Source organism: Cygnus olor, chromosome 4 (genome assembly GCF_009769625.2).
Source record: "Cygnus olor isolate bCygOlo1 chromosome 4, bCygOlo1.pri.v2, whole genome shotgun sequence".
In the NCBI taxonomy this organism is placed as follows: Eukaryota; Metazoa; Chordata; class Aves; order Anseriformes; family Anatidae; genus Cygnus; species Cygnus olor.
In genome coordinates this window covers 31,711,325-31,913,674 of record NC_049172.1, presented here as the reverse complement: position 1 = coordinate 31,913,674, position 202,350 = coordinate 31,711,325, and the positions used below count along the sequence as shown (strand labels likewise).

The window sequence follows — 202,350 nt, the reverse complement described above, 5'->3', positions numbered from 1 at the left end:
TCCTGACAAACCAGTGCAGGCTTGAAGCAACCCCTTTAAGATGGAGAAGGGTTCACCCTTTTGGGCCAGGCGGGAAAACACAAGAGGTTTCGACTGTATGAGTTGCATTTCACATAGAGTTGTCTTTTGCATCTGCTTACCAACACTGAATCTGGAATTTAGTGGTCTCTCTAAAACTTGGAGGTGAACTCCAGGAAGCTTGAGAAGAAATAATCCCAGGTCAGATTTAACACTGTAACCTCCTTTGACCACTGTATTGACTTTTCACGAGTAAAACAAAAGCTTTACAACCATATCTGAAGGCGTAAGAAGCCTGCAGAGGCAGGATTGCTCTGACCTGGCTCTTCCCAGATTTCCCTTCAGGGAAGTCATTTAGCCAGCATTAACTGTGGTTAATGCTGCACACAGCACCACTGGTGCCAGCAAGTCAAAATATGGTAGTAGGAAGTCAGCAGCGTTCAGACTGCAAACAAGATGCAAACAGTAAGGATGACTGCAACAGGATACTGTGGGATACGATGCATTTTCTGACACTTGCAGTCTTTAAATCAAGATTAGACGTCTAACAGATACGTTCCCTTTCAGTCACAAATTATAGGGCTTTAGGCAGGAATTACCGAGTAAAATGAAGTCAAGCTAAATGATTTGAATGTTCCTTTCTGGCTTTCAAATCTAGGAAAATCCCATTTCCCAGGGCAGCTGCCCTCATCACAGAAGAACAGCCCACACAGCGCGCTGGAGCTCTGGAAACCTGCTGCTATCACTTCATCAGAGCAAGTCCCTGCTGGGGACTCGAGCTTGTGGCACTGAGTGGAGAGAGGGTCAGCACAAAGCTGGATCTTAATATGCTCCAGTCACTATGCCAGCTGATTCCCTCACTGTTCAGAACTTAGTAATTATTTAAAATAGCTATAAATCGGAAAGGGGCTTTGCTTTTAAAACTAAAATACACTGTAATCCATGTGTGAATTAAGGCCCCTGGCTAGTTTCACACACACACACGTAAATTAAAAGCAACTAGCTAACCAGCAGTTTCTGAGCCTCTGCACTCCTTTTCCAGATGATAATTTCATAAGGAGCTTGAACGCCTGAGTCTTGGCTGCTGCGCTCCGGCTGACACTAGCATAATTACGATTTTGAAAGGTTTGCCTGTTTTCTTAAACCGCCTATTAAAAAGAAGGTGGGTGGGTGTGTCTATAAATACACAAGAACAAAGCAATCCTAATTTTTCCACCGTGCAAGTGCCCTGACCTGCTGATTTTCAGGACCCACGGTGTTACGCCGTCCTACGCATCAGTGTGTGGAGGTGACAGCCTGCAGAAGCCGGAGAAGAGCAGATGTTTGCGTTACCTTCTGCAGCAGGTTTGTTTTTGCTGGCAGCTAGAGGTAAACTGCTGGTTAGCTAATTCTGTTGATTTCATTTTGGTAAGTGGTGGAGGAACACCTCACGGTTTTTGAGTAGGCACCCATTTTTACTATGTGTGAAAACACATTCGTGTAAATCCTAATTAATGGATCCTGTTTGCTTGAAAGTAAGCCAAGACCAAATGCTGGAGATGAAGTTGATTGCCTGTTTTAATTTAAGGCTTAGAAGCAGAATCTATAAGCAGTTTCCTGCCAGCTTCCTCCAGCCGCTTCATGTCTATAGGGGGAAATCTTATTTTTATGATGCTCTCACTGACTTATTCAAGGTCTTCATCCTTTTTTACAGAGTTTGTCTTTACAGAATCTTTATAGGTCTGAAAAGGTTCATTATCACCATTCCACACAGGGGAGCACACGCAGATGTTGAATTACTTGTCCGCAGGGCACATTTGCATCACGCAATGGACAAAGTGCCCTGAGGAAATGCTGACCCTGCTTTTCAGCAGGTGATGCCACAGGAGCACTCTCAGGGTGCCGAGCCTGAAATAACAGGCCAAAGGGGCAGGTTAAATGCCAGACAAGCCCAAATATCCCCTCATCGCGGCTTCTAGTGCCTGTGCACAGCACGTGCACTGGGACGAGAAGCTCTCTGCCACGTACTAGCCCAGATCCCAAGGTCGTGCCTCAGGCCTTGTTTTTCGCTGCTTGCTTTTCACAGCCTGTTCTAGCAGTATTTGACCACTGCTCCCCACTCCCCCCCCAACACTTTTTTTTTTTTTTCCTGGTGTGCTTAAGAATAAAATCACGTAGGCATTTACCAATTTCAGCTATGTGTCCTCTGCTCTGGTAGCTGGAATGTCAACTATCAGATGCTATAATAATCTGAATACATGAGACCACAGAGCCGCAGCAGTAACTTTAAAGTTTCAAAATGTGAAGATTGCAGACTCACTAAAAACAGATGTTCTTCCCTGACAAGAAATTGTCAATGTAATGTCTTCTTTAATGCCTTTTCTTTGCTTCCAGTTATATTTGAGAATATTCACCTCCTTGACTTTATATCCTGTAACTGTTTAAGGGTTGTAACACTTGCATATATCATTCAGCAGCAGGTACAGAAACCAGTGCTTGTATTTCAGACTGAATTCAACCAGAAAGAATAGAAAGGAGAAGCTTATCAAGCCTTCAAGCAAGGCTCTATGATAAACTTCATAATTTTAAGTGTATATTTATAGGAAAAAGGAAGACTGCTAGGCATGTCCAAAAGGAAAACATTTCTTCTAAACCCATATACATACATGCCCTAACATGTGGCTACAGTAAAAAGAAAATATAGGAAGACTAAACCGATATAGCTAATTTTAGGCAAGGACTGTCTGTATGCCTAGCTCACTGTTTCAGTCACCCTTGCCATTTGTTCATGCCTGACTTGGGTGCATCGCTTCCAAATTCCAGTGTCAAAGGCTCCACGGCTGCTTCTTTCAAAATAACACAAGACACATCACTTCGCCGAATGGTGCTGGACAATGCTACTGGGCAAATGAAACCAGATTCCTAAACCTGCTTGTCTAAGTAGGTGCCTGGGGTCGTGCTGCTGGGGAAGTCCCTTCCCAACGCCAGGGACCCCCTGACTCAGTCATTCTCTAAAACCGGGTGCCAGTGCTTTGGGGATTAGAAGAGTGCACCTATTTTTAAATACATTTTTTCCTAACAAGCTACTATGCTTTTTCAGTACATTAAGAAGAATTACTAGTATGATTTTCAGGCTTTGCCAGTAATACAGATAGGAAATTCTTAAGAGGAATTGTAAAATGTTTATGTGCAGCATGGTACTTACTGGACTGCAAAGTCGGGATGCTGAGAAATCCAGCACTTTGCTGACTTTGGGCCACGCTCAGGGCATCCTTTTCCCTTCAGAAGAAATGAAGAAAGACCGGGGGTCCATGCACCTCCACTGTCCCATCCTGCTCCTGCCCGCTGCATCCCCACCCCTGCCCACTACATCTCTGCACCCACCCACCACAGCCCTTCCCCATCTGGAATGGGAGTGCGAAGGCAAATAGTTACATGGGACAACATTACGTTGTCTCCTTGCTAAGATCTGGATGTTTCCATCCCTGGCTCCGTCATCAGTTTATTGCTGAGGGAGGTGGAGGTGACTGTTGGGCTGTGGGACCCGCCGGGGACTGTTGCAGTGCTTCTAGGTCTGGGAGCAGCTCATAGCTTCCTTGCTGATGCTGAAGAAAACAACGCAAGTGGAAGTGCTCCTGTGAGGCTCACTATAGGGTCTCTCCTAGGCTCAAATCTCAGTTTACACCCATAGAAAAAAACATATTGCCAGCATGAGCTCATGACACAGTGATCTCTCTCTGAACGCTCATTTTGGCTGATGTGCTTGGAACAGCCTGTATTTTCTCTGCAGCTCAGTCGTGCGATATTTCACCTCACTCTTCATCAAGAACCAGGAGGGGTCCATATTGCACAGGAGTGAAAAAAGTAACAGCGGTTTTAATTTAACGTGCATTTCTTTTATGAGAAGGTCTTTTAAATGACAGCCACAATTTTTATTTTCATACACAACGAGATCCTTCAACTAATACATTCCCTGTAAGGGGAAGAGTTCAGGTCTGTATTTTCTTTTCTTTTCTCTCCCTGTCATAAAATAGCTGCTTTCGGTTGTTGATACAGGCTGTCAGGATTTTGTTGCACTAAACAGACTGTTGGCAGCGAGTAGGAAGGTAAAATGAATTAATCTACACAGAAATAACAGCTTGAACTTAAAAAAGTGGCCTTGGTTTGCGGGTTCTACTGCTCTCTGCAGATGTGAATGAATTAGTCTTTACGGCAATCCTGTCCGACTGGTAAGCAGAACTTGCATGTTTCCTTTCCAAGCACAGAAGGCACCTGACTTGTCTGAGGTCAGAGGGAATGCACCTGATCCAAAACCTGCTGAGATCAATAAAAGGATTTCCTGTGACTTCAAAGCATTTTGAGCTGAGACCTCAACTAGTGACACGAATAGAAAATAATGCATGACCCTCAAATCTCTCTTCTAATTGCTATTTTAGGCTACTTCCCTTCCTTCTGTTTTAGAGCAGACTGTAACCAGAACATCAGCCAAACCATGATAATTTATTATAAGACAATATAATATAAGAGAGCTTGTGTTAACATTTTCCAGAAAAAAAGTCATATTGTAAGGACAAATAATAGTACTTTGTGGCCAAGATAATCTTTAAAGGAAATCAGAATGAGCTGAAGTATTCCCATGGGCTTCTTCCCCTGAGCACTAAAGTGCTTATCTGAAATGCTTTATTTACTGCAACAATTTTGTGTCCTTATTGCCTAGATTAACTGCGTGACAAAGCTATAGCAGAAGTATCAATTAGAAGCTAGGAATCAGCAGCGTGCTGGGGAAGTGTAAAATGTGGACCGCTCAGAATTGCACATTGTTAGTCTATGAAGCAGATGCAAGTCTCTTGCAGTGAACAATTTAATTTTCTTATTCATTTAGAATATGTCCCTTTTATTATGCAAATAACCATGTAGTCAAAATTGTTGGATAGCCTTGGGAATATAGACAGCTCTCAATTACCCAGAAATCAATTTCCCTGACTGTGAGTCAGTCATACCACAGGTATGGAAGACACCCAAGTTGCTCTGAAAAACTGAGCTTATTTACTTGCACACAAAACAACCCAAAGAGCTCTACTTCTTCCACCCCTGAGGTGGGCAATATTAATTCGTCAGCAAAGGCTTGGGATTTCGGCACTCTGCAGTCAACACTGTCAACAGTGCTTTTCTCCTCTCAGTTTCTCATACTCTAATTTACACAGGCTTTATATTAGTTATGATTTTATTTTCTCTGGGTGGCCACTTCTTACTCCACTGAATATTTAAACTGACTCTAGTTATGCTATTAGAGAGTTCCCCCAGTTACCTGCTAACTAACTGCAGTCTTGCAAGAGAAAGTAGTATGACATTAGCTTCATCCTCTTTCTCTGCTTGCCTAAGCTCCAAACCACTTCTTACTCACCCACCACAAGGCATTCTGCCCAAGAGGAGAAGGTGAGTTTCCAAATCAAAGATCTTGAACAGAAAATGGCTCTCCAGCTACCTCTTATTCCCTCTCACATTAGCAGCCCGGCAGGCCAAGGGCCAGCACTAACCGTGGCCTGGGCCAAGAAAGGACAAGCTCACTCAGCTTGCTGGAACTTCTCCGGCCAAAACTAACATGTTCAAATCAAGATGAGAGGTAGCCAAAGCCGACTGCGGAGCACAGGCACTACATGCTCACAGAGGGATAAGCCAGCCCCTAATCTCCATGGGTATCAGTTTCCCCTCAGATGGAAGATGCATCTTCATAAGGAACATGTTGAACAAACCTGCTGCTGGGCAGATGAAGGCTTGGATAAAAAAAAAAAAAAAAAAGACCCATCCCCAGAAGGATTCATCAGAATCTCCTGGCCAGGCAACATACAGAAATCCCCCTGCCCCCCGAAGCCCCCCCCCCCCCAAAGGTTGTCCTGGCTACTAATGCTGTCCTAAGTGTTTGGAAATCCAGCCAGAATGGGACTGGAAATCCAACCTTGCCTTTGGAACATAGACTTGGAACAATCTGAAATAGACACGCTCGAAGGGCAAGTTATTCTCTTCATTTTCTCCTCAGCCCCCATCCAGACAACATCGCCTCAGCCCCATTCAGATCCAGTTTCAAGCATTTTCTTCCCATCTGTGCTCCTTTCTCAACTAACCTCTGTGTAATGCTGCGGTTGATAGGTTATACAAAAGAGTAATACAAGACAAAGTATGTATCATTAATGTAGTAAAGGCTCTCCAATCCATATCTTTTCCAAGAACCCCAATATACGAAGCAACAAAGATTGCTCCCCCCTAGGTAGAGAAGAAAAATCTTTATATATTCTCTACAGGGATTGTTTTAGTTCATTCATGAATTATCATAACATATAAGAACATATGTAAAAGATATTGGGTGAAAAGCTGGCCTGCCTGGAGTCAATGGCAGGTCTCCCATTTACTCTAATGGGACAGAAATCCATCCCCTTAGTTCCAAAACAAACCTTTTCCACCTAAGTGTCTTTGGATATGCACAGTGCATATTAGGCAGATGCTCTGCATTTGCTCAACAGCTAAAGAGAGTCATTCCTTTCTCCCAAAACATTGTCTTCTCTCCCCACCAGAAAATAGATTTGGAATAGCTTCTTCAGAAAATGATATCAAATTGTTGGGGCTTGTGCTGCATAATCTGGGTTTGGCATAATCAAGTGAGCTCACTGGCTGCTATCCCTATGGTTAATAGTGTGTAACTACACGGTTTGGGACCTGTCCTTTGCTTTTCAACCCATATGCGTCTCCGTGTCCAATTTCAAACACAGTAAATTGTGGAACAAGGAATAAACTGTAAAACAGAGAGGTTAAGGAAAGGGAAACATATTGGAATTCCTCTCAACAAGTACAATGGCAAACCTAGATCTAAAGCAGTCATTTGAGGTGGGGAGGTTTTACATACCTCAGTTCAGATTGTCATTTCCTATCATTTGACATCTCTGTCATTAAGACCAAGTGCCTCTTGCCAACCTCACTCTGTGGGTTTATATTTATTAATTTATTTTGAGAGAAAGGTAAGGGCAGGAAATGCGAAAGTGGTTCAAGCAGTTGTTTAGGCGGAACAAATGTTGATCCCCCAGTTTGTCATTTTCTGAGCTGGGGAAGGATGTGAATGAAAACAGCAGTACATTACTGTTGGTAGAGCATTTTAAAAGGAATGAAAACATCCCACCCCAGTACTCCCAGCTTGCCCTTTTCTGTCCGCCTCACCTAAATTAATAATAACTGATTGTAACTGAATATACTTTGAAAAATGAAACCACTCAGTATGGTAGAGATCAACTCTCCCCTGTTATTTCTATTACTAGAGCAACTTCAAGGCACAACTATAGCTGCAGAATTTGCTGCGAAGAGCTTATGACCAAAACACTGGCAGAGGAAAGACGTTTTAGAAAATGAAGCCATGAGGACAATGTAACTTTTTAATTTCCCCACAGGTGTATGTCAGACTCGATTTATTGACCTTTGGGTCATGAGGCAAGACTTATCTTTTGGCTTAAATCTTTGCAAAGGGGAAGAAAGGAAAAATGTACGGTCTTGATAGAGGAAACTTTACAGTATGAAATTTGGAAGGCTTAATCCTATGGTCCTACTTCTGTAGTGGGTTTATAGGACTCAAAGAGCACATGAAAAATCTCACTTCAGAGTTATTTCTCAATACTCACTCTCTTGTGCACTCCGATATTTTTTTTTTTTAACTTCCTTCTGTTAAAGGAGCAAAACCCCAGAACCTATGTGCAAAATTTAAAGATACATGGAAAGTAAGTAAGGCACCCAGCTGAGGTGTATATTAAAAAATGATAACATTCACATAACTCACATATTACTCACATAACACTGTTTCTTAATGACTCATCGCTCTTCCCACTTCTCATCCTCCTGGCCTCCAGGTACCTCCAGATCCTGCTCCCAGCACACAGGACACTCCCTGAGAGGAAACAGAGCAAACTTGTGTTTACAATGACAGAAAACCACCTCTTCCTCACAGCTTCCGTGTGTAGCACAATGCATATGAAAACATTAAACACGGTGTGCGGGTGAGCAACATCGGCTCACAGAAAAGGAAGGAGGGAAAGAAAAATGAAACAAAATGAATGAAAAGAAAAACATGAGGCAGAAAGAGCAAATTATCTTCCAGTGATTTATCAGACCATTGAAGGAATGTCAATGTTAATGTTAAATCTTTCATTAAAATGCAATATTTAAGGATAATATGAAAGAAACCCATCGTATTAAAAGAGGAAACTAATGGAAAACAAATGCATGGCTCCAATGAGTCAGATATGGATAAAATGCCAGTGAAGAGATTTTATCAGGGCAAAGATGACTTCAGAGTAGAGCACATAGAAGCAGCACTTCTTCTCCTCCTCCCTCTGCGGGATGCAACAAGGATCGCCACACACTCACACCACAACTCACCCCCTTGCTGCCTTGATGCTTGATTTAAAATGAGAAGAAAAAAAAAAAAAGTGAAATAAGAGCTGCAAACTTAGCTCCCCAGAATTTATTTCCACAAGAATGTGCATTTGCTTTATTTTTCTAGCTTAATCTCTATCATGCAAAGCTGATAGTTAAGTTGTGGAGCATGCTAGGTTTGGGATAAAAGCCTGACATTTTTTAATGAAAAGGAAGATTGGGCTGGGCTACTGCAGACATCAGCCTCCCCGAGTTGTGTCTCAGGGTTTCACTGAAGCCAAAACTTCACCTCCTGGGAAGCCAAAGGCTCCAGGATTTCAGTCCTGGAGTCCAGAAAAGAACCAGTTCCAGAAGAAGTGGTGCCAGCCTGACCTGGTGCTCCTCAGCAGCACCCTAAGAATTTGTTGGCCACCACCTGCCACCCCCCGGGGCCTGATGGAGCTCTGCCACAAGCCAGCCTGCCCCAACACAGCTTGGTGGGGCAGGACCAAGCAGTGGCCTGGTTGGATCTGGCCCACACTACGTTTGTAGTAGGCAGTGAGAAAGCCGGCTACAGTTTATATTCAACTGTAGAGTTTCTTTTTCCCAAGCTGACTTGATCTCAGCAAGTGAATTCAGAAACCTAGAGGCGTGAACCAGCGATGCTGTCCAGTCCCACTTCAAAGGCAAAAAACCTGCATGAAATTCCCTGAACAAAAGCATGTGAAAATGCATCTTGGAACCCAGTGCTTATTGTGGCAAGTGATACATCACAAACATGCTTATCATTACGACGATCTCAGGTGGGAGAAACAACAAATTTGTCAGCAAAGCACTTTTTAAGTTCATGTTTCTACAAAGTCCACAGTGAATTTTAGAAGGTATGACCCTAGGAACACAGCTCCAGTGGCTCCAGCAGGTGATCGCTTTCTCACCTCTAACCACCAAAGAAGAAAAGGAAAATCAGAGTATATCTGCTTTATATCCACTCACCAACAAAAAATGAAACTAATACTTTTTAATCTTTTTCCAGGTAAAGTCTCAGGGACATTGCTTTTATCCTCTCTTGCTTAGTACTAATTTTGTTCTCCTTCCGTTGAGGGAGAAAAGTGGCTTTACATGAACTGCATGTGAGAATGTGCAGGAAAACCTTTCAACAAAAAACATGAAAAAAAAGATGAAAGAGGATGAGGTTTCCTGTTCTTGGCAAAATATATTGTCTGTACTGGAACATTTCTAAATTCCACTGCATATTACTTAGGCCCTGTCTACACCAGCGAAATGCACCACATTAAAAAATGTGCAAACTGACATGCCTTAAACTAGGACAGTGTGAAAACACAGCATTACCCTGAGGTATTAACGACAACAGCTGTGTTATTTTAAAAAAATGTGCTGGCTCCTCCTGGTTAATTGTAAAGTGTCCCCTACATACAATCATCGTCAGCTTTGTTTTTCAGACATAACTTGCCTGATATAACTTTTCTGATATAACTTGCCTTCAGGTATAACTATACTGATACCAGTTGTCATCATAGATGATTCAAATGAACTGCCTCAGCTTAAACAAGGTGTAAGTTATACATTTACAGGACATCACATGGCCATTTATGCCCTGAACAGTCATTTTCTGTTCCCCTGCCCACCCCCCTCGTCTTCCTGTTCTGTTTTCTCTTTGAACAGAATGAAGATGGAGATGAACATACAATGTTCAGAAGAGTAGAAAATCCTATTTCCTAATTGTGACTGTTAATTAGAGTAGCTTCCTCTCCATGTTTTTGTTTGTTTTTGTTTTAAAGGTAGGAGATATCACATTATTGCAAGCCTTACACATCCTGGGATATTCCCAAGGCTGCAATTTTGATACAGTTTACAAGTTCTGTCCAATTTTATGACCTGTATTACCTGAAATACTAGATCTTTTTACTACAGAATATGTAGCAAATGTTGTAGTAAACGTTTATGGGGTTTAAGAAATTAAGAATAAATAGTAAAGAGTGCTGTATGAAAAACCTTTCCATCACATGGAGGACAGCCTGTCACTAACAGATAGCATTTGACATTCTTCAACCACATCTTCCGTGCCTCGACCACACCAATTCAAAGCATTTGCCAGGACTTGTTCTGGGTCAGTCTCAACTTATCCTAGAGTAAGCTGAGGCCAATAAACTTGCTGAGCATGATGCTGAGCAGAGCAGGAGATAAAGAGAAAAAAAAAAAAAAGAAAGAAAAAAAAACCACAGACATCTTCCTAACTTTGCTGTAGGTTTCGTTGGTCTCTCATTAGTCTTAGCCTTTACCACTTGTCTTTATTCTCCCTGGAACATGAAAATAGTTGTCGCATTTTACTGGGACTGTGGGGTATTGCTAGAAACCACCAGAGCGTATTATACACACTGTGCTGTGCCACAAGAATGATCACTCAAGAAAAACCAAGTGGGGCAACAAGATGGAGGGAGAACCATCAGCTGTCAACATCAGACTGCATGTCTAGAGAGAAAGTAAGATTTCACCCAGTCAGCCTATTCCCTTCTCCAAGAACAATCTCTCACCTTGAAATGCTTCCACCACATAGTTCAGTCACCGTGTCTGATGAAGTGATGGGGACCTGGAAGAGCAATCCATAGCATGGCACACACTTCTGGACAACACGAAGCTCTCCAGCACAGCTGAGGACATTGACGGTTCCACAGGGCTGCTGCTGATGGAAGAAGAGCAGGACAAGTTTGGGGGAAAAAGGAAGAAAAGAAAGGAATTATTGGTCTGGAGACATGGGCTAGAGATAGCTTCCAATTTCTTAGCAATGTTTTCCCCATTAGAAGTTATTGTTGCCTAAAAAAATCAAGGAGAAATTAAAAACCTCTGAGAGAGAGAATACTACTATAAAAAATGCACTGCCATAGACCACAGGGCTATGTTACTGGAAAGCATATGGACATATTCTTCAGTGGGTGAAAGTTTGAAATACACCATGCTATTTTAAGCATGGCCATCCTATATTAATGTCTGGAGAAAAACTGCATCGTTGACCTGGCTACTGCGTGTACCAACAACACTATGAAACTGGAGAACAGCAGGAGCGCAGTTTTCTACCCTCTTGCATATTTAAAAGCCTTTTACAACTTCACCTACAAATTAACAAAGTGGGTTTACTTAGGAAGAGCCATACACTTGATTTTACTACATTTATTTTAATTAGCAGCAAGCCTTTTTAATATATAATTTAATTCATCTACTACAGTGAGTATGCTTCACTAGTTACTTTTGAATTTCCTGTTATACATTGATTCAGAGCAGCACGGAATAATAAAACTGGGATTTTCGGTTCCAAAATAGAACAAAGTCATTAGCAGAATTGATCAATTCTGGTAGATTTGCATTGCCAAACTGTCTTTGAAAGAAACGTGTTTGTTACCATGTTGCACAGGAAGAAAAGAAATGGAATGAACAGGAAAGAATTAATAATACTTACAGGACATGAAATTTGACTCTTCTGGCAGCTGAAGCCACACTCAAATTTTTGTATGGAATTTTTCTGTTCATACTCTATATTACTACTTTATCAAGAGCAGATCTCCAGTTGTCAATGCAGGAAGCTTGCTTGTCGAGGGGATTTGCTTGGAAACGGTTGTCATGTTAAGATTCGTGGTATCTTTTCCTAGTGAAAAAAATGCTGTTGGATATGGCACAAAAGTTTTCCTGATTGCACTAGCTACACCCTTATTTGTCACATGATAGTCTCCCAACAGCAATACATCCTGTCAGCATGATGCTCCACAGCTATGAACTCGTGCTGTTCTCCAGCTCCACCATCCACCTGTCAGAAAGAAGCTAACCCAGTGTCCTAAGGTAATCCACGCGTTCAATCAACTCTAAAATCAGCCTCACTTTATCTTTTTAAGCTATTCGCAGTGCAAACCTTGGCTTCACTCTTCAAGCTTTACTCTTAAGCCTTGTTTAGAATTGTATGTGCGAGTGCTTCCTCTGCGAAATCCCACTGCAGCAGCAGCAATCTCCAGCCTCCTAACTCTGTGTTGCTTTGAGACTCTTCACATGCAGCAGAACTTTCTCAAGTAGCCTGCTCTCAAATATTTCCTTTCAGATGTCATAATTCTGGTCTCTCCTCATTTTAACTTTTCCTTGTCCTTTCCATTTTCCTGAGAGATCTCAGTTAATTACAACTGTTTCTTGTTTGGTCCCCAGGAAGTCCTTCTCTATCCTAGGTATAGCCCTTGCTGTTCATACTTCATACTGATGCTGGATTGACTCTCTTTTGCACTCAAGTGTTTAACGCTTCAGCTCTACTCTTAGCTATTGGGGAGAGGAAAAAAGAAAAAAAAGAAAAAAAAAGCTTGCAGCAGCCCAAAGCCCAAGAGCTGTTACTGTAACAGAAAAAAATGAAGGCGAGGTCTTTGCAAGCATGCATGCAGACCCTGAAAATAAAGCAGAGAGGCTGCAACGAAATGGTGGAAGATACAATCTGTCTCACACAGAAAACAAGAGTAATTAGGGTGTGGTAGTAGTTCCTTTATTTGTTTGGAAAAAAAATAAAACATACAAGGTAGTTTTACCATCAATGCAAACATACAATTTCTTCCTTTTAACTATACTTACCCTTGATTTTGATCTTTGTTACCCAGATCCTTTGTTTGAATTATTTTGTACTGTTGAGGTCTGATCTGCAGGCAAGAGCCCCAATTAATCCATGCATTAGATACACATTTGGGGCTTGCATACTTATGATATTAAAAATGAAAATGCTAAAGAAGAATTAAAAGGTTACATGCAGGTGAAGGAAATTAACATGTTGCTGCTGCTTTCAAGTCACAAAGCTGATTGATATTAGTTTCACTACAAGCACTAGTGAGTGAACAGTAATACTGATTGGTTTATCCTGCAAATCCCTCAACTTTTTTTTTTTTTTTTTTAAAGATTCCCAAGTGTTCAACCTGGATGGGGGGGGGGAGGGAAGTCTGCATCTAGAAACTCCACAGTTACCATCTAAAACAAAGCTTAGTTTTTCATACATCCTTTTAAATATCTGAGTGCTGCTTTACAGCAATTGCTAGAATACATGCTAAAGAGAAAACCTTCTTGGATAGATTGTGTCATTTTTCCCAAAAACATACCACATTTCCAACATCAAAACTTCGAAGGCTTATGCTGATATTTTTCAAGTTTGACATAGGGCAGATGAAGTTACAACACTGAATGACTCCTGAGAAGCTTATTTTGATTTCCTTTCCTAAGATAAAAAGTATATGAAAAATGCATGTAGGAGCATTCATAGAGGCAAATATATTTGAATAGTCCTACAGTCAGAGTTTACTTACAAAAGCTTACTGAATATAGCAATGAGAAATGCAGAGTTCCCTTTGTGCATCAAAATTCTTGGAAGGCACATCTTCAGACAGATGGCAAAAAAATTGGATGGAAAATGGATTCCCATTTTCAGCCAGCTTCTGACCTTGTCAGCACAGAACTAAAATTCACGAGGCTACAAGACGCAAAAGCCAGAAAGCTGATTCATAATTGCTACTGTTAAGGAAGCATCAGATGGAGTCGCTCAAAGTGACAAGCTCCATCTCAAAGGCCACCAAAGAGTTCGGTAGTTTCCTGCCTGCCAAGTTTTGAAACGACAGGCAAGAACAAGTCAAAAAGCTTCTCTGCCTCTTCATGCAGCCTTCAAACTAATTTCTCCTAAAGACATGTTTGCTTTCAAAAGAATAAAGCCATTCACTAACTGTATGTTCTGTTTAAGGAACATTTTCCATAAAAAGTCATATTTACAGTAGTTTCAAGTCCTGCTAATCTAGTGTTAAATTTTACAGAACAAAACTGACTCTTTCATCAGCTGATCAGATTCACTAGCATTCATAAATCTCCAAAACCCTCACCACTTTCTTTGGTGTACTAATTTAGAAATCTAATCTAAAAAAATAAAATTAAATGCGTCTTGCACACGAATGTGTGCCGTATGTGAATACTTACATATACAACTTGCCAGATTGATAGCTTTTGCAACTCGGTGAAGAATAAAACACCCCACTGAGAGAAATAATTTTAAAAAAAAAACTCCCACTGATTTGAGAACAAATTTTCAGTTTTGTGCCATGGATATTCTTTTAATTTGCTTTCAGTAATACATACCAGAACTTACACTCTAAATTTTTTTTCCACACCCTCAGCTCCCATCCAGAACCTATTTTAAACCTCATTCTTGAGATTTTTTTATTTTTTTTTAAATACATTAGAGAAAATTATTAACAATTCTGTATTTGTTTTGCTAATCCCTTCACGCAGATATGAAGCTGTACATACAATATGAGCCCGGACTTTCTTCCTCCATTACAGCTGAACTGCAGAAATAAATGTTATTGTTACATGAGAAACAGTCATGATTTTTAATCCTAAATTACTTTAGTTTTCAATATGTGCTTAGTTGATTGGGTTTTGCATTAAGAACAACAAAGTGGAAAAAAATGACAAGAAATCATATAGTATAGAAGGTTTTATTGATGGCTAAATTGCTGTCATTTAAAATCAGGCAAAGTACTTTAATTCTTATTTAACAGGACCAAAAAGGAACTGGCTATTAAAAATTTACTTCTGTAAGCCTTTAGGTTGTCAAATACATGTTGTTCTGCACAACTTCTGTGCTGCCGGCAAATGACTGCATTCCAGCTGCATAGCATACATTATATGCTTCAGCACACAGCAAACAACAATCTTAGAATTTATCACTTTTACCTGTTACATTTTGAATTATGTTACAATCAAAAACCATTTTCTTCTCTGCATTTATATACAGTATAAAACAAAACCCAAGGTTTGTGGTACAAATGTGTATGATTTGATCATATACTTCAGAAAATCTGTCTTCTGTAAGTGACAATTATTTTCTGTGAATGAGACTCCAGGTCAAGATTACTTTAACTGACATTGCAGCATGACACTTTCCAGAAGCATGGAAACTATACTCAGTGATTCAAATCCTTCTATTTTGCTTCATTTTATGACTTATGTGGACAAATCTTATCTGTGTATCCTACACAACCAGATGTGTGTGCACCAGCTCACTATCTAGGCTTGCTTTGCACTAGAGAAGCACTTAAATGAATTTTCGTTGTTTAAATGAATCTTGATGTCTGAAATATTTACAGAAGTACATAGGACAATATTCACATTATTGTCAAGTGGAAGAAAAAACTACTGGGAAGGAAACGAACATGCAAATCAAATGTTAAAGAATACACACAAAAAAAAGTCACACTGAAAACTGGGACAGCATATTACAGAGCCAAAAAGGAAAAGTGTAATTCCAAACAACAGTGACAAAGCCTTTCATTCGCAAATCAAATCTTTACCCACAGCAACACACAGAATGCCCTGGCAACCACTGCCCCCGTGCTAGTGGATTCCTGCAGGACTCCAGGGAAGAAATGCAGATTCTGCAGGTGACTTTCTAATCTCTCCTCAAAATGCTAAACAATGGAATAAAAGCAGTTTTTAAAGGAAGATGCCAGTATACAAAAGATTTGCAAGACCTGGGAGCCAAAACTTCTGATTTCCCCTTTCTGATTCCAAATTATCAAAAGAGACTCTTCTATTAAAAACAAAATTACTACAACAAAAAAACACATCCTTTTCCAAGTTATTCTTCTCCATACTGGTTTCCTGTTAAAATTCAACTGTGAGCATGAGAATTCCGTACAACACCAGAACACTTCACAGATTTCTGGAACAAAGCATTAACAGCAGGTATAAATCATAGGCTATAACCTGTATTTTCCCCATTACATCAGTTAAAATAAAAACAGCTGTAATAAAGATTAGCAACCAAATAAAAGGTGTTTAATCCAACCTATAAATATCCTCTATAAGATTTTTTTTTTTTTTTTAAAGAATAACTGGTTTATTTTTCTCCAGGCTCTAGGACAGCAAGAAAACTAACACTATATGAGTGAGAAACTGCAGGCTAGGCAGATACACAAAGAGAAACAGATTAAAAAGGGACTGCATACGTTACTGTAGTCTACCTTTCCCTCCTCCCCCTGAAACACCACTTTTAAACTTCAAAAGAAAAGAACTTTAAAAAAAACTAAATATTTTTAAGTTAACTAAAAAAAACTAGAATAATTGGAAAGTGAATGCTTGTTTTTGATCCATATTTCATGTGGTTGGTTTTTTTTTTTTGCTTTTGTATTTTTCATAATTGTAAGAACATCACCATTCCCATCTTTTCCTATTTTGTCCTCAAACACAGCAGTCTGGAAAACAAAGTTCAGTATGTGTTGCAGGGCAACAGCAAAGCTAGCAAGGTGTATAAAACTTGCTATTTTGTGATGATGCTTCAGTCAATAGCTGTCAACCAAACTTCAGTTACTCATGCAGCATGGACTGCCTTAAAATGACATTGTCAAACATTTAAATTATAAATACAGTATTTGGAGGATGTACATAAGATTTCCCATGCATCACAAAAGAGGTAAGTCTTGTAATATAAATGACACTTAGTTTTACTAGTTTTTTGTAAGCTATATTGCCAGTATCTCAAACAGAGGGCTCCAGGCACTTTCAACAAACTGTCACTTCCCTAACATAAATCCCAGATTTGAAAGAAGTCAGACTGGCATAAATTAGAAGTGGTTACTGTGAACAGTTTACTACAAGGCTGCCGCCACAGAACAATTCTCAGTATCCACCCTGCATGAAACTCACCACTGCAGCTATTGAAAATGTTAGCAGAATTGCTGACAACTGAATGGCTCAATGACTTAACACTTTTCTCCTCTGCTAAGAGAAAGTGCTTTAGAACACCAGCACTGGCACCACGGATAAACTGTACCAAGGAGGCTTATGTATTTACTGCTTGTTACATGACTGTTTGTAAACACAATGACATACCTGACCTTTGTATTAATCATCTAAACACAATGACACATCTGACCTTTGTATTAATCATATTTCAGTATATATTTTTTAATCCTTTGTAAGATTTTGGGGAGACAGCAATAAATAAAATTAAGGCTGGAATGACTTAAGAGCTTTTCCTCAGACCTGTTTTAGAAGTTCCCTGTAATCTAATGTCATACATGTTTTGGATAACTGAAAAAAGCAACAGACAAGTGATTTGAAGAAAGTCAAATGGTCCTAATCCGCTGCTGACTAAACAACATAATTTGACAGTAGCCATTGCTATATAAAGGTCCACTCCAAAATGAAAGTAATGAAGATGTGGAGTTGCATGTCAAAGCTTTCCTAGAGAAAGGAACACTATGAAAATCCATTTCATTCAATAACACAGCCACTGAGCATTGCCAGCGTGGCTTACTAAGCAAACTACATTGGTATTTTATCATCCCAATTCTTTCTCGGTATTATTCTGTAATTTAGTATATATACTGTTCCATTACAGTATTTCAGCATATACTAAGCATATATACAGTAAACAACACTGATGTAAAATCTAAAAACGTCACTCAAGAAGTCTCCAGTAGATGGCCTCTACGGATAAATTTACAATTAACTTCTGTAGTGAAGCAAAGGGCTTTCAAAAAACCTGGCTCACCAAAACATTTAGACTTATGCTCAGTAGATACATATAAAAAAGTAACCACCTACACATTTATCCTTTTCATGAAGTATACATGCGCCACAAAGATAAAATTAACAGCTGTAACTGGTTTGTTGGTTTCACACCAAAAAAAGACAAAAAGAAAGAAGAACAAAATTTATTACAAAACATGTTGAAAAAGCAATGACTTGCCGACTTCCTGCTCTGCTGCTGTAGGCAGAACATAATGTGACCGAAACAAAATTATAGCACAAGTATGTTGCTGTATTAAAATCGTTTTCTCTTGATAATTTCTGGTTTCCAGCTGACAGGATGAGTTTCCTCAGTCTAAAAGGGAAAAAAAAGCAAAGTCTCATAAGGATTATTTTTAACTTGAAATCAATCTGCAAGTAGAGCTTAGTTTAAAATATTAGTTACATAGGATTTATATATATTTTATATATATTATAATTACCTAATGTATTATGTAATTCATTTACCCACATGAAATTTTAATATCATTCCACTGCCTGAAGTGCATGACAGAACTTTTTCTGACCCACCCCCCCCCCGCAAGATAAAAATCAGGTTGCCAATGGCAGCTCAAAAAACACTGTAGTGATCAAAGCATCAGGAACAGTCAATGAGTCAATGTCTTTCAGTGGTGTACACTAGTTTTGGCAAATGCCACAATGTCTGCAGTTTGCTCAATAGCAAAATGTATAAAAAACATTAGTTATTCCTCTACAAGTTGCTCCAAGTTCAATGGTTTAATAAGAAATAATTATTTACATAGAAGACATTCTGAAAAGCTATACAATAATTTATTGCCTTCCCTGTTAGTAAATGGATTCAGATTTGGAAATAACAGTTTGAAAATAAGCTATTTACTTTAAACTCTAGTCATTTGTCTTGACAACTTTTTAACCTAGATCATATACGGAAGTATTATAAAAGTTCAAAATTTAATCTTTTTGCTAATTCACGTTTTAATGATTAAAACCAAACAGTCCCCTACTGGCTTCAAAACACAATATACACAACTATTTTAATGGTATTTATCCAAACGTTCTCACAAAGGATTTGTGCAGAGGAGTTGATGGACATAAAACTTATTTGTTCTATAGGAGTTAGTAAGAAATTAGAAGTAGGCTGCTGTCTTCTTTACATTAATGCATACATATTCTTTTGAACATATACAGACTTGTTGAATCTGTTTTATTAACATGTGCCTTATGGACATATGTAACAACTTATTTGAAATATGCTGATTTCATGAAAATACATTAAAAAGACACTTTGACATACCGCAGTATCATCTTCTTTGTATACTTTTATGGTTTTATCAGCTTCAGCCGTTAGCAATCTGCTTTCTGACTGGTCAAATACACAAGCAAATATTCCTGATTCACTGTCCAAGGAGCCTGGCTGTACAGCTGCATGTACCCTCTGGAAATTGTATCCAGTTCTCCAGTCCCAAAGATGCATAGTACCATTATCAGCTTAAAAATCAACACAAGAATTAGTATTTTATTTTTCTAAAAACAGTATCAAGAACATCTAGTTAATTTATCAGAATTATATCTGCTGAAATATTCATGTATTCGATAGCTCAGGCCATTGTCTTGTGTTCTAATTACTTGTCACCTGAGAAAAGAGACTGACACCTTCCTTGCTGCTGCCTCCTTTCAGGTAGCTGTACAGAGTGATGTACCAGGTCTCCCCTAAGCCTCCTTTTCTCCAGACTAAACAGTCCCAATTCCCTCAGCCACTCCTCGAGAGTCTTGTTTTCTGGTCCCTTCATCAGCTTCATTGCTCTTCTCTGCACACACCAGAGCAACTCAATATCCTTCTTGCAGCATGGGGCCCAAAACTGACTACAATATTCAAGGTCCAACATCCTATACGGTTTCCCATATTCTGCTGGTTTCCTTCTTAGCTAAGAAGGAAGGCTGATCTTGTTTAAGCAGGTTGATGAAGCTTCCTCAGAAGCTCATCATACTTGAGGCAAAATTTGATATACTACATCCCAAGGCATACAAGCATGATATACTACATCCCACGGCAGCAAGTTGCTTTGAAAGCAAAGAAAGGACTGACATTCTGAATATTAAGTTCTCTGTTCAGTAGCTCCACTAAAATTGAACAAAGAGGTATCAATGCTTAACATTTACAGAGGTACCAGTTTAAATTACTGTCACTATAACTACTAGTAGCCTCAGAGGATTCATAGCAATCCGAAGTCTGTATTTAGAAGGATGCTCTCAAAGGAATTTTTCAGTTAAATACAAACCCTAGATCTACTTAAGATCTACTAAAAGCTTTCATTTCTCCATAGCAAGAATTCCTGATATTTCAAGAAGGGTGCTTCCAAGGTATGATACTCTAAGGTAACATCGACTTACTTTAATTATCATGAAAATGTCACGGGGATGGGAATAATCAATATTCCAATTTTAATTTTTAAGGAAAGTCTACATAATCTTACTAAAATAAGTTGTGGAAAAATAAGTTTTTCTAAGGCCTCAACCACTACTAACATGGAAGTCCTATGGTGGCCCTCTAGAAATGTCTTCAAAGCAAAGCAGAATGAAAGATGAGAAAAGTCCAGCGTTCTGTAGAGTTCTTGCTCTCACTGTGAGTGCACCAGTTGTCAAATAGAGCTTTGTCAGAATTTTAAAATCAAGGGTCCCCTTTACTAGTAATTGAAAACACAACCATGGTAGGCTGGCCATATAATTAGCTATCCTCCTATTTGTTTAAAGCATTTCCATGTTACTCCACATCATTAGCCTACAAGGAACACTGTATCAAATGGAACCAAACTCAGTTTGGAACAATGAAATGTATCTGAGATGTTCTAAAAATTATTACATTTTTATTATTACAAAACCAGAAATCTTTTTAAGTATCTGCTTCTGCAAACTCATGGAACTTGTCTTAAACTGAACTTTCTATCACGTGTCACATTGTGAATTGAGTCCAATCCTCATTTACAACTACCCAAAAGACTAGATAAGCAAAATCAAGAGGAGAAAACTCAGGTCCTGCTAGTAATTTGGTGCAATACAGTTTAGCCTTGACTTAATTTCCCACGATAGCTAGAGCTTTAACAGGACAAACTCATAAGTTATAGTTCTAGGACCTCAGATATTTGGGTTTAACTTCCTGCTTCAACTGTTTTCCTGCATTATTGTAGACTTTCTCTAGAGCTTCACTCTAAAGCCACAGAATTATAGCTTTTTTCACACTAATTAATTCTATGTTTATAATAGTATCTACAATAAACAAACAAAAAACCCCAACAGAAATGACCAGTTCCTACTGTTTAGACAGTGCTTTAATGAAAAGATCTGAATTCAGCTGGGATGTCTATAAGCTACTTTTATAAGCTTGTCCCTAAAAAAAGTCTACATGTGTACTTTGTCTTGCACAAACATAAAACTTCCAGAACCGTCAAAGATTATGGTTTTAATAACACATACTTCCAAAGTATTTTTGTTGCAATACTTGGGTAATTGACATAAAATAATGCTACATGCAATATGAGATAATGAATGTTCTTACATGAAACTATTCATGATCAGATATAGGAAGCATTCAGAATTCTCCTCCATTTGACTCAAAGAGCCAAATAAAATTTGGAGATAAGCTACTAATCTTGGCAACAGCCAGCTGAGAAGGGGAAATCTCTTCCCTACTAGAGTCTTAAAATTCCTTTCAAACATATTTTTGGGCTTGCAGCTCAGTAACAAAGAAAACGCGGGTGACCCTACTTGCAGCAAAACAAAGCTGTAGGCTATAGCAGGCTTCTTATCCCAGAAAAATGAGAGTTCAGTGAAAATCTTTGTCTAAGGACCTTCAGCTATATATTCATAGCATGGGGTAGAGGGGAAGGAATATGAACATGCATTTCTCATTTTACCTCCTGACACCAAAACTCCATCTGAATTTACAGCCAGTGTGTTGATAATGGCATTGTGACCAGAGAGGTTCTGAATGAAGTTTCCATCTGGGAATTTCCATTGCTTAATATTATCTGGAGAACCAGATGCAAAAGTGTAACTGAAAGAAAATATACACAGTATATTAAAGCTAAAATATCTGTGAGGATAAATAACACTCTTTGTTCAAACTACAGCTGAATGTTAGTTGCAAGATTATTTAACACTGCTTTTCTGACATTTGTACTTTGCATAAAATTAAGCAGTTTTATGAAGTTATGAATGAAAGCATGAATTATCTCTGTCTACGGTTTTCCTTTATTTTCATAGATTACCTAAGCTTTACAAATCACAAGGCTCTCCAATACCATACAGGATGTTAATATGCAAACAAACATTAAAAACGCACATTAAGTTTTGGACAGTGTAAAACAATATTCTCATCTGTTGCTATTCTGACAAATTTTCAGGTATAATGGCATCATCAGAAGTATATGGGGGGAAAAGTAGTGTTGGCTAGTCTTCCAAAGCTATATAAGCACAGATAATGCACTGCAAAAAAAGTGAATTTTATGTGAATTTCTTTTCTCCATTGTTTTAATGGGCATTAACAGACAACTTTTGATGCATCAACATATTGTATCTTAATTCAGAGCATTTCCAATAACACCTGCTTCAAAGATTAAAACATCCACAAGAAGTTTCTTTTTAAGGCCAGTTAGATTGAAATCTCTTATGCAGTGAAGCATATATTCCAAAAAAAATCCTTTTGCATTAATCACTGCTTCCTTTATTCACACATGCACAATTTTATTAAATGTATTACTTTCTGCTAATAATCATTCAGTTACGTATTTATTATTAGCCTTATAAAGCCCAGTGCTGCTGATTTTTCAAGTATCGTGTCAGAGAACATGCATAAGAAATACTGTGGGAGTATATGAAATATATTCTGGGGATTGTTGATGTACACCAGTATCAGTACCTGGGAAGCACAGTGTAATAAAAGCATCTGAGAACTAAGAGGCTACCAATATATACATTTTTAAAGCATTCTATGTTTATAAGTCTTTGTATTTTTCTAAACACGTTATTAAGCCCTACTATTCCAAATCATTATCCACATTAGCTTCCTCTCACGTTCCTATGTTACGAATTATGAAAGACTAAAAGAATGAGGAAAACTTACTGTCTTGGATGTAGTATTACTGCTCTTACAGATTTCTTGTGATTTGTTAAAGTAACACGAGTTTTTCCTGCCACTAAATCCCAGAGTCGTATGGTAGTATCATGACTGCCTGCAATGAAAAGAAAATAGTAAAACACATTTATTCTTATAACTGGTACGATTTTTTGATAAGTCAGCCAAAACTTCACATGTGAAAAAAAATACTGGTATCTTTGTTAGGAAAATAAAGACACTAATGCCATTTCAGAAGAGAAAGATGATGGGTTGTAATAGTCTTTTTATGCAGTCTGAAATTCAAGGAGAACTAAGTAGTTACATAAAGCTGTATTTTGGACATAATGGGAAAGATGCACTTTGTTTAATCATGGTACTAGACACTTAACTGCATTGTAGAGAACGGTGGACTATTACAGAATATTCGAAGTCTCAATACAAATTACAAAAAAATTTAAACAACATAAACACATGAAAGCAGAAAATCTTTTAAACAATCCACAGCCATATTTCCCTAAATATATCATCAATTGTATGAAATAACAGATTGCATAGCCCATTTTCAATAGAAAGCTAACAAAAAAGTGAATTAAGTTAAAGATAAGAGTATGAACCTCACATCATTAGGTTTACTGCATAAGCCTAATAATAATAAAGTATTATTAAAATAATAAATATTATTTACATAAACCTAAATAATAATAAAGGTTTATTACATAAACCTAATCATGAATGTATTTGTTAATCATGTTACATGTGAAACCATGCCCATTATACCTGTAATAATTTGTGGTTCTGCAGCTTGGCACTTCACTGTTGCTACCGCATTTGTGTGTCCTGATAACGTGTGCACGCTGGCTTTTGTCCTCACATCCCAAATCTATGAATCCACAGTAAATAAATTATAGAGGTCAAGACCAGAAGCATATTCAATGTATTTTAGGCATTGTCATGATTATATGAGTTCATTGTCATAGGTTTACAGATTAAACTACAATGTTTAAGTTGTTTACTTCACCCAACAGTTCATCACGACTGCTCCAGCTCTCAAATTTCAAGGGGAACAAGAAACCTGCCTTTAAATTTCTAGACATCTAGATAGCTTAAAGTAATTTACCATAAAAACAGAACATTTTCTAAATACAGTAAAATGAGTGATCCTGTATTTACTTAGGTAGTCTACTTACTAAATTAAAAAAATAAAACATTCCCCTGAAATGATACTTTTATGTTTGTTTTTGGGGTATAACCAAAGGCTTTATTTTTTTCCACACAGGAAGACAAAGTTAACAGAAACCTTCATTGCATTTTCATCTTAATACACGTTCTTAACATTTGCTAACTACTCACTTTTATACATTGAATATATTAAAAAATGTCGATGTTATACTTACTCGTGCTGTTGAATCTCTGCTACATGTTACCAGTACATCTATTGTTGGGTGCAAGTCTAAACCATAGACAGCACTTAGGTGACCATGGTAATGTCTGATAACCTAGATGAAAAAAAGACACAAACTTTAACATCTTCAAAAGAAGATTTCAAGTGCTTTGATTTTTATGTTTTCCAGTACCAACTAATTCCGATCAAAGAAACTCACCAACAAAGAAGCTTACCTTATTGTATTCAAGATCCCAGCATTTCACCTGTTTGTCTTCTCCACAAGAAAAGAGGTATGGACTTCTTGCACTTACTATCACTCCTCGTACAGTACTGATGTGTCCCGTCAAAGACAATTTCAATTTGCCACTAGCAAGGTCCCAAATCTGCAACAAAACAGGTATTTTGAGGTAGACAAAAAAACCCACACTGTGGTAATGTGAGAAAACAACCCAGGTAAAAAGAAGTAGGATTAAAGTTAAAAATTACAGCATAAACATTTACTCCTCAACTACTACCATAAAACAAATGAAATACCAAGTAGTAGTAATACTCCATAAATCTTGTTCCATTAGTGACTAGGTAATAAGAAAAAATAAGTTCTGTAGCTCTGTACACAGCATTATGTGCACAGTAACCAAGAAATTGTTTCCAGGAGCTAAATTCATTTTAAAATGTGAAGGGGGTGGAACAGAAAAGTTTTGTTAGAAATTTCTTCCAACCTCTTACCTTTATAGTTCTGTCAGCAGAGCCAGTAACAAACCACTGATTTCCTGGTTCTACTGCAATACATCTCACCCAGCCCAAGTGACCACTGATAACCTTAAAAAAAGAGAGACATTTTTTTCCTAACTCAGGAAAAATACACATATATTAGTCAATAAAACTTTCATTATCAAACACTACAATTTGTTAGTATTTGCTGAGAAACACATGCTCCTCAAAACAATCAAATCTGAAATTAGATCTGAAAAGAGTTTAATTTTTATTTCTACTTTAGTAGAAATTTACATGTCATACACCACACCTAGGAAACGTGCAACAGGGAAAGACCCTGCTCCTACAAGCAATTTTTTTCAAATCTTTTGAGTCCAGAACATTGTGGTTCAACACTTGAGGCTTCACAGAAAAATACTATATTTAAGTGCAACTTCCTTATATCACTGTATAGGGCTTGTGTAATAACTAGCTCAAGAACTATTACATAAAATCTTGGCTATTAAATTATATTGGCAAATAATAGTTACCACTTAAAACAAGCCGCCACCTCCTTTTCCCCAAATAAGGGGTGATACAAGTATATCAGAAACTTTCTGGTAACAAAATACTAGAGACAAAAGTCAAGAAATGCTCTACTGATACATGGCTTGCTTACAGCAGCCTTTCTGTTTCACTGACTTCTCTCAAGTCAAACAACTAAAATCAAATTCCACATTTGGCTTCACTGGATGCGGTACTTCATGAACTATCATACAGCTAATTTCAAAAGACTTACAATGCAACAGAAGTTCTTAAGCAGAAATTCTTTTGAAAGCTAACGTGTATTCTTCAGACCAGATGAGACCTCAGCCACATACATTTGAAATATCTGCCTAGATTTCTTCATAGTCTAGAAAAAACACTAGCATTTCCAAGACACAAATGTAAGAAATAATTTACTTGACCTACTTTAAGTCCCCATCTTCCTTCCACAAATGACTTCAAATTAAGCTTAGGAAGACCAGCTGAAACACAGTTCTTAAGTAGATGAGATGAAACCCACATTTGGTGTTCTATCTATGCTTCTACTTCCAAGTTACTTGAACAAGCTTTTGTCCCACTAAGCAAAGATTCTGATAGCAAACTTCTGCTAACAAAGAGGTGACGTAGAACGAGCACAGTGACTTGAACTGTACTTGCTGTACTTTTCTTCTTTACAACTGTACTTCCTCTTTGAAGAGAAGTGCTCGCAATATAGTAGGCATTTGTCATTTGTTTGCCTTGTATCTCTTCTAGGTTTATTTTGATGACACTTGCAATAAATGGTATTTGCCTTAATTTCTATACAGAGCGTGTTCTAATACTGCTGCATTCAGAATCAATATATATCTATCAGTTTTCCAAAAAGATACTTTTTAGAATTAGCCTTACACCTAATTAGTAAAACAGCATTTAGTACTCTTCTGAAGATTGAACTGTCTATATAGGGTGCTATATCAAGATGAACAGTACAAAAACAATGCAATCCTGATACCAGAGCAGGAGATTTTCTCATCTCAACCAGCCTGATATGCCTAAAATAATATTCACCCTTTCTCAGACAAAATATAAAATTGCTTAAGTTTTATAGGAAGAATTAGCCCCTTAGAAAGGTGTGCATGTTGAAACAAATGTACCTGAAAAGTTAAGATCTGAACCAATACATATGCTTAGAGATTTTCTCTGCATCTCAGCTACCCTGCCACGTTCATCACCAAAATGTTTAATGATTTGAGATTTTGGGGGAACAACTATTATTACTCCCCAGGAAAATTAATTAATTTAATTCATAATCAAGACTAAGTCTAACAACTGAAACTATAAAGATAACATGCAATTAAAGTGCTCAGCTTTTTCCTCCCTTTTTCATAGGGATTAAAAGGAGTCTGGTGCTTGGACATTGACATTAAGTCTTTTTGGAAATTACTCTCTCATTACGTTAACATTGCTAGACCAGCTACGGTCATTTCTTTAACATGTCATTAGTTTCATTTTTTGCATATTGCCTTTGAGTTCCTGTACCAAAGAATTTGATGAGAGAAAAAACAAACAAAACCCCACAATCTCTAAGAAATGTGTGATACTACAGGTAAACTTACATAAACAAAAAAGGTAAAAAGAATAATCACTAAGTAATTTACTAAATAGAACGAACAATGTTTGTAATCACATTTTTTGTTAAGAATAAGTGTGTATACAATTTAGGTGTGATCACTTTTCTTTTGATTCTATTTTATGAATGAGAACGGAATTAAGATCTGTGTGTTGGGATCTTAATATAACATAAACCATTGGTTTATCTGAGTTCATGTCATAAGTTTATAACTTACTCTGTACAGCTTCCAAGGTGGATGCCACTGAGGTTTGGGCATGGTTGGAGCCTTCTTTGCCACTAACGCAGAATTTTTGTTTCCACCAGCTTCCATCATAGCCTGTAAATTAAAAAGAAGGTTACTCTAATGCTTTAAAACTAATCACTTCCCATAAAACCTAAAGCTTCCCTGCTCTGACATCTCAATACCCATCAAATTTAGTCAGTAAGGACATCTCCACACAACACATGAACGCAGAACCAATCTGACAAACACTACCTAATTTTCACATTAGACATGCAACAAACTCACCACTGACATCCCAGGAGGCTGCGAACGTTCAGATATTCCAGCATGCCTGTAAATCTCACCCACACCAGCAGCTGTCCGATTCGCATCCAGCCTAGGGTGAATGAAAACAGTTGACTGATTGGAATCAGCTTAGTCTTTCATGAAGTAAGTGGTAAGGTATCTCTGGGCTGTGTTAAGCTGAGTCTCCAAGGATGGAGATTCCACTGCAGGTTGCCCAGAGAGGTTCCAGTCTCTGAACACCTCAAGGTAAACTTTTTTTAACCCATAAGCAAAGGCCCTCTTTTACTCTAATCAGAATTCCCCATGTTCCCACTCCTGTCCACATGCCTCTTATGACACCCAAGAAAAAACAGTGAAAACTGTGTGTAAACCAAGATCACACCTGGCATTGCTAAAAGGCTCTAAATATTTCATAAAGTTGAATGTTCATAACACTCAAAATAGCACTTATCCCAATTTCTTTGTTTTGTCCTCAAATTCCCCCAGATTACAGAAGCATTAACAAAGTAACACAGCAGTACCTGGTCTGAGAAGCGGGAAGTGCTACAGCTAAGGACTGAGCTGCAGATTCACTAGGCATCCTCTGGATCTTAGTGTCTGCTGTCAGAGCCACGCCTTAAAAAAAAACAACATAGCAAAAGCAAAGACAACTATTACACAGAAAATTTAGTTAAGTGCATTATATAAACACGTTTACACACAGACCTATCCACAAGGACTAATGTCTCTGTAATACTAAATAATGTCATAAACCAGAGAATTTTCTGTGGAGTCAAATCCACAGAAGTTTTTATTTTGGTCCAAATCCATTCCACTGTGATTCTACTGCTTACAGAGGTACACAAATTCTAGAGTTGCAAACAGTACGATTGTCATTGCAAACAAAAGAAGCCTAACTAGCAGCAGTGCCCATCTTTTTATCCAGCCTCAACCACTGTGGAACTCCAACCACCACAGAAAGAAACAATATTTTGAGAAGTATTTGCTGATTTGTTCCTTCGAAACAGTTTATTACGTGGTCCCTGTGTGTTGACAGGTATCATAGGGTGGTGCAGGAACTACAAAAGGTTTAGTCCTAATTAAGTGAAAATTTCAGACCAGAACTTTTAATTTATCATCCTAAGAACAGCAGATCACTTTAGAAAACAAGCAACAACAACAAAATAAATAACACAAACCAAAACAAACAAAAGCAAATTTCCCAACAAACAAACCCTCTTTTAAAGGTGTAACTTTGGTGCAGACTGGTGAATTTATTCCACTCCCATTTCTCTATTTTTTTCCCTAACCAAAGTTCTGGCAATTGACAACAAAGACAAAATTTGGGTGAGATGCCCATGTTAAAACAAGAAAAAAAAGCACCAACAAAAGGAAATCTAATGCTTAAGCCCAACGTATCTGATTTTGTTAACCCACAGCTACAGGCAAATAAGCACTTCTGAACTCTCTTATTTGTTAACTTACAAATCAAGCCACAACACATTTCCCACTACTATTGTACTAAACTTAAGCATTAACAGTAAAAGACGAACAGAAATCTAAACTGCCACAAAGAGGCTGGTCAATGACAGCAACAATTAGCGATTGTCGATGCAACAACACAGGAACGACCTTTCCAAGCATACATGAAACCAACTGACACTGCAGCTATTAGACACTACTGCGCCTTTCTCAAAGCAAGGCTGGTGATACCTACGCCCTTTTGGTCTGTGGAAGAAAAGCAGGAGGCATCTCCCCTTGTCATTCTGCTGCCTTCTAGCTGCAGTCCCCCTCCTCGTTCACAATAAATCTCTAAGAGCAGCTCTGCCACAACAGTGGAGGCACTAGCAATCCACAGGTCTTGGCTAGTTCTCCAAGAGAAAGTGAACCACAAAATCAGGGAGAGAATTCCTAGAACATTTTTTGACGATGCTACCACAGGAGAACTCTCATGGAAACGAATGACATCCTCAGAGCAAGATCACATCCAATGAGGCTTCGCAAAAAGACACCGCATCTTTATCAAATCTTACTACCTCCTAACCCAGAACGTTTATCAGCCACAAAACTCTGCATCAATACTACGAAAGACTCAAATGTTATTTCCCACTACTGTCAGCTACGGACTCACTGCAACAGGAAGCCTGCTAGGATGTGGGATGCCTGGTAGGCAAAAATAAAAGTTGTCAAAACTCAAAGAATTTTACTTACCAGGCCCAGATGGGTATGGATGTGTACCCGTTATCATATATTCAAGTTCTTGTCCTAAAAAGCAACAGGATTTCATATTAATAACTGTATTTTCTACTACTTCACAAAATAATGCTTTCAAGCAGGAAATTGAGGAAAACAGAGCAAAAGAAACCTGCAATCACTTAATCATTTCTAGTGAACTACACAGAAATTTAATTCTTATTTTCATTGATTTGTTTTGATTATCTGTTTTCTAAAATTCAATAGTAAAATAACCTCTTAAAAATAGTAATGACTTCCTTTTTTCAATCCAGAGGGACACTCTCCCAAAAGAAAAATCCTTCACATTGTCAAAGATGCCTTTCGAAGTAGATAAAATATCATGAAAAAGGATTCAAGTACACAAACAACATGAGTGTCTGACATGCAAGCCACTCACAAAAACTCATTGTATGATATCTGAAAAGAAATACACAAGCAAAATTTCTTTTTTCTTAAAATATTTTCAGTCCTCAACATTTCTCATTCTCAGAATACTTTCAAATAGATTATTTCAGAAAAAAATCAACTAAAATGAGAAGGCATTTGGCATTCTTCAGAAGAGAAATTTCTATATGGATCTCCCCAATGCACACACTTTCTATATGTAACCGAACCAACCATAAGCTGAAAAAACCTACAGAATCAAAATAAATATTTCTGTTTTAATAGCTGCCCAGCTAAAAGAAGTCTGAAAAAAAAAAATCTATGGAACAAACAAAACAACCAAATAGCATGTCCTTGACAATCATCAATTTGTAAAATGTGAAGCACTTCCCTGACTTTTTTCTTCCTAATACCCAAGTACAGCATACACTAACACTACCTTAAAAAACACTCATTTTACCAACAAGTTAAATTACACAGCATCATACCATTCCCTTGTTATAAGAAACCTTCTCCTTGTCCTGAATCACTTACCTCCGGTGGACCCTAGCAAGGAAAATACCAAAGAATGAAAAAACAGATATTTTAATTTCCTTCTGAGTCTTTGATGGGTTAACAACAGAGTCTTCAGAATGAAGATCACTGAGACTATTACAAAACAGAGAAAAACCACACCGTGATGAGCAAACTGACCTTGATTTCCAGAATACTGTTTATGTCCATAAGGATCCCCAGTGGCTGGGCCTCCTTTCTCCCTCATGTTTTCTTTAAGAGTAGGCATGTGCAACACCGAGCCATACTCTGTACGCAGTTTGACTGCCATCTTTACTTTGTGGCTGTTGGCAGAACAAAACACAATCCTGATTAAACCCTGACTTAACTGTTAGTAAGTTCTGAAATATTTCAGAAGATGTTTTATACAGCTTACTTTACAATCCTCATTTTTTTTCTTCCCTCAGCACTAGATTGTTAATTGTGTAGAAGGAAACATCTGAACTTGCCCCTAGGATGGAGCTGTCACCAACAATACAAAACTTTGAGGCACACTCATAATTTACTGACCGCAGCACTTACCTTTCATCGTCTAATGGTATAGGTTTGGCATTATCAGCTACAAACATGTCATGGGTCCTCTTCAAAGACCTGAACACAAGTGTGTGCACAGAATGCTTTTGGACTTCCTAAAATAAAGCAAAGCGTATTTAAATAAATTCAGCCAAGATTAAATGAAAAATTGAAAACCAAAACATAAATTGAATCGAGTAGCAATTTCAGACTTCGGTAGCATTAGACAGATAATATAACAACCCTGTTTAGTTCACAGAAAACACCGCTCCCCTTAGAAACTGTTATATACTGTCTTATACTTGTTACCTGTTTTAATTCAGTGTTTACTCGAAACAACATTCACTTTCTTGGAACTACAAGCCAAAAACTTAGATCAAACTTTCAGCACTAGCATCTATATGACGAATGCATAAATGTGCAAATGTTTTTCTTCATGTTTTCTGGTTGTTTTTATATGTAAACAGTACAGCAACTGTCTGAAAAGACTCCTTTAAATATTATTTCACGAGCTCCAGGAAAATGAACAAGTGCAATCATCAGTCTCTGAGCACGGTGTGACTTTGTTACATCTTTGCTACTAAAAGCACATCAAACTTAAAATCCCATTCAGGAACAAATACGCAGAATTCAAAAGCTATTACCTTACATAGAATATTAATTTATCATCAGCATAGCTCAGTTTTTAATTCATGTCTTCCTCCCAGGGTACAAAAAGAAGTAATTAGAAGTATGAGCCTGCTTGCTTTGGTATGCAAAAGTGAAGCACCCTGTACCTGTTCTGTATGCCACCAATAACAGCAACAAACTGGAAGCTACGTTAATAACTTTTGGATATCACTCTGCTGCCCTGCCTCCATGACCTGTTACACAGAGGTTTCCCCCCTTAGGCTCTTCTAGGTTCTGTCTTCTTGCCCTGAATACTGTCTGTCCACCTGCCATGGTATTACTCCCCTAACTCTGCAGCACCTACGGGGAGATTTTTGCAGAGGCTCAGTGAGCTCCTGCGAACTGCAGGTATTAATTGAAGAACAGAGCATTTGGAATCGGGCTGGAATCGATCTTCAATAAATCATGTCAGCAATATTCATGAGAATATTCACTTTATTCATTTTTTTGAATCAACTTTTTTTTTAAAAAAAATCTTTTTAAAAATTTTTTTTAATCAATTGATACATCTACTACTTGATGTGTTCTTGCATGTTAGCTATAGCTCTAATTCCAGGAATAACAAACTGTCATTTGTTTATTTATTTATTTTTACAAACGACCACTACGGAAGAGATGACTGGTAATCGGGCTGGGAATCCCATACAGCTAAAGGAACAGGAACTGCAGCAGCAAGCCACTACTCATCCCAACACGAATCACAGAATCACTGGGGTTGGAAAAGCCCTCCAGGACCACCCGGCCCAACCGTCCCCCTACCACCAACGTCACCCACTAAGCCACGTCCCCAGGCACCGCGTCCAGCCTTTCCTCGAACACCCCCAGGGACGGTGACCCCACCACCTCCCCGGGCAACCCGTCCCAACGCCTGACTGCTCCTTCTGACAGAACGCGTCCCCCCGTTCCCCGCCGAGCCCCCCGCACGCAGCGCACCTCCACCATGGCGCCTCTCCCTCTCGCCCCCCGCCGCCACCGCCACCGCCACCGCCGCCGCTCGCAATGGAGGCACTTCCGGCGTTTCCCCGCACCGCCCTGGAAGTGACGTCTTCAATGCGCGCCGGAAGAAGGGCGGCGGAGTTAAGCATGGGGCGCGGCCGCACCGCAGTGGGCTCAGCTACGCTGCGCGGCCGGCGGCGGCGCGGAGGTTGCGGGTTCGAGTCCCGCCCGCGCCCCCAGGCTGCAGTTACGGGGCCCGACGCGCGGGTGCGGTGTTTCCCTGCTGAGAGCAGGCAGCGGCCGGGTTGGGGTAGGGGAGCAGCGGCCTGCGTGGAAGTTTTAGTGTTTCAGATCGTATCCCGATGCCTTGTCAAGTTCCCCACTTGCCTGCGTAAGCCAAATAAGCAACCACACACATGGAACTGCACACAAACCTGCCCCTTTTATGTGCCATGGGATGGCAAGGTGGGATTACTGCCTCACACAACTTGCCCGCTTCACACAGCGACCGTCTCCTCTCTTTCATGGTGCTGATGGATCATTTCTGGTGGCAATAGCTTGACATGTGCTGCCGGTGGCTTCCACTGCCTGGTCTGGGCCGGGGTGATGCCCCTTGCATCCATTACGGATGCTGGGGATGAGGGTGGGCCGCAGACGTCCCGCAGCTGCCACAGCAGTTCCCCGAGATGGAGGATACACAAGGTGTAAAAGGAGATCTGGACGGAAGGGATTTCAAACAATAAAACAAAAATTTACACAAAAAGTAGTGCGTGTCTGCTTGACTACTGAATCTGACGTGTGGAAATGGTTTAAGGGCTAATCTCTGCCAATGGATAAAGTACAGTGATGTACAATGATACGCACCTTGCAATGCTTTAGAAAACCAGAGGTCAAATTAATCTGTTATGTTTGCATTTTTTTCTAGCAGATTTATTCTAAGTTGAAATATAGTCCAAGATCTTCAATAAATCATGTCAGCAATATTCATGAGAATATTCACTTTATTCATTTTTTTGAATCAACTTTTTTTAAAAAAAAAATCTTTTAATTTTTTTTTTTTAATCAGTTGATACATTTACTACTTGATGTGTTCTTGCATGTTAGCTATAGCTCTAATTCCAGGAATAACAAACTGTCATTTGTTTATTTATTTATTTTTACAAATGACCACTACGGAAGAGATGACTGGTAAATTGAATATGCTTTCAGTGCTGTTTTTAAGACCAAAGTGAACAGCCCCCCTCATTAATGTTTAAGAACTTGCTTGCTCCCAGAATATGAAGGTAACGTTAATTCTCATTTACCAGAAACCTTTGAAATATTTTTTACCGGTAAAAGGAACAAAAGAGGACACCTGAGATGAACATTTAATTCCACAGTATTCTTGTCACAGTATGACATTATTACAACACTAGCAGCTTCAGAGAACATTTCTAAATCAACTGGATGTCTTTTTAAATTTAATTTAGTAACCATCACAGATTGTCAGCAGCCCAAGAAGGCTCTGTTCCCCCTCACCAAGACCGCCTCAGGGACACGTTCAGCTTGGAAGAGCCAAGATTCAAGGATGGGGGTTTGTGTAAAGAGTATTGCACCATGGGCAGCCAAATCGGCAGAACAAACACGAGAGGCGGCAACCAAATATTCGTTCCTAGAAACACACATACACCTTTGCCCGTAAGTAGCTCTCCAGGACAAATGCACTGTACAAAGAGATGTCCTGGAACACCACCAGATCAATGTTTTGTTTTTACAGTTCCTAACAGCATGTTTGTTGTGGTGTCACAACTATGTGAATCTGAGAAGATCTTCGCATTAACCATGTGTGTTGGGGAGAACATGAGGAAAATGCAAGGAAAAAAAATCAGGTGTCCTGTTTGGAAAAGAAAGCCTCCTCCATACCATTTTTAGGATAAATTTAAGACCTGCTCTTTGCTTTTTGTAAGGCTATATTCAGTCCTTATAAAGTGTCAGCCTAGCTGTAATGGTTGCAAGCAGGAAATAAAAATCCCATCTCATAACCAGCAAGCTAACCCATGTAGATTAAGTTCTGCTGCCAAAATATTTTGATACATGCATGTATGTTTGCCAGTATACCTTGCTCACTCTGCAGTTCCAGATTTAGACTGTCATTTTGGAAGCTTTTTTTTTTTTTTTTTTTTTTTTTTCCAGAATAATTTGTGTCCCTGTACAGGCACAGCTTTGCTGAAAAGCCTCTCCAGGGAAAACCTTTGTGGTGCAGACACATCCTCCCCCTACCAGCTGAGGCCCTGCACAACCACTGCTGGGGCATCTGCTCACTTGACCCAACACCACAAACCAGATATTTGTTGTTCATGTGTTGTGGCTCCTGGTAATTCCTGGGGAGATACTAATGGCTAACCCTCTTGGGGAAGCCAAGGAAAAGCACTGGAGCAGAGAGGGTCAAAGGCTGAATTTCAAAGGGGAAATCCCATCAGAAAGCAGATGAAACTGGGGATTTCCTGTGCTGGGACTCTGCAGCAGGCTCAGCTCCCGTGCCAACCCCTGCCACTTGTGCTGGACACGCTCTGCATGGACATAGCCACCTTTGGCCACCACATGCAAAGAGCTCTGAGTGCCTGAGGAAGGACACCATGAGCTACTGCAGAACGTAGTGGTCGTTTCAGAATGAATTCAAGACAAATATCATGAGGATTTGCATGGACCAAGGCAAGATAATTTAAGGCCAAGTTCCTAGCTCAGGACTAGTGGGACGCCATTTTAGTTCTCCACTGGCCCACTACCTGTAAGCCCTGGGAAAGGCTCAGCATCACTGTGCCCCTTCCTTATACATAAAATGAGGGTGACTGAACTTTCACCATGGCACGGTGTGGGGAAAACTGCATTTAAGGTTCTGGGAGATGCCCAGAACCAGTGATAATGACAGGGCATATGGTATCTTGGCTGGCATCGTTGCGTATAAATAACATGTTGATGATGTCAGTTTTGGCCACAGACAGGCTTCCTTAATTTCTATAGGGATAAGTTTGTGTTCTTCCAAAGCTAATAGTGTTAGTGTAAGTGATGTCCTCACACAAGGGATCATATTCAGGGGAGTAAGAGCTTCCTGAGCCATGGCTCATTTGGGGCCAAGCTGTTTAATGATTAAACCAGACAGGTTAAACAGTTTTCCTATTTCGAGAATCTCCATAGTTTACCAGAACTCTGACAACGGCGTGAATACAGGAAAAAGAGCTAAAACAGGCAATTTCAGCTGTTCTTGTCTTTGTATCACAAAATCTCCTGCTCCATTAGGTTGGTCTCTGAAAGAGAAGCTCAGCCTATGGCTTGCTCCTGCTAACGTCCTCAGACATCGATAGGAATGACTTTAAAAAAGTGTGCAGGCCTTCATTCTGCACATTTGAATTAATTCAGTATAACACAATCGTCTGTAATACATGCAAAAATTGTAGGATATGCAGACACTAAAATGTTAAAACTGCTTATATGAGAGCAGTGATATGCCATATTCTTAAAAGGTATCAGAAAGTATGATCCACTGTGATTACAAATAACTTCATACCATATTACTTTAAAAGATTATTAAAAGTATTTAAATAAAGGCTATGATGTACTCTTCTTGTGTTAAAAAGGAAAACAGCAAATTAATATGTAAAATGTTGTTATTTTAACTCATTTACAATGTCATTGCTGAAGTAATAAAAAAGTATTGCTTTGTGCTTACAATATTAATCTGATCTTTAATTATAGCTGAGCAATGTTTTCACACTTTTTTTTAATGTAATGAACATAGAATGATTTTTTTTCTTTGTCAGTTCTGACAGGTCTAGTTAATTATCTAATTTTTTAAAATAAACTACCCTACTCATATAAAGTTTTACAATTACAGAATTTATAAATTAGTACTAGCAGCTTTTTAGGAGTATTCAAAGCTCAGTTTTATTGGCTAATCTATCCTGTATCCATTGAATTTATTGTACATTTATTTATTTATTTATTTTGTTATTGTACAACTGAAATGCAGGATGTGTGCAAAAGAAATGTGGAATTTGCTTTGTAACAGTTTCTTGAAATGCACTGTTTCTACGAACCTTGCTACAAACCACATAGCTCAGTAGAAGGCTCATCAGCAATGAAAGTAAAAATAAAACATGAATCTTACATAATTAGTGTGAATTTTCAGCATATTCACTGAGCTACTGAATCTTCTTCCTCTTGAGAAAAATTAGTTTACTCATATGTACTGTACTTAAAATGACCCAAAGGCTTGCATATCCAGGTGCCATTAGAACTATTTACAAGGGTGTAGCATTCTGTGTGAGGTGAGTTTAATTCAAATTTAATATGCTATTACTGAAGCATTCAAATTTTCATCAGGGAGAAAATAAGCAAGGAGATGTCACAGCCAATATTTGACAACATTTCTTTTCTTTGGATGTTCACCTTCTCAGCTGTCAATTTTTTTTCAGTCTTGTAAGACTCGTAATTTTTGAGAACATGGTAACTTGTGTAATCTGAGCAGGAGGTACTTTTAAGTTTTTAAACATTTAGTTGATGCCAGCAGCAACAGAGGTCTCTGGGACACGTAGATAAGAGATGTCCAGAGAGATTGCTCAACATCGAATGTATTCAGGCACACAGAGAAGAGAAATGTTAAATGTTAACAGGAAAGCATTGATTGCTTTGAAGGGTTGGTCCTATCAGTGTCAAGCTGGAAATTGGGGTTGCCACCTGTATATATAGGAACAGAGAGGATCTTGCCCTGTCAGAGCTGCTGATGGGAGAAGGTCACTGAGCAGCTCAAGCAAGCCAGCGCCATGAAGCTGCTCCTGTTGCTCCTGCTCTGTGTTTCCTCCATTAAATCCCAGAGTTTTACTGATTACGATGATGAGGTTGTAATATTGATTGGAATTAATAATAATAAGAGTGAAAATAATTAATTTTATTTAATTGCATGCATGACTTACTTGGCTTGTATGACTTAGCTAAGTTAGAAATTATACAGTGCATGTTCTTTTTCTGCTCAGATAAATAATCTTTCAGTTATTTCTTCATTTGTATTTAACAGTGCAACGGTTATTTTCTAGTTTTGGATATACTTTCTTCCTATTTCCTTTCTTTCTCTGTAAGGAATGGAGAATGGTAAGATTAGTTATTTAGCTAAATTTATTTAAGGATATTTAGGTAGCAATTTTGACATTTGATGTTACAGACAATTCATTTGTGATGAGCAAAGCCATAGAAATGTGTAATTAATCATGCCCTGTCTGAAAGACAGGAACAATTTTACTATAGATTCAGTAGACATTGGGAAAAAAAAAATCAGCCACCAGATCATTAACTGTCAGATTTATATTTGAAATGGAGAGGTGGTAGTTGCTAAACCAAAAGGTAAGCAATGAGGATCAATCTAAAATAATTTAACCTGTATTTAGTTTTCTATAAGTAAAATATTTTATTAGGAAATTTTATTTATAATTTCAGTATGGTTTTTATATTTTTGAAATCCCTGCAAAAATGAAATAGGTCAGAAATAGGTTCAGGTGACCAGAAATTAGTTTATTTTCTGTTATACAACATAAATGTTTATGTCTGTACATTGATTATTGATGAGATTACCACACTAAATCATTTTCAGCAGTTTTGTGATTTGCTTGCTGCCTACATTTGGAACTACTTGAAGCTTCTGCTCATGGGTCCTTACAAATGTTTGTCAGTTAAGTCTGAACGGGATTGGAGATGGTCAAAGATTTTGATCCAGTTGTTCAAACAACTAACGATTCAATAGGTTTCATTTCAACAAATAATTTAGTTTCCTTGCTTGACCTACTGGTCTTTCAGGATAAACTTTAGGATGGAAGTTTCTCAAAGAAATGAAATTGTTAAGATGGTGTTTCTGTTTGCCAATAGGAGCGAAGCCTCACAGGGGCAGTGTTCTCCTTAGGAGACGATGTGTAAGCCTTTGCTGCTGGCAAAACGCAGCTTGGGATGCAGGGGGCTGTTGTTCCTGCTTCTGAGAGGGAGGAGGAACATGGGCATCCGAAGAAGTTCTAAAAACCTGGCATGAGGGCTGTGACTGAGCAATCTTACTGATTATGCCACTGGGACACTGAATATTCACATGATGGTGAATATTCTTCCTACCCCTCTTATTTCTAACATATTTTTTTTTAATCCCACCACTTCAAGTTTCATGATTCTCAGTGGCTCTGAGCTATATCAACTTTATTCCTTAGTCAGAATGAAATACTTAAACATTGTTTTGCTTTGGTTTAAAGGCTTTTTAGTTTGTCTGTCCCTAGGTGGAGAGAGCGTGCTGCTTTTACAAGGAAAAGCACTGTGATAATTTTTACATAATGTCGGTATTGTGTTTCAGCTGTTGCTGTTTTTATTCCAATCCACAATTTTCCTTGCTGTTTGAAATAGAGTGCTGAATGGATACTGTCATCCTGTGCATAGCATTTTGCAATAGCAATCCCAGACTCAGAGAGCTTCCTCTTCCCTGGCTTTGCAGGACGAAAGCCCTCAACCTGGGGCTCGAGGCCACCGACCCCTAGACAAAAGGCGAGAAGCAGCCCCCACGCTCAGACCCGTGGCACCTCCCATCTCCGGAACCGGGTACCAGCCCCGGCCACCAAAGCGCGATAAGCAGGGCAGCAAGAAGGAACGTATCGTCTACCCCGATGCTGGTGGCTGCAAGCATCCTCACGAGGAGCTGGTAGGTGTCTCCTCGTCTGAATGGAAATGGAGGATGGCGCGGTTGTTAGCAGCCTGTCCTTTTCTTCTAGTGTGCTGAACTAGAGTTTTCTTTGCCAAATATGGAATGGTCATTCGTTTAAAGCAGCACAACTTAACATCTTTTTGTTTGGGTTTGGTTGAGCTTTATTCAGAAGAGCAGCGATATAGTCCATGGGACTAGTCACAAAGCCAGACAGCCTACAGTGAGTAAGGGGAGAAAAGGTTCAAACCATAAATGAGGAAAGGAAGCGTCTGTGGGTTACCCTGCACTTTCCCTATTGCCTTGCATAGGTGACTATTAAGAATGACAGAAAAAAGTTCTGCAAAAGAGCTGGCTTGGGCTTCAGGTAACCTCAAGGAGCTCCAAGAACAAAAACAAACAAACAAAAAAAGCACGAAAACCTCACGTCTTAAAATTTGTTTCAAACCATAATTATAGTCTACATTCAGTCACTGCTCCAGCTCTTACAGAAGAGCATGGGAGCATGCTGATACGTAGCGTACTCCTCGCTGCCTGGCAGTAGTATATCACACAGTCTCTGCTGTGGTCTCTGCCAGAGACTGTGAGCTGTGATGGCATCTTAAGTGTCTGAGAGCAAGTTTCACTATGGAGGTTTCCAACAAATGAAGCCTACTGAAGCTTAATGAATACACGATGGTTAGGGTCTCCCTGCTGTCTGGGTATTCTGCTTCTCACAGGACTTCTGAATTCCCCACCTCTTTTAAAACAGTTATCGTTGACGGTGCAGTGCTTGACTTCTTGACATGACCATTTTTAAATGAAATATACATGGCCAGTTCAAGATGTATATAACAGAGGTGTAGAGAACATGGTTGATTTTCTGAGGATAGTGAAAGAGGAAGGGGTAGATATAAACATGCATGGACACCAGCTAGTTCCTGACAGATTTTAGTTATAGATCAGGTGGCTTAACACTGTGAACATTTAAAAGTGCAGAAAAGTGAAAAGCAGATAGTGGACCCAAAAGTGTGAAGAAAGGCCTTTTCCAAAGAGCTTCAACAGGAGTCCTGTTGGGGTACTCAGGGCACCTTCCTTCCCTTCACACTGCAGCTTCTTCATAGTAGTTAAATGTCTTAAGCCTGTACCTTGATGCCTAAATATATGGTCACATATTACTAACTATTCGATGTTTTCAAAGCTACGGTCATTCACTGACTAGTTTAGAAACTTCTATTTTTTACTTGATTTTTACGCACAGCCCTTGTTATTTATTTTTTTTTTTAAGGGAGTACTCTGTCCAACTGGATGTGAACTGCAAACTGCACTGGTGAAACAGGAAAAAACTGTGACATCAGTTATTCGTGATCTAAAAGACAAAGTGACCAAATTTTCTGATACTTCTACAACTTTCTATCAATATGTGAATATGATAGATGATAAACTGGTAAAGACACAAAAACAAAGAAAAGGTATGCTATTGTTATGAATCATTAATGTAAATAACGTTACAGTTCTATTGACACTGCTACTATTACTTGCTAACAGGACTTTAAAAAAAAAAAGTTAAAAATGCAGTAGAATATCTAGCAAAGTAGGGTTCCATCACTGTGCTGTCTTAAATCTTTAAAAAATATATATATTTTTGAGAGAGTCAAAGGAATGGATCTCATACTGAAGCAAGATTCTTATTAGGCCTTTAACTGTAAGGGTTGCCCCCTCTCTTACCTGCTTTCACAATTCTATGATCCATCCGACTCCGTTATGCCCAGCTCCTGGCTTGGCACCATGACTCTCTGGAAAGAAGCTAGTTACAGTTCTTTGGCAGAATATAGCAACACTGATAAATCTATGAGCTTGCAAAGAAACAATGGTGCACATGTAATAATTTTCCAAGAATCTCTTCATAGTTTTTGCACGGTGTGCAAAGGTAAGCAAAAGACACGTATATCCTTCCTCCACACTGAGAAAACAAGTGGCTTCTCAGATTGTGCTTACAGATTGCTCTTGACTTTTTCATAACATTGAAAATTAATCTGCTTCTCATCTAATTGTTTTTCTAGACAATGATATTTTACTTTCTGAGTATAACACAGAAGTGGAATTGCATTATAATTATATAAAGGATAATCTGGACAATAACATCCCATCAAGCCTCAGGGTCCTTCGTGCAGTCATGGACTCTTTATACAAAAAGATCCAGAAACTGGAAAATGCCATTGCAACCCAAACAGACTACTGCCGTTCCCCATGCGTTGCTTCCTGTAATATTCCAGTGGTTACAGGCAAAGGTACTCATTTAGCTATAATAACATCTCTTTCTTCTCACATTTATATCACTGTGCATATTGATAAACATCATTCAATTGGTGGTGGTGTGAGTCGGTTGCTCTGAAACCTATGACACTGATTAGGATAGCAGAAAAGACAGATAGTTATGCAATATGAAAAAATCTTTTGACTGACCTGTACTGGTCAGACCAAAGATTGTCTTACCTAATATCTAGTCATCATCATTGGCCAGTAGCATTTTGAAGAAGTAAAGTAAATCATGCTCACCTTCAATGAGGTGAAGGTGATACATTTGTGACTCTCGTAGTTGTACTCTTTACTTTTTCAATCAAGAAAGGTTCTTTTTTTTACAAGCTTGTCCAATTCAAAAAGTCATTAAAATATAAATAGTCTTCAGTTGTTCAGGTTGAACTTTTAGAAATGCTTATCTAGAAAAGTAAAACAATCCAAGTATGCTGTTCTTTCTTCTTTGCTTCTTTCATACAATGTAGTATGGAAATCAAAATCAAAGTACATAAATACATCTTTAAAATTGTTCCATTGCAATCAGCAAACCAAGGAGTTCAGAGCTCTTTCAGTAACAGTCTCTGGTTTATTCTTGCAGAATGTGAGGATATTTTCAGAAAGGGAGGTGAAACATCTGAAATGTACCTCATCCAACCAGATCCTTTCGTCAGACCATACAGAGTATACTGTGACATGGAAACAGATAATGGAGGTTAGTGTGAAATAATGTTGTTAAAATATTAATTCATAAGAATTCCACAAAAAAAAGTAAAAAAAAAAAAAAAAAAGAAGTAGTAGTAACTTGCAATTTAAACAACCAAATACAGAACTGCAATTTTTGTAGTTTCTTGAGAATTAAGTCTGACTAATTCAAGAAAGTCTTGTTGGTCATCTTCAGATACACTGCAGGACATTTTATAATGAAACTGGAAATAAATTAATGGGAAGGGACTGGTGAATACTTACTATGGCTAAAATGGACAATGTGTGGGCAGAAGTGGAGGGTCTGGCTCATTTCCTGCCCTGCTACTACATGCTAGCCAAAAAAACTGGGTCACTCTTTCACCTTCTGTTTTTTCCACATTTCCTCATGAAGCAAGGCACTCCTTCAGAGTGAGTAAAAATGGCAAGGCTGAACTCATAAACAGTGAAAACTCAGACTTGCTGCAAGGAAGTCACGTGCTTCACCTTGAGATGATGATAGAAGGGCTGTATCTTAATATTTCATGCTCCTTTCGTAAGAGCAAATTAATCTAAATATTGTTGCTCCTGCAGGCTGGACTTTGATTCAGAACCGCCAGGATGGCAGTGTTAATTTTGGAAGAGTGTGGGATGAATATAAAAGGGGATTTGGAAATGTTGCAAAGAGTGGAGGGAAGAACTACTGTGATACACCAGGTAAAACACTGAGCAGGAAACATGAAGAGTTCTTACTGAAACTGTTTTCTTATATTTCTTGAAGCACTATGACTTTTTAAAATTAACCAATCTGCTTTGGCAGACATGGGCAAATCATAAAGTTACCTTGAAGTATATTGTGAAATTAATTTCACGGAGCTCTCGTTTGTTGTTTCTCAGGTGAATATTGGCTTGGAAATGACAAAATCAGCCAACTTACCAAGATAGGGCCCACTAAAGTTTTAATTGAAATGGAAGATTGGAATGGTGATAAAGTATCAGCTCGCTATGGAGGTTTCACCATACATAATGAAGGAAACAAGTACCAGCTTTCAGTTAGTAACTACGGAGGCAATGCAGGCAATGCTCTGATGGAAGGAGCTTCACAGTTGCATGGAGAAAACAGGACGATGACAGTTCACAATGGCATGTTCTTCAGTACTTACGACAGAGACAATGATGGATGGTATGTAACCACATTAGACAGTTAAAAGAAATTAATTATCAGACCATATGTCTCTCCTTAAAAGAAATATAGAATATTTCTCTACTTTGCTGTTAGTTTGCACAGCATTTCATAGTAACCTAAAATAAGTTTCTCACTGCAAGTTACTGGCCAAGTGTTCACACTGTCCCATTGGTGCAGCCAATGACAGAACTGACATAGCTAAAGGACAGGTAAAACTATATTATGTTAGCACTGCTCCACAGCCACGTAAGGAGCAAACATACTGAATTATGTTGATTACATGAATGATGTTACCAGAGACAAAATGGCAAATCTGGATACAATATTCTCAATATCAGAGCCTGATGGTGGCAGTGCTTGTCCTAAGCACTGTCTTGCTTGAGTAGGAATATTGGTACTCTCCCCTGTAACACAGTAATGGGTCTTGAGGGAATAGATTATTAAAAAAAAAAATGTTCTGCCTACTCAGAAGACTGGAGCTCATTTGTAAAGGATGTAATTTAGCACTGTATCTCTAAAACATATGATATATCTCTATTTTCAGACCTGATTACATACTAACGAATAAAGGAATTGTTTAGATTTGGGAAGACATACAATTGTCATTATTTCTAATGGCCCTAAATTGTGTCAATATTACAATTATCATTATGAACTGCAAGTAATTGTAGTTATCATTTGGTAAACTAAAATGACATTCCAAATGATTTGCAGCTAAAATTTTACCTATTTCTTGTAGCAACTTAATGTTCCAACTGCACTGTATAGCACACACTTGTGATGGTCAATCTTTTACAGAAAGTTCAGAGAGGATTTTAAATATTTGTTGTAGTTTGCAAATTTCAGTACAGGGAAACGAGTATGTACTCTCATTTATTTGCTTGTTCATCTGTCTTAACTGTTCCTTTTACTTCATCAGGTTAACTACAGATTCAAGAAAACAGTGCTCCAAAGAAGATGGTGGTGGATGGTGGTACAATCGTTGCCACGCAGCCAACCCCAATGGCAGATACTACTGGGGAGGGTCCTACAGCTGGGACATGGCAAAACATGGTACAGACGATGGTATTGTATGGATGAACTGGAAAGGGTCATGGTATTCAATGAAGAAGATTAGCATGAAAATCAAGCCATACTTCCCAGATTAACTGCTATAAAAGTGTAAAGAATCAGGGATTTTCTTTTCATATTTGTACCTGGTTATGTTTTTCAACGTGGTATTCAGGCTTGTCTTTACATATGAGAACCAAATGCATATGTAGGACCATATAGTGACCTAAAATGAAAAGCAATGGCAACTGAAAATCAAAATCTGAACTATGAAAATAAGCCATAAGTGTATTTTGTTCCATTTTTTCATTTCTTCACAAAACAGCAGTACCGGTTTAAAAGAAGTCTGATAAAATATGTATATGTACACTTGTTTTCACTCTTTTACAAAGAAGTTCCATATCAAATTTGAAGAGGAAAAGGATTATTGTAAAATGTTTTCTAAAACATTAAATAAAGCGTTAAAAATGAAGTTTTCTCCACACTTTCTAAGTCTTTAAGTGTTATCGGGGGAGAAGCAAACACATTCCACCAAAGAAAGCACTGTTTTTTTCTTTTGTATCATAAAGATGTGGTAACTACCTGTGTAACAAGTTGAGGAAGAATAAAGCAAAAAAAATAAATCTAAAAAACATGTAGGTTAACAGTCACTTAGTTCACATCCTATTTCCTGGATTAAATATGCCCTTTTATGGAAACTGGGTTGCATACCATACCTCATCATAGCCTTTCCAGCACCACACAATCTTTATAGTATATCCTATATAGTATTAGGGGAGCTGGCTGGTAAGTCTTTCACACAATCACTTATTGCAGGACAAGAGCAATTAGTAACTCCAATCATAGGTTAGTTCTGGTTTGAAAGAAACACTAGAGAGCATCTTGGCCAAGTTCATGCTCAAATCAGGGCCAACTTCAAAGTTAGATCAGGTTCCTGAGGGCTTTGCCCTGTCAAGTTTTGAGTATCTTGAAGAAGATATTACAGCCTTGATGGGCAGCCAGCTCTGCTTCACTGTCTTTGTGATGTTTTTTCCCCTATATCTGCTCAGATTTTCCTGTGCAGCCATTAGTGCCTGTCACCTCACATACCATGAGCGTGCACCTGTGAGAAGAGTCCAACGCAACCTTCTCTGTCACCCCCATGAGATGATATTGAAGACAGCAACAAGTAGAGATATATCTCCCTGCTTTGAGCCTCCTATTCTCCAGCCTGCACCAACTCAGCTGTGTTCCCCTTCTCATATACCATGTGCTCCAGCCTGCTAACTACTGGTCTTTTTCCAGTTTGTCATTGCTATTCTTGTACTGGGGCACCCAAAACTGAGTATGATGACCCTTGCAGACTGCAGGCAGGACAGCGGAGAGGCTTTCAGGCTGTGGGCTAAATACAGTATTCAGGTCCTACCTACCTTTGTATTGGCATCCTCTCAAATCACCCAGCCCCCGTCTGTTACAGTCTTCCCTTATCTTTACCACTTAATGGGGTAATTGGGACTTTGGGGCTTGTTACTACAGCTGCTTTGGAGGGAACTGCCCTGTGCCACTCCCATTGCCAGATCAATACCTTGCTTGCCCAGAAGCCTAGGAAAGTGCCCGTGACCTGGAAGTGCTGAAGAAAGTTTAGGCAAGACACAAAACTAATTGTAGCAAAGAGAGATGGGGTGCTGTACCGTAAGAGCGCTAGATAGTGAGGTTGACTTACTGTCTGTATACTGGCATTTTTATTATGAACATTTTCCTTTTTGGACGGAAATGTGGCCAGGCTCAACAACACGAGTTGCCTGTGAACTCTGCCTGTGGGTTGCACGGGTGCACCTCGACCCGGTGAGCTGACTGAGCAGGGGGCACACCATGGGCAGTGATGAGAAGCACATTTTGCCATTCGCGAAAAGGTTTTATTAAAACCAGCTAAGCCCTTTAAACAAAACATCTTGTATAAATCCTATCCATGTGTACATTACCTGTGAATAATAAAGGTAGTTAGAGCAAACACAACACAAATTGCCTTCTTTTTTAGAGGCATCTAATGCAATACAGAGATGTATCAATGTTATTCTGACAGTTATCTGTTTGTTCCCTGTTCCCAAATGCATCTGTTTATTCTGTGACTTGGACCAAACTCTCTGTATAGATCAAGACCTTTTGTCAGCGAGGCCATCCTTCTCACCTTCAACATTTCTTTAGCTGATTATGATGGCAGTCTAAAATTCTCATTTACAGTTCTCATGTTTATTTAATCTCTGGAGACCGGGAGGACAAGGAGGAGATGTCATGGCAGCATCACACTGCATGAGTGCAGATATTCAGTGTCACCTCAGACAGGCTTCCAGTGAGGCTAGGGAACTAAAACACGCGGCATAAAGCAGAAGTAACTTTTCCAAAAGCATAGAAACTTCTCCACACATCTGGCTGTAAAGATGTCTCTGCTCTTCAGCAAAATTTCAAAAAATGTTATGCAGTGGTTGTGCTTGAGAAGCCCTGAAAAAAGGCTAAAAGTGAGCCTTCTCAGTATTTTATTATATTGTTAAATGGTGTGAAAAATGCTGACCAGTAAGATTTGAGGCGAGCAATTCTGCTTATGCTTGTTTCTCAATTGAAGCACAGAAAAAATAAAAAGAGTAAATACTTGTGTATTTTATCCATAAATATGGATCTTAACAGTGGAGAGAAACATGAAAAAGATCAGGTAAAAATAGTAACACCACATTCAAAAGATCTAAACCTGGGCATGTTTCAAGTGTATATCTGCTGGCTTCACTAAAATAGGGATCTAGCCCTACAGGCTTTGTATGGCTGGATTCTATTCTATTTATTCCTTGTGTTCATGTAGAGCAATGAACTGGATTAGTATCTATTTTCAACACCTATGAAAGGTTAGGCAGCTTAGTGCTGCATACATGATGTAGCTGCAGAAATGTGAGCAGTACACTTTGTATATCCTCATCTATCCAGTACTAACAGCAATAAAATAACCATCCAGCCCCGAAACCTTTTATGCTGGTGATAATGAATAAACCCGAGAGAAAAAAAAAAAAGTTTTTTTCAGTTCTCAGGAGGAAGGTGCAAGGCAGACATTTAAATATTAAATTATTGTGATAAAACTTGAGGCAGCATATTTGATACAGGTATCACCTGGATTTTGAATTTTTCTCCTCAGCTGAAGTAAATGATTAAGTCTGGCAAATGTTATTAAGTTGGAGTCCAGGCTGTTGACTTGCTCCAAAGAGCACCACAATTTGTCACTTTGAATTGCTTATTTCTTCAGTAGATTGATGTCACTGCTATTGGCATACCCAAGACTCCCCTTCCAAATCACCATCAAGATAAACTCAAGCTGCATTTTAGAAAATTGCTGCACAAATGTCATTTTTCACACTTCTGGAACAATTGTGTAAGGCATGAGTGAGGGATAGTCGTTTTGTGAGTTTTTGACCTTTAACATGTTTAGCATGTTGAAAAGCCTAAAACATGTTAGTAAGAAGTACTCTGTCAATCAGAGAGATGTTTACTGAAGTTTTATAAAGGGACTGATAGAAAGGTTGCAGACAAGGTTTATATAAAAAGCTTTTTAAAATCAATATTTCCTTTAAAAGTTTTTCAATTATAAAGAAGATGAAAACTATTTTGTTAATAATTAATCAGTGTTTATTTGGTAAGCCACGAGCTGTGTGTCCAGTTGCCTTCACATTCATAGAGTAAAGGTACATCACGCATATATATATAAAAGATCTTTTCATCTTTTAGTTATGACACATATAATGAATGCCTGTCCTTCTACAGGGTGTCCATGGGTCTGATTTTCATTCTAGCAATTTTCAGGGAGTAATCAGAGGCTCTAAACGGCATCCAGACAACTCCATTTTCGATCTCATAGGGAACATTGTACCGTGGGTCATAGTGACCCCCCATGTAGTAAATGCCATTGAGGTTGGCTGCCTGGCAGCTGTTGTACCACCAGCCGCCCCCATACATCTCTGCACAGCTCTCCTCCCAGCGGTCGTGGTCCTGGTCGAAGGTGCTGAACCTCATCTGGGCGTGGGACGTGTACTCAGTGCCCTCCTCCAGCCAGCCGGCGACCAGTGCGTCCCCGGCCGTGCCCTCATAGGAGGACACGGTGAGGGCGTACCCTTCTGCTTCAGACCCTACCTGCACGATGTACTCTGCGTACACAGCATTTCCATCCCAGTCCTCTAGCTCTACGCGAAGCAGAGTGTCATTCTGAGTCAGCAAGTGAATGTTTTCATTGCCCAGCCACAACTCTCCTCGCCCTTTGGCATCCACGCTGCCGAAACCTCTCTTGTAGTCTTGCCAGGTCCGGTTAAAATTCACTGATCCATCCATTCTCTGTTGGATCAATAGCCATCCTCCCAAAGTGGTGTCTTGGTCGCAATAAACTGACAAAACCTTATTGGATCCCGCTGGCTTGATTTTGAAAATGCCACTTTTGGCACCAAAAGTGTGTTTCTGGCGGATATCATCGCAGTCTAAAAAAAAAAGTTGATCTGGTTTGACAGGAGTTATCAGTAAAATTTAATAAAAACTTCAGAGGAATCCAAGTAGCAATAGCTCTGAGGAAAATTTGTTAAACATGTCTTGGACTACATTAGGTATAATGACAGGCAACGTTAAAAAGAATTGAGAGAAGAAAATGTTACATATTTCTTAACCTGTGAATTGTTTATATAATACCCGAATATTAATGATATAATTTCCCCCTTTTTTTTTTTTTTTTCCCAAGGTGGCAACAAACAGACACAGTTCTGGCATTTTATCATCACATCGTTATACTGCAGTACCTAAAACCACTCTGCCAGTTTGGTTATGGATGGAGTTTGGCTCCACTACCTCAGTAGCTATGTCTGTGAGCCTGTGTACCTTTCCCAGTGCTGGCTGTCCTTTGCTTCACTTTTTCCGCTCTGAAGCTGCGTGCCTGAATGTCTGGGGTGTCCTCTGCACTCTGATCGTGTTGCACCCCACCTAGCTGCTCAGATATTTCACGGGTCTTTAGTGATTTGGTTTCAAAAGTGGAGCCTCCCTTGTTGAAACTAGAAGAGGAGCTGGTAACTACAGTCTTGGAGTGACTTGCACTGCTAGACGAGAATCCAGGCTGAAACTGGAGTCCTCCAAAGTCATCTTCTTCCCCCTCTCCTAAGTCAGAGAATTTGTCTTTCCCTCCATAAGATGCTGTGTGGCTGGATGTTCCTGCACCCAGGTGGCTGCTGCCCGCCCCTGTGACACGGCTGGTAGTTGAAACGGTGCTAGATCCACTAGAGTGCCTACTGCCACTGGATCCAGAATCGTGGGTAAGAAAGGGCTCTAAGTCAGGGAAAAACTTGTCTAGGTTGTGGAAGCTACCTGGCCCACTGAAATGGTACATGCTTCCTTCACCTCCAGCATTTCCTAGTCCTTGCAAGTGGGAGCAGTCTGAGCCATCAGAAGAAACCATTTTCTCAACTATTTCTTCCCTGGGGCCATCGGGGCCAGTAACAACTTTCTTGGTGACAGTTTTGGTGCATCTATGAACAGTGGTGGTTCTGTCTCCCAGGCTAGGGGTGTCTCTCCCATGAGGAGAAGTAACTAATTTGCTGGTGTGGGAATGTCCATCCCCCCTCGATTCTGCCACGTGATACATGGTCTCGCCTCGGGAGGGACTCGAGCCTGTTTCTGGTCTTTCTAACACCACTTGCATCTGCCTGATGTTACTAAATGCATTCAGAGCTTGCATTTCTGGCAGAGGCTTAAGCTTAAAATGCTCAGGAACAGTTGAGTCCTTAAGTGGCCTCATTTTCAGTGTGCTCAAGGTGGTTGTTTGAAGGTCTGGGTGCATGTTGATGGAGCTGGCCTGGGTAAGCTGCTTCTGGATGTTGTCATAGCTTTCTTTGTCCACCTGGTAATCAAAACTTCTAGCACAGCTTCCTTTGCAAGCTCGTATCTTAATATCAATGTCCACCTACATAAACAGAGAGAAATAACTCGGTTAGGGAACTTGCCTGACTTTCTCAAGCAAGTGTATTCTTTAACTGGACTGGGGAAAACTGGGAGCTGCATTGGTACCTCCCATCTACAGCCAAGCTTTTCCATTTTGAAACTCCAAGCTCCATTTCAAAACCTACCCTGGCTTCATTTCCACTGTAAATACAACACACACAGTGGCACAATGCACATAAGTGCCATGGAGAAGTACATTGTGGCATGTTCCCAGTTTCTGCTCCCTTTGCTTTTGGGGTATAAGGGTGTCCTGAAGGACAGGACCTCTCCCCCTTTGTCCTCAATGACTAGCAGCTCCTTACAGGAGGAGACTTGCCCCGCACAGAGCCACTTATCAGCAGATACAGCATCAGTAAACCTGGCTGCCTGCCTGAGAGCAGACGGGACAAGGAGCCCTCCTCAGCTCATGCTGGTTCCCATGCAGCAGGAAAAGAAAAGCAAGCCCACAGAAAGCAACTCCTCTGGGGATTTGCCTTAGCAGGTCAGATAGTGTTTTCCTTCTGGATGGAGCACCGCTTGCTGTGCATGGTATAAGAGACCCTCCTCGCTCTGTAGCTAAGCTCTGGAAACAATATGCAGCTGCTTACCTCCAAGCGCTTCATCTCCAGCACCTGATCCTGGATGCTGCTTTGCAGAGCTTTAATTCTGTTCACTTGAGTGACAACTCTCTGCTTTAATGTCACAATTCTCCGCCTCAATTCTGCTGACACTTGACCGTAATTCTCATCAAGCTCTGAAACAGAAATGCATCATGGTCAGCTATGCACATGTGACTTTCTTTCCTAAAAGAGTGGCATAATTTAAAATACACAATTAAAACGTGCTTAACATATTTCTCATAACACTAAGCAGAAAAAAAATTACATTAGTTTTTATCAGTTACTAGTTAAGAGTCATGCATTATTATGTTTATTCTGGCTTTTGATAACGAGGGCCAGTACAGCATATATTTTTGCTAAATACTGTTTATGCACGCACAAAAAAATCAGCAATGAATTATAAAACTGAGTGAGATACTTACGCTGGGCACCCTCCAGGCCTGGTTTTAGTATATTTATGGTTTCCACAATTATCCGATTGGACGTTTTATAGTTGTTCTGATTGTCTGCGAGCAGCTGCCTAATTTTGTCTATTCTGTGACTATTATCCTGGTCCATGTCATCAATCAGTCCTTGTATTCTGCAGCCTGATGGACATTTTGTACCCTAAGATTGGAAGAAAGAAATAATTGTGTTAAAGTCTCCATGAGCGTGCCTTATTTTTATCAATATGTTTACAGATTTTTGCCTGCACTTAAAACACACTAAAAAAAAAAAAAAAAAAGCAAGATAATGCAACTTCTCTTCAGATGTTCTGCCTTGTTCATCCAATGACTTTGCCAAGGACTTGTGTGACTTAGAGAAAACCACCTCAGAGCTGATCCTTCACGTCCTGCACCTCTGAGACTGGTGTGATGGAATCACTGTAGTGCATCCCATGAAACCTGCTGTAAGCAGGGATGAGGAACCCTTATTTTTCCTTTTACTCTTTTCCTCAAGAGTAAAATAAAACAAACAAACAAAAAACCTTATTTGTTTCCCAAAAGGCTGCTGTAAGGAGAGCTTTATTGTCCAGTTTGAGAAAGGATGTCCTAGATCAAGTTATTAAAGCAAAATTTTCCTCAGAAAAGTCTAATGTTCTTTATAAACTAAAGCTCTTTGGCAAGATTACATCTTATAAATACAGATGAAGGTGAGTTGAGATGTAAGAGGCGAGAAGAAGACAAACTGACAGTTTATACACAGAGACATTCAGTCAGTCATTACAAATCTTTTACTGAATGTTTTGTCATCAGGTTTTCTACAAAGTAGCTCCTGAAATATGAGTTATTTTTACTTATTTTTCTTTGTCACACATCTTCCTTTCAATTGCCTTTCTCTTACTGACTCCAAAAGCAGCAATATCAAAATTCTGAAAATATATATATGTAATCTTCTTTTATTTAATCTTTCTATTCCAGACCAATTCTGCACCTTTACAAACTGCTCTTCCTTCTCTTTCTTTCTTCTTCAGCAACAGCTGTGTTGCTTTCTTACTTTCTTTTCCCCAGGACACCTCACCACGATGCCCTGATGTGAAGGTTTAGCTGCCCTCTCTCAGATCTAAGGCTCAAATGTGTACAGACTGCATGACACCCATCGGAGCAGGCTGGCTGAAGTCTGTGAGTGCCCAGTTTTCGTCCCCAAAGCTCGTTGCTCACCCAGTCATCATCCGCGCAGATGGGCCAGTTCTTCTCGAACTTGCAGGTGGACTGCTGCATGTGCTCCACGATCCTGGGACCACGCACACCTGCACCCTCCTTTTCAAAGGTGCTCTCTCCATCCTGCGCCTGCCAGGTGAAAAAAGGGGAGGTGCAAACCTGAGATTGTCTAAACAGTTGTCAAGAGAATGGAAATTTAAGCACTTAAGCACTCAGTGGCATCACTGCTGCAGAAAATGCAGCCATGTGGAAAGAATCACCCAGCAATGCAAGGGTTTTATTCCTGGCATTTCTTGTAAGATATGATTTTCTTACAATAAAGCTTTTCGATTCTTAAAATTAATGCACCTTAAAATTAATGAAAGGTGCTCAGGATATATGATAATATCATTAAAGGGTGATCTCGTGCTCTGTGCAAACTTAAAAAATGTTAAAAAACAACTTGAAATTAGATTCAAACTGCTTAAGGTAAAGCATATGCTTTGAAATTTCTGTGTTCTACATCTGTTTGCTGTCATATTTCTAAGTTTCTGTTTTCATTCTACCCCCTCCAGTCTACCCAAAACTGTCTTAAATATATAAATGAATTGAGTTTTCCCATTCCTGTTTCTGATTTTAATCAGAGTTGCTAAATATAACTTTGTAGCAGTGTTTTGCCCAACATAAAGAACAAGAAAGCTAATAACACTGTAATAAAATTACTAATGTCAGTGATGAATGGATTCCACTCTGCTAATGGAAAAAGAAGAAAGAAATGTATTGAGATTTTCTTGAAACCTGAGAAGCAAGAATACATTTACACTAGCTAATTGTAAATCAAAACATTGCAAAGATTCCTACTGTGTTATTGCTCAGTAAAGGACTGGAAAATATTTTTTTTTCATAAAAGATGAAGGAGACTGTTTGAAGACTTGATATGTAATTAGGTCTGACTAGACTCATCTGCACATATCTTACCTTCTTTTCAAGCAGTACAATTAATGCTTAAAAAGATTAATGATTTATTCTGAGGCAGAGAAAGTTTCCCTAATTTCAGACTTCAGGGCCAGAACCTCATCCCTATGGAACTAGAGTATTGATTCATTTTGGCTTTATTCATCCTGAGGATCTGGCCCAACTGCCTGTTAACAAAATAACAAATAAAAAGTTTAATTTTAGATGGTCTGTGCCCTTTCAGCACTGACAGCTCCAACATGACTGCTTCTGTTTTGTCAGATCTGCTTCATATAACTCCTGTCATTTGTTAAAATATCTACTTTCTTCAAATCAGTCACAAAGAGAAACATAAGGACTAACATAAGATTATGGGCTGAGACCTAAATGAAAAAAAGGGCAAAGTTATATTAGCATAGTTGAAAATCAAGACTATCACTTTCCTTATCTAAAAAATGATTCTTGCTTAAATCTGCTTTAACCTGATGCTGCTGTCACAGGAATCACTGTTGTATAATTGGTATTTCATGATAAAGGCATTATGTGTTATTTGTAGCTGGAAAATATTGTAGTGGTAAACTGAGATGTTCTACCCAAAGGAGAGTAGAATTTACCCTAAAATAAACTTGAAAATTCCTGACTTGCTGGAGCCACTAGCATCCAAGTCAGTCAGTTTTAAGACTCACAGCATCATCTATGAATCTAGGAATTCATGTTAATGTATCTGCTTTGCTGCTCCGAAAGCCAAGCAGATTCAGCAAAACCAGATTAAGCAAAACTAGAGAAATGGATATTCAAGAACTGCTGATGTGAAAGTCCAGCACTGAATTGGTTACAGTAAGCTTGTGCATATGTGTGTGCATTGAATTTCACAAGCTAGGTGACAGCCAAAATGTATCTAATGAATGAAGATTAAATAAACCTTCATTCTTCAAATCAGCATGATATGAAAAGAATGAAGTAAGCAAACTCATACCCAGGCTAAGTTGAGGCAGAGCAACACACAGAGGATCCTCATGGATATCATCTTCAGAGAAGAGTGAGCAGAACTCTGACTGAGAGGATGTTCTTCTCTCGTCTTTTGATGCAATTTAAACCTTAATGAAAATCTGAGATTAATCATTATTTTCCCTCTGTTTGGAGACAAAACATGCCAGATGTCCCCAGGTGATTACCTAAGGCCTCTTGCACAAGTTTCTGGTGCTGTTTGCTCCAGATAAGATTGTAGAGCACCAACATGAGGGCAACACCATGAATTCCAGGAAAAAAAATAAATCTGTTTAAAGCTTTTTTTTTTTTTTGTAAACAGATGTTCAGCTAAGATGTATGCAGGATCTAGCAGCATCCAGGAATACTCAACCACTGGAAGACACACTCTGTGTGACAGGAATTTAGCTAGTGTAATCAAACAGTTGATATTTGAAAAAGGAAGTCATTGATTTGCCCTTTCTCTGTGACTATGTTCCCGTGGGCCTTCTAAAGCAAGTACGTGTCTTAGAAAGGTTGATATAGGCTATCTATGACCAAATGGACTGTGTGAATCGAACACATATTTATGAAGAGCACAATATAGTAGTATTTGAAAATGTCCCAGAAAAATGTTGAGAATAATTAAATATTTCTAAGGGGCTATATGTCCTTATTTTTTTTTTGAACAAAGGGTATAGTTTATGTGTGGCAATTGATGATAATGTGCTGCTGCTGTGAGATCTATAACAAGCCTTACTATTACTGGGGAATATTGTACATGGCTGTCAAACACTTGAAGATGCTGCCTGTCTCAAAAGTTGCCACCACAGAGAGCAGAAATGAGCAAGAAAATCTTTTCTTGGGCAAATGTCAGCTTAATCAGTTGAAAGAATAAAACACTCTCGTTTTTTTTTTTTGTTTGTTTGTTTGTTTGTTTGATTGATTGTTTAAATAACATGACCTTCACAAAACTCTCCGTCAACTACAGGCTGCTTATCATACTCTGCACCACAGAGGCATGTTTAAGCCTGATTCTGACACTGTACATTTTTAACTAAAAATAGCTGATTGTAGCTTTGGATCCATTGGAACAGCCTCTTTAGTTTTCTCTTATCCTCCTTTCCTCTGCTTTTCCTCTTGTTCTGTCTTCAGAAGTCTTTGTCGCTCTCCATGTAAAGTTCATTGAAGTTGGAATGAACCCTTTGTTTTCTCCTACTTCTGGCTTTGCGTTGCACGTTTCCCTTACCCAGGAAAACCCTCTTAAACTTAAATAGATCATATACCAATATTACTGAGTCATATTCTCAGGTAGCAGGAAACAGAACAGTTCAATAAGATGATGCTACATTGATTTATGCCACTGATTTACACCTATACCACCAGAATCTGGCTTTGCAAATGACAAAGGGGTTCTATTACATTTAAGACTTAATCTTACCTGTGCGTGCATAACCTGAAACAAGACTGTTTGTTTATTTCAATTCCCTGCAGGCTGTTTTGTAAAGACTTCTGTTGAATCCCACGCAGTGCCAGTAATGCTATGATGCAAGAAACACCTTCTAATTTCAGAAACAGAACAACCCAACTAACTTCAGCCACAGAAGTCCAGACAGACCCCATGTTACCTTTGCTCAGATTGAAGATCAGCCAGCCATGGCTGTGTTGTTTGGTTGATAAATGTCCGTAAGGCAGCTCCTGAATTCAAAGCATATAATATACTTACATAAATTCTCCATTGCTAAATTCAGCAGTGGCAAGACTGATGACTCCTCCCCACTCCAAGTCCTACACAGTTGTGTTCACTCTGGTGTAACAGTACTGTGAAAGAATTATAAGAATCTTAAGGAATTACAAAAAGCTCAGAAAACAGTAACATGCTTGAGGGAGGGAAAGATCATGATAACAAAAAGACTTGTAGCATTACGATAAGTTATTTCAGAGAACAGAGTAAAATGAGCTACATGCAAAATATACTTGGGTCCACAGACAGTCCCTCACTCAAGCTAACCAGCTCTAATTTAGCATACTTGATAGACACCAAACTCTGCTCAAAGACCATGGCTTGACGCCCTCCATGCTCAGGAACACAAGAATTGCATATACACCTCCACATGCCCTCCTTGTGTGTACAAACGTGTACTTGGCTGTACTGCTGGATCACCTGTGATTCTCCCTTCTCCTGATCATGTTTAGTGTGTACAGTGCTGCCCAAAGCTGTATGTTCTTTTCTGAAGACTTAAACCTCAAGGATTTTTCTATGGTGCTCATCACTCAACTATCCCAGTGATTTACCAACACTCATTTGTGGGGCACCACATTCTCCATTTCACAGCTGCAGAAGCCAGGTGAGAAGGTTAAGTCCAAAAGTAGTTCTTAGGTTTGGGGATCTTTTTTGATACACTGAGTTTTCAGAATACACTGTATGTGCAGACCCCTCTGACCTCAGCTGCAGCTCTCCGCTTAGCACTGGGGCTCTGGAGGAACATCCAGCAGCCAGATGAAGAGGTCAGGAATAGTACCTAATTTTGCAGAGTATCGGCTGTAAGAGATGACTGTACCCAGTCTGGTCTTGCTCAGTACATTTATTACAACCTCAACAACAAACAAATTGTCCTTCATTCTTCTTGCAACCAGTTCCCATGCTCAGCACTAATTAGGCAAATAATGTAATGGGAAAAACAAAACAAAACAAAACAAACACAAAAAAACACTGGGTGATAATATCTTTAGGACTGTATCATAATGAATATGTAAGCGTAATGATGTGTCACATTAGTTCTGTTTTTTCCTAACTTGCAAGAGCTTGATTTTGTGATCTTCAATACTCTCTGAACATTATTTTTGTAATTTAATAGGCCTTAAAAACAAAATGTGTTGAAGAAACAGGAAATGCATACCATTCTCTTCATGTCCAGGTTCTTGCAATGTGAGCACATCAAGTAGAAGGATTTCTGCCTTTTCAACCATAGTAACAGAGGGTAAGAAAATTTGCTAATGGTGTGATGCACATACACTACCAGTGTAAGACTGGACATTGCAGTAGTATGAGCCAGCTTTCCTCTGACCCCGATGGAGGGTGCAGTTCTCTGGTCACCTTCAAACACAAAAAAACTTAAGCTCTGGTTCAAGTAAAACCCAGCCGACAAGGCTAGAGGGGCTGGGAAAAAAAAAAAAAAAAGAAAAAAAAAAAAGCTGATAACTGATCATAAACATTAGGTAAGCTAAGAGGGCTTTCCTGCTTCATATGTGAAGCTGGGGAAAAGGAGGAGTTCCTCAGGCTTTCCAGTTGAGGGCTGAATCTGGGCCTGACCTTCAGCCTGTACCTTTGCTTTCCTGTTGCAATCATCCAGTCACTTCTCTGTCTGTTTGTTTGAGAAGGCTAAAGGCTAAGAGCTAAATAAACTTTGGATTTAACTTTAATTCATGATCAAAGGACAGAAGTGCAGTTTAGTGATTTGGCTGCCCTGCTCTTGGCAGGCTGCTACGACAATAGTTGGGGAGTCTGGGATTTAGTTCTGCTTTGTGTGCCCTGGCTGTGAGCCAGCTCTGAATCAGAGAATCACAGCATGGCTGAGGTTGGCAGGGACCTCTGGGTCCACCTGGTCCAACCCCTGCTCCAGCAGGGCCACCCAGAGCAGGGTGCCCAGGACCACGTCCAGGTGGCTTTTGGAGATCTCCAATGAGGAGACTCCACCACCTCTCTGGGCAGTCTGTGCCAGTGCTCCATCACCTGTACAGGAAAGAAGTTTGTGCCCACTGCCTCTTGTCCTGGCACTGGTGCCACTGAAAAGAGCCTGGCTCTGTCTTTTTTGCACCCTCTCTTCAGGTATTTATAGACATTGACAAGATTTCCCCTGAGCCTCCTTTTCTCCAGGCTGAACAGTCCTAATTCTCTCAGCCTCTCCTCACAGGAGAGGTGCTCCAGTCCCTTGATCATCTCAGTAGCCCTCTGTTGGACTCTTTCCAGTATGTCCAAGTCTCTCTTGTACTGGGGGCCCAGCACTGGACACAGCACTCCAGGTGCAGCCTCGCCAATGCTGAGTAGAGGGAAAAGATCACGTCCCTTGACCTGCTGGCAATACTTTGCCTAATGCAGTCAAGAATATTGTTAGCCTTCTTAGTGGCAAGGACACATCACTGACTCATGTTCAACTTAGTGTCTGCCAGCTCTTGTTTGCCCATCATTGCCTCTGTCTCCTGTTTTATCACTAATCCCCACCACAAGTTGCCAGGAGGTGCCTTATCCTCCTCTTATCCACTTGTTCCTGTCCCTCCTCTGGAAATTTTGTCTTAGATACAGTTTCCCTCCAGCCCCAGCTCTGAGCTCCACTTGCTCTTCACATGTTCCTCAGCCTATTCATCTCTCTTGGATTTGTTACTAGCCAGTCCCTGTGTCTGGTCCCATGTTTCCCCCAAGTCAACATTGCTGGGGCATCAGCTTCACTTCAGCTCGCAAGTCAGTGTTCGTGTTGCTGAATTTGCACCACCCTCTTCCTCCAGTCTGTCTACTTCCCGGCTCCTACTGGCCAGACAGCCAATGCTAGTAAGTACCTTCTCTCTGGCCTCTCAGTCCTAGTTTCTTTACCAAAGTCCTTCAGTCTGTCCACCCTATTTGCCTCACTACACCTCTACCCCTTCCTATTTTATTTTTTCCTTTGGATTGATCACAGGGATCAAAGGAAGGCAAACAGCGTAGCACTCAAACCCTATTATGAACTGTTATAAACTCAGAGGAGGATAGGTTAGCCTAAATATAAAGGATTACACTATATTATACTGTCTATGCTCTGAAGGCCGTGTGCAATTATAGACTGATTTAGAAAGGAGAAATAAGATCTTTTAGAATACAAAATGGGGGCATTAAGTCAAAATACAATGTATTTACTCGAAAAACAAAACAAAACAAACAAAAAACCAAAACCAAAACAAACAAACAAAAAACCCACCAACAAACACCAAAACACAACTTGAGAGTATTATTCTCTTTCTAAGAGTTAGAAGAGATAGATCTGTTCAGGCCCCTTTCTGATAGCTAGATGGTTGGAAACAATAGGAAGGATCCCCAAAAGGCATGAATCTTGCCAGTCTTCTTTCAGAGCCCATGGGGTATAGCTGCAGCTTGGGATCTGGCAGACTCCCTTTTGAGCACTGTCAGAGGACTTCAGTGAATCATTAGGCTTCTTGGATTCAACAGCTGTGACCTGACAGACTTCTGGAGCGAGCAGATGGTCCTCTCCATAGAGGTTCAAAATTATTCTTGAGACTTTAGGACACCAATCAACAAATCAACTGGTAGAATGAGCCAATCTTAGCTCATGTGAGCAACCCATAAAATGCCAACTTACGGCAATGAATTGTGTGCAGTTACAGCAGATTCTCATCAAATAAGTCATTGCAACCAAAAAGCTGTATTGGGAGGGGTAAACCACAGTTCAGACCTAGAGGAATGTGGCTACAGATGTCATAGGTGGGGCTTTAAGATTGTTTAACAACCCTTATCCCATACATGGGATAAACTGAAAACAGAAAGTGAAAGTGACTTGGCCAATGCCACTCAAGAGGCTGTTTGTCAAACCAGGATCAGGCTGGGCTGGCCAGCTCCCAGCTTGCATCCTTCCCACAGGTCTCTCTGCATGTACCACATGAGGAACCACGGGAGAGGCCTCACTGCACAAAACATTCAGGAAAACTGCTTTGCTTGGTGAGGAATTGTGTGTCAAGACTGGAGCTGAGCTGCAAAGCACAGCTGGTTGCATGGATGCAACAGAGCCATGCAAATGTACTGGTTCAGTGGTGAGGAGGGGTGGTCTCTCATCCCAAAGAGCTGTTAACCCCATGTTGACACTATGCTAGCAATGGCTTCTTCTGACCTACCCCTGAAAAACCTGCCTTCCTCTTACACTTCTCTGTCTTTAAAATAAACTATTTGAATGTGCTATTCAGAAACATCGGGTGAACTTCTGGCTGCTCAATGGTAGCTAAAAGGAAAGACCAGGAAGCATTTCTTCATATATCAACCTGATATGTATCTATATTTCTATTCTAGCCTGAATATATTTTTTGTTGAGCAATTTATCCACAAACCTAATCTGATTTGATAATGAATCCCTTACCCAGAAATACTCATCAAATATTCTGAATGAGTACATTCAGACAGCATCTCCAACCAAGTCTTTGCTGTTCTTGATCTGTGCTGTTGGATTGGTAGTGTGGATTGCTGGAAAATTATTACTGTATCTAGGAAAAGCAAATGCAACTAAAATGTAATTATTTTCTACTGCAGTTTTTAACATCTTTGGTCTGAAAATCATGCTATATACATTAGAATCATTTAAAATGCTTATGAATATGGTATTCAGGAACAATAGTTTTACAATGACATTCAGGAATAATCATTGTACAGTGTGGTAGTGTGTGCTATATAGAAAACCAAACTTCTATTCTGAATAATATTTGGGAAACTTGTTAATATGTATGTTCTGGAATAAAATATCTTTATTATTGCTAGTATACGTTCGAACACATCCTGGTTGAAAATGTATTCATTACTTTGTGGTAGGTTCAGTTACATGGCCTTTAGCAGCAAACTAGGTCCCTTTCAATTTGCTGTGTACTTTGATCTGTGTCACAAATCAACAATTTCATCAGAAAACAAAATGAAGACTCTTGGAAACAAACCACATTTTATGAAGAAATAGCTCCAACACACACTTCTAAGCAAACAGCAGAAATTTCTGGTGTGCAATTCAGGAATGACTGAACCAAACAGATTTGATCAGAGTAACCTTCCAAACATTATAGTGTTTACTTTGTTTTGTTTGGCCAACAGTAGAGCACAAATAGTAAGCTCAGCATTTTTGTAGTAATCAAAAATTTATTGAGAATTTGTACAGAAAAAATAACCACATAAGAAGTAAGCACTGCTCAAGGAAAACGTTTGAGCATTTTACAGCCAACAGCTTTTTACAAAGTTGACTTCCAAACTGTGGAAGGTGAGATAAGTTCAGTGTCTCACAGATGAAAGATTTATTTTCCCTGTCCATATCAGTCTTTGCTAAATTGTCCCTTTATGCGTCTCCAACCTACAACAGAAAAAAAAGACAGCATTTTAATGTTCTTCTAAGAAAGAAGTACATAAGGTTACAATGGCATGTTGACAGTGCAACATGAGCCAGCAGTGTGCCCAGGTGGCCAAGAAGGCCAATGGCATCCTGGCTTGTATCAGGAATAGTGTAGACAGCAGGACCAGGGAGGTGATCATTCCCCTGTACTCAGCTCTGGTGAGGCCGCACCTTGAGTCCTGTGTTCAGCTTTGGGCCCCTCACTACAAGAAGAACATCAAGGCTCTGGAGCATGTCCAGAGAAGGGTTACAAAGCTGGTGAAGAGCCTGGAACACAAGTCCTTTGAGGAGTGGCTGAGGGAACTGGGGTTGTTTAGTCTGGAGGAGAGGAGGCTCAGGGCAGACCTCGTTGCTCTCTACAACTACCTGAAAGGAAGGTGTGGGAAGCTGGGGGTCGGCCTCTTCTCACAGATAACTAGAGACAGGACAAGAGGGAATGCATTCAAGTTGCTCTGGGGAGGTTCAGGTTGGAAATTAGAAAAAAATTCTTCTCAGAAAGAGTAGCTAGGCATTGGAACGGGTTTCCCGGGGAAGTGGTGGAGTCACTGTCCCTGGGGGTGTTTAAGGAAAGGTTGGACATGGTACGTAGGGACATGGTTTAGTGGGTGATATTGCTGGTAGGTGGACTAGATGATCTTGAAGGCCTTTTCCAACTGTAATGATTCTATGACACTAGCTGGAAATTAAAAACGTAGCCTTCAAAGTAAATGGTGGCAAGGAATTATTTCTGATCATGAGACCAATCACTTATCTATCTGTTAAAAGAAAGATTAAAGTAGAAGGTATACTAAAATCAAAACACAAATATTTCAGTGACAAAATGGTAAACAAAGCTGATGCCCCTAAGATGCAGAGGGCTGAACACTTCAGCTGTCCGTGCTCTGTACTTGAAATGATAACTGTGTTCTGTTTTCATTTTAAACATCTCCTCTCTCCTGAGGTCGAACCTGCTTGGTGCCGCCTGAGTGTTGCTGTCCATCTATTGAGAGTCTGTTGAATGGGATGATTTTCATTGCAGTTTTCTTCATGGAGTACCACCGGTCACGCCAGGTTGCCCAGATAATGCCATTGTCATATCCAGCTGGATCAGAATCTTGAGATGTGTACACGCCATCTAAAAATATCAGTTGGCACAAAATATTTAGTTGTTTCTAAAATAATTAATGTGCCCATCCCATACATATTTGTGGTACTAACAATTCTACAACATCCCTAGGCATACTAACAGTATCTATTCACTGCCCCTGTCCCCCAGTTTACTTCTCTTAGGACTGATACTTCCACTTTGGGCTGGAGAGCTGCCAGAAGTTTCTACTGCTGGCGTTAATATTAACAATTATTGAAAAAAATGGGTTATGTATAATTTGGAAAAAACAGATGGCAAAATATACTCAATGAAAGTGACCTTTTTTTTTTTTTTGTCATTGAAATGTATTGTCCTTGGTTACTTTTTTCCACATGAAAGTAGGTATTTAGAAGATATCTGAAAGTAGGTATTTAGAAGATATTTTACCTATATAATATTTGCCATTCAGGTGGCCAGCATGACATCTGTTCATCCACCATCCAGATCCATCTTGCTCAGCACAGTTGCCCTCAAAGTTATCATTGTCATTATCATAGGTACTGAATCGCATGCCATTATGGAAGGTATAGGATTTGTCACTTGGATCGTCTCCAAAATCAAAGCCATCAAAGGCATCTCCAGCTTCACCACCAATAAAGTATGCATAGGTCAATCTGTACTTGTCTTGTTCAGTTCCCACTTTGAATACAGCATAGTCAGCAGTGCTGTTAACAGAGGATAATGGTGAATGTAAGCATGCTGCATTCCCAGTATGTGCTCAAATGAAAAATACAGAAACAACTTTTATGCTCCAGCATTAGATGTGTTTTCTGACTCCTGATGTATAGAAGACCTACATTACACATATACACACATATATGTATCCCTATATGTATCCCCTACTGCTTAGGCATACTGTGGTCATAAAGAAGTTCTCAGACGGAGGAAGAAACAGATCTATTCTGCCAAATCAACTAGGGCTGCTTGTGTGCGGCCTTCAGGCAGACACACGTACGGGCTGGCATCACACTTGTGAGTTCAGGAGCCCATACAGTGTCCTGTGCATGTTAGTAGACCTAACAGCACCATAATTTTTTCAAAAGTATGTACAAACCGACACAACAGTGGGAGCAGTAAGCTTTAAGCTGTCATTTTCAGAAGCTTCATGAGAAAATACCTTTTTTTGCCAGTCCAGTCCTCCAGGTCTATTCGCAGGGTGTATGGCAGAGTGGACTGTGTAGTTATTAAATGAATCTTTTCGTTGCCCAGCCAGAACTCAGTGGTGTCATCTGGAGACAGATGTCCAAATCCTTCCTTGTACTGAACCCAATTTCTTTTGAAATCCTCACTTCCATCCAATCTCTGGAAAAATATATTTTAAAAAATCAACCAAAATGTGATATATTTTATGTAAGCAAATAAAAACAGTGCTGATGCAGTAAGCTTGCTTATGGTAATAATACACAAGTGGCATACCCTCTGTAATACTGTCCAGCCATTGCCATATGAGTCAATCTCACAGTAGACTAGGAATGATTGCTTAGCATTTTGAGGCTTGATGAAGTAAAGACCACTTCTTCTGGCACCTTTATTTGCAATATCTTGACAATCTGAAATAAACATATATTAAAAAGATTGTTATTAATCTAGCTGCAGTTCTATCCTCACATTTATTTGATATTGCAACTTTCTTAGTGCAAAAAATACAATTCATCTAAATACTGTTGCAAAGTTCACTATTTAGTCTACATGCTTTAATGTCACTGCCATAAAAAACTCACTGAAGGTCACAGGACTTGTATAAGACGAGAACGACTTTGGTCTTCCATGGAGTTTAAGCAACTTAAATGTAAAATATAGTCATTGCATTAGTTTCTACAACAACAAAAACAGCACTTCTGGAGCTAAATTTTTTCATATGACTCAGTAGAAATGTCATAATGAGTTATCTTCTGTTTGCACTCTGTCCACAGTAACTCTCCTGCTGTCACTGATGACATACGTTTTGGGATAATCATATTTTGGTCAAAAAGGCCAAAGGGGCAAGTGAGACCTCTGTTCCATTTGAATGTCCTTCTTGCAGAGCATCTACCCAGTACTTAAATTGTTCCAAAAACTGACTTCAGAACTTGCAATCTTACATATCTTTGTAAAAATCTATGTCCCTTAAGACTACATGTACTTCATTGCTGTGATGCCAACTGGCAATACACGCAACTGAATTAACCCTCCACCATACAAGAAGCATTTTGTGCACCTCTTCCAGTCGTCTCCTGTATTTCAGCAGTATCTCTGCATGGTTCCTGACAGCTTGACTCAAGCTGAGCGATCTTCTGTTTCAGTTGCACGATCCTGTTGGTGTTCGTTATATGTGCGTCTGTCAACTGTCTGGAAACATAAAAATGCCTCATTGCTTCAGGTGTTTCTTATTGACAGTAATACACATTTGTCTGCACACATGCCTGACTGATGTAGTATGCTGCAACATACATCCCTGCAAAAGGGGAAGACTCTCTTAGCACTGATATTTAAAGTTGGGAAACTAGCCAAAATGGGAAACCATAAACTTAATCTTATGCAAAACTTGACTTGCCTCTAATCAGCAAAACTCAAATCAGCAATTCATGCATGACTGTAATGCTATGGAAAGTTTTTCTTTTTTCTCATTAGTAAATGATAAATTATTCTTCCTTAATTGTGGGCACATTTGTAAAACATAAATTATGTAAATAAACTACTGCAATAGTCAGTGTGCCTAAGCCATATTTGATATAATATTATAGGTGCAGAGATTTTGCTACATTCAGGTCAAAAAACATATCCTCAAGTTTTAGCCAAGTTAATGGTGTTTTCATTTATATTTTCAACATCGGCTTACAAAAGACTACCATTGATTTTATAATTACTTGTGATTTATGTCTGTGGAACTGAGCTGGTATTCTAGGATATATGCAGAAAAACTAGCCAGAGTGAATGACTGTACAAATATTCCATACACTCTGCATTACAAAGCAAACTCATATTAATAAATTCTCCCAAGCCAATGAAAAAAAAAAAGTTAGAAATAGTTGGCAGAGCAAAAGAAACATAGAAACATTGCCAGGCTTCATGACATTCTTATCTTGCACTTCTTGTACAATTAATAGATTACGCAGATGAGCAAAGAAAGTACTATCATACCCTTATGATCCTAATGTATCTTGCTAGGGAGCTAGTAATGACAGTGTGGGCATAGTGGTGCACATAAGCACAAAAACCCTTTCTGAAGAAGCCTTAATTGCAGTTGATAAAAGTAGAGAAAGAAAATTATTTGGACTGTCAAGTGATATAAAAGGTGGGAGATACCTACTGTATAGTACTTTCATGAGACAAAATAGTGTTTTCATATCTGATAATTTCTTCAATTATTTTCTTGGACTTCTGAGTCAAACCCTCAACTGACTCTAAAACAGACAAATAGATAAAATAATTGCAGTTAGGCAAATTAGAAAAACAAGTGACATAATATTTTTCAATTGTGTAGTTATTTTTATATTCTCACGTTGTTGTGGCTGCTTATCTGGAGGATAGAGGGTTTTGATGTGTTGAATCAAATAATCTACTTTTCCTGTGGAGTTAGTAACTTGCTGCAAAATTCTCTCAATTTCCAGCAGTTCGTTATCCGTAGTGAGACGATATTTGTTAAAGAAATCTGCAATGCCACAGGTTGTTGGGCAGTAGCTACCCTAAAGAGGAAAGAATAATAAATTATAATGTTTCAGGAGCAAAAAAAGGACAGCAGAATATTTGGGCAGGAGAGCTCTAAGTCATGGTTTGTACGAATGACGGTGGGTAAAAAAGGGGTAGGCATTTGCCACTGTCTGTGGTGTTTAAATTCACAGAGACAGTTTAGTTTCACACTGTGTATACGTGCACACTTAGCAAGAAAACAGTGCATGCTGTTACTTATAGTGTCTTCTAAAATGCTTTTATCAGCAGCGCAGCTGCCTTTTTCAACATATGTTTATAGCTACTAATCAACAACGGGTTTAAGCACAGCGAGTTTAATAAGTATTGAAAATAACAATGAGGATCTAATGAAGCTACAAAAGATAATGGCAGTTAATAATCAGTGTAGGAAGGCTTTGTTTAGACTCTTAATAAAAAGGAAATTGTTCATGTACTTACAAATCGTTCATCTAATATGCAGCAGTTTTCTCTGGTGGGAAGGTACTGAAGAGAAGAAACAAGATCATTTTCAGTGAATTTTCTCCAGCACCATTTTCAGCGCTGACACATTTTCTAACACTGCCTCTCCACTTACCGCCAGGCTGGTAGAGAAGAGCAAGGAGAGGAGATACCCCAGTGGTGCCCATCTGCCTGGCTTCAGCCCCATCATGCCTGCCCCACCGTGCACTGCCAGCCAAAAGCGTTCAACCCGGTGCCCGAGGTAGCAGCACCTTTATCGGCAGCCAGTTTTGGCTCAGCACCCGGCCGCAGCGGTTTAAGGGAGCAGGCTGGAGCTGGGGGCGGGCTCCGTGAGGTAGCGGGAAGAGGTGGGGTGGTGGTTTGAGGTGGATTCCCAGAATTTGCACTCATCTCGTACTCCTCCCGTTTGCAGAACTTGCTTCCTACTTGTCCACTTTATCTTTGTTCCAGCCAGGTCTTAAAGGAGGCAGAAAGGTGAAACAAGGACTGGAGAAGCTACTTCTAGTAACACAAGTGTAAGCAGATTCACACGTGGCTTTGGGATGGGGAATGGCAGAAGTGTCACTCAGGTAGCATAGGGAAAAGCCACAGTAACTACATGAACTGTGTGCAACACCTACCCATAGCCTAAGGTGAAATAATACTAAGAATATTTTGCGCGTATGTAGTACTTTCCCTATGCAGAGTTGAACATGCTTTGCAAAAAGGGCTCAACATCATTCCGCCTACTCAGCAGATGATAAAACCGAGGCAGGTATAAAGCCACATTGAGCAGTGGCATAGCTGCAGAAGATGCCAGTGATATTTCTCACAGGCAATGGAAGCATGAATCTTCTCTATCCTTCATTTCAGGGAGTTTGTTTGAATGACTTTGATCAAAGCTGCCTTGCTGGGGTATTAGTGCTACCAGTATCCTGGGATAAGAAATCTTTTCTTTCCTATTGCAACAAGTCTGGAACAAGTGTTTGCAGAAACATGCTCCTTCTAGATAAAAGTGCTATCTCTCCAGGGACAGAGACCAGCTCTGAGATTGTGTTTGTACTCTGCCTCATTCAATACATTTTCAGGACAAGACTCCACCTTTTATGTGGCTAGTTCTGTTTCCTAAATAGTGAAAATGGAGTAAATAAAAATGGATAAAAGTCAACTGCTCTTATGTTTTCTATTATCTCTTTATTAGTGCTGTTAACGTGGGCTCAGGAAACTACCAGTGACTCTCCTTGCCATTACAGCTTGCACATTGTTCAAGCTTGCTTTGCTGCATTTGTTGGTGTGAGAATGACACGGGATTCAGAGGATCCTAGAAGTTCAATTTCAGTGGCTGTGCACAATCAGGGCTCCTTTCCTATGCTTGTATAGCACGAGTATGTTCTTGGTATGAACTTCCTCCAATAACTGGGTCAGGTTCAATCACATATGTACTCTCGAGGGCAGATGGGCACATAATGTTTGTGACAATACGTGAACCACATAACACAATCCAGGTAGCCCTTGTCCTTTAACAGAGTAAAGAACATGCCCTTCCCTTTTGTTACTAATAGTAGTACATATATATTGGAAACTCTTTCGGAAGAATATTTGGTAACAGAACATGCAAAAATTTGTCTTGCATCTCTAGGCAAAAATTTCAGGACTCAGAAAAGATGATAACAGTCAACATTGGCACTGAACTATATTTGTTCATTCTGAGAAAAAAAAATCCTAACTTTTCAGAATTAACACATGACAATAGCTGTAATGAAATAATTTCAGTGTATAATATGATAATTTTTGCTAAAGTCACCCATATCTCAGATAACAAAAACAAAACAGAGTTTTACTGCTCCAGGTAACTGGCTAGTTGGGTTTGGAAAAAAAAAGGATCGTTATGACTGCAAAAGGACTAGGAATGGGAAAACTGAATTTTCACCACATAGATTTACATTCATGAAGGAATCAATTTGTAACATTTCTTTAATGATTACCAAATATCTCTATACTGCATTTATAAGAGCTGCCTAGTTGTATTTCTGGTTCTAAACTCTTTTGCTTCTTAGCAGGAGATATAACTATTTAAACCTGATAACATCTTTGTTTGTTTTACTGATTACACGGTCATGGTGTAGCCTTGAATAATTAGTCCTTTCATCTCTTTGCTTCCTTCTCTTTAGTTCTATGGTTTCACGTTGCATTGTTTTAAAATAACTTATTCCCACTTTTCATTAGGTCAAAACCAGTATGTGTTCTTAGTGAAATGGCAATGTAATAGTTTTCCTCCTTTTCATACCATTTTCTCTTGGTTGGTCCTGGCTGCAAAATAGCTGACCCTTTTACAAAACAAACGTGTTAGAGACCTTGTTTTACCCAGCGACGTGCCCAACATAAGTTAGCCGTGTTGATTTTCTGGCCAGTTTTTTTTCTTTCCAGTAAACTTATTTGCTGATTTGCTAACAAATGAGGAATGATTAATGTTAGCATGGGCAGAAAAAGGAGTTCTCAAATTCAGTTTACTTTTTTTCTTGCAATTTATTTTTTTAAGCAGATAGTAAAAGTGAATCATTTATTTAAAAGAGTCTTGTTCAATTCAATTAGTTGATTAGTATTTTTGTCAAACAGCCACATGGAGAGTATCCAACACCTTCCCGTTATTCACAGTATATTTTCCCTCAGGAATATCAATCAGAATATTCTTGTATTTGTAAATTAGTCCTTGAACATCAGATTATTCTTATGACCATCTTAGAAAAACAACAGTTTTCCAAATTTATGACTCCTACTCATGTACTTTAAGAGTCTAACTTGAAATATCAATCTATACAATTTCAGAAATGCTACAGTGATTTATTTTAGCATTTCCATCTTTTTGTTGTTGTTGTTTTAATGGAAACTTAAATGTAAAAAAATATATTTTTTGGAAGTGTTGAAAACCCCCAAAAGTAAATATGAAACCTACAACCTACTACCAATATGCGCTACCCTGCTTGTACTACTACCAATAAACTCTGAAGATTAGTGGGCACAATCTCCTTTGCTAGGAGTGATAATTAGGCTGAGAAATTGAGGTGATCAAAAAGCTACCTACTACTAAAGCTATGCTTCTCATATGCTATAAAACCAACTGCTTTACAAATAGAAAAGTGAAAATGAAAAAAAAAAAGTTGTGTAAGTCATCTTTCACTTTTTCTTTCAATATTTAAATCTTGGGCAAAATGCAAATGACAACATTTTTGCCAATTCAACAGTCCACTCTGTGCAGCAGTCATTCTTCCTCGCACTTCCTGAAGTAAATACCTGGAGGATTGGTTAGTCAGTAAATATTAGTTACCAGTTGCTCTGTGTAGGAAAGGCTTTTATTTCTTTTCACTTATGAAACCAGCACAGATTCAGGCTGTTTCTGTTCCAATATGGGGTTTCTGGTTCTTTCAGGGTTCTGGTTCTTTAAAAGCTGAGTGAGGTCAAATACAATATCCACGTGTTTCATGTCAGTTATGGTTGCATTTGAGTGTTTTGGAAAGAATTCAGAAGATATTTTGCTGCATGCACACCATGGATACAGAAAAGATAATTTCCCTCACTGTAGAATATATTCTTTAATAATGATGGATATTATTTATTTATTTAATCTAAGCAGGGAAACTGCTATGATGTTTGTTAAAAGTCATTTGGCATGTGACTTATGCTATTGTGGTCATCTTTTTCCAGCACTTTTTATACATAATATAGCAACATAAAATGTAGTTCAGATTACACGATTAGTTGCTTTATCACTCTTGAGGTTTTTCTGCATCCCAGAACACAATGTTATACTTCAATACATAACGTACATATATACAACGTTATACTTCAACATACTGAAAATCCACCAAACATACTAAAAAACCCCAAACTATCAGCTGGGACAAGTTAAACATCGTTATTTAGCTTTGAGCAGCTTGTGCCTTAAATAGGGGTATTAGGTGCAACATTGCAAATCCTCTCCCTTTACTGATTTACAGAGATCATTTTCAACTGTTGATTTGCTTAGAAAACGTTGGCTTTTAGACTAACTGAAAAAGAGAGATTACAATGTATGCTTTACCTTGAGGGCAAGAGCAGTGAACTCCATTTGTTAAACAAAGACATCCACTAATTTGTGGGGAAAAGATAAGTAATAAATTCAAATATTTGCTGAATATTTTGTAATTAGTTGAGAGGACAGAACTTCAATAAATGAAATAGACCCTCCTCTATACACTGAAATATTTATTGGTGTCTTCTGATAGTATTGTTTTGGAGAGGAACTTATTTACAATGGTGTTAACAGAAATTAGAAGAAATGTAATGTTTCACAATAAAAAATTGGCCTGTGAAATACTTTGCTTGTACTTTCTTTTATTCATTTTTTAGGATGCCTGACTGCCAAAAAAAATCCTAGAAAAAGCTAATTTGCTTTGGAACAATGTACTCTGCATTGTCTGCCCTGACTTCCAGGATTACTTCAGGATGATGGTAGAACTAATTTCACATTTCCTTTACACTTCCTCTGTGCTCCATGCTGATGCACAAATCTGTTTACAAGGAGGGAAACACAGGCCTAAATTTGAAACATTAATGGCACTAACATAACAGAATTAAATGGAAGCATTTAGTGCCACTGAATGAAATTGTGAATCTGAGACTAACCTACATTTGTCAATACAGTCAAATACATTTCCTGTATTTGATCAGGAAAATAATGATATTCCTTATTTATTTATTTATTTTATTTTATTTTTAACTCTGTAACCCTTATCTTTCTCCAGCACAAATAAATAAATAAATAAATAATACAGCCAGGTTATTTTCCCTCTCTTCCCACAATTTATGAGAGGAATTCAAAATGCATATTATGCTTAAAAGCTGTACAGTAAGCAGTAGAGCCAATGGACATGGCTTTTTACCATGCAACAGAGCTATGGCATCTATCAGTGTTAGCCTGCAACACCTATCCAGGCTACAAGTAGAGACATTTTACTAATACCTTCACGTATGTATTTCACATAGGCTTGTTACTGACTAGCAGCTCCACTACAAACCCCACAGTGCCATCTGATGTCCTCAAAGAGCAATAAACTTTTTCCAAAATCTGTTTAATCACACGAAGGCCAAAATGTCAACATGACAGGACATTGTTTCCCAAGTCTATATGGAAAGGGTCCTCTAAATAACTTTTCTCCGTTTTCATCAAAACAATCCTAAACTCACGTACAAAACAATGGGCTCTGAACTGATCATTACTGCTCATGATAGAGACCATTGGGATGTGGTAGGTAACTCTATGGAAACATTGCTTCAGTGCTTATTAGCACCAACCCCCAAATAAACCACTGGAATTGCGAGGAAAGGAATTCAGAACAAACCAGAAAATGTTATCGCACCCCAGTGTGTACCTGGTTCGTTGGTGCCTTGAAAACTGTGCTGGTGGTGGTCCCTACAGAAAAAAAATATATATATATATATGTATATATATATGTATATATATATATATAAGCTGGAGAAGGCTCAGTGAACGGCAGCAAGGATGGCCACAGGTGTTCAGCATGGGGAACAGTGAGTCAGCTGAGACTCGTCAGTTGGGAAAAGGGGTAATTTAGATGGGCTAAGACTGGGGTCCCCAGAATGATAAGTGGCACAGGGTGATTTTTCAGACTGTTTTTTTCTTGAGAGAAACAGAGGATAGTGAAATAAGCTAGTAGGAGTCAATTTCAAAACAAAACCAAGAGTTTTTGTGGCAAGGAGTAGCAGACCAGTGGAACTGAAGCATGTTCTTCTGGGTACAGACAATTGAGGGTTAATAAATAGATAAACAACAGCCCAGTTGAAACTAGAGGGTGCTAATTACTCTGCAGAATCATCAGCTGCCAACAGTCTCAGTAACCTGCAGTAAACCTCAATAAAATGCAGTTTTGTTCATCTGTGTTAATTATACAGAAGAACAGAGTCTCCAGGACTACACATGCCACCACAGCTGGATACAACTGTGTTCCCAATGTGAGGAACGTGCCACCATATAACTGCTTCTGGATGACAAAACTAAGACACCCCATGTGATGGTAATGTGGGGTGAAGTAGTTTCATACTACCCTGCATAACCTGCACCCGCATGGACTTTATCTTGATTTTAAGAAAATCATGTCTAATCAAATGAAGAGAATCCAGGGAGTGTATAAATTACTCTCATCAACAAAATGGATGATTTGTTGGAGCCTTAACAACCCTTTTAAACAGCCAATGAGTCTAACTTGAGTAAAAAAATACGTTCACTGGGGAAAGGAACAGAACAGTGGCCTTCATTTCTCCAATGCACCACTTCAAATAATGGAAACAATCCTAAATCCTTTCCTCGTATTTTTGACAGAACCATTGACAGGTGGGTTTTAGTATCTTATATATGTTGCATATTAATTCTCTCAAGCACACGTGCAAGTATTCATATGCAAATTTGATGAAATGGTAATCTTGTATTCATTCGGGAGGGCCTTAAAATGTCTTTTGGCAAAGCACAATCCAGCCCATCACTGAGCCAGTTGCTGTCAAAATCCATGCCAGAAAAAATATCTGAAACAAAATTGAAAGAATAAAGTACCTTTTAGATTCCAAGAGTGTTATACCAATGTATATATGTGCGTGTGGATATTTGTATGTTAACACAGGTTAAAATGTGCGAACAAAAAAAATGTGAACAGAGGTTTATCTGGGAAGAAATGCACCCATTTGCCCCCCAGGACGTGTGATGCTGGCTGGACAAGACAGCTCCCACTGAGGCCTCGGTGCAGGGACTGGCTCTGCTTGCGGGCAGACACGGCCATCTACCGGCCGCAGGGCGCTCGGTCCCTTTCGGTCAGCAGGGTCAGCCTGTCCCCGTCCAGAAATCCGATTCTGTAGCGTGAAATCTTGGCCCAACCGATTTTGCCGTTTTACTGACATTCTTGGGCTATAAATTATTATGTTTGTCAGTGACTGGCATTCCTTTTTGCATATGTTTAAGGATAGAAGTGAATAAGGACTGCAGCATGTTCACTCCTGGTTGATTACGGAGTCTCAACAAAGGTAAATTGCATTTAAATTTCACTGCAGGGTCTGAGACTGGTGCAACCTTGGGTGACCTTACCAGGGGTTAGCCCCACATCTTGCTACATTAGAATTATGTGGGAATCTTACTGAATGTATTCCGTACTGAAATGCACATGGACGACACTAAAATATAGCTACAGAGAGTGCTTGCCTTTACGGCTGTATTGATGGCTGTGCATTTTGTACCAGAGTGGTCTTTCTGGTTCTTGCTGTAAAGCTGGTATTTTTATTTCTTTACTTAACGAGCTACAATAAATATACATTGGCATAATTAGGAGAAAGCTCTCTAGAGTTAGCTATGGATACGTAACAAGGGATTTTTTTTTTCCTGTTGTGATTACTTGGATGTTTACTAGTTCACGTTTTCAATGTAATAGTTAAATACTTTAATACTCAAGAATTAGTTCTTCTCTATGTGTAGGGAACCAATTTTTCTTTCTCTGTGGCCTCTCCTTGTTTCTGTCTGTTTAATAATTTAGGACAGTAATTGTTCATCATTCTTTTAGGCACTGAGAAATTTGAAAATTAGAAGATGGTGCTTCCTAATAACTAAGGTAAGGAATTACAAAAATGAAGGAGTCTTTGGAGATCTTCTAGACTAACTGCTCACCCCTGTACTGTACCCCAGTTGTTTCACAGTTGGTTTGTGTTTCATCATCTTGTCTTTTTTAAAATGTATCTGTGTATATTTGTGCTAGGTGGTATGTGACTTTACTGCCTTTTTGCAATGGGAAAACACAGCACCTCCCTAAATAAAGAACCAAATCCTAAGATCACAGCATGATTATCTTCCATCTCAACTGCATCATCTCTCATTGCAATTAGAAATTAGACTAACTGAATGCTTTATCAACAGTTTTCAAAAGTACTTAATTAAGTACTTTTAACGTGGCTTTTTCCATCAGAAAATCTACCTCCTAAGTCATTATATACTTGGAATTGTTAATGTCTCACCGCATTACACATTTTTTGGCGTTCCTCCAAAGACCCCAGATTTTCTTAGTGTTTCATTTGCGAGAGATGACTCGACACCACCTCGAACCAAAACATATGTGTCGGGACAGGCCTAGCAGTTATTACACCGGATTTGCATGCAAAACTTTTGGATTTGGGCACAGTCCTTGCTGTATCTGAGAAACGACGTGGGCTCTCCCTAAGCAGGGAGCCTCTGAGGGCCCTGTGCCTTGAATTTGCTGGCTTGGTGAGATTTACCCCACGGTCACTGGCTAGAAATTCAGCCTTCCTGTCAGGACTGAGATACGAACTCACACACACAGTCTTATTTTTTAACCCATACATGGGCACCAGGAACTTTGAGGCCGTGACAACCCTAATGTGTGTGGGGAGAGGGCTTCATAAACCCCCTAACGGGGCCGTCTGACTCTCCGCTGCCACTACCACAACCCTGCCCCTGCTCTCCTCAGGGCTACCCCCCACGGCTGCCGGGTCCCGCCCGGTGCCGGCTTCTCTCAGCCCGGCCCCTCGGGCCGGGGCGGGCCGCGGGGCGGGCCGGGGCCTGGCGGCCGGGCGGTGCCCGGAGCCCTGCCCGCCGCCGCCACCACCATGAGCTGCGCCGCGCTGCTGGCGCTCCGCGGGCCGCGACTGCTGCGGGCCGCCCGGCCGCCCCGATGGAGCAGGCGGCGCAGTGGCGGCTGCGAGCCCCCGGCGGGGGCCGCGGTGCGCATCGGCTGCGCCTCGGGCTTCTGGGGGGACACGGCGGCCGCAGGTAGGCGGCGGCTGCCCGCGGGGGTGGCGGGGAGAGCCGGGGAGGGAGCCGGGCGGGCCGGTGGCCTCCGTGCGGAGCTAACGGCGCCTTCCTCCCTGCCCCGGCAGTGCCGCAGCTGCTGTACGGCGGGAAGCTGGATTTCCTCGTCTTCGATTACCTCTCCGAGATCACCATGTCGCTGCTGACGGCCGCCAGAGCACGGTCCCCCGTGAGTAGCCGCCCTGAGCTGCCTCCCCAGCTCTTTTCCCAGCCTAAATCACCCCAATCCGCTGCTTGAAACAGACCAGGCGCCTGCTTTTGTGCTCTTCTTGCGTACGAGCTGCTGTTTGTATCTGAGGGACGCCTATTTTCAGTGTCCCGCTGTATAAAAGGCATTTTGGAGTCTCTTCCTGTAGCACTGACTAAATGCTTTGAAAACTTGTTCTTCCCTGTTTTGTCCATTGGCCAATAAAAGGGGTTTGGGTTGACTCACTCATGACAAACAGCTACGGCTTTTAACTCTTTCAGGATTTGGGTTACACTCCGGATTTCGTCTCCACTGCCATGGCTCCGTATATAAAAGACATTCACAGGAAAGGTACGCTGCCCTTCACGTGAGTGTGTGTGTTAATGACCTTCAGCTCTTTGGATGGGTGCTTTTCACCCCAGTGTTTTGCCGTCTTCTGTGTGTAATGCTTGAAAAGTTAGCAAAAAATCCCAAATGTCAAATCATGACTTCAAATGTTTGCCTGTAATTAGAAATATATATATATATAAACATATATATGTCTCTGCATAATTGTTACTATATCTTTAATTTCTGAATGGAAGATCACTTTGTAACTCTTAGTTAAAAATATCTAAATCTCACTTTTAATGCGATCTAAAAATTTGGCAGCATTCCTAAACAGCTCTAGAATCTTGTTTATTTTCCTAAAATTTGCATTGTTTCTGTTTACATGAGTATATGTTTACAAGTTGCTGAGCTTGGGAGGAAGAAGGGAATTCTTTGAAGCACCCAATACCTTGCTAACAGTTTGGAATTTATAGAGATGAATATTTCTGGTAAAATGGAGTTGTTTGGAAAGCCCGGGTGCCTTGAGTGATTTGTCTCAAATGTCACATCTGTAGGAACTGTTGTAATGCTGTCAGTTTCTGTTACATTTGTCTTTGTGGTCAATTTCCCACCCCTTACTTGAAGGGGAGAATGTAGATGAAATGTATCAGTAACAATTATTTTTCTGTAGACAATTCCTCCTTGGCTTATAGTTCATAGTTTAATGTAATTCTAGTGTTTTACTTGATTAGATCTCTTTTGTTTAGGTGTTCGTGTCATCAGTAATGCTGGTGGAGTTAATCCCCTCGCTTGTGCAGCTGCCCTTCAGGAGGTGGCGAAGAAAGCTGATGTTGATTTGAAAATAGCTGTTGTTGCTGGAGATGACCTAATGAGTGAGGTATTTTACTTTGTCAATCTATATGGAGTAAAAACTGTCCTATAGGTGGTTACTTTTTGCATATGTATACAGTATCTTTATTCTGTTAAAAGCATTTAAAACTATTTCTTCACTTTGTTTATTTTTTAATGGGTGAAAACAATTCTTGATACTTTTTAAATGTTTCATATGTGAAGGGGGTGAATTTTATAAGACTGTGGATCTGCTGTTATTTAGCTTCTTTAAGCAAACTAAATATGATTTAAGGTCTGCACTCCCTTCAGGAGAAGATGGGATGTGCTGTTACTTATTGTTTTTGGCTAAGTTAAATAACCCTGAACACTAAATATCTTACATCCAAATGGAGTGTGGTTACATCTCAAATGTTTATTCCTTTCAGCTTTTTTTAGTAGTTCCCAGGCATTTCAAGTTGTTGCTCTATTTACAGGTAGCTGTTCTTAAGTTTATGGTCTGGAAGGTAGCTTTAACTGGGAGGATGGAAGGTTTACTTTTTTGTTGGTGAAATCTAGGATGAACTATGGCTTTTCTGGTCTGTCTTTATGCATTACAAGAAAGCTTTTTTTTTTTTAAAAAAAAAATCTGTTTCTGAAAAAAAAAAAGTTTGCCATACATGCAAAGATACTGTGAAAAGTTTATACGTTGGTGGTAGTTAAAAGGGGATAGGTTTGCATTATAATTCAATCTGTACCTGCAACATGAAATTTATTAATCTGTGCAGGCCTTGCATGCTACTGAATGATTAAGGTTGAGTAAATTTATTTGCAAGTTATACCCATACTTCCTTGGTAACCTGACATACTGAGTTTAATCACCCTGAGCTGTGGTATTAACCTTCTTTTCTGGCTGTGCCACCATTGCTGTTATGGCAGACAGTTCTGTTGGCAGGGTTTGACTTACCAGTCCTACAGGAATTAAAGATGATTTGAAAGCCTAAACTACCCATTCATTGTAGTTAATCATCTGTGAATGGAACAACATTGAAGACCGACTTCTTTTTCTGTGTGCTGGAAAAGCAGAATTAAAAGTATCTAGAACTTTTAGTCATTCAACTGATTTATATTTGTTACTAATTAATTTTCTTAGAGTTGTTATGAAATAGATCTATTGTCTGATATCAATAAAAGGTTTACAGTAGGTACTCTAAAATATTTGGTCGTTTGTGTTTTCTAACAGAAAGAAAGCCTAAAAGGAGCTGGTATCACAGATTTAGAGAGTGGCAAACAATTTCCAGAGAGCATTCATAGCATGAATGTGTATCTTGGGTGAGTTGTTTTTAACAAGTTGTTTTTAGTATGGAACAAGTTTCATGTAGTCAACATGTTAAAATTCTGTTTTGATTTGTAAATGGTACCTCGGTACTTAAGGTCACCGTTGTATGATTCAAGCAATAAGGAAAACAAAATATGCCTTTGTTGTAACCTGCAAATACATTTTTATTTCAGAAATTTGCCAGTTTTGACTTTAGCATTACATCACTTGAGATTCCTCAGGTTTTGATTCAAGCCAATATAGTTTAATTATGACAATTTTTAAAATCCTTTTTTAAAAGTGGAGTTTGTAAATAATATTTTAATAGTACCAGTGCGTGGAGCTGTTAACGATTGTCGTCGGCAAAGTAGTGTAGAGAGGAGTTAAGGTGTTGTGATGACATGCTTTGAATGCTGTGGGAGGTCGCATTAGACTGTGTTGAACTACGTGTCAGTGTTCATACTGTTGAAATTTCAGAAGCTGACTTTCTGGGACAGATCACTGTTCTGAAAGATTTCCCTTGCTTCTTTTATGATACTAAGTACGTCCTATAAACATCTAAGCACAGATGTTGTAGCTGCCTGTTTGAGACCAGTTATATTTTCATTGTCACCATCAACTTCCTAAGGGGAATCAGTGTCAATAAAGTCCATGGAAGGGGGAGAACTGAAAAATGGGAGAATAACCAGGTGTTTACAAAAGCCAAGCATATCTTCCAATTAATGATCCTGGGATCATGTTTTTGCTTTTCCATCTTTCATGTCATATATGTTATCCTCCTGTATAGTTCTGAAATCTGTGCGCGCAGTCCTCCTATTTTACATTAAACATCATAAAAAACAAACAAAAAAAAACAGCTGTGCTCTCTCTAGTATCATTAGTATTGCACTTCCAAAAAATGTATCAGTGCAAAACAGCAGGGTATGGCTGTACTTATTGTATATTTTTCTCTGTAAAATGGGGATCTTTTAATAGATGAGTCCTTAAATTTGTATTTAGTGTTTTCTGTTGTAGTTGTTCTTAGATCCTCTTTTAAACCTTCTCTTAACCTTTGACTTGCGAGATTTGCAGATCATGAGTAACTAACTGTAAATTAAATCTAAGAAATAATGGTTAAGTTTATACTTACGAGAAGGTGTTAATTCGAGTTTTGGTGATTCATGATTTATTCACAATTTTAAAGAAGTGCAACTGAAAGCAGAGAGAATGAAAGCGGACTAATATGAGAAAGATGCCTTTTAAAAATGTTTTATATCTAGCTCTGCTTCATTGATGGAGGCTGGAAGAGCAGAGTCTTGAGGTTGGTTTTCTAATAAAAGTTGTATTTCTTCATGGGCTCATTAATCTTGGATGCCTTCAAGTGTAAGTTACTAACTAGCCTCTTAAAATGCAAGTTATGAAACTGTTAATTTTCTTTTGACGGCATGTGCTGCAGATGCTTAGTCACAAAACAAGTGAGAAATTTATATATATATATATATATATATATATATATATATATATATATCTGTAAAAGGGGTCAACATCTTGATGTATTGGGTAAAATCACAGTTGATTGTTGGTTCAGTGCATAAACTGCATCTGAAAACTTAGCACTGAAGTATAGATCCTGAAGTATTTCTTCTGTCCCTTCCGAATTGAGATGAGTTCTATGGATTGAGTTTATCTGAGTTTTTAATAAGAAGATGCAAACTGCTTAATTTACTGCTTTTTAAAGATAGCTATACAGGTCTAACATGATCCTGCATATTTCTAAGCAGAAACCCCATTTGTGCTTCTTAGGTGTAACTTTTAGTTAACAGTATGCCCAGAGGTGTACATTGTTCCTGTATGCTCTGTATGTGATTGTTTCTTTACCTAGCATCCTTTAATTTACATTGTATTGAGATACACAGCATATATATAGCACATATGTATTTATTGATATGTAATTTCTTTACGTCATTAAGAACTTCTGTGCATTTTACTTTTTTTTTCTTGGCAAAAGCAGGACTAAGTCTATTAAAACTGTAGAAAAATGTTGTTCTTAGTTTATTTTTTAAAGGCACACAGTTTATGTGGTTTGAGTTTTCAAGCTGTCTAATTCACAAAAAATGGAGGAATCTATTATTTGACCAGTGTGTGTGGCTCCTTTTGCCTGAGGCTAGCCTGGTTAATTTTGACTAGGCCAACTTCTACCTGACCAGTCTGGAAAACCTGTTGCCTGAGTTTCTTCAGAAATAATGACTGCATAATGTTTTACTTGAAGTTGGCTGATATTGCAAGTTTTATAAACGCTTAATTGAGGTTGACCTGAAAGGTTTAAGTTTGGAGGGCAAAGTCACCAACCTTTGTTTGTGAATAACATGTAATCACAGAATGGCTTAGGTTGTAAAGGACCTCGTAGAGCAGGCACCCTGCTATTGGTCATTATATACTCATCCACAAATGAAATATGATTGATTATTTTTTTCTCTGTAAAACATTTGGTATTTTCTATTTTTGATAATAAAAGTGACCCTCTATTGCACTACATTCAAGACATTTTCTATGAGCATCAAGAAAAGTATTTCAATCATGTAATGAATTTGGGTATTGTGGTGCTTCCTTTTCAAAATTCTCATTGTTTATGCAACAGTGACTGATTAGTTGTTAAAGTTGATTTCATTGATTTTGTGCAGGATTTTAAAGTGATTTTTATCCTGTTTGTGGCAGAGAACTGACTTTTAAATGATACATTAAAAAGTTAGAATAGTTGTTGTTCTGTTTTCTTTTTAGAGCAAGACCAATAAGCAGGGCTCTTGACCTTGGAGCCGATATTGTTGTTACTGGCAGATGCGTTGACAGTGGGATTGTGTTAGGACCACTCATTCATTCTGTAAGTACAAGTTAATTATAACATGATGAACACATGTGAGTGAATATTTAGGTATCACTGTGAGCCGTTTTTTGCTACTTCAGAAATTGTCAATACTAAGCTAAAAAGGATGAGCTCCTTAATTTTTGTTTCTTTTTTTGTCTATATGCGTGAAACTTTGCCACCTTTCACTTCTACTAAATTTGTAGCAGGGATATTTACGAACTTAAATGTCATTTAAATATAATGAAAATGGAAATTTCAGTGAATGAAGTTAAGGAAATTTTGCCATGTTTCATCACTATTTCACTTTTTTTTTTCTTCCCAACTTTAAAACTTGGTGCAAGGTTAAGAAACAAGTACTGTATTTTCATTACCACAAGGTGGCGGTAGTAGATCTCGCTTTGTGTTGGTGGTTGGGTGGTCTAATGTGCTTGGCTTTTTCAATGGGCAAGCAATTTTAAGAAGTTGAGTTTCAGTGCAACATGTTTCAAATTCCAGGAATTTCAACAAATAATACAAGCAGGATATGTGGTTTGAATAGGTTGTACATTTTGTGAATGACCACACACTGTGGAACATGAAAGCTATTTTTGGTGTATATTTTAAAAATACATGAGAGTATGCATTACTGTCTAGTTAAAAATGTGCGTTCTAAAACTTAACACTCTTCTGACTTCATGTCTATAAAATATTCTGATGTATAATTAAACTAAATGAATTAAATGCTATTATGTTATTTTATTTAGCATGTGTTCTTTACACCAGAGATACCTCATCTAATCTATTTAAAATTTTAAGACAGGTTTCTCTACAGGCATTGTTTTTGTTTTTTTATTTATTTATTTCTTGCTTTATGTTGAACTTGGTAAGAATAACCTGTAGTTAAACAGAAAACAATACAAGGATGACTGGTAATAGTCCAGGAACTGATAATCTTCAAAAGCTGGAATATCACAGTGCTTTGTTTACGTGATGAAAAATAGGTGCTAGACTTTTAAACCTCCAGTGTATGGAAGTTTTGAGTAAGATGTATATTACACTTTGAAACTTTTTTGAAGGGGGTGTGACTGTGAAAATTTGTTTGCGTGTATTTAAAAAAAAAAGGAAAGCTGAAATACGTCAGAACTCTTTTACTGATTTACTGTTTAGCAGCTCAAATCCACCTACAGATCTTGCTGATTAATTATATTGTTCTTTAGATTTCTGCAGTTAAGTACGACCAATGTATTGTTACTCAAAGCAGTCTTCTGTGCTGTGTAAGACTTTTATATAAGTAATATATTTGTATTTTTTCTTCTAGTTTGGCTGGAATAGGGATGAATTTGATTTGCTAGCAGCAGGAAGGTAAATAATATAAGAAGAAATGGGTAAATAAATGTTTCATCTCGTATAATGACAGGATAATAGCTTAATCATTTAGGGATTTTGCATATTGTTACTGAACTCATTTATTTGGAAGTTATTTCAGTAAAGGTTTTGGGTGCTTTTTTTGATGCTCACTTAATATTCTCTTCTTTGGAACTGAAATGAAGTTCATTTTGTAACCAACTTAAAATGAGAAGAAACAGTGAATTATTTAACACTTTCTTTTTCTGTCCATTTTGTGTCAAGAAGTGAAATCTTACGGTACAGACCAGTGATACCCAGCTTTTTTCTGTTTGGCCATCAGTGTGGATAGTTGAGCAACTCCTATCTTCAAAGATGTACAGGGGGAGATTGGGTCATATGTCAGCATTCTTGTCTGGTTTTGCAGAAGCTGAGTATGAATAGCCCCATCTGCAAACCCGAGTTGAAAATCATAAGGTTGAAAAGTTGTTGCTGGAAGCACTGGGTTAATTTCTGGCACCTAATTTAACTTTCTGCATCATCTTACTGCACTGAAGTCCATAGAAATGAGTGACTACTTAAGTAAGCCAAGCGCACTTAGTAGTAGTGTTCTTGGACCTTCTAATGCTTGAGGGGAAAAAATGTGGAAAGAAACTCCCGCTCCACTGAACTGCAGTAGAAATGTGTAACCAATTTAGAGAGATCAGGATTTTGCCTGTAATTCTATTGCACATTTATGGAATATTCCAATAAAAGACTTGAAAATCGTAATACCTTCTGTTCAATGATGTCCTTCACATTGGAAGGAAGACAAACCTCTTGATTAAAAACGGACTTTGCATATTTAGTTACACATAATGCAGACAGTACTGTACTGAATTTAGATCGAAACTTCTTGAAATGACTAACGAAACTTGATTTTTGATGTTATGTACCAAACTCCTAGTTTTTTTCATGTAAAAGTCTACTCCTTCAAATTCTTGCTCATGTTTCAGAATCCCTACTTATGTTTAATGCAAAGTTTATAAACAGATGTCTATGGAGTAAAAAAAAAAATAAAATCAGAATGTTCTTTTATTTAGCTTTATTTCCATCGTACTATTACATGTACTGTTTTTAGGCTGGATTTGTTATACTTGGTTTTACAGAATATTTGGTTGTTTGAATGCTTGCTGTTTTCCCAGCCTTGCAGGTCATCTTATTGAATGTGGTGCTCAATGTACTGGTGGAATATTCACTGACTGGCATGCGGTACCAGACTGGTGGGTATCTGTGACATCAGCATGTATGTTTGTAGTAGATCAAGTATAAGGTTTCCTACTCTTTTTGCATTTGTAAAATTGGTTTCTACTTTGTTCTTTCTGGGGAGGCAATATGTACCCTTTGTTGCTCTGTCCTAATTTTGTTCTTCAAGTTTTATTCTCCCTATTTCAGTTTTCCTTTCTGGTCAGCTGGGGATTTCCTTTGTTAACTTAAGCAGCTGATGATTTGAAACAATTTCTATCCCTTCGATATTTCTTTTATATATATGTTTTTTTCTGTTTCCTTCTTTATCTTCTGCTTTTTTTTCTTTTGAAAGACTTGTTACTGTTTTAACATAGGATTGCATATAAGACAATACAGATATTTTAGGTGATGTTTTGTCAGATCAGAGTTGACTACTGTTGAGTTACAAATCTTACACAGCTTACTTTCGCAGGGATAACTGTATTATATAGTCCTCTCCTGCTGTATGACCCAGTCTTCATAAATGCGTTGAGCTGTCAGTGTCTGCATATTCATTACTGTCCTTTCAAAAAGTGTTGCATATGTCTCATTCAGACCTACTGAATTAGACCTTCATGTAGGTAGGTCTTTCTGCCTGCTGAGAATTACCATGAGAAAGGACTAATTTAGTCTGCTTTGGACTAGCTTGTTTTTTAACAGTAGTTTGATAGTAGTCAGTGAACCTGTTTGGCACAAAATGACTGAGTCTGGTACCAATTTATTCCCATTTTCCTTGGGATAAAAGGGAAAAATCTTGACCTGCACTTTATCAGAGAAAGGCAATACTTGCTTGATTTGATCAAGAAAAAGGCTGAAGAACAGTAGGAGAGATGGAGGAGCGAAGGGTGTCTTTCATTTGGGCCTGTTCCTGGTCCCAGGTTCTCCCTAAGGAGGAGGCAGCACATAGTCCAGGTGCATGAAGTAGCCACCGCTCTACCGAGTCAGTTCTCTAGGGCTGCCAAGCTTTTTCTCCTCCTCCTATTGTCAGTTTCTGATTCAGATTGTGATACTGAAAGAGGCATTCTTAGTTCCTGAGTGCCACTGAAATGCAGGGAAGGCACATGCTTGTGGAAAGAAATGGGTTTAGACAGTTCTTAGGCCACTGCCGCTGAACAAACTGCACTCACTCTTCAGTGCGGAGTTCAACAGGAAGTCAAATGAGAGGGTCTATAGTGATGAATGTGTTGTGTTCAGTTTGGAAAGTAAGTACTAATTTTATTCCTATTCTGATCTATCCATGAATGGTTTTATTATGCAGTATCATTAAACTTCTTAAAAATCTCCTGCAACTGTGACTCCAACTTGCTTTATAAAAGAAAGAAAGAAAAAAAATACCTTTTCTCATATTAAAATACTTGGTAGCTCTGTATTTTTAAGATCTTTTTTTTCCATGAAAAATGTCTGTATGGTTAAAAAAAGAGGATGTTTGAGTGCATTAAGCTATAAGCAACTGGAGTGGGAGTAGTTAATTTTACAGGCAAATATGCATATGCTGCATATGGATAGCTAATGTACACCCCCCCCCATATATATATATGTATATATATACACACACATGCATATGCAAAAAAAATAGATATCTGTATCTAAAATAATAGTAGTCATGTAACTTAGAGCTGAATGGTGCTAACTTGTATTGCTGCTAGCAAATATAGGAGGGCAGCACCTAATACTGCACTGTCACCTTATCCCCATCTATGCATACTTCTGAATCATGCATGATTGTGTCTGTGCTAGTATAACAATTTGTTTACCTTCAGTTTAAGTCTACTGAAGCATTAATTACAGCACCTTAAAACTAGTGACTATTTTGGTCTGCAGCTTCAAAAAGTCTTAGGAATTTAATTGATGAAATTCTTAAAGTACAGGCAGAGATGTAACATGTTTTTTATAATTAAACCGAAACTAGTCAAAATAAAATAACCTGTAAGCTTTAAAATTATATATTTGGAGAGGCAGAGTAAAAGACTGACTAAAACGGACTTTTAGCACGTCTGTTTTGGGAGGAGAGAAGGAAGACTTGTTATACAGCTTTTCCGGTAGTTGTTTGCTATAACTGGGTCCAAATACATGAAGAGGAAATACTATGAAAGTTGTTGGCTTGCAGATAATGGCTTTTCCATTTGATGGTGTTGTTAGTAATAATCTGACTCTGATTAAAAAAAAAAACTTGATGGTATGGATCTTTCTGTTTATTTGGGCAATCTGAATCAGTTCTCAATGTGTGCAAATCCATGTGATCATATGATAGTTCATAGTTTCAATAATGATCAAAACCTGTAGTACCTGCTATCTCCAACATTATTTATATAGCCACTAGGTCAACAGAGTTCTGAAAGAGTTTGCAGAAGTTACTTGACTATATTCTATTAATAACTTCTGCTTAGTTTAAAGAGACTTAAAGATGTAGCTCTTTTTAAAGTAAAACTATGTAATTTGAATTTCAATAAATCATATAGTATGTGGTATTAGATCCATACCAACCCCATGAAGTCATTAAATGTGGGAGGAAAAAGCCAGGTCAAACCTCTGTTGTCGTTAATGTGCCTTTCACATACAAATTTCTTACCACCATGAATGTATTCTTGCAGCCAAGAATGCTTATCATTCAGTGCTGCAAACATTTACTGGACCTTTACACTAACTAGAGTTTGAGAATACCCTCCACGGTATTTATACTGTTTTCTGGTGACTGAACGCTAGAGGGCATCTCGGTCTTGTTTCCTCGTGTTTTATTGCAGAAGGTAGGTTTGGTTATGATTAGGAGTCAAGTCATTTTTTGACTATCTTCCTTTTTGTGTTACCAAGACCAGTAGTCCATGTTGCTGTTCTTTGGCTGCTGAAAAAGGTCTAAGTGTACTGCTGAGAAAGACTGATTATGAGTGTTTCTCTTAAATAAAAAAGGGAAGAATTTATCAAATTTTAGGCCTATAAAACTTAACTATTGTTTACGCATAAGTAAAAAGATTTAACTATGTAAACAAGAGCACTTTAATTTAGACTTTAGTAAAGCTATGCGAGTCAGAGCTTACGCTCCCTGTATATATTATCGTACCTCTGAGTATTGAGGTACTAGGTTGGACCTACTTCATTCATCCACTATAGGCTTTTTTAAAGTTTTTTTTTTTTTGAAGTGTTTGGTGCAGACTGCTTCTGGAAACCTAATCCCACTGCAAAAGGATGCTTTAATTAAGTTAAGGAATGTTCATGTGGCTATATTGTGGCAATGGAATGATTAGCTATTAAAACTTAAGGTAATCCTGCTTTGTTGTCTTGGTAAAGTAGATTTTTAGTGTAAAACAAGGCAAGTGCCTATTCTGACTCATGACTCTCCAAGTTACTTTAGTTAATAGAAGCTAGGCTTGATTTTTCTGCTGTCCAAGGCAGAATTTCTCTAATTGTGCTGTGTACATCTCTTTAGGTTTTTGACTTAGAGGCAGGAATTGTGAAACTAAAAAGTTTATTCCAGTTTTAATGAAAACAGAGAGAGAGCTAGAGGGGATAGATGCTATTCAGTTTTCCACTGAGAGAGAAGCTGCTTGAGTGGATTCCTTGTGTGGATTTTCTGATTAGCAGAGACAATTCAAAAACCCATTAAGAGTGCTCATTAGTCTTCTATCAACTGTTAAGTTACTGATTTTTAGGTAAATGTTATCCAAAAAAGCACTTAATCTTTTTCTGTTTTTTGTGCAATAATATGTATTAGATGGAGAAAGGAAGTGATTAACACATCACCGCTCCCTATTTAATATCCAGTGCACGGCCCCAAGTAGGGGATTCACGCAGAGAGTCAAAATGGACTGTGATGCCAGAAGTATGTTGATAATGCACAGCTCTGTATTTCGTTTTCGTTAACCCCAGACACTGCTGTCTCTTACTATTATTTAGTGCCAGTGGGTGACTAGTACGTTGTTTTGTTTTGTTTTGAAATGCAGGAGAGAATAAACTAATGCTGATCAGTAGAGTAATCATTTTGAGGAGATGGTAAACACTGACATTTTGCCCTAAGCCAAGAGTGTACAATGGTTGAGACTGCATAATCCTCTGGCCTGGGATGACCAAAAGGGTAAGTCAGTAGTTGTAGTCTCTTAAGGGCTGGATCCAGATTGCTGATTGGGACTTGCATGCTGGATTCTGTTCCAAGTCCCCAGTTAGGCAATGTGGAACGCGTTTTTCTCTGTAATACCATCTATCTATTCCAGGCAGCTGAAAATGCCAAGCAGTCTGTCTGGCCTGAAATTCTCTAGGCATTTGGAGTTCATATAGTACGTATATTGTGGAATACCCTAGGTAGAGGAGATAGCAAAGTGTATTGATCACATCACCTGAAAGTGGAATTGCAGCAGGGCTTGAGGAACGTGTTGTTACCAACAGGTAGAGATGCATGTTTTACCCATCCCTAAGTACATGCTGACCTTGCCTGACACATGTTAAGTTTTGAATGGGTTATAAAAACATTGCTGGAAATGGTAGCATTTCCTACTTTTTGCCCAGTAACATTATGCTCAAATAGGTGCCAGGGGAGTTGAGGCATGTGGCTTAGAGCTTTCCTCAGCATGGTGTTGGTCAAATCACATCCCAGGAAACTACATTAACTGTAAAGCTAAAAGTTCATATCACAGCTTGTTTGGCCCCTGGTCTACTTACGTGTCATGTGCATCATTGTGGGTCCTTTGTTTTCTTTCTTGCGGTATCTTCCTCTGCAAGTAAAAGTTACACAGTGTGCTGTCCCATCCTTTGTTGCTAGTAATCTGTCCAGTCTACCAGTAATGACATGCTTCAGGGGTTTGGTACCTTATATAGAATTATGAGGGAAGAAATAACCATCTTATCTCAGACAATGCTATTCCCCCTGAGCCATCCAGGATCTAGTACTAATCTTTTTTTATTTTTAATGCAAACTGTGTAAGATACCGAGTAAAACAAGAGGGAAGGCAGTCTTCACAGCTGTCCAGAGATTGAACAGTGCATTGTCCACAAGTAGACTGAGAAGTCAAGTTATCTGTGTAGATGGTTCTTGTTAATCACCTGCAACATGCCCATAAGGTGTAACTTTTCTGAGAGCCAGAAATTAAGAAAAACGGTATTTTACGTAGGGGAAAAAATGACCCAAGAATACATTGTTGGCAGGGCAGAGAACTGACAGGAAACTTAACTTCAGAGCCCTGATTCCTATTCAAGTAGGACAGCAGCTGGAGATGTAGGTAGATGAGAAGGTGGCTTCTACAGCAAAAACAGTTTGGGGACTTTGTTACCCCTGTAGTCAGTGAGGACCTACTTTAGCTGTTAACTCCTCACCTAACACCAGTTTGGAAGGGGTTTCTGAGGATTGATCTTAGCTTGGATTTATTCAGTTCTGTGGTTTACTAATGCATACAACTGAACTGTAAGATACCAAACCCACAACATGAAACACCTATTTTGGATAAAAGAATGCTGTCATCTCCTTTTACAAATTGATGTATGTTACTACTTCTGTATTTTAACTGTTTAAAAGATCTGCTCAAAATGTCTTGAGAGTGGTACTTTCATATTTATCTATGGTATTGTATTCTGTTAATTACATGATCGTACAACTTAATTAGAATTAATTTTTGGAGTTTCAGAATTATTTATATAGCTTGATATTGCCCCATCCTACTTGGGGACTTTATCCTTTCCAGTACCTATAAAGGGGGCAGTCAAGAAAGCTGGGGAGGGACTCTTGATCAGGGAGCGTAGTGATAGGATAAGGGGTAATGGTTTTAAACTAAAAGAGGGCAGATTTAGGTTATATATTTGGAAGAAATTCTTTACTCATAGGGTGGTGAGGCACTGGCATAGGTTGCCCAGAGAAGCTGTGGATGCCCCATCCCTGGCAATGCTCAAGGCCAGGCTGGATGGGGCTTTGGGCAACCTGGTCTGGTGGGAGGTGTCCCTGCCTATGGCGGGGGTCGAGTGGGGTGGTGGGGAGTAAGAACTAAATGATCTATAATGTCCCGTCTAACCGAAATGGTGCTATCACTAAACTGATGCAATTCTTTTGTCATTGAAAGGTGCCGTTTGGCCACTCTGCCAGTTTGGATGTGATGGCAACTTGGCTGTGGGTTGTATTGGTTTATGTTGGTATGCTACAGAGCAAGTGTTACATGGTCCGTAATCATTCAGCATAGTGGTAAATCAGTCAGAGTTACTTCTTTTAGTGGAAATAGTGATCAAGGTGATGGTGCGATGGTAGTACGTGCAGCATGTGCTAGAATACCCCATGCAGAAATTTGCAGTTAGGAAGCTCAAACTCTAGGTTTAGATAGCTGTCACTTGACATAGCCTAGTTTGTTTCCAAGCTAAAAACTAATTTTTAAGTAATGTCTTATGGCAATATACAAAATATATTTTTATTTTAAAAAGGTACACTTTAATGTAAATTGTTACTGGCATCTATTATGAAGTAATACAGGATGCATGTGTTTTTCCTGGTTGTGTTTTGTTTGCTAATGGGTCAGGTCTTTAGAGAGTAAAGGGTAAATCTGAAGTTTAGTCAGTAGTTTAGAACCAATGTTAGAAAACCGAGTGTCTGCAGTTTACCTCTTTTTCCTTCAAAACAAAGTTCGCTGGGGAGAAGGTACAGGAATGTGTCCCAGGAGTTGTCTGTGCTGATGACTTAAAGTGGGCTGTAGCAAGGATGCTTTTTCTCAGTGCAGTAGGATGGACTGCACTGTAAAATCACTTCCATCCAGATAGATTACACTTCTGGGTAAGTGATACAAATAAGCTGCATTCAGCCTGCTGGCAAGGCACCTGATGCTATTGGTTTAAAAAAGACAAATAGGCAGTAGGATAAAAGCATGCAAGCGTAGCGCTAAGCATTTAAAAACTCCTTAATTGTAGTCTTGTTCAGTTGCTGATCTTGCTGTGTAGTACTAGGCAAGTCACTTTGCTTCCCAAATTTCTCATTACCTGTAAAATTGGGATCGTTACAAATGTTAGTCTATTATAAGTCTTGAAAGTTATTGTAGGGTAATTGAGATGGCTTTTTGGTTATAGTTTTCTCTTGTGTCACTTTTAAATGACAAGTGTTACATATTTCTTGCTGTCAACTTTCATCCCTTTTCTTTCCCTCCAAAGAAACAAACAAAAAACCCCTACACTAATTGTTCAGAATAAACATTTTTTTATACATTCAGTTCTTTTTATTCACAGGATTTGGTTGGTTGTGTGTTGTCTTTTTAATTTTTATTTTTTTATCCCCTCTGTTGTGTTTAAATAGTTTCAAAGACCAGACTAATGAAATATAATCCTTACTGATTCATGGTGGGCTTTTCTAGGTGTCCTCCAGCTACCATAGTTCCAAAGTTTTGTATACTAGCGGCATTAAAGTTGCTGATCTCTGGTAACAGAGCTTCTCTCTTAACTCCATTATTTAAAAAAAGGATTAAGTTTTAAGCTTCCCAATGATAAGGAATCTGTTCAAACTCCCATGAACTTTTGCTAATGTCATTTAAGAGTTCACTGGTTTCTTTGCTTACTTCCTTTTAAAACTTTGTGCATTTATGTTATGCAAACTATGTTCATCTAACCTTTGTTAATAACCAATTTGGTTGTATGTTCAGCACATGGTTCCCTTTAGCACCCAGGATTAATTAATTTCAGGGATGAACTGATTTTAAGTGTGTATGAATGACCTGAAGATCATTGACTTTGGGAATGGTGATGTTGAGCACCTTTTTATTAGCTCCTTTTTAGAACAGTTCTGCTTTTACAAGGGGCTGTATCTCCTCTATCTCCTATCTGTGTTCTTTTTCTCACTCATTTGCTTCATTTCCACAAATTTCCAACTTCTGAGAGAGGAGTGAGCCAGGTAGCCTTTTTATGAGAGCATAAAGACTCTGCTTTAATTTTCTGGTGCTTCTTGATTTTAACTTGTTACGTCTGCTTAAAGAAATTCTGTGGATAAAAACCTTTTAACTTGGAAAGCAGATATCTTGGAAAGCAGATAGCTTCCACAAAACCTTGAAAATCCTACCCTACTACTGTAACAACCAGCATGAACATCTTACTCTGAGTTATTTGATCATAGAGAGAATATGATTAGGAGGAGTGTTTTAATTTACAAACGATTCTGTAATTTTCTGTCTTACTGCTTTTATCTTTGTTATGCTTCATAATTTCCTCTTAATTCTTGCTCTTATTATTGTTTTGAGCTAGAGCTCTTACTTTCATGTATTCTTCTGTTTTCTGATTATAACTCTTGTGCGTATAACTTATCATAAATTGGAAATTGTCTTAACATACGTGATTTGTTTCCTACTTCTCTTCTTATCTGAGACTTCCAGCACAGTTTGTTCTCCCGCTTTGATGTCCTTTTTACAAATCCAGACTGCAGTCTGGATCCAGTCTACACTATCAATGCTGTATGTACTGCTGTAGCAAGCTAGGCTAGAATTAGCAATTATGTTTTTCTTCTGAATTTACCTTCTTAATCATAGTTCTCTAATTCTTTCAGATTTTGCTCTACTTTTATTAATACCATTGGTGTCCTTCTCTGCTCCTGTCTGCTTGCTGTTGGTATCTGATGTTGTGCACCCTTTCGCCAGGCAATAAAATGCATCCTCTCATTATTTTGGTTACCTGATTCAGTGTATTTTCTTGTGCATGTTTCTAAGAAAAGAACCAGCTATGTTCTAACTCTTGATCAATTTTATTTAATTATTCATTACCATAAAATTCTGTTATCTCTTACTCTTTTATTTCCACTTTCCCTTCATATTTATGGTTTGTTTTCAATGTTTTTAATGTTACAGGCATAACATAGGCTTTCCCATTGTAGAGTGCTCCTCTGAAGGAGACTTTATTATTTCCAAACCACCGGACACAGGGGGGCTAATCTCATTTGGCACTGTGGCTGAACAGTTGGTGTATGAAGTGGGCAATCCTCAGCGCTATCTTTTACCAGATGTCACATGTGACTTTTCTGAAGTTTCCATCACTGAAATTCCAGGTTAGTCCGCTTACATGTTAAGAGATCTTTGTCAATGAAATAGGTTATCAGATTAAAGCTGTTACTTCAATTTCCATGGTTGTTTTTTTCTGCATATTCCTTGTTGAGTTCTCAAAGCATGATGCTGTAATAAATGATTTTTTTCTGAGAAATTTTGTTAGAAATTGTTTTAAGAATTTTAACCATACTTTCATTTGTCTGGACTTCTGTAAGGCCTTTGACATGATCCCACATGACATCCTGATCGAAAAATTGTAGAGAGATGGATATGAAGGGTGGACCATTCAGTGGTTAAGGAATTGGCTTGAAGGCTGCACCCAGAGAGTTGTGCTTGATAGCTCTATGTTGAGGTGGAGGCCAGTGACCTGTGGTGTCCCTCAGGGGTCTGTCTTGGTGCTGGTACTGTTTAAAGTCTTTATTAGCGACATAGACAGTGGGATTGAGTGCACCCTCAGCAGGTTTGCAGATGACCCCAAGCTGAGTGGTGCAACAGAAGGTAGGGATGCCATCCAAAGCGACCTGGACAAGCTTGAGCAGTGGGCTCACACGAACTTGATGAGGTTCAACAGGTCCTAGTACAAGATGCTGCACCTGGGTAGGGGCAATCCCAGATAAGAGTACAGACTGGGAGGAGAACTCATTGAGAGCAGCTCTGCAGAGAGGGACTTGGGGGTTCTGGTAGACAATGCTTAGGCAGACAATGATAGGGATTGCTTTACGGTAAAAGAGGGGAGATTTAGATTAGACGTTCGAAGGAAATTCTTCACTCAGAGGGTGGTGAGGCACTGGAACAGGTCGTGCAGAGAAGCTGTAGATGACCCATTCCCGGAGGTGTTCAAGGCTAGGCTGGATGGGGTCCTGGGCAACCTGGTCTGGTGCGAGGCGTCCCTGCCCATGGCAGGGGGTTGGAGCTGTGCAACCTTTAAGGTCCCTTCCAACCCAAGCCACTCTATGATCTTGCTGGCTGACTCATTTAAATCTTTTATCATTGTTCTTTTTGCTTCACTTTTAATGCATGACTAATATCTACTAAGTTTTTAAACTGTTTTCTTTATGAGTAACATTGAGGCAGCTCCACTATGACTTTGCTATTTTGTAAACTTTAACAGCAGTTTATTTGTTCAAAAAGGTGTATTTTTATACATTTTCTCTTTTATGTCATTTGGAATTTAACAATGGATAGCCATGTCTTTCAGAGCATTATTTGATAATGATGGTTTTCCTGGACATATTTAATTGCATCATCTTAAGTGGTAGAAGCTTGCTTAGGTACATGATATCCACTAGAGAACCTCTGTTGGGAAAGTTTCTTTTCCATCCTCGAAACTGCAAACAGTCATATGAACAGCCAACAAACTAAAGATATATATGATGTTTGTTCTGGGTTTGATCTTGAAAGCGTAGCAAGAAAACAGGACAGCAAAAACAACTCGAAGATTTGTAAGTTGGGTAAAAGAACTTTTATCAAGCTGTAATCAAAATGTTTAGCTACAGTTACTTGACGTTTGTTTTTTACTGCACCTGTATTATAATATATATTCCTTATTCTCGTGGAACTTAAGCTGTGACAGTATGCTGATCACCTCTGTAAAACTTAAATTAAAAAAAATAAAAAATAGAAAAACTTTTTATAAAAGTTTTGTAAAATTGAACAGTGGACCTTCTGCTCATGCAGTATAACAGAATGGTTTTCTGATAAGGCCGGCTTGCTCCTCTTAGCTGCTAGTCTTTGTTTAAAGGGGGGTGGGTGGGAAGAGAACCCTAACCTTCCTGTGAACTTTTAGCTTGCAAATGACCCGATATGACATGTTTGAACTTAAAATGAACTTTCACATGAACTTTCAGTTAGTCCTCCTAGAAATATAGCAGATGGAAAATAGACAAATTTCTTAAATATTTGTAGTTTGAAGTGCTTTGACACGTACACCAGTAAAAACAGGGCATGCTATCTGTTTTTGCTGTTTACGTTGCCGATTTTATTGTCCTGCTGGGTTAGTTGCAATGTTTGCACTGTGAGGTGCTTCTGTTTTCTTTTGGTCAATGGATGTCATGCATTTTATTTTGTGGGTTTTATGTTTGTATTACTCCTTAATCAGGCATATGAAAATCTTCCAGATTTTTACTCTGTCTGTAGGGATATTGTTCTGTATTGACAGAGTCAAGCTAACCTTATGTCAACCTCGTGGAGAGAGTGATGATGTTATTTATGAGTGATACATAAAATTTATGTCAGTCTGATTCACTTTTCAAATATGTTCTGAAGGAACTGCTGTTTTACACAAGTACTCTGAAGAGATTAAAGCTTTAAACTTGTAAATATTTGCGATCACAGATTAGCTGCAGGTGAACTACAGTATAATTCTGTTTGTTTGGCGAGGTGTTGATCCTGTGCTGCTAATTTTCAAGAGATTGCACCTATTGATTTTTGTCCAGTTCAAGCTTGAACCTGATGACATGGCAGTGTTTTTTCCACTTTATTCTTGGCATTAATATACCTAATACTGAACACGGTAGTCGCCCTGGTGCACACACTCAGTCTGTTCTGTTTCTGTTATCAACAAGGAGGCTGATGTTAAATTATTCCACTGCTTTCTAAGCTATCAGTAAGGAAGCTGTCACAGGTTTCTCATCCTTCTTGTTTTGTTTCTTTGCCAAGCGAGGTACTGCAGTCCACTCCATTAAGATACAGTAAGCGCGTGCTGTGTGTGTGCGATAACTGGTTGTTAAGTGGAAAATAACTATTTTCTACTGTAGTTCTAAGGCTACATTCTGTGTCAAGTATTTTTAAGTACACAAATAAACATTTCAAGCATTTTGTTAAAAGGCTCATTGAAGTCATAAATTTAGTCACCAGTTTGCTGCTTGTGTTTCTAAGTCAAGGAGGACTGTTACGTAAAAGATTCTCTTCTGTGGCAGTACAGCTATCAATTACTATTTTTAAGTGCATTTGATTAACATGTATCATAAAAGAATGTCTTTGAAGTTATACTGAAGAAGCTTAAGTATTGATTTTTAACCACTGTAGGTTTTGAAGGTGGGGCAGTGAAAGTTCATGGAGCAAAAGGATCACCTCCTTCGACGTTTTATAAGGTATTAACTCTTTCTATGGAGTGTAAAATATTTTATTACTTAGGAGAAAATGCTTAATATTTTTCTGCAAAAAAAACTGTTGCCACTTTAAAATCTTCATAATCAGCCGGGGCGGGCGGAGGGGTAACAGAAAGCTAAAGACCAAACAAACCTTACTTGATTCTTAAAATCATGTTTATTTGTATAACAGGTAAATCCAAAAATAGTCAGAGAAGGCGGAAATGGTTCTCTTACAATAATAATGAATCTGTTAGCACACTGTCACTTTCATAGTACTTAGTGAATTTTGTACTGGCATACCAATCTTACTCCATTTCATTATGAAATTTGAAAACCACCTAGCACATAAAAGTTAAATAACGGGATTTATGTGAAGAGAGCAAATAATTGAGATAGATAATTGGTTGTATAGTTTCCTGAAATATCTGTTGAAAGAAACCTGCACTCCTAATAAAAGTGCAAAGTTTTATATTTGCTACTAGATTATTTTTTTTTCCTAGTGGTCTCCATTCCTTGAATGGATTCTAAGATAGTACACTTCTGGCAATGTACTGGTAGGGGGCTGGATCCTTTTCCTGTTTAAGCTAATAGTAAATCTGACTTTTACAGGAGCAAGGCAGAGTTCAGCAATTAACTGTTTAGCATAGCCATATCAAAAGTGAGTTAACTTAAGTAGTGAATTGTGCAGATCTACCAGTACTTATTTAAGTAATATGATATGTGCCTGAGTATAATTTAAAAAGAAAAAAGTTTACTGCATTTTAAAATAATTGTGACACTTTTAAAATCCATTTTATTTAAGATTGAAATATTTTATTTTTTTAAAAACTGATACTCTAAGATAGTATCACCAAAGAAGGTTTAGTTTTGGCAAATTGTAAAGTTAGCATAGAAGAACTCCCTACAGGTGCTGTAGCTGGAACATATTGACAAAGCATTTTTAGCATTGAAGATAATTAAGCAGGAAATACTTTTCTTCCTTGGTTTGAGCATGCAGTTTGAAGCAAGACTCTTTTTTTGCTTCTGCTCAGCAAACTTCAGGAACTGTCTTGTTCAGCAGCCTTGTCCACCTGTAGTTTTTGTTTTTGACTTTACACTTGTGTACTTTTGTACAACTAAAGGAAATAATTGAGACTTGATACTTTCAGCTAATGAACCATGAAATGGAGTAAAGTAAATAAGCAGAATGAGAGTTTGTTTTATATAGCAGTGCAGTAAATTTTTATTATTTTATTATCATCTCTTATGTAGGTAATTTTAAATATATCTGTTCAGGAGTCATTTTGAATATATCTCATATTTAATACATTGAATGTTGTAATATTCTAAAATATGCAAGTTAGACTTACTGTGAAATGTTTCAATTTTTTTGAAACTGTTAATAGGTGTGTAGTGACAAATGAACCTAATGCTTTGCACACCTACTTTAGAAGTCTTCTTTAGTTTTCAGTTTTACGGTTTTGCAAATCTGAATCTTCTTCTAATACCATTATGAATTTTAAATAATAGAACAAGTTTCATGATGATTGTTTCTTATTCCACTCCGAGAGCGTAAGGAAAATAATTGTCAGAGACCATTTATAGTATATCAATATTGTCTCCTATATAATTCTGTAATCTCTCTATCGTTAGGTAAATGCCACTTACCTTGATGGTTTCAGAGCTACTGCTGTCTGTCCTGTGGGAGGTCCAAAGGCAGTACGAAAAGGAAAACTTACTGCGGAAAGTATTCTCAAAAGGTTAGTATTTGAGGCTGGTAGGGGGTTTTGACTCTTTAACTTCAGAGATAATGAATATAGAACAGTGACCTGATGCTAATCATTAACCTCGTAAGAACCGTAGAAAATTATAATCTTCCAGTTAGGAGGACATTTCAAGACATGAACAGTCTGACAACAGGTTTCCTAAACAACCTGTAACTATACTTTACTTGACAGAGGGGGAAAAAGTTGTCAAAAAGTGTTCAAAAACAGCTGGATAGCGGAGGGAGACCCAAATTTATATTGAAAAGCTATGGTTTAGACTAAAATTTATTAGATGCCAGTGAGAAACCTACATGAAGGTAAGTTTCATTTATTTTTTTTTCCCCTCACAGAACTTACCAAAAATCTTGATGCTATATAATATAGGCAGTTTACCAAGTTTGTTTGAAACAAAATATCCTAGTGCCTTGTAAAATGAGACTAATGATTTTGTTTGCCTGAATAATTTTCAGACAAAGACAGCATAATAAACCTTTAATCATATTGTCAGTATATGTCAGTACGTTTGGAGGAGGGATTCCTCTTAAATATAATTTCATGTCCTCGCAGAAGTCTCTAAGTATTTATTCCCATAGCACACAAACTTTCTAGTTATGTGGGCTATTTCTTTCAGCAATGTTTTAGACTTCTCCTCCATTGTATTATAGACCTGTGGAACAAGCCATGTAGGCTAGACACCTCTCAGAAATGCAAGGTTATTTGTGGACTTGCAGTAACATACTGCTTATATGCCCATGTACAGTGCCATGATGAGAGAAGAGCTGTGTGATTTCCCTCAAGAGACATAGCAGATGAGAGCAGGCTGATGCAGAATTTGTAATTAAGCCCTGAAATCCCTTTCTTCAGAGGGCTGTGAATGCTAAAATGGTACATCTCCAAAAGCTACTGAGAAAACTGTTGAGAAGACGGGGGGTGGAAGAACCTTCAAGAGGTGTTAAATACAAAGACACTGTGACTCAAATATTTGGAAGTTGGGGTAGGGGGAAATTGGAGGGGGAATACAGAATACAATACATCTAGATTGTATTCTAAAAAAATACAATAGATCTAGATTGTATTCTAAAAAACATTCAATAGCATATATCCTTTTTTGAAACTTTCATGTTTACTCTTAGACACCATTTTAGATGGGACTACACGCATCTTTTGTTGGATTGAAACAGATTGTGGTGCTGCTGCCACTGTGAGCTCTAGAAAATTCAACCTGCTTGTTGTGCTGTCCTGTCCTGAATAATCCCTCAGAGAAGGGTTGGTGGGAGATAGTCATAGGCTGGTTAACTGGCGTAATAAGTGACATCCAGCACATGAGGCATGCCTGGAGCAGCTGTGGCTTGTTACGTGTATTAAAAGTCACAATATACAATATTGACTGTCAGTATATTCTCCTTCATTTCAAACACCTTTGTAAACAATTCAGCTTCTTTATTACAGTAGCAAGACACATTAAAGGGCTAAAAACTACCCACAGAATATATTTGGGACTCTGGGATCTCTAATGTTTTTAGATAAATTATTCTACCTTATTACAAACATTGTTTTTTCATATTTAGATACCTTAAATCAAGTATTTTTTCCACATTAATTGGAATAAAATGGCCTCATTTGCAGTACACTGATCACCTTCATCTCTTTAAAATGCATTTCTTTAATTGTTGTGTATTTAAGTCCCATATACTGCTTAAATTTTCAGGTGCCATGTTTAATATTTGTAACAGTGATGATATTACCAGGATCTTCAAAATGTTCCATTGATGGAAAATATTTTTTTCATCCTAACATAATTCCAGCATTTCAACTGATTAGATCTTTGAAACAGCTAGAAGGTTTCCAGATAAAGATTACTGGAAAACTAGTTTGTGCTTCAAAATTTAACTTATTTTTCCAACATATTAACATTGCATACTTCTAACAGTTGGATTATTTTAAAGCTTTTTTTCCCCTCTCATTTTCTACTGTGACTATTTTGGTTTTTGGACTTTATATGACTATTTTTAAAAGACTGTAAGGGTCATTCACAGTTTATTCAGTGCTTGTGAATTGGGCTGTCTTTTAAAAGTTGTTGCTAATGCTCTAATATGAGTATAATATTTGTCAAAAAGTGTTAATTGCTGTCTCTCTTAAAACAGTATGTGTTTTTATAGTGTATTTAAAAAGGTAATGGTCATCCCCATTACTAATCATGACTGGACAAGCTTGGCATTCTTGAAACAACATGCTTTGGGTGGAAATGAACTTACAGAATGAGTTTCGGGGATTTCACAAGATGGCAGGCATGAATAATGAGGAAAAGTTTTCTTTAAAAACTTTATCTAATTCTTAGCATGTGAGTTGTATGTTCATTAATCCCAACTAATTACCTTTAAGGTTTGTATACAAATTCCTTCTTCAGTTAGATTTTACTTTGTTGATGCCTGTGATGTAATGAGGTAGTTTCATGTGTTTATTGGTAGGTTGTAATACTTTATAGGAGGAATGGAGATAAGGGCTGAATTACCAGTGTGAAAACCAGGAAGACTGCATATACTGTAATGCCATTTTCAGCTGCTCTCATTTTAAAGATTAAAAAAAACCTGAAATTGATTTGTCTTTGCCTGTCATTTTAAAAATAATTTGAATAGAAAAATGGCTCAAATTGAAACCTAGGGATAAATTGAGAGGTGTAACTTTGTATTTATCACTTGATTATATGATTGATACTGCATCACTTGATATAGTATTCAGATGCATTTGCTTAGTGAAAAGTGTTCATAGTCCAGTTTACATCAACTAACCTCTGCGGACCATGTGGGGCTACTTCAAGATAATTACTTTGAGGCAGTTTACTAATTAAAATACAATCATTTGTTGCAGGACTCGTCTTATTTTCAGTCAGCTTGGGTATGAAGATTACAGTGCAGTTAACATACAGGTTTTAGGGTCTGAAGATACTTATGGACCTCATGCTAGAAGGAGTATAGATGGTGTAAGTATTCAGTGGAGTGTTCTTAAACTTTTACTGACCTCTTTTAATCTTTCCATATTGTTATCTTTTCTGTAACTTTAAAGGAAGTCACTGTCATCTTGGGAATTTCACCCCACCATCTTGCAAAGAATTCAGTGTTATACTTAGTGTACAAAATTATACTGACAAAAACTTCACAGTTTTGGATCTTCCAGAAGCACTGATAAGAAATCTTATAAAAATGTTATTGTAGTCTGTTCTAATGTTATTCATCTAAAGAAATGTCTTATAAAAGTTCTTATAAATTAGACTTAAAGTTGTGTCTAATGCAATTTAAAAGACCACATTATAAAGGTTGTTGAGTCTGGAAATGACAGAACTATTTTTGCCTGTGCAACTTTAAAACTGCCTGTGGGTCCTATCTGTGAAACAATCCTCAACTACATAATTCTGTGTCATGTTTTGTGACTTATTATATTCATCTGTAAGAATACGAATGATGGCTGTAACTACTGCAGCTGTGATACCCAGTTTGTTTTCCTAATCTAGAATGTGAAAGTCCTTTTTAAAGGAAGAAGACTGTAAATCTTGTCCCCACTTACATACACTTAAAATATTTAGACAGCTTCGCTTGTTCTAAAACAGTAGGATTTAATTCTTTTTTATTAATTGCAGTCTTGCAAAACCATTAAGGTACTGGCATAACTCAGCTCTGAGTTGGATCTTAGAAATGCGAACATGTAAAATAGCTGAAAATTTGTATGTATAGAAAATACTGAAAAAGATAGTGACGTTCTTATTATAGAAATTGTTCATGTAAATGAGGCAAGTTATGTATGCAGCTGCTTACTTTAGTGCTTGGACTTCGGTGTCATTCTGCACAGCAGCAAGAGTTGCTTCCTGATGAACCATCTGTATGATGTGGTCTCTTTCCTTTTAGGACCATAAACCCTGCTATGTTATTGAGATTACAGAATCAGAGTTTTGGAACATAGGAACAGATTTTCCAGATATTGAACTTGTATGTGTTCTCTTTGTACTAGCTCCTTATGATTATGAATTGTATTACATTCTGTAATGTTATATTATGTAAAGTTTTCTGTATTACTTGTTGTATAGAGTGAGTAATGACTTGGAAAAGAACACTTTTTTCTGTTCTTACTGTTCAGTTTGCCTTTCTTACAGTTCACTGAATATGTCTGCTCCTAAGTCTTATATATATTATAAAAGTAGAGCAGAGCATTATCTACGTTGTATGGAAAGCACATACATGCCAGCAATAGGATGTGAGAGTTAAGGCTGAAATACAGGAAAATGCTCTACTGCTTTACCCCCTTCACCCCGGTCCTTCAACAATTAGAAGAAACCAAGAGTTAGAAACTAACCAGAAGAGTTTTCATTTGGAAAGCAGTGGTAGGAGTGTGAGAAGAATGGGGGAGGAGTGGCCATTGCTCTACCATTTCAAACGAAGTTGTAGGCTCCTAAGGAAAACATCTGCCCTTTGGGGTTTCAGAATCATGTATTCACTTTCTTATCATGTATTTCCATACAAAATTAAATGCAGTTATTTGGATTGCAAATAACAGCGCTCAAAACCAGAGCCACATTAGGCTAGGCAATGAATTAACAGCCAAGGAAACAGTCCCTGCTTTGAAGATTCTACCATCTAAACTTAAGAGAGGGAAATATGTCTCAGAATACCAAGACAGGAATTGGGTACCAAACAGTATTTGGAGCTCAGTGTAAATGTCTGGTATGGCTGAATGAATTCCCACACAGGTGTTTCAAACTGGATGCAAAGGTATTCCTCTGTAACTGTGAAGTTAAGTATATCCCAGACCTAGGTAGACCACTATAGCATAGTCTGAGCTGATGTGTACAGCATCGACTATTGCTGACAACAGAAAGTAGCCTTGAGAAATTCAGAAATGCTTGCTTCCTTTCCTTTTTCAGTTCCCCCTGTTTACATAGTTGTTCCTTGACACTCTAATAGCTTGCTTTGTCAGCAGGAGCAAGGGACCTGAATCAGCACGGAGTAGCCCTGGTGGTATATAATTTTTAATACGTCCTGCTCTGGTTTTCTGTTCTTGAGGAAGAAGGGGTTTATGACAATGTCACAGTATCAACAAGTTCACGATTTAGAGAATACTGGATATGTTTCATGTGAAAGAGACATATTAACAGGACATCAGATTTTAGTTCATTATATAAAAACTGTGCTAAATATGGATATAAGTAAATTATTTTACTCTTAACAGTACAACAGGAATGCTTAGTTAATTAAAATGTTAGTTTTTAATAACACTTTTACAACACATCTTTAAACTTGAAATATATCCTTGGTTTGCTATTTGTGTGTATTTTTTTTAAAACTTACAATACTGTAAGATAAATGACTGTAAAATAGCCTGTATCTTCAGTTCTGATACTGGATTCACCTCCTGAGAACAGGACTCGACTTACTATTTTCTTAGATCATAGTATCATTCACTACCTTGCATCTGTGGGCATAGAGGTAAACATAGAACTTAGACTACTGAAGACATGGTACAGTTTAGAAGCAGGAAGCAGATGTGAATTGAATGCATAAGCATGCTTTCTGCAAGACTATTTCCTATTACTTGTTAATAGTAGTAATTAATGAATCTCTTGATAGCTTTGGGAATGTTTCTTAAAAAAATAAGTTGAATTTGTATCATAGCCATATTCTTCTGTGAAGGCCCTTCATTAACTGGGTTTTAGCTGGTCACCAGTTATGATAAATTGGTAAATATCCCTACATTGGTATGAGCTGGCGTCAGTGAGTTTGTTCATTTGGGGATTTTACCATATGTTTGAGTTGGAATACAGAATTTAGTAGTCTGTTAATATAACCCCCCTCTTTGGGATAATCATACGCTATCCAGAATGCTTGGTGTAGAGTACTCCAGCGTTTATTATAAACACTGTTTCAGCAGCTGCCAATAGGAAATGCATCCATGTTCTTACATTGTTGAAGTTACTTAAATTCCTGAAATTGACTTGAGATTTTCTGATGTTGACAAGTTCTATAGTATCATTTTTTGTGAAAATGTAACAGTATACACACAGGAAAATGATCCTAACGTACAAGACATCAGCATTTCAAAAGCTAAAATTAAATTTGCTGTTTAATTTTATGTAACATTTTTAAAGAATTCAGCTTTACAGAAATGTGGGCAATTCAAATAAGTAGCACTAGAGTTAGGAAATGTGTTAAAAGGCAGTTTCAGAGTTCAGATCCAGCTTGGAGTTTCTGTAGTTATTTTGAAGAGGAAAACTTGTGTGTGTGTTTTTGAGTTTAAACTGTTTACTGAAGTCTTAAAATATGAAAAGAAAAGAGGTTGTTTTGTTATGCTACAGTTAAATTTAAGAGGACTCTAATGCATAAATTCATATTTTTTTTTTTTTAGGCTTAATGGTTTAGCATTTTTCACTATGCCAAGCTGTGTAAATTGGCAATTGCTTTAAGTAATTTTGGAATTGTATATGATGGTAACAGCTATGTTTGTTTTAGGGAAAAAGTAAGAGATGCTTAGGGACAGACTTAGAATTTGAAACCTGCTTAAAATACTAGAGTTAGAAGTTCACTCCGAGGCTTTTGCCAGTATATGGTTTCCAGTGGTGAATTTTTTCAGTGGCAAAAAAGATTTTTACAGAAGAAAAATCATAAGAGAGAGTGCTTATCTACAGAGGGAATTGTATTGGCTATAGAGTAGGGACAGTAGTGGTTGGGTTTACATTTGGGGGGGTGTCCAGTGTTTTTGTTGGAAAACTGCTGGTTTAAAAAAGTTCAGTTCTCCTGTTTAACTCCCAAGGATTAGGTTTGACTTCTTTTTTCCTGAGTAGATCTGTTTGCTTTTTGATGATAAGAGAAGTAAACTTGGCAGGCTTACTTGACCCCCAAAGTATTCTCAACGTGCTTAAAATAAGAGGACAATTAGTTTGCCCATCCCACCGAGTACAGCAAAGTATTTATTTTCTTATAAATTACTGTTTGTTATAGTGCTTGGTTCTTTGGGATGGAGAAGTTACTTGGTGTTGTAGCAGTCTGAAATTTCCAATAGTTGATTTCATGGTAGCAAAAGAAAAAGATGATAAAACATTAACCAAAATTATAGTGATGTTGGATAAGCACTAAACGTTCCCATTAGATGTAATTTGAATGCTGAGCTACAGTTACTTTTTGATTTGGCAAATATAATAGATGTTCTTCAAAGCAAATCTTACTTATGCTTTTTTTTGAAGCAGGGTCCTCGGGAAGCTGTTATTTGGCTTGCTGTACATCATAAGCGAAAAGAAGCTTTAGAAATCTTCTCCAAAGAGATTGCACCAGCTGGAACTGGCATGGGTAAATACATCTTTCTCTAAGAATTTAAAGTTACCTTTTCTTGTTCCTGAGCCTGACTAGCACCCAAAGACTTAGTTCCATTGTTTCATTGCACCCATAGTAGTAAAATCGTAGTTCCTTTTTAATGTATTTGTTTGTTGTAGAGACAAGACACACAGACATGTTTTTTTTTAAAAAAACAAACAAACAAACAAAAAAAACAGTAAAATGGAAGTTCTGGAAGTCCACTTTTTCTTTCTTTGAGACTTTTCATCCATCTGCTGTTGTCCCTTTCTACATTTTTTTATCATTTGTTTTTATTTTCCTACTCATGGTTACACTGATATGTGACGGTGTTTTTATTCTGGTTTATGTTATTAAAACTCAGTAATCCTATTTAGAACTCACCAGAAATAAATGTTAAGAATGGTAATCAGCTGGCAAAAATTTATCGCAATGACTTTCTGTAACATCACAGTACATGAGGAGCTGTATAGTTCAAGGGTTTTTTAAGATTCTCTTCAGCACTTAGTTATCTGATGTTACTGTAGTATGTTTTTTATAAATACTACTGTACTTCTAAGCTGTTTAATGTGTAGCTGCTTATGTAGAGAAGTCAAACTTTCAGATCTAATTAAAAGCGTTTTAGTATGATACTGCAGTGAGAATCCTAATGGGCTGCATCTAATTCTTTATTCACGCTGTGCATATTAGCTCCTCAACTTAAATTCTCATTCTGCACAATTATGTCTAGCCTCAAATTAATGACTTTAACGTTTGACTTTGAGTGAATGTGATGTCAGGCAACCATAGCAAGACATTTTCCATGGACTTGAGAGAGAAAGATAAAATACCAGGATTTAATTATAAGCCAATCTTAGTTTTAAGTGTATGTAGTCTAAGTATTTGCATGAGGTTGTGAATGATGTATGCTTCTTTTGTTTATTAGATGTTTGTTCCAAAAAACTTTCACATTTGTTCTTTGTAAATTTCATTGTGTTCTTGTAGCTTTCAAGAAGGATTTACTATTTGATCACTTTAAGCAAACTCTTCTTTTTTTCTCCTCTCTGTTCTCTTCCCAAGTCACACCTAAGTGTCACCACTATATCCATCTCAGTTGTAAGTAGCATGTTCACATGTTGTGATTTGACTGCTGCTTACGCTATGGACACTTACCCAATTTTTAAAAAATCCATTTTAAATTTGGGCATCTTAATTTTGAAGATGAGAGCTCAGATATGTTGCAACTGCTTCTCTGTAACTTGTGGAGAAATACACAGGATTTACATGGATCTTCAAAATTGAATTACTTGAGCTTAACCTGAATGTCAACTTCCATAGCACATCTATCATCCTGATTAATGGGGGCTACTTGTTGCCTTGCAATTAAAAAATTAGCCAATGCTTTATTTTTATTGGATTCAAAATTGTATGGAACAAAGCACATTCTGTGTTGTAGTTTTTACAGTGGTATCACGGCTGTAGATAATGTATGTTTTTTAAAGCTGTGTTTATAGAGGCGGGGTCGATGAATGGTCACATTTTTCTTCCTTTTTTTCCTTCTCCCTTCTAAAGGATTGAATACAATTATGTAGAAGTAATCAGGAATATTCGTGGAGTTGATTTTAAAATATTTTGCACTTTTGAAGGTTGGTTAGCAGATCAGCATTTACCACAGATACACACTGTTTCCACAGTCGGTTTTTCTAATGAATGAAAAGTTGTACTGTCTCAGTTAGACCAAGCTAGCATTTCTAAAATTAGTTAAGGATTCATAATTGAAGTAGTTTCTCCTTTGTCATTATTTATGTAGGCTATGTAACATTGCTGGAAGTAAAGATCTATTCTTGTTCTTTATTTTATATATGCACAGACAATCCCTAGCAGGTATCTCTGTGAACAAAAGAAAGCTGGATGGATTTTAAAACAAGTGCCTACTTTTAGGATCTGATGTTAATGCATATGTACTTGTCTATCCAAATTCTTAATGTGTGCCTCTTCGTTCACAAGCAACTACTGTGCAAATAAACCTTGGTTGATGTCAGAAGGTGCTAGGTTTGTTAAGGTTTCAGTTTTTCCTTTCTCTACTATTGTCTAAATTGTCTAAAGAACAGAAAAGTCAAAAATCTGTGCTACCCAACTTGGATAGTACAGCATAGTATTATAACTGAGTTACCATAGTATGTGAACATCTATTTCTTGAGGTGGCTGGCAAGCTTTCAGTTCATGTTTTCAGAGCTCTTCGTGGAACAGATGTTTTTCTGGTAGTGTCAGGTTAGACAGCCTGAATGTGCGATTGTGGTGATGCTGGCTTTGTTTTGTAAAGGGACAGCTTAAACTTTATAGAATATCTTGCAGCATTTATTAACTAAAAAGTCTCCTTCACTTCATAGGACTGCTGCTAATGAGCAGTAGTGGGAAGGAGCGTATTCCTGGAATTGTCTGGGGCATCTGGTGATAGATAACACTTCTGTTGGATTCCTGTACCTGGCAAGCAAGGTTTTTGGTCTCCTTGAAGTAAATTACTAGTATCACAGGGCATCAGAGCTGTTTACTAGAATGCTTCCAAATCCTTGAACACAAATCCATGAATAGGCAGTTTTCTAATTTGTAAAGACTAAGATTGCTTCATACAGTCAATTCTTTCGGTTGCTGTGATGTAGCAGATTTCCATATTGCTTGCACAGATAAAATCTATGTGTAGAGAAGAGCCAGATTTGGGATTTTAAATGTTTAGTGGGCTGCTTGTTGATGTGGAATACTCCTAAGGCAGTGGTTTTGAAGCTTTTTTGTTTTTTGCTAAATCTCTCTAAAGAGAATAATTAATGCAACACTGCCAGACATTTACTAGTAGTGTGCTAATCAATGAATCATCTTCTGATGCTTAGTTTCTGACAGTGGTGTAGGCTGCCAGCACATGCTGTGAAGAGCAGAACAAGGAATGCCTGCTGCTTAAATGTCCTAAACCAGACGGGTCCATTAACAAGACTTAAATTTGATCTTTTGTTGGACAGATGTACAAGTGATGTTGGGAACAGAAGTCAGAATTCAGATTGATGTTCCCATAGGTGAATTCTCTAATAGCAGGACCTGATGTTCATAGCTTCCTCCCCCCTTTCCCCAAGCTTCTCTCCCCTCTGTTTCACTCAAGGGCAGGAGCCTCCATGGACAGAGGAGGACCCAGAATTCAAAACTCCTGTACCTTGAGTAAGGGCTCTGTGCACGAGCACCTGAGGCTCCATTTTATACGGTGCTGCTTTGCTTTCTCTTGCTGGACATTAAATGAAAATAGCTGTGGATGCTGCCTCTTACGTGTGTGCAGCATGCCTATCAGATGTGGTTTTGCACATCCCACGTGAGTCTGTGTATGTATGTAGAATGAGTGACTTAATTCTACTGAAATGGTGACAGTTGAGGAGCTGCACACCAGCTGAGGTTTTAAGCATGTATTTTTCTTATAAAGAAGTACATGCTTGCACTTTGAGCAACAAAGCTCTGGGTTTCAATGATTGCCAGCTTTGTCATGGGCCCCTGAGCTCTTCTGTGTCTTCCAGGAGGACAGGTAGCGATTATAAGAGTGATTGACTTAGGGGGTGGGCAGGAACAAACACCTTCTTTTTGTAGGCATTTTCAATGAAAAATAAAGAAACAGGAACAAACTAACCATAATAACCAGCAACAAGGGGAAAGGAGGAATTGCTGAATTGCAGGGTGATGTCACTTGAACTAAAACACTTAATTCAATTTTTTTGAACATTTTGAGTGACCTACGGAAACAACATCCATTTGGTCTGTACTAGACAGAAAGTGTGTGGGGGGAACAAATGAGCAACTAGAAAAGTTTGCCTCCTCTACTTGGACTGTATCTAGTGACTGTGCAGTATGGTTCATAACTTCATTCTTCTTTCACATAATTTTAATATATACCACCTTTCATCCAGGAATCTTTAGAGGGCTATATAACATGACCAAAAAAGCTTTGTAGTGCAATAACACTGCAAGGTGGTCTGTCTGCTGTACAGATGGTTTCCTGAGATAGTGGAAGGAAGCATGACCACAAAAGAACTTCAATCAGGATCTTTGGTTCTGCTTTCCCTGTAAGAAATGCTAGAGAGGACCTCCACTGATATTTAAGGGGACCAGATTAGCCGAATACTCTTCATGTAGGAATGAAGAGTAGAGAGTGAGGAGCTTTAATAGGTCAGAATAAGGATGGGGGGTCCTAAGAGTTCCTTCTCCAGTACATGAGTTGTTTTTTTTTTTTAAGTATCTTTAGAGGAAGGCAATGTCAAACCCAGGCTCTTAAATTTAGTGGTGTTTGTCAGCAATATCTTTTCTGATGAAATCCAGGAATGCTGTCAGTCCAGGTTGTTTCAGCCTGCTAGTCATTTCTTATGGTGCCTTGAGCTAGACTTGGTAGGTAGCTTTAGTTTGGTAATAATACCATAATATGGGAATTACAAATTGTAGTTAATAAAGGTATTAATTTCATTAGTGGCCAGCAATAAAAACCTAGTTTTGGTGGCTTTCACTTAGACTAAGTTTAAATCACTTTGGTCAAAACTTTTTGAACTCTGCCCAATAAAATTTTCAAGGAATTTTCAGTTAATTTCTCAGTCTTTGCAGGGAACAAGAGCAAGATGAAAATAAATTCTTGCTGTGATTAAAAGGCATATTGCAACAATGTTGATGAAGAATGATCTTCATAATGCTTCACAGCAGAGACTTAAAACTCTGTGCTCTATCTTGTGTCAGACACATGCTTTTTAGTTGTTGTAATGAATCTTAAGCCGTAATGTCAGTATTTATTTTATTTTGACTCATTTTTGTGACTTTGATTACTTTAAAATGTTTTTCGATATATTTTTGTATATTTGTATATAGAACTTAATCCTTATAAAGGAGAGCTGTATAATTTTTGATCAGTTTGGGATTGCTGTTTATTATTTTTTCCCCTTTATGGTAGATTTCTATTTCAGAAAATCAGTAGAAAGACAACAATCCCAAAGCAGTGTGCTGATTTGAAATTCCCTGTTTCTTATGAACTCTCATTCTCAATGTCAGAAAGAAAAAATAAAGGAATATTTTTTTATATATGTTGGAATGGGCTGAAGCACACGTGGTTTTGTGCTCTGCAATATATACAAGGTGTTAGATCTGCAAGAGAGAAGTTTGGTAAGGTGGCATTAAAAAAAATAAACAAGCTTATGTAATAAAGAAAACTAGGATTTTTATAGCTATCTTGTAACTTTTTTTTACTAATGTGTTTTAAATTCCCATTGTTTTTATTGAAGACCACTGAGGCACATGAGCATACTTGCACAGTGCTTACTGTTCTAAAGTACAAATATCTAGTTCATATTATTCAAATTGCAGATGAGATTCTTAAGCCTAGAGAAGAATCTGAAGTAACTGTATATAGACATGCCATACATTAGAGTGATTTGTTGTTTATTTTCTGTTTGGGATGGAACGCTTTCACTGTAAACTTCTCTTGAGCCTGGTATTTAGTTTGCCAGTTTAAACACTTAATCTGTTCTCATTTGGATTATGCACATTTAAAGGGCTTAAAGTGATACTTAGTATTAAAAGAAAACAATCTTATCTTTTTTTACAAGTAGCACCCGAGATTGCTAAACTTCCAATTGGTGAAATAATGCTTTCAGTTTACTACGGTTTATTTCCCAATACCTTGAAAATTGTTTTTTCTTTAACGTAATAACAACTTTGTCTGATTTTTAATGCACGTATGGTCTCCTGAAAAATAAGTTTGTCTTTAATGTTGAGTCTTAATAGCAGAGTTTTACAGCTGTTTTCTTGTTCTATGCTTTATCCTTTGCAGTGAAGAATCTGAGATGTATAGGCTCAGATTTTTAAGTCTGTAGTAGCCTCTGGGAGTTCAGCATAGTCCTGCATAGCCTAGTCTATAGAAATGCATCCTCACTTCATAAAAGGTAGTTAGCAGAGACTAGGCTTGTACTGTTCAGTGAAAGTACTGGCGAAAATCACATACAGTCCAATCAGCCTTATGGTTAGCATTTAAACAGTTTTTTTGTTGCAGTGTATTTTATATTGTATTTTTTTAAATTTGTATAGATCATTCTGAGTAAAGCCTGGCGTAGAAGAGGCTTAAGAAGAGCCTTGATGAGGGAAACTGTCATTTATAGTTTAATAGTTCAGTAGCTAAGAAATGTTTTATTAATAGCTAAAATCATGTGCTGACCCTTATTTCACATTAAAATGACCGGAGTTTGACACTAAGATGACAGCTGGTTAATACAGCTTGAGATTTTAAAGTGCTTGAGTGTATGTAAATATTATGACTGATCTCATAAGTGTGTTGGAAGATACTTCAAGAAATGTCCTAGTCCTAGCAGTTTATTACAGGCCCTGTTTTTTTTTGTTTGAGAATAACATTGCAGAAGATAGTGTATCTGCTGTATTCAGTGGACATAAAATAATTAGAATGTATAATTGACCACGTTGCAGAAGTACATATTTTGTACTTAACTGTATTGTAGGAACAGTTGAGTTACAAATAAATGCCGCATATATAATTCCTTAGAATATGAAGTAAATACATTTAATAAGCTTTTGGTTGAACTAATTGAATCACCAGAAAAATGAGGGACAAACAGGTTAAGGTCAAAAAACATAAGTTGGTGAACATGAGACAAGATTGTCTTTTGGAACTCAGTGAAGCTTCAAAGAAAGAAGTGTCACCTTTTGAATTTAAACTACTTAAAGCTTTTAGACTTCCACTAGTCAGACCATTTTGATGCTTTTTACTCCAAAACATTTTACAAAAAATGTCATGCGGTATAGCATCTTTCTTTCATATACTGTGTAATGTTTTATTCTGTTGAAAAATACACAGAATTGTGCAGAAATAGTATTTTTGACAAGAGTAAAGGATAAAAAGAAATAAGAAACAAAAATTAGGTGTGGCCTTTAAGGTAGGATTTGAATAGCACAGAACGACTACTAAAGAGGGCAAAATAATAAGGCTATCCCGCCATCAGAAAATCCAGTGGGGAATTACAAGAGCTGTAATTAATGAAGCTTGTTTTGCTGCAGATTTCTCTCTCTAATTGAAAGGTTGCAACAGAAACGTTTCCTGCCGTGGGTGTCTTACAGACTGTCATATCTCTGGCATGCATTAGAATATCTTAGAACGTGGCAGTTATACATGTTGAAATAGGTGTTCCTTTGGGCCTGTGTTAAGCGCTCGTTATTGCCAGGGCAGGTTTTCAGTGGATCCACTCCCTCAAATGCTTGCATGAAAACAAGAGGTGGTGCAGGGGAGGAGAGAAGAGTGTGTGACAAAGGATGAGGAGGGTGGTCATGAGCTGTTGGAGTCATGTGAGTCATGGTACTCTGTGTGATAGCAGTGTTCCTGAAATTAGTTGGAAACTTGCTGTCCTTTCAAATGTGAGCTTTAAAAGTATTGGTATTTGCAAGACCATCCTTCTACAAGTTTTGTTGGGTGAGAAAATAAACACAGAGGCAGGTGGGGAGTGAAAACATGCACAGGGGATCAGAAATAGTGGAACTGTTGTATTAAGAAGTATATCTTAAGTGGACTTCACCTCGTGTTGCCTACATGCACATTCGTCAGCATACTGCTGCTGCATCACATGGGGATGGGAAGGGCGTGTTAGTATACTTTGATATACTTGAGGTTCTTCAGATTTGGAAGAAACTGGCCATTGCGCCCAAAATTTAGCTTGCAGGTATGCTGGAGAATCATGAACACAAAAGAAAAACATTGATAAATATAAAACGTGTGTACACAGAGAAGATGACTTTTTTCCTAAGGTAGTTGGGCTGAAAATTCATAAAATTGAACATAGGCTGGAAGAAGGAGTCAAAGTGAAAAGACGGCAATACTGTAAAGATTTACACAGATCAACAGAAGAGCAGGATTTGCTGAATAATAATTGATTCTTTATTTATAGATTCAAACCATTTTAAGCACCGATACCCAAAGGAAGGGTACTAAACCAGTATTTAGTCACCTAGAAAGAAGTAAATTTAGTGGATGTAGTGCCTGACACTTCTCCAATCATGCCATATATTTAGGAGTTAATGAAATCAGTGGAGCTTAAGTGGCAGAATCTACAATACTGACTCACTGCTTTTAAATGTCCAGTCACCTGAGGAATTTGTAGTGTCAGGCTAGGTCCTCAGGCATGTGAGGGGAAATGTTCCTGGAAGTGGCAGGCTACCTGATCAGACCCTTGAGGCAAAATAAATATCATAATCAGTATGACGATTACACCAGGAAAATTCTATACCTACAGATGAACATGAACAGAATATAGATGGATTAAAAGGTCTCCAACTGTTTTATGAACTGAAAGGCATTCAGCTCCTTTTTGAGCTGAATTTTGTGCTGTTCTGAAACACAAGAGGCTGACAGCCAGATAGTGATGGTGAGTGAACTTCAAGTGAAAGGTCTTGTTCAAGTGGATGACTGGTGGCAGATAGGATGGCACCATGCTTAGTGATACCTTATCTGCTACCAGATATCTGCCTTGAGGGACTAATGAATGGGGTTCTGATAACAGAAGGTGCTCCTGTAAAGTTTCTGGGAAAGGAGATCAACAACTTCAATTTAGCTGAAGATCTTATCTACTTGATGGTGCAGCCTGATGGATGTTCTCTACAAGTATGACAAATTAGTCATACCTCATTTTGAGATAGACCTTCCTCCAGAAAGGAAGGAGGGAGAGCATCTGCACAGATGCTTAAGTAACCAACCAAGCAAGTATGAAGTACAGTACAAGTAGATCTTTTCTTTTTTTAAAAAAAAAAAAAAAAAAAAAAAAAACACCTGGAATGTGTCCTGTGACAATTGATCTGAAGAATTTGTAAGTAACTCAGGAGAAATATGTCTGGCCACAGCAGTAAGCCTGCTCTTACAGAGTTGTGCTTAATCTTCCATTGCCTTCTTTCAGTCTTATTTGAGAAACATGATAGGGATCGAAGCCCTGAGATGCAGGTGAGGTTTTGAGCTCTAGTGCGATCTGTTTACACAAATAACAAATCACCAGCCATAAGCCATGATCAATTTAAGATTTGGTTCCTCTTCTTTGCGTGAAGAGAAGAGGAATAGGAGTTACATATATACACACACACCCCTATATAGGGGAAAAAAATCATACTTATGCGTGCTCCCAACTTACTTACATTAATATGAACAATGAATTGAATAATTGTAAGATAGAAATAAATAATCTTGTTGTAGATTTGGTCTGCCATTGCATTTATGTGCAGGGGTAGCTGTAATATGTTTACAGATGAATCTGCTGTTACAGAAGCTTTTGTGCTGCAGAAGTTTGCAAGACTAATAATAGCAAGTAGCAGTACAAGGTTATTGTAGCCTCAAGGTGTGAGTAGTTGATGTTTTTTAGATGGATCGTTTTCTTGTTAGTTTTTAGAGAACTGTTTTGTTGTAGAAGCCAAGTTCCATTGTATGAGAGCAGGCAAGTGAACAGCTTTCTTTGAAAGCTTTCAGGAAGCTGAAATATATTTTGGAGCAAAATCTGGTACCCTTAATGAGCAGTTCAGCTGCCTAGCAGGAAGTGAGCCATGTGACTATCCACAGATAATTTAAAATTAACTTTCTGAACCTATGTTCAACATGACCTTACAATATTCCGCCTCCTCCCTCAACAACCTAAATAAACAAATTAGGAGCATGAGTCCATCAGTAAAATAACCCAGTTAGTTTTTAATGTTGAATGGCAATTTTCTGCTTGAAAGAGCACAAAGGTAATATGTGTAGGGCTGAATCTTCCCTGCATCATTTAACATTATGTAACTGTAATGTAAGGGGTTAGTTCCTATTCTATCCACTGCCGTGTTCTTTGCAGCAGAACTTTAGGTAGAGAGGTGGTTATTCATGGCTTTTTTTGACAGAGACATTCTTTTTTTCCTGTACTAAAAAAATCAAAATTTTTTTTTGAGGGACAGAGGGGAGTTGGTACTAACCCCCAATCCCTTCAGATTGTTCTCATATATCACCTCCTAAAGCTTGCTGTGGGTTTTTTTGTTTGTTTTTATTTCCAGCCTCTAGCTGAAGATAGTTCACAAGATATCCATATTTCACTAACTCTAGTTGTAATGTGCAAATACTGCAGTAGCATGCTGGCCAAACTTGCAGAGCTGCTATGGAATAGCTTCAGGCAAGAGATCTCTTCTGTAACTTTAAGACTTATGTACTGTAATCAACCATCCCTGAATCAGTCGTTCAAATGTGTGCTGACTTTAATTTTCATTGTATCAAAATATGTCTCTGATTGTAGAACAGTGCAATCAAGGTAAGGACTATATGAATGCATGTCTTTTCATAGACTTCAATAAAGCATCTTATTAAACACTATTTCAGGGAAATCACTCATCTGGTGAATGTAGATATGGCTAGACCCTGTATTCTGGACCTATGGTGTGTTGCACCAACCAGTGCTGCCAATGTAATATGTCTGTATTACCACGGCACTGAATCCAAGTTAAGACAGCTTGCTGAGAGGTGGAGGTTACTGGTGCAAGCTTAGTACCCTGTAAGTGTGATTATGTGGCATTTGGTCTGTTTGGAGCACAGGTGGAGGAGAGAATTCACACCTGGAAGAAGCATGAATTAAAGTGAACCCGTGTTAGCCAGGATTAAGCTGGGTAAATGCACCATGTGGGTGGCTTTCCACAGCGTTTGTCTCTAGTGGTCTGCTTACATACTTGTTAATTCCTAGACTTAGCATACTCACTTTACCATTTCTTTCCCCTGCAGTTCTGTATGGATTTCTGATGTATCATGTATGCATATTGTTCATGCCAGACAGAAGGGCCAGAAGCTATGCTAGGGAGAGCAGAACTGTTTCTTTCAGAAATAGTGATCTGTTAGGTGCGTTTAATGGCAGTAAAGTCTGGCAACCTGATGTTGAGAATAGACGAGTTTGACCAACATATGATCCTAGATTTGCAGTAAATCAGTAATAATATCTTAAGCTCCAAAATTGCCTATGTATTAAAGAGAGAATGGGATCTAGAGTACAGAGTACTGTAAAACCAGCTACATTAGCCAGTGAAAATGCTCAAGAGATGCATGTGAAATAGTAAATCTAATAAAGTTGTACTAAGCAAGTATATTGATTGGGTCAGAGCTGTTTCTCTGCTTTCTTTAAAAGTGAACAAAACAGCACCACCCCAACCCCCAGACTAAGTTGTTCTTCTAGCAAATGCAGACTACCTGACTGACATTGGCATAAAAAAAAAAGGAAAAATCTTCAGGTGGTTCTTCCAAAATAGTTTGATTTGCACCCTTTGAAACATGTATTTTTATTTTAAGTCACAGTAATTTTTCACATTTTGCCCTTTTCACTGCTGTATAAAATGTTTGGTTGTATTAATTTGATACCATTTTTAACTTGCCAGATGTCGCCTAGTATTTATTAAATCTGTATTACAGGAATAATTCAAATTATGTTAAGCTATAAGCTTTGGTATTCTGAAAACGTTTTTAACGGTTATTTTTGTGAATTTCTTTTCAATTTCCAGCACCCGGCCTCACTGGAATAGTTGGAGGGCGCCCTAGAGTGTAAGTGAATTTTTTATTTTAAATCAAAGTCTTGCAGAAATTCCTTAAATTTTATTATTAAGAAAGCATTTCTTGGACTTTCCAAAATTGTTTAGAAAATGATTGCTAATCATGGCTAAATAGCTTTTAATTTTCCAAGTGTTTGCCAGGTATATGAATAACTTAAAGATAACTGATCTGATATTTTCATTGATTTCTGATAAAATGCATTTATTATTCTCGTTTTGTGTGTCTAGGTCTCCAGTTTTGAAGCCATTTTTTTTCCATTATCCAAAAAGTGATGTCCAGGTAAGACTTACTACTTTTTAAAGCCTGCTCTGTTTCATTTGAAGCCATTTGAAAAAAATATGCTGACTTTGGCATTTTTTCAGCAACTTTGAGTCCTAAAACTGCAAAATATACTGGTAACTTTGAAAAATATCTTTCCAGATATTTTTCCAGAATGTTATTAACACAATAATTTAGAACAGTTGAACCTGCCAACCTTGCATTGTAATTGATGTGACTCTACTCTTTGTATATGCTGCTGGAAATAGCTGTTAAACTCAGTGATCTTCCTCTGATTAACACAGATTTTATCAACAGAGTTGGTTGAACCTTTTCCTTCTGAATACCCTGTCTATAAAAATGGGAGTAGTGACTTCTACTTACATTGGAGAAAGTGTAAAATTGCAAAAGCCTGAGACACTAATGTGCTGTTGTGATGAGTATCATGGAGGAGCCTGTGAATGAGTTCTATCTGTGTGGCCCTATTCAGTTCATAAGAATATTTTTTTTCAGCCTGAAACACTATCGTTTGGATGACTGTGAAATCCTAGGTGAGAAAGTACAGTGTAAGAGGAAACATTAAGCTAGAGCCCTACTTCTTTTCCGTTATGCTTGTACCTGTGTGTAGTTTGAAGTTTTCAAGATAAACCAGAGGCAGAAACTGGCTTTACTGAAAATATAAAATGTTTGGATTTTTAAATGTCAGTCCCTGTTTTTCTGAATATCATCCCACAATTCAGTAAATTCAATTAAGTATTTTAGTTGGAGACTGCAGACAAAAATACGTATATGCTCTTCCTTTTGAGGCCTTTGACTGACTTTCAGCTATTGCATGCATCTTATGCTAAGGCATCCTAATAATTGATGCAAGAGCTTTCTCACTCATTCACTTAATTGAAAAAGTGACAGACTGTTGTTCTGTGTTAGACAGCAACAGTGAGTACTGTGACAGGCTTTGTGTGATGATGGGGAGCCTTAGGAGCACAGACAGCAAGGGAGAAGGAAAAAAAAAAAACAATTAACATTAAATAATAGTAATAAATAAATAAAACACAAACAAGCAAAAACACCTTTGAAAAGAATTACAGAAACTCAATTTAAAGATTTTAAGCATTTCAGGGAAGGACTGCTTCTGTTTCATTTTTTAACATGTACAATGCTTAGCACAAATAAGGCTAAATGTTACACTTTGAGCACTGCTCTACATTGGTGGGAAATAATTTAAGATTAAATTTACAGAGGAGATGCTGTGCAGTTATTAAAACCAAGTGTATTAAATGTGGATGGTGGAGAAGCGTTATCAGAGCCTTTCTTGCTTTTGAAGAAGTTAGAATAGAATGGCTCAGTTGGAAGAGACCCACAAATATAATCTAGTCCAACAGCCTGACCACTTCAGAGCTAACCAGAAGTTGAAGCATGTTATTGAGGGCATTATCCCAACGTCTCTCGAACACTGACAGGAACAGGACATCAACCACCTTTCTAGGAAGTCTGTTCCAGTGTTTGGCCACCCTCATGGTAAAGAAATTTTTCCTAATACCTGGCCAGAACCTTCCTGGTGCAGCTTTATGAAGTTCAAGCACTTGTCATCTTTATTGCTGTTTGTTTTGCTTTATATGAATGGCTTGTCTTTGCCAAGTTTAATATGAAATTATCATCATGGAAGTTTAGCCTGCTGTTTTGTTTTATCAAACTAAATGTAAAATTATTAATTAGCACTGTGTTCCAGACTTAGTAAAATGCCTGCTGAGATTAAATAGTAACCTAATTCAGCAGGGGAAGAAAGTGGTGTCTCTTACTCTTCTTCCATACAGAAAATCAAAATCCTTGTTCTAAGTAACTAATCTGATGAACACACTGATATGCTAGTAAAAAAATTCTCTGGCATATTGCTGTTGAAGTGCAGCAAAGGTTACGTAAAAGTGTGGTGTAAGTGATTTAAGTCCTTGGTTCAAAGTTTTAGCTGGGTATTAACAGCAAAAGTCTAGCTAGAGATTACAGAGCAAATAAGGTATGAATTAACTGCTTTTCTAGATTGGAATTTCTGTTGAAATAAACCTAGTATTTGACCTAAAACCAAAAATACCACGTAAGGAGATTTTCAGATATGTTAATGTTGTCACAGTGGGTTCTTTTGTTTTGTGTTTGATAACACTTTTCTGGATTTCAGGTTGGATTCAATATCACATTTGTTGTGTGCTGTTTTCACTGCTCTTATGCAATTGCCCCGATTTTACCATAGGTCACTAGTGGTTTTACAGTGAAAACATCAGTTATTTTCCAAGTGTGCTTTTTTCTTGTTTAAAATGTAACCTAGAACTTTCACTGGGAAGAAGAATCCTAGCAAGCCTACTGAAGGCAAGAACTTTTCTGAAATACTTATTTTTATCTTCTCCTTGGATAAGCATTGGAGGCCTTTGTTGCTATTAGATGTTTTCTTTCATAAGATTGTTCTCAGACTGCTGAGAAAAATGATCTTGCATTTGCTGAGGACTGAGAACAAACGGTAATAACTGCTGCAGCCAAGGCGGTATACACTAGTTTGCTGTAGCAATGTAACCTGGCTGTAAGTCTGAGTATTTACCACTGGGCATCCTCCAATGCAGATGAAGTGGATGCAGTTAATTTTTCTACGTGGTTATGCTGTATGATGTAACCAAAGGAACCTTTGCTTGCAATGTGTGTGAATTGCCCAATCACTTAACGAAATACACTTTTTTTTTCAGATTTCTTGGTGTTGAGGAAGAAGAGTTCCTCTTGTATTCATCAAGTTCCATCTCGATGTTCATCATGCAAGATGAACAGCATAGCATCTTTTAGTTCATAGCTTCATCTCAACACAAAAATAAAATACCCAGTATTAATTTGTTTCTGATGATACCTATTCACCTATATTCCTGACTGGTAGAGGTTATACCTGCTTAGTGATGCAGGGTTGAGAAATCTCCCGTTAGGAAATGAAGGAGAAAAGTTACTTCTTTAGTGTGGGGGTGTGGGAATAATTTTCTTTTGAGGGGGAAAAATGTTGGAACAGGGCAGTCAGAGAAATAAAATGTACAAAGCTAAATTACCCAAAACTTTATAAATATTGTATCAGATGGACTTATCAGAGCTAGAGGTGAATGCCATAAATATTCAGCCATTGTATGTGTTCCCTTACAAAATCACTGTATTTTTTTTCCTTACAACAGAGCATACAGAACAGTCACTTTACCATATTAAAGTACATTTCATAGTCTTTCTTTGATATACTACAGCAATATGTTAAATTTATTCTATTATGAAAGCACACAATAGCTTTTTACGATTTCTTCCCAGTGCAAAGATATTTTTAAGATTAGAATGGATCATTGTTGCTTTTACTTTTTAAAAGGCAGGAGTAGAACCTTATCTACAAAGCTGTTACTAAAAGTGTGCCAGATAAATATTTAATTAGAAAAATGCTTTCTTTGTGTTTTGCACTGGATTTCTGTCTAATTTGACAATTTGGAAATGGGTATTTTTTCCAGATCAACTTATTTTTAAATGGTCAGCATGTTGAGACATTTGAGGAGGATCTCACATTTACATCAGATGAACCTGTTTCCTGTGATCCACCCAAGATTGACAGTGAATTGAAAGGTGTGTTCATCTTCTCTTTGTCAATGTATCATTTGCAGTCTTTATCCTATAAAATCACGTACTAAATTTTGTCCATGAAATATATTTTACCTTATACTATGCATTTTAATTTGTTTTGCAAAACACTTAAACTACTTTTCTTAGGAAGGATGAAGATTAGCATCAAGCAATATAAAACGTATTTGAGGCTATAACAGGGCTATATCAAGTAAATTGTTAATCAAAACAAAACAAACAAACAAAAAAAAAACACCCAAGCCATAGACCCAAGAAAACACTTGAATGCTACTTGAAATTGAAACATTGCTTCAGAGTACACAGCAAATTAATTTTGTTAATCCTGGAAATAGTTGGTCTTATCTTAGATCAATATACTTGTGTTCATAATGGAGGGCAGACATACATGTCTGTTGCAAATCAAAGTTCGTAGCAAAATCTCTATCTGTGAGTTCCAATGAGGGCAGTAGAGGATTAACAACATCAGACTGGGTGAGTTAAGGAGTAGGAAGTCACTGCTCTATTTAACAGAAAAGTTAGCAAAGTTCTTGATTATTTTTTTTTCTTATTTTTTTTATCTCAGGGTGACTGCATTGCTAAATATTGGAGAAACAAAAAGCTGTTAGACTCCTTGTTGCTCTGAAATGCCTTCTTACCATTCAAGAAACCTTTCTGAGGTACCTGACATCAGCATTTAAGTACTGAATTCTTCAAGCTTTATTCAGGCAAAACTCCTCTTTTGAGGGTCAGCAGAGCTCTGATTCCCCTGAGAAAGACCTCTAAACTTTTGCCCTTAGTTGTAAATAGAAATGTTTTCTGCATGTGACAAAGTACTTACCTACTTATGTGGCTTAACCCATGGACAACATGCATGAGAAATAGACAGATAGGTTAGACTGTGAGAGAAGTAACTTCTGCTAAAACATTTTGTCAGCATTTAGTAAGGAGGGAAGTATTTTTCTTGGTTTTGTGGTTATCTCAAATGTGAGGGACTGTTAGTTGTCTTTGAACAGATAAGAGAAATATGCGAAAATGGATTTCAAAAATGCTGCTAGATGTGGTTCTGGGAGAGCGGAATTTGAATTTACCATTTGCCCTAGCTTCGAAGAGAATTCTTCTGTAGATTTAAGATGTTTATTAAATGAAAACAATTTCCTGATAAACAGATCATGGAGGATAAATCAATTAGGGTAATAATAAATGAGAACACCAGAACACTATCTTGAACTAGTTTTGTTTAAATGGAGACTGTCAAAGACTGTTTGTGTGAAATGTTGATGACTTCTACATCTTACATAGTTTGAACACCATCACATTTCAGCCTTTGAAGAAACACTTTTTGTTTGAATTGCAGATTCAATAAAATTATTTATAAAAAAAAAAGTTATATCTATGGTGTACAGAGTATGGTAGGCTTGTTCAAAATAAGGAATGAGCCTTAAGTGGACTCTTTCAGATCCTCTTTTGATGTAGTTGTTTAATCACAAATAACATTCCTTGGTTAAATAAATATGCCATTTAGTATTACCTGGCAAGTTTCATTGCACACTTCTGCTTGCTTTTTTCATGGAAGTGAGTATGGAAAAGATTGAGCATTGAGCTCTTAGCAAACCTCTTATGTTAACTCATTTATTGTATATTTTTACGATTTCAATGATTCTTCACTGGTACTACATGAAACTTATGCTAGACTAAGCTTATAATCGCTTTCAGCTCGTGTGAAGATTCAGTAATTCTCTGTAGACAGAGTTGAGTTGAAGGTGGTGACTGTTTGCCTGAGGCTGGGTTTGTATCATTACCTGCCACAGTTCACAAAGTGCACATCTACCCATGCCTTAATAGTAGGTACACTTTAAATTGAATTTACCACTGTGTTAAATTTAAGTATAATTCAAACATTCATCGGTATTCTGAGGATGAATTTAAATTAACAGGTGGTGTTACACTGGTGAATACTTCTTAATATGCCTCTGGCCAGTACTCCATATGTGGCAAACCTACAGCATAACATCTTAGTATTGGGTCTTTTACTCTCTAAAATTAAACAAAAAAACCAGCAGTTATGTGCTATTCTCAGCAGAAGCAGTAATGATACAGACAAGGAAGACTGACGGATTTTCAAATTGCATTGACAGACAATTACAGACAATTGAAGGTTGTCCAGCATATTTGATTTCCAAGATCATTGCTTCACTTCCTTAAAGTTTGAGTTTTTAACGCATTAGACTGAAAATGTGATGACTCTGTGCCCTGGGCTTGAATTTTCCTTTTTTTAAAACAAACAAACAAACAAAAAAAAACAAAACAACAACAACAACAAACAAACAAAACAGACAAAAGACAATTTTAGATGTTTGTCAGCTTCTTGTGGCTGCTACCAACAGTTGTTTCACCAGAAACTGTGACAGAAAGCAGGAAGAATGCCACTTCCATTGTATGAATGTTCACTCTAATGGGAATTCTACATGCGAAGCAAGAGTGTAGGTGGATCTGTTACAGATACTGGCATGGGGGTGCCAGGAGAGCTGATATGTCCAGAGGGAAGTTGGATCAGAAGCAAAACAGGTTGGAAATGCCTGGATTCTCTCTGCCTAAAATATATATATATAAAACCTACGTTTCAAGTTTCAGTATTAAGCTACCATCAGTGAATAACTGAAACTTGGTGGCAAGGTGAGCATTTCACCTCTCTCCTTTTGGGAACAGAAGGTAGGTGGTGGCAGCCTACTACTTACTAATCAAGAATTGCAAGAGGTCTGTAGTGTATAACTAAACCATCAAACCTTGTTTAAGGTTTCAACAAGATTGAATTTCTGGATTTGGGCGTGAATGGGATTGCTTTATTTTCTGATAGATAAATGGTTAAAAATAATGCTTTGTGTTCAGTAAAGTGCAATGATACTCAGTGTTCATGAAGACTTGAAAGTCTAATGTTCCAGACAAGTTTAAAAAATAAAAATGAAAATTCAAGACTGCCTTCCTATAGTGTATGCGTTTATGACCATGAAATATCTTATAAACACTAAGATATTTACAAAATTAGCTATTTGATAAAGAAATTTGTCATTTTCATCTATGCAACTGAATAAGGCACCTTCATAGCAGCACCTATGAAAGTGAGAGAGACACACTGTCTTGAAACGGACTTTAAAATTGTGACTGTTTTCTACAGACAACTAATTATCAAGACATCAATAGCTGCATGTGTTTTCCACCTGCACTGGAAGCAGAGAGATCTGTGTGTTAAAGGAAAAACAGTTGTCAGCTAGTTAAGAAATGATAAGTAGCTGCTAAGCCACCTTCACGGATACCACCTTGTTAAAATGGAGATGAATTTTCATATTCAGGGGTTATGGAAGGGGGGATTTGTGACACAGTATTCAGCTGTATAAAGGTAAAAGAGATCTAGAAGAAAGGTTAAAAATGATCAATTTTTGTGAATTTTGCGCTGGCCTCACAACTTGTCCTGTAGGTGTTCCAGTGGGAAGAAAGCTCTGAATTTTTTTTCAAGGAAGTACTACAAACAATGCAGAACGCGTACACTTTAAAGGCGATTACTTCAAAATGTACCGTTACTTGTAGCTATCATTAAGATGCATTATTTCTTTTATATTGTATAGATCTGCCAAGTGGTCCTCATACTTATCGCTTAGAAGATCTTGCCTATACTAGAAGTGGAGACAAAGGAAACTCTGCAAACATAGGTATTTTTCATCTTTCTTTCTGAAATGATGTAAGACTTTCAAATAAGAGTTGGGCATCAAATGCTCTTCTTAATTTTTGGGAAATCTCTTACATAACTTGATTATTTTATTGACTCAGTGCTCAAAGAAAATGTAATCCATATAAAACAAGGATTTTACTGATGAAATATCTGTAGGTCTATGTTCAGCAACTGTTTGAAATCTGGGGTAGTAAATAATATCTTTATCATACTTCAAAGCTTCGTCCAAAGTTAGGAGAAGCCTTCTTTTAAGGTTTCCTTTACATGTTAGTTGCTGCTACTTCCTGTATCTGTTATGTAATGTAATTTCTTGGTTGTCTGAACATGTATAATATCTCCACATGTGAATTTTATAACATGCGTATGGCTAAAACATCAATAGTGTTAGGAAATACCAAAGTTGTTCTTGCACGTAAGAGAATGTTTTTAATTAAATTGTTAATCCAAATGGTGTATTTCAGTGTGAAGTCTTTACATTTGATTGTGGTGCTTCTTGCATTGTTTAATAATTCCTTCTATTCCTTACTTCTGCATGCAACAATTGGCTCTCTTACTTGTTGGAAGATGAGAGCGTGTGGTGTTCAAAGCTCAGTATGAATTAAAAGGTGCGTTTGGGATTTGATTTGCTATCAGCTGTCATGCTAAAAACTGATAGTTTGTTCATTTATATTTAAGGAATACAGTTCTCTTGTCCTTGTTTTCGAAACCTTTTTTGGCTGAAGAACGAAGGATTTTTTTGTTTTTGTTTTTTTGTTCAATTTGTAGTTGACCATTATTGCAGTATATCATTCGCAAATGATAAACGATGCGTACATTGTTAATAGACTTCCCCAGATGTAAAGAAACTAATCCTTTATTAAAGAACAACAGCAAACTTGACCTATGAGATGAAATTAACTTTGAAGTTCTCGGATAAAAAGATCTGTGACGCAAATCTGCTTTCCTGATCATGCTGTGGAACCTTGGCTTCAACATACAGTTATCCGAAGCTTATCAAAGCATACTTACAGCAATAAAAACTTAATTGTAATTTCTTGCACTTAATCAGTAGTGGGGCAAGAACCAAAGCTTCAGTCACCATGCTCCCAGCTGATCAGATTATGCCTTGTTATGGTTAATTGCAATTACTTTTCTAAATCACGCAAGCCATTTAGGGGAAGAGAACTGCATGTGGGTTGTTCATTGGTATCTTGTTGGTTTTTCTTCAGGTGTTTTCCAGTGGCAGGGACCACTTGCATCCAGAAAAATAATGGTTAATATCATGTAGTCTGGGAGCCTTCTTCCATGTCATGCTCCTCACAAACTCTCTGCTGACAGAGGGAAAGTTGTCGTGCTACTTTATTCAGGAGCTCATTAAAGAAGATCCATATGTACAGTTTCAGTTGAGAGGATGACTTCAAGTCAGTTTTGAAAGGATAACTACAATTTGGTTTCAATAGCTCATATTCTAACTAATGCTAATTATACCTAACAGGTGTCATAGCACGGCATCCCCTCTACTATCCATACCTAAAGAAAACTTTAACTGCTCAAGCCTTGGAGAACTACTTCCAACACCTTTTAGAGCGAGAAAAACCCGAAGAAGAACTAGTAACAAGGTGAGTAGCTAGCTGCGCAGTTCAGTTGTAAAATAGATACATGATGGTATCAGAAATTATTTTAAAGTGTATTAACTTAAGTTTTGTATATTTAACATTTTTTAAAGTGTGTCTTCCTTTGCATTTTTTGAATAACAACCTGAGGGGTAGTCATGGGAAAAGAAAATGAATGTGTGAATTCAGTTCCCTCCTGAAGCTGGACAAAGGGAGTAAATCAGTTCAGTGAAGGCATTTCACAGAATTGCAGACTGGTTAAGAGGTAAAAAACCTCTGGAGGTTGTCTGGTCCAAACACCCTGCTCAAGGAGGGACACGCAGAGCAGGTTGCCCAGGACCATGCCCAGACAGATTTTGTCAATCTCCAAGGAAGAGACTCCACAGTGTTCTGTCACCTGCACAGTACAGAAGTGCTTCCTGATGTTTAGATGGAACTTCTTCTCTTCCATTTTGTGTGTGTTGCCACTCGTCCTGGCACTGGGCACCATTGAAAAGAGCCTGGCTCCATCCTCATTGCATCTTCTCTTCAGGTACCCTTCAGGTACACATTGATAAGATTGATGAGCCTCCTTTTCCCCCAGGCTGAACGGTTTTAACTCTGTCAGCCTCTCCTCATGGGAGAGATGCTCCAGTCCCTTAATCATCTTGGTATGACCCTGCTGGACTCTTTCCAGGATGCCTAGAGATCTTTTTGTAGTGAGGGGTCCCAGAACTGGACAGTACTGCAGATGTATTCTCACCAGTGCTCAGTAGAGGGGAAGGATTACTTCCCTTGACCTGCTGGCAATGCTTGGCCTAATGCCAAGAATATAGTTAGCTTCCTTAGCATCAAGGGCACATTTCAATTTTCAGAATTAGTTTTAGTGTTAGGGTTATATTTTTGTTCTGTTCCAATACAAAATGTATCTACCAAATAGAAATCACTTACACTATCCTTTTGAGAAATGTATATTTCAAGTGTTTCTGAACCATTTGGAGACTGCGAGAGCCTTAGTAAAGGAAGCTTCCCAAGCTTCGGAGACACCGCAGACCTGGGAATTTGAAATCTCTAAAATACCATCTGAAAAATATGCGTGCAACCAGTGTAGACTGGAGCCCAAGCTTACCTGATCTTCCATCAAAAACATGCTTTATTCTATCACTGTCTCTGCAAAACAATTTAACTTTTAAGGAATTCACTTACTTTAGGGAAAATATTCCTTTAAGTATCTTGCTATCACCTGCTTTTTTGCCACATACACCAAACCAGAATTTTAAGCAAAAAACACAGTTAATTTCTTAAAGTATGAAAGAGGATGCATCCTAGTCCTCTGCCAGTAGACAGCATACATAACATTTTTGTTTTCATGCTACCAAGGGATGATGCTCAGATCTTTCCTGGGGCCTGGCAAGTGAAACATACTGCTCTTGTAGAATGAGGTAATAGTGCTCATCCATATATGTCCAGTAAAACAGTCAACAGGTTTTAAACTTCAGTGTCTCATTAAAAACCAACAAGAACTTCGATATTGCAACAAACTCTTCAGTCTTCTAAAACCTGTTTTGATATAAAGTCAATTATTCTGCAACAATGGACATTCTGCCAAAATCATGTATTTCTGTGGGTGCTGGGAAACTATTGTCTTTTTGGTTATTCAGAGAGCTTGAGTCAGAAGGGTGCATCTCAAAGCTCAGAATGTGGAACTATTTTAACTCTTGCTTTGTGAGTTGTGCTGTTCTTTCTCTTGATAAGCAGATCAATGCAGATCTCGCCCGTTTCATAAGTGCTAACAAATCTATGAAACTAATGAATTCTAATATCAAGAAAATTGAATTTCCTCTGAAATGAGTGGAGAAAGGGAAAAAAGTCAGGCCTCCTAATTATATGTATAGAAATTGATTCATTATGGTTCCTTAATGCTGTTTATGTTCATAAATAAAAGTTGAAATATGCTGTGTCTGGGTAAAGCCAATTAATTTTGATTAATTAGATTATCTGTTCCTGGTTTTGGCTTCCTTTAATGATGTGATAATGGAGCTCTGTGAGTGAATTGAAAAACTGCTTGGGGGGAGGGAGGAGAATAGATTCTTCTGTGAAAATGTTTAGAATTATGATTATGCTCATGTGCTTCAGACTCTGTAGTTGCTTTTGAGTTATTTATTTTTAGTTTTTACTGTAATAAAAAGGGCTATCCTATTCTTTCATTTTCCTTCATTTCAAATGTGAGTGGTTTAAAAATGTATTATTTTTGATATTAAAAACATACCAACCACAGTTCTGCCTCAGTATAGAGCAGAGATTGTCAGCCAGTTGCCTTTCATTCTTTTTCCTTAAGGCTATTTAAATAGATATACCAAACCAGAGTAAAAGAGGGGATTATTTTTGATAGAGATCACTGAAAGCTTGGAAGCTTCCAAGTTTTCAGGTAACAAGGTAACAAAAGATAATCATTCAGGGATAAAGACAAGTCTATGCAATTGCCTTCCCCCTCAACCCATGGAGAGTAACTGTTGAGAGGTACAACAGTTAATCAGGGTTTTTCTGGTGCATAGTAGTGATGTGCAAGCTCAACATGAAAACTTAGACTAATCTAAGTGAAGCTAAGGAACAGAGAGTTGTATGCAGACAGAAATTGGCTCTAAGTTTAGAAAAGGATGTCAAGTCTTGAATTCTGCATATGCACATACAAGTCTTCTGACAGGTACTGCCTTTAAAAATAACATCAATGCTACAGTAAGGTGCAGGGCATCCACAAGATCATGTGAAAGACTTTTTTCATGCATATGAAAGACTTTTTCTTTAGGCATTTTGCCCTCTCTCTTTCTAAGACTAGGTTATATGTGTGGTGTTGCATAAACGAGTCTTTATAAATGGAGAGGTGGTCATTCTAAAGAAGTACTAGAGAGTGAATATGATTGGAGAAGGGAAAGTTCTTCAATAGATAAAACTTGACTAGCTTATTATATATCATTTGCCATATTGATAACTTTCATCTCTTAACAGCACTAGAATTATACACAGCTTTCATCCTCAGTTCTGCAGTTATATATTTCCATTATATAGGATTGTATCTCTATTAAAACTTCTCACAGATATACAGTTCTTTCTGAGGATTTTTGAAGAAACAGAATAAGAAACTTTTCATTTCTGGTCTCAGGTCAGTTATTTAAGAAGGATTGCCCATTTATCGTGGGAGAACTTGCTGGTTTTGTCTTCTCTCTCTAAAGTATGGTTATCTTCTCTATCTTTTGAGAACATTCCAGTGCTCAGAAAAACAATATGATAGCTGATTCCTTTCTATGGGATATTTTTACTAGGAGCTGAAAAACAAAACTACTTTTCTGTGGGTACAGACGCTTTTAAATTAATTGATTTTTTTGTATACGTATTTGTTATGTGGGGGAAAAAAACCTCATGTAGCTCTCTACAGTATATTTCATGTGCAAACATCTTTTTTATGTATTCAGCTTCTGCTTTTCTCTTACAAGAAGAATGATGTCTTTTTATCAATATAAATGCAATAAATTTGCATTAAAAAAATAAAAATATAAAAATAAAATACAAAATATAAATATAAATATAAAATATTTATTTTTCATAATTTTTATATTTTTTGTAAATTATAAAATTATAAATTATAAATTTTTAATAAATTTTATAATAAAATAATTTTAAAAATATAAATATAAAATAAATATAACATAAAATAAAAAAATGCAATTTTTATAACATAATTTCTGTGTATTTTTAAAAGGAAATTCACAGGGAAACATAACTTCTTTGAATAAGTATGGACAGCACTTTAAGGGAAGTAGTTAAGCAGTCCCCCCCCGTTGAGCATAAGCATAGGAGTTTAGCTACAACAGTGAACTTTCATTATATTATTGGTTTCTGTCACAGCCTTATTCTTTGAAAAGTTTGTTTTCTGTGCTTTTAAAAAGCAGCTCTTAAACATTATGCGATTGTGCAATTCAATCAAAAGCTTTTCTTTTAGATTTCACTCAGTTTAACTTAAATTGTTTAATGATGTTGGGTAAATGCATGGCAATGTGATTGGTGTATTGTTGCTGCTTAAGACTATTATGATGGTTGTTTCTTTGTAGGTTTTTCAGAGTAAAATTTACAGTCTAGTGTTTTGGTAGACCTCTAGTTCTCATAGCATATCGTCATTTGTAATTTGCATAGGGTTTTTTAATTGAAAAATTTGCAAGGTTATCTGATCCTTGCTGTGTGGTTGATTATATTATTAAATTTAATCAGTTCCATAGATGACTTATTGTTGAAATTGCTTTATTTTTTCATATTCCTGTTGTCTGGTAGAGCACTGTTGGATTAAAAATATAAAATAATTTTAAAAAATAAAATAAAATCCTGCTTTCCCAGTGAATATGCCTTTTAAGCATGATAATGTTGCCTGGCAACCAGATTTAAAGGCAGGTCAACAGAATGAGAGCAGCAAATTTCTTGCTAATAACAGCTAATAATGTTAATAATAAAGAAGAATGAAAGAGTAGAAAGAATAATGACAAATCATTTCCTGGGAGTTGGGTGCAGACATACTGATTGGTGCTTGCAAGAGCATAACAAGAATGAAGCGTTTGCCAGGCTGTTCAACAGAATCATAGGTTGACCACATTTGCTTCCACGAAAGGTTTAGCTCATCTCCCAAGGACACAAGGGCATGCTGAGCAGTGAGTATCACCAACAGCTGTAATTTTCACAGTGCCAAAAAGGGATTGGAGAAAAACCTCAGAATGACAGAATCAGCCGTACAATAGTACTTCAAGAAATTACATCTCTTTTGGAGGACATATTTTGAAGAATCTGTTGCAAATGGAGGAAGATCAGATAGATGACTAAAGAAATACAGGCAGCGTTGGAGGAAATATGATTTAAACCGTAGCAGTCAAAACGTTCAGAGACATAGTAGGAGTTGGATAAGGTCTTTTTCAGTTACTCATATCTTGCCGATGTTCTGATGAAATCTTTTACTAAGGGGGAAAAAAAGGAAAGCCATCAAGTCCTTAGATAAATAAAATATTGCAAGAAAGCAAAAACCAAGAAGCACTGGAAGAGTACAGGGAAGAAGACAAAACACTGAAAAACTATGAAGGGATAGGAAAATGGAAATATGATATAGACCAATTTATGGAATTTGAAATAGCTTTGTTAGGAAACCACAAAGCCATTTGACAAACTTGTACAAAAGTTTCTGAATTGGAGCTGTACTAGCCAAAAGCAAGGATGGAAAAATGCTTACAGAGGCAGGCAGTGGAACAGAAAAACGGTCTGTCACACTAAAATAAGATAATTTTATCTTAACAAAGCACATGGCTCCAGTAGAGTGTTGAAGTGTAGCTTTACTTGTTATTTGTTATAAAATCCTCTATGATTAGTTGTAAGAGTTTGAGTTAGTGACTCATGGTTATTTCTCAGTAATGGAAAGCATGACTTCCAAATCAGCAGGCAGTCGTCAGCAAAAGTGAGTTCTGGGAACTACGTGATTGTATTTTTTTAGTATCGGAAGTAGGAAATATTAAAAATACTTCCTTCTGTCCTTTTTGTTAACTCACACTGGATTTGAACCTCTTGCCTAAGGAGCTTCCTGTATGGAGGAGGAGGAGGGATCCTCTTTTAAAACTGTTAAATACAGTTGATTTGGGGTAAGGGTGAGGAACAAGAAGTCAGGGAAAGCCATGGGTTAACCATCAGTTAACTTTTAGACTTGAGTCATCAGTGAGGATGCTACCATGAGCATCCAAATTTTTGCATGTTATCTTTTGCTTCGTGTGTTGTTCAGTTTTTTGTGTGTGTGTGTTTTCCTACAAAATCTCCTGGAGAGAAAAGAAAAAAAAAAAAAAAAGTAAACTTTATTTTACAGGTACGAGTTGCCAGGAATCCATGGATTAAATTTTGTTCTGAAGAATTCCCTTGGTGGTGGTGGCATAGCATCCCTGAGAAGTGACCCACAGGCATGTATTGATTTAATGCACTTATCTTTTGTGACTAGATATCCCACAGTCTCTTCCAGCTTTATGAGCTGGAGCAGTAAGCTTTTGTTTTTTGACTCTTTAGTTCCTATTAATTTCCTATTAGTATACATTATCTACTTCATTGTTTTAAGGTTTTAAAACAGCATAGTGAAGTAGAGAGATGATTTAGAATATCTGTTGAAAAAGATACGTACAAGATAACCGATCTGAAGATTCTATTAATAGTTTGTCCTTACCTGTGGTTTTAGATGTACCAGGTAAATAAGCTTTTTTAAAGGCTGTTTTGGAGGATATGAACTTACTGCACAGTTCTGATAGTTTTTCCTAGTACACACAGGAACTGTGTACTGACTCCTCTAGCTTAAACCATGACTAATATTGTTAAATTATTATTAATATAAATCTGAAAGAGAAAAATACATGCATAGATCTTTTGTGTTGACCACATTATGCAAATATAAAATTAATTTTTTGCAAATGTAAATTTTGAATATTAAATATTTGAAACATCTAAACCTGATGATGAGATCTCTTAACATGGCAGTCCTATAGCTACAGTAAAGCACAGTTCTACCACCACAGGCTGAGAAACGCTCAAGTGTACAAATAATCTCAGGGTAGTCAATAGGTTTGTTCACAAAGTGAGGTGATGCTAGGTATGAATTGCATAGCAGAGTTGAATAATAATCAATAAATTGATTTTAGCAGTAGGTAACAAATTGAAGGAACTATTCAATCTTAAGGATTAAATGCTGGAAGACTTAACTGTGTAGTATTTCTTACTTAGAAAGCCTCACTTGTGAATTAATGTAATTAAATGAAAAGGTAAATGTAGCATATGGAAAAAGTATAATTTGAGTGAATATATAATTCAAGTCTCGATTAAAAACTCACCCCAAATCTCTATAAAGGTATGTAGAGGTAAATACACATTAAACATGTAAAACATGCTGAATTCTTACACTGAAAGGACTCTTACACTGATATGAAAAAAAAAATCCCATATTAAACTGTTTTGATTTACAACGGTTATATATTTAAATAGAATGATGAAGTGTTGGTTGTTTTTTTTTCTTACAGGGCAAAGCACTTGGGCAGATGCTGCTGGATTTCCAGATTAAAAATGTTCCTGATTTAAAATCACTGATAGAATAACAGGTGTTTGATACATATATTTTTAACACTGAGTAGTATACAAAATGTTATAAAGAAGAACTGGCTTCTTAAGTCAGACTTATAAAAGTCACAGAGGGGAAATCAGTGACAGTTCTCTCTGAGGCTTAGCTTAAATGGCACAGATTAGCAACTCTTTTGAGTAATAGCAGACTAACAGCTTTGTCTGTGACTGCTAACATTTCCTGTCTAGATAATACATTGGATGAAGAATTAATTTATTTCCTGTAAAATAGAATTAAGCAAATTGCAACATTTAATTATGAGACAAGATAATCTTTGTTCTATGATGAAAATTGCCTCCTGTTCCGTTCATCTCTTTTCCTTCTCTAAATCTTTATTTAAAAACTAAATGGACCGATATAGTTGAACTCCTGTCAATTGTATTTGACCTGCGCATAGAGCGAAGTTAGGTAAGCTGATGTGCGTCACTAAGAAGTTAGCACTAGAGAACAGCTTTCCCTATAGAATCACAGAACCACTAAGGTTGGAAAAGACCTCCAAGGTCACCTGGTCCAACTGTCCCCCTACCACCAATATCACCCACTAAACCATGTCCCTAAGCACAAGGGCAGTATAGGGCAGTAAAGAAATGTAATTGTTACCATTACATAGTGACCGATAGTAAATACTGACCTTTGCTGGTGATTCACTGAACTGCCAGCACTTTGTCCAATTAATGACAGATTACTTTATTGTAATTTCCAACATCTCACTAATGAATCCATCAGTTGAAAAGCACTAACCAGTAACAAACTGCGATTCTTGGCAAGGGAATCAATTGGAAAATGCAGACAGGAGAATGGTGTGAGTACACTATCTGCTCACTCTTTCTTGTGATGAGGCAGTCCTAGCAGGGAGAAGGGGGGACCAGGCAGTGCAGGTGTGCCTTGTTTTCTTTCAGGCCTGCTAAGTCTTCATTTTGTGTACCAGAGTCCTGTCTGGATTAAGTCTATTTGGCTGTCATTTGCATTGCCTTTCCCACAGAATGGTCCGCAAGCCTTCCACAGAAAGGTTTGTTTCCTGCTGTGAAGGAGTACTGTGCTGAATGAAGTGCACTCTTGTTTCTGTTCTGACTGACAGTTACCACCTCTGTATTTCCTTTTTTGCATCCAGCCTTCTCCCTAGCAGCAAAATATTACTACCATGTTCAAACTAGGATACTCCTAGACGGTTTCACTTAAATAAGCAGAAACTCTAAGATCCTTGTCATGCTGCCTATGACAATATCAGGATGCACATTCTCTCCCAATAGCTGTCTGTATTTCCTCCACAGAAGCCATATGAATATTACTCTGTATGTTCAGACATATTTTATTCAGAAGTTAATCTTCCCCTTTATTTTGGGGAGACTGTATTACTTGTTTAGTGCTGACAATGAGGTGTTACTAATAATATCATGGAAAAAATATGAAAAGTATTTTGTAAACCAAAACTCTCTTCAACTTTACTAAATCTCAGTCTGTGCTATTATTATTAATTTCCTTGCCTTTTGATTTTAATGAGGACTGCACAAGGAATTGTTCCCACTTTTTTCTGTGGTTTTGTTCATTAGACTTGAAGGTGTAAGTGAAAGCTTTATCCATCTAAACATGTTACTCTCTTAGCCAGTTGTACGTTCTACCTGTGTATTCAGCATGGTTCAGTCTATTTGTCACGAAATGAGTCAGTTGCAGAAAAGTATCCAACTTCATAATTTTAAAGGGAAAAGGCTGTGCTGTTTTTATCATGTTTACATTGTGTTCATTCAGAAAACTTGTTAATAATTTGAAAGCCTGTTAGTTTACCAAAACATACAAAGGTATTGAGAGGAAATTAAAAAAAAAAAAAAAGTGATAGACCTCAATAGCAAACCTACAAGGATAAAAAGGCTACAATAAATATATGTAGTTTACTGTATATGCTGCTTACGTGACTCTGTAAATGTGTATGCAACTATTTTAGAATTAAAGTATACATTTATAAGTATTAATTTGTTCAAGTCATTTAAATTGTTTCTTCTCCTGGAAGGCAGTGCTACTTAGTTCAGAGGTTCTTAATGTTCTGTTTGGGGGTTGTTTCACTTACTTGCAGTTTCATGCTTTGCCTTGTTGCTTCCCTTCTTCCTTCATATTTTCTCTCTTCTGTCCCTGGTCTTTGTTAAATACAAAAACTGAAAAGAGCAATATGATGTTGTAGAGGGTTGGTCATTTACAGCTCTACCATAGAGTCTGTAAATTGTTTAAAAGAACTGTACGGTGTTCAAGTGGATTGGATATGGGAATACAAAGGGGTTTTTTATCTGTGGAATTGCCCTTTTGGATGCTGTGAAACCATCCTTCACAAACATGTTTTCTGTCCATTATTTCTTTCAGTGCACCAGCTTAAATCAAGTGGCATTGCCTTTCAGATACTTTTCTTGCAAAACATATCCTCCAGAAATCCCTATCCAAAGTTTTTATCCTCCTTAGTATGTTCGTAATTCATGATCCTGTACTTGTTCCAGCAATCCCAGCTGACCTGAAAGCTTGTTAAAGCTGCATTTGCCTGTTAATCTACAGTAGAAACTGAGCAATTGAAAACAAAGTTTGATTAAAACAAATTGTACAGGGAGGTGAGTGTGCATGCAGCCAGCATTGGCTTAACTTCAATCAGTTAACAAATGCATTTTGCTTGCTTGTTAAACCAGGGCTGTTCCTCTTATAGGCAAGTACTTACCCTTCCAATTGCCTTTCTTTTCTGCTTTTTCCCTGTTGTGTTACCTGTGAGGGCAGGATGGAAATAATGACTACAATTCTAAAAACAAGGATCCTTCTGATGCACTAAGTTTTTAGTGTAATGGAAGCTGGCTCACACCTCTTACCTGGGAATTTGTTGTGCTGCTGCTCAAATGCAATACAAAACAAAGGCAGCATTTTTTTCACCTCCCAAAGCTTCATTACTGTATCTTATGTAAATCTCAAGAATAAATCGTGGGGTCTATCATGAAATTGTTCTATAGCAGCTAACAGTCCAAACAAGTACTTTGTTTGCTGTGTTATATTTAACACTTCAAATGATTTTGCCAGCTTTGGGGCAATTTAATCTGTCAATTGAAGGTATAAAAGTTACAGCACAAAAGCGATCCAAGATGATGGGAAAGAAGTCAGCCATTGGAGTCCCAGTTTGAGGCAAAAAGTATGTTTTCAATTTAGCCATCTCCAATGAAATGATTCTTACGCTAAAATATGTTGCTTTTTTTTTTTTTAACCTTTGAGCAGAGTAAAAAAATAATGGTAAGTATACATTTAAATTTCATTTTGCATGGTGGCAGTTTGAAAGAGGTGTTGCAACCCTTGGAATTTGACTACAGAAAATGGCGTGTAGGTTTTCCTTTCAATATTCTGAATGGTTTAATTCAGAAATGAGTTCGTTATTGTATTAAGCATAATTCAGAAATGAGTTTGTACTAAGTGTTTTGCATGCTCAGACAATTTCATGGTAGTGACGAAGCATTATTGGGGTGGTGTTCACTTGCTGCCACTGTGTATGTGTTTAGCTGGAGGAGTGAAGCTGTTTCACAGATCTGTCGGCTGTGTAGTGCCTTTAGTGCTCATTGCAGGGGAGTTTCTGAACCTGAAGGTGAGCGGTTTGGGGGGCAGGGAGAGACAAAGCTCATTAGTGCTTTGGGTATGAGGAAATGTCACACTGAAGAAATGTCACGTGTATCACCTTATTTCTTTGAAACCCTCCCATGCAGTAAGACTTCAAGTCTCCTCCTCATTGTGATTCCTCTTCTTCAGTTTCATCCTGGCTTCCTCTCTGGATTTACTTGAAATGGACCCTGGTGATTTTGGGGATTAAAGCTCACTAATGTTAAGAAAGCAAACAAAGGATGCCTCCAAGTAAAAGATCCAGTTAGGAAATAGCTGTTTCTGTCAGGGAGTTCAGCTGAATTCCTCTCCCTTCTGTTGTGTAGGACAGGTTTTTAATCTCTTCTTTTTCTCCAAAACCTTAAAAATGCACTGAAATGCAAAGAAAAAACTGTGCCTGTTTTTATTTACTTGTAGGCATGAGCAAAAGCCTCAGACCTTCCAAATATGTTTAAATGTCTGGATTTTAAAAGATTTTAAGTAGCTGTGTGGCTGGTGGCTAATCCACAGGGTTCCTACCACCACCATGAACCACATCTACACGGTATTTCCTCCTTTGTGAGTGGTGTGGGATGCAGTAGGGGGATTGAAAGAGAGCTAAGCCTCTGTTGCATAAAAATTTGGCTGAGACTCTCCAGAGGAAATCCCAAATGCCTGATCCCATTGATTACAGGCCAGAGCCTCAGCACTTGTTACCAGTGGCTAAACAAGGTTACTGTGGACCTCTCTTTGCAGCTGAACCAAGCAGAGAATAACCTCGCGTTTCCCAAGAAGCTGCTCTTTCTGCTGGGAGCAGGAGGCAAGGGGGAGGGCGATACCAGTGCTCATTTCCTGTTGATGAGCAGCAGGGTAACCTACACCCATGACATATTTTCTTCACTGGGGAGTGGTGGAAAAATTGCTCTGGGTCAATGATAAGCCTCATCGTTCTTGTCCCCAGGATCCTCCCTGGGCCTTGGCTCAGGTGGTAGGAGGCTCTCACCTGCTGGGTCCTGCCTCTCCCCTCTGCCTTTTATTTGTGCTGGGGCTGTTTCCTAGGGAAAAGGGATGTTGAAACATTTATTTTTATTTTTTTTGCTGGAGTGATCAAAGAAGTCCTACTGCTCGAAGGCCTTATAGGCAGTGTCATGGCCTTAAGCCACAGTGAAAGTGGATCACAGAAAGCGAGTGGGAAGCAAAAAGCAAATTGCTGTGTGAAATGGGTTTGTCTCTGGTGAGGTGGGATGGTGTTACACAGCAGTGTTGCTCCTGGTTCAATGATATTACACGGGGCACTGCCGCAGCCAACCTGCTGGAAGGCAGCGGGATGGGGAAAGCCGCACCTTCAGCCCCAGCGGGTTGTCGGGGCCAGGGAGGCTGTGGCCGCAGAGAGCGGCTCCTCTGCGGGTTTCTTGCCAGGATTTACCCCTCAGATCCACGAAGGCGGCTTCCCCGGGGCCGCCCGCCGCCCTGGGGCCCGGCGGGGCGGTCTCTTCCCGCTCGCCGCTCGCCGCTGGCCCGGTGGGCTGGCCCCGGTGGCCGCCCCGCCCCGCCCGGCAGGCTAGAAAAGCGGGGCCGGGCGGCGGGGCCTTCTCGGCGGCGCCGAGGTGTCCCGCGGCCGGCAGGCCATGAAGAAGGCGGTGCCGCAGGCGGCCACGCTGCTGCTGGAGAAGCTGCTGCTCCTCGCACACCTCCGGCCGCTGCCCGCCGCCGACACCGACCGGGGGGAGCCGCCGCCGCCGGCACCGCCGCCGCCGCCGCCGGCCGCCGGGTGCTTGCAGCGGGGCGACCTGCTGGAGGTGCCGCGCACCCTCTTCGTCCACTTCGGCATCTACTTGGGCGAGAACCGCGTGGCCCACCTGATGCCCGACATCCTGCCCGCCCTCACCGACGACCGGCGGCAGATCCAGCGGGTGGTGACCAACAAGCGCCTCATCCTGGGCGTCGTCACCAAGACGGCCAGCATCCGCGTGGACACGGTGGAGGACTTCGCCTACGGCGGCAGCATCCTGGTCAACCACATGGACCGGCTCTTCAAGGACCGCCTGGTGGGCAGCGAGGAGGCCGCCCGCCGCGCCGAGAAGCTGGTGGGAGCCACGGCCTACAGCCTGCTCTGGAACAACTGCGAGCACTTCGTCACCTACTGCCGCTACGGCGCCCCGGTCAGCCTGCAGACCGACAAGGTAGGGGGGCGACGGGGAACCGGGGGGCGTAGCGGGGAGAAGCCCGTCTGGTGTTGCCTCCTGCCCCTCTAACCCCGCCGCCCTGCGTTTGTCTGCGTGCTTTTTTGCAGTTCTGCGAGACCGTGAAGATGATCATCCGCGACCAGAGGAGCGTGCTCGCCTCGGTGCTGGTGGGCTTGGCGGCGGTGGTCTGCCTGGGCCTGGCGCCCTCCACCACGCTGCCCACCATCCTCGTTACCTTCTTGCTGTGGATGGCGGGCTGACGGCCTTCCCGAGGGCCCGCGGACGGCGCCTGTATATAGGATGTACACTACTGTATTTATAAAAGCACAAATTACTCACTGGCGTTGCGTAACGTTTCTTAACCTCGTGTGCTGTTTTCCAGGACCGCTGTGTCTGGCATACAGGACGCGAGGCATAGCTTACTGTGTAAGCCGAGTAATAGATTTCCTGAAAATCTCAGTTGGTACATTCTCACGCACCCTTAAAATCACTAAAAAGTAGGGGTGTGATGCAGTTCTGCTCCTTGCCTGTAGCCATAATTGATTCTGCTGATATCCTTCACGGGCTTTAATTTATTAGCTGCGTACCTGGGTGCCTCAGCTATTAATAAAATGGACAATGAAGTGCCACAAAGCGATGGATATTGACAACAAACTACTTACCTCTTACTTTGACAGATATGCTTAATATTCAAAAGTTACTGTCTTTTTTTAAAATATCCTTTAGGGGAGATACAAATAGGTAAACTGCCTCTCTCTGATAGCCAAAAGCAGCCCTCGCCTGGGTGCTCTGTGCTGCAGTAGTGCATCTGGCTGTGGTCCTCTGAGTTCCCTTCTGGGAAGTGCTCACAAATCTCTCATTTGTATTGATTGCATAAACACTTGCTATGTATCGAACAACTTTCAAGGAAAGCCTGCAATACCTCAGCATTCTGCTACTGGTAGTGGTTGGTATGGCTACAGAGGGGTTCTCAGTGGTACGGGAGGAAAACAGTTTGCAAAGCTAGTGTCATATAAATATCAGAGATTTCCAGTCTTCCAGGGCATGTGTCTGGGAGGAGGAGGAAAACAAATATGAATACCCATCTAGTTCCTACTTTCCCATAGTAATTGGAACTATGTGAGTGCTGTAAAGCATCAGGCGTTGGTGCGGTTCCTGTGGTCACTGTATTGTTTTGGATATTGCCTTAAAACAGGATGCCTCTTTGTGAAAGAAGGCATATTTCTATACTCGTCTGTTGCAAATAAGTTGTAAGCCAGCAGTCGGTGCTAAAAATCTGCAGTGTTGATGCCTTTTTATCAAGAATGTGTAAAGCTGGATTTGAAATCAAGTTCATCTAATTGTTTCAGTGCTAAAAAAATATTGTTTTGTTGTCATTTTTCTTCGGCAATGTCTTAATGTATGCAGAGAAATTGTTCAGCTCTTGGAATGGCATGCTATACATGTGATTACACATTCATGCACTATGCTCACCTTCTTTTCTAGTCAAAGGCAAATACTACGGTGTCTTCACCAAGGACTCAAGCTCAGATCCACTTCTTTCTCAGCTGTGTTCAGTATCCTGATCAGCTCTGCTACCAAAATTGCCATTTTTTCCCATTTTTACAGTAAGACTCTGTTTAGCTATATTATAACCCCCCTTCTCCCTCCCCTAGACCTACAGCTGTTTGAAGATTGGGTTCTTAAACTGTGAGTCTCCTTGGCCGCTCTCTAATCGTCTTTCTTCTTCTGGCTCCTCTGCTATAACCGACAAAGAATGTAAAGACCGGGGTGAAATTCCAGTCTCATAGGAAACAACAGCATTATTGCTGCAGTCATCAACTGAGAGGGGATTTCAGCCTAGCTTTCAGGACACGATCAGTCTGCAGCCCAGCTCCAAAGCAGTTGGATATCAATTACTGTTGGGTCCTTGTAAACAGCTTCTGTTCTGCTTTCAAAGATTGTAATGCTCCACGTAACCGTGGCTGGTAACCTTCTTAAAGTTAAGGTGTTTTTTTTTTGTTTTTTTTTTTTTAAATCTACATGAATTGCTTTTTCATAGTGTATGCATTACTAATATTTACATTAAATTCCAATGTGTTTTTTTTACTTGCTGTGCATAAGGTATGAACTGTAGTCACTACTGTAATTATATAAATAGAATTTATTCATTTGAAAATGCCTAATGGTCTCGTGATATGGCGTATAATGCTGTAGAATTTCTCTTACATATCCCAGAAGGGCAGTGAACAGTCCATTAACATGCAGTTACACGGTGTCTGATTACAGGTGGGCTTTTATTTTCCCCTTTATTTAGCTGGGATTTATAAGAATTCCAATAATTCTTATGATTCACTTATACAATAAACAGCAGGGTCATGACCAGTAACCAGATTGTAAGTGGGATTGTTGGAAGGCAGAGAAATGTTCCTGCTCTAGGAACAGTTTTGATGATGGTGTTGAGCAGGAAGCATTTGGATTAATATTGGGGACTAAACTGGGATTTTCATAGGGGTCTCTACAAAAGAAATGAAGCCAGCTCCTTGTGGACTTCCAGAAGCATTAGTAGAGAATTTTCCTTCAAAGCATAACGTTTTAAGAAGCTTATGAAATACTATGAAATAGTCTAGGCTATCCTGCTGGGTCCATTCATCAGAGACCAGTAATAGCATGGGTAAAGGCATAGAAGTTCAGCTGCGTGGTAAGGAGTTTTTCCTACCAACAGTAATTCTAAAAGAGATCTGGAAATTTTGTGAAAGTCAGGCATAAGTCAAATCAGTCATAGTCTGAGGGGAAAAACGACTAGCAGGCATGAATTCTCATGTTCAGCTCAGCGGGTGGTGTATGTGCTCTGAAATATTTTGGTAAATGTCAATGTCAACTTTTTTCTGTAATTACTTGAGTAAAAATAAGCACTTGCCCTAGGTGGAGCATTGCATTTCAGGCTTGAGCTCAAGCTATCATGCCATTGAAATGAAGGAGCTACTTATAAAAGAAAACCACGGAAAACTGTGGAGCAGCTCCACTGCTTAAAATTGTGTGTGTTTAGGAGCAGTATTGTTCATTGGTGACTGTAAGCGGTGACGGGAAGTGTAAATCTGGAGCTGCAGGTCTTCTAGTGGTGGGGCGGTTTTTGAAAAGTTGTGTGGTTAAGCCTGGATGTGTAATGGGGGAGTGTAACCATCACCCCAGTGCCACTGGGAAATGCAAGTAGTGAAGACATGGAGTGAAAAGGATAGATGTTTCACTTCGGGCTTTCCAAAGAAAACAAAAATAAAATGGGCATTCATAAGGCTCGAAATGTTTTTACAAAACGTGTGTTTAAAAGAAAAAACAAAGTTGCTAAATGGAGAAAGCCATTAGAACACTGACCTTTCTGTTTGTGTTTATTTTAGCTCGGAGCGTAAATGATTACTCATTTTGTGGGTGAGCACAGCAGTCATCTGCTGCTTGATTTCACCTTTGGGTCCTCCTGTGCTGAAGGAGAGTGCTACATCGAAATACCATTGAGGCTTTTAATAAAAACAAAATCATAGCAATACTTGCTGAAGAGTGGGGGGGCAGGGAGGGAATTAAACCTGTGTGACTTGACATCATCCAGACAGGATTTAGAAAGCAAGCTGCATCTACAAGAAACATTAGAGATGTGATCTCTACGTATTTATTGCATGTTCTCACATGCATAAATAAAGTGTCTCACACCACTGAATGATCCAGAACTGTGTTAGACGGTCATTAGCTAGCATCTCCTTTTACCATTGAAATTGAAAAGCTCTCAGGTGACACTCAAAGCCATTTGTGATGTGGGCTTTGTAATTGCTCAGGACTGATCTCGCTAAGCACTTAATTGCCGAGAACAGGCTTCCTGCTCTGAAGGGAAGATGCTATGCCTGGCTCTTTGCTGGAGTGCATTGCACTTTCTGGTAAGCCTTACAGAAATCTTTCAGGATACTGCGCTAATAAAATAAACCATTTCCTCTACCGTAGGAATATATCACAAAGTATTTGAGGGTTGGTTTTTGGCACATTTTCTTAAAACTCAGTTCTTGTCTGTATATCATGCCATAGCTTTACTTCTGAAGTCAAGGGAACGCTTAGGGTACGGTCCTGAGTGCACAGAGGGTGAAGGGGAGGAAGTGGGGCAATCTTTAGGATACTTAAATCACAATTACACTGACTGCAGCACAGCAGCTCTGTCTGGGACAGAACTGGCGGTTTTATACTTACAGCAGCTTCTGTCTCACAGGTTAGAAATCTTTTTGTGAGGTGCTTTGTAGTTTGTTTGTTTGTTTGTTTGTTTCCCCATTTATTAGATTACTTTATCAAGCCCTGCACCCATGTTTTACTTGCTACCTCTTCTTCATAGCATATCTGTGAACTGGAAAAGAATCACTGCTCTGTGATAGTGTGATTTTGAGCAAATCAGCTGCCCAGTCCCCTACAACTGCATCACATTCAGACTGGGCACCCAGCTTTAGGTGTTAAGGCAGTGAAAGTGGGGGTGGTAGGTAATGTAGGTTTTCTTTTACTTGCAAAGTCAGGGCATATTAAACATGCTGGAGGACCAGTCAGTGAGGGCTGTGTGCCTGTGAAGACTGAGATGCTGCTTGGTTAGGCATGATGGGCACAATGTGTGTGTTCTCCTGTCCCCAGCTGGAGCTTAGGGGGCCTGAAATGGGGTTGTGTTAGGACTGAGACTAAGGGAAGGCAAATTAAGCTGTTTAAATCGAGAATTACACCATAAATGCCACAGGCTGTAATCTAAACTGCTCAATAAAATGGGCTAGAGTCCATCTTTTGACACAGTGGTGGTTCGCTGTGACTCATGCCTATATAACAACACCCTCACCAGCACAGCATGGCTGCGCCTCTCGCAGCTCCTGGAAGCACTCCCCCGGCCTGTGCTGTCCCAAGGCGAGCTCCAAGAGAGCACTACTTACTGTGGGCTGCATCTGGGATCATGCAAACAGCCAAGTAGTATGGACGACCACCACACGAATAGACAAACCTATTCTATGACCTCCTTTCATTGATTAACCTGGCCAGAATTTTAAAGTAGACCTGGCTTCGCCCATTTGTTACCAAAAACCTTGAATTCCTTCATGGAGAAGCATTTGAGTGGAAATAGCAATACCATTTTCTTAGGTGTGCAAAAATGTGATATCTACAGCATTTCTGGGGACATGGGAGGCCTGGTCCTAGGGCCTTCTCAGTCTGCCTCCAGGAGACTCACCAAACTTTGGATAAAACTGTGAGGTGGCTACCCTTCACCTTTCCTAATTTTATCTCATGATTTGGACAGTTGATGATTGAAGTACTTTTATCAGGTTGGGCAGCACCTGTGGCTCTGAGTTTGAAGGACAAAATGCCTCCCTGATCCCTCAGAGTTGGAGCGGGTTCTGTTGGGGCTCTGTGTGTTTGGCACCCCCAAGAGGGCTGTTGGTCCTCATGGTCTGTGGGCCCCAGTGAGGTTCTGAGTGGGAACCAGGTACCTAGGCTTAGTCAGGAACTAGAAATGCTAAGTTTGGGATGTTTTCCTACTCTGACACAATGTGAGCTTTCACATAGAAATAAGGAAGAGCTATCAGGTTGGATCAAAGGTTTGCTGCTTTGGTGTACTGGGATTTTTTGGTAAAGTGTTCAGATACCTGCTGTAACTAACTATTGCCTTTAGTTTTTTTTCTCTCGCTCATTTTATTTTTTAAATTCTTTCCTATGTCTGTAACTGAGACAACAATCATCTTCCTGTCTTCTTGCCAGCTGCCAGACTTGGTTAATATTTGCATAAGGTTGTGAGTTTCTTGCATTGGACATACCACACAAATGAAATACCTGGGTCCTTACCAGAAGGCAACCTTGTTGCCTGTGAAACCTGAGTTTTCTGTGAGGCTGAGGAGATATACTACTTTATATAATTAAGAATACCAGCAAATTGAAGGTTATGCTCTACTAAACTTGTCAAGCTACAATGTTCTGTACAAAGCTAATGTTCTGCATAGTCTTATGGCAGACTCAGACTTGCACCTGTGTTCTTGCAGTTTTGTTGAGAATACCTGCACACTTCCACGTAGCACTACACAGAAGCACAGGGAAGAGTGGGTCTGTTACTGCCACATAGTAGGAAAGAAATTAGTAATTAATTCTACTCGAAAATGGAGAGATGTGGGCGTAAAGGTAACAAGAGGTCTCCCGCACCCCTGGTTGAAAGATTTAGGTAGTTAGGGTTAGGTGTTAAACACAGTGACTTTTGCTATTTCCATTTGTGAACAAGACTGTACTTAGCTCCAAGGAAATGCTCAGGAGCAGGGAGGTTCCTGGTTTCAACCGCATTCATTCAGAGTCATTCTAAGCAATGTGTTCGTGCACAGTAGAAGTAGCCCGGAGCCAATGATGGCATGGTGGCCTCCAGAACCTGAAGCGTTATAGCTGTGGAAAACACACAACTGCATCTAGCCCTAGGGGAAGAAGGCTATTTGGTTTGACATCATGCTATCGCATCTCTGTTTCTTGTCGAACCTGAACAGATACCCTCTCGTGATCCTGTCCTGTTTTGTAGTCATACCAGCTCGCCTGAAGTATGAGCTTAGGCTCTGATTCATGCAAATATGCCCCAGACTCTCAGTTCCATGCCAAACCTCATGTTATTCATGAGTTACTTTCCACAGGCTGTAGCTCAGCCAGTTTCCGAGGAGTCCTTCCTGAGGTATCTAACTCTTCCAAGTTTTGGAAGAGAAGACTGAATGCATTACTCAGGGCTGAGAATCATCCCAGATTGGAAGGTGTGTAAGGCCTAAAGTATACTTGAAGATGTAGCCCATGACACAGTCACATTGCTGTGTCCCATTCCTTAGTCTTCGACAAAGCTTGGGAAGCTCCTCTGGAAATCAAGGCGTGTAATAGATTAGGACATGACCTGGACAAACAGAGGTAAAAGTAAACTCTCCTCATCGAGTGCATCAGCCATTGAGCACTGACAAATGCATGGAAAAGGTGTGACACTATTTTCCTTTAGGTTTTACTCCCAACTTCTGTTGGCTAGCAGACTGCTTTGGTCACACCATAAGAACAACTCAATTGTCATTCTAAATAGTTATTTGTATAATTTGATCATTTGCAGACCAGGGTTAGACTAGAAATGCCTTTCAAAAACTTGCCGGGAGAAAGCAATATTTCTGCTTGGCCAACAAACTGAAATTCCAGTGAGGAATGGAGCATTTCTATTTCTGATATCTTTGAGCAATTCCAGTAACTCCCAAACTGTTAAAGTATTGAAAATTATACAGGCAGTAGACCTGATACATAGTCATGAAATGCATTTCAAAATTATAATGAGGTTTTTATGACTTGTAAAGAGTTTTTTACAAGCAAGCTGAAAATATCCACCCAAACCAGTTATAGAAATTACTTTCCCTCAATAACTTTCTAGTTTGCATTTTCAGTTTAGGGAATGTATGTGTTAAAATTTCTCTCACAGACAGTACTCAATCCTGCAATTAAATACAAATCTGTGTTGGCAACAACCATTTTTTCTTATGGGAAAGACACTGAATTTGTGACGTTAATTGTGAGCTCACTGTATATCTGAGCAGGAAGGGAACGTCGGACAGGAGTGAGACATCTGCTTATACAAAAAGAACACATTTGATCCTAACAAAAAAATAGGTTACTTAAAAGTTTAGAATACTTTTTTTTTTTTTTTTAATATCACTTTACTTGCAATATTTAAAAATTTTAAATATTTAAAATTTTACTTGCATATTTAAAAATACCCCAGCAGGACACGTTCTCAGCAATTCACCAGACCCACCACCAAGTACATAGTACTCCAAGCTTTTTTATTATAACAACATCATTCAGTTACATTTCTTCCAGCTAAAATCAACAGTGGCTTTGTTACTGGCTTCACAGGGAACAAGACTAAATATGATGTACTCCCTTCCATTCCCTGATCTCCCCAATATCTTGTGCCTGTGGCAATGTAATGATGGTGTTCAGAAATAAACATCCTGATCACTAAGGAACTTGCACTGAATTATGATTTGAAGAATCTTACAGGCCATAAACTGAGCAGCTTTTTTATTTTTCATAGTTTTTCAAATCTATTCAGACAACTGCCTACAGCCAGTTGCTTCTGCGCTGCCACTTGCATTTCTACCTAGCTTTTTGCTAGTTTAGGCAAGGCACCTTTCAGCTGGCTTCCCAAGGTCTTTTCCTGTGAATACAACTACTCCCATTATTTTTTAGGAAACTTGGACTCTCAATTCAGAGCTGAGACGAGCATATCCTTTACAACCAGACACTGTTAGCAACTTAACTACCTTTGAGGGCCCTGAGCTTATAGTGGAGGGCCAATTTTTTTCAGCAATATGGGAACAGAGGAATGAACTTGGCAATATCCAAAGGTCGGTTTAGCCCAATATCGTTCTCTGCCAATGAGCAACGGTGAGTGCTTAGGGGCAGGGTATGAGTACAGGCAGAGTCTTGATATAGTCTCAAAAATTTCCATAAGCAACAATTCATGATGTTCCTGTTTTGAAGCCTGCATTCATTACATCAAGTTTAATGCTCACCAATGAATTTACCCTACATGAACTTCTCTTATTTCTATTTTAACTTCTCTGTGTGGCCTCCAAATGGTTCAATGGCAACATTAGTTAGGATTTATACAGAAAGGCATTTTATTTTAAAATGACTGTCTGACGATTACATTAGCTGTTCTTCCCTTCTTTTACTACAGGGAACAATGAATATTCATTTTGCATGCCTTTTCTCCACTTAGCCTTAGAATTCTCAGATGTTCCTGGTATGGAACTCAGATTTAGTGCTTTCCACACATTCATGCTGGAATTCTTCTGAAAATGGTTCAATTGGCACCATTCTTCCGGTACAATGGCTGCTTTCAAAAATTTATTACACATTACCTCTCAGTCCCACAGTATCATGCTGGAGTTTCTTTAGCCTTGAATATGCCCAGCCTTGCCAGTTTGTTACTTTAAGTTTACTAATTCCTCTTAAAGCGGCTTCTTTTGACCCCCTCAGTTTAGGACTAATGTGGGGATATATTTCCTGTAAAAAAGAATTGTGAAAACAGATGGCTTTACTGTGGAAACCTCTACCTTTTTTTTTTTTTTTTTTTTTTTTTTTGAATATTGCTGATACATATGCATACATATATACATACATATATATATATAAAGCTGTGGCTAATCACAGAACCATAGAATGGTTTGAGTTGAAAGGGACCTTAAAGATTGCCCAGTTCCAATCCCCTGCCATGAGCACAGACACCTCCCACTAGATCAGGTTGGCCAGGGCCTAGTTCAATCTGGCCATCAACACCTCCAAGAATGGGGCATCCACAGCTTCTCTGGGCAACCTGTGACAGTGCCTCACCACCCTCTGAGTGAAGAATTTCCTCCTAACCTCTAATCTAAATCTCCCCTCTTTTAGTTTAAAACTATTCCCCCTTGTCCTATCATTGTCTGCCTGAGCAAAGAGTCGCTCTCCATCTTTTTTATAAGCCCCCTTTAAGTATTGAAAGGCTGCAATAAAGTCACCCCGGAGCCTTCTCTTCAGGCTGAACATCCCCAGCTCTCTCAGCCTTTCTTCATAGGAGAGGTATCTTTCCCCAAAGGCCCTTTCTTTATCATGTGTCAGTTCTCTGACTCTCTGGCAAATGCCTGACTTATGGTTTATTTTAATGAGGCTTTTCGTTATTAGCTTTTATGTTAGAAAGGTGATCTGAATCTTTTTTATCCTTGGTCCCTGCGGTTTTTGATGTAACAAGCTTACTGCGCTCCCTGTTTGGGAGAGTTGCCCTGTCTGAAGGGCAGCTCTCAGTAGGCGTTCGCCTCCTGTGGCTTGGGGCATGGGAAGGAGGGTGGCTTCTCCCCGGTGCTCTGTGTGGACATGAGCATTGAAAGTCCCCCATCGGTCAAGACCTCGACGTGGTGTGGACGATGCTGCACCATCTGCAACTGATGGGAGAAGGGAGTTGCAGGCCTCCCTCAAAGTAAGAACAGCCTGGGCTGACAGTCCTTCTGTTAAAATCAGCTAATCCCACCTAGTGGCTTTCCAGGGAAGGTCTTGCAATCTTTCTTTACTCATGTTCTCCCACAGCCTCTTCAGCAGAATGCTGTGCCAGGCTTTTCAGCAAATTGGGATCACTTATCGCTGCCACTGGCCCGTAAAACACCACCCAGTACATCCCATGCTTTCTGAGTCGGTGCAGCTGAGTAAGTATGGCAGCTTTCTGAGGAGGTGCAGAAATGTTTATGCTGAATTCCCGTTTCACTGGTGTAACACCTAACCAGAAATGGGGACAGGATGGCCGAGCTGCAGAAGCCTTTGATTTTCTTCTGTCCACAGTGAGGTGGTTCCTGGTTTATTTTTTTTATTGTAGTTTTGATTATGTCTCTTATGTCTCATAAGGAAAACAAGAGTTAGGGACAAAAAAAAATAATAATAAAAATATATATATATATATTTAAATGCTTTAAAAAAATTTGTTATAATTTTTAAAATTATATTTAAATAATGTTGTTAGCTTTACTTAGTGAATAGTGTCACAAAAATACAAAGATAAGTGATGCGTGTATAATATATGAAAGCATATAATATCTGTACCAATGAAAGAACCACAAAAAATGCAGGTTGCATTGTTTCAGAGTTTCTTAATTATGTCTCTAAACATAGCACTATCTCCTTAAAGTCTCAGGAAAAATACAGAGAAAATTATAAGGAAGCATCATAAGTTGTTTAATTGTAATTGGCATTGACAGTCCTGAGTTTCCCGAGCTTCCTGACTTAAAAGCTAGTTAGCAGCTCACAGCAGCTGGATAATAAATTAAAAGGATGTGAGCTTGATAAATCAATGCCTTTTAGGATTGTGAGAATAAACTGGAATTCAAAGCCAAGTACGAACAGCCTAAGGAAACAGTGGACACTCCACTTTTTAAGCTACCACGAACATACTTTAAATATTTCAATCTAGGAAAAATAAAAACTGAACCTCATTCTCCCCTGCTGCACTCAATATAATTTATTTCCAGAATGATTAAATATTCAATAGGTAAATCTTTAGTCTACCTTGTAAACCTTCAGTTAATATCTAGGTCAGATCAGATATGACCAAAGACTTTACAGTTTGATGCCTGTTTGGTTCCAATGCTGAAACCATGTTATAAAACTTTCACAGAAACTACCATAAATTAAAATATTTTCTGACAATATTTGCAAAGAAACCAAAAACTGAGCAGTGACTGAGAGGGAACCATCTCTGATCTTTCCAAGTCCTCCAGTGAGGACTGGGACACCAGTGGTGTGACTGAAGGAAGCCTGCTCTGCAGCTCCTTGTGCTTCAGATTGGTGTGGAAAGAAAATTCTGGTCTCAAGTTTGTTACAACAGTATTTCAAAAGTGCCAAAAAAGCCAAATTTATTTAATTGCTGCTGTTGCAGACATGCAGGGGATATGATGCCATTTCAGGATATTGTCTGCCTAAAAAACAGATGGAAAAGCATTGTGTAACTGTGTAAAATCGAAAGACTGCAGTACTAAAGGAAAGGATTCTCCATCTCCTGCGGCTCTTCCCTCCTTCCCGTCCTATCTTCCCTTCTATTTTCTGATATTTAGCTCGTCTTTCACCAACCCTCTGCAGTGTTACTTTTTTCAGCAATTCCAAGCTGCTCCTTCCCTTCTCTGGGTCAGCTGCATTCCCAGAAAACAGCCATTTCAGTGATTAAAGGTATGGTTTTGTCACACAGGGTTTTGAGAGCAAGATACAGAGGAGGAAGAAAGCAATAGCTCTGGAGGTCATGAGGGAAAAAAATGAAGAGATTTTATACACCTCATTATGTACATTTTACTTCACTGCACTCAGTGATATTGGTTTAAAGTTGGTTTAGTTCAATTTACTTCAATAAAACTGTTGATATTCATGTTCATCTAGGTGAGCACAGAACATGCTTCAGAATTTATATTTTTTTCATATTCATTGCACATCTGCATGTTAAAAATCACATCACGTGTGTCTTGAAGTGGTTTACAAAGGAAAGAAAACAATTCTGTATGATGATTTCTCTACAATTAACATTGTTGCCCCTAATGCTTCTTCCAGCAGTATCAGATTTTATAATTAAAAAGGATTGCAGCTCTTCAGAGGCAAAAAGCTGAACAAGCGCAAATGGTACCTTTCAAGAAAACAGACCCTTCGGGCACTAGAATGCCTTGTTAGGAGGATCCTACTAAAACGGCTACTTGATGAACTGGAACCCAAAAGAAAGTGGAACGACTGACTGAAATTAAGTCTTTCTGGACAGCTTGGTATAATTAGATTTACAATCATATTATGTCTAGGTTTTCTACAAAGACCTTTGTTTAAACTTCAAAGGATGTCTGCTTCCTTTTAAAGTATTTCTACTACCTACATATCAAACCTGTCAGAGTGCAGAAATACTACATACCCTCTTTTCCCGCTCCAGGCCATAGTAAAATTTACTCTGACCAAAAGAATAAAAAAAAAAAAAAAAGGAAAAAAAAAGAAAAAAGAAAAAAGAAAAAAGAAAAAGCTTATGCTTCTATTAAAACATATTACAACTGCAGTAGTAGTCCACTCCAGGAACATATGCTGGGGCTTGCTAGCATTCCAATGAAACAGAAGTTAAAAAACATCAAGGACTTCTGTGTTACAGCTACCTAAAATAACTTAAAGGAAAAGAAAAGCAACTGTCTGATGCAGTGCTATAAAATAAAACGTGTAAGAAAAAGGCCTCTTTCACGTTTTCAAATTTAGCCAAAGGAATAAATGTCACAATCTTGGCAGGACTCTGCCCTCATTCCTCATCCATCGGATTTGTGACAGTTTCAAAAAGACATTAATGAAGAAACTAACTCAGTGTCTCCTTTATATTAAGAGGAATTGAATAAAGCTTTAGGGCAGATAGCACATTATTTGCAATTTTAGGTAATTTTCTAACCAGAATTTATGCCAAATGCTTATGACTGTTGTAAAATAACCCCCCAAAAAGCTTCAATTTATCAGGCTTAAACATTAAACAGCTATGTACTACGGTACCAATTAAATAAGGCAGTAAAAACTAAGTTCTCTGATAAATAACAAACATTCTTCTGAGCCTGGTCCTCTTTCCCATCTTTTAGTAAATCTTCATTAAAAATAAGTGAATTAAAATATGTCATGTCTTTGGATGAGTGGTATTTATATATGGGGGTGGGGAGAAGAGAGAGTAATAACTGAGAGAAACTGTCTCTTTGCTGTGAAGAGTTATCACTCCTAGAAATGAGAATTAAAATGTTCATTGACCAACTCCTTCCACCATACCTTTACAAATGATAGCTACTGATAAATGAGCTGTCTTTTGAATGCACAGTGCAACCCGGTACTATGTGAGACAAAGGGGAAGACATGAAAGCAAGGCAGAATTCACTGGTGGCAGTGCCTGTCTGGAGGAGGAATAGAGAAGGCTTGTCCCCTACAACTGTTCCAAGTTACTTGACACAATTACACGTTGTATAAAAGCATAAAATTAACTACATTAACTTCTTAAAATAAAAGATTGACTGAGAAGGATGCTTGTTGAGGACTCTTCTAGCTCTAATACAAGAAAAGCAATGTTTTTGAGAGTGTTGTCTGGGTTAAATAACTAGCTTTGTTTTAGCCATGACATGTTTTCAGCTATGCAAAGTCTTTTTTTGAATACCTGAAGTTATCCGATATGCTGTTCGATATACTAAAGTATTGTATTCCCTTATAAATATTGCCTTACTGTTAGAAAAGACTTGAAAATATTAAGCTCAGACTTTATCACATTTGACAACCCACAGCAAAATCCAAGACAAATACAGGTTAGAAACAGCTGTTCATAGTAAAACTTAATTATACTGAGCAATTTGGATTGTCAGAAAGAAACAGCTAGCACCTGTGGGCAAGGGGGTAGTGAGAGCTCTAATACCCAATTAGCACATGTGGAACAAAAGAAGAAAAGGATCTTAATTTCTTTTAAATAGGGAGGGGTCAGCAAGAAAACCAAATGAGTCTTTAGTTCCTACAGCTGACTTTGATGTTTAATAAGAAATAACAATTAAGACTTTTTGGTTATTCTGATTTTCTTTTCTTCATGTCATGCCATAAAGAGGAAGACCTGACAGCAAAGTTGTGTGTTTCCTTGAGATCTGCTGCTGTTGAATTACTGGAACGGGTTAAAATTCCTTGCTGAGCAGCTGCTCATCAGCAAACTGTAATTTGTACCTCAGAAATGGTTGTGCATGGTCACCTGCCCAGTGAGATGTCAAATTTGTGAAATTCAAAGAAAATGCTGAAGAGGTTTTTCACTTAGAAGCTGTTGTTCATGTTCTTTCAATTCTTTCCACTAGCAATAACAAATGAAACACATAGGGTTTTCTGCCACAAAATGAGGAGTCTCCAAGGTAACAGTGACACTGAGTTACAGACAAAACACACAAAACTTTATTTACTGTAATATACCTCTAATTCATTCCTATTAGAGGTTTCACAGCTGAGTTAGATGTGGTCAAAAAACCAGCAGACACCTGAATGAAAAAGGTGGTGGCATTTAATCTTGAAGGCAATAGCATTTTTGGCCATTCAGGACTTTTAAATGGTGTTATATCATTTGTAAAATACACAATGAGCATATCATGCCATTATTGATAAAAAGATAAGCTTTTTCGTTAAAAAAAAGGAAACTCAAATAGGTAAATATTTAATATGCTATATTAAAATACAATTTTATGGTAGTATATATTTAAAAGTAGACTGCTAAAAACTCTAGGATATATTTGTAATAAAGATGAATTTGCATGTCGCTAAGCTAAATTTCTTGGGATTCTCTGGCACATTCAAAAGCAGAGTTTTGTGTTTACAACTTAGGGAAGGTGTATAAGGAAGGAAGTCAAAGTCTTTGCTCAATGTTTCTTGACACTGGGTCTTTGGTTTGCTAGATATGGAAAACAGGCTACAACACTTGGATAGCAACAAATTAAAGAACTTCCAGGGTAATCCCATACTTTTTATTGACAGCTGTGCACTTGATGCATGCCCATCAAAGCTCTGTGCCTGCAGTGCCTCTGAGGAGCTTTGATGGGGGTCCAAAGCAGTGCTAAAACTGCGAAGCCTTCAGAGAACCCCACTGCTTTGGGAAGGGCCTGTTATTGTTATGGCACTAATGATTATGTTATTAGGCCTGGGTAAAAACTGAACTACCACAGCAGGTATTGAAAACAGATTTATTTCACTGAAGCATTGCACTGGCCAACAGGAACCAGCACAACAGTAAGCGCATGCTTACTCCACAGCCTATCCTAAAGGCCCAGATAGGCCTTCCAAGAACAGTTGTAAGCCAGAAGATACAAAAAAGCTGCCTCTGAATGCAACAAGGGTTCCTCCTGCCTAAGGGAGTGAAGGAGGCCAATCCGACAGGCGGCAGCAGCCCACACACGTCCCTCAGGTGGGGCTCCAAGGGGGCTGCCATCCCTCCCTCACGGCAGCCCCACCTCACTCTCCAACGGTCCCGTCGGCCACCACGCGCCCTAACAGCCCTCAACGGCCGCCATTTTAAAGGAGCTCGCGTGCCACGCCCCGCTGCCCTCTGTCTCACTCTGACTGGCCAGCGCCTGCTGTCAATCACTCCCGCGCCCACCTCAGCCGGCTGCTGATTGGCTGAGTTGGGGCGGGGAGAGGGAAAGCCGTGGCGGTGGTGTCGCCTCTGCTTGGCAGCGGCGGTGCGGTGAGGGCAGACGGTGGTGCCTGCCTGCGGGCGTCCCGCTCGGGTAAAGGCGCCCTGAGGAGAAGGACGGGGCCGCCGCGGTGGCGGCGGTAGTGTGGGGGTATTTGTGGGCTGCTGGCTGCGTCCAAAGCTCGATTTTTTGAAGTCAAGTTTTAGGGAATTTTATTTTTATTTTTTGAACTGTTCTGTGGTGGGCGTTGCGTGAACATTGCCTGTCCAGAATGGTTGCTTACATAGGTTCCTGTCCCAGAATGAATACCTGGTTGATAGAAAAGAAAAATGTATATATATATTAAAATAGATTGGTATTATTGTTACAGATTTACATAAATATATAAGCTAGATTTTATATAATTGCATATGCAGCTTACATTACTACTAAATACTTACATAAATCCATAAGCTAAATTCTGTATAATTATATACACGAAACCTTTCTTTTTCTGGGATGGAAAAAAAGGAGTTGGGTTTATTTTATCAGTGTTCTAATTAAGGGATGTGTATAGGCTGGCTGTTAAAGTGTCAACTGTTGTGGAAAGACTGCACCAAAGAACAGGGCCGTGATTCAAAGCTTGGTTAAAGGGACTAAGCTGTTGGGCAAAATAACGCAAACACAGAACAGTAGTATCACGGCGTAACGTGCATTAAGTGTAGTTGTGGAAGGGACTTAATCATTAAAACCAGTCTAGCCATAAGTAGTTATGACATAAATCTTCTGAAAAACCTCTATAAACTTACACAGACTTATTTTAGATAGAGGAACTGCAGTAGTTTCAATGGGATATCTAAGTGAAGAATAGTAAGACTTCTAACAACCATGGGGCTGGTTAATGTCTTTAGTATGGAGGCAGGAACTTGGTCAGTGTGACAAGCAATCATCTGAAAACCCTTCTATATGAAAGGGTGGGTGGGATAACTTTTGCTACATTACCTATTATGTATGGCTTTATTTTTAGTAATTCTTGTTTCTGGTAGCAGTAGGAAGTTATCTGGACGGCTGTTCTGTGAAAAATAAGCTGTATAGGTAATGGTGCTCGTTTGGATAATCAAGCTAGATGTAAAAGTGCGCTGCAGTTTAGTTTGTACAAAACAACCAAGAGCAACAAGATGAAAAGGACAACGTGACTTCTGCTTCAGACTGTAGAAAATGGATGCAATTATAGCTGCTTTGGGATACTTCTTCCTTCATTTTCCGCAGCATCGATCAATTTAATGCAGCAATGGAATTAGTTCAAGTTTGGTGCAGCACTTGAGCTAATTTGTTTCTTGGGACCTTGAGTAATGGGAAGTCCAATGAAGAGACAGGCACGTGACTGTTTACTCTCTGTGGTTTAGTTCCCTTTATTCTGTGTTTTCCACATACTTCACTAGTGAAGGTCTTAACTAGCTCCAATGAAGGAAGCTTCATTGTTCAGTAGATACTTGTGGTTTGACGAGACATTTTGTGTGAAATCAAGCCTGGTATTAGCTGTTTTTCATGGTGGGGGTGGAGTGGAGAATTCTTCAGGATGTTACTTAGTGAAGCTTCAATTTATTGAAGACAAAGCAAGCTGAAAATATAAAGGGCATTAAAGAACAAACAGTTGTAGTTGATGTTTCTCATGGTATTTTTTGTTTTTTTTTTTTTTTTTTTTGGGCCGCATGTCTTTTGGAGAATGAGGGACATACCACGTGGACAGACGACTTGGACCAGGGATTGAAGTGTTGAAGAAGATTTCTGCCGTAAGGTCCACAATACTTAGCCAAGCAAATCTTGGGAAAAGAAGAAAAAGCAGGGCAAGGAGAGAAAGTCAGTGAAAAAATCTGACTTAAGAATTAAAGTCAAACTTCTGTAAGTGAGTAGTGTGACTAGTAAAGTTCTTAATTACTGTGTGGTTTTCTTGGTGTGATTAGTTTCCTGTGACCTAGATAACAGAAACCTAAAGCTGTTGCAGGAGATCTTGGCATGTTGGGAAATAGTGGTCATGGCAGCAACAAGCCTTTTGATAAAGGCTTGATATTGATAAACCTTTTTCAGTTTTGACGTAAAAATGAATAAAGGCATGAAAATAAGGACCCTGGGGTGGAATTATCTCAGCCTCTTAGTTTTGACAGACAGTTCTGCCAAGTTTTATTATATATTGGTTTTAATTAAATTATTTCTGTTCCTGAATTCTTTGAATTCTTTACATTAATTAGACATGGACTTAGTGCATTTCTGAAGTCTTTTTTTGGACTCAAATCCAGTTTTAAAATCAGTGGTACTTCTATAAAATAGAGTAATAAGAGAGAGGAATTTGTCCCTTTGAGTAGCGTTTAGGTCTCTATACAACTGTGATAACAAGCTTTATGAAAGAATTCATTATTGTAACTTGAAGGACAGCATACTTAGAAAATAGTTGTGGAACCATTTGTATAAAAAAAATACGGAATGTATAGTTGCTGTAATAATCTTCAACTTTAAGCAGCTATGGAACAACGTTTTGAAAACAAGTATGTAGGTGATGGTAATTGTACATAGGATTGCAGTCTTATGCTAAACAAAGTCACATTAAATAGCCAAGTGTAGCATGAGTTGTGTTTTTCAGTGCTTTGGTAGTTTCTGTATACAGACAACAGCTTAGACTTACCTGAACTGAAATATCTGTGATATTCTGTTGAAGCTGTTGGAGATATGCATGAGGAAAATACAGCTGCAACAAATGGATGTGGCAAAATCAGAAGTAGTACCCAGAATGAGGCTGCCTTACTGGCCCTGATGGAGAAGACTGGATACAGCATGGTTCAAGAAAATGGGCAAAGAAAATTTGGTGGTCCTCCACCAGGTAAGCATTTCATTTGAGATCACAAAGTTGAAATTTTTGTTTAAGGATAGCTATATAGAATTAGACTAAAAATTCTTGTAGCATTGTGTCCTGTATATTGTGTAAGACACAACGTGTCTGGAGTCCTGGTATGTTTTAGTTTTCAAACATTTAAGATCTCTATCTTGTGCTAGACTATGGTGAGCATTCGCTTTTGATGGCCTTAAGAAGTCACAGATTTAACAACAGTTAAGGTTGACAGGTGGCAAGGCAAATGTGGAATTGAAAATACTGTGTGCATTCCAAGTGGCTGAGAACATGTTTTAAAACCTTCAGTGGCACAGGAGGGACAAGTCAGTGGTTGCAGGCCTAAACTGTATTTCCTGTCACACCACTTGCATTGGCCTCAGCATTTTTTTTTTTAACAAACCTCTGTTCTCTGAGTAGCCAGTGGTGAAGATAACCTAACTCAATTTGTTTTCAGAGTTGCCTAATCTGTTCTCCATATCTAACATAACCTAATCCACCTCTGTAACAAAAACATTCTGAAATGAAGAATTGGTAAATACTGAGCTTGCAATTCACTGGAAAAATCAACTGTAACAGTCAGTTTATTGTTCATATGTTGCTGTTCTTTCACTTAATACTCTGAAAAACATTTTTTTCTGTGTATATCTGTGTGTAAGCAGAAAATAAGAGTTGATAACAATTACCAGAGGATAAGGGAAACTGCATTCATGCTATAAAAACTACAGTAATCTTCTCGGTTAACTTACGGTGGTTTGGGGTCTATCATGGTACAAGCAGGAGACCTTTGCACTTGAATTGGTAACTCGTTGCTGCAGTGAAAACAAACTCTGTCCCTAAATTGTTTTTTGTATATGCCCAATTATATTTTCACTTAAGTGACTTAAGTGACAAAATAATAAAATTAATAGTCCTGCAGTATATGGAATATGTATATTGCAATTTGGAAACAGTGGCTGTAGTACTGGGTTTAGTAAATACTTTTCAGAATGTTACTGCGTTGGAAGACTTAATTTTTGTGTATTAAATACTATTTCTAAAATATGTTTAAGACTGTGATTGAGTAACTTAGCAACAATAAATCTCACACCTTAAAATAGCCATATCCCTTCCTGAAATGCTTTTGTTGGAACTGCTGCTGCGGATTTACTTCTAGAAAATCAGTAACACATTCACAGGTAGTGCAAGTAGAAGCCTTCGTTCAGCACTTTTAAACTTAATTTCCAAAAAAAATTTAAATGACCCTTAGTTTTGAGTAGAACTCATGAAGAGTGTTTTTGTTTAAAGATGTTGCGAGATTATTCAACTGGCATGATTATGGGGATGCACGAAACTAATGGGTTTATTTTGTGCTGGAAATGCTGAAAGCTTATGAAATAAATGGATAAAACCGAAAAGAATGATTTTTGTTGTTGTCATTTTGAGTGAAGAAACTTAAATACAGGAGGAGGAATAGTTCACTAGGTGTCTTTCTTAATTACATTTTTTTCATTATTCTTGTGTTCAAGAGTTAAAATACATGGTTTTGTTTTCTTCTACCAAAATGTCATTGTGTTTTTTATTCTTGGTGTTCCTGAGAATGTTTTAAGAAAATAGGTGGTCTCTAAATGATTTAATTTCAACTTCTTGGGTATTTACTTTCTCCTCTGTTACTGCTGTGTTGAGCCTGACTTTTTTTTTCCAAAAATGAATTTTCAGAAAAGTATTTGGCTTTGATTTTGAGAGCTCTGGAAGATGGGTTTATCTACTTTACTCTTAGCTTGTTAAAATGGGTAACATCTTTCCTGCTGAATTTAGGCTTTTTTTCTAGTCTGAAATAGTTTTTCTGAGTTTTCCTGGTAAGACATTTAGTACCTGCCATTCTCTCTAATAATACTATCAGTTACTTATATATAATAATTTTGCCATTAGTCTTGGCTATAACTCTTTAAATGCAGTAACTCTTCTTTTTGAGACAGATTATGCACTTACACAAGCAGAAAGATCGTAGATTCTTTGTGCCACTGTTTTGGATCATTCTCCCTAGCAACCTGTGATCCCATGGCTTTAAGTCATGTTTGTAAGCCTGAGCTCTACTGCTCTTTCCTACATGAAGTTTAACAGACAGCTGCATCAAAATGATTGCTGTTTGGAAGCTTTTCCTGACTAAAATTACCTGCCTACTTTTATCAGCATTAGTAAAACAGAAGAACAGAGCTGAATGAAATTCTTTTGAAAATGACCCTGAATACAGAACTGCAGGGCTTTGCTGGCTGCTTTCTGAGACTTCAGCCTGTTTCTATGCTAATAATTTTTTTTTCTCATAATGAAAACATTGTGTAATGTAAAATTACAATTTTAATTAGAATGTTATACAGTATTAGGTGTATTCCTTTGGCAAAAATTATGTTTATTAATGGACTTTGTTAATCTTTTCTGAAATTAGATCTGTTTGACAAGGTATTTTCCATAGATCTGTTCACTGACATTAATTATTTGTCTACTTCTAGTCTTCATGTATTTTCATGCTTGCTTAGGCTGGAAGTTGCCCTAAGTAACTATGAACAGTTTTCTAGGACAAGTGAGGCTTGGATGTTTGAGATGGTTTCTGAGAAACTACAATTACTATTTGCATTTTTTTGTGAATTTTGATTGCTTATGACGTAGTTTGTATAAGCTTGTTTTGCTGTCGAAGGAGACATCAGCTTTGTTTTTTCTGTTACCGTGTTGTTTGTCTGGCTGTTGTATTATCCAGAGCAAGCAGTTGATCTGGCTCAAAATTAACCATAAAAACTGATTTATTCATTATTCTTAATTTTTTGCCACCTTCACTGTTAGTAGCGAGGTTCTTGTCACTTATGCCACTTGAGAAAAGTATATCAGAAAAGTGTTTTTGAAAAAACAAAACAAATTTCATTGCTTTGTTTGGGTCCTCTGCTTAGATTGCTGCAAACATAATATTCTTATGTGTGTAATTAGTGTACAGTTTATAAACTTAATCTGCGAGAAGGCAAAAATTTCCTTGTGGTTCCATTTAAAAAAAAAAAAAAAATTCAGGAGTAAATTACTTGCCCTTTGGTGATACTTATGTGAAGGAAAAAATTTAAGTTAATTACAGAATAAATCATATTTAGGTGATCGTGAAATTCAAGCCAAAGTGAAACATTTGATTATTTTTCTTGTTGTAACTTGATAACTTGTCATATTTTTCCTTTGTCTCCTTATGCTTTGTCATTTCATACTAATACTTAGTTACCAAATTTTGTTTTTTTCTAACAGCTTTGTACCCCTTGCTTCCTCTTCTGTAGAGAACCTTTCTTGTCAAAGCTTTCAAAAAAGATACTAGTTATGATTGAATGATTTGTCTGCATTTGAAACTCTTTTCTAATTTATTTGCCTAACTTAAATAAATGAGCCACCTTTTTTTTTTTAAAAAATGCAGATTTTGGGAAAATAAATGACATAATTATGGACCATTACTCCATATTTTTAAAAGCGTATACTCATTTTTACATTATCTGTTGAACATGTCTTCTGGCATGTATGGCAGAGGTACGGTCTTTATTACACATCAATGTGCTTGGCATAAGGACAAGATGCATGGATCTGTTCTGTGGATTTTATTTTTTTCGCCCCTTAGCATCCAATTCCAGCCTGTGAAAACTGATCCATTTTTAGGAGGAAAAATATTCAGTGTTCTTGGGTACTGAAAAAAAGGATGGTTTCATATCCTGCCGTCCTTAGGGATTCTTGTTTTAGTGGATGAACGGAGATGGTGAAACCAAGATGTTGGACCTTTTGAGTGCTGTTGAGGGGGGGAAAAAAGCTCTGGGGACTACCAAAAACTTCTTAAAATGTGGGCAAGTAGTGTGATGAAATATTTGCAATTTTAAAATGTTAAATGTAGAAAGTATAACAAGTTCTTTCTCTAGCAATTGAGTTACCTCATATCAGTCGTGCTAATAAGTAACACATAATTTTGAGGGGCAAAAAATGATTGAAATGTAGACTCTGACAACAAGCCTGTCAGTGTTTTAAATAATGTTAGTTTCAGTGGCTTGTCATCCAAATTTAAGTGAAAGAAATGGAAAAGGAATTTAGAAAAACAACAAAAAAAGGAAAGAAAGGACTATTGCCCTATGTGTACAGTTTGTATTTAAACATAAATAAGATGAGAATATACCAGTTTTAAATTGAGACTAATAGTAAGTAAATAACTCCTAACCCCAAATTGTGTGTGGAGGTGTGCCTGTCTGGCATTTGTACTAAGGTTTTTGTTGGACAATTCATTTTAAGGTTGGGAAGGTCCTCCACCACCTCGTGGATGTGAAGTTTTTGTGGGTAAGATTCCTCGTGATATGTATGAAGATGAATTGGTTCCTATTTTCGAGAGAGCTGGGAAGATCTACGAGTTTAGACTGATGATGGAATTCAGTGGTGAGAATCGAGGCTATGCTTTTGTAATGTACACTGCTAAAGAGGAAGCCCAGCTAGCCATCAGGATTCTTAACAACTATGAAATTCGTCCAGGGAAGTTTATTGGTGTCTGCGTCAGCTTGGACAACTGCAGACTATTTATTGGAGCAATTCCAAAAGAAAAGAAGAAACAAGAAATACTGAATGAAATGAAAAAAGTTACAGAAGGAGTGGTGGATGTCATTGTTTATCCAAATGCCACTGACAAAACTAAAAATCGTGGCTTTGCTTTCGTAGAATATGAGTCTCACAGAGCAGCTGCAATGGCTAGAAGGAGGCTAATCCCAGGTAAACCTCTTTTTAATTAAATCAAATTCTGGGGCGGGAGTATATGTGACTTTTTTTTTTTGGGGGGGGGGAATGGGGGGGGCTAGTAATTTCTTTTCTCCTTGATTTATTGTACTTTGAGTTACAAAACTGCAGTAGTGCCTTTCAGCTAAAACATTTTTTTGTTTATGAATCGCTTTTTAAAAGAAGTGAAATTTTAAGCAGTTCTGAGAACAAAACAAGCAAGCGTTTGTTTTATGAACACAAGTTACTGCAGTTTACAACAAGATATTTGCTTGGGCATGCATCCAGTCTTCGTTTGCATGTACTAGTCCCTGCACAGGAATTCTTTTAAAGCTGAGCTCGAATTGTGTCCCTTGTTTTCATTGAGGGGTATGAGTGATGTTACTGGTATTTCATATTTTAAAGATGGTTGAAAGCAGGTCTTTAATATTTTAGTAGAGAATCATTTTTATGATTATTTTCTTTAATTGTTTCAGGTAGTAACATTTTACAAATTTTGCTTAAGTGGATGCAGACAACGGAACCATCTGTTTCTGGTGGTGTGCATTATGTTTGCTTTTTATAGAGGTAGTCTATAAGAATGGCTTTGTTTTCCTTTGCATCTTTCTTATTGATGTAGTGCTTCTTTGCTGTAGGAACGTTCCAGCTCTGGGGTCATACTATTCAAGTAGATTGGGCAGACCCAGAGAAAGAAGTTGATGAAGAAACAATGCAGAGAGTCAAAGTGTTGTATGTAAGAAATTTAATGCTCTCTACTACAGAAGACACAATTAAAGCTGAATTCAACAAGTTCAAGCCAGGGGTGGTTGAACGTGTAAAGAAGCTGAGAGACTATGCTTTCGTTCATTTTTTCAACCGAGAGGATGCAGTTGCTGCCATGTCTGTAATGAATGGGAGGTGCATTGATGGAGCTAGTATTGAGGTAACGCTGGCAAAGCCAATTAACAAAGAAAGTACTTGGAAACAACATTTTAATGATCAGTTAAGTCCCTGTTCTGAAAGTCTCTTAGGGTTTCCCAGCAAAGAGGATGGTCATCAAAAATCTGCCTGGAAACCAGCAGTTCGTCTTAATGGTCAGCACAGTCCAAGCCCCCCTGAAGTTGAAAGGTGTACGTACCCATTTCTTCCAGGAACAAAGCTTACTCCAATTAGCATGTATTCTTTGAAATCTAGTCACTTCAGTTCTGCAGTAATGCACCTGGATTATTTTTGCTATAAAAATAACTGGGTACCACCAGAATACTACTTGTATTCAACCACGAGTCAGGATGGGAAAATACTTCTGGTGTACAAGGTACTTATTCCTAGTATTGCATATGGTTCCCAGAGTTACTTCATGCCAGACAAACTCTGTACAACATTAGAAGACGCGAAGGAATTGGCAGCACAGTTGACACTTCTACATCTAGGTAAGCATAAATGCTTTTAAATAGTTCTTAAGAAACAAAGCTGAAAAAGTTACTTTAACATTGTTCTTTGTGTATAGTTTTGGAAAGGTTTTTTTTTCATTGCTCTCTATAGATGTTTTCAGTACTATAATGGTATCATTGGAGGGTTCTTGAAGTAAAAAGTGCTTTTTAAATTATTTTTTCTAAACCAAAAAAGAGAGAAAACTTAGATGCAGTTATTCTTAATTCTTTCAAAGTCCAGCATCTTCATTTGTATTTATTTCTTAAAACTAGAATGTGGCTGCTAGAAAGTGGAAGTTCTAATATTATAAAAATCTGTAGTATCTGTTCTTCTTGTAACTGAGAAAGCAAATTACTGCATTTCTGACAGTCCATTATCCCTACTTCTGTTTGAACTCAAAATACAAAAATAATATAAAATGTAACATTTGACATCTGGTTCCTGTCCAGTATTTTTCAATTCTGTAATGCTGTGCTATAGCATCCAAAACACAGAACTCATTTCTAGTGCCATGTTGTTTCATTAGTAGTTGTAGCCCTCATCTGATAAAACATATGAAATGAAATCAGAATTTTGGCTCTTTGGTAAATGGATTTGAAGGCTGTTACACAGACATACCATATGCTTTAAAAATTTGTATTTCCAGATGAAACTTTGTGTAATTTATTTCATGTGCTCTTATCAGCAATTGTACTTTCTCTTTCCTTCCTTTTTCATCTTGGTATATTTCAGGATGAGATAGGACTGACCTTTATAGGTTTGCAGATATTATGAACCATCACTTGTCTTCTCTGATCTGCTGAGTAATATTCCTGTGTATCTGTAGCATGCTTTCTTTCAGCACGCCTAGATCTGTAGGTGCTGTATTGTGAAATTCATTCTTGCTAGACTTTCGTGCAGCAATGTGATTATTTTTCTGTCATTAAAAAAAATATTTCTAGTTATTTCTAGAGCCAGAGGTTTCCTTTCTTTCTGTGAAGATTTATATTGGAGATGATAGGCTGTTCAGCTAACACAAACTAGTTTCTTGTCCTATTCTATGTAAAAGATTTTTAGTTAGCTTTTATTACCGTTTAGAAGAGGAGCAAAGCAAGAGTTGTTTGGGCCCAGGCATAGTTTGGGTTTTGGAGTGGTCATAGATGAGACTTGTAAATAACGTGTCTAATATCTAGGAATTTTGGGCAGTTTGTACTTCCGTTATTTTTATTTCAGTGTATTAAGAGACCACAGTGTTTTTTTTTCACTTTCTAGTTTTAGGAAAAGCATGTGTTAGGATGTCAGCCTTCTGAGGCATGAGCTTGCCGGTTGAAAGGCACAAAATTCCTTATAGGCAGTGTCCGAGGCATCGGGCTTGGTGATTCTGGATCGTGCAGCTCTAGATAGCAGCATGGTAAGATTGTACAATGCAGCAAATAGTCATTTCTGATTAGCTGTGCATGCATGCAGGCCTCAGTAATGCATCCACTTGAATAAAAGTTTAAAAAAAAAAAAAAAGTCAAATTATGTATGGCTTGCTGCTTCCTCTTCTCAAAGTATCTTCTGCTGCTGGTTATGATTTTTGGTTTGATTCTGCTTTAGATATGAAAGGAGGATAAATGAGAATAGATAAAGAAGCGTTTATTATAATGGCTTTACTTAATAATTTTGGTCCAGTGACCCTAAATTTTCAGGGAAAAAATAATAACCACAAGGTTAAGTGTGCTCCTCTGTTAGTGACACTTCCGTTCCTAAGAAATGCTTCAAGACAGCATTCTCCATTCCCTGCTTTGTTTCCCTGCATATCTGGCCGTGCATATCTGCCCATTTTGTGGCTTAAAGCTACCATTATAAAAAGTTTTGCTTGAAATTGTTTTGGTGATCCTTTCCCAGAGGAGTATAGGAGAGAAAATTTTAAACTAAGAATGCTTATCCACAGCTGTTATCAAATCCAGAATGCAAAAAGTTTAAGAAAAAAATTGAAGGAAGTGTGTGTTGAGCTTTTTATTTTCAATTATAGTTGTAAGTGCTATAAGGGAAAATGTTTTAAAGTGAATTTAAACTAACAGTATTTTAAAGCTTTGTAGCATTTCAGGGTTCTATATGCATTGCAAATGATGCGAGTTTTTACCAGAATTCCCAAAACCCAGGTTTGGATTTTTTTAAAAGCCACCTAATGGCCTGGTACTGGTAATGCCATCTTGTTATCTTTGAACTCTGAATGTTCTTTATTCTTTTGTTGCCTCTGTGCATCCTCTTTTCTGAGGATTTGGTTCAGCACAGAGCATGCACAGCCTTCTTTCAGAGCACGTGTGGCTGACTTCTGAAAGATACACCTTTTTCATGTTGATTTAAGAACCTCTGTTTGGTGTTTTGCATTGTTGTAATACCGAAACATAGCTTTAAGGACTCTAGAAATAGTGTTTTGTTTTTCTGTTTTCCCCCCATCTAATCTACAGAAGTTTTTGTTCTATGTTAATGTACTCTGTTGAAAGAAATACCTGAAGCTGGATGTTGTTGGATGGGACAGAAGATCCCTCTTACTCAGTGAAGTGTCTGTCATATGGTCTGACATGTTGAATGATGCTGCATGGGTATGTGTGCTTGTAAGTAGCAATGATTTTGAGAAAAGTTTCTGTGTACTTCATCTCGGAAGCAACTTGCTGTAAATAAGAGTATGCAAAGATGACCCAGAATAATTCCAGCTGGTAAGTAATTTTCTTACAGGAACATAAAGGTGTTGCCTGCTTAATTTTCTATAATGTTTACAGTTTGTTTCTTTTAAAAGTCATGTAAGCAGATTAAGGTGAATGAGAAAGGGCTGCTCTGAGAGAATTTGAAAATAGAACACATGGATAAAAGCTGTTAGAAACCAGAATGAAAAAGTCTTCTTTCTAGTAATCTGTTCCATGCTAAAGTCCAGAGACTATCCAAACAGTGGGCAAGAGTTTGACTTTTCCAGAAGGTATAAGAGGTAGCAGCAGAACATAATTTTTGCCTTATTTTAGGAAGAAAAAGGAATTGTGACTGTAAAAGTTAAGAGAATCTGTACTTATATTCTTCTATGTTTGCTGTTTTGCCAGTTTAGTAGTTGTCTTTTTTTTGTGTGTGTTGTTTGAAAGGCAGAGTCAAGGTTTTGTCATCTTCCTTTTTTTTTTTTTGTCCCATAATGACTTGCACTAGGGTTTGAACAGTGTGTTAAGTTGAAGACTGTCTTTCTGACCTTTATGCAAAAGGATTGGATTTCAAGTTCCTTGTGCGATCATTTGTGCTGGGCAGTCACAACTTTGCAGCTATATACTTCATTTGGTGTTGATAGACAAACCGTTGGTAAAGCCAGGCTTCCCCTAATCATTTTTTCCTTATGTCTTGTTTTGGTTTACTTGGTACATTTCAAGATGTATTAAGTTTTGTTTTCTAACTCTTCAGACATTGCGTCCTAAAGCCAAAAGATGTGATTTGACAAAGCTTCTTAATTCTGAAAGACAAATAAGACGCTCTTAGCTAGTCCTATTTCTTGCAAAGGTAGACAAAATTTCAACAAGATACATCTTATTATTTCTTTTGTTGGTAAGGAGATGAATTGGACTTACTTTGGATTTATCTACTTTTTGTGTGTAGACTGGCACTGAGCTTTTTTAACAAAGCTGTAGATGTTATGCAGAGTAGATAGCGTTCTAATAGCTTACTGCAACTCTTTCCTTTTGAGGTGTGCAGCCTCATTCCCCAGGTGACATCTTTGAGGTTACATGGTGTCAGAAATACTGTCAACATCTTAACTCTGTACAGTAGCAGTAAGTACAAAAGCAAAGCAGCAGGTTGTGGTCAGTCAACACCTCAAGGCTGGTATGGGGTAGGTATGCCATCCCTGGAAACCTGCTAGAATACAGGAGGCAAAAAAAAAAAAAAGGCATATACTACTGGTGTTGCTACATAATGCAGAGTAGCGAGGGGCAACCAAAGCAATGCTGCACTGTTCCAAACAGTTTTCATGGTGCATTGATCAATGCTGCACATAGAGCATGGGTAATCTCCATGAGAAAAGAGGATTTGTTGATATTTCTCTCTTACCATGTGTATGTCTTGGGGTATGCAGAAGGACCTTGTAGATTCGGAAAGGTCTCTGTTCCTCTGAATTGGTGTAATATTGTTTGAGATCATCTGGGGATCTAAGATCACATTTTTACACAAACAGTTCTTTTTATGTAAACATTTACATTTTGATCAACTTGAGTTGAACGTCAAAACAAAAGTTTTTTTATCAACTATGTTATGCACCTGGTAAAGTTTGGAGAAGAAGAATACTCAGTTTTCCATGAACACTTTGGGTGTACCTTGTATATGGTCAAGAGGGAAAAAAAAGGAGAACTAAAACTGCAGGAATAAAGGTTTTTAGAGAAAAAAATATTGCAAAAATAATCACTGAATACTGATAGTGTAACTTCCGTATTTTTCTGTTGGTCATTGCAAATAGCGTATTTTTATCTAAATGTTATACTACAAGTAGAAAGTTATTTTTTAATGTTAGAGCAGTTTTTTTTATCAACACAGAGATATATAAAATCAGGATATTCACACAGTAATGACATCTTTAATAATCTCCTGTATCTAGTATAAAGCACTCTATTTTTAAAAGTAGATATTTCTGTATTAACACTACTTGCTTGTTGCCATATACAGTAGTCCTGAATAGATAGCAGTACAACAATTTACCACTTGGTGTCACCTGAATATTTTGAAAATGGTTCTTGGATAAAACACAGACACTTATGATTTCAGTGAAAGATAAATAAGCTATATTTTAACGTTACTAGATAAGCCTGGAGTTTTTTAATTCCTTGTTCTGTTCATGATTTATTTAAATATATGGAAACTATATATCTAGGTGTTCATTTCTGGGATATGGAGCCGGGCTGCATGTTGAAGTTCCAGAAGAAAGTGACAGTTCACAGTTTGGGTTGGGGGGGATAAGAGGGAAGGAACAGAATAGAAAGAAAACTGGACGCCCTGTAGAAGAAATAATTACTTTCTCCATTATTTTGAACATCATTTCAACGTGGGTTTGTTTCTAGAAGTTGCATGACACCTTGGTGTTCGCAAAGTTACGCTTTGCTGTCAAGTGTGGTGCCCATGTAGAAAAACATGGTAACACCTCCAACTCTTGCCTTTTTGGACCCTGTCCTTCAGGCTAGACATGAGGCAGCTCCAATTTTGAGACTATATAGCTGTGTTAATTAATGCAGAAGTTGCTTCAGGACCAGCAGTGAAATAGTGCAGAGCCGAATTGAAACTAAAAAGTCTGAGAGGCATTATTTATCTGTCAGCTACCTTGCATCATTAATACAGCTTTGTAGGTTCTGGAATCAATTTGGCTCATCCAGATGACTTTGAAGTACAGGTAAAGGAGAACCTGAGGTTGTGTAGATTTGAGTTGTAGGAGAATTTCTACCTCCCTTTCTTCAGTGAAGGTAAACATCTGAGGCCTGAAAAAGCAGAACATTCTTCTGAGAATGATTTCTGGTTTTACTTACTGCTGGTGGAACTCCACTGGTAGAAGGAAATTTTGATTTGTTTGTTAGGTTACACTTTAAACTGACTTTATTTTAATTGTGCTCATAAATTTCTTGTATAAGAAATGTATTTGGATATAATTGCTTGTTAAATTATACCCAAATAAATTCCTATATACCACATGTCTTCTTGTGAAATGCTAGCTTCTAAATGGTGTCAATTGTAGTAGTGCATGCAGGCATAAATACAGAGTTAGGTAGCTGTGACCCCTATACTTAGTAAACATACAGGTGCTTTAATATTGAAGAGTTCTGAAAAGCTTTTCTGATTTAACTGTAGCACTGAGGTCCATTGTGTTTACTAGTGACTTCTCTGCTTGGTTAGTGACTCTGGCTATTGATTTTCTATTTATTTATTAAAAAACAAAAAAACACATCCAGCGTTCGGTTTCCTGCATATGCTGTAGTCATGTCCTATCTGGAAGTGATGGAGATTCGGGAAGGTCCCTGCAGTTGTAGATATTCCTCTCCCATCTTACTCATTTGTGTGATCTGTTTTGGAGGCTGGGGATAGGCCCTTCAGTTTCCTTCTGTTATGAGTAAAAGGAGTAAAGCTTTCATAGTCTTGTACTAAATTCATTTTATAGCAGGACTCTGTTTTACATAGTCCCAAAATAGTGGTGTTTTTTTTTTGGTGGAAATTACATCACTGTGCACTAGTAAGTACTCTGTTAAAATCTTGTTAGTCTTAGAATATTGTGATAGCCTCTTTAAAAATCAGCGTTGTTTTTACTGCTGTATTTTGGAGGGAGAGAACCTGAATTGTAATTCAGATGTTTGACAAATTCTTGTTTACAAAAATGCAGGAGTCTATATTGTTATTTAGCTAAAGTTTTTTCTAGTAAGATCAGAGTAAACAGTAAACATCTCTTTCCTCTCCTTCTCCCCTAGCTGAAACTAAATTTAGATGGAAAAATACTTGAACTGTACGTGGTCCAAGTGAAGACTTCTTCATTTATTTAAGCAAGTTAAAAAAAAAAAAAAAAGCATTGCCTTTCTTGATAACAAAACATCAGATGTCTTGTAAAACACGAAGATAGACAAAACATTCGGAAACTAAAGTTTTATTTGTACTGTTTATCTGCAAAATTAATTACTATTTCTGTTTTGTTCCTATAAATAGTTAACATTTAAAATGGAAAACTTTGTATGTTCTACAAAAAATGAGACCTTAGCAGTCAGTTGGAAGGAACCTACAAAGGTCGAGTCCAACTGCCTGACCACTTAGTGTAAGAAATAAGGTACTCAATTCAAAATTAGCTCTTTCAGGATTCTAAAGCATTTAGAAAAGAAACAGTATTGTTTGCTAATGTTCAATATTTCCTGTGTAGCCTATCTGATTTCAGTGGAACATTGTGCAGAATAAATTATGTTTAGATTACCAGGGGGGTAATAAAACGTGGTTCTTGACTGTAGTTAATATAGTCCCTTGACTTGAAACAACTTCTTTATATTTACCAGCGAACTCCTTTAATTTTTTTAAAGTTTTGCTTTCCTTAAAAAGGTTTAAAAATAATAATAAAAAAATCCTCTTAATTTCCAGCAGAGCTCTGTACTGACACGATGATTCATCCTTGCCCATGGCAGGGGGGCTGGAACTAGATGATCTCTAAGGTCCCTTCCAACCCGAGCCATTCTGTGATTCATTCTATGATATTCCCTATATAGTAATGGGAAAAAAAAATGAGACTTCAGCAAACTGCTCTATTAAAAACGTACTGGACATCACATGTTATTTTTCTCTTTAGAAGAGACAGAATTACAGTTTTGATGTCTTTATGGAACAAGATACAAGTGTTTTGTATCTTGATTTCTTCTAAACTTTGCCCAAGCTGCTTCTCCTTCATCCTGTGTTGCAAGGTTTATGAAGGGCTGTTGCATGGCTACGCAGCAGTTAGTGACTTTTTTTCTTGATTAGACATTCCTAAAAATCAAATTTCTTCACAAATCTGGTGAGCACACAGAGCTATAAATTCTATACTGTCCTATAACAATTAAGTAAGCTTTGCTACTATCCAGTTGGATATTAACAATTTGGTTCATACAGCGTCAAGGTTTCTGTGTTACAAAATGTGTATAATTCTTCCAGTGCTGATGCAAAGTGGTCTCTTGAATTAACAATTTAAAATTTCATTCAGGGAAGCTCCATCAGCACATGTGGACCTATGCAGCACATCAGAAGATGGTAGAACCTCTTTCTAGTCTTTAAGATAATACTCTCTGTAGTAAGAGGCTGGGTCCTGGGAGGTTTCTCCCTGCTGAATCTCACTTGGGAGTTATGGGGAAGAAGTTTCGTTAAAATTTCCTCAGTTTTAGGGATCCGCCAGGTTTTAGAATTGTATTCCACAATAAAATATCCTTTGTTCCCCTGCACCTACTATTCCATGTGACATCACGCTGTGACACAATTTAAGAAGTTAATTTTCAGGTAGAAGAAAGCATTCAAAAGTACTAGAAAAGTAAAGATACTAATAAATCTCTGAATCAAGGAAAAGCATTTTATTGGCTAATTAGAGCATATAAGTAGCAGTTTAATTCCAGTTCACCATGTGGTATTGTTTACTGCATGCATTCTGAAATGAGTGGATTGAGTCTTATATCTTACTACTGTGGATTCACTTGTTTAAGCTTCTTAATTATTGCATGCAGTAGCAATTCACAAATCAAGGATAAAACTTATGTAAACTAGTTCAAGAGTACACTCAGCATCTGGCTTTTTGAATGGCTGTATTGGTAGACTTCTGTCATGGATTTGGGACATTTAACTTAAAGGTGTCAGAATTGATTTTTTTTTTTTTACTATTTCATTATAAGCATTTTCTTTACTTTGACATTGCCTTGGTTTGTGTTGTAAAAATTACCTTTATTGCTGTTCGAACAATTAACAGCTGAGTACAAAATGTAAGATGCTTAAAAAATACATAAATTACTGGCTTTGTCAAATGCAATCGTAAGTGGTGTTTGGTATTTTGTTTGTGATTTTTACAATGTAGTAGTATAGGATGTTCCTTTACAGTATGAATTTAAATCTTAAATATTTATCAAATGGCTTACACAATTATTTTTGTCACAATCCCTAAGCAAGCATATGCTTTTTCTGTTCCTAAAAGCAGCAGTGAGATAGTAGGAATGAGCAAACCTCCCAAGATTGCTTGCTGCAGTTTTCTTTACCTCAAAAACATTCTCAGCTGTACTGTTCGGGGTGTTAGTTAGAGAAGTTGGGGGTGTGCATATGGCAAAATAACCTTGAGACCAGCTGGGCTCTTAGAAATACTCAGTCCAGTCTCTTTGTTTTCAAAGGAGACCGTAGCACTCCTGTTACAGACCTGCTGATGGATCAGCCAGTCTGATGTTCACTTGGATAGTACAGCACAAAAGTTAGGGTTTTAATTCCTACAATGACTTTAAACTGATCTCTGAATCACTTGCATTTCCAGATGAGGTTTAGATTTGTGTTAAGAACCAGAGTTGTTATTACACTGATGACAGGGGCTATTTCTCTGGGTAGTCAGTTTCATGTAAAAAGGAAGTCTGTGTTCCTCCTCTCATTTGAAGAAAAGAAAAATAGCATTATTTTTAACTTTCCGCCACTTTTTCTGCCACTTTTTGTGGCATGTTACATTTTGTGGCACGTAAACGTTCTCTTGGTGTGTGCTTCTGTGGATGAATTTAATGTGTCAATGCCTGTCACTGCTGAGGCTTCGCCCATTTTAAGATGGGGATTACCATTTTCTCTGAGTGTTGGGAGATTGGTTTTTAAAAGCTTTTAAGGGAGTTTGAAAATAGTGTTAAATCCATGCTCAGTGTTAACTTCATTGCTGGGAGCAGTGGTGGGAGCACCCAGGATTTGTCCTAAAGATTGTTATTTTTCTGTCCCTGCTGCTTACAGGCATGGACCATAAGCTTGTAAATCTAGGCCTGTGTAGGAGAACTTGGAGAAAAACAAGTCAGAAAGATAGAACAAGGTTGGTCTACGTTTATGCATGAAATAATTTGACTGACTTCAGTAGAGTCAGTAACTTAAAAATAAGAGTAAATTTAATGCCCTTTTCTAGTTAGTTGTTGATTATGCTGAAGACAGAGTTTGTTTATGAAGTAGGGCTGGCAGAACATGGTACTTCATCGTTAATGCTTACCTTGACCTGAAGCATTAATATGAAAGACTGCTGCTATGATAGTGTTACATGTAACAAATTGAGACAATTTAGAACAATGATCTAATAGGCATATTTAAGTTTTCTTCACTAAAAATTTGTGCTCAGTGGAGGTAAAGTAGTATGGTTAAATTTGCTTTCCTTAAGTATTTGAGTTAGTATTAGGGGTGCAGAAGAAAGGGAAGAATGCAGCATTGGGATAAGACACCGAATGCTTTCATTACACCATTATCGTAAATTCCTTATTAGTTATTCCTTATTTCATCTTTGAATAGGTAATGCATTATGCTTGCTGAAATTAAAAGTCTTTTTCTCTCCTCTCCCCCAACTTTTTTCCCTTTTTTTCCTTTTCCTGCAGCCAACTGTACGCCCTATTCAGCTTGAATTGCCCTGAAGAACACAGTTGAGCAGTTGAAAAGTTTGAAATTTGTTACGTTGGATCTTGCCATGGAAGGAAAAAGAACACCACACTGATGCACAATTACTGGAACTTCAGATTACATGTTTATTGATGAATTACTTTTCAAAGTACATGTTTTTTTTTAAACTTTTGATTTTTGAAGATTAGTGCAATTGAATGTTAAATTGTTTTAGTTAAATTTGTTTTGAAGAGAGAACTTGTTTAGAAGATTTTTATTACCTGTAATAGTTTATACAACAGTAGCTTATCTTTAGTGTTGAAATAATTTGGTACAATTCCAGCCCTTGTATTGTGAGTTGCATGCAGAGTATTTTTTTAGTTTCAGTTGTAAGTAATAAATCTGAAGTAAACACTAAAAAAACAAACTGGCAACCCTGCCTTTTAATACATAAACATAATTCCCAGTATTCCAGTTGTAGCTCAAAGATGAAATGCAAATGCGACACTCAAAGACTTGTTCCTGTAACTTAATGCCAAATTTTATAGGAAGAACATGTCCAATAAAATCTTTGCTTCTGGAATAGCATTATGTCAGTGATGGAGTGGTATTTTGAAGGGCCTTACATCAACATGCTATCAGGCTATGTAAGGTATATTGCTGTAGTCATAATACAGGTTCAACACCTTAGATAATTCCTGAGACAAAAATTGGTAAAAGAAAAAAGTGTGACATAGAAATTGCAGCTTAGTGAACTGTACATAAGGTACATGTCCTAGGAGAGAGACAATACCAAATACAAGTATGTTCTTCTGAGTTCATGGAAGCCTTACTTGTATTAGGTTATTCCTTGTAACCAGCAGTTCTACTTGCCTGTGGTTGTCACGTTGAACAGCAGCTTGCTCACTCTCTAATCAGGCCATATGCTTCTTCAAAAAACATCTCCTAGCATTAAATGGAAAATAGTTCTTAAGTTTTTAAATCGGGTATATGTAATTCATTTTGAGTGAGCTATCTTTATTCCTGTAGTGTTAACTATTCAGCATTTCTCAGTGAAGTGCCTTATTTCTTGAATGATCAAAAAATTTTTTTTTCCTTTTATTCCTGAAACAAACACAGTGGATCAACCTCCTTTTTAAACTTGGTATATAGTTTCAGTTCCTGGTCAAGGAATGGGCCACGTAGCTTATGTTAAGAGTCTAACAGCCTGTTTGTAAGCTGTTTTGTTTGAAAAGCTTGTTAAGAAAAAAAAAATATTATGTAGACAGAAAACGATGCAATGGAGAGATTTGAAGTTGAATATTTTTTCTTAATGCAAATATTGAGGTCTGTTCCATATTTTAGTTAAACATGTTTCATCAATACATTAAATTCTTTTTTTTGTGTTAATTTAGATACAGATAGAGGAGTTAAATTTTATTTGTATTTCATATTAGCTACATCGGTGTTTTAAGTGTTGTAATTTTTAATGTTGAAATCATATTTTTGACTTCTGTGCTTGAATTTGAACATTGATATTAAATTTATGCTGTTAGTATTCTGTGTGTTTACTTAAATATTAGAAATTTACATATAGTACCTTAATAAACATACTTTGTAAGGTTTGCTTTGCTTTCTCTAGTAGCAAACTTTGGCCAGAGGCTCCAGTTCAGGTGCTTTGCTGAACACAAAAGTCTAAGTGGCTTGGTGAAACCTTGAAAAAAGAAAATGAAAACACCCTTTTTAAAAGCGTGTTTGCTTAGTAGCTTCTGTCACACTCAAAAGCTGTTAAACTCCTAAAGTTTCCTAAGAAGCTCTGTTGAGAGGAAAGAAGAGGGGGCTTGCTTAACTTTGTGTTTAAATTGAGTGGTCCCTGAGGCCAAGACAAAAATCAGTATCTGAGGTAGAATAATACCATATCATGCTGATAAGGTAGGGGGGAACTAAGTTCAAAGTAGTGCTGCCTGGTAGCTTGAGAATTCCCCTCTACAAGCTGCTGAAACAAGCTTTGTTTTTGTTTTGTCATGAATCTTCATTAAGATTCACGTTATTATGGCAAGGTTTTCCAATTGACATCTTTTATGACACCTTGAAAATACAGTAGACTTCTGGCATGTGCAAGAAAGACTTGATAAAACAATGTTCTGTTGTCCTTCTAATGGAAACCTGATACAATGAGCATGGTTAGCTACTTACCAGAGTCATGTGATGAAGTACACAGAGGTTGCATAGTACCAAAACACTTATAGGAGGGTTGGCTAGTATTGCAGGTGTATAACATCCTTCCTATCTAGGTTTGTAACCTTGCACCCATATTTGAAAGTCTTGTGCAAAAAGCGGTTTTGCTACAAACCAGTAACTCCCATCATTATTAACGTGAGCACGTACCTTTTGTGATTATTTTAAGTATTCCCAGTAAGCTAGACTGTACAAAAGCATGATCAAACATTTGACTGTAACGAGTACTGGGCAGCTGTAAGCCAAGTGCAACCTTCAGCCAGAATTTGGTCTTTGTTTTGCAGATAAGAACAAAGGTGTAAGGAATATTAGTAGTAGCACTAGGTTGCTGTAATTCAATGTTTTTGAAGTTTATTTAGAACACATCATTAAACTCTGTAATCAGTGTTCAAAAATGCAAGCATATTTTTCTTATTTATAAAAGTCTCACTGGAGCTTATTAACCTTCTGGAAAAAAATATATTTCTTTGAAAACATTGCAAAACCATATTCTCTCTTTGCCATGTATTTTACAGTACTATTGTATAACACTGATAGAGGTGGATCTATATAGCGTCCTGTTCTAAAATTGGTGTAGAAAGTAGAAGTCCTTCTGAAAGTAGAGGTCACTGACTTCAGTGAAACTAAGTTTTGCTCAAGTTCCCTTGCACTAAACCCACTGCATTAAAAAAAAATGCCCTGTGTAAGAAAGGGTGGTCTTTAATCTTAGTTTTCTTTTTATCCGTTTTTTTTTTTTTAAGCCTTGGCACATGGTTACGCCAATGTTGTGAAGCAAGTGTATTGCAGGCTACAGCCTACATCTTCCACCCCATTTTTTCTGGGGGAAGCTAAGGCCATTTGTCACCAGCAGCTAGTGTCTTTTTGAGTAACACAAAGGGAAATTGCTAAATTAATGGGAATTTCTTTTTATTAGAAAATTAAAAAAAGAACAAGTCAGCTGGTAGTTATTAAATTAACACAACCTTAAGATAAAAGCAACCCCCAAGAAGTCAGTTTTACAAATCTTTAGCATTTAGCATTAGCATTAGATTTAGCATTGTTAGATACAAGTGTCCTGCACTTACAACCTTAAAACGGTCAAGATGAAGGAAAGTTTAGAACAATCACTTAGAGCTCCTTCTTCCACCCCTCTCAGTTTTTCACCATGCTAACAAGGCTGTTAGGAGATGCCACAACTTGAAATAGTTGTTAGTTACCTGTGGGTGTACTATTAAGCTTAACAGTCAGAAAAAGTAAAAAGCTGTGCCCTTCTTCCTACATCACCAGCTACACTCAGTACTACAGTAACTAACACCCGTAACATCCTCAAGAGGCAAAGCCCGTGTTGCCCCATGAAAGCAGTGCTCAAACCACCCGGTGGCACCAGGGCATCAGCAATGGTGCCAGACATACAGGACCATGGCGAGGGCAGGCCACTTCCAAAGCCTCAGGGCCATACAAGCAAAGGCGACTGCAAAACTACCACAGAGAAGCATTCATTAGCAAAAAATTACCCAAGTGTATCTCAGTAATAGCTTATTTTTTTGTTTAAATGGTCTTCCATCATCCAAGTGACACAACTTTGGCCTTACACACAGAAGGGCTTAATGTTTATAAGCTTTGTCCTTTTCTTGAAAAGAGGCTTTTCTGTCTCAAACTGTAAACAACAGCCGTAGAAATAATAATAATATAAAAACAAACGCACAGTTAAATCAGGTGGAATTTTTAGGACTCTAAAATACAAATAGGTGTACAGAATTAGGAAGAAAGTTACACATACTGCTCAGAGGTGGGTGGAATTTCAAGAAGTGTGAGGACACCTAAACATCTTCAAAAAGAAGGTGGCAAAAATAAGATAGTTCGGTCTCAGTTCCAGTCTTACATTTGGAGAATGCAGTGATGCTGAGATAGCAGGTAAAGTTTTAGACTTGAAAGAGGTTGAAAATACAGGGTAATACCCATTGGGAACAGTACTGGTTTGTAGATCAAACAGTAGCGATCATACTCTGCACTTACAAGCTTGTGGTGCTTCAGAAAGAAGGTGTAGTATTGCCATTTTTATGTAGGGGGGAGGTCATTCACGCACAGGAGCTTATCACTGTCAACAAATAGTCGACAATCAGAAATTGAAATCAATCAGTATGAGAATCAAGTATTTACAAAGGCAAACTGCAGCTCACCGAGGCTGGTCTGTGTGTTACAACCCAGTTTAGGTAGGAAGTCAAGTTCCCTTAAAAAGCCATGGCAGAGCGTGTCTGCCACGAACACCTTTTCTCTCTCTCTCTCCTGCTCTCATCCCACCATACAAAGAGGTTAATATTTGTAAGCACCTTTGGCCAAAGTTATAATATTCGGTGTGGATATTGGCAGAGTAGTTGCTGTCAAGAGCCAGTGAAAAATCCGTGAGACTCAATGGAAATACCTTGATGGAAAATTTAGGTAAAACATAGCCATACCACCAGGGCAGCTGGCCAAGAAACAAGTACCCGTTTCTTTAACTACATGAATTACCACTTCAGGTCTTGAACATTTTTTCTGCGCTACCACAGGCTACAGCTGCTATTGACTTACAGTTTTCCTGCAGAGGGAAGTATTCACTAATGTATAAAACAAATACTGAGTCAAATGATCTTTGTCAAAGTTGGAAATGTCGCAATGCGTGAGTGAAGAGCGCAGAACTAGAATGTCAGGAACGGTATTCACTGAATTAGTTTTTACAGAGAAGTCAAAACATTTCAAGGGATAAAATTGTCAGCTTTCTGAGCAAATGAAAACTTATTAAATCAATGGGAAATTAAAATAGGTGTCTTAAGTCTCACCCCTTTAGGATTTAGGAGCCTAACTCTGTGCTTTGATACTGACATTATTAACCTAATTAAAAAGAAAAATAAGATCTTTAAAAAGAAGAGCCCTGGAGGTTCCTGTGTTTCCCTGGATATATGCTTCCGTCTCAGCTCTGTATTCCTTTCTGAAAAAAAAATGATATTTCTGCCTCTTGTTTTTAAGGAGAGGATGTAACTCCTGACTCCTGGCCTGTCCTGAGGTGCGCGAGCATTCCTGAGGCAGCACGTGGGACTTTGCTACCTGTGCTGAGTGTTTCAGGTGGTCCCTGTACCAACAGGGCCCTTCTGTCCGAAATCTTCATGTCTCCCTTGCTCTGTTCCACAGATTCAACAGCAAGGGTGAAGAAAAATGTAAGAATGTTTCTTCCCTTTCCCCAGGGCCTCTTCCTAGCCAGAACTTACTATTTGCAATGCACTCCTAGAGAAGACAGATTAGCAGGTTGGATTCAACCGATGAGGGAAGAGTACTTTCATCCCTCCCTTTCTTTTTGAATAAAAGAGCAATGAGGATCATTTTGTTGTTTGTAGGTACATACTTTAACACATGAACCTGCATCATAGGTAAATTGGGCTCTAAAAGAATAGGTGGAGTAACATCTATCAGGAAAGTCTGTTCATGCTTTCAGAAATGAACAGGTTCTGACAGAAGAACTAAATGGCAAAGAAGGGCTTGGGTGCATACAAAACAATCATCTCACGACGTCCACAGGATGACAAAGATTTTGAGGAGCACACAATTTTTTTTTGGACTAGGTAACTTGAAAAAAAAAAAAGTAAAAAAGCCACCTTCATTGTCTAAAGGAATGTTCATAAGAGAAAGCTACCTGGACTCCTTTGAACACTAAAGGCGTATATTTTGATGAAATTTTCATTACGTGTTTTTCCTTTAAAAAAGCATTCAGTTTTCAGCTACCATGAAATCATATTTATTTTATTCATTCATCCTCTCCAAGGAGTTAGGCTATGGAAGTGCTAGATGAAGACCAGAGGAAACTCCTATCACCCCGTTCAGCCAGCAACACAAACATACACACTGCTGAATTTCATTACATGCCCTGGAGCGAGCCCAATAACATACCTAATGAAAGCACATCTTCCAGAAAGGCATCAGAGCCCACAAGTTGCCAAATCTTGCAACACAAATTGGATCAGGGCTTCTTAACTTTGAACAGAGACAGTACTTTATTTGCAAAAAACTCAATTTCTCCCACACATGGGCGGCATTTGCCTAGTTCCTGAGAGCTCCCCTTGGCTCAGGAAACTTTCAAAGCTACCTACCACTTTTACATGCTGGTAACAGCTTGCCTCCATGATACATCAGCTACATTTTCCTGCTTCTCTTTCACAGCTTCGTGTGAAGTTTGTCTAATATTTCAGTAGCTACTTAATGCTGCTTTGAATAAAACTGTGGGAGTATTCCATGAGCACGTGGAGAATCAGCTGTATTTAGCTCTGGGTTGAACCTGCACCACAGAAATGAGTTTAGTGAAAGTTAAAGCTTTTCCAAAGCTAACTATAATACATCAATGCTGTGGGCTTTTGGGAGCTCAGCTTCCTGTCCGTGTACCCCCCCACACCCCGTATTCAAACCCCACTAAAAGAAAGCAGCCACAGCTGCTTCTTGGGCTAGGGAAAGGTTGGCACAGGAATCCCGTTTGAGTAGTGGCTCCCAGAATTTTTGCACTCATGCTCCAGAATTACATGCCAGAAAAGCCATTTTTTTCCATTTCATACTGGATTTGTGCTTGTTAAACCCATTTCAATTGCATGATATTCCAGTATTTCAGAACGGAAAGAAGGTGTACTTCTGTATAATTAAGATTTGACTTCTTGGCTATTCTTCCTTAAATTTACGTTAATCCACTGGGGTACAGAGAATTATTTCTCATTTTTCTTCCCCTATAGAGCATTTTGCATATTTTGAGGGTTCTTATGTTGATACTAAGCTTTCCACATCCCTTCTTCCCTCCTCTCTGTATACTAGTTCTGCAGCTTTCAGCTTCAGGAATAATTAAATACATGGTGGGCTCCCAAGATGTTAGAAAACTATGGATAATGATGCAAAGGACAAACTGTTCGGACACTTCCCCAGGTTTTTAACAGCCTCATTATTACAAGCTAGCCAGAAATAATTTTAAAGCCTCATCTCCTTTGGCTAGGAAAACAACAACAGAAAATATATTTTGTGTGCTTACATTCAAATAATTGTGCACTGTTTACTAAACAGGAGCGGCGTCTAACCAAGTAAGAATATACCAGCAACCTGAAGAGGAGGATCAGCATAACTAAAGGAAGCTTCACTTGAGTATTTTGTTTAAAAGTTTATGAAAGAGTTTGATTTTTTTTTTATGCAACATTAAGAAATTTTACTTTAATGGAATTTTACTCATATTCTTGGCAGTTTAATAGTTCATTTAAAAAAAGCAATTTAATTACTATTGCATGGGAGGGAGTTGCAGAGAAGATGAGAAAAGTAGGGATAAAAATCTAAGTACCAGTGAACAATTTTTAATTGCATTTACACGGATAGCTGCTTCTTAGCTTCTTTTAAATTTGTTGGATTTTTATGATTCATAATTCTAGGGTAAGCAGATGTTTGATTATAAATGAGAATATCCTACCCAAACAATCTTAGTGTAGATAAGACACAGATGTATTACAACCCTGGAAAGCAAGCTATGATTAACTTTTTCAGTATATTTTACCTTAAGTATTTCAGAAATAATTGAACATATTTCAGTAATTACATGCAGTAGCTGTTTAATGAACAGCGTGATGTAACTAGTACTAGCAGTTACTCAGTTTTTGTAACTGCTGAAGGAAACGAGCTATCTTCTTTTTGAAAAAGTTGTTCTGATTAAAAAATAAAATAAATCACATGCCTGAGCACTCCTTTCTGCCTCCCCCCGGATAGATAAGAGCACCTCACAAGTCAAAGGAAGTAAATCAGCAGAAGCCAATGAGCCTGAATGTGGAATGAAATCCCTGGGGTAAACGAAGTAACCTGGTAGCAAACACGTAAGACCACAGTGGTGGTTTGGCCAGCTCTGTGTATGGGAGAGCTGTAAAACATTGCTGCATCACGTCATCTTCACTTTCCTCCTTCTCAAGGAACTCAACACGACGATGCTTCAGAAGTTGCTTCATGGTCTTTTATTCCTCTAATGGGAATCCTTCCATTTAGTTTAAATGTTTTCCAATTCAGGCCCTTCAGTTTGTACTGGAGAAAGAGCCCAAGGAATTGAGATTTCTTAATGCTTTAGGCATCCCAAATCAAATGGTTGTGCTTGAGAGCGGGCCTGCAACACAGCCTCCCTTAACAGTACCAGGAAGTCCTATTCCTAAGCTCCTGCCTCCAGACCAGCGAGGCAGAGAGGTCTCCTCGTATAAAAGAGGGCCAACAAGGTGGCCACCAATTGCCAGAAGTGTCAGACCACAAAGTGCAGTTTTAATGTTCAGTCCATATCAAGAGAAGAATGAGATGGGCTGAGGGGAACTCCACTGCAGAGGAGGGATCTCGGGAAGCTGGTACGATACTCAAACTCCACTGACATGCGCCTACTTGTGTAAAAGAGGGTGTTACACACAGGTTACTAGTGACTCACACCAAAATAAATAAAAAAATAAAAGTCCTGAGAAAGAAAACATTTGCTGTTTTCGGCCTGATTTCCAAGTCAGCTCAAACAAGCTGTACCTCAAGCTGCATTACCTTTCTTGTCAGCTCTCTTTAGATTCTTCTGGGTTTCATTTCCATTGTATCATTTTGTAGACCTTAACGTGGCGTTTTTCCTGCCTTTTGAGGACATTTTTCTACGTCATTGACTTTTCTCCCACAATAGACTCCAGGCTACTACTGTATTTAAGTAAAAATTATTTGCTGCTTCTTTCTTGTCAGCTCACACTTTTTTCTTTAAAAAGAAATCCAAAACCCAGCACACCCCTTGTGTATCTATTCTGATTCTTTTACTTAAAAGCTTGCTGACTGCTTGCAGTTGCACTGTTCACTATCAACCTATTCTCCTCACACGGGTTTCCACACTATTTCCATACAGCCTATATCCACCTTTAGGGTTGCTTTTGAGATAAGATAGTAGAATATTACTTTTAGCATTACCAGTGTACAGACTTCTGCCAGCTCAGATGTGTCTGTCACTGGTTATATTTTCTCCTATCCTTAACAGAGCTGTGCTGTAGGAAGCCTACATTACAGACTTCTGCTAAGTATCAAATATAATCTCAGCTCTTTTCGTTATAATATTTTAGAGATGTTATTTATTTATTTTTTACAAAGGGAGGGTTTGATACAACTATCACATGCATACTCTAATGATCCTCTTTGCCAACAAGATACCCACCCAATGGAAAAAATGGTCCCATGTGATTGAGAAATATTTTATATTGATATAACTAATAAACAGGTACTGTGGTAGTACGAAAATAAGGATAAAAAAAGGATAAAAATAAGTTTACTGGCTGTGGATTTTGACATAGGTACTTCATCACATGCTTAAATGAACTTATTTCCAGTTATTTCACCTGTAGGCACCGTCTGTGCCATCTCAGTTATCAGTATGGTATATGGGGTAAAAATCCCCAAAGCTAAGCACAGCTTTCTGAAAAGAGAGTTTGAGCTAGGGATGCAAAAAGGCAGCAGCTGCAGAAGGCACTGACTGCACAAACCCAGTACATCACTAATGCTCCTGGGCTGGATTCCCTGACTGCGAACTTGCCCAGGTCTCCAATACATCCATGTTGGCTGCTGTGGTGGGTTGGGTTTTTATTTTTAATCTACAATGGGTTTTTATTATTAATCTACAATTTAACAAGTTGTTATGCACCGAGACATGCATTTTTGCCTCTACTTCGTTTTCATTCATTTTTAGCTTCCAATCTTTTTGGACTTGCCTGGTGCTCCCCAACACCCAGAGGCATTAGGTTGGGCTGCTAGGACCTAGTTAGACAGAGTCCCCGATGCACAAAGCTCAAAGAAGGGAAGAGAGAGGTTTCAAGCATCTGACCGCAGGAAAGTCATGTGCCGAGGCACTGGGATAATCCAAGGTACCCTGCTGAGAGAGATAATGGAGGCCCTGCAAGGCTCTAACCAGCCCTCAAGGTAGATCAGCCTCTGTAATTGTTCTGCTAAGTAAGGAAGGGGTGGAGAACCAAAAGGGCTGTAAACAAGTCGTGTTTAAAGCAAATGCCGGCCCAAAGCAGGAAAAAATACGTGGTGCATGTGTGTTATTTGCTGATGCACACGTGTTAAGTCCTGACCTACATGAGAAAATACATGCATTATTGGAGATACAGAGCATCCGCAGCCTGGAAACGTTCCAGTCATCGATGAGAACAATGTACAGATCCAGGACAGAAAGTAACATGTTTTTCTGGCTGGAAAATATGGAAACTATTACCTCTGGGGAAAATAATCCAAAACAAAGACATTCACAGGGAGCTCAGAGAAAAGCATCAAAGTGACTGTGGATTTGGAGGGACAAATGTATGAGGAAAGATTATGAAAGCTGAATATAAATATTTGGCTAAGCACCAATTTAATAAGGGATCAAGAGATAAGTCTACAACTATTTAATTCACAGAATGTTAATGTCATTGGTGAAGCAGATTTTTTTTTTTTTTAATGCACCGAGAAGTTTATTTTCTAGTTGATATTGCATCCGAATTTTGGAAAGCAGTAGGAAGAGAGTGATTTGTTCAGTGTCCCGTTCAAATGTTAAAGTCAGTTCTTAATCAAATCTTACCTGAATCAGACTTTAAAGTCCTGAGCGATTGAACTAGAACATGGGGAAAAAACATGGAGGCTAGTTTGTGATTTCTTAGCTTGGTTCTTCTACAAATTTCTACTCCTGGAGTTAAAGTTTTTTTGCTACTAGAGTTTAACACCATATGCTGGCTTTAACTGGAAAGGCACATTATGCCTAAGCCAAGAAGAATGTGAACACAAGCAAAACAACAATAACCAAAAAAACGCAAACTGACAGCAACAAACCAAAACATCACCTACTTTTCAACCAACACGTTTTAAACTGAGTTTCTGATGCAACTGCATTATCCCTATTAGACTGAATCCTGATGGAAATCAGGGGAGTAAAGTCAGTAGCTCCAGTTAGGCTTTGAAGACAGCACAGCCCAGTAATAGCAAGTGAAAGATGAAACACGGTATTCACAGTGAGTCCTTGTACTTGCAAGGTACCAGACTGAGAGCACGATATAACATCACTCGTTATTAATATCAGGCTACAATGAAAAGACAACCAATGGTAATTTAAATTAGTAAGACAATGAAGGCTCTGATTATTAAATTAATTTACAGCTTTATGAAATGGGAGATAGTCTAATTTTTTAAAGGTGGGTTACTTCTATCTCCATCATTGTAATACTTGATAGTAGCTGAAGAATTTTTGAGGAGGTTTTTGAGAAACATTCTCATGTGAATGAACTTATTTAATATTCCTTCCCCCCCCCCCCCCCCCCCCCCCCCCCCAAAGCTCTTGTTCATGCTATCATACTCAAAAGACACTCACTGCAATAACTTTACAGAATAAGTTCTCACTGAACAAAGCCTCTATACTGCAACTAATTCACATTTTTGGGGGGGAAGAGAATGAGTTTCACAAGAGGACAATAAGATCAGTCTTGAGCATGCGTTGGCTTTGTTCAGCTGTGGTGGACCAGAGCCTCCACAGCCAAAACTCAGCACTAAGTTCACCAGCATCAAATGTCTAAAATGGCATCTGATTTTGAAAGGTGTACGCATCTAATAAGCCTCAGACTTATGCTTTTATTTATGCATACATCCTTTTTTTTTTTTTCATTCACTGAGGAAAAAAAAAAAAAAATCAAACAACAAAACCAAACACAACAGAAACAAATACCTTGCAAAATTATTTTCTTCAAAATTTTTTTTCCAGACCTAGATAATATAATTCCACAAAGTCTGTTCTCAGGATCAAATCTTCTCCTCCCCTGTAATATCCAGGCAGGGTAGAGGAGAGGCAAAGGGGATGGAAGCAAGTCTTGTGTTGAAGCCTATCTTTGCTACTATTGAAGACAAGCTTAATAAGTTGAGGGACTGGACAGTTACAGTGATATCCCAAACCACGCAGGGGCTGGGGGTGCTGCCATCGCTGGGTCACCGAGGCAGCAAAGGGCATCTCCCTGGGAACACCTGCCTTAGTGGGAGCCCACTTTTGGGACAGCAAAGGGCTGTTGCTACACAAAAACTCCCCTTCCAGCCATACTATAAATTTCAGCACACTCAAAAGGTAGGAATTTGGCTAACTCCCAGTTTTAAAGAAATTAAAAATGTCTTTCAAGTCACTAAGGCAGCCAGATCCTATCGGTTCTCAGTGTGCTTCGAATAACAACGCTGGCTTCTGTCCAGTGGGAGCAGCTTGGCTTTTTCTGCCACACTGCTGTTATTTTGAGCTGGGGCCTTAACACACAGGCACAGAAAAGGAGGTTTTAGAAGATTAATAATAATAATAAAGTCCGAATTCTAACACTATTGCTAAGAGATTAATCTGATGGAGGGAAAAAAGCCATCTTAATTACCTGACTTAATTGGCCCAGATGGATGAAATGTAATTCTGCAGTAGCCTGACATGTGAAGAACAAGGCACGTGCAGGTGCTGCGGGGCACCCCTGGGCTCCAAGTGCTGGGGCAAAGAGAAGGAAACATCCAAAGGGGCAGCCCCTGCAGCTGCAGCACCCTCTCCCACTTGTCCTGCCCCTCAGATTTCAGTGGGAATACTTAAACAAGCCAAAAAGCTTTGGCCAACAGTTTTTAGCACAGGTACTGGAAGCACAGCCATTTGATGTGAGTAAGCTTGGAGTCCTAGCTCTGTGACCCCTCCTGTATGTTTAGTCTGCCTTGAATGGATTACTGGAGACCCTTCCAATCCATTGCACCTCGAGGTAGAAATCCCATCCCTGCTTTTTCTCTTTCCCCCACCTCTCCATCCACTCTCCTCAGGCTTGAAGTACCTCCAGCTGTGAAAGGGGACAGCCGCTGCAGTAGCCTGGAAGAGTTTAGATGCAAGTGGCAAGGAAATGGGGGTAACACTGTTTGCTTTCTGTGGAGCAACCCACCACTAACTTGTTACGGAAATTACCAGGAGGCAAGACAAACGGAAACTTACTCTGACACGGGGAAGAATTTCACTGAATTATACCAAACTGAATTCCCCACAGGCAATGCACTTGCATTCCTGACTGATCCAACCTTCCTCATTCAGCAGAAAAAGGGTGCAAAGGAAGCTCAGCAACAGCAGGATTATTGGCAAAAAAAATCCCATTGACTTCAGTCAGCTGGTATTTCAATGCTGAAATTTTGTTATGCAATATATATTTTTTTTAAGTAGTGGATTAGAAATATGCTATTTTGTGTTTCTTTCCCCTAAAAGGGAAAGGGACAACTATTTTAAGCTTCCCCCTGGCCTTTACTACATAAAAAAAAAATTAAAAAAATCAAAATAAGTGTTAAGCAAGACTTGCTGGAGAGTATTTAAAAATACTTGATGATTGTACAGTATCGTTTTTATCATTCAGGCACCATGGGCTCTGAACTAAATAGTAAAGCAACCTATAAATAGCACTCAGCTTCAGCAACAACTTGTCAAATTTTGCTACATTAAGAAAAGGATTAAGTCGCAGCTTTTTGATCTACTGAGGGAATGTTATCAAACCAGGGTATACATGAGTACTATGTCAAATGCATATTATTTACACATAGCATGCCAGCGATAGGATGGAGGAGCTCAGTTATCCCAAGTCACCCAGCATCACTCTGGAGCACTTCTTTACTGTCAAACGTTGTCCTCAGCAAGAGGTGGGCACTAATCTCATCTACACAGTGATGCAGAATGTGAGCGATGGAAGTGTGGTCCGTGCAAAATGGGATTCAGCATGTGGGGAAAAGGATTACATGGTAAACTAGAAGACAAACTCGGTCATGCTGAGTAGCTGCAGCATGCTGGCTGCGCATTTGGCAGCACAGGCTGGGGACAGACTTGTTGGAGAACAGCTCTGCAGAAGAGAGGGGGTGTTCAGCACAGCAAGTCCCTGGCAATGTATGCCAGGTAAGCCCACTTGTCACTGGCCTGCAGGAAGAGAAGCCTTTAAAGGTTTCATCTTGTAGTGTCTCAGCTGCACAAAGTTTCCTTTCTTTTCTGTCCTGAATCTTCAATAACCTCTGCAAGTTTGAATTCCATAAATAAAATATTTTTGTTTACTTTAACCTCAGCCTGGCTTGTATTAAAGTGAGTCTCACAGTCCTTAAAACCAAGGCATCATTTAATCACATCTGTGTACTCCTAGTCTATCCAAAAAGTTATAAACTGCATCCCCCTGTAACTGCTTTGTGGGAGCGAGGAGCTGGTATGTAACACAGTGTCGATGTCTGTGTGGAAGAGACCAGTTGCCAGCAAAGGGCATAGCGCAGAACAAGTCCAAGGGTGTCCTAACAGTAGGCTGACACGACAGCAAGCAGGGCACCTCAGCCTTGAAGATCTGAGAACCTTTTACCATTTTTCATAATAAATTGCGATAGTTCGTTGAGAACTGGGTGTTAGGGAGAAATAAACTCTTATTTTTCATTTTAATAGGTCATACACACACATCAGCTTTTCAGAGAAGTACATTTGTGAGAGCAAGCGTCTTGTTGGAGACGGCATCAGATGGGAAAGGTCACTTTTATTCACATCAAAATATTAATTGCATTTTACTACACTATACTTCGAAGCAAATGATTGTATGAGCCTTCATTTAGATGGTTCAAATCCTGTTTCTTCTCTCACAAGTTATATCAAAGAAAGTTTGAGATGACCAGAATATATGAAAGAAAAAAAAAAAAAAAAGGCTGTGAAGTGCTTAATGTTTTAGACACATAACAACAACAAAGCCACAAGCTAGAATTAAACAAGCTCAAATTACTTTTCTTTGTTCTTTTTACATCTCCCAAAATCATGCCTGGCCAGCATCACAGCATAATCTGAGAGACTCTAATGAAAGGCACAATCTAACGCATGCAAATAGGGCTTTTACTCGATACACAGTTAAGTACTTTATAGATCATTATTGGTTTACATTTCAAAGAAAGTTTCACAGTCTCTTACTGTGGAGTAAAAATGAGAGAGTTTAAGTTAAAACATTTTGATCTCCTTGTAGAAGCACTTGCTGTTAACAAAAAGCATCATTGGGGGGTTGCCACAGAGGAGGTTTCTCTTTTTAGGAAGACCAGGATCCCTGCTAAGACACTCATGGAGAAAGCAGAGTGCCAGACTCAGTTCCTTTCATGAGCCCAATAACCTTCCTCTCAGAGGACAACTGCTGCTCCCATGACTATTGCAGGGGCTTGTCCAGAGCTTTGCTCTTCTGAGTTAGGACTCTCACATTTTGCAACCAAGGCTTACTCGCAGCCAAGTTTTCTCCTGTTTTTCCTGACAATGGTCTCTGAGTTACATAGCTGTTTACTCACTGAGGTTCACAGGCAATAATCTTGTCCCCCTTACGTTACTAAGAGAAACAACTAACTTTGTATTTTCTAATGCATTAATTCAAATTCAGTACCATCAGCTTTCACGAATTTGCTGAAACTTTTTGTCATAGGGTCCTCCAGCTGCTGGAGGGAAAAAAAAAAAAGTCTAGCCAATTAAATGATGTTTTCTTACTGACTCTGGTTTCAAAGAAAAACTTGTAAGTATGACTCAAGGGAACTCTGGAATCTCAAAAATCAGAAGGTAAATTTTTAACAAGACCTACGAACTGTGCTGTATATTATTTTAGTGCTATGGTCATGAAGTTTGAGGGATTTGTCTCGGGAGTTTGGTAGTATTGCAGTAAGTGCATGATTTTGAGAGTTACTAAGTCTGAGTGTTTTCTTTCAGGTGGTTGTTAAAAGTTAAAAATCACATAGTGCAATGAATGCAGGAATTGTTGGGTACTTTTCATACACATAGTTTTCCCCCCAGCTCCCCAAGGCCATCTCTGTCTCTACAAACTGTTTGAGGAAAGCTGTCTATCAAATGCAGCAGCAAGAGCTTTGCTCCCTCGCGGAAGTGGCTTTCATTTTGGTGACCTGATGTTACTGGACCATTGCTGCAGAAGATGTCAGAAACATACTAGTTTTTCTTCCGTGGTCTCCTCCCACCCAAAATGGAAGTATTTCAGGCAATTTTTCCATCGTTCAGTGGTGTTTAAGACCCTGAGGTGTCACTCTTAGTGGACTGTCCAGCAATGCATTAGTTCATATCCCCTTTCACAGCAGGAAAACCTCTGCCCAAAATGGAAGCCAAGCAGGGCTATGTTTGAGGCCACCCTAAAGGAGCTCCTCTCAAACTTTCCTACTCCACGACTGGATGCGCCCCCATCTTAGTACAGTAGGAAGCCCCCAGGGTCTGGAGCATGCTACTGCTACCAAAGAAGTCACGTCTGCCTCACAGCCTGCTCCTGACAGGCCCCAGGAAAACTGGCACGCTGTCCTGGATAATTGCTGAGGCACCTTTGTTCTAGGAGATTCGCTATCAATCTCCTTTATGGCACAGTGCTGTGCTATAAGACCCTGAAAAGCAGTATAAAGGAAACTGCTTGGATGGAGTTTCTTGAGATATGCTGTTCAGCTTGTTTCTGTTCTCCTGTTGTCTGCATGAATGTTTTGCAGAAGGAGCAGCAACAGTATTATGCCTTCACTGTCCCCTTTGCACTAGGTGCCCCCAGTATATTTTAGGCTTCAGTATATTTGTAGCCTTTCTTCTTCTCTTTCCCCACCTGCACCCATTCCAAGTCTCCCTCCTCTTAGTGGCATTATTACCAATAATCTGCAAATCTCTGATGGTACCAAAGTCAAAAGCAGAATTCATACCAATTTCATCAACGTTATTATATATTATTAAATGCGGGGAGACTCAAGTGGACAAATTTTAACTATAGTTGCCTTGTACATATCACTCGATACTGGTGTTAAAATACCACGTTGTACTGTTATACATGTGAACCTTCCCTCTCGCTCTTACCCATGACTGCTGGCATAAACAACAGCCAGACACAAACATCTGCAATTTTTGATCTTACTGTGTGTAATATAACGCTTCCTGAGCCATGCAATTACTGGCACACATGCAAAGCCCAGTGGAATACACGACATAGATATTTAAGTACAGGCTTGCCTCTGTAGGCTTGAAGCCCTGTGAGATCTGCTGCAGCTACACCACCCTTTTCAAGCAGAGAAATATAAAGTACTGCAATACACAAGCAGACTGCTTGGAAGACACACCGACTGTACATAGCCAGAGTCAGGACAAGAGAGGACAACAAGACTCTGGTTAAAGCAGACTGCTGAGAAAGCAGGACCAACGGAGGAGGAGAACATTGATGGTGGTCCCTGTGAGCCCAGACTGTCAGCATCTCTCAGGATCAGACCCATGGAGAGCGTGACATAATTAGAAGCAGTATTTATAGTTTGTTAATAAAACAGATGACATGGAATGAGGATTAGAAAGGATCTTCTAATCCTCTTCGCAAATAAGTTTTTTTAAGACGTAAAACTAGTATGTGATTTATAACATTCAAAATGAAAGACAGACATTTCTGATTAAGTTTTATTACTACACTAAAAATGAACTTAGTCATGATGAATTTTTCTGGTACTAAAACGATATAAAATGCAAATCCAAAAGGATTCTTCATCTGCTTAGTATTAATGTCCATCTATGAAATCAAATTTGTTAAAACTAAGTTAAGGGTCACTCTTTTAGGAAAAAGAATCACCATTTTGGGAAGCTGTGTCTATTTTTCAGTAGCACAGAAAGTGTTATAACTCTCTTGGCTGGTGCAGCTGTCATTTCAGATGAAAAATTATCATTTCAGCAGCCATTGTCAAAGAAAGGAAAAAGGCTGCACATGAAAACAACTACATTAAAGATCTTAACATTTATATATATATGCAAAATTTAAGTTTTTTTAAGAGTTAAACATGATTATGACTTCTCTGGCAAAAAGACAAAGCTTAAATGGTAAGTTTAATATCAACTCCCATTTTTACACTGGTGAGCATCTGCTAGAAAACAAGAAGATATCTCATGAGAGTGTAACCCACAGTACTAACTTCTAGTTCGTTTCTATGTTCTCACACGTTGCTCAGCATCAGTCAGGCTAAAGCAAGACAAGGAAGCGAGACAAAATACCATAGCTTGTTCATCTTCTGATGCTCAGAAATACCAGTAAGGAGTATTTTTTTTTTCAAGTTAGTCATTGAGAAAACAAAATCAGCACTACCCCGTGGTCTTTTAGTTTGTGTATGTATATGCATTTACTGAGCAACAAGTTACAAATTAAGCTTGGCTAATTTTAGCAGAGATGAGTCATACAGATCCCCAAGAACCAGCCAAATTCTACATTCAGCAGTGTTCTTTGCTTCTCGTAGATTTTGGAAGGAAAAATTTGTTCCACATATGTACAAAGCAATTTGAAAAAACAAAACAAAACACATCAATGTGTGGCTCAGCTAAGGACTCCACTTTTTTCCTTTCCTCTGCCTGTTCCATGCCATCGTTTTGAACAGTCAAACAAGCTACCCTTGTTTGTGGCCAGACACCTCCAGCATTCTCCTGTACCAATACTGGACCAGCAGTAACACACCACTAAGCTAATCTCCAAGACTCACAGTGAAAGCTTTCTGTAGAAATCAAGTTATCAAGTGTCTCTTAACAAAATAAATGCTTCACACACACACAAACTTTTTTTTTTACTGAGGAGCAGGGAAGTCTTATGCTCCACACTCAGGTTTGAGGCAGGGGTGAGTGTACTGAGGCAGGTTTGAGTGGTGTTGCTAATAACTTTCACTCAGACTAGTTTTGTGCCATAGCCCTTGAAGGCTTCAGGTGCTCAAAGCTTCATACAAACCCTGGATGCAAAGCATTCACTATTACCCCTTTGAGAAGAACTTCATTAAACTGTTCAAAACCACCGGCTTTCTTCCTTGCTTGGGGGGAAACTTCACACTACATCAACAACTTAACTTCACATTTCTGAAGACTCATATTTAAGTATAGCTAGATAAATTTCACTTATAACTGAAGGAGATGCCCAAACAGTGGCACCTCTAATCATGAAATCTGCTATGCAGAAGCCAATGAAGAAAATCAGACATTTGCCTGCTATAAATGGGTCCCACTGGCCCAAAACATAATTCCAAACCTAACAGAGTTTAGCCACATTTTTTACAGACCATTTCCAAATAAAGCGGGAGAGACACACGAACATATCTTTCTATAAATGTTTCCCTCCCTTCCGCATTTCTCAGAAACCATAATTCAAACATGGACCAGATCTAGCAGACCAGATTCAGGCAAAATATAATTTGCATTTAAATCAGTGAATGCTACTGGTGACTAGAAGGCAGCATTAAACCACGTGTACTTATTAGAGTCCTAACAGAAACATGTATTTTAAAACAGATGGTAGAAGTTGAAAGAAAATTGAATCACAAAATAGAATCATTAACATAAATGCTTCCTCTTGTAATTAGCTACCACTGTGTTGGTATCAGCTAGGGTGTTGGTGAGTATCATTCATTTCCTCATCTCAGAATCTAAATATATGTATTGTTTCACTCCCGATTTCTTTCCTCCCTCTGCACAGGTGCTTTATTTTCCTCACAGTGTTTCCCTGGTTAGTCTCCTTAGTTACTGAAGGCATCTGAGCAGACCAATTTATCCTCTCTTCTCCATCCCACCAGTAGAGTTCTCCACACTTACTGAAAGAACTGGTAGGTGTTGACAGAGGGGGATATTCTGGGACTACAGTTCAGACATATTTCTCCATATAGCTACCTCACACATCACAGCACAACCTTCCACTTGCAAACATGGTAGCCTGGAAAGACAGCTTGGGAAGTACAAGACTGACGTAAAACAGCAGAGCATGGTCAGGAAGCTCTATTTTTTTCCCCTTTCCCTTCTCCCTCCTCAACAAGATTTCTGCAGCAAGAATTAACCACCAGTTGGCTAATTCATGACCCAGGACATCACTTAATCTGCTCTTCGCTGCTGATAGCAGCGATAACTGTCTTGCTGGTGAACAACACCAATGGGATTTAGAGTGCCAGTAAAACCCGGTCCACACAAGAAAGAAGGACACATAAGTACGCTAGCACTAGTATAACGCAGAGCATCAAAAAGACTCAAAAACATCAAAGTTCAAAAGAAGCCATATAAAGATGGAATTCCCTTACCTGACGGAGCTCTCAGCAGCATACATCCAGCATGTATTCCCCCACTACAAGAAGCGTGCTCCTGTGTCTCCTCATAGAGGAGAAAAGAAGCTGAGTGCGGGCTCCTGCTCATCTGCAAGCTGTTGAGCTGCCTGGCTCCCATCTGAGCCCCAGAGGAGCCCCAGCTGCCAGTGATGGGTACTTTGCCTGCAGGTCCTTCAGGCAGGTAACACCACTTCTCTTGAAAACAGACCTGCAGGTCACCATGAAGTTCCCCATAGGGTTCTGTGCAAGGGGCTGCTGGGCCCAGGCTGTAGGTCTAGGTACACAATCGTCATTTTAAGCACCTTCAGCCAGAGCAAAAAAATAAAATAAAATAAAAAAATCCCTGAGACTGTTACAGGCATTGCTTTGGACTCCTGGAGAAGGCAATAGCTGGTTTTGCACATTTCCAGTCTAAATCAGAGCAGTTACATAGGGTTTTTGATCCACAGGAATTTAAAGGAATTGAAACAGGCCATGGAATTTAACCCCGAGACCTTGTATTTTCTTTCTGACATTAGGGTTCTGCAAATATTGCAGTAGCCTAGAAATGAGATCTCAAATGAAAATTGAATGACTGTAGTCATTTCTCTGCTGTTTGAATCAGAGTCCTCAGCAAAAAAAAAAAAAAGGGGTGTAAGTTTGAAGGAGTCAGGCTCACACAAACAAAATTACACATACAGTGTTGTAGGTAAAGGCCTGAGCTGCAAAATCATTAGCTCCTTCCTCTACACAATTTATCAACAATGATTTACACATAGAGAAGAAATCACTACAATTTTATTTAAAATATCCATGGTTTTGTTCTTCTGTATGGAAAGGAGCAAAACTTCCACCTATTATTTTCTCAGCTGGAAGTTAATCCATGCTAAATTTTGCTGCAGTGCTGAAGTGCCTGAAAAGCTTCACAGATAATTGAATTGCAGCTTCGATACGTGGGATCCCTCAGTAGCCAAAAAAGCATCATCCCCTGTTTGTCATAAACATTTTTAAAACTGTAAGAGGAGTGGTGAGAAAAGGACAGATGAGCCTGCTCAGTGATTCTGGTTGCATTACTTCTCCCAGCAGTTTTTACTAACTACACTATAATTTCACATGGTTATTTCAAGGTTTTAGAAGTTAGGGGACTGACTGAATTCAAGCCAGTGGTGCTGTAAATGCTGGCCAAAGCCAAGTACCCCGATCTCCATGAACAAAGCAAGCTGTTCCTCTCTCAGTGGAACTATCATCTCTTGACTTTTCTACTCAGCTGTTTCCAGTGATGGCTCATTTTCAAGGCAGGCTCCCACTGGGAGCTCCTCTGGGGTCCTGCACAAATTGCTCAGGCAGGTTCTCGCCAGGCTCAGTATGGGCACCAGCTGAGTCTGGAATAGAACCAGGTTTCTTCTGGTGCTCTTCTTTAGCACAGTTTGAGGTACTTTTGTCTGTGTAGATGACACTGAAGTGTTGGTTCAACAGAACATAATGACACATTTGCAGCATAATTATAAGATCTGCTATTCAATTATAAGATCTGTTATTCACTCCCTCTTTCAAAGTTCACTTGAACTTTCTGACTTTTTTTTTTTTCCAGTGAAGGTAGTTGTTTCATGGCACAGCGATTTGGGAAATGATTGCATATAAAGTTAACATTTCACTCATCTTTCAGCTCCCTCGGATAATTACAATTCTGAATATTGTAAAGCCAAAGCAGCTCATTTACAGATGGCAAAAACTGTTGGTGTTGCAGGAAAAGAATGGTGAGCATATAGCATATAATCCTAGCAGATGTTCTGAATCTTGTGTATGTACAGGGGCAGCAAAACACTTTAAAGACTTCTCTTTGCACAAGGAGAACTAGCTGTAAACCCTTCACCATAGAAAGTTCAGCAAACCTCCTTAAAACTGCTTTGCTGAGGGATCTAAGGTTAAAACAATCCAGCTTCTCCTGATGAGTGAGCCCCTCTTTTGGGGCTGCAATTTGAAGCTTTCTCTTCCTCTGCAATTCTGAGCAAGACAATTGCAGCATGATCTGCTCCTGTAGCAGAGCCACCACCTCCCCAAGATAGAGGCTGCAGTTTCACTGCTTAGGACTTTCACTACACTTTGTCAGCACACATAGACCTCGAAGACATCTGTCTCTGGAAGAAAATAGCTCCATAAAGCAAACATCCAGTCAATAAAAATTACCTTAAAAAGCTGCTTCCTGCTTTTTAAGAAGTAATACAAAAGATGGGACAGAATTAAACATTTACTGAATGGTCAAAACTGATAGAAGCCATGATTAATTGATTTCAAAATCCCAAATGGCACAATCATTCCTGGCTAAGCAGAGAAAGCAGAGCAGTTGGCTCTCTCCTCCCAAACAGGTTAAGATGGTTAGTTTGACATTACATCCCATTTCTAAATATTTTGCATTCCTGATGTCCCGGGCTGACACAATAGGAATAACTCATACTGCATAGGAAATACTGCTGGGCATTAAGCCTGAGTCCACGTGCAGCTCAAGTCAGAGCCCTTGACCTCCCCGAGCACCTTGCTGCAGCTGGGACCACCTGCAGTTTTGGTGCAGTTCAGTCCTCTGGACAAGGCACTCAGGAAGAGCGAGGCATTTAAACGCAGATAATAGATTTGTTGCATCGTGCACTTTCCCGGTGAATTGCTTTATACTGATATATTCCTCTCTTCTTTCCTGAGCCACAAGTATGACTGCAAGTATGACTGCAAGTATGACTGCCACTTGGCAGCACCTTATTGTACAAAAAGATGCACTGAAATAGAGGAATTCGTTGTGGTGAGACAGCAGTCTGTGACAAGAGATCCATGTCCCTGCTCATCTTCATAGGACATTTCCAGACAGTTCAGGTGCATTTTTTAGTGTCATACAGGGATTGTTTAGAGTTACGGTTGATCTGAAAAGCTTCCTGTGCTGTAAAATTTAACTGCACACATCACTGTCATTATAGTTATTACTACTGTTATTAGATTTATTCTTCATATGAACTATACAGCTGTGAGCTACATGTGTTCACAGCACAGCCACAGCCACCGCTCTTCTCCTTTCTGCCCCAGAGCAAGCTGTGTGTGCTGAAGGCCAGCTCCTCCTTTCTGATGCAAATGTCATCGCAACAAATGAATCAACTCTTTCTTCTGGTGTGGCAGAGCCAACAAGCCTGTCTATAGCATGATGGAAAATTATAGTAATAGGATAGTGGAAAAATTACAGTTAGTGAAAAATGGAGTTTATTGCTTTTAAATTTAACAGCCCTGTGGAGAATAAGAACAGCTTTTCTGCAGAAAGACTTGACGTCAGTGCCAAAAATTTGAATTGACACCTTAAAATAACCTGCCAAAGAAGGAAAAAAGTAGCCTTTCTTCTTGAAATACTATTGCAGAGTTAGATCAAATTAAACCCTGTTAATACTGCTGACCAGAGGTATGAGTTGGGGAAATGGTGACTATTAACTGTGAATTTAGGACCACGTTCATGGAAGAGCTGCAGGGGTATTCAGCAGGGATAGTTGTTCTGGGTAATTTGCTTGGATATTCTAATACTGACTAAAAACCCCTAAGCTTCTACTCAAATGGGGATAATTTTACTGTCTTCAAGTAGATAAGGGCAATCTGACTTTTCTATACAAGAGCTTCTCAAGAAATTCTGGTGGGACACTTTTTTTTTTTTTGTATGTATTAAAGCTAGTACAGGGGTTTTTGAAATTGTATTTTTTTTTTTTTAAAAAAAAAAAAGAAAGTCAAGACAAGACATTGCATTAATTCTGAATACCTAGACTAGTCTTGCATATTTTGGTGTTTAGCCCAGCTATACTTAAAATGTCATTCATATGTTTGCATCTGGTTTCCTTGCCATAGAGATGATCATATCCAACTTTTCAGTATTGACAGCACCACTGACTGTCTATATTTCTTCACAGTAAAACTTAAAGTCACAATTACATCAGTTACACAGGTTGCCTTTGCATTCAGTACATGTACTTGTCTTACATGTTCAAATTCTGAGGCCTGACTGGAGACCCATCACATCTTCTGAAAAAGCAGACCCCAGTATAAAATGCCATGCAACAGACAATATCTTTATTTCTATCTTTTGGGTACAATTAGAAAGTCTTCGCCAGTTGCCATCACTTAGTAAAACTTTTAATAAGTGTATAGATATAAAATCTAATCTTTTGGCCAGAAACTAATATGACTAATTACATTCCACTATCTACAATTCCCTCAAGGTTTCAGTATTTTCTGCTTTCTTCCTGAAGTATAAGATTATACGATTGCTATTTGCTCTGTAACATGTTTATGATTCAAACAATACACAAACTGTATTTCAGTTTCTACCTGGGAGAGAAAGCATCACCATCTCCATTAACATCATGGTGAAAAAAAATTAAAAATTTACAATTTTAAGTTTGTTTTTATAGAAAATCAGCATTAGCGCACAAGCTAGACCAGTTTTCACAAGCTTGAAAATATTTTAAATATAAAATTTATTTACCAAAATGCAGGTTTGGGTTTCTTCAAGCCAATGTGCAGTAAGAACAAAATGAGGAGATCACTGAGTCACTCCTTGAATGAGTCAACTGAGGCAAATTCACCTCAGCAACACCCCAACCCTAACATTTCAGGGACCAGCAAAGGTGCTTATGTTTTTTGGCTTTCCATTGCTACAGCTGCCTGGCTCAGATGATAAGAAAATTGTTAAGGTCAAAGGAAAACCTCTTCCTCCTCCTCTCCTCTCCTCTCCTCTCCTCTCCTCTCTCCTCTTCTCTTCTCTTCTCTTCTCTTCTCTTTCTTCTCTTTCTTCTCTTCTCTTCTCTCTCTTCTCTTCTCTTCTCTTCTCTTCTCTTCTCTTCTCTTATCTTCTCTTCTCTTCTCTTTTCTATTCTCTTCTCTTCTCTTCTCTTCTCTTCTCTTCTCTTCTCTTCTCTTCTCTTCTCTTCTCTCTCTTCTCTTCTCTTCTCTTCTCTTATCTTCTCTTCTCTTCTCTTCTCTTCTCTTCTCTTCCTCTCTCCTTCTCTCTCTCTCTCCTTCTCCTATCCTATCCTCTCCTCTCCCTCTCCTCTCCCTCCTCCTCCCTCTTCCTCTCCTCTCCTCTCCTCTCCTCTCATCTCCTCTCCTCTCCCTTCTCTACTTCCTCCTCCTCTCCTCTCCTCTCCAACTTTTGTCTTTTCTTCTTATCTGCAGTGTCTTTTCTTCTTGTCTACTCCTGTGGGAGCAGCCTGTGTCTCTCACTGGTTGTAGCTCTCAAACAACTGCTGTACAGAGGTGCTCTCAGCGAACTTCGGAAGTCATTCCTTGTAAAATATGAAAGACTGAGCTGGTGTAGTTCAGTTGTTGTCTGTCCTCCTAACTGAACTATATATATATTCATTAAGGTACATTGTTGGGAGGAGACCTAAAAAGCCATAGCATTGAGTCCCCTGCTGTTTAAAAGGGGTTTGATTTCTTCCAAAGTCCAGTGCTCTTGCAATGAGCTACTGATGGATGTGCGAGACCATTAAGCCTTATCACACCACAAATATTCATATTCAAATACACAAAAGTTACTATTTGGAGTATCTGTTTAATACATTAATGATCTGTTTTCAAAAGATCTGCTGCACTGGCAGTGTGTGTGTCGCAGTGATCGTGATCACACTGCTTTAACAGCTGTGATCATGTGTCATGTATTCATTGCCATACCATGTATTACCATATCATTACCATGGTAAGTCAGTGAACTCTAGTGTTTATAGCACTTGGAAAATTATTTACAATTTATTCATTTAAGAATTGAAAGAAAGAAATACAGATGAAGTACTTCTTCCTTGTAGTCTCACAGCATTTACTGGAATTAAAAAAAAAAAAAAAAAGAGGAATATCCTACAGCCTGGGGGAAGGCTGGTTCTCTCTAGAGTAATCTCTCTTGAACAGCTTGATATAGCACTGGATTGTATTTTCTAGGGGACACTTCAAGTTCTTGGGACCTTGTTGGCGGAAACTCTTAAACGTGCTATTATTTTTAAAAGGTCCTATATAAATAATAAATACTATATAAATGTTAACATAAATGTACTGCTATCATTCATCACTCTGCAACCATTTCGTTCATACTGCCAAATGAGTTTTGCATGCATTACCTTCCTGCTAAGCTCCATCAAAGGTCCTATGAAAGTGCATTTTACTCTGCCAAACCAAATAATCTGTTGCCAAGAAACCCACAGAGGTTTTTTAAACATTCTTTTTCTACCTTCATACAGTTTAGACAAAAATAGCTTAAATATTGATTGAAACAGGTCATTAATCAACATTTCCGTTGACAAGTGCTCTCTGTCTTTAATGAGAGGTTTTTATTTCAAGCATTTTTTGGGTCCAGAGAAGTTAACTCTTACAAATTACTTGTCTTACAAAAAGATTTTTGATACCATGTATGAGAAAGCAAAAGGCTCTAGCGGTACACACAGAGGCCAGGCCACTTTGTTTGCCTCCCAGTGGCTGCAGATAACTTTCATTGATTTCACACCACATCTGTTTATCGTAGCTTGCTTACGTGAGCAGTAACCATAAGCCAAGTTGAAATTGCAGCTACAGCATCCTAATGGGTCCATGGTAACTGCTTAAGCGTGCTCTCATGCCCAACAGTGGGAGTAAGGCATGTGACCTGCTTGCTCTTGCCTTATCTCTCCTTCTCCTTCTTTCTCTTCTGAGAAATCTTAAATTTACGCTAGGGTGAAACCAGGTGAACTCATATAGTCATTTTCACCAGTCACGGCCTTTACCCAAATGGTTTTGTAGTGAATTAGCTTATGCTCTTTGCCCTCATGGCTTCATTGCTGCCTGCTACCCAGTGTGCCTGAACCTTTCCAGGTAACAGACTCAGAGCATGGAACCAGCCAGAGGGCTGGTCTGCTCCAGCAGGACCTGAGAATGGATGGCTTCCTACACTTGGGTGGCAGGGAGGGACTGCATGGTCACTCACATATTTTACTTTACATTATGATGCAAAATATTTAATGAAGTGGAATAGTTTCATCGCAGTTCAGTAATACCAAGGCTCTGTGCCTTATACTAAATAAATAAATATACTAAATGATAAAGGTTAAGTATACAATTTAAAATACTAAGTTTTCACTGTAAATATAAATAAATAATGTAAAAGTAAATGTAAAAGTAAAAAGTAAAAATCATCAAGCTTCAGTAAAATATACTAAATATTAAGGGTTCTTGCCAGTCACAGATGGACTCCCTGTGTCTGAGGACAGCTTGTCATCTCCTTTCAAGTTCTTCTTCTGGAATTTGTCATCTGTTTTGTTCTTCTAAAGTGCATCTATTTAAGTGTTTTTGGTAGAAGAGAAGTTGATAGGTAGCTGTGATAAATCAGTTCTCATGTAGCCAATTTAACGATCTCTGAAAGTTCTCATAAGTACAGCTGATCATTCAAAGAGCCACGTGGAATATGCAGTGCATGCTGGAAAAACTCAAGATTCAGGTGCCAGTCACAGGTGTGTAACACCCCACAGGGGGCTGATGAACTATATTTAGAATGATACTCTTTGCAAATGAACTTCTGACAGTTTCTTCCATTATTCTTCAATGCTTCTGTGAAAAAAGGGATTATCAACAAAAATAATCATGTCTTTGTACTCGCAGTGTGAGGATCGGCCCATCATCAACAATCTCTTTGTGAGAAAATAATCATGTCTTGGAAACATTTTTTTTAAAACATATTTTGAATGCCCACATGAAATTTGAGTCTTTCTTTGCGCTAGACCTGGCTTAGTAACTAGACTGATTAGTTCGATTCTCTAAAATGATAGGGCCTCTGGAACGAGCAGTCCAGCAGAGCTCATGAAGGAACCCTGGAGTTATACTGATGGACTCAGGAACAAATGATGATCTTAAGTGCAAGACAACACAATGCCTGATGTAACTCTTTTTGTTAGACCTCTTACCCTGCTTTCTAGGACCATGCTAGGCTTCTGTTCGTTGTGAGCCAACTGCTGTGGACTAGGGCACTAGATGGCGAAGTTAGGTAAACTGTGATCGGGACTAGCAACTCAAAATAAAGGAGGGAAAAATA

General features: G+C 38.4%; 7 protein-coding genes and 1 long non-coding RNA gene across 12 annotated transcripts; 4 read left to right on the top strand and 4 right to left on the bottom strand.

The window, feature by feature from the left end:
- Positions 1-14,888: 14,888 nt before the first annotated feature.
- PLRG1 (pleiotropic regulator 1) lies at positions 14,889-33,208 on the bottom strand. 2 transcript variants are annotated; one of them, XR_005819166.1, is made up of 16 exons: positions 33,080-33,208; positions 31,487-31,593; positions 31,106-31,248; positions 30,005-30,058; positions 28,336-28,429; positions 27,815-27,905; positions 27,521-27,622; positions 25,182-25,274; positions 24,689-24,838; positions 24,466-24,567; positions 23,849-23,951; positions 23,078-23,186; positions 21,870-22,009; positions 19,253-19,446; positions 17,339-18,292; positions 14,889-17,300 (listed from the first exon to the last, which is right to left on the bottom strand). XR_005819166.1 is itself a non-coding variant. In XM_040554526.1 (15 exons), the coding sequence occupies exons 1-15, from the start codon at positions 33,086-33,088 to the stop codon at positions 18,233-18,235; spliced, it is 1,551 nt and encodes a 516-aa protein (XP_040410460.1). In that variant the 5' UTR covers positions 33,089-33,208; the 3' UTR covers positions 14,889-18,232. The 2 variants fall into 2 exon arrangements, 1 of the variants encoding a protein (XP_040410460.1); XM_040554526.1 differs by having other exon boundaries at positions 14,889-18,292.
- Positions 33,209-37,828: 4,620 nt separating this feature from the next.
- On the top strand, positions 37,829-45,439 carry FGB (fibrinogen beta chain). The gene is made up of 8 exons (XM_040554525.1): positions 37,829-37,956; positions 39,579-39,782; positions 41,050-41,233; positions 41,825-42,052; positions 42,658-42,771; positions 43,335-43,457; positions 43,638-43,923; positions 44,846-45,439. Exons 1-8 carry the CDS (start codon positions 37,882-37,884, stop codon positions 45,072-45,074), a joined length of 1,443 nt encoding a protein of 480 aa, XP_040410459.1. The 5' UTR covers positions 37,829-37,881; the 3' UTR covers positions 45,075-45,439.
- On the bottom strand, positions 42,687-46,426 carry LOC121068959. Its single transcript, XR_005819165.1, has 3 exons — positions 46,386-46,426; positions 45,123-45,202; positions 42,687-42,745 (listed from the first exon to the last, which is right to left on the bottom strand). It is a non-coding gene; the product is annotated as an uncharacterized LOC121068959 (long non-coding RNA).
- A 1,636-nt stretch (positions 46,427-48,062) lies between these two features.
- On the bottom strand, positions 48,063-58,072 carry FGA (fibrinogen alpha chain). Its single transcript, XM_040555374.1, has 7 exons — positions 58,003-58,072; positions 56,731-56,800; positions 53,204-53,372; positions 51,986-52,169; positions 51,552-51,697; positions 49,852-50,926; positions 48,063-49,460 (listed from the first exon to the last, which is right to left on the bottom strand). Exons 1-7 carry the CDS (start codon positions 58,070-58,072, stop codon positions 48,751-48,753), a joined length of 2,424 nt encoding a protein of 807 aa, XP_040411308.1. The 3' UTR covers positions 48,063-48,750.
- Positions 58,073-61,772: 3,700 nt separating this feature from the next.
- On the bottom strand, positions 61,773-67,942 carry FGG (fibrinogen gamma chain). The gene is made up of 10 exons (XM_040554524.1): positions 67,596-67,942; positions 67,460-67,504; positions 66,834-67,017; positions 66,642-66,735; positions 65,550-65,680; positions 64,769-64,902; positions 64,470-64,654; positions 63,740-64,017; positions 63,174-63,340; positions 61,773-62,187 (listed from the first exon to the last, which is right to left on the bottom strand). The coding sequence occupies exons 1-10, from the start codon at positions 67,668-67,670 to the stop codon at positions 62,173-62,175; spliced, it is 1,308 nt and encodes a 435-aa protein (XP_040410458.1). The 5' UTR covers positions 67,671-67,942; the 3' UTR covers positions 61,773-62,172.
- Positions 67,943-76,063: 8,121 nt separating this feature from the next.
- On the top strand, positions 76,064-135,421 carry LOC121068956. Of its 3 annotated transcripts, none has more exons than XM_040554523.1 (20): positions 76,064-76,277; positions 76,385-76,485; positions 76,785-76,854; positions 77,580-77,710; positions 78,884-78,972; positions 81,716-81,815; positions 83,098-83,141; positions 84,308-84,385; positions 93,170-93,366; positions 96,392-96,456; positions 98,089-98,195; positions 101,070-101,181; positions 105,430-105,529; positions 117,065-117,104; positions 117,341-117,392; positions 120,881-120,992; positions 124,610-124,693; positions 126,188-126,311; positions 132,169-132,259; positions 133,361-135,421. In XM_040554523.1, exons 1-20 carry the CDS (start codon positions 76,115-76,117, stop codon positions 133,433-133,435), a joined length of 1,935 nt encoding a protein of 644 aa, XP_040410457.1. In that variant the 5' UTR covers positions 76,064-76,114; the 3' UTR covers positions 133,436-135,421. The 3 variants fall into 3 exon arrangements, 2 of the variants coding, with proteins under 2 accessions (XP_040410457.1, XP_040410456.1); XM_040554522.1 differs by having other exon boundaries at positions 105,427-105,529; XR_005819164.1 differs by lacking the exon at positions 133,361-135,421 and adding an exon at positions 125,278-125,318 and having other exon boundaries at positions 76,086-76,277; positions 105,427-105,529; positions 132,169-132,194.
- Positions 135,422-138,597: 3,176 nt separating this feature from the next.
- On the top strand, positions 138,598-140,580 carry LRAT (lecithin retinol acyltransferase). Its single transcript, XM_040554521.1, has 2 exons — positions 138,598-139,226; positions 139,337-140,580. The coding sequence occupies exons 1-2, from the start codon at positions 138,672-138,674 to the stop codon at positions 139,487-139,489; spliced, it is 708 nt and encodes a 235-aa protein (XP_040410455.1). The 5' UTR covers positions 138,598-138,671; the 3' UTR covers positions 139,490-140,580.
- Positions 140,581-155,384: 14,804 nt separating this feature from the next.
- On the top strand, positions 155,385-175,521 carry RBM46 (RNA binding motif protein 46). 2 transcript variants are annotated; one of them, XM_040554519.1, is made up of 5 exons: positions 155,385-156,806; positions 157,614-157,775; positions 162,057-162,524; positions 163,163-163,936; positions 173,996-175,521. In XM_040554519.1, exons 2-5 carry the CDS (start codon positions 157,625-157,627, stop codon positions 174,019-174,021), a joined length of 1,419 nt encoding a protein of 472 aa, XP_040410453.1. In that variant the 5' UTR covers positions 155,385-156,806; positions 157,614-157,624; the 3' UTR covers positions 174,022-175,521. The 2 variants fall into 2 exon arrangements, with proteins under 2 accessions (XP_040410453.1, XP_040410452.1); XM_040554518.1 differs by having other exon boundaries at positions 155,386-156,802.
- The last annotated feature ends 26,829 nt before the right edge of the window (positions 175,522-202,350 follow it).

Bases quoted from the DNA above. Each gene is read 5' to 3' on its own strand.
- PLRG1 (XM_040554526.1), bottom strand. The intron at 28,430-30,004 runs GTAAGTAAAATT...TTTTTTTTTAAG, and splicing joins TCCATACCCATCTGGGCCTG to GCGTGGCTCTGACAGCAGAC. The intron at 23,187-23,848 runs GTATAATGGGCA...TTTTCATTGCAG, and splicing joins AGAACCACAAATTATTACAG to GCAGTCATGATACTACCATA.
- FGB (XM_040554525.1), top strand. From the start codon at position 37,882: ATGAAGCTGCTCCTGTTGCTCCTGCTCTGTGTTTCCTCCATTAAATCC. The intron at 37,957-39,578 runs GTTGTAATATTG...CTGGCTTTGCAG, and splicing joins TTACTGATTACGATGATGAG to GACGAAAGCCCTCAACCTGG. The intron at 42,053-42,657 runs GTACTCATTTAG...TTATTCTTGCAG, and splicing joins TCCAGTGGTTACAGGCAAAG to AATGTGAGGATATTTTCAGA.
- FGA (XM_040555374.1), bottom strand. From the start codon at position 58,072: ATGGTTGAAAAGGCAGAAATCCTTCTACTTGATGTGCTCACATTGCAA. The intron at 53,373-56,730 runs GTAACATGGGGT...ACAACTGTTTAG, and splicing joins GATCTTCAATCTGAGCAAAG to ACAATCTCAGGTTTGCACCT. The intron at 49,461-49,851 runs GTACACAGGCTC...TTTTTTTTTTAG, and splicing joins GACAGCCAGCACTGGGAAAG to ACTGCGATGATATCCGCCAG.
- FGG (XM_040554524.1), bottom strand. From the start codon at position 67,670: ATGATGGGGCTGAAGCCAGGCAGATGGGCACCACTGGGGTATCTCCTC. The intron at 64,903-65,549 runs GTGCACAAAATG...TGTTTATTTCAG, and splicing joins ACAGGAGACGACTGGAAGAG to ATTGTCAAGATATTGCAAAT. The intron at 64,655-64,768 runs GTATGCCACTTG...ATATTTTTCCAG, and splicing joins GCTGGACAGTATTACAGAGG to AGATTGGATGGAAGTGAGGA.
- LOC121068956 (XM_040554522.1), top strand. From the start codon at position 76,115: ATGAGCTGCGCCGCGCTGCTGGCGCTCCGCGGGCCGCGACTGCTGCGG. The intron at 81,816-83,097 runs GTAAGTACAAGT...TTTTTCTTCTAG, and splicing joins TAGGACCACTCATTCATTCT to TTTGGCTGGAATAGGGATGA. The intron at 84,386-93,169 runs GTGGGTATCTGT...TTAATGTTACAG, and splicing joins TGGCATGCGGTACCAGACTG to GCATAACATAGGCTTTCCCA.
- LRAT (XM_040554521.1), top strand. From the start codon at position 138,672: ATGAAGAAGGCGGTGCCGCAGGCGGCCACGCTGCTGCTGGAGAAGCTG. The intron at 139,227-139,336 runs GTAGGGGGGCGA...GCTTTTTTGCAG, and splicing joins TCAGCCTGCAGACCGACAAG to TTCTGCGAGACCGTGAAGAT.
- RBM46 (XM_040554519.1), top strand. From the start codon at position 157,625: ATGCATGAGGAAAATACAGCTGCAACAAATGGATGTGGCAAAATCAGA. The intron at 157,776-162,056 runs GTAAGCATTTCA...ATTCATTTTAAG, and splicing joins ATTTGGTGGTCCTCCACCAG to GTTGGGAAGGTCCTCCACCA. The intron at 163,937-173,995 runs GTAAGCATAAAT...CTTTTCCTGCAG, and splicing joins GTTGACACTTCTACATCTAG to CCAACTGTACGCCCTATTCA.